The sequence below is a fragment of the Grus americana genome, chromosome 6, assembly GCF_028858705.1.
Source record: "Grus americana isolate bGruAme1 chromosome 6, bGruAme1.mat, whole genome shotgun sequence".
Taxonomy (NCBI): Eukaryota; Metazoa; Chordata; class Aves; order Gruiformes; family Gruidae; genus Grus; species Grus americana.
Window position 1 is genome coordinate 35,253,230 of NC_072857.1, and position 288,358 is coordinate 35,541,587.

At 36.9% G+C, this 288,358-nt stretch overlaps 1 protein-coding gene across 9 annotated transcripts; it reads right to left on the minus strand.

The window, feature by feature from the left end:
- Positions 1–39,035: 39,035 nt before the first annotated feature.
- Positions 39,036–198,286, minus strand: GULP1 (GULP PTB domain containing engulfment adaptor 1). 9 transcript variants are annotated; one of them, XM_054830297.1, is made up of 14 exons: positions 198,143–198,286; positions 143,901–144,021; positions 120,701–120,790; positions 106,801–106,862; positions 83,227–83,298; positions 74,333–74,431; positions 71,496–71,633; positions 69,092–69,208; positions 68,607–68,699; positions 57,894–58,118; positions 55,135–55,273; positions 48,134–48,228; positions 47,989–48,042; positions 39,036–40,279 (listed from the first exon to the last, which is right to left on the minus strand). In XM_054830297.1, the coding sequence occupies exons 3-13, from the start codon at positions 120,726–120,728 to the stop codon at positions 48,022–48,024; spliced, it is 1,089 nt and encodes a 362-aa protein (XP_054686272.1). In that variant the 5' UTR covers positions 120,729–120,790; positions 143,901–144,021; positions 198,143–198,286; the 3' UTR covers positions 39,036–40,279; positions 47,989–48,021. The 9 variants fall into 9 exon arrangements, with proteins under 9 accessions (XP_054686272.1, XP_054686269.1, XP_054686268.1 ...); XM_054830294.1 differs by lacking the exon at positions 47,989–48,042 and adding an exon at positions 132,243–132,496; XM_054830293.1 differs by lacking the exon at positions 47,989–48,042 and adding an exon at positions 132,230–132,496.
- Between the last annotated feature and the right edge of the window lie 90,072 nt (positions 198,287–288,358).

The following is a 288,358-nucleotide window of genomic DNA, read 5'->3' on the forward strand; positions in this document are numbered from 1 at the left end:
ACTTCTACAAATCTGGGGACTTTTGATTGCTCTCCGTGTGCAAAAATCATAACTCTTGTCTTGAAAAACAAACAGGAACATTAAAGAACTGCCTGCTGATTTGGTAAAACTTTTATTTGCTCTACAGCTCCTCCAAATGCAGCAAGTGTAACTGTGTGATTAGATTTCCTCTTCTGGCAGTATCACAAATTGTGACCGAAAAGGAGCAGAAAGATCTTTGCTACTTGTACTCTGCAACACATCATATGCACTACATAGATTTGATTTGCTCGGACTCCTCTTGATCACACCCGTCCATCTTCTCTGCGGTGAAAAACATGATCTTGGAGAAAAATCGGAAAACTGGAGTGGAATATCACATATGATATATAATTGTTTCTGAGTTTAATCATGGTGGGATGAGAGTTGAAACTTCTGGATACTAAGAAAGGACATTATTTCCTTGATCAGAAAGAGGAAAACTAAAGAAATAAGACTAGATAAGTTTTTATAAAAGCATATTCTTTAATTTACCTTAACTGTAGAGAGATGCAAATATTCTGTTTCTTTCTATGATGAAAGAGAATAGTGAGCTTCTTTTTTGAAGCTTCTTTATTTACTGGCATCTCCTGTTTTCCATGACAGATGTTTCCCTGTCTGTTTCTCATGGAAACACTTATTTTCTGCACCTCACTCTGATTTGAGTGGAAGACTGAAATAGAATTGTCAGTAATCAGCAGACAACAGCAGGAGGAAGACCTCTACTTGCTCATTATCCATCTGTAAATCAGAGCTATTCATTACGGTTGCAGCCTGGGAGAAGGAAGAATGGGGCTGAAGAAAATATGGATTCAGAGTTAAAACAAAATATTGTGCAATCTGGCCTCAGTTCTTAAAGAAGCAAAGTCCTTAAGAACTGACAATTGTGATGATATAATTCCTGCAGAGATTATTTCTTAGGATTTATACTACCAAATCAGTCATTAAAATGCATTGTTATCTTGGTGAACCTTTGATTCCTGAAAAAAACACAACTTGTTAAATAAGGCATACAGAGTAATGACTAGCTGGGTAAACAAAAAAGGTTTTGCAGAAATGTTCTAACCATACTGGCAAAGAGTGTATAAATCACTAGCAAGAGGTTATAGGGCTAGCAATTAGTTTATATACGACAGCACTTAAAGGTGTCCTTAAATAAAAGCACGGAATGACTACAGGGACACAAACCACACAGCCAATGCTTTCCACCTAATACAGCTTGGGAAAGTGACCTCAGCTTTCTTACAGTAAATGTTTTAATGAAGCAAAGCAATGGGCTCTCCCTGTGCTAAGAGCAGACGTAGTGAATAGGAGAAACCAAATGCAACAAATCAGCAAGATGTCAAAATAACCTTTCCAATGAGTAAAGAATGTGACACAGAACAAGTTAATCTGAGTGAAGATATCTGTTGCATTTTCATTCTTGGCAGTGGGCAGTTCAAGCTAAAAGCCTAAAAACATCCTTGACTCAACAGTAACTCTGATCGGCAGCAGGCATCTGGTGCATAGAAGTTGCACAGCCCAGACAAAGCCAAGTCACGTGTCCCACCTGAAGCCCAGCAGAAGGCAGGAGGCTCACAGCTTCTTTGGATTTAAGTTATCACATCCAACACTACTGCACGATAACCATCCCCACTCAGATCAGAAGCAGTATCGCTTATTTCATGTAATGCTGTGCCCAAACTCTGCCCTTTGGCTGCCTGAAGACAAAGCTGCACTTTGTCCTGCATTTCATTTGCTTCTCTGTAACCACCACATGGGTCACTGTGTTCTCACTGAAACTGCATCCTTAGTCTCTGAAGACCTCTGAAAAACCCTCTCAATGCAAACACAGAGGGATTTAGGAACCCAGATAGGTCTGTGTTGCATGACAATCATTAAGCTCAGAGTACTTGGAAGTGTTCTTCAGCATTCATTCGGGTTGAGGTGGAAGCTTTTAAGCCCTATTACCCCAGGAAGTCTTGGATGACAGGGCAACATTTTTTTTTACTGCAGAACTGGGCTCCTCTGCACTCCATTGCCTCACTTTCCTATTTCCTACAGAAGAGGTAGGAGTGAGTGTATCCATTACACTGTTGTCTGGCACTGTCTGGGTAGCACAGACCCAGACTGAAAGCCGGACATTTACATTAACTGTGTGTTCCACTTTTTTCAGGAAACAGGGGCTATTGGAGTTCACATCCTCCGTAGGCTTTTGCAGAGAGACATACCACTGAGTCCAAAACAAGGTCCTATCTGCAGCACAAAGAGTTATTTTACTTGTGTTCAGTGCTTTTAGTGTTGATATGGATGGTATTAGTTATTTAATAAGATAAAGATGAGTTGGAATGTAAAGTGTCTGGAGGGATTTCTGGTTTCCAGGAGGCGTCAACCCTATTCACTCTTCAAAAACTGAAAAAAGAAGAATGGCATTCATGATCCTATGAGGATCTGCCGTATTCAACACAAACCAGTATTTTTCTAATAACACTCCACCTCTTTAGCGTTAATTCATTTATTCTTTACAGTGGTGCTTCATGCTCACTTGTCACTTTAAAGAGTCTAAGTGATGTTTTAAGGTTGGAGAGAAGACAGATGTATTGCTTAGGTTTGGGAGATACTCCAGACCGCAGAAGGTAACCAGAGCAGTTGCTTGATGTGTTGAACATCATAATGTGATCCCTCTTCACTGGAAATGTAGAAGCACATTATGGCTGTCCATGCACAAGGGTGTAATCCATCCAGTCACTTCTGATGTGTGGGTGGGTGGATGCAAGACACCTTTCCTGGGACTTGGGCATCTTAACAGCTGCCCACCTCTGCAGCAACACCATGGAGATGCTGCTGTCTATACCCTGTGACCATGCTCCACTGATTTGCTATTGTTAACAAAGGACGAGCTGTATATAGTACAGAAAAAACACCAACCTCACCTTCATGAACTTACAAGTTAAATGTATAATCAGAACAGAGGAAACACGAAGGCACAATAAAGACCCAAATGACTGGAAACTTAATGTAGCAAACTAACAATGACTATCAGCCCTATGACTATAATTGATAGTTTACAACAAATGCATGCCTTTTTTCTTACTCAGTGAGGTACCGCAATTAATTATAAAAGACTAATAAAACTGGTACCGTGATTGAACATCTTTCGAAATAGCATGTTATTTTTCAGTCACACATTGTTTCAATAAATGCAAAAAATTAGTTAATAAAGTTTATAGCATTTGTTCTGAAAATTACATTAGATTATTTTAATGCTATGTTAAAGACCTATGACATTTACATAAATTAATCTACAAATCATGGTATATATGTGTAGGTTGCACTGTTTTTTCATTCATAGCCCACGTGAAATAGTATCAGAGAAAATAGGATAACAATTTTTAAAAATATATGCCTGCAACATGATCCTGTTCCTTTTTTTCCTAATTCCACCCCAACCAGTTGTCTCTACTCAATCTATCCTTTTCATGAAAATCTTGGTAATATGTAGGAAGGACTTATGTTTTCCAAAACTTGGACATATGCTACAGCATATTCTAGAGAGGAGATGCTCTGTAATTTTCTGTTACTCCCTGGCAAATACACACAAGCTTTATGTATATGTCCAGGTTTCTGACATTACCATGCACTACATTTTTTCTTCTCCTTTAAAGGATGTTTCAGCTAACAAATTGATGTGTTAGATAAGCAATTACTGCCATTTTGTAAATATGAGAATACCAAGTAAGTGATAAAAATATTAAACACCAAACAATACTTTATCTAAAGATCACGTACATTTTTCTGAAATAAAGCAAATTTCATGTAACTAGATTTTCTGAGAAATTTGCAGCACAAGGATGTTGATGATTTCTAAATGCTGAAAATAGACACAGACATGGACATGCGTGGTTCCCACTTTCACACCCTTGTTATTCTTCTGTTTTACACATCTAATGGCTATACCTAATTTTGTCTGACAGTCGTCTGTCTTCTGCTCTCAAAAACAGAGATGGTGCTGCTGATTGATAAAGGAGCTGGAAGGAACTAGCTATCATTCTTTTTATCAGTCAGTTTTGTAATTTTCAAGATACATTATACAGTCCTTTTGGTGTAGCTGCCTACAAATGGCAAAATATGTTCAATGTGTGATTTTATGGAAACAAGTGAAAAAAAGAAAAATACTTCTTCCTTGTTTGCATGATTTTTGGGGTCAAATATGCAGTGGCATTCCTAATATGCACTCACAACTTTTACAAACAGATATAATAGCATGATAATATTATCGACTAGGTATGGAATGTCTTCATTATCATGAGCAGTTATTTGATTCTGTGAATGTGTTTTGGAAAGGTGCTGGAGGCTTCGTGACCTATCATTCAACCAGGAAACTAATCTCTAGTTCTACAGTACAAATAGGTAATTAATGTTACTCTTTTGTGCACAGGTATTCAGTATCTACTCTTGCTTCCATTTGGCCATCTATTGTATATAATATACTCATGCCATCCACATTAATGTATTAACTTTTCACGCTAACAGCTCATTCTGTATATCTGTAATAATGGAAAAATCATTTGGTTTTAGTTTTTAAGTTTCTCTGTGTGCACAAGGACTAACATTAATAGGTGGATAGTTTTATTCTAATCTCAGACATGCTCGTACTCAACACATGGTGTAAGACAAGTCAGAATTAATGAGGCGCACTTTCATGCTAGACTGCAGAGAGCATTTTCTCTTTTGAAAGACATAAGAATGCTAAGCAATTAAAGATACTACTGCAATGTTTTAAATATTGTAACACAGACCTGAAATAGTTGAACAGTGCTGAGACTAGTTGCACATTCTCCACATTTCTTTTGTATTTTTATTTTGTTAGCCAGATGCTTTGTCCCTTAGGAAAGCCACTTTTATTATATTAATCAGGGAATGGTTGCCTTAGTCAAATAGAGATGCATGGAACGAGTCTCTCATATTTCTCTTTTTGCAGAGAGGAAAGAAACCAAGCAAACACAATTATGAAGTATGTTTTCATTTCTTCTGACCCTCTTTCTGCTAGTTAACAGGTTTTGTTTGTATGGATGCATAAGGCAAGACATAAGATAATTAAAGTCCTGGACATTGCAGCTCTTGACTACAGAGAGCTGGTGGAAAATATATTAAAGGAAAAAAAAAGCTTTGAGTTGCAGGATAACTCAAATCCTTTATAAGAAATTTTGGAAAGGGGAAATAAACGAAGGACTAGGGGAAAAAATAAGACATACTTAATAATAAAACATGAATATTTGAAATTTTGATCTTTCAATGCATCATTCAAAAATCTCTATATCAGGAAAGACAAAATCTGTGCCACATCATTCACGGAATGCCCAGATTTAGTAATTAATTCATCTAAAAAAAGACGTGCTCTTTGACTACTTTTAAAGAGTGCTGGGAAATGCACTTCAGCCATAGACCACTTTACTGGATTAAATTTATTTATAATGTATGTCTTAAAGGATTTTTTTTTTCTTAATTCAGAAGGGGAAGTGATTTATGAAGTATTTATATGTTTTTATGTAATTAACTGAGGTAGATCTCACTGAAAGGTTCATGTAAAGATTCATTGCAGATATGGAATTTTACCTGATTGTGCTTTAATGGAGGCAGCCTGGTTAATATGCAGAAGGAGACATTTTCAGTAAAGCTGGGACACAAGGGGAGCAGCAGATTTTCAGACCTGAAATATATTTTATATACCATATATATTGCACATAAAATTGTAATTTCTTAATTTGGCAATTACTTTTCTGTTTTTTAAACATGTACTTCTCTTTTAAATTGGTGTGAAAATCCTACTTTACCTTTATGGCTTGCTTTTTACTCTTTAATCTTTTACTTTTTTATTCCATTATGTCTTACATCACAGAGCTAAGGATACTCTTTCAAACTTCTTCTTCATCACTTACTTACTTATATTAGGATTCACCCTGCTCAAAAGCATATACTCTGAGATCTCACTTATCAGCACCTCACAATATAGCTCCAATGCCCCTACAGCAACCCCTATATGTCACTTCTCATACAGGTTATCTGTGCTGGGCCCATATGAATGTAGGTTGACACCTCTACCAGTCAAAGCTGACGGCTCTCAGGTTGATGGGGCTTAAGTAGTTGTTTCTCTTAGGAGTAATTTGCTTGCTAAAAGTAATCCAGAGTGAAAAATATTTTTTTCCTAGTTTGCATGACTAAAACTTCCTCGTGAGTGGGAAGCTCCTCCACTATATATAGCCTGTGAAGGTACTTAAACCATGTGCATGGTATTGCATAAAAAAATAAATAAAACCAAACCCGAAACAAACCAGCCCAAAAACCCCAGATGATATCTATCTTGCCTATTTATATCATCTTGGATGGCTTTTATAAATTGTGTCTTGGCTGCCTGGCTACAAAGAGCTGTGTCATAAGTGTTTATGGGAAGTCATGTAGGTACGTAGGGAAAGGAACCACGTCTTTTAGCATTTATATTCAGATCACATTTTTCTAATTCAAAATATAGATCGATCTCAACATATGAGGTAGACTTAAGTGTTTCTTTGCCAAATCTCTGCTTCTATGAAGCTTGCCAGACAATCAAGTAAATGACAACAGTCACACTGAAACAAATTAAATTTTTCTTTTCCTGTGTGGTGGGCGATCATACCATCAGAAGCTCAGCTCAACACAAGGCCAGAGGTGCTTGTCCTAGCCAGAAAGATCCCCAGGGCTTGGAAGCACATGAAGGGATGTTCAGGCTGAAGGGAAGCTTATCTAATGAACTGTTCTGATTGTCCAAGAATTATTATTCATCTCACAAAGTTGTGAGATAAATAAAATTGTCCATAAAAGGTAAAAATGAAGACTAGCTTTAACTTAGATAACAGAACAGAAGGAGAAGAAACAATGTAAGCCAAGTGCCATTAATTCTGGTTTGTTACCCTAATTGCTTCAAACAGTTGAACAACATGATTAAAAGACATTCATAGGATATTTTTTTTTTTTTAACAGATATAATTGATCTCTAAGATTAATCTCTGATCTTTAAGATATCTGATCATTTTGAGAGGAAATTATAGACTGGACAATCCAATTATCTACTGCTAAAGAGCTTTGTGAAACAATTTTCTACTGTGGTGGCAGAACGAAGGACAGAGCAAGTGTTCCCCTAAGTGTGAAAAGTTCACAGGGGACAAATAGATCTCGTAATCCACTGGTCACAGACTGAAACTGTTTATTCTTTAATGAGTACACAGTTTGCAGGATTAACACAAGCACAGAACTGTCAACAAATAGCATCCCTGGTACTATTAGATAATGGATTTGACTGTCTCACTCTTATCAGGAAAGAATTGTATTTTAGTTAAATTAGAGCTCACTAGCAACTGGAGGATGTCTGGAGAAACTAAAATTGCAACAAAACGTATTTAGAGAGGAAACTGCGAGAATGATCTAACCAACTGCACATAAAAATGTAACATTTTGGCTCTTCAAATACTCTGGAAATAGGCAGATATGTTCTGTGCTGATTACAGCGTTACAGATTACAGCATGATACTGATAAAACTATCACAGATTTACACCAGGGAGCAGAATGAAGCAATTTTGCTCATCTAATTAGGCAAGCAAATAGCAAAATGTACTCTGTAAAATGACTGTCAGCAGTTGTGATGGGTGCTCCCACAGCGTGTTATCATATTCCTGGGAACAAGGACTTAGAGTTCACTAGCAGAAGCCGCCTTGCATTTTACCTCTAGCACTGCCGAGAGGATGCTGTGTTAGAGGTACGGGGCAGTAGGCAGCACATTTCTGTTCCAGATTGAAAATCAAGGAACAATCAGCAACCAGTACAATCTATCATGTCTAATTAGCACCCCATAGATGAACAGAGAAGATTCCCATCCTAAGCACTTCTCTGTCCATCTGTCCATAGCTCTTGCCCTTTGTCCAGCAACCTGGCATAGAACTGTTTGCTAGATGTTTTCACACCTACCTGTGTGAGACTTTGTTGGCTGATTTAAATCAAGAAATTCAGGACAACGTAACTGCCTTCCAGGTGATCATCTTGTTTTAGGGAAAGCAAGAAACTCCCAGATTCAGGACATAGTCAGTTGTATAATGAGGCAACAGCATGTGCTGATCCACGGTCGTCTTCTCAGCCACCAGACACCTGATAGAAACACAGCTGCTGTAAAAAATTCAAGGATTGTGCAGAATTTAGCTATCCTATGCATGTCTGAGCAGAATATCACCTAAATGAATAACGGATTACCTTTTCAACTAGCAGCCTTATCGTGCAAGATGTTGAAGACTTCAGATGAAACATCGCTTTACTAGCAAGGCTCTGGAATGGGATTTGTAACAGTTTAATGTTAAATGTTGCTGGCAGCAATTCAGTATGCAGTGGCCATAATGGACCAGTAGTATGCAAAACAAATTCAGGATCAATGCTGTGATCGATCCATCCCATGGGACCTCAGAGGTGGCAGAGATGATACGTGAGGCTGAATGGGCCTTTTAAAGCATCAGTTCAAACAGAAAAACATGCACAAGTTTTGCGGGTGAAAGCATGACATTTAACTGCTGAACAGGGGCCCTACAAACACAAAGAACTTAAACATGTCCTCAGACTAGCGCTCACTCTGCCGCAGTCCAGAAAATTCAAGTACCCCATTGAGTGATGAGGTCAATAAACCCAAACCACCTCTGTGGGGACCAGGAGTAGACATCTAGCACTGGGGCACTGACAGCTCTGTTAGTCCGCCAACATCTGCGTGGGGCTTTCACTGAGCACCTTTAAGAGAACGGCACTTTCAAGCCTTATTTTTGTAGCCCCAAAATGCAAAATCTCTGTCACACAAGACAGAGAGTTAGAAGTAGCAATAAGCCAAATTGCCTATAAATATGCCAACTATTATTCTTTTCTCACACTATTATTCATTTGGATTGGTACAGATTATCTGGGGAAGTGAATGACTTTATCACACATTATTTATTACATATTCAGCACTCAGCAGTCTGCTCACTGATGCAGTCAGTTAATCCCATCTTCACCAGTTCCAGGAAAGAAAACTCCCTTGGATCTGCTTGTAATTCTGGCTATAAAAACTTTGCCTTTCCAGATCCCTTCCTCTCCTAAAAGCTTTGGACTAGATATAAGCTATGGAAGATTTCCTGAAAGGTGGGCCATCACAGGCTACAGATGGGTCCACAGGTCCACCTTTCATAATGTCTCTTTCTCTCTTAAAGCTTTTTGGATTTTGCTGCTGCATGTCAACAATCTGTGGTAGGATTCGGTCTGAAACGGGGGAGGAAAAAATGACCTCTTCTCTCACTGTAGTGCTTCAGCAGGTCTCACAAGTGCCCTCAAAGAACCAGTTAGCATTTGCTGTGTGTAATGCTTCTTAACCTCTACTCTGAGTGGAAAAGTGAGTGTGTGTGGGGAGGCCGGTAAGTGTATTTGTATGCATCAGTGTTTTGCAGTGTGATTTAATCACAAGTAATGCACAGGATTAATGAAATGTTATTTTTCATGACCAAAAGCAAACAAATCCTGATGTCCTGCTCTACCACACGACAGAAGCAATGGCTGGATTATCCATTTTATGTCTTTATAGTTTGTCATTCACATTTGTTTGAGCTTTTAACAAAACAACGAACAGGAGATGAACATGTGGATTTTGTCATGAACAGAATATGAACATGTAGATTTTTTCATCACTAGTTCACTTACGTATAGGGGATTTCAGTAAAGGAGATTCTGATTTAGAGGTTTTAGTGTGTAGCCAAGACTTTTCTCAGCTCTAGGACAGGATTTAAACAAAAGAAGAATCTAATTGGCTCTTACTGCACTAAACAACTTAGATTTTATAAACAATAATAATCATGTCCCAGATGGCAGGTTTGGTTTTCGTTTTTTAAGTTAAAGAATAAAGCTGAAGTATTCAGTTTATTAGTAAAATAGAGTGGGTTTTTATCTATCAAATTCAATGCATTCACTTAAAATGTGAATTAAGTAAAGCATAAACATGAGCATAGATGGAAAAGGAAAATATGGGATTCACTCCTTCAGGATGTTTCATTAAAAGAGATCCACATATATTCTGAGCTTTCTATAGGACTGTTTTCTAGAAGGCTGTCTTCAGTGAATTGTGACCCTTAAAGTCATTTTAATAGTAGCTACAATACATGCAGGTTTCTGGTGACAAGAAGGATTTTCTGCTTATCAGGAGATGTTGCATTTGGTGCCAGCAACCCCAGTTGTCACCAAGTAGCTTGTCTTTCCCATCACCAGGTCTGACCTCCTGCACATTAAGGAGAATTATGGGGTTTATTCTTTCAAATTCCTGCCCATTTTCCATAGGACCTGAGCCTCTTCCTCGAGGCTGGAATTTTTATGGAGGAACTCCATCAAGAGAAACTTCTTGGATGTTTATACATATCTACTCATAGCAAGGTTTAGTTGCCAGAAAAGTCTTTTATATTTACTCCATTTGCCAGTTTTCTATAAAAAACAAAAGGATCTGGAATTAAATGATCTGCATTCAGTATGAGCCATTAATGTATCCAAGCACTGCTGGATGTTGAAGCAGAAAATAATAACTTTGATAATGATGTATTTCATAAAATAGACACCATATTTTACTTAGCTGTGATTGACAGAAATAATTGATATTGTGAATATATTCAACCTCTCAAAAACATTTCCTTTTATCAACCTTTTTGCTTTTATCACACTTTGAGGAAAAGATTGTCCTGAAGAACAATGTTTTCTACCTCTAAGTCCTTATGTAGCTTAATAAAATTAATTAAAGGTTTTAGTAAAGTTTAATTAAAGCTACAGACTTAAGACCATGGAATCACTATGTTCAGCACAAGGATAAAATCCACGGTTCCTTTTTGGTCACATAATTCTGATTCACAAAAGAGAAATAGACCTTTTAAAATCCTTTACTCACATAAGTAGCGTGCATGCAAATGAACAGTCCTTTTGCTTATTCTAGTCTTCAATGGAAAACCTTCAAAACTTCAAGAATGTGTTTCCAAACTGACACCTAAGCCAAAAATAATTGCCTCAGTCCTCCAAATGGTGTTGATGTGAGTTTTGCCAGTAATAAAGGTTTGGACTACACAGGAGACAAAGCTCTGAGTGGCTACGGTTCACAATGTGGAATACTATAACTGAAGACAATAAACACTAGCCTATTTTACAAATAGGAACATATAATTTTAATAACTTTTCTGTTCCATTAACAAAGAAAGGAAAAAATTGGGCTGAAGAACTACTTTGGCTTATGGAATGAGAAAAACAAAACATAAGGAAAGGAAATCAGTCTTCAAACAAAACACAATTAAAGAATAAGACACCAGGCCAGGCTGTCAGTAAAGTACTGCAGAGTTCAAAAAGCTTTTTGAATTACAGTCCAGAAGTGATACATGTGTCTTTCAAAGCATGTACACTGGGTCTATAAACTTGTAAGTCTGCATGTGTTCTCGAGATAGCCGTGTCAACTAAGGTTAAAGAAGAGCATTCAAAACATATGTCTCATGAGTATTTTCCAGAAAGAAGTATAGTTGAGGGGGAAATAAAATAAAATAAATAAATCAATAACCCAAACAAAACCTGACTGAGAAACAAAATGGAAGAGGCTCATTACAGATTCTTCTTGATTTTTTCCCTCAAAAAAATCTAGATATAGGGTGACAAATTATAAGCACATAATTTCTAATACTCTTATCTGTCCATTTTTAGTAAACAATAGACTAAATACCAATGAAATAACTGAATACATTTGTGGTTAGCATTCTTGGAACACATTAGAAATTGTCTACAGACAATTTCTACATCTGCACTTGTGTCCAGAGTAGAGCCAAGACTGTATTTATGCTTTCCATCAGCAAACACAGAGATACTGCAACAAGCAACCTGCAGTACAAACACTGAGATTATTTGAATATTATGAATTTGAAAAGGTTTGGGGTTTTTTTTCCCTTCATTTTTGCCAAACTAGAGCTAGTGACCCTCCTCTCTAAGCTTCCTGATCTGCATTTGAAACATAACCAGAAACAGAACCAGGTGGCATTTAACTTTGTGAGTTGAAGATAAGAGTGTTCTATATCTGGTATTGAAGTGTAAAAGTAAGATAACGACTGACTTACCAATAAATGTGGCCAGTTTCTAAGTGCTTTACTCCTTGTGCCTCCTCGCTGAACCCAGGACAAATGCAAACTTCACCCTAACTGCTTGGATATTTACCCCCTTGGGTATCATGTGTAGGAAGGCTCATTCCCCATTTACACACCGGGGAGTATGTCACAGGCTAAGTGTTTAGTGAATGCTCTGTTTCTCTGGGCTCTATTTTATCTACATTGGTTGGTACCTTTTGTTGCTTTCCAAATGGTGCACATCAGAACCAGAGTAATTCAGGCTGGGAGGTCCCCTGGAGGCCACCCGGTCCTGTCAGGTGCTCAGGGCACAGCTAACTTCAAAGTTAGGTCAGGCTTTTCAGGACATTCTCTAATGCAGCGCCAAGGATTGAGAGCCCATAAATCCTCTGGGCTACCTGCTGCAGTGCTTAATCCCTTCAGTTGCAGATTCATATACCGCAGGGTTTCCCTAGCTGCAGTTTGTGATTTTTATATCTTATTCTTTTGCTTTGCACCTCTGAGAAGAGTCTGGCTCTGTCCTCCCTGTAACATTCACCCCCAAGGGAGCTGAAGGCAGCAATGAGATGCTCACTGCCTTCTGCCCTCTGTTCTGAACAAACCCAACTCCCTCAGCCCCTCCCTATGTGACACAGTCCAATCCTAACCATCTTGGTGGACCTCTGATGGACTCACCACCATTTGTTATCTCTCTTGTCCTTGGATGCCCAGAATGGGACACAGTACTCCAGATGTGACTCCACAAGTGCCACACAGAAAGAAATAATCACTTTCCTCAACCTGCTGGCTATGTCTATGCTCCAACCGTTGCCTGTTTATTTTAGGGCCCCTTGAGGACCAGGGAGTCAGCCTGGGCCACTGTCCAGCTTCTGTGCTCTCAGCCTTTCTTTCACACTGTCTTCCAGCATTTTGAATAAAAGCTTATCCCTATCTGCCTCCTGCCTTGGGGTTCCTACAGACTTTTGTCTTCCTCCAGCCTGACCTCTAGCCTGTCCTTTCTGGAGTCACTCCTCAACTACACTCATTTTTAGCTTTCATCTGTCTTGACAGGGTCCCAACCCCATCACGCACTTTGTAGTCATGCTGTGTAGCCCAGAAACGATAATTTACTGATGTGCTCACTTTATGGCTACACAGCACATCTTTGTGCTAAAGCATGGAAGAACTTAGTTCAAAATCCAGACATAATACAAGGTTTTCTAGTACAAAAAGACTGTTCGTCAACAGCTAGCACAGTCCCCCTGTGTTAGGAACTGGAAATGCTGTGGTATCTCAAATATTGCCATATGAAAGACTTTTCTAAGTTCTTCATTTTTAATACTCTTGGACAGTCACCAAGTTGCCGTATTCATCCTGGCAACAAACCACAGAAATTCCCTTAGTCTGGTACATCTGTTTTCTTGTCAATATGGAGGACCTTAGGAAAGAAGAAAATATGTACTGTGCTCATATGTGGCGATGTTGCTTCAGAAAAGTCTTGCAACAGAAACAGATTAAAAGTACAACATCTTGGTTGTGTAGGAACTGCAGAGAAATACAATCTTTTTGTAATGCATCCATGCTACTGATACTGAGATCTGAACAAAAACCTTCCCTGCTCCACCAGAAAGGCATGTTTCTTTATTAGCTAAAACACGCTGCTTCTAAATGCAGAAGCACAGCTAGGCAAGAGAATTGTGGTTTTCTTGTTAACATTAATCTAAAAAAAGCAATACCTATATACTCACCCCTGGGCTATGGACAGAAAGTCTAGCCCAGTATCTGGTGAAGCTTCATTTTGTCCTGCATGGGATGGACATGTTAATCATGGTTATATCTTTCCTTTACCAGGTTTTGCAGTTATTTTGATACAACCCTGGCTCTGTAAAGTGCTGCTGATGGTATCTTAAGCTACCAGAGTTTTGGTTTGTTTAGAAAACAGGCATACTTATTCATAACTATGCTGCTGGGGTAAACTCTTGCACAGACAATTGTGCTGGCTTCCTCCAGAAGATTTGATATATTAAAGCTACTTTTATCTATCAACTATATCCGATACCTATGCTCTAGTTTGCAAACTGAATATTCTTCTTTGTACTACCTTCTTTCATGCTGTGTAGAAAGATAGATGTTCACTTTTTTTTTTAAAATACTCTTTGTTCACAGACATAAGTGAGCCATCACATGGGTCCATATAAATTGGAGACGCACACACTTGAAGCAGAAGCATTCATATTTGGGTATTTGAGAACTGCCTCCTTTGTTCACGTTTCGCCTGTTGTTTTCTGAAAGCAGCCGGTGAGCGAGAGGGACCCAGGCAATTTACTTCTCAGTAATTAAGCCTGAAGAGGTCACACAACTCACGCCCTCTGCTTTCCTGCAGATGATTTCCATCAGCGGTCGGCAGGGATCTGCCTTTAGGAAGGCTCCCAAACAGATGCTCCGCACAGAGTGTTTCTGCTTCTCCGTCACGTCTTTGCCTGGAAGGGTGCTTTGGGCTACACAAGCCTAAAAGGAAAAAAGGGGGCAGGGAAGGGAGCGTGAGGAGAATATATCAAAGCCCCAGTAAACTACTACTTTAAATTAATGACTAGCAGATCTTACGTGGAAGGGAGAGGAAATCACAGGTTGGTTTGGAGGGACTATTGGGCTGCTGGTTATAATCAAAACTCCAGGGACATGAAGGCTGTCATGAGAAAACTGGAGAATAATGAAAGATTTCTTCATTGCATTAGTCAGAGTCGGAATGCCTGTGCTGCAAATTTTACTGTCGTTAATGCCAGGTTTGGGTTTGGCTCAGTTAGAAACAATCTCTGCTCATTACATATTTGAGGCATGATTATATATATATATCAAAATGTTTTAAAAATTTTTTTTTGTTTGACCTTTACTATAAAATGAAGGGATAAGATGTCAGAACTGTACCTCAAGCTGCATGCTTTGCAACAAGCTGAACAATACAAAAGCACGGATTAGTGCAAGCTGCAGTTGCTCCTAGAAAAGCTTCTATTTCTACTTTTTTAAAGTTAGACTTCTTGCTTTGTTTGAACTTGCAACATTTACAAAGGAAGCATTTTCTAATGGTTTATCATGAGAATAGGATGCTTTGGTAATGAAATAAAACTAATGCTGAAAATACATATAATGTGAATTACTTTGCAATTCTGTATTTTATTTAACATTACACTATAGGCTAAGATTGCTAATTAAGTTCCAATAGTACTAGCACTTTAAAAAAATATGCTACATAATATAAACACCTATTGAAACTAAATAATAATGTCAATATGACACTAGCTTTTATGTTTTCATCTCCTAACATTATTTTCCCCCCATTTCAAGTAAGATTAGCAACTTAAATGGTGCAATAGTGAATATTTGCCAACACAAGTTTTTATATTAAGCAAGACTGCTCTTTCCCCCCTGCCAATGAGTTTTGCTAGATTATGTTTTTATGTTATAATTAATTGCTTTAGCTTTAACCATCAGAAAACCATCAGGAAGCAAAACCTGTTGCATCTAAATATAAGGCCAGAAAGTCAACATAAAAGGTGTCATTGGTATTGAGTGATTTAGGATCAGCTCCGTTCATACCTCCTTGCAGACATTTGATAGTCTTAGATTTCATCGATCTTGAGTAAGACTACTTACAAGATTTGTTATCTATATGGTTGGGTTTTTTTCAGAGAGTCAAGAACTGATTTAAGCCTGAATTATTTGAAGGCACTTACTTGCTGTATTTGATTTTGACTGCAGTTCCCCTATCTGCCTCACAAAGTAAATTAGAAACTTTCTCATGTCTAATGACCTTACGTAAGGCCAGTTTACAGTGAGTTGCTATCCGCATGACACCACTGTCATAATTCAGTTTATTTGGCAATGCTGGCTTGAACAAATCCCAGATGAACTAGTCCTTTTATGTAAAGCAACTACTTTCTTGTAAGAGTTAAAGTTGAAATACAGGCCAGTATGGTCCAGACAATCTCTGTGCTATCACGCACGTCATTAATTATGCTTCATCCTTTATCTCATATGTGATATGTTCATTAGGATAAAGCATGTATTGCTTAATGAGACATTTGACTTTATTATTGTTTCCCAACTGTTCAGGGAAATTTATATTTGTAAGTTTAAAGCACAGCCAAATTGACAGTGATAGACAGTTTGGCATTAGCCACTTTTTTCCAAGATTTAGTCCAACAGTGTCTTATTGAATACAGCTGCAAAATTCAGATCTTACAGATGGTCACCACAATTCTCGGAGACTAAAAAGCCAAAACATTGGTGCCAGCTTATGTAATGACCCTTAAAGTACTGACATGTACAAGAAAATCCACGTGCCTTTACCGTGACTTTTTACATAAGTAGGCATGGTTGGAAAGGGAGCCTTAACTGTATGATGGTCACTAAGAAGTTGGTGTTACTAGAGCTGAACGTGAGGGTATACACTTTGGGTGCCTGATTGGAAAGTAACATAACCAGATTGTTAACGATGGCTTTCCCATGCTAGTGGGAAAGAAGGACAGCAGGCAATCTTTGCTAGCTTAGTTTCTCTCCGGGGCATGTTGACCTTCTCACAGCAACTAATGATAATTTTTTTGCATCTGAACAGATAAACACTGCTTTTATTTTGTGTGGGCTGTTCTGCAGGGAAACAAAAAAAACAAGCTGCAGTCAGTAAACCAGGATTTTTTTTCCCCTCCTTTCTGCATATGCCTAGCTCCTATGGCTATGAAATGTGCTCATATTTCATGGAAGACATAACTTATACTGTAATGGTTTGTAACAACAAGTAAGAGGGAAGGTTGTTCCAAGGCTTCTTGTTTTCATTCACTACAGTTTAGAATCCATCTTCTTGGTTTTAAAGAATTGCCTAGAGCTAATAATGAGCTAATCCATTACATAAAGACAGCTCTGTCCCTGTTATTTAAATACTTGCCTTCCAGTCCTAGTGGTCCCACTTCTTAATCAGCAACTGACATCTTAACATGCAGTTCATTGCTGATTTTGAAGTCGCAAAGGGACAGTTATGGACCGAAATAGAAAAGAAGAGTTAAAAATGCATAAACTTTGGTTACAAAAAGCAGATCCTGTTTTTATACAAAAATAAGGGTTGCTGAGCATCTGAAAGGAACAGAACTGCCTCCTGACAAAACGTAACGATATAATTTTGTCTGATACTTCTTTGAGGCATCAGCACCTCCCTGAGAAGGAGGAGGAAACTGCATGATATTTTGAAGTTTAGATGATCCAGCAGGCAGTTACACTAATTGCACAACTCTGTCCTATAACCCTGTATAACACTTTGTCCAGATTTTTGTAAGCAAATTGTATGAGTGTAGAATTTATTTCAACATAATAAAATTATATTCCTCTTTTAGCCTAGGTGCAGAGATCACTTTTTACAAAATTCTGAGAACTGAATTTCTTGAAATGCTTTGCATTAATTATGTGCTTTAAATATGATTATTAAATAAGATTTGAATGATTCTTAAAGTATTATATTCTATTTTAATAAATAACTAAAATAAACAATGAAAATTATAGAATTAAAAATTATGTGGTCTCTTTCATCTTAATCTTATTTGGTCTATTAATTAGAAAATATGCAATTATATAATCTATACTTTTACAGATTAATGCTTTGATAGCAAGATGTAGAGCTACTAAGTTCTGGACACAGATAGATCCTGTTCATAACTCAGTTGAATAAAATAAAACCATGCCAATTTAAATCAGCTGCAAATCTGGCCTGTGACTATGTTGTTTTCCATTTGGACAGAGGGATGTGCAATGCATCAACTGATCATACCCAAAAGAAAAAAAAAAAAAAAAGATCCAAGAGTTATTCAGCCAGACAAATCATTAAGCTGTTTGACTTTGCACTGTGTCTATGAACTTTACACACCATTGTGGGTGAACATACATTTTTTTTCTTCCCAGAAAGAAAAGAAGAAAATTGGCCTAAATGCTATATCCTTCTTCTCTGCCCTATTTAAAAGAGGTTAGTAGCATTAAAAATTCACCATTGAACTAAAAGTCACTACCATGGTGCAAAGCTGAAGGGTTTGAGGAAATGGCCAGCACCTGGAGAAATGGAGATAGTCTGGGAGAGGAGAGGGAAGGGAGGTGGGAGTAAGACCATTTGGGACAAGGGTAACCCAGGCAAGGGGAGAGGGACCTGAAAGCATGAAAAGACATGAAGGAAGAAGGGAAAGAAGTTAGATGCAGAAGTAACATGCTTTGTGGATAAGAAAAATCAGGCCTTAGAGGAAAGTGCATTCAAGAAATGTTATATACATTCATATACTATGTTTCTTTTTTTTTTTTTTTTTCTAGAGGAAGTTTTCCTGAAGTTTGCCAGAACCTTGAACGCTTTCTGTTGTCATTGCTCTTCCCCTCTCCTCTCCTTTCATCACATCTGTCTAAGCACTCTGGTTCCACCAGCAGCCACCTGCATGGAAGCCTGCAGCACTTTTGCCGCACGTCCCATCTCCCTGTACCACTTCACTGAAGCTGCTGAAAATAGGACGTGCTTCCACCTGGCTCTTTCCAGTGCCATTCAAAAGGCCCAGATCCTATGTGTCCTGGTCCTTGTCAAACATCACCATAAATATTTGGGTTACCAGTGTACCATAGTTACCACAGTAAACAACCTAAATATTAATACACAGACTATTAATTATGAATATTCTACAGCATGAAGTGCTTTGTGATGCATTTCCCACAAGACCTCCAAACATCATTGTTGACAGACAGCAAGGAGCCCCTTAGCTCTGTGAGAGCCGCATGCTGTGGTCCCACCACCCCACAGCTCCCCGTGCTTCTGGCTTGGCTCCAGGCAGCCTCTGCAGGGCACCTTTGCCTCCCAGCCCAGGAGCCCTTCAGAAACATCAGTCGTTGCTTCGTGGGTCCACCCCTAATGGCATCCTCACAGCTGGCAGGCCAGCCCTTGGGACAAAGCACAACCGCTTCCCACTGGGGTAATGCATACTACAACTTTCATAAAAGAGAAGGAGCTCCCGGACCTCAGTCTCTTGTGTTTTCTTCTGCCTGATCTGCTTCTCACTGCTGCACTCCCTGGGGACTGTACAGAGTTTTTTAATAGTGCTGGCACCGTGACTCAGTACTAAGCAAAGTATCCACGTTACTCTGCCACCTTTTTTTGCAGGTAAGCACTTAATTATTTCAAAACCTTTTTCTTACCAACCTGCTACACTGAAGAAAAAAATACTTAGAACTTACCCCATACTGCACAGAAAATTTTTGAGGTGTTCACTGAATTATTGCTGTATGCCAGACACTCATTTAAAATACATCACATCTAGAAAAAATGGATTTGATTAAATGAGAGCTCACAAATGTATTCTTATTTTCTTACTGTCTGAGATTAAGCCAAATATCTCTCTCTCTTCCCCCCCCCTCCCCCGCCCCCCCAGCCTAAGCTTATCCGTACTTATTCCAAGGAGCTGATTTTTCTATTTTACTGACATGGTCTCCTCTGAGATTTTTTTATAATCTTTGGCACAAGCAAAAGCCTTAACAATTTCCTTGATATTTGCTGTTTATTTAGGGCCAATGTAAACAATCTATTATATATCCCAGTCCTTAAATGACCCTTAAATGCCAATTAAAACACATTTTTTTCTCAGAATGAATACCATTGATGGCAAAAAAATCCATCTACAGTTGTTAAGGACTAATCTTGTGCTGTAATGACCATTCTACTCTAATAAATTCAATCCATTTTATGGGGTCTTATCCTTCACGGGAGTTCCAGAAATTGCAGATCATACTCTTTTGGCATCTAGACTGGTTTATATTTTTTTGTATAAAGTTGAAATATGAAGTTTCTCACTCTTCCCATAATTGCATTTTTGCCATACACCTGGAACAGTGTTTCTCCAGGCATCAGCTATCTCCTGTGTCCATATTCAACTTGATATTTTCACAATTGTCACTAATTAAAAAGTTGTTTGCCGGATGCCCATTGCTCACCAAGTCCTGCCCACAGTCCTTCATCCTTCTGTTCCACTGCTGCAACTTCCCCCGCCCCGTATCTGATTATTTTCTGATTGTTGTTGTCCTCTTGCTTTTCATTGTTCCCTGCATCGCGGACACCACTTTGGGTTGCAAGTCCCTGTTCAGTTTATAATTAAGACACTTTCCATTTTCTTCTAGAATGACAATGCCACCACAGTCTGGTGCTCTTGTGTCCATTGATCCCTGCAGATACTTCTGTTCCAGTGATCCTGCCCCCCACCCCCAGATATGTGGAGGTGGGTGCAGCCTGCTCGCCGCTTGCCACTGGCCATGGGAAGCCCCTGGAGCCATGGGGAAGCATCTGAGCACAGGTTGGACAGAGAGGTGGCTGACAGACGGGGCAAGTCAGGAGACAGATGGCAAAGGCAGGACACTGATGCATGGTGAGGCCCCAGTGGGGATAAAAAGAAGCTTTTTCCCGTAGGGGAGTATGTAAGATTTGCTGCAAAATAGAAAGCAACAGGAAATTTCTTGACTGAGAGTGAGAAAAGAGAACACGTCCTCTCTTTCAAAGACAAAGAGGGCTGGCAAAGGTTATGTTCAGACCCTTTTAGTTTCATCTGCTTTCTTTTGAGTTTTCTGTTTAATCCGTCACCTTGTTCCAGACATTATGCAAACAAATCTGATTTTTTAAACCTTTTTTTTTTTTGTGTTTGCTTTGAACAAGGGTGCAGACAGATCTCAAAAACTTGGCTGACTTGTGATCCTGTCATCCTTCCTAAACTAACAGTGCTCTTGTCACCCTATCTGCCAATGCACTGATTACTCTTCTGGCACTTTCAAACCAGTTGCGTGCTTCCTGCAGAGGCTGACCACTGTTCTGGTTTGTATATGCTGTGACAAACGTGACAACATGAAATGCTTTTTGTTGTGTAATCAACTTTCTTCCACAGAACTATTTTGGGTTCTCTATCATCTCCTGGATATGAGGAGATAATCTGCTTTCTACACCTTCCATCTGAATTGCACCAACTGGCCAACCTCTAATCATTTTATCAGGGTTTTCTTCTGGTCCTGCAGTAGTCTCCAATAAAATTTTGTCCTGAATCCCAGTTCCTGTCTTTTATTAGATTTTCAGCACCCTCTTTTCACATGACATTCAGAAATGTCTGACTGTATTTCATAACTTCCCTCTTCTTCTTTCCCTCCCCTGATCAACATCACTTCATTCTTGCACAACACACAAAACCCCAATATCAACATACTTAGGAGACAGTCTCTAAAAGTACAGTTATTTAAAAAGAAAAATGGGCCGGATTCATTTGTTAAGTAAGGAAGTTCCACTTCTGGAAGAAGATCATTGCTTCCATAAGGAATTAACTTGATGATTTTCATGAACATAATTTTTAAAGTGCAAGAGAAAACTGGAAAATAAATTATTTAAGTTGAACCATGAGATCCAGAAAAGAGAAATCACGACCCAGAAACTGCTGATTTTCTTCATAGCTGTATAAAACTTTTCCAAGTATCCAATGTCTAAATGGCGATTGGATGATGACAAAAGTTTATATAGGATGGCTATTATTATCTATGGATATCTACAGTAATCTATACAATACTATGAAGATTTTCTAGAATTGATCCTCTATGGGAACTTTCTGCAGTTTAATTAAAAAAAAAAAATTCAACAGAACTGTTATAACAGACTACAGAATTTAATTTAGATAGTCCCAGAGGATTTCATTCTTGCATATTTTTACTGACATATTTGAATACACAATTATGCAGAGTTCCTCTTTTAGTTAAAGGATATTACCTCATAAAATAGATATAGCATAACAAGTACAGAAGAGTTTTCTAGAAACACAGAAATTTAAAGGTCCTTGGAATAACTATATTTATTATCTCTTATTTGTGATTTTATTTACTTACAGCACTTAGACTTGCAGCTGCTTTCAACTTAAGATCACGATCATTATATTTACTTACTTACTTTTACATCATCTCTTTCTTGGTACTTTCTAGATATTGCACGTTTTCTGTTCACATTTCTCCCAGTATGTATACTCTGGCCATCACAGAGTCACTCATGATATTGCAGTTGCAGGAACTTTAAAGTGAATGAATGCATCAGGTCACATTACTTACGGTTTTCAGTGGTTTTCAGACTGTAAAACAAAGCATGGTCATGTAGCAGAGAGCTTTTAAACATAGAGGTTCATGAGAATGGCCTGGATTAGCAAAGCGACTGCTAGATGGAAACGTAAGAGTCAAAGTCCGCACAGAACCTGATTCTTATTATCCTTTAAAAAGAAACATCAGGTGCACAGCCTCTGCCTCATCTGTACCTTCATTCTTGCGATGGCTTTTAATGTAGGTACGTCCTCACAAATAGTAAAGAAAGCTTTACAATTGAACTAACTCAGGCTTACAGTTCAGAGTAAGCCTAGAGAGGAGAGCAAGCCCAGTGTTACCTATAATCAGTAATGCTTGGCACGAAGTCTAAGAGGCTAAGAAGGAAAAAGGATATTCATAATAGATTCAAGTGAGGTTCAGGGAAAAATTAAGATGAAGAGCTGAACACTTCAGGTGATGTATACTGATTCAAGCTATATGGGAAATAACAAAAGAACCTTTGAATCTTAGTACCTGAGCAAAATTATTATTTAATGGCTATGTCACGTACTAGTAGAATCATGCATGAGATTGATATATTGATATAAAATGATATTACAAGTTCATTAAGACAATACTTTACACTGTTTGATTCACAATATATAGAGAATACAGAATGATTAATTGAGAAAATAAATTGGGAATTATCATGGTGGATTTTTCTTCTACAGACCTCCACACCAAGAAATCCCTGGTTAAGTCTCTCTCAGCGTAAGTATTTTATTATTACACTTTTTTTTTTTTTTTTAACTCCATGAGCTGTTGTCTTTAAAAAAGATTTTAAAATCTCTTGTTTAATAGCAAGCTGCTTTAAATTATCTTGTTTACAGTTCTAGTGAGAGGTACAGATGAGTGGCAATGCTAGTTTTTCTGTTACACTTCAGTAATTTGATTTGTGACATAATATTCTATGTCTGCCTCATGACAGAGGGAAAATCAAGTACTTTCCACAATAGATGGAAGAAGACCCTTTCCTCAGCATGGATTGAAAGCAAATAAATAAGTAATCCCTCTTTTGGTATGATTTGGTATGCCACACTTGGCACCATGACACTCAGTAAGGCTGGCCTGCAAACGTGTCTCAGAAGACTCCTTATTGCAGATGCTTATATTTTCTGAAGTTTTCACTCAAATTCAAAAATTGAAGTGTCCATTTTTATCTACTCAGTTGTATTCTTTACATGGGAGCTATTTTTTTTTTCCCACTGAGAAAGCATGCATTGGGTACAGGAGAGTTTACATCATCTCTAGCAGTCTTACAGCAGCCTACAGATCCTAAATCTTATGAAGTGACCCTCAAAGCTTTCGTACAAATCAAAGGACGGTTCCCTCCATTCAGGCATGAAGGGAGATGGCCAAATAGCTTCACTGCAAGGATTTTATTGGAAGGCCTGGCACAGGGTATGTGCTTGCAGTCAGCACTGGGAATGAGGGTGGTGGTGAAATGCACAGCGCAGAGCACCGAGGGAAAAGACCGAGCACAACGGGAGGCTGCACGAGGGGGTCTGAGTCAGTCAAATTAAATCCAGGGATCAGCCAAGGACTATTAGGATTCAAGTGGCTCAAACTACCCAGAAGTCCTTAGGTCCTTCTTGGCAGACCTCTGAATTGCACCTCCGTCTCTCCACTGCTGCTAAAATCTAAACTTACAGTGAGTTGCATCAGCTGGTATTTTCCACTGAATTTCTGTGAAATTTGGATACTGAATTCCCCCTAGGTCCTGAGAAAACCATTTTTAAAATGTTGGGAAATCAATCTGCATGTAAGTGAGGATATCTAAGAGAGCTTGTACCTACGTGGTGTCTTTTAATGCAGTTTTGATGATGTTCAATTTTCATATGTCTCAGATTGGTAACACAAAGACTTTTACAAATAGAAAATTGTCAAAGTAAATCACATAATGCCAATCATCAAGAAGAAAAGCATGTAGTTGCACTTTCTATTAACAGATGGAAACAGCAGACAAGCCCAGATAATTTAATAATCTCTGGCAATATTAATTTTAGATCCAAAACATTTTGAGAAAAAACAGGTTGGATTTTTCCCCAAGGACATCAATAAAACCAAAATCAACTAACTCCCAAATAAAACAGTCTGATAAGCACATCACTAATTTTTTTGCTAATTCTTGCTGTAATTTGGTACAGTGTCACCTTGACACAGAATGCTGTTGCAGCAAAGTAAACCACACAAAGATAGCCATCTGCATGTAATAGAAATTAAATCGACTACACTGCGGTCAGCATTTCACCAGGCAATCATTTAGAAAGGCTGTTATGAAACATTGCAGGCTCCTGCTGGGATTGGGTTTCTATAAATATGTAGCCCATGTAATTGTTTAAAATCATAACTGTGTGATACGCTTTATTGAAGAGAAGTACAGCAATGGAATTAAACGGGCAATACATCCAAAGTAATAAACAGAAACAAGCGAAATGAAGCGTTTCGTTCTGTGTAGGCTTTAGAAAGCAATACTGCCAGCAGTCTGACAACTACTCCTTCCGCTTCTTTCCCTGTTATCTTTCACAACTGTATAGCCTGTTACTGAGCCTTCAATAGAATTTCAGTGTGAGAACAAGCTGCACTCAGCTCACATATTGCATGGATTTTATATCGGCAGTTTAAAGCGGCAGGACAAAGTGGCCTATATATTTTTCAGTGTCTTGAAAGACCCACAAAAATATACCGGACTCTTCTTATAGGAGATATTTCTTACTAATTCCTGTTCAATCCACAGTAAGATAATGACAGGAAGCGCAAGTATTTTAAAACTGCATAAATAACAAAATATTCTATTATTACACTTTTTCTATTTTTTCCTTTTTAATTTTTTTTTTAATTCCATGAGCTGTTGTCTTGTTGTCTTTAAAAGGATTTGAAGTCTCTTCTTTAAAGCAAGGAGGTTTAAATTATCTCGTTTACATTTCTAGTGAGAGGTATAGATGAGTGGCAATGCTGGTTTTTCCAGAGCTCTCTCCTAGCTATCTTCTCCAACTCTCATCTTTCAACGTCTGTCCTCCCTCCCTCTAAAGAAAACATTCCTGCCTGACCAGCCTCCCTTCAGACTGCTTCACTCCTAATCCTATGACATGTACTTCTTCCTCATCTATTAAAACAAACAAACCCAAAACAACAAAGCAAAGAAAAACCCCCTCAGCATTAGCAAACCTGAATGACACACAGCATCGCTACTTCCCAAGATACCCTGTGGCACTCACAGCAGTCATACCGAACCACGGGACGTTGAAGCCATGTCCTGGGGTGACGCACTCGGTACTAGCATGCAAAGGTTGGGAACCACTAAAGCTAACATCTTTACTCATCCCCCTTCGCTTCCCCTAAATTTCCCTGTGGTTTTGACCACGGTTGCTGTGCTCTGGACTAACACAAAGCTGCCCAGGTTTTAGGTACTTGCCATGGTCAGGTCCTGGGAGGTCTTCTACGCTGTCTCAGCCTCGGAATGCCACATGGAGGTGAGATGAAACCCTTCTTGCTCAGCTCAGGCAAGATTATTTCTATCTTGCAGACATTCGAAGGCACAGATGCTGTCCCAAGCAATAACTAATCACTGCTGTTATGGTATGGCCATGAGTAAATGATTACTAATTCAATACAAGCTTGTCTCTCTGCCAAGCTATTAAAAGAGGACAAAAATGGGACAGGCCTGATTTGACTCCCCTGTTGTGCCAACAGCAGCAAAGCTAGGCCAGTGGCTAAAATTAATGTAAGATTTTGGTAAGCAAAATGAAGCAGATGGTTGTCAAGGTTTTCCTAGCAGAGCAGCCTGAGATTTGTAAACTGCGTGTTCAGACTTAGATCAAAACCACAGAGCATGTTGGAGTTTAGCTTGGATTTGAGTTTTTCCAGAAACAACAGAAACTTGATATCATTTCAGATCAGGGACAAAACAAGAGAAGTAAAATCTTCATTGCAGAGTTCAGCTTGTGGTCATGTCATGTGAAAGGAGGACGGGTTACTAGTGACCGTGCTAAAAGCTTTTCTCATAAATTAGTTAAGATATCATGAGAAGTAAAAAAAAAGTCACTAGTATTTGACATAAAAACATTGCAGCCTAGAAGTATTAATGAAATTCAATTTAGTTAAAATTTGCTAAATAGATAGCTAAAGATTGCTAAAAAATCAAGTCATAGAACAAAGTAATTCAGCTCAACAGGAACGTACTCCTCTCTTGCACCCCATTGCTTTACCTCACTATAGGGTAGTTGGAACATCCAACCCACAGAATGATTTGGGTGAGAAGGAAAATTAACTAAGTAACTCTTTACAATGCTAACAATTTGTTTAATAAACCCCAAGTACTAGGATGTACGTATCTGAAAACGCAGACATAAAGAAGAGAGAACACATCCTGGAAATAATTATAGTTATCTTGGCTTAAGTTGTGAAATGCCCTGATTTTTCTTCTAACAAAACCTTTTCAAAATGTGGTGTTTACTTTGACAAAACTGCCCTTACACTTCAACTTTCTGACATGTTATAACATGCTTTGTTTCTACATAAGACTTCCCTACCCATTTTAGAATAACAGCATATGTCACACATATCCAATATCATAAGAATCATCAAATTGTAGCAAAGAAATATCTTTATGGTTTAGCAGGAACTTTCCATTCTTGATCAGTTTCTTTGAAATTCCCCTTTATTCTTCACTGAAAATGCTAGAGTAAATAAGAATATTCCTATTTCCCCCCCCCCTTTTTTTTTTAAGATCCCCAAAATAAAGTCGGCATAAACTATATATGATATAAATTGAGATTCATTGGAATATGTAAGCTTGTAGATTGCAGTAAAAGTCTGGGGAGACAATAGTATTTCACAAGATTCATAGCAGCATTAATCTGGCAGTGATGAAGACCACAGCTCTTACACTTAATTCATCTGGTTACTTACTGTGCTATTGTGGGCTCTTCCAGATCTTTGGAGGTTTTTTGTTTGAATTTACATACACATATATATATATATATGTATATAAGTCTTTGCATTTAGACACACACATATATGTAAGTATTTGCATGATTAAAGCCATGAGCTGGAATATAATGTGTTTGTTGACAACCCACTCCTGTCATATTCTTAAGCAGCAAAAGGTTCATACTGTTTCTTCCAAACTGCAGGTTGACTTCACATAAATGTAGGGAATCATATTATTATGAACTTTACTCAAACACTTTTCCTTATTCCAGAGGGGGACAAACAAGAATTAACTAGACTCCCTAGAGATAGGAGTAGAAATATGTTATGCTAATCCTTATAGGGGAGGAAAAATGTCTGCAGCCCTGGGGGAGATAGGTGCCTATGTTGCCGAGCAAGTATGTCAAAGTGTACTTATAGAACAATCACAGGGAGAAACACTGTCAGCTTAAAATAATTTATTATACTCTGTCAATAATGGCTATTATGACACAATACCAATTAAATCACACAAAAATGTACTCCAATGCACCAGCATAAATATATATCCCTCTGACCAAAGAATTCCTTGCTGTTAGCAGTTAGTAAGTTCCATGACTTTGAAACACACGACTGGAGAAGGGCTTTCTCCATGCATTATGATGGGCTCCACACACATCGATCATTGGATATGAAGTCAGGCAGCAAATATTTGGGAAGCCATAAAGGATACCCTAAGGGTAACAGAAGGTCTAACGTAAGTGTGCTGTGCACATATATACTGACATAAAAGGTGGTTCATTGCTTCTTGGGCAGCTGCTAAAAATGCTGACACAAGATAGAGTGATTGAAGAACAGAATTACGCAGCTTTCTCTCTTGCCTTTCTCTTCAGTGTCCCCAGTTGCAAGCCTTTCCATGCCTCTCCCTTTTAATTACACCAACAGGCTGCTAATTTGAAAGCTCATAATTTCTGTCCCCAACCCAAACCTTCTCACCCACCAACCCTTGCACTTATACTTGTTTGCCCAGCCAGACCATCCAGAGACCAGCTCCAGCTGCAGCTTGCAAAGGAAACTGCTAAAGCTGTCATAACCTGGCCTGGCTCAGCCAAAGGCTTGGCAGTCCGTGCATGGACAGACTGCACCCTACGGTTCCCACAGGCTGGGCTGCAGCACACACTGCCCTTTTCTCCACCAGAACCATCTCTGACTAGAGTGTTTTACTCGCAGCAGAAGTCAGGAAAGCCCCTGGCCACAGTGGCAAAGACTCAGAAGAAAAGCTACTTATATCCAATGCAGTTGAAGAGGAAAGAAGTTTGTGGGAAGACTTTGACCACATGAACCTTCTAAGAGTCTGCCTTTTCGTTGCTGCTTGACATGTTTCCTCCAACCATCAAGGAAATCCCTTGCACGGGATCCTGACTGTGCCCTGGACTTCCCAGGACTTGAGCTGGCTAACTATGACAGCCAGAAGCAGTGGTGCATTTGGGAATTAATCCATCAATCAATGGCGGAGATGAAGCTGGAAGCTTTACAGTTCACTTCAATGTGTGGTCTTATCCTGAGTTAATGCACAAATTTGGAGGACACGCTGCCTTTGGTCCCTTTTTTGGAATTCCTAACAAATAGGACATGGGCCTGCAGTAATAGACAGGAGGATGAAAATATTAACAGGAATATTGGTCATGGAGAATTGTGTGGGTGGCAGAGTTTGGATAGTCAAGGCAGCCAAGCTTGTGGGGCAGCAGTTCACTTTTCCATGTGCATTTAATCTGTCATAGCCACAGACCAGTCCTGAGAGAGCACTGTGGAAATGAAGAGTACATTTGGCTTGGCCTCTACCAGCACCTCCTCACCAAATGAACTGCTGAGGACCATGATGGCAGCCACACAAAGAAAGTATTCCAGACAGTGTTTAAAGGGAAGCTGGGACTGATTCATAAGAAATATCTAGTCTGCCTTTCATGAGGTTTAAATACTTACGCTTCAAACAGGTCCTATAGCAGTGGTGCTTGGAAGCCTGGTTTCTCTCTCGGCAGAGACAGACGCTCCACAGGAAGCAATTAAAGATTGTGGAGAAAAAACAATTAAGGCCTATCAAGTGAGCTTCAATACAGGATTTCTTTTCATGAGCAGAAAGGAAAGTCCTGTATAAACTAGTCAAGAGACCAGACTAATGGATGTGTCTGTAACTAAGCACGATTCTGGTGCCTGCGCAGGGACTGCTGAGGTGAGGAAGAGGGGAGTGGAAGAGTAAGGTGGAATCCAGAGCTGAAACATCAGATGCTCATTCAAGTCCAGAGTGGGGTACAGACACCCCATCAGCATGTGCAAGCCATCCCAGCACATATAAAGTATTTCACAGCCAATGAGGCCAGCCAGGGCTGGGATTCCTGGGCTGCCTTGTCCTCCTGTTCCTATTCTGACTGGAATGGCTCCTCACTGTCTCCAACACCTTCAACTGCATCAGTCACCATCTCCATGGAGCTAGTGCAAGATGGACCTGCTGGGCCACACAACCCCTCCTGCATATTTGGGTCTGATGAACCTCTATAGCAGCTGTGATTTCTACCTCACACCACCTTGCAGGAGGTGACCTTCTCCACTGCAGAGGGACTTTAATGCCCTTACCCTGAACTTCTGAGCTTCTTTTAGTTTAAAGGAATAAAGATCACAGCAGTGGAGCAATAGAAAAAGATAGAGTTTATGTGTATAACCTTATTTATGTCTACATCTCGATATACAGATACACATGAAGATAAAGGAATGGCCTGTGTGATGGTTTAGCCCAGCAGACAACTAAACACCACACAGCCATTTGCTCACACCCCTGCAGTGGGATGGGGATGAGAATCAGGGAAAATGTAAAATTCATGGGTTGAGATAAAGACAGTTTATTATGACAGAAAAGAAAGAGATAATAATAATATACAAAACAGTCTGCCATCCAATGACACTAAGGGATATAAAAAGAGGCAGGAGTATTTTTCTGAATTTATCCTACCATACCAACAACAGTAAAGAAACACCCAATACAGGAGTGCAAGTAGAAGGTAGATGCGCACTTGCACTAACAAATCAGCTTTGAAAAGCCAATATGTAGAAGACAATCCCAGAGCAGCACATGAGAATTTTGGTCAGAAATTATTTTTATAGAACGAACGTATGGTACTGTTCTCTTTTCCTGGTTTATAAATTTGGCAATGTTTTTCTAGCATATATTCATTATGTATTGTTAGGACATAAACTATAACACCAGAATAAAACTAACAGCCAACATCTGGCTGGATAAAAAGAGAGAGGCTACAAGGTGGTAGCAGCATCAGCCTGAGAAGCTGCCCTAAAAAAGAGTTGAGAAGACTACTCGGACTACAGAAAAGAGAGGAGAAAAATAATTAAAAAAGAGGTCTTACAATATTATGTAGAATTCAAAACATACTATACAAATAATTTCAGAGGTGGCTGCATCAAGTTGTGGGTTTGCAGTGACACCAGTTTTTACTGTCCTGTCCCAGTCTCCCAACTGGAAACCCAGCTGGTACTCAACCTGCACAGGTGGTCTCAGCACTGGGAGTTACTGTTTCTGGTATCTGGGGTCAGAAAAAGAGGAGCAGGGCTCTTCGAGCAGTTTGCAAAACTTCAAAAACCTTGAATTGTCCCTGCCTTTTTGCAGGTCTCGCTATGCACAGAACTTGCTTCTCTGTATGCTCGCACTTAAATGGGTGCCAACACCCCATCAGCTCATGCTTAAAACAGTGTTCTCCTGGAAATCAGCCACAAGTGCTACTTTCCAAGCGTGTAATGCTGGATCATTTTCAATCAATGCTCAAGCTGTGTGATGCTGTTGCATGAGGTGTGGAAAAAGAAAAGCACAAGCATAAGGAGACACAAAGCTGTAGATTACAAACTAATTCAGCATTCCTGGAAGACAGCATGCTTCTCGGGGCCAACCACAGTATTTTTTCCAACTTTCCTTGGTAGGCTTGCTTACCCTTAGAAACAACATGCAATTTGTGATTCCTGGGAAGACGACTGGATTTTAGGTTTTAAGAAAGAAAGGTGTCTCGCCATTATTTCTAGGTAGAAACATCTGAATATTGAAATATACATAGCCCGCATACTTCACACTTTTCCAGGAGGTTCTCTAGGAAAATTAAAATAATGAAAAAATAAAAATGAATTCATAAAATCTAAGCAATTGTAAGAAAAATAAGTAGTATTCAAACAAACAGAAGCTAGAATGCTCTATGGACAAATAATGACTCCTAGTTTCAAAAGCTTGCATTTATAAAACATAGGGGTAATGCATTTTCTCTATATACCATTAAACTCTCTCTTGCTTACTGTCTTTTTGCTTTTTAATTAAATATGGGGCATCAGATTTTAATCTAAATCCTGCCGGAATGTATCTGAAGGTAACTTTTCCCATGGCTTTACTCTCAGGCTGAGAAAAAGGAAGTTTTAAATGTTCTCTGCTTTACAATAGCTGAGAGAGGGGTCAGTGGCTGGAATGCCTTCGACATCTGTCTGCACTTACTTACATTGTGCTTGAAATCCTGATGGAGATCAACTTGACATTTCCACAAACTCTATCAGTCTGGCAATCTGTATTCTTGTCCAGAAATTGCAGTGTATGAAGCATCTCCCCATTTAACCACCTCAAGCTCCCCTCTTGGCTCCAGAGCTACATTTTTAAGCACCAGTCTCTGTAGGAAAAGCATTCAGCATACTTGTTTGCACGTTACTGTCTGCATACTACACAATGCTGTGTGTGCAGCAATAGATACCAGTTTTTCCATTCTAATGCTAATTGATCAATAAGCAAAAGTCACTTTAGATATTGTAAACAGTTTGTCCACATTTTTTTCTGAAAAATGAAACCTATCAGTAAACCAGTGATACAGTAGTATTTAGACACTTGATAGAGATTGCTCAGTAGTATTTTCTGAATCAGATAAAAGTTCACACTCAAAAATTTATATTTTCAGAGCAGTTACACATCATGTGAGTGATGCTGCCCGCAGCAGGGGGGTTGGAACTAGATGATCTTTAAGGTCCCTTCCAACCCAAACCATTCTGTGATTCTATGATTTCTGTGGTCTGTGTTGTCATGCAAATTCAGGTTTTCCTGTTGATAATCTCACATTAGCTTTCCTTTTACACTGCCTTTCTCATTGCTTCCCAGTATCCTTTGCAACCATAAAGTTTGCTTATGAACACACCAAGAATCAGGATGACCCCTCCATGAATGCTTTAAAATAAGACCACTAAAGCTGTAATACAGTTAATCTTCTCATGCTTTTTCAGCAGAGAATGCCTTTACGAATAATGATATTATTTCCGAATAGTTGTGCTTTCTCAATATGCAGTGATGTCATGATCATGGTTCTAGTTCAACCTTGAGGTAAACTTATCTACAGCAATACATTGGATCAGAGTCAAATATTGTTTAGAGTATCGTGTAGGATTTTCTTCCCTTTGGGATTGAACTTTTTAACTGGGGAGGTCTGTGAGAGACTGAATCTGTGGTGTTGAGAAAACAAATCCCTGTTTTCCTAAGTTTCAAGTAAATTCATTATGGCTATATGACTCATGTGACTTTGGTGGCCTTACTGGTTTATTTATTACAGTGCCAAGTAGCAATTTATCTTGTTTACTTAGGTCTCTAGTCACATATTTCTGACTTTTAAACAGCACTTGGTTCTTTTAAAATATCTACATTTTTAAAGGACTATTTAATAACGGAACCTTCTACATTATTACTTCCATTTCATACATCAATGTTGCAACAGCATCCAATTGTGATGACACAGATCACAACCTGTAAACCAACTTTTTACAATGTACATTAAATGTTATGGCAATCTACAGGTACTATCAAAATACATACAGTGAATGCTAACAGTCCTTAAACACTGAAGGAGAGATTTTAGTACAGACTCACAACTTTAAGGATGAGAAAACAGGCACACAACTTTAAAACTTTTGATCATTACACACTTCTGTTGATAATCTGGAAATTCACACGCTACTATTGATAATCTGTATTGAAAGCTGGAGAGGGGCTGTTTACAAGGGCCTGTAGTGATAGGACAAGGGGGAATGGCTTTAAACTGAAGGAGGGGAGATTTAGATTAGATATTAGGAAGAAACTCTTCTCTATGAGGGTGGTGAGGCCCTGGCACAGGTTGCCCAGAGAAGCTGTGGATGCCCCATCCCTGGAAGTGTTCAAGACCAGGCTGGATGGGGCTTTGGGCAACCTGGTCTAGTGGAGGGTGTCCCTGCCCATGGCAGGGGGGTTGGAGCTAGGTGGGCTTTGAGGTCCCTTCTGACCCAAAGCATTCTATGATTTTATGAGACAGCATAAGGCATTTTAATTATTTGGTTTTTTGCTTCTCAGCAGTATGTCAGATCTGCAGCTAAAACTACACAAATATCGCCTCACTTGGGAATAGAGTATGGCTAAGCCCAGTCAGACAAGCAATCCCACAGAGCATTTTCATTACATTGTAAAATTTCTCATTAACACTCACTTCTCTCAAACTCTCTTACCTTTCTTTCCAAATGTAGTTGCTCATTTTGCACCCTAGGTTTATTTTGTCACAAATTACACGTGATCATGGCATTATTTTACAGGGTCAAAGTGTTTCAGAAATTCAGATCTATTCTGGCTTCTTCATAGCTTTCTAATACATATAAGGTTGTAAAAACATGGAGAATCCATTCCTGCATTGTTTAAACTGTAGGTGACTTTAATCTGCCATTATAGTAGTTCTCTTCCACTACAAAAAAAAAAATCAGCAAAGTATGTATGTGAATGATAATATTGTTCTAACATACCCTAAAACTTAATGATGAGCATGAAAAAACCCCCATATTTTTACAGTCTATCAAGGCCTTTCAAATAGGTTTTGTTGTTGCTTCTCTCCCCACCTCCCCAGACCCGTATTTTATCCCAACGCAGCACACAGGCTTTTGAGTTTTCCCAGTGTCAAGGAACGCTTTATTTGAAAACAATGAAGTTCCCTTAAAAAACCACAAGAACACCAAAATATTTGAAACACACAATAGTTTTCAAAAGCAAACCACTACAGATTCCTAGAGAACTCATTTAGTTATTCTCAGTGAAACATGCTCAAAATATTCCAATTCTAATTTTTGTGCAGAAGCTTCAAAAAGCATCTGATTTTTTACTGAATAAAATGCTGACAGAATACCATCGCATAAGAAATAAAACTTGCAACAATTTAAAGACCACACATGGTAGAGCCCCAAGTAGCTTTTACAAATGATCAGTGGAATCGATTTTGAGTTGCTTTTTTGTCAGAAAAGCTTGTGTGTAGGATGAAGCTGCAAAGGAAATGGAATTAATGAAAATTCTTAAGGGTCTATTCCAAGACTCCTCTTTTGGGAAAGCTCTTATTGTAAGGAGATTAATTTATATAAACAATTTATTAATAGGCATTTAGAAAATATGGATGATCATTATTCTTTTTGTCACACTTTCCAATCAATACAGGAATAAGGATAATTAGCTAAAGCACTTTTGTAATGGTTCAGTACAGAAGACTCTCCTGGAAGCCTTCATCAGATAAACAATTTAGCTAGGTCTTTAATGTGGTACAAGCTACTAGAAATTGGGATAAATGGATGGAAACTGGAGCTTGTGGCAAACAGGCATCTTGAAAGAGGCTCACTGTGAGCTACCTACTGGGTAATGAGGCCACAGGGGGTAGGAAAAACATTCCTTGTTTCTGGCTAGCTGAAATAGCTCCAATAGCTGTTCTTGTGGACTGCAAATATGGCAAAATCTGCTTCCTGGCAGCCCTTGTGCAGTCCTGTGATAGGCATAAAAAGTGAGGGGGCAGATTAAGAGAAGTTATCAAATCAGTTAAGTTGCACAAAAAATTGCCTTCTTACTAAACTGCGTGTTGGTGGCACAAGATGACATTTTCATCCCTTTAATTTTCTTCTATACTTCCTTCCTCATCTATTTCTGCTCCTTTTTATTCTTTATTTTAAGGCATAAGTTTTTCTGAAATAAATAGTGGAAAAGGGGTGGGGTGGGGGGGTGTGGTGGCAGGGAAGAGGAAAGAAAAGAGTCCAAAGGCACAAATATACTGATTTTGGCTGCTGTCATTCATGTGAGCCATAAAATAGGTTCAATCTATTCCAGAATTCACCACAGGAGCCTAAATTTGCAGGGTTTATTATCCCAAACTATATATAAATTAAGACTTTCAAGAAATTTCTTAAACACAAAAGATAAATTGCATATGCATATGTTCAGAAACCTTTACCCCATCACACACAAATATTATGTATGCAGTCCATGAAATCCACTGAAAGAGTCTTGCAGTTCCAGGAAGTGTTTTGGTCTGATGAATAAATAAATGTGCAATTTTTCTTTAATCTATGCGCCAACACTCACTGAATGTTGAAGCATCTCCAGAAGGCTGCATATATTACAAATGTCAGACTTTCATGTCGACAAAACATTGCCTACCATTGTGAAATAACTGAACAAAAGGATATATTTGAAATCCTGTTCTCTATTTCATTGATGAGAACTGCTATGTATTTTTCACCAGCTGACAATGCAACATACATCTCAGTCTCTTAATGACAGCATGTCTTAAAAGGGGTGGTGGCGGGGGGAAAAACACAGGCTAATTACATACTAAAGCTTACTTTCCATCTTTTAGCTGAAGCTTACAGAGCACCTACTAGCAGGCCTTTTTGGTTGTGTTTTAAAACATATGGCCAGTTATTCAGATTTTTTTTTTTTAAAAGCATGACTTCTGAATCTTCTGATTTTAAAAGCAGCAAGAAAACCTCAGTGTCCAATTAAGAAAGCTGAGAGCTTGCCTGCAATTACTAACACATTTCTTGTCTTAAGAGGGTGTCCAAAGGGTGACGATCTCTAGCAATGAAAGGGATACAAGGAAAACAGGAGCTCTGGGTGTTTGACTAGAGGTTTCTCAGGCAGTGGCACTCTCTTCCTTTGCAGAAGAGACTCTTCTTGTGAAGCAGAATTGCTCACTGAGAATGAGACCATCCTTAGTTCCACAAATTGAAAAATAATCATCATAATGAAGTCTCAGAGCCAGCTCCATTCCTTGGCACGTTCAATCACCTCTGGGATTACACAACCACGCTTACTTCTGCAAGTGTGAGAATTTTCTTTTTCCTTTCTTCCTTTCCATAAGTGAAGCCAAGATGAAACAGAATTCATTTTGCCACATGAAGGATTTAATCTTTGCCAATTTGAGTGATTTGATCAATTATACGTTTAGCACAAATCACATCTGTCACATGGAAGGACAAAAGACAGCCACTTAGAAACCCATCTGACGTAAAGACAATGGTCTAAGCCAAGAACATCCTGCAGTGATGCTCAGTAATTTGTCAAAGGTTAAAAAGAGAAAACACACAAACTCACTTTCTATCAGCTTATTTGACCTAAGAAGAATTCTAACCTAAGCACCTCAGTTACTCAGGTATGGTGTAATAAGCAGGTAGGAAGAGAAAAATAGTCCATATCATACCAAAAAAAAGGAATAGGAAGTGAGGAATCATGCTTCTAGGTGTCAGTATAGCTTGGTATGACACACCAGTGCAGTAGTTGGGCAGGTGACAAGTGGAACCGACATCTAGAATTACATGTCCACAAAGTGATACAGTCACAGTTAGCATGATCACCAGTGTGATCACAGTTTAAAGAAGTTTAAGGAAAAAAAAAAAAGGGAAAGAAAAGATATCCAAAAGGAAGAAAAAAGTGTGGACAAATCTGGTAGCACCCAATTGCATTGGTATTTTAGTTTTGTTGGAGGACAAATTTATGGGTCAAAAAAACCCTTCTTCACAACTCATTTAGCACTGTATCTCTAATCTAGTAGATGGCGTCGCTGACTTCTTACACGCTTCTGTCAAGTGAAATGCCTATGGCCACACAATTAGCAGAATCACTTCACATGCTCAGTCCAAACCAGCTATCAAGCTTCCCCCCCTGCCCCCGAAAGCTTAGAGACTCTGCTTTTAACTGATAATGGAAACAGTAAGTATTTGTAACAAGACAGCTTCAACAGAAAAAAAAATTAATCATCTGAGCAACAGGAGCACTCCCTTTTAGTCTAAACAGAGTAAGAACAATCACCTAGACTCCTTGTACTGCTCTCAAATAATACATTTTTTAAGTAATAGTCTGAAGATTTAGCAGACGATGTTACTGCACTATGTGTAAAAGAACTCTGAAACTAGTGGGAACAGGGAGACGTGTCCTGAGAAAGAATTGCTCATGTTGATAACTGACAGGAGATTACACATACCCCCCACTTGCTAGCCCTGCCAGCATCCCTTCCCATTAACTGTCCAAGCCCCATTTGCGCAAATGGCAGAAGTTAAATGGGGTTTGGGTATTAGCTTGAAGACAAATTTTGCACTGGAAGTAATTACCAGATGGTTTAAGACTTGTTTTCTTTTCTCAAAGGCATCAACACCATATCCTGCAGCACACACCTGGTTTACAGAGGTTGCTTTCTAGGATTCAAAAGGACTTCAAGTACATCCTTTACTCCTTAAATAACCATTAGGGTCATTTAGCAGCTAAGCATATTTAGCAACTAAGTATATTAAAAAAAAGCAATAAAGAGTCCATTAAATCCATGAAGGACTGTGGAGAGAGTTACTCCCCAATTACTAGTATTAGGTAGTTGCATACAGAACAAGATTTTTCTCTGTTGAGTACAGATCAGACCAAGCTCAACAATAAAGGTCAAACACTGGAGTTACTCTTACACTGGTTGAGATCAGATTCTTTCCAGCTCACAAGGTGACTGTGACACTTTGACACATTTCAGCACTAAACCATTCTTTGTGGCAGGTCCTGCCCAACACTTAAGCACCTCCCCACCATCCCTTCCACGGGGCATTTTACTGAATAAGCATTGTGTTCTAGGATGCAATTTATTTAAAAACATTTATTTTAGGCAAAATTAAACAGACACTTGAGATTACATAGAAATACAGTTTCCAATTGGATCATATAACTGTTTCATTAAAAATGCACTGTTGTGTTGATTTAAGTATTTTTGTATGGATTGACCAGGTATTTAATATTTAACCATGCCATTTGCAATCAACTATCATAAAAATCAGTAACGAAAAAGGTTTCTTAAAATGTGCAAATATTATCTTAGTGTTACCGTTGATAATAAATGACCACTAAATAGATGCTTATTATGTAAAGCTTTTTAAAGTACAATAAAAATACAAATTCTATTTGTTAAAAAAGGCCATTGCTATGGCTACTAAACATTCTCATTATACAAATTCCAAAATACTATATGACAAACAAAATTATAAAGACTTTTCTTTATGAAACATATACTATTCTATTTGTTAGTGATTTTATATATTTTAATATATATATTTATATATAATACTCTATATGAACGTTGAACACAGAATAACAGAGAGGAAGACTAATGTAATGTAGAACATTAAGGCCCCCATTCAGCAAGGTACCTGAGTGTATGTCAAACTTAGCAAAGGAAGAATCCCATTCATTTCAGTGGACTTCAACGGTACATGCAGAAGTACTTTGTTGAACAAGGCTTAGAGATATACGTGGGATGACAAATTTGCAAAATGTATTTTTGGTGTAAACTGTAACTGTTAAGGACAAAACCATAAGTATCACAAAAAACTTCTCATTAAAGAGGAAAGAAAATATAAAAAAATAAACCCACCTGATTTTTTTTTTCCCACATCTGTTTTCCCCTCTGTTTTGAGGGGAAAATATATTAGAATTTTTCAAGTTTTTGAATTGAACTAAGGTGGAATTTGGGCATCAGAACACTAATGATAATAATTTTCTGAGATAGCTTTAAGATGGTATTTTATTGCTTATGCTAAAAATTAATGAAGAGTATGCATAGACAGGTCAGTGTTCAACTCACTAGCAGCTGAAAATTTTGGTGTGCAGTTATTTCTGTAACATGAACAACCAATGGGTATGAAGGACTTATATTGGATTCTTGCAGCAAGCTTCAAAACTATAGTAAGACACATAACATTAAAGCAGACAGTGAAAAAAATACTCAACAGAGCCTGACTGTAAACACTCAGGTGTTGAAAGTAAGTTACAGAATTGAGTCCAGTAAACAGAGTGCCTGTTTATATACAAAATTACATAAATTCTTAAGTAAATGCAAGACCATAATCTTGTTTTTAAGTTATGGTTATCACATAATGAATTCCAAATTTCATACTTTACAGTTCAGCTATAAAATATCAAAACAAAGGGCAGTTACTTTGTCCATTCTGCAATTCAGCAGTTGTTCTATGCTCATTAAACACTAATTAGCACACTAGCAATTTGTTAGTTTCTAAAACATGAATTAGGGACCTAAAATTCTTCTGGATTTTATAAACTAATAACAACATATATACAGCATTGTAATCATACACAGTAATGAAATCAATTACATGGCATCCAGATTTACCTTTTAAGCATATATTAAAGGTTAGTATTTTCTGCTTTTTCACTGCAATTTGAACTTTTTGTACTAGATATTAATCATTTTACTGCTTGAATATTAAATAATGCCTTAAAAACATAATTTCAAAATGCTGCCAGGTAAAGTATTACATAAAAAAATCATGCTTGCATGTCTGCAAACAGAGAGAGGTATGTGTGAGCTTTCTGAATAACTTCTCCAGGCTAATAGTCATAAAGCGTAGTAAACTTGGGCCAAAATGTGAAAGAAACACAACAGCGTAATTTAATTCATATTTCATAAACAAATACAACTTTTTACATTTGTACAGGGAAAGACTGGAACTAAGTTGGATTTTTACAGAAGCAAACCTCACAAGAGTTTACATGTTGAAAAAAAACAATTTTTGGCACACGGAAAATATCTGTGAATACGTGATCAGAATTAAAAAAAACCCACTGCGTAGGAATTTCACATTTAGTTTCTTGGCATCAGCACCTGCTGTCTAGTGGGTCAAGACAAAATACTGTGCCTTCAAGGGTTAATCCCATTTTGAACCCCTCCTGCAATGAAACAAGACATAGTTAATAAAAAGGAAAGTGATTTCTGGAGGATTAAGCTCTCTTTCTAAAAACATCTAAGTTTGGGCTTATCTTTAGGCAGATAACCATAAGGATACTTCAGAGTGAATTCACATACATTTACATTATTTGGTCAGCTGATTTTTAATACATCTTAATGGTGAACTTATAAAAGGATGTCTCTCATACAACAAAAGAAATACAGTATGCATATAAAATGAAGAAAAGACTATAGAATAAAAATATTGGCTATTCATCTGCATAGGTTGATAGAAAAATAAACAAGCTTGACTTGTACCATGTTGTTCTTGAGTAAAATTCAAGATCATTGATAAGCAGGAAAGATTAGGGCTATATGAGCAAAGAGTTTATTATATTTATGCTCGAAAGATTCAAGTAAGTCACGTTGTTAGAAACACCAGGTGACTCCTACATTCAGTAACCCCTTATCTTAGAAGCAGTCCAACAAAAAGTATATTACTCAACCACATCCCAAAGGGTTGTTCAGAATCGCTCCCTGAGCAGTTCAATTGACAGGTGTATGCTTTACAGCCTACTGCCATTTGAGCTTCGCTAAAAAGGCAAATAAAATTATCCTTGCTCTACTGCAAATGAACAAACCATGCATTTCAAAGGCATGTAACTCAGTGAAATACAATACGATGGTCTTTAGAAAATGCAAAGAATTTCTTTAAAATTCGGACAAAAATTCCTCTTTTTACTCACATTAGTTTGATTAGTAAAAACACAAAAATGGTTATAAGCTAGATCCTACCACACCCTCTGTTGAAAAGAAATTCATTCAACAAGTACCTGTGTACAAAATGTACTTAGCTTGCACCAGTTCTAAAATAACAGCAGCACTTTTAACACCGGAAAAGTGCTCTTGCTTTAATTTCTTTCTGCTTTAAAAGAAGCTGAATAATTGTGGCTTGACCTTCAAGAGAAAAGTCACCTTTGAGTCAAGAAAATGTCAGTCTGTTAGGTGAAAGTACTGTAAAGCTATAAGCAGTTGGAAACAAGGGCTCTGAATAGAAATGTCATGCGAACATCAGCTCCAGTGGCAGCTGTCACAATGTTCAGTTCAGTGTTGTCTTAACGTACAGTTCACTTAGACAATGCTGATTGTATGCTATGAAATCAATAATGTGCTTTCATGAAGCAAACATCTTGTAAACAAAATAAATCTTTTTGTAAAGCAATCTGTACTGGGATTAGGCATACACTAAAGCCCTTTCTCATAATGCGCAGCAGTACCTCAGGAGCATACCTTTCATTCTAAAAGATAAATCCCAAGTCAAACCAGCTTAATTTCAAATAAATTTAAGCCACAGGCTGCAATGTTAGAAGCATATGAATATTTAATAACTCCACCATCCACTGCCAACTGAAAAGTAATGGTGAGAAATAGAATAAACTTCCTGGCAATAGTTACTAAATGATCTGAGATTTTCCAAGTAAGGCAGATCTGTACTATGACATGAGGAGCCAGCAGCAGTACTCTGGCGTAAACCTTCTCCAACTGTGCTACTCACTTTGCCCTACCTGGGTGACATGGTGCTGCCAAAGCTCACTGGTGTGTTTGACTGGGTTTTTTCTCTGTATTTTTCAAAGGGCTAACAGGAAGAGCATTCAATGCAAAAGATATTTCAAGCAAACAGTGTCTGAAGTTCCAAGTCAAACACATCCTGATATAAACAGGCATTGTTCATTTACCCAAAGGATACTATTAATTGATGTAACTGCAGTCAAAGGACGACTGCTTACACAGAATTCAGAGAATTAGCCCTACAGTCTAGCCTGTTAAAATTGCAAATCCCGCAGTTACAGTGTGTGTGAAATGCTAATCGTTTAAAGGATTTAAAGGCTGCTTCCAGTTTGGAGGTTGTAAAAGGGATAGTTTGTGCTTCAACCTGAGGATCCTTGATACAGCAGCTGCAATAGAAGAACAGCTATGGCAACTGGTTTAACAAGGACAACCAGCTTCATTCTTAGCAATCCACTGAATGCACATCCTATTCATGTCTGGCATGCTGTTATCTTTCTTCCATACATTTGAGTACTGTTTGTTGGTGTCTTACGTAGCTGCACTGCCAATGCCCCTTTTCTGGCTAGCTAAAAGCAATCAGATTATGCATTTTGGAAGTGCACACATCTCACTGCTCTCATGTTGATCATGTGGGGGTTTTTAATTTTTGTTTTATTCCATACAAATTGATATTTTGTCACTGATCACTTGGCTTGTGTTTGCTGTGACTTCGCTTTGAACTATTTCTGCTTTCTTGAAGAACAGTTGTCTCCTTGACCTTTCCTTCTCTACTTCACTCCAGACCACTTCCCCTCCATTTAGTCCTCCTCCTCTTTTAAGCAGTAATATTTTGCATTTAAAACAATCGCATTTTCACATATTTGCAATGTGATCGATGTTAATCCGTTAAGAGATTGCTGCACTATATGTATCATAATTATTCAAAGAGCCTTTTAACATTATTACCATAATGAACGATTGTCTGTTCCAAAAGAAAATAGTGATGTGGTTGCCAGGTGCTGTTAGCAGTTGCATAGCTGAGAACCCAGCTTCTATTAAAGGCAGAACTGATAAGAAAGTAAAACGTACTGCTACAGAGCCAGGAACTGCAGTGTTAACACATGCGTACTTAAAAATGGCTCACGCGCATAGCTGTCTATAACAGGAACATAACATTCAATGTTTGCCTGTTAAATCACAAAAACCGCACTATCATCAACAGTCAGATACCACAGTTACTAGTAGGCTCAAACCTCCATTCCAACCACACAGTCAAAAAAAGCCCAACAACATAAAAAGGACATCAAGGCAATCTAGATAGCCATCTGGGCATTTTTCAGATTTTAAAAGAATGTAAAATTCAGATTTTTTTCTCCATGAATATTTAAGCGCAGGACAAGAAATGCATAGGAATATAAACCTAAGCAAGCTGTATTGTCTTGCCTTATAGTGCCACTAAATTAAATGCAGAACATCCTTGTCCAGCAGACTCTTTGGCAAAGTGATTGCAATCAAATTTCCAAAGATCAGGAAAGCATGGTCTTCAGGTCTCCCACAGCCATTTCCATTCCTAATCCCTCAGGTTTTGCAAAATAACTCCATATTCTTAAATAGTTTTTGGAATCTCCAAAACTATACTTTGGCAAATATACAATTAAAAAAAATTCCAATCAGCTGTAGTCAAGCAAGCCATGGGAAGATGAGGTTTTAAGATTCTCCTTTAAGTCCAGAAACAGTTGAACTGTGATTACTACAGATAACAGAATAAGCATCCTATGCTGTAGTTCTCACAGCAATGCAGAACACTGAGCTTTATGCCCACTTTCAGGAATACAGTATATATATACACCTGAACTGCAAAAGTTTCTCAAGTCTTATGGCTCCTACTTGAAGCTGCTGTATGATTATAGTATCATCATACAGCATATGCCTACTTTCAACTCTCCACTCCAAAACCCAGCATTTGCAGCTGTAATAATAATGAAGTCAGTTGGAATGACTGAGCACATTATAAATTGATTTGTTTTTATCTTTTTTCTAATAAACTCAATGTGTTAGAATATTTTTTCTTTAAAAATGACACACATAGTCAGCACTTGGTACACATTACATACCATATATATAAAAAATGCATCATTAATACATAGCATTTTAAATATTTTGCCTTGTGAAATTCAGACATTTCAGCTTCTAACAACATGTGTTCTTAGCATAACACACTGCCTGTTCATTAAAAGAACATCTGTGCCATGGCCTCCTGTACTTTAAAGGTTCAGGAAACAGTAACTCCTCGTGTGGTCAGAAAAATCTTTCCAATTTGCTGATTTTCAGGGAACACAGAAAAAGGCCATCCCTGGTACTGGACAGGAGTGGGAACAGGAAGGGCTATGAAGTGTGCATCTCTATTGTGCCTTGTTTCTGCGTTCATATCCCCATGATGACAGTGTCAAGTAACTTTTTTACTTCCAAGATTATTTAAAACAAGGACTGAACATCTCAGTTACTCAGAAAAATGATGGTATTGTACTGAAGGATATGATAGGTCTCAAAGAGAGGAGTAAAGCTTGTTTTCACTAGAAAAAGTAAGGCAAAACTAACCTCTCTTCCAAAACTCCCACTTTTTTGTGTCTATGATAATATGATGTTAGAAACAGTAAACAGTAAAAGATAAAGAACTTCCACTGTATCGGAAGATAAATTTGCTGAAGTCAACCCTCATGGCTCTGAGTTTAACTCACTTATCACTTCACAGTGGCATCACTCAATGAGCTTAAGTCAGCACAAATCCAATGAACCAATGATAAATTTCCACCTCTCTGAGAAGGTAATTCAGGGGGCTGGGCATAACTTATTTCAGATGGAAAGACGACAAGCCTACTGTCTGCCTCTGGCCATGCAGGGAGAATGGCTTGCAGCTCCTGGAAGCTTTATGATATTAACTACCTTGAGATTTTAATAAATTATAGCAGCTGTTGCTGATTTGATTCATGATCCAAGGAAACTTCCCCTTGCTGCAAGATTTCTGGGAAAATAGATTAATTTTATTAATGTCTGGATAAAGCCAAAATAGAGAGGATGAAAATATGTTTCAGCAGAAGGGCGGGGGGAAACAGGAGGTTGGACAGTCATCAGAGAGAGGCCTGAACTGTAAAAGTCACATCTCAGCACAAGTTTGAGTTTTGAGCTCTCCAAAAAGATCAACAGAGATTGGACTGAGCAATGGAATAGAAAGAACTTAAGTGTGAAATTTGGATCTTCACTAAAGTTTAAACATAAAAATGTTCCCCTAGAGATCAGGGAACTTTATCTGATCTCATTAATTTCAGAATATCAGATGCAAAGGAAAAGCACCCACTACTTAAGAGTTTATTCTCCAATGCCTCTTCTGCTGTGCCTTCCTCTCCCACTTTGCTTGCACGTCACCTTCCAATGCACACATATGCTGAGACAGCTTTTCTGCAGACTGGGGCACGTCTGCTGAGGCATCTGACATAGCTCTACACGACAAACAGGGTAAGAGACAAATAGGACTGAGCTGCTCCAACCAGGCTGGGACTGCCTGGTGCCGAGGCAGCTTGCTTGCCACTCTGAGTGTAGGATAAACTGCATTTAATACCCTCTCAGAATAAGTTTGTACTTTGAACTATTAGATGTGCTTGTAAACAACTTACTTTTGTATATTTAATGGAATACATATTTACTGGCACTCAGGCTGTACTTTCATAATGCAAAGACAACAGATCCGTTCACTTTACATTCCAGAGAAAGAAAGGAGTCTATGTTTTTCTCTCCTGTTTCTTAATGTAAGATTTCCCAGAGCACATTACATGTTCTGTGGTTTTACCTTTTGTAGGTCTGTTTCACCTTCCTTCTTGTAGACTGTGCATCTAACAACCGTTGACTTCTAGCACAGCTATCTTCTGCTCATTGCAAGGTTTTAAATAACTATTTCCAATTAAAAACACATTCACAAATGTGATTGTACTAACGCAAAAATCTATGTATCAAAGGTTTTGCTTAAACCATTTCACTAATGACAATCTGATGAAGAAAACTGGAGATTTGACTAGTACACATGGAAACAAACAGCAATGAAAATGAAGGCTTAGCATTAGAGCTGGTAAGACTAAAGAAAACTAAAATCAGCTGTCCCACCTTAAAATTGTAGGCCCTTAAAAATTAAAATGGCCCTGACTTAAACAGTTGTATATCTAAAATACAAATCTTAAAAGTTTTTATATATTTATATATATGTACACACATATGCATAAAAACACCAAACATGAACACATGCACACTTCAATTGTAAATGCTTTAAATACCATTATTAAAATATGATATACCAACCATCGCTGACGCTAGGCACCCAGGAAAGCACAAGAAGATAAAAGAGATATTAGGAAAAACATGTTTTAATCTGTATTTTGCACCAATCACCTAGTAAAATAAATGCACACAGCTTTTGTTTTGGCCAAAGTAAAAATATTTTTTTCACAACCTGTCAGCTTTACACTTGTTTTCAACTGGATTACACATGAATAAGTTTTGTGCCTAAATAAAGACTCACAAATTAATTTTCAGTGAAAGTGTCAGGGTATGCTAAGACTGGAATGCTAGACTCTCTAATTGTGAGACTAGTTTATAAAGCAGATTAAAAAGTTGGAAAAAATAAAATATGTATGTGCAGGGGGGAATACCTGACCAATGCAATATTCTTTGCAACGGCACACAGAAACGATCTAAGGTCTGGGGGATATGTTATTGGTTGGTTGTCTGCTTTTTTAGGTCAAGAGAGTATAAACAATGATAAGAGGTGTTCATTTTATGACTTCAAAAGTCTTTGAGAAAGATTTCTAGTGTTCCATTCACTGATGTTTTGTGAGTTGGTAACACTTTGCAGTCTTATATGCTAACAATATAAAATTTTGCCAAAATATTGCCTGTAATAAGAACTCTTCGTGTGTGACATTTACTACAGTCACAGGATTCCTCCAAGTATCCACAGATACTACAGTATAGTTTTTCCTAAAATGAACTATAGACAATGGAAACACTGATATGTATCAATGTGAGGTGCTAAAAGATTTGGGGGTTTTCTGCTAAAGGGCTTGGTAATAACACAGCATTCACAAAACACAAGCATTTTTACTAGAATTGCAAAGAAGCCAGTTTTGGCTTTTAGCTGCTCTCTCTAATTTTATGGGCCAGAGAACAGGTGACCAAGAACCTAAATTTCTTACTTCACAGTGAGTGGAGTTTGCTAGTGGCACCATCCTAAACTGACATGGAAAATGAAACTTCACCGTGAACAGGAATTCAACAATTTTACTTAGGTAAATTAAACAGTATTTAAATCTTATTTCAGCCATTTTGAAATGTTCCTGCTGCTCTCCAGGCAGAAGTGAGGAACTGAAGGAGCCCGAGAGCTAGCTCTCTTGGACTTTGTGGGCTCCTGAGATATAAGAAGGCTGGAAGCCCTGGGAATAATTTCTGCTGAGGAGCCAGAATCCTAGAAATTCAAGTTCCCAGTATTTTCAGCCTTCCGCTTTGCTGGCAGGCTGCTGAAAAAAAACAGATAAACAAGCTGGCAAGGAACTAGCAGTTTGGAAACTCTGACTGAAGAGAGTGATTTATTCCAAAACTTGAAGGTTTTCTCCTAAAATTGCTTCAAAATTGGGTCAATAAACAAATAGATACTGTTGAGTGTTTCAGAATCAACAAATATTTACTGATAAAAACACATCAGTTCAGAATTCTTGAATCAGTTCTCAATAGTTTTATTGTCCCAGAGTGCAAATACAGCTATTTTTAAAGGCAGCAGAAAAATGCCGTGACCCCTTAAGCACGTACTTTGCCTGTGCCAATGCTATGGAAAACGACATTAATGCCACTGAGGGAAAGATCAGGGTATAGCAGGGTGGTGGTGACTGCTGGAACTGAAGAGTAACAGCATCAGTGTATATGTAGTGCTCTCACCTCAGCTCTATTTTTGAGCTTACTCAGTCCTTTCCCAGGCAAAAGTAGCAGTATCACATTTTGAATACATTGCTGATAAACCCTAAATCGGTACAGATGTCTGTATTGATACCATGTGCTAACATTTGTAAGGATCTTTGGGTTAACAAATTCAAACTCCCCCTCAAAACCCATGAGATATACTTACAAAAGGAATAGTCAGAAATAGGTGGGGTTTGTCCTATGCATTTGTGTGTGCAGTCTGGAATACATTTTCAGAATATTGTCGGTATGTATGTCAAGAACATTCATGCAGCCATAGACAACTGCATATTTGATAACCCAATAGTTACCTGCATCTCATCTAGTTTGGACTGAATGTCTGGAGGGAAATCTCCTGCTCCACAGCTAAAAGGGTCAAAAGGTTCTGCTCCAAAAAGGTCTCTCTCTGGAACAAAAGAAAAGTGAGTCACTGAGAGAAAATGTACGGGCTATGACAACAGCTCTGAAAAACTCAGCTTACATCTCCTTACAAGCTGAATAATAGCACCTCCAGATATGCAACTGATTAACCACAACTTTTAACATCCAAATTTGAAAGCCAGGTCTTGATTAGTTTTCTGAAGTTTAAAATTCAAATATTTTTCCAAGAACACCATCGACTTCTGTTTAAGCTTCTATTTAGCTTTCAATGCTTGTGCCTTCTACAGGAATTTTAGAGATCTGATGAGAAGAAGTTCCAATTTGAACAGGGCATCTCCCACTGAAGCGCACTCTAGAATCAGCATGTATAGGAATTCCATAAATAAGGAGGGAACAACTAGAAATCAGTTGTCAAATTTTGTCTTAATGTTATGTCAGAAACATATTCTTGCAAAGCAACCTAGCCTTCATGTCCCCGTCTGCCTCTTCTTAACATCAGGTTAAGGACATTTTTAAACAACTACCCTTACTCATGGAAGGTAAAGCCTACATTTAACAGAGTTCCTCCATGCACAGCTGAGAGTAACCAAAACTAATTGTCAGGGGTTTAAAATTTTGGGTAAGATCAAGTCCAGAAAGAAAGAATGAAAAAAGCATAGGATCATGAAAGGTCACTTACCCTAAAATTCCACTAAATCTGGATTCATAAATAGAATGATTGCAAATTTCCTTCTGTCAATACCATATAGTTTCTCACTTTTTCTTAACTGCAGTAAGCTTTCTAGTGCTCAGGGTTGGTTTTCTTTCTTTCTTTCTTTTCTTTCTTTCTTTCTTTCTTTCTTTCTTTCTTTCTTGTCTGGACAAGAAGAAACACCTCCAATACATTTTTTTTCTTATTAGAACAGTATAATGCTAGTTCCTCACATCTTACAGCCAAAATATTTTGGGTTGGGGGGTTTTGTTTTCTGTTTTTCTTCTTCTCAGTAATGGGATTTTTTTCTCTTTACATGTGGTGCCATGTACACAGACTTTTTCTATAGCACATTGGGTTGAACTAAACCAGTAAGATAATTTTGCTAACCTAACCAAACCACACTGATGGCAAAATTTACAGAATCAAGTTAATACAGTCTTGTCATTGACAGAGAAAATTAAAACCATATCCTATCTCCTAACTTTCATGATTGTCCAGCAAGAAACCTGGTAATCATGCTATCTACCTTAAAACAATGTTAGCTTCAGAGTATGAGAGTAAAAGGGGCCATTAGTATCTTCAAAATGACTAGAGAGTTTTCTGGTTAAGTACAAAATTTTACCCTTAACATCCAAGATATGGCAGCTGTCAAATGACTACTTGACACAAAATCCATGTTGCAGCGTTACCAGTCATCTTATCAATGCTGAAGATCGTGCATATTGCTAAATAAATGCCTTTCTTTTGGCCTCCTTGGAGTCAAGAGTTTTATACCTGTCCTTGTCTAAGCTCTTCAACATTTTATTGTGCCTGTTAGTCTCTGTGGGTTTTGACCTAATCATTTAGGTGTTATCAGGCTGCAAAATAGGCTTTTTAAATAATTAGCAGCTACCAGCATTCATTCCCATACAGAAACAAGCAGGAACTTGATTAATTACGTATTTAAAAAACTGTGACTAAACAGCTACAAACTGTCACATGGGACTAGGGGATGGCCCGGATCAGACAGCCTTACTCCAAAAGCCCCCTTGAGCCCAAAAAACATTTAGTCTTTCCTGGCAGAGGCAGACCACCTGCACGCAAAAGAGACTTTAACTAGGATAATCTAATGTAAAAATTAGGATCTGCCTCGTTCCTGCCTCGTTCACAGCCAAAATGGGTCTGCTCCAGTATAACCAGTGTCCTTACATGCTCCGATGCTCCTACCAAGTAACCTTCAGATGTGTAGCAGCTTTGACTTTCAATCTAACCTCTACTGAGCAAAAAGTGATTATGCTTTATACTTTATGCTCCTTGTAAATCTATTTGTTCATTATGTAGGTTCTGTAGTTTGGTTTTTTTTTTTCTTCTTCTCCATAGGTTCTTTTTACCCTTAAAAGGAGCTGACAGTTTTCTGTGTGGTCAGACAGCTAAAAGCAGCCAGTTTCAACACCAAGCCTTAGCAAACATTCAAGGAATGTATTTAGGAAAAAACAGTGGAGAACACAACTTTTGCATTTCTAAGTACTGAAATATGACTTATCGCTATTTTTGAAAGCAAGTATTTTGTATGCTATTACAGATATTTTCTCATTCATGCCTTATTATTCGGCTTTTATAAATGACAGCACTTCTGAGCTCATTAGCAGGAGAATGCAAAAGCTTTAGCTCCTTTAATGTCACCTGCCTTCAGGTGAAGGATTACTTCATTTCTATTGTTACTCAAGGCAGACTTTAAAATTAACCAGAGTGTAACTTATTCTCAGTGACAGAACCTAATAAACCCCGTACAGAATCAAATTCAAAATACAGAAGTATTTCCTAGCTGCGTTTCTCTGAAAAATTATTATTTTGGAAACTATCTCTATTACAACTTGCTAGTCATTCAGTAAATCAGCTGAAAAAGTCTACAGTACAACTGCTCTTTTGCATTTAAAAATTGTGCGTTATATGAGAAATTGCACTGCTAAGAGGCAGGGAGGGATGAAGTTCCATGAAATATTTTCAACAGCATCATCAGTATTTATCTTTTGAACAGAAGCTGAGGAAAATGTGGAACCTGGACGAATACTGAAATTTAGTCACTGCAGAGCTGCACCATTGCACAGGAACTCCACGAGTATATCTGCTAGAGTTCACTCCACTGTTCATGGGGGGGAGTCCTTTTTAGCAGAGATGGGATAAATCAGTAATTTTTTATTTCAGTCTAGAGTATTTGCATGAAGATTAATTATAAACAAGAATATCTTGCCAGGCACACTCCTCAGAATAGTTGTAGCATAGACAGGCATTTCTTTCTCCAATACACAGCAACCAGTAAGCCTTTGAAAACATCCTTTCAAAGAGCACATTTCCTTTCCATTTCCCGTTCCTTTCTGGATGGAAATAAATTCACAGTTTGGGAAAATCGACCAACAAATTCAAAACCATGACATGCTGGTGTTTTACATCCACAACTCAAACCACAGAAAGACATGAACACGTAATAAATTCTTGTTTCTGTGACCTGATGTTAAGGACAAGAAATACGTAATACTGGAGAGTAGCAACCTGCACTCTGTAATAAGCTCAAAATGAGTAATTACCAAACAAAACTACAAATATTTGGCTTTTCTGCTGCATTTTGCATCCCAATCTTTTTTACCTTAACTATTATCCAGGCACAGAGTTATACTGATATAAGCTTTCCCCAGATGTCCTGGAGCAGCTGTGATGACACATAAAAATTAATCACACTGAAGACAAGCACCCAAGAAAATATTTGGAATAAGCTGAGGTAGCGAAGTCCAGGAAGCCTTTCCCTTAGCTGCAGGCTACTCCATATTTTTTTCCTTCTGGAATTATTACGGCATAAAAAATGGTTCCACCATTATTCTCACAACAGACTCTTAAATATCTCTGGAAAGACAGCATCTTGGAGCAGACTTCTACATCTGCCAGTTGTGACCTCGAATTGTTCAAGATGCATTTGAGTGAAAGAAATGTTCAACAATTTGATAGAGAATGTTGCTCTCCAGTTCTTTTCTGAGATATGACAACAATGCTGTACCAACAAGAAACACATAAATTAACTCCTCCTGTAATTAACTAAAATTAATAAATTAATTCCATCCTTTTGAGATTACTCACAGGAAAGTTTGCATTCCCTTACTTTAAGGAAGCAGTAGCAGCATGGTGTTTAACATTGCATTTTTGGTTACAGTAACTCTGCACTGGTCAATTGTTCAATTAAGCAATTACGATACGGGGCTGCAATGTTTATGTTTAGCCTGCAAGCTGGTTACTGCAAACTTAACATTAAAAGAGGTATTTCTCAGCAACATTTTGAGTAGAAACACAATTCTGGAAAGGGCTTTTGTTTCTGAAAGAATCACTTTTTTTTGCAATTATTACCTAAAAAGACATCACATATTTGTTCAATCTGCAACTTCCTGTTGAAAAATCATGCCATTTTTTCCTTTAAAATAGGTAAACCCAATCTATTTGCTATCACCAATATATGTAGTAGTAAGTTGACATTTACTGAGAAGTCATATTGGTATAATGCTGAATAACTCAAAATTTCAAGAATCTTCTCCCTTTTTTAAAGCTTAAATTCTATGGAGATAACCACCGTTCCAAGAAAAGGTCAGTGTCATACTCTTCCAGTATTAGAATGCTCAGTTTCTTCAACTGCGAGTCAAAGCAAAATATATCATTTTGCTAGTCAAAGCAAAATATATCATTTATAACCCCTCAATTTTTGCTACCCAAGGGAGAGCTGGCAAGCAAAATTCTAACTCTAGGCATTTTTCTTTATGAAAAGCTGAACTGTCATCCTGGTATGAATTATCACCTCTGAAGCTCTTGGTCTTGGAGGAATCCAAAGTGCTTGGTATTATAACTGGTTTCCTGCAAATGACACCTGTCTTTCCTGCGCAGCGTTAATCTTGAGTGACTTGTCAAACTGGCCAGTTGATTAGTAAGATGAAGTTTGACTTTGAAAAGCACATTTGGCTTGAGCAGCACAATTGCCATCCCTGGGTAACAGGCAGATGAACCTCACTTAGACAAATGGAGTAATCAAATGTGATAAAGGTGAAAGTTATAAAAATGATAAAATCCAAGAAAATCACCTGTAATTTGATCAAAAGTGATGGAAAAAACCCGCTCAAGTGCAGTGACAAAATAGAGATAAGAACATGAAAAGATGTTCAGAAGACCTCAGAAAATAGGAGACTCCAAACTTTGGCTCCTCTTGGTTGCCACCCATCTGACTTGTATTGGAGAAAGAAATGCCAGCTTGCCTGTACTGGCAGCAATAACACCATATAAAACAATGTACTATTGTATATTTTATAGTAATGTAACATTATACAGCTTGAATGAGAGTCTTATGGGATCTGAACTTTCTCATCTAAGACAGTAAGTCCTTGTTTGATTATAAAATATTCCTCTTCTGTTTCAAACTGCATTTTTTAAATATGCTAAAGGGTGCTAATAGCTGATGAATGCAACAGTTTTCAACTTATAAAGTACTATGACGTAGACTGAAAGAGCAGGGAACAAAAGTATAAAGACTATGATGTACTTCTGTAATCTCCCTCGGAAGCATGGCACACTGAGGAGCACAGAGAATTAACAGACACTGACTGCCATGTCTCTGAACCACATCTTAATTTAATGCAAATGAATGAATAAGAAACAACTATATTAAACAGTACATATCACTGAATAAGCAACTTATAGTATTTTCAGTATTACAAAATCCACTGATTAAACAATTACAAAACCTACATAGCTGGAATTCTCAAGACCACTCAGCATTGAGCACTGATTCCTACAAGATTTCTAGCCACAATTTCAATGGAACCAAGGTAGGACGACAGCTAAAAAAAAAAAAAAAATCTCATCCTGTAATTCTATTCAAGTTATTATTTTTGAAGCTGGATATACACATTGGGATCAATTTTATGGCATTGTCTGTAGTTTCAGAAGAACAAATTTGAAAACAGAAAAGTAGTTCTTGGAGGGGGTGTCTTTGAATTTTTTTTGGTTGTTCTTTACAAAGCTATAAAAATGCTCTTAATAGAACATTCTAATATTCTATTAGAATATTCTAATATTCTTTTAAGTTATTTAAGAATAGTTAATATTATCTATTAACAGAATAGTTTTAAATTCTGTTAATGTACCCTTTGATAAACCCACAAAATTTCATCTAAATTAAAGTATTCTCTTAAAAAAGTACAGATTTTTTTTATTTAATCAATGGCCTTGACATCTAACTTTCTGTTTAGAGGGTGACAGTCATTCTGAGCAATGGAACCAAAAGGTGCATAAGACATGGTGTTGGGGAAGACACTCACTGACTTAAGTTTTACCACGCACTTTTGTAATTGTGCATAGCTCTCATTCATACCTGAAAATTCTGCATACTAGCAGCATTCCCTGAAAAGAGGCAGAAAATCTTCAAATGTGGTTTTCTATGGTGGCAGGCATTAATGTTCCTTATCCATACTAACATAGGCATCAGAAATAGAAGATACTATGCACAGACTGATATTTCCACAATTTCTGACGTTGCTTGTGTATGCTCCTCTCTCCTCTCCCCCAAGGGATTCCAAAGCTTTTAAAAATACTTTGTGGACTCCTAAAAGATTTTCAGTGAAGCCAAGAACCTTACCCTAACTGCTTTCAAGCCTTTGGAAAATAAAATTGCTATTGTTAATCATATTTTAGGAGTGGTTCACAGATCTGGAGAGGTTCATCAACTGTAACTGAAAAACAAAGCTGCAGATGATATGAAAATTAGTATCAAAAACAGCATTCCAAGACAGTCTACATCTTGAGGGATTTCTTCAGCTCTCCCTTCTGCATCATCATCACCATACTTACTCCACCTACTGTCTTCCCCAGATATGGAGGCTTTAGATGCTACAACTGTGGCTTGACAAGGAAAGAACTAACAGGAAGTAAAAATATTTCTTGAAGTAAATGCAAAAGAGATACTGTAAAAGAAAAGCCAAGTTAAAATCCCCGAAGTCCTTCAAACTGTTTATATAATAGCTTCAGCAAGTAGATAAATTTGTCTATAATGTAACTCGGCAGCAACATCAATAACTTTGGGAAGATGGTATAAAAATTAAATGGCATTATTGAATGTGATTTACAAAAACTGTATTTGGCTTTTCATACAAAATGTATGTAAACCTTTAAAGATGCTCTATTAAAAAATATAATGTAAGCAAAAATTAGGTCAGTTGTTACAAAACTTACTGATCTCTGTAGATCTACTGGGTACTGGAGGAGGCTGTGTACCATTGCGGGTAGGTGTTGATGACTGAGGGGATATGGGAGAAAAGGGAACCATATCAAAGATGTCAGTGGAGGGTGATTTAGGTGTCACACTGCCTGCCTACAATAAGGACAATAAATATTAGGGCAATATTTCACATGAAAAAGATCACAATACTGAATTCTTCAGCATGCAGATAAGAGCCACATTTTCAAAAAAGTTAAAAATAACCATCAGCATGCAAAAACCAGCTCCTGACACCAAGCAAATGGCATTTGCAGTTCAGAGTCTGAGACATGCTAAAATTCTCCAATACATAAGCATTATAATTTTTCCATTTTCAGTCCATCTGGTACAGCCAGAAATGTATCACAGTTAAACCTGAAAAAGCTCGTGACAAGCAGACAGACGAATACAGATATGTTCACGAGACCCATTTAAGGTAATACTGCAACAGCAATATGCTATGCTCCAGAGCGCACAGAACAAGTAGCTAAAATTAAAAGATACAAGCCTAATATTTCTTGTTTACTAATTCTTCCTTACATGATAACTTACTTGACAATCTAAAAAACCTGGTGTGATCAAAGCTTCAAAATGTATTTTTTGGTAAGTAACAACATAGACATGTAACACACTGAATATTAACATCCAAAATAAAAATCTCATCCTTGAATGTGGAACAGAAGAGATTTCATTAGTAAGGCTCAGGAATTTGGAAGGGTTCAAAAAAATACTGGATAAGCAAAGAAACCTCAAACCTGACAATTACTATCGTTCTATAGCCACATTTATTTTTTAATTATTAATTCCTCCTGCCATCAGTCCATTAGTGCAGGACACAAACGAGGCACAGTTAAGTCAGAATAAATGAAAACTAAAGGCAGAAATAGATTAAAATTGAGATTGACAAACTGAAGCTAAAATATATATATATGCAAAACTAATTTGCATGTTAATATTATTACTTAGACAATACAAAACCCCCCTACATCCTATCTATTAGAAAGACTATAGAGCCAGGCACAGGGAAAGCCTGCTACCTGTAAATAAGATTCAATTTGACCAAAATATTAACATGAAAACTTTTAAGCACAAGTTAAATTAGTCACATGGATCCTTTTATTCAGAATACATGAATGCGACAACCTGGCAAGCGGATAGCCTTTAGCACTGCTGGTCCATTAGAGTTTCATGGACCTAACCTTATTTTGGAATGCTACTTTTAGTGACTCTGCTGCAGCAACTGAAGCTGCTCTCTGACAGCACACACCACAGATTTCTAAGCCAAGTCTACAGGTAGTCCTGAACTACCTCTATTTATCTCTGGAGGCTGCAGTGGCTGCTGAGAAGGAAAGCACCTTGATCCATGGTCTTCCACTGATATCACTACTTAAAGAGAAAACTAGACTCCAAAGTCCTACATTTCCTATTTCTTAGGAGTTTTGAATTCATATTTTAAATCTGGATTAGGAGAGATCTCCAAAACCCTGGGATATTTCTACCCAAGTATACTGAAGTGCCAAGCAAAAAAAAAAAAAAAAAAAAAATTTCCACATTTAACATGCTGCTATTACTATTGCTCATGGACCTTGGATTAACCTCCTGAAGCCTTAGTGCACAGAGAGCCAGTGTTAGTCAGGGAGATCACCGGATGTCATCTGCTCCCACTCAAAGTAGGGCAACAGATGTGCTTGACCCAAAGTGAACAGATAATGAATCTCCTATTCCATTCTTCATACAAACAAAACATTCTTGTAAATAGGTTTTGTCTGCATCAGAAAGGTGGGATCAGGTTTAATGCACAGGTACATGCCATATATTAACCTACATTTCCCATCAAGGTTGATGGATAATCCTAGAATGTCGTGGAGATAGTAAATGCTAATGTAGATTCTCCTTATTTGTTAAGTGTTTACGGCTATCTAGAAGCTAGATAAATAAACAAACAGTATTTATGTTTAGTCTGAAATGAGACTTTTAGGCAAAAAAAGCAAATCCAAACATTACACCGCCATTTCCTGCCTATATGCCATTTTCTTGAAGTTACTGGCCATTTTGATACCACTGATACAGCTAGTTTAAGTAAAACTATAATTTAGTTATTTTAAGAAATTTATATTTTGAATACACATGAGCACAAGAAGCATTTTTATTTAGTGAACACATGCAGAAAGCCATGATGATTGCCAAATACAGCCAAATGATACTTGCAAATGGAAGAAAAGTTGAGAGTATAAGCATATTGCTATGAAAAAGCAGGCAATATGCCCATTTTGTATTTTAGAATATTTTTCAACCTTCATTTTGCACAGAGTTTTTTTATAAAGTATGCTAAAAGATATTTAATGGCCGATTGCTTTTCTATTAATTCATGGGGGGTGAGGAAATCACTTGAAGTTGGACCTTTAGAATTGTTTGTTTTGAATAACTATTCCTAAAATAAAGAATTTTAACAAAAGATTGACAGATAACACAGAGGTAATTAATTATTGGACTAATTTAAACATGTTGGGAAAACAAGAATTTATCTTTTGGAGGTGGGAGAAAAAAGCTACATAGAAATAAGAGTAAATCTTCACAAATTTCATATTTTAAGAGAATCCCTAGAGAACCTAAGATACATCTGCTCTGTCCTTTAACCACTGTACAAAATGCACATTTTTAATACAAGTTAATACACAACAGAGAACAAAGGAAAGCCAAAAAAACTGAAAAAGCTTTTGCACAGCAGGATTACACGAGGTCTTGGGCAGCTGTATTCACTGATTGGCTTTGGAAGACCACTTTTTGAAGGTGGTGGTATTAACAATCCAGATGGTATTCTAGAGTCAGGAGAACTCCTAGGAGTAAGCGTAATGGAGGAGATATCTAAACAAGGAGGTGAATCCTCATTGTTACACCAGAAAAAAGCAGAGGGTCTCTGAAACATATGTTCATCATTATCACACTTTATGTGCAGCAGCTGAAAAGGAATCACAGAAAGAGAAAACATTCTGAGGAACAGAACGTGGTAATGTCAGGGAAAGAAGAAAAGAAAACCAACACATTTCATACTTCAAAAAAGTTTGTCAGCAACTTGCTGTTCAGTGCTATAGTTACATGATAAAGAACTTGAAAATATTTTAAAATCTAAAAATACACCACAGTAAGAGGTAACCCAGTATTAACTGAAATGAAAGCGACTTGCTCCTTGATAATTACACCAAACAAAATGAAGATGGGCATCTTCCCAAAAACAGGTCTTTCAGATGCACTGATAAACATCTAAATCCACCAACTTATCAGCAATATCTCATCTCTGCACATGTAAATTAGCAGGTAAGCACATATCTAGGGAGCAGAGTTACTCTGGTGGTTAAAGCACAGGTCAGAATTTTCTTTCTCCAAATCAGGAAACACCTACCATTTGTATCCCATTGATATTTAAATAAAAATTAATTATTTAACTAAAATCTTCTTACAGTAGAAGCTCACAGTGCACAAATTTTGACATTTACACTAATACTCAACTTTGTTTCATTTCCTCATCTATAGAATTTGAGAACCTACACATTTCTGGACATATAATACCCTTCTGACATTTTTTCTGTGTGGATGAATAATTAATTGAACTTGGTATTTTCAGTAGGTATCTCAAAAGCTGAGACTCGTTGCAAAGCAACGGAATCTTTGTGTCCCCACAACAGCAGCATAGGATGCAGGACGGAATAAAACTTTGCTGCTGGGGAAACAAAAATGTTGAGGATTATATTATTCTCTGGATCTCTTAACAAATCCACAGAACAGAGGCTTCGAACAGAGGCAAATGAGTAATATCCACACCAGAATACGACGGCAAGAGCATTCATCTAAGATGACAAAGTGGTAACTACAAGGTTCTGGTCTGAATTAGGCAGACAAAAACCTGACGCTAGCTGCCTCATACGACTGGGGAGTATTTAACTGTATATTCCAGCAAGATTCATTGTGTATCAAGAGCAAATCTGAGGGTTTTGTTTGCTTTGATAAAAACCAAAAACCCTTAATTTTTTGCCTGAATGGGAAGTATCTGCAATCCTGAAAGTTTTCAAAAGAAATGGATCTTGTCTAAGTGAAATTAGAAACAAAGAACCTTTATGACTGATCCTGGAAAGAAAAGCAAAAAGGAAATGTCTTTAAATATTGAAGAAACATGCCCAACGAATCTTTATGTTGGGGCCAAGTTGTAATTCCTGCCTCAAAATCTGAGGAAAACATCTTTGGACAGTTAAAACAAGGCTTTAGAGGACAGATTCATCTTTGAACCTTAACAGAAGGGACTGAACACTTGTGTAGGCAGTTGTTCTTGGCTAGAGCCAAGAGTTTATAGACTGAGAAGGCAGGAACTGGATCTGTGCTGGAGGTTTTTGCCTAAAAACCTTCTGACTTGCACAGGCTGAAGCAGTGGTAGATACATGCAGCAAAAATTTTGAAGTCTGCTTTTACTCTCTTCATACATTGTTACGCAATCAATATGACATGATTATTTCATTAGAAGTTTGCATAACTCCAGTAGAGCAGGATTTAATCAATGATTTTAAACCATTTTTTCAGAGTTATGTAGAAAATAAAACATTTCAAATCCTTTTAAACTGAGTTTTAGTTCCTTTCCTTGCTCTCTGTACAGATAAGTCAGGTTAAGGGTACAGGTATCCAAATTTACTAACAATGCCATACTTATGAGAACAATGACAAATACCACAAAACTCTCTATTAAAAACTTTCAATTCATAAGGAAAAAAAAAAAGTTTTTATCGCAATTGCAAAGAATTCATCTGTTGCCAAGCTGGAATTGTGAAACAAAGGATTTGGAATGGTAATCAATAAAAATGAAAGCAAAAAAATGACAAGACACAGAATTTTGCTTATTATTTCAAGAGTATCCCTAGACTTCAGGTAGAAAAGTTGCAACGCTACCATGTAATTACTACCATGTAATACTTGCTGCTACACATATATACGGAAAAAATAGATCTCATAATAGTAAACACTGGAAGGTACTAAATACAAACAGTAAATTAAGGAAGCAAAATATTTCCCTGAAATGCAAAACAGCAGAGGATGAGTAGTTACCATAAGAAAGCATATGTATCACATGAAAAATCATACAGAAACCAGCAAAATGCATGTAGGATGCAAAGCAGCAAAACTATAAGGATGATGAACATATATCAAATCCAGGCAATGAAAGGTTTCAACACAAAACCAGAATACACACTATTGGTATCATTCGAGCCCTGAACATTAAGCAGTCACGTTTCCTCCTCTTTATCTGGCAAGGGATCATCTTAGGACACTTCACACCATATAGGGTATGAAACTTCATATGACAGTTTTGGGAATGTGTCCTGACAACAATGAATTTTCACTGGTAATTCTTCCCTTGCAGGGCAGCAGAGAAGGCCACCACCGGGTGCTGGGATCTGTGTTGTGAGCGCTGGTCTGCGTGTTGCATCCCACGAGGCAGAAGGACCCGTGAGGCTGACTGTGGCTTTCTGCTTGCAGCCCTACGTATTCAAGCAGCCCACAGAAGGACAGGTACAGCAGGGAAGTGTATTCAGCAATGGAAAATAATAACTGGAAGGTCACAAAGAGAAGGATTGCACAGAAGGCTTTTCAAATGAAGGAAATATCACCAGATGTAGAAAATGCAAAAGGAGAAGGGAACAGACCTTTAGTCTAAAAAATGCAGCCTAAAAAGAGTATAACTTCTGAAACTTAATACTTATGCCAAATTATAAAGGAAGAAAATACACTAAAAATACATTAAATTGCCATTTTATATGGCAATTGTATTTCATCTGAGCATTCCCACTGCATAACACTGAATATGTAGCATTGATCCAGTTGATATATTACTTTCCTATTTGGACCCCATTTCATCAACACAAGAATATGGTTATGAAATTAAAATACCAGTTCAGTGGACTTGGTCTCTGTTATGATTAGATGTGCCTGTCAAAGGATTTATTTTTGATTCATTCTTCTTAGCATGATGCTGAAGATGCACTGTTTGGCTGCATCATACTAGAAAACTATGCGCGATCGAGTTTTTGTTAATACAGAAAACATTTCAAAATTGTTTGTTTTTACTAGGTGTCTCAAGACATTGATTGCAATCTCTGTGTCATACCCCCATAGGAATCATGGAAATGTATTAATGAATTAGAAAATGTTTTTCTTCTTTAGAACATTCAAGTTGGTAATATACAGAACAGTCACAGTGGGTAACTGCAGTGAATGTTGTAGGGAACTGTGAGTGACCTTGAATTGGAAATTATGTGGTTAGTTACAAACCTACTGACTATAAGCTACCTGAGAGCTGGGACTACTAAGGATATATTAATTTACTAATTCATAAAATACTGTATAAGCATTAGCAGTTTCATTGACTGCTACATCTTCGGTTCATTTAGTACTTTTTCAGTAACATGAAGTCTGACATAGATAATTTCAAATTTATTTTGTTTAACATCACAAACATAATAGAATTTTAAACCGTCATGAAGAAGTGCTCACTGAATACAGAATATTATAAAATTGAAAGAGCAGAAGATAGGCAAATAAAAAACACGTGCATTTTCCCACTTGGCAGTCTTAATGGAAAGCTGAATTAAATGATATGCCTAAACACATTCCAAAACTGTTCTCTGAAATGTGCTTACAGTTCCAACGTCTATCTTGGGGTATTCTCATGAGTGTGTTTAAGATTTTTAATGAGGTTAATAGGTGCAGGTGGCCTATGCTTCTAAGTCATAATTAAAGAACTTTAAAAAAAAGCTCTAATCAGTATCTTTAATGCTTCATTTAAAAATGGACATTTTTTGCAACACTGCCATGATAGGAATATGTATTACATACTACTACTTTGACAATACTTATGGTGAATGGAAGAACACTGTTCCTTTTGGGACTGTTTCTCCGATAAGGTTTCCTGCTGCTTTTCAATTCTGCTTCTCTCAGATTTCATCATTCTCTCTTTTAAGTTATTTTCCTAAGCATTCCTGTTTTCTTCCATCTAACTTCAGAGTCATGCAGTTGTCACAACTTACTTCTCTGCCTTAAGCATATGGCTCAAAGAGAAAACCTTAAAGGCATGCCTGGTAAACTTCAGCCAAGCCCAGAACAGATTAAAAATCTCATCAGAGATTCCTTAGCGTCCAACAACAGTTTACTGTTCAGTCGATGATAAAAACTGAGGGTGCTAACTGTATCTTAACTGCTAATCCAGGCTGCTTTAGGGTTATAACACTAGTAATATAAATAGCAAAAAAAGACGTCATGTGAAACCGCTCCCAGGGATACACTGATCTTTGGAGGTTGGATTTATACATCGCAGCAGCATCCAAAATCTTATTGTGATACAAACTTGAGCAGTGTCATCATAAGCAAACAAATGAAAATCAGATTGTCCTCATATAATCAAGACCAAATGCAAAAGAGACCAGTGACTAATGTATTGCCAAGCCACTAAAACAGATGAAAAATAAACAGTACAGATATAAGAGTAGTGGAAACTTTAGCTGTATATGCAAGGCAGTGAGAGACAAAAGAAACGTCCCATGCCAACACTTCCCATGGCACATGTAAGCACAGCTATAAAGGCAAACTACTTTAAGGAAACTCCTAGTTTGGTATAGTATGTCCCTTACAGATCCATTCAGGAAATGAAAAAAGTGACAGCTTCTATTGCAGAACATTTCTGCATTGGCAAATATAGACATTTTAGGGACTAACTTTTAAAAGTTTTAGTAAGACTAGTGTACTTAAAAACATCAACTCCAAAGTAGAAAAAATTATCACTAAGCAGTTTATTATTTACTGAATGTGCTGAACAAACCTAAATAGTTATGATACCCTGAGAAGATTGATAATTTGATGTTCAACTTTCACAATACATTTTATGAAAAGTAGTTGATTATACAACCTAGTTTTCTCTTTTCTTTCATTTCCAACTATGATCTCATTGCTTTTAATGTCTGCTTTTATAATTTCAGAAAGAAATTTTATTTTTCCCATACAGTTTATAAACTGATAGAAAAAGCACCTAAATTAGATTGATGTTGATTTGGCCATATGGCTAGATTTAGAACAGCCGCAGAAACATTTTCACAGTGATACTAATAACCATGCAACAACATAATTTTGACAATAAATGTGTCCCTCAAAAGCAGAAGTCTACTGCTGTCAATGCTTTACACCCACTTACACACTGCAAAAATGTAAAGAGTACGTAATTGCATTATATATGCATACAGTTTGCACTCATTTCAGTCTGCCAGTATTTTACAATAAGTTTTCAAATAAACCATTACATGGCCTACAAAAATAAAATCTGCAATACAAGCAAGAAGTATCAGGAAAGCAGTTTTAGATTAGATTTCCCTTTGTATTTCCCAAACAAGCCTATAACTTGCACTACTTATGAACTGGAGAAATAAGAGTAATCTCTTTTTTATTATTTTTAATTTTCATATGTGAGTGGATTTTCTTTTAAATAGAGCAATTGAGGGTTCACAATAAACACCCTAATACTCCAATTCATTATCATAGCCTAAAAAAGAATTTAATTAAAATAATTAGGAACAGATGTTTCAGCTGGAAAAAATTCTATCATATGTGAAATTATCAATCATCCAAGAAATTTTTAATTCTGTGCTTAAAATGAAGTTTCATCTTACAATTCACTTCTTGCATTTGCTTCTCTTAGTTAGACCACTGATGGGTTTTGGATAAGTCACCATGTGCAATATTCTTTGTACACATTTTGATGTCAGAGATCAGCAAATTAAGATATTTTAGCACCATGTTTTGCAAATAAAGTGTTCTACACTACTACCCACAAGTTCAATATGTAAACACATGACAGACTTCTTTTAGCGAATTAAATCTGTCAGTAAAGTCACATATTGCAGTACAGCCTGGTACGTCTAATTTGTTCTTGAGTATCACATAAATAAAGTACCATCTTTGATAAACTGTAGACAAAATATTTTTAAACATTTTGGAAGTGAAAGAGGATCTGAATTTTAAGTCTTGATAGTATTACATTTCATCCTGAGTATGAATTCTAGCAAATGGCTTTACGTATGTCTTTGTATTTATTTATCAAGCCTATTTTAAATGACAACAGGAAGTTAGAAATGTTTATTTTAAACAACAGTCTGGATGTATCTACTTAGAAGTGAAACATGCTTAGACTAGATTTTAATTTTCTTTAAACATGCAATGAGCTAAATGTTTAAAACCATATACATATTAAGTTATCTATTCAGAGTTTAAAGATGCTCTCAGATTCTATTGTTTTTTTGATACTGAAGTGAGAACAGCAATCTGGTTCTGTTCATGGGAAAATGGTCAGGGACTCAGAAGACCTCAGCTTTAGCTTCACTGCCAGAAAAAGCAGAAATGGCTTATTAAAAAACCAAATAAAAACCAAACAAACAACAAAAACCCAGTGTCAACGGTCAACGAAAAAATTAAAAAAAGAACTGAACTTCAAATTTCTGAAGGTATTGTCTACCTACTTCATTAAAAATTAATGGGAAGACTAATGTGTCTAGAATAATTAAAGACACAAAAATCAATCAACTTCAGAAGGAAGAAGCAGGAGTAAAGAAACGATAGACTGGCAGTGCATACAAATGATACCATGGTTTCTCAGTTACTGACAAGTGGGAAAGACATTCTGACCTAGATCAGTATTTTAACAAATAAAGCATGATAGTGATATCACTTAGGGTGTGTAACAGCACTTTCTCACACTGCAGGTGCAATCAGTACTTAAAAGCCTAAGTCTTCTCTCACAGGGAAGGAAAACACACACCCGTTGTCAGCCTGAAATTACGCCTGCTTGCGGTCCCCCTTCCGTAGGGATGGGATCGAAGGAGAAGAGGACGTAGCACACAACATGATTTCAGTGTTTATATTTGTCATGTTCTGTAAACTGCCATCACAAGCCCTTGCAACATCTTCTGCTTCTTTAAGTATATACTTGATTAAACAAGTTGCTAGTGTTGACTTCTGAAGAGCTAAATCAATTGCTGATTACCACGCGCTTCTGTGACCATGCATTAATCACTAAAGGAAGAGCACAGTCAACAACCTATAAGATAGGAAAGCCATTTCAGCGCATCTGGCAAATGTCGAGAAAGTACAAACAGCATGCAAACAACCAAATACAAAAAAGAAAGCATAAGATACAAAAATCTAAGATACTACTGAAGTATAATCAGAAGCAACTTTATAACCATCTGTAGCTGGCTCCTGAAACAACATTTCTTTACAAATTACTGTGATGCCATTAATCGCACATGTACTTTTATCGTATTAGGTATCAGGGCTTAAACTTTCCATCAATCATTACACGATCCCTTCCTAGACCTCAGCACCCAGAAAAACATCAAACTGGACTGACAGATAAGGAGTTATAGCTGTATCAAATTAGCTAAATATAAATAAATCAAATCACTTATGTCTAAAAAAGCTTCAGAAAGCTCTCGTATGGCACTAGCATCTCTTTATAATTCAATAGCATGGATATGAAAGCTGTGAGAAAACCTAAAATTTATAGTTTAATAAATCTGTTTTAAATCACAAGGATGATTATGTCATGTTCATAGCATGTAACATGAAGAATATCTGCAGGGAAGCAAGCTTTTCCCCATCTACCCAAAAGTGCTTAGGAAGTGACCCAGATGAGGTATTATTCCCCATGTTGGACATTCTGCTCCATTTATGTAAGTTACTTTAGTTTAGTGTTTAACAAAATACTATCAGCAGATTTGAAAATCTGACAAAATGACAACAAGATAGAACTGCTTAGAACTGCTTATTTTTCTTTTCTAATTTAGAAGATATAGAGCAGCAGAAGTACAGATATTTTTAACAAGAGCTCTAAATTTAAATTCAGCCAAAAATACCCCGTCTACTATTTTTTTTTTTTAAAGTGATCTTTTTCATCACAGAAATTATGTGAAAATGAGGAAAATATTCTATGCGCCACTTCTGCTTTTTTCTAACAGGAGTTGAGACTTTGCAAAGTTATGCTTGAAATGATAGTTGATTTGAATTAAAAGTGTATAAAATTAATTGCAAACTATAACGGGCAATCAATTGTCTTATAAATTGTTCGGAATCTCCTTCTTTCATACATATTTGTTGCTCACATAGTGAAGGAAGAGATAGGTATCATCAAATCACATCCACTGCTATTCAAAGCACTTTGACTTATGATCCCTTTATCGGACTTGAACTATCTTAAGAATATTTGTGCTTCCTTTTCCCTGCACTGAAGTCACATCATAACCTCACTATTCCATTCCTTCATGTATTTTCAACCTAATTGTTGCATTTATATGTGCTTACTCTTACGCCAGCACAATTAAGAGCTCTAATTTACAATGTTCACAATTTCACTGTTTATTTTGTAGTTTAAAACAGATCTACTGGAATGATGTCTCTCGGTAAAGTACAAAAGTTGATAGTGTTTGGTGGATACACTTATGTTCCTAGATTTGAGACAGACAATCTCCTAAAAACGTGTGTGTGTGTATGTGCGCGTGATTGTTGCCTGCACAACTGATCGAAGAATCATATAGGGGGAAAGCAGCTTAATCCAAACTCCTGCTTGCAGCAGGATCCAATTTGCTGAAGCTGCTGAAGACTATGTCCAGGCAAATTCTGAATATCCAGCTCCAACCTCTCTGGACAACCTGTTCCAATATTTATTCATTTACATAAATCTATTTTGTGGTAGAATCAATTTAGATATCAAATAGGCTGTTAGATGGCTCTTACTGCAATTTTAATCATGAGGAAACTCAGAAATTCCCGACAGGAAACGTTTGTGGTTTTCTTTTTAAAGATTAAGGAGTAAATACAGCAATAAAAACTAATAGCTGGTTGTGGTTTATTGAAATGAATTAATATTTTAATAAGAATAATTATCAAGATTATGTAATTTTGTTGTAGCATAAGTGCTATTTAGGCAATATGCATATTCGTTGTACCAATAGTAATTAACAATAAAACACTATCTAGGGAGAGAATTTACAAATGGCTGGAAAATTTACAAATTTAGATCTTAACTCTTTAATAACAAATGAGACACCATTGTCTTAAAAGACAAAATAAATCAAAAACTGTAAGATATTTTTGGTCATTATTAATGGGTTTGTTAAGTCCTTTGCTGAATGCAAATACCAAGTTCTTCATTAATGTAAATGAAAGAGAAATGCATCTATCACAAGAGACTTAAGAGCCTGTTTAATTGAATTCAAAGATACATTTAGTATTATATTCATAAATAAAAACAAACTAGCTGCCATCCCAATTGAGGAAAATAAAAGATTGAAGAATTGGCTAAATTGATTTTAAATCTAGCATTAAAGTTGATTGCCTATCACTGAATGCTTTATAAATGAGAAGACATCCATGATTTACAATTTTCACTGTGGCAGTTATGCAGTATTTATAATTTATGGTGCTCTCTCCTCTACAGAGATTCTAATAAAATGAAATGACAGTTCCTCATGGGAACAACCATCTAATCAATATCAAGGGAGTGTATAAACATTACTGAAAAACTGTCATTGCCATTCTAAACATACTTTTACCTTGCCCAAATTTCTAAACATCCATTTAAAGTGAAATGGTGCACATCCAGGGCAGGAACAAGGCGGCCCAAAATGCACAACTTAAAAGCAGTGCATCTTTTTCTAAGATTTTGCTATATGCACATTATTTTCACAGTTACCTAATGCTGTATAGATAGAATACACTTGTAAGAAGAGAGGAGCCATTAGGATGAGTCTGCAATGCAACCCACATTTTTAGAGGTCCTGCCTAGATATAAGCAACTGTCTGTCAATCATTTAAAAATACTTTTGTTGTGAGTATCTATAGGGACTGCAGAAAGGGTTAGAAATTTCCAGTGACGAGGAACCTGCACTTGCTCCTTTTTACCTACCCACCCAATGTTAGCTCCTGAGACATAAACACTCCTTTGAAAGACAGACGAATTTTTTAAGTCATTTAGAAAATGTCTGTTGTAAGTGACAATATGCTAGTGACAGAAAGTTCCTAGAAAAATCCCAAGTAACATTCGTGTACGAGATCCTTTAAGCGCAGAACAGTTCTTCATCCTTAGCTGGCATGCTTTGATGTCTACTAGAATATTTACTGTTTTTAGGCAGCAACAAATAGGTATGACAAGGGGATTAAAGAACCACAATGTGACAGACTGCAATTTGCACTTTTGTTGGCTTGTCACAATCTTACTGTTACTTCAATACTGCATTTCAACAGATATGTTACATGATCACTGTATGTTAATCACAATCACTGGAAACAACATGGATGCAAATAATTATCATAATACAATGATTATAAATTTAAACTTCAGATATAAGAGTTATGTTCATGTACTTACTGGAGATGCATGTACTTGTGTTATTCTTAACTGGTTTTCCAAATCTTGAACTTTATTTTTCAGTTCTGTGTTTTCAGTTTCTAATTCTTGAATCTACAAAGCAAGTGATTATTGCAACAGCTATTGGGATATTCATTCATTTCAACAATAGAGCTTCCACTGAGAATAAGTTTTATCTGAGATCTGGTGATTTAGAAGCAATGTTTAACTAGTTGTCTGATTACAAAAAATAATTAAATTTCTGTATCTTCCATATTTCAACCTTGCTTTTCTCTTTAAGAAGACATCTTGCCTTGCAAGATAGCAAAACATAAAATACAGTTTCACAGTTATGAGGTCTTTTTTCAGTTTTCCTGTTTTAGTACCTGTTGCAATTCTTAGCAACCTGAGAATAATGCTGGAAATTATGCTGTCATAGAAAGCAGATAACACAAATACAGTACCATGTTCTTTTATCTCTTTAAAAACCATAGTTGAGAACTTACTCTTTTTTGTAACCCTGCAATTTGTTTCCTTGTTTCAACGTCTTTTCCTCCAGATTCCAGAAATTTCCTGTAAGCTAAGTCAAATGCTTGACCAATTGTTAAAGTTATCTCTTCCGCCTTTACATAAAACATAAGATTGAAATTAGTATATTAAGAATATTTTATATAATAACTGTCATTTGAGATGATCACAAAATACTTTACACCACATATCATGTTGAAAGGGTTTGCTTCATCCATTGTGAAGTCAACACTACAAAGGAGAATGGCAAACACTCTTCAGCAAAATATCTTGACAGAAAATGCTGCAAAAGCAACTTAAAAATATTTTGGAAAAGAAGGGAGACTGAACAGGCAGAACACAATTAGCTAATTTTTCATAGAAATTATGCCTCTAATTTCTGAAAATACAGATAGCATGCTGCAGTATGTCTTTTTCTGATGATCTCTGAAGCAAATACAGGCTTTTCAATCATTAAATAAATTGTTTTAGTTTTAATGGATTAATGTTTTCATGTAAATGAATGTTTTGACCCTTATTGCTTTTTAATTTGGATTTCAACACTTATTTTTACAAGTCCTATAAAATCTCAACCAGCATAGTGTAGATAAATGTATTTATCTGTCCAAGTATTTCCGATTACAAAATTGCACCAAACATAATTTGCATTTGTATGTGCAAAATACAATAATTTAGTAGTTCTATGCTGATTCACATCATATATTATGATGTGTATACACAGTTGGTGCAGAAAATGTACTTGAAAAATAACAAGGGTAAAAATACACATACAAGATGACTGAGCAGACCAAGGTTTCAGAAAAAAATGCTGACTTACAAAAGGCACCAATAAAAGGTGAATATATGGATTCACCATTTGCCTTAGAACTTTAGTAAGGAAAGTAAACACAGTAAGTAATAACTTCTTTATTTTTTTAAACAGGGGAACTTTTTTTATGTTTTAAACAGGGGAACAACAAAAAAAATTGGAAAAAACATTAAGCTCTCTATCTTTTTACTATGAAAAAAACCATACCGCCACCTTTATTTAAAAAAAAAAAACCAAAACCAAACAATACAAGGAATTATTTTAACCAAATTAGACTGAATTAGATCAAAAAAGCTGAACTAGGACTGCTTTAGAAAATAACTGTTTATGTTAATAAAAGTGTAATGGACACTGGGAGTATGCAGTCCTGTCTTCTTGGAAGGATGAAGGTTGACTGAAATGAAAAGTACCAACTGATGTGGGATCCTTTGAAATCTGAGAGTACTAATGAACAAAGAGTGAAACAGAGGAAATAAGTATAGTAAGTGAAATGTCAGGTTAGAGAGAAGGAGGAACGGTGCATTGGAGTTAAAATGGTACTAGTGTGCAGAGGCTGCAAGGGCAATTTAAAATTATGGGAATGTGTGAAAAAGAGGCACAGGATAGAAATTTGAAGAGAAATGAACAGATGTGTATAGCAATTCTGAACAGTATCTACAGAAGGCATTGGAGCAATGCAGGTGAACAACAAAATAATTAGAAACATTGTGAAGTAACACATAATACTACATAATTGCATATAAATAGAAGTGAATATGCATCTTTTTCTAAAATACATAAATAAATAATTGTTTCCTTAGTATTTCCTATCTCAGCTATTTAGATTAAAACAAAAAGAGAGACTCCAGATTATATAAAAAACCCCTAAACATCCATTTTCAGTGTTGATTCTCATGTTTTTATTTGTTAATTGCTTTCTGCCAGGGTAAACACGTGACCCTGTTTCAGCTAGACACCATTTTCTTCATTTCTCATCCTAAAGTTTGTTTTTTTTTTCTGCTATTGCACATTTTTGAACAGTTGCCCTGTTCTATCTCAGACACGAGAGAATGTCAGTGGTTGGTGCAATGAATTCTCTGGTAGTGCATCATGGCATTAACAAGCTTGAGACACATGGCGGGGGGGCGGGCAGAGAAGGGGGAACCTTGCTGTAAAAAAAATTAAAAATAAAAATAAAAAATCTGAGGCAGACACATCAGCAGAAGAGCCTGTGAGGGTATCTCAGCCATGGGGTTGCAGCAATCTCTGCAAAACAGCTGTGCAAACATTTCAAGCTTGCTGGGCTGCAATCTGTTCTCTGAGAGTATTGCAGTTGCCTGGCCTAGGATATTGAGCTGGGTAGTAAGAAGAATTGTCCCAGAAAACCACCTTAGATCAATGAAGAAAAAGGTTCTCCTTTGAATTAATGCATCTAAGTTACAAGACACTATACTGGCATGGAAGATTATATCAAAGTGACCCCTTCAATTAAAAGGCAGGCTATCTGCCTTTATTAACCATTGCTGTTTTACTTCAAAGCAGACCAAAGTCTGTAACAGTCGCCCAAATTCTTTTAAAGCGTCTTGCATACTTACACACTTTTCACTGTCAAATACATAGCACAGATGCTTATTTGATTCTGAGTCTTTGCATATGAAAGTAAATATTCTCTTGTCAGTTTTATCATCGGCACAGAATGATATCCTATGGAGCTGACAGTTGTGCTGGACTTCCTGCAAATGAAAAAGATTATTTCCAAGAATTACTATACTTGCGTTGGATAAAGATGAACAAAGTAAATCTTTGGATTTCTTCACATACGTAAGAGCAGGAAAGTTGCAGTAACATGTTTGAATGTCTCTCATTGTACATGAGAGTGCCAAAAAATGTACTTAAAGTATAACAAAAGTTAGCAAACTCATCTCCTAAGAAATGTTCCCATTTTTACTGAAAGTAAGGAGGAAGTTTTTATTTGGACAGCATTTATCTGGAAGTGTTTATTTGGACAGTAATTTCTGTTCTAGAAGATTGGTTTTACTGTTGCTTTGCTTCCCTGTGCAACTTATTTAGGGACTGATTATGTAAAATACTCTGTTCTTTTTCCAGGTGCACACCATCTTCAGATTTCATCATCTCCCAGGGTTTGTTAAAATGGTTTTACAGAAATAAGTCCTTACTTTTCTATCTTACATACAGAAAACAGAAATAAAATGACATTGTTATCTCAATACAGGTGAACAGAGAAATAAATATCTAAATAATTGCTTACTTAAGGTGCAACTTAAACAGTTTTTAAACATTATTATTTGTGTATTTTCAATACTGTATTTCACTTTCCATTAAAAAGCATGTTCCAGCTATTTAAAAGTTGCAGTGGCCATGCTCTTCAGCTGACAGAGCTTGACAAGACTGAAATAAACTCAACTATTTTTTTTGTTGTTTTTCCTCAACGAGTCTCTTCTTGGTATTTTATTTTATTTGGCTTATTACATGGGAAACAGTATTTGTTTTAAAGGAAAATATGCAGTTTAGATGTGAACTATTATCTATCAAAAAAGCAAGTTTCTGTGCAGCACCGGGGTTCCCAGATTGCTATAAGCTCATGAACAAGGGCATGCTCTCTCTGCACACATCGTTTATCAAAAAAACCCGTAGCATACGGGCAATCTTTGCCCCTTGCCCCACCTGGGTTCCTTTTCTCAGTATTTACAGCCATTCCTCTGTGTATCCTGTTTCTCCTATGCCCCCATATCTCTCTCACACTTAACCTCTTTCTGTTGTAACTCTTTAACAGTTACATATAACAACATATGCTTGTTTTGGATCTTTTAGGTTTATAGATCCATGTAACTACTTTATATCATTTAACAACAAAGTCACTTTTCTATAATCCTTTTTTGAGTGCCAAGTATAGAATCAAGTCCTGATACATAAGCAGGCCTCCTGTTCCTACCACAATTAACAGTCATCCCATGAATATAAACCAATATTCCTCTGTAACAATATTGAAGAGATGTGTTTCAAAAACACACAGAAAAGATGATTGTAATCAGCGATGATAATACAGAATTTAAGTCATTTCCTAAAGCATCTATAAATTGTGCAAAAAGAAGGAAAACTTGATTCAGAATTACATTTACATGTAGCTTTAAGGAACAAAATGGGGGAGATGAAAAGACTACTCATAGTTGATCATCATTTGAGTTGTAACAACAACATTGCTAAGAGATTAGAATGTTCCTATTCCCCCAGGAACTTCCGTCCCACAGCTTTCTGTTAATCTCCGCAAGAAGAGTTAGGAAGACAAACATATTTCGGCATTTAAAACTGTTATTTTAGAACAGATTTTGCCAGCGTATGGGGTTTAGTACCCCTTTCTGCTCTATGATGTAAAGATGATGCAAAAACTGCAATTGAAGTTGATAAGGATATTTCTTGGCCCCTCTGCTTATGAACTGTTGAATTGTGGTTGTATCAAGCGTCTGAAGCAAAAATGGGTTGCAAGTAGATACAGCCTTGAACAAAAGCTACCTTTTCTCAAAAGGCAGGATTCACTGCCTGAATGGTAGCAATTACTCCAGAATGAAGCAGCAGTAACAATCAGTTCATTCAAATCCAACATTCAACATATGTATAAAAGATTTAAGAGCACTCAGATGTTAAGAATTGCTGACTATCGGATAAATACTTTTTAGCTTGATTACATCTATCTCATTATTCCTCTCTGAAGTCTGAGAGGAGGATGTTTTGCTTACTATGTAACCCCTTCCAATATAATAGAGCAAACAAAGAAACAGAAAATCCATCCACTGGATGAGTCAATGGACTTAACTGCTGAAAAGGCAGGCATTGTCATGCTGGGCCAGATGAAAAGCCTACACTAGTGCTTATGGCCTGCTACATGAGAAATGGATACACACCTGAGAAACACAAGCATTCTAGGGAGGAGGCATACAATAAAAAAAATTTAAAAACACTAGAAAAGGAGGAAAAAACAGATTAAGGAAAAAGAAAGGTGCAATTCCAAGGCAGCAGCATGAAGAATGAGTCACTGCAAACAAATTGTCTCCTCATTCACCTGCAGACACCTACACAACAGCGACCATTTGGAAAATTGTTTATTATATGGGATGTTAACATTTATTTACCACAGTATTTTCCTCTTCCTCAGAGTTTAAAAGTTCTGGTGTGAAAGGATTAAAAAAAATTAAATCTCACATTAGCTACACTCTGTATTTTGGACTATCGTGCACCTTCCTGGGAAGATGTCACCCATGTGTTGTAACAAGAAATGGTATTTTAGAAAAAATTTCCATCAACAGGATGGCTTTCATTATAATACTTTTTTAAAATATAAACCAATAAAACCATTAAAAACAGTTAAACAATATTTAATTACTAGTTTAGCACCATAAACATATCAGTCTCTTACCTTTGTTTTTGGATCTAGAATTTTTACACCATAGATTGAGATTTGTAATTCAACTTTGGGTGTCTTCTGGCCTTCAGATTTCTTGATATGTCTTGCAAACTACAAGATGAAAAATACAACAGCAATCACATTAACCATAAGTTGTTTTTTTTTTTTATTACTTCTCATTTCCTCTCAACTCCTTCCACCTGAAGCTGTTTCCTTCCTTCTTCAAAAAGCTCTTATAAACATCAACCATTCCAAAGTCAAAGTTCAGACAGAACAGCATTTCTGATTGCATACTACAGAATATTTCTATAATTCAAGAAAAAATATTTTCAAATTACTTAACTGGTTCTCTTGAAACTTATCTGCTGCTTATCCACTTAATTTAAGCTTTTGCATGAAGTTTCTAGAAGAACAGTAGAAACGTAAACACTTTCAGTTTGTCACCTGCTTGGTTGTTGAGCAGTGAACATCATTATGTTTTCCACATCTTGCTATTTCTACACTCACTTCTGTACACAAGCACAGAGGGTAGTTCCCATCCGTTCTTGTAAGGAAATCAGTTCTTGTAAACAGGTTCAGTGTACGAGCACTACAGCTTTCAACACCTAAGAAATACTTGATCTTTTCTACCATATTCTCAGGATTTATTTCCTAACAGTTCACTAGATGATGGCTAGACAACACTTCATATAACTGGGTCAGGTAATGTGTCCTATTCGAAACATTTTCTGTCCTTTTATATCTCCTTTTCTAGCTGCTAGATCTGACTTGTCTTTCTCTCCTGAACACTTCATATAAAATAAGCAGAGTATGTAAAATTTGCTGCTGCATGGCAGTTAAGAAGTGTCATGAATTTGGGTAACTTTCTTAGCAAAGATATGGAATTGCTCTATCTTTTGCTCTGCTACCAGCCCTTTTCCTCTCAAGTCTGTGACAGCCTGGAAGCCTTGGCTTCCCCCCAAATACCTAAACCCCTGATTTTAATTAATTATTTAAATGATAGTTGAGGGTTTGGGTTTTTGCTCTGTCCTTATTCCTGCGCCAACCAGTACTGGGGAAGTCTTTCCATGAACTCATTTACTTTACACAGTATGACTGTCTCCATCTATTTTATTTCATTTTGCTTGTGGGCAGCTCCATTTATGGCAAATTATTAACCAGTTTTAAGAACCACCCTAAAAGCACATAATTAACCTATTTTTCCCTTCCTCCCAATTTTATTCATCATTTCGAAAGCACTTAGTGAAATTTTTGTAACTAAGCCTAACCGTTTTGACTTCATTGTTACTACATGACAGTTTATTACTGATTAATGTATCGTATTAGCTGATAAGTAGCACGCAGTTCGCTAGGTTAAAAAAAAAAACAAACCCCAAAAACCCACCACACCAAAAAAACCTAACAACCCCCCCCCACCTAAGCCTCTCTGTGCCATTCTCAAAACCAACTGTTAAACCCAAATACACATTTTACATTTCAACGCTAGGATTGCTAGTCATTGGCCAAATATTTTATGAAGGTTTGTACGTGATGACTTACTAGTGAAGTGTCAAGCAAATTTAACATAACTTGTAGTTCTGCCTCTTTTCAGTATCATATATGTAGCTCTTGCAATATACACATCCTTTTCCTGTCCTATTTATCTTCAAGTCCATTTCTCACATATTTAGAGTACACTTGTAATACAGTTTAATGACTATCCCCATCCCTTTATTTTAATTAAGGTGGGTCATCTCATATGCATTAAAAAAACAAAACAAAAAACCCCAAAACATTTTATAGAAAATAAAATCAAAAAAACTAATCACTGGTTTACAGGCATTTTGGCCAACAACATTTCTTGACTTTCTAGGGCAACTCAAAATGGCTACAGGAAAAAAATATTTTTTCATTAATGAAAATCACTAATTAAACCCCATAGTGTATGTTGAGAATGATGATGAAATGCTTGTTTTCCAACTGTATTAATCTCAGAGTCCTGAACAACAGCCACAACATAAAGACTTTTTAAAATAAGTAGATCTGAATAACTTGCACGAGTTTTAGAACAGCTGGCCAAAGCTTGCTCCAAGTAGTCAAGAAGTCTTACAACACTGAGGAAGTTCCAGAATTCTGTGCCAATACTAAAAAATGGTAAACAAAATGACCCTACCACGTCTCCAATCTCAAAAGGCATAAATCAAGTTCAAGCACTACAGAATTCAAGTGAGATGAAATTAATGATGATCAGTATGGATTTTACAAATAATACAGCTCATTAAAATAGACAAAACATTTGACTGAGTTTTGCGTGCCATTATATTTAGGAAATGAAGCAATACAAAGAAAGTATTAGTTAAGTTAGTTACATTAGTCTCCAGATGCAGTTATAAACAGGAAATTGTCATTGGGAAGATATGTTTCTAATGTATTCCAGCAGGGTTTATTTCTTAAGCATGACATTATTGAACAATGACCAGGAGGAAAATAATTACTGATAAAATCTGCAGGCAGAAAAAATAAGAGGAAAAACCGGGGAGAAAAGTAACTAATGACCTGAGATCTAAAATCATTACAGGGGAAGCTTGGAGATCATGAACTGATAGAGGGGCAAATAACACAGAGAATACCTCACCGACCAGAACACCACAGATTGCCCATGTGCAAACAATCTCTTTTGCTCTACCAACTTCACAAATCATACATATGGGAACTTATTTTCTTAGGCGACTACGCTGTGAAGATGGAGTCAAGAAAGTCTTCATATCATGGTAGGCTTGCCACTAACTGCGGACCTCATGAAATTACAGTTGGGAAGATTAATGCAATCCTTGGATATTTCAAGAAGATCCTTAAGAAGACAACAATGGGTGCATTGCATCAGTTACTTGTGAGAAACTACTCAAATTTTATATTCTGAGGTTTTCAAATGCAGAAGGATGTTAACAAAATGGAGAAAGATCACATGATATTTGCAGAAGTTAGCAGAGAACTGGAAAGCCACTTAATAAGAAACTCCATCAAATCACAAACAAGCTAATGGTGAAAGAAAAACACAGAAGAATCTTTTCAACACAGCCACCCAGAGAGACAAACAAGCTTTTTAATCAAAGGATTACTGACAAACTGTGACTGAAAAAGTACACGTAGATAGATTGAGAAAATCTGGTACAGTTACTTTCTTAATGCTTTTCCTGCCCAATGCCTGTTCTCTGTAATAACAGGTAACATACAAAGAAATACTGATCAGTAATTTCTTTTGTATCTGACCTTCTCTAGAAAGCCAAGTTCAGCCACATCCCAAACTTGCACAGGGTTTGAACAGCAGATCCTAACACTTAGTCAGGTATCAGACAGTCTGCTTTTTTTAATTCTATTTTTTCTACTCATTCCTTCCACCTACAGAGGACCCTGAGAGACCTCTGGACAGAGGAGATTTACAAACATTATTTTCTTCTTTCAGAACTAATCTGAAACAAAGTAATATTTGTAGCTCACACAGTAATAAGATTATTTAAGTAAAAATCTGTAGCCTCCCATTGACATCAAAATGGACAATGATATAAAATTAAAATGATTCACAGCATGGCTTGGGAAGAGATATGATGGGCCAAATTCTTAAGCTGTTAGTTTATGCATATATTGTTCTAGGCAAGACACCCAGATTTGGCCCAATAATAATATGAGCAGCTCAGTGGGATGGGCTAGCTTTTATTTAACTGCTTTGGAATTAACATCATATTTTCCTTGAATCTTTTAGGGAAATCAACAGATACAAATAAATATATTTTCTATGGTTTAACTTTAAAAATAAAGATAAAAAACTTCTATATATCTTGTATTTTATTACAGTAGCAGGGAAAATTGCAAACTTTGAGATTCTTATTAAAATTACATTTGAAATGCTTATGCATCAAGACTTACCAAACCACAATCACAGAATCAATCAGCAAAAATACCATGAAGGAAAAAAATCATGTTTTAAAAATACTTGGTATCTTTAGTTAAGGAAATAATGGTTAAAACAAATTCTATCCAAATCAATTTAAGCTACGCAAATCAAAACTATGTGGTTTTATTTAATATTTACAGCTCATTGCAAAATTAAAGAGTTTATTAAAAAAAATTCGAAATGAAGGCAGATGTTTCTGTGACGTGGGTGCTAATCTTCAGCCCAGGGAACAAAGGTTCAACTCTTCCATTTTACTCAGGCTTCCAGTAAGACATCAGACATTGCAATTCATGTGGACACCTTAAAAGACATCTGTTTGAGGGCAATGCAGTTGTCTAAGCTGAGAGACAGCTTTATACATAGCTTTGAGAAGACGCTTCTCCTCTATTTTTTTCATAAAAAACATTAATTACAAGGAAAGATGCCTGGAAACAAAACAAAAAAGCCCTATTTCTTTTGCAGTGACTACATATCATCTTTTTGGTCATATTGTGGTCCAAACTCTCATGCTCTTTTTAGGTGGGTATAATGAAATCATAACCTCTGAAAAATAGCTGTCAAGAAGAGGAAAAGGATGAAAAGGCCACAGGTATGTGAACTTGAATCTCTCCATAATCAACTGGGTAGGTAAAAAGCTGCTTAGAAATCCATTTCTATGGAATATGTTGCATTTTATTTTCCAAACACACACTGGACTGAGAGGAAGGCCATTGATCTATTCATCACAGTGTAGAAGACAATGCAGTACAGTCTTTTTACTATTTTTTCACCCCCTGAAGGTTTTTGTTTCTTTGTTTTGTTGTTTCTGGAGGGTGTTGGGGCTTTTTTGTTGCTGTTGTTTTCAGTTGGGGTTTTTTTTTGTTGTTTTGTTTGGTGGTATGAGGGTTTGGGGGGTTCTTGGGGTTTTTTTGGTGGTGTGTTGTTAGTTTTGTTTGTTTGTGGTGGGTTTTGTTTGAGAGGATAAACAGGTATTCTCGTCTTCAACTCTTCTCTGATCTGCTTTGGTCTTCAGGCTGTCCCTGGCTGGTCCCGAACCACACATTCTGCTTTCTCCAGTACTTCAAAGAGAACAGTCACGGCTCTAAGGCTTGACTGGAAACCTCTTTACCCCAGTATTAAAGATTTGCTGTTCTCCACCCTCCTCTGACCTTCCAACAACAAATAAAAACCAGCTTTACCGTGAAAGGGAGCTCAGAACAACATCCACTGATGGTCCATTAAGGGCAGCAGCAGGACAGCACCACAGCATGTGTGGGAAGTGTGTGAAAAGCACACTTCACTTTGTGTATCCTTATGGGTCAAGATGTTGATGAAGAATATTTCAAGGGGCTTCAGAGTGATTACTTCTATTCACATTATTTCTGTTCATCTCCACTTACAGAAGGAAAGAGGAGGAGAAAAGGAGAGTGAGCTGGAAGTTGGGTAAGGGAACAGCCTTAAGTTTGGTCCTCACAAAAACTTCTCTTGGAAGACTGTAAAAGGAACAGCCCACAACCCAGGTGCTTACATCTGGTTTTTCCCTAACACCCCTCCCTGCCATTTTCTTACTAGTGGTCTGGTTATGCTGCCCTTTCCATCTGTTATGTTCGTCCTTCTGCCTGTTCTCACCTCTGGCAGCCCCCTCAAGTACTTTTTTAGAAGGACCAAAGTAATTTCTACCGTCTGATTTAGAAATTATATCCTGCATTAATCAAGGAAAGTAATCTATGCACTTTATAAAATAAAGTGTGATTTGACAGCATTTACACATTTGAATAATGTAAGTATGTTCTGATACAACATCTTGGTAACATTTTCCTTAGTTTTTATTTCATTCTAGAAATAAGTTTGACTAGAAAACTGGAAGGAAAAAATGGTTTGTAATAAATTATGATAACAGCTCACCTTATCTTAGAAACAAAAATACACATTTTAAAACATTAGCATCCAACTTTCTTTCTCCTGTAGTACAGCTCCAAGAAATTTGAAAACACAAGGGGAAATCCCCACTAGATAAAACCACTGGACAGCTCTCTAGAAATATTAACTATAGATGCTTGAATAAACCTGTATATTCAAATTGCAACTGACCCAGCAAAATTGTCAAGTGTTTAGAAAATGTAGTAGTATTTGGGATAAAACCAGTACAATGAAGCATCAAAATTTTCCTCCACATTATTGTATTTTACTGTAGAACATCAGCTCCACCTGCTGGTAAAAGTTCGTTCATGGAGTGGCATGCTATAGTCTTGCACAAATCCACGTTTGGCAAGCGAAAAGTCTTTGTGTCATATGAGTTAAGAGCTTTTGATTTAAAGACAGGAAGAGTTGTATATCAAATGTCTATTCTGAAACAATTTGACGAAATGATGGCTTAAGAAAAATAGTTTACAGTGACAGCATTTCATGGTCTAGGTATCACTGTAAGCACATGACTTCAAAAGGTTATTAGTGCGATCCATGCCAGTTGCAAAAATAGCTCCAAATATTAAGAAAGAGTCAGCTGTTTTTCTGGTAGCTATTAATTTTCATTAAAAAAATTATGATTAACAACATTGTGATTAAAACCAAATCCATATAATAAAAATATAAATATAGCATCACAAGCTACACATCTTTTAACTCTCCTACTCTAAAAAACACTATATATTTTTTCTTTCAATGTAGGACATTAATTTCCAAGCTGTTTTCACTGGTTTAAAATTTTTAATTAACATTTTCTAAAAACAAGCTAGAGATGTGTGGTTAATAATAAAATCCAGTACCTCTATGGATTCTCTTCAAAGAATTCAGATGCACAACATAAATCAATGTTGAAATGAGTATTCAATTAATTGAGGATTGTTTAAAACATAAAATCTCTTTATTGCTGTTTGAATTCTGTTCCAAAATTTTTCAAGTCATTCCAAAAGTTGTCTTTAATTACTTTGTGAGTTTTCTAATAAACTTGTGATTATGTAAGATCCCACGTAAAACTTGACATCAAAGCTCCAAACTTCCAAGCTTGAACAAAATAGTGTAATTCTGGCAGTAATAATTTGGATACATATCTCCAAGGTGGTTTATTTAGGGAACATATGTAAAAAAGTTAGAACAGATATCTACATACTCCAATGACACCACAAGTGTGTGTGTGTGTATATATATATATGAAAAAAAAATTTCTACTTTTAAATTTTAGTGCTAGGCTGACAAATGGTTTTTTTTTTTGCAAAAAAGGAAAATAGTTCTGGCTCTTCCTACACTTCAGAGAACAGTTATTTGAAACCCTTTACGGACCTTCTTTCAGAGCAAACTATTTCAAGGTACCAAATGATACAATCCAACCCACCAAAAGCCTCCAGGGATCAATGATAGCCCAGGTTAGCCTGGATTTCCAGTGAGACAGAGATATTTAGCAGCGATTCTATGTTTCTATGAAAACTTCTCCATAGCAGGATATTATCTTGACAGATTTCTGCACAGAATTAACTTTGTTCAGGGTAATGGAATTTTATAAATACAAAACAAAAATACAATACAAAACAGGCTTCATTCCAGTATTAGCCGTAAACTGTACAAGGTGCACACAAAACCATACATTTTGTTTCCACTGGCAGCATGCTGCAGTGGTAAAAAACAGTCACACTTACATTAGCCTAAACCACTTGAAAACAACTAGGCAATAATGTCTCTGATGAACCACAGCAGAGTAAATCTTTTTAGCATAAAACATTCTAGGAATTGACTAAGTGAATCTTTAAAGGCAGTTGTACTATTTTGGTAGAGCAAAAATAATGGCAGAGAACTTCTGTTTCATTACCTTAACACAATTGCTAATCAAACTTGTAAAGATGGCTTTTTCAAGAGAAACCTCAGTCTTAAAAGCTGAGCTACATAGTTTCATGCCTTTCTTCCTTTTGTATTATAGCTATAACACAGAATCAAATTTTTAAAGATTGATTACCAAAATTTTCTGTCCTTCTGTCCATTCTGTTTAAATGAATAATGAAAACTCTATGAAAAACTACAATAGTATGCAGAACAATTTTTACATCTAAATAAATGATCCAATAGCTCTAGTATGTGAAGGGCTGGGTGGTTGTTTTACCTGCCAGCCAGGTTAAAACACAACAAGGTCTGATTTTTTCAGCCACCTATGTGGCTGGCTGCACCAGCACATAGATGGGGTTTGTGTGCACAGTCCTTTTCCAAAGAAACATGAAGACCTGGAGGACAAGACAGTAACATCCCTTGTCATAAGCAGGCTTAGTTTGTAAACTCTGTTCTCTCGCTACAGCTCTATTTCCAGATATATCAGCTGAAGGGGGAACGACATTCATGCCAGTGTCACAAACCTCCACCTCCAGTCTAACTGTCAGTTTATGTGGATCAGATACATTAGCTTTCGATGAGCGGTCAGGGAGAGCCAGTATCCACAGAGCTATCACAGCCCGATTACGGTGTGGTTTGACACTTACTCCTCCAGCACCAACAGCTTACCTTATGAGGGTGGGTACTCTATGCTTTGCAATAAGAGGCAACTTGCAGGAAGCAACGCACAGCCCAGAGAAATGCAGGACAGGCAGGACTGAAGTTACTAGTTTTTCAGTCAAGGAAGAGTTCATTTTCTTAAATTCTCTGGCAACATGTTTGAAGTGCCATAATTAGAGGTATTCAATAGCCATAAAGTGAGGATGGCAGCTAAAACAAATTGTTGCTACCTAAGTTTGTATTAATGAAGCCCTAAAGTTTCCAAAGAACAAGCATTACACATTAAGGTACATAAACTTTATACTATAAATAATGGTATAATCTAGGAGACAACTAAATATTTGTACAGCAGAACATCTGATACTACGGACATAATAGGGAAGGCCCTACACAACAGTGAAGAAATTAGTAAAAGCAACTGCTTCTAGAACCAATGAATTTACATGGAAACACAAAGCATCTTATCTGTGAGAAAAGGTTAATAACACATTCCATTTATATTTCATTAAAAATTCTTTCTTACCTTTAATTTTCTAACAGCATCTCTTACAACTTCTGTGCCTTTGGGCTGCTCCACTTCCGTACTGCCAAGAAACTAGAAAGATTGTAATTTGTGAGAAATGAGTTATGCATTGAAAGGCCTAATTAACTCAAGTAATCTTATTTTCCAATTATTTCCAAATAATATTTTGGAAAAACAACCCTTTCAATAGTTGATAAATAACAAATCTTCATACAGCTATTTCTAATCAAGAGAACAACAAAAATTAAATTCTAATTACAGAAATATAAGTTATCACAAGCAGCTTTTAAAAAAAAAAAAAAACAACATTTTATTTATCTTGATCCTATACAAGTCTGTAAATTAAAAGTACCTTTTTCCACTGGGGAATTGTCATGTTGGTAATATCATCTCTTTTGGAAAATAATGAAAACAATGCAAAAAAACCCCAGCCTGATATAAGATACTTCCCATGAATCAACATGAGTCAATGGTTTGGACTATGCTATTAAAACTTTGATGCAGTGATGCAAGATAAATTACAAAGACCTGATTATGCACTCAGAGCTGCTTGGTACAGTAATTTCAGAGATTTAAAGGAACTAGTCTCCAACTTACAGAAAAACAAGGCTCATATTCAAAGGATTTCTACTAGTGATCATATTTTTACCAAGTAAGGTTTTAATGAAAACCTTTACGTTCTTCTGTACAGTTTTGCTTGCCTTCTACTATACTGTTATGAAAGGTATAATAATCTTGCCCAAACCACATCTATATAGTAATTTAATCAATTTTTAATTGCTTGATTTTCACATTGAGGTACAGCTGGTTTAAGTCACACCATGTACCTGTATATACCAAAAATAATGCTAGTAAGAAAGAACAAACTCCCTTTTTTCTCTAAAGTACACAATTTTCTGTGTAACATGATGCACAGAGATATGTATAATTTTCAAGTCTTAACAATTTCAAAAGGAACTTATATTTGCCAAACCACAGATGCTTTCCCCATAGTAACTCTGAAGTTTTTAATTTTACAAAAACTAGAGTAAACACGTTTTCATGTGCTCAAGCTGTACTCCTGCAAGAAACTTTGCAGCTCTACCAATAATTAAGTCTCATTAGAAATTTACTACTGACTCTGAAATATGATGTGCCATCTTGAATACAACAGTAGGTAAATCAAAACACCAGGCACATCTGCTGTCAATATTCTCTACTATTACAATTCTCCAGCTAGGAGACCAAGGTTTTGTAATAACAAAGCAGAAACTTCTATTGCTAGAATTGATGTCTTTCATGCAACATCTTTGATGACTTTAAATAGAGGGTGTGTTCTTCCCTGGAAATGTGACAATTGCAGAAAATGCATACAGAGAAAGAAGAATGATTTTTGGACGTTATGGATACTATATGTGCCAGACAGAAAGGTAAGTGAATATATGTGAGCAAAAAGGAAAAAAAACCCAAAACGGCAACCATGCGCTTAAATGAACAAGAAAAAAGTAGGTAAGGTCAGATGAGAATTTAAGAGGAATGTCAGTAATACCAGATATCTGATATTTATACACCACACACTTCCCACAATGTAAGAGGTAGAAGTATAACTGCTGCAAAGTTTGTGAGCAGGCCAGGATGCATTATATATAGTTCAGGAATCCTGCATAAACACAGGAAATAACAGCTGCAAGTGTGGACACAGCTCAACAAACACAGAGCACACGGTGAAGTGGAAGGCAGCTGAGCTTATTTCGTCCACGCAGGCTTCTTAATATTTGCGTACATTTGAAACAGGCAGCTCCAGAGGCATTATCAATGTAAGCAGCCTGGTACTTCTTGATACAGATTTGGGGCCAGGCCTTGGGTGGAACTGTGTTGAGTACACTTCTAGACGCGCCGAGGTACGTTGCCTTGCCTGTGGGTACTTCTCCAAAAGGGCACAGGGCTGCCCTATGTTTCTTATTTACTTACTTCCACCAGATAGCAAAAGATATCTCAATAGCAATAGAGTCATTTCCCCTCCCCTCTCCTCTCAGCTATGTCGCTCTGATTCAAAGTCCAAGAAAGATGAAGGTATCTTTGCTGTATTCAGTAAATCCCAGCGGCAGACCAATCTCTCCATGAACAATAACTTCCATAAATCCTGTTTTCCCAGGGACTTGTACCTCATGCTAATTCACATTACTGCCTTCGAAAGTGTAAGAATCAAGTTAAGCTTCTGCCACAGCTGGGGAATCTGGTAAATGTCACTGAATTTTTAAGCCCATAGTAACATTCCCAAATTCAGAAATGACCATTTCTGATCATGGAGAAGAGGGAGACATAGACATCTAAATAGAAAGATAAGCTGCTGAAAGCACAGGTTTAAATGACTGACAAAACCTAAAGAAACACATAATAATTGGGTTTGCCTAACAAGTTACAAAAGAAACAAACAACCAAGACCTCAAGTATAAAGAAACGTCATGAGCATTATATCAATATTTATGGAAGATAACTTAACCAACCAGAATTCCACGAATCATTCACAATGTGCTGTCTTCCAGATGAGTATCAGTTTTGACATTAAGCATCACTACTGAAATTTTTATTGCTCTCAGCAGTTTTGAACTGAATGTGGAATTAGAGCTTATGCCAAGTAAACTGTTCAGTTTAGGGAAATACAGTAAGATGTATTTAATCCAGAAACACAAAGAAGATTTGTAGCTTAAGCGTTAATATCAGAGATTATGAGATGATGCCATGAGTTGCATTGTTCGTATCTGATATCTGTTTGTATCTCTGTTAACTGCAGTTCTATTTTTTTTGGGTAAGCTCAAATTTTAGTTATAACTGCTTACACATTTTGTGCCTGACCTTCGTGAACTGTCTCATTGATTTATTTATTTATTTTTGGTAAGAAATTAATAAAGAGAAAAACAGCAATTAAAGGCAAATATTCTGAATATTTGAATTAGACTGATCTATTTTGGGACAACATATTAATTGAATTTCAAATCAAGACACAAGAATGACTATGCAATCTAGGTTTGACATACAGCTAACATTAACTGGAGGCTTTTTATTGCTTGTTTGTCCATCTGCTCTGAACATTTTCTGTGTGATCTGCCCTACCATTGTATTTTGTTTAAAATTAGGTATCAATTACTGCGGCATTACTTGTAATAGTTGAGCTAAGCAAACACATATACATTTGGAAAGCTGAGACTTCAGATGACAAGTGCGATGTGACGAAGGCCTCTGTATTCATATAATACCTAACATGATGGATGTGCTGCCACCTCTGGGATTTCTAAAGTAAATAACTAATTCACCATCCTCATGAAACGGGGAGATGGCCATTTCATTATGGTCTTTTCAGCAGATTTTTCTCACCAAATCTCACACAGAGAACAAATATTTGTTATATCAGGAATTCAGTACAGCTGCGGCATGAACAGTATAATATTTTATTAGTGAGAGTTTCTGCAACAAAAATTTCAAAGCAAAATTGCTAAATATGAAACTTCCCTTTTCAAGATCAGGGTTCTTTAGAAAGCAATACTGATGCAGAATTCTAGATGGGAACTTTAAAAGTCAGCAATTGGTTTGCTCACTTCAGTCTCCCTCCCACGGCTATTGCCCTTTTGCAGACCTGGCTGATGAGGAAGGACAACAACATGAAACGTAACTGTTCCTGAGAGTCATGCTAATACAACTCCTACACTAAGTTGCAGAAGAGAGAAACAGAAAATAATGTAGCAGTTCCCCTTCAGATGATTCAGCACTATTCCCATAAGCAAAGTAATAAATGCATTAAATTCTTAAGTGTGCATTAACATCAAATACATAATATAGAGGAAAAATGTTTGCATATGATTGTTACATGTATTTAGTGGTTGCAACTAGTAAAAGGGTTATTCTTGAAGTTGGTGTACTTCATGCATAATAAGCCAATTTAAAAAAAATGGTAAGTTAGGCATAGAACTAGACTCATCTTTTTAAATATTTATGTATTGCTAAGTTTAGTGCTAATGAGAAGTTCACCATAATCATACTGAGTTTCAGTTGGATACTTTAAGAAGTTCGAGAGGATAACATTCAATATTTTATATAAAATAAAGCAAGCTAAGGCAATGTTTTTCCCATATAAATTACTACATGTTTTTCATTGCGGTCTGCCATTCTTCCAAACACATTCCCTACAAAACTGATTAAAGGTTATTTTTCTAATATATTACTTATTCTGATCTCACTTGCAGCAGTCTACAATCAGAAATAGCTTTTATGAGATCAACAGATCTTATCAGTCAAAACAGTTTAACTATTCCTTTAAAGTACATGAAAGCTTGTTCCCTCATTCATGGTTGCCATTAAAAAGTGAGCTGTTGACCAGCCATATACAAGACAAACACCTCAGATCAAACTGTTTACAACTAATATTAGCAGACAACCAGATGTGCTCACTCCACATGCAAAGATTTGCAAGATACTGCAGCTGCGGAGAATTAACTTTTTCATCATACTAAAATCAACAGTTTTATCATTGACAGCAACTGGGAGAATAATTCAGCCCTGTAATGGCCAGGAGGGCTCTCTTACACAACAAACTAGTAAACAGACCCTTTGTGGGGAATATCTCTTCCTTCAGAATGTAGTTGAAATGAATTTTTTTCCTATGCATTTAACTTGAGCAAGACCTGTTTTAGTCCAATTCCACAGTGAAACTATTTAAAATGTTTTTATCGTTGGCTATGTTTTATAGTTTGGCTGGAGAAACTATTAAAATAAAAGGTGAGTCTTTTTTATTTTGATGGCTCAATTAAAAGTTATTTCAAATATAGGGCAACTTCAGGCATTCAGAATCCTGTACAGTTCTGACAAGTCTATTGCTGTTACCACATGCCCACTAGCTATTAGTAAGGTCAGGTGAATTGTTAAGGTTAACAGTTCACTTTTTTTCCTTGCCATTAACAAGACACTCCAGTAATTCTTCCCCCGACAGCTTACATTCTGACTCTCAACATTCTATTTCTTTTACATGAAAGTATATCCAGGTGTTTTTCTTCAAAACTTAGGGGGAATACAAAAAACCCCTATCCATTCTTCAGAAAAGTTAGTTTTACCAGGGTCAAAAAAAATCATTAAACCTAAAAAACATGAATAAGAAATAGTTTGAGGTGCACTTTTGAATATTTAATGTAGACTTCCACTCTTCCAGTAGAGAGCAGTGTAGGACATTTTAATAATAAAACAACATCTGTTTTCTTTTGTCATCTTTAAATTTCAATCTTTAAAAAACCTCAGTCTTTTGCACACATTTCTTTATTACTCTGAAATCCCTGAACATTACAAGTTCTCTTTTATGCAGATGTAAATGCAACTATATGAAAAAAGTACTTACCAAACTCATACAATAAAGAAAAGTAAAAAAGCAATGCAAAATTACTGGATACCTGCTGCCAAACTTTGACAAATTAGCTCCTTCTACAGCAGAAGTTGAAGGGATGTTGATTTACTGATGAAAGGAAGACAGATGTATCCACATTCTGATAACACAGAATGACAGTATACAACATAAAATGAGAATGAAAGAGAAGTGGGACCAGTTTTGAAGCTATGCAGAAAACAGATGAACAAATGTCTAAGCTTCTAATCACTTCCTGAGACATGAACAGTTTTTGCTCAGCCTTGCATACGTGAGTCTTCCTTGTCAATTAAACAGAAGTACAACATGGACTATAAAATACGCACCTCTTTCTATTTTGGGTTCCTTCTCTTTCCCCACCCTACGGTCCAGTTCCCCACCTCTAACAGCTTCCTTAGTTCTCTATCCATATATGTTTTTGCCAGAGTACATCAGTGTGTGGATTTTTCTCTTTTGGGGAGCACTTCTGTATCAACACCTTAAAAACAACTGTGTCTCCCAGGCATGATTGCTGCTCAAATGAAAGCACAAATCAAACTCACCACATGAGAGTATGAAAGAGAAAAGTGCTACAGACATCAGCACATTCCCTAAATATTCCCCGCTTGTCTGACATGTCCTGTTCCGCACAAATGGTGACTTTACACAGGAAAAAAATTCTACGCATTTTTCTGAGGAAGTGTTTGAGTACTATTTGCAAAAAAGGAAGGAATGTATGATTAAAAATAAAGAAAAAAAGAAGGATCTTCTAATGGAAATCAAATATTACTGGGTATTTCATCCATCAGTAGAACTAAGCCAAAAGGATATGAGAAAACACAGAGGTGAAAATATTTACAGTAATTAAGATATAAAGAAAGAAAAATCTATTTGATAAGCTATTGAAATGTTGGGGGGAGAGGGGGGAAAGCATTAGAGGAAAGGGCCATAAATAATTCTGTAATGGTTAACAATCTTCCAGATGCAGTGATACAAAAAACATATTGTGCTTAATTTTAAGCAACTTCTCAACAAGCCACACTGGTTTAATTTGTACTTTCTTCTGTTCTCTAGAAGTGCAGTAACTAAGAACTCTTCACTATCAAATGTGTAAGCAATCACCTCAGTCTTTAAATTTGGTGTTATGACTAAATAATAAAGAACATAATTTAATAACTAAAGCTTAACATATCTTTGAACAGTTGATGGATGTCAACAATACAGACATTTCTTTGCAGCTATACACCTCACCAGGCTCTGGATGTGGTTCTTGTCAGAAAGCTGAATGTCTGGAAGCAGGAGTATCTAGAAATATTCTGGTAAAGATGCCTGAGAAACTGAGGACATGTGGCAGTCCTAATCTTACCTACACCTGTCTTTTAACCCATGTTTAGTTTGCTGAGAAAAATTATATAGCTGCTCACTGGGAAGAAACCTGAAGTGTGGTCCAAGTAAGCTGAATCTAGCTTGGTGTAATTTTAAAGGCAAAAGAATGAGAATAATTACACCAGGGCGTATTTTACAAGGGCATGTAGTGATAGGACAGGGGGTAATGGCCTTAAGCTGAAGGAGGGGAGATTTAGATTAGATATTAGGAAGAAATTCTTCCCGATGAGGGTGGTGAGGCACTGGCACAGGTTGCCCAGAGAAGCTGTGGAGGCCCCATCCCTGGAAGTGTTCAAGGCCAGGTTGGATGGGGCTTTGGGCAACCTGGTCTAGTGGAGGGTGTCCCTGCGCATGGCAGGGGGGTTGGAACTAGACGATCTTTAAGGTCTCTTCCGACCCAAACCATTCTATGATTCCTCAGGTACCACTGCATTTTAATTCACAGCCAGATCAGAAAAACTAAAGGGTGCAGGAAAATACGATAGGAGTATACATTTATATCAACATAACCAGTTTGTTTGTAAGCAGAACTTCAGGAGAATTTAGGACACACCCTGTAAATGATCAAAATTTAGACATTCTCCAGAGAGATCAGTGTGGTCATATGCTAAGGGGGCTGTCAACAAGGATATATTTGAAACCAAATCAGATTGCAACACAGCTATCAAAGCTGTTCTCTGCATTAAAGCATCTAATCCTAAAGGTAAAATAACATTAAGAAATACAGCTAGCACGTCCAGAAGCAAGAGCAGGCTGAAATACAGAAAGAAAGCAGAAAGGCTAAAAAGCTTATCTTGTCAAGACTGTCACCATGGAAAATACCAGTTGTACGAGAAAAAACATTCAGTATTTCTTCAGTCCATCCATCTACGCAGCACTTCAGAAGTGCATTTCAAACTGTATCATGCCCTGAAGAGCTGTCAGCCTGAATCTGAAGATTATAATGGAGCTGGTGTGGTGGGGGTGTACACTGTTCTCCCACTGCATACACCATTATCTGCCACCTTGCAGCTACACAGATTTTAGCCGCAGGCTGAGAATACACACAGCTACATGCAGACTTACTTCTACCTCAAACAACTGGATGAGGCAGAAGTGGTTCTTTGGCTCTGTGCTGCAGACTTGTTAGCTAGAGCTAACAGTTCACTGCTGGTCTAAGTGAACTCTACATTCCCACCCAGTGGAGGCACAGAGGCAGCAGCGGCAGGGTCATAGGAACATCCCTTAGGGATAACTCCAGCTTGGAGCAAAATAAACAACCAAGCTCAAGTAATTTTTAGAAAATTCTTTAAAAATTTTTGATGTATGGCAAAAGGGCTTAAAAAAGAAGATTTTGACAGTGCACGAATGACAGTGATGCTAACAATAGTAGTATGTAATTCTGAAGGCCCGTTTTTCTTTTAAGCCCAGGTGCACTTGCCATAGCTGGTAAATAAACAAATCAGAGAATATTTGGCATGAAAGAAACAAGGGCAAGGGAAGATGGTAGTAACAGCAAATTTACCACTGGAGAAAAATAATTTCTTATCATACACTCCCCGGCTGTGACTGGGACGCATGCATTCTTTTGAGAGCATGCTTCCTTCACATGTGCTGCAATGTTCATTAGCCTTCACTTGCCAGAATCCTTTGCTCCGAGATTGGACAAAATGAAAGTAAATTAAAGAACAACATGCTTCCATACTTTATCCTCTGGGTTTCAATGTGGACATACTCAGTGTTTCCAGTTCTGGCTTTTACAGGTGGGAATAGGTTTTTTTTTATTTTTTTTTTTTATTTTTGGAAGCATCCGTCAGCTTCTTTTACTGCAACAGGAGATCTCTGTAGGTAAACCAAAGGCACCACCTTCAAGTTATTATAGCTCCTTTGCTTCAATACAGAAACTATTAATGCTTAACACAGAAATTCACCTCACATCAAACAATGGCATCAAATTACTACCTTCTGTTTCTCCACTGCTACTCATCAACTCTGCAGAGCTTCCTGCATTGTATCATTGTTACTGCCTGGAAGTTTTAGGATAACTAACAAGAGATAAGTCATCTAATGAGCATACTGCTGACTAAGGTGATCTAGCCTGACCATATTCATGGCCTTTCTGAGTTGTTTCTGACTTGCCTAGAAAATGACCGAGCCATGCAACTCTGCTGGATGCTGAATAACATCCTTGCCAGCTCCTAAAATCCTCTATTGTTACTCCCATATTAGTTTAGATTTTTAGTCTTTCACCTCCAAGACCTAAGAACTGGCAAGTCTAAATTCACTGTTGAATCTTAAAATGTAGTACATCTTTATTTCTGTAAGAGTTATCATTATGGAACCAACATTCAGAGAAGGTGATTATTCAAATAATTATACTTTTTTATAAATTATAATGTGGGTGCACAGGGAAGGGTACCTGTACATTCAGAAGAACCATTTTGTATCCAGACAGGGAAAACAGAACTAATTATCAAACTTGGCACTTCCTTGAGAAAGGTATATACCAAACATGAAGCACCTCTGACACTCACTTACTGACAACACATCATACTGCCTGAATGCCTCAATCCAGAAAATTTGTATTCCTGACTGGATCGTTCCCAGTAAAAAATATTTACTTTACCTTAAGAGAATCTACCTAAAAATAATTCATATTCACTATTTTAAACATCAAATTTTCAGCTTTAGAAGTGCATAACAACAGAGTAGGCAGATTTTTCAGCTTTACAAGTCCATAATTAGACAGTAGACTTAGTTCTGCACCACAGGAACTGGATTCAACTCAAGCATCATTTCTTTATGGAAATAGTAAAGTCAGACTAAGCCTGCAAATGTACTGAAATACTATTTTTCACCAAGTCCTAGATATTTTCAAATATCTTAATGCAAGAAAGTTGACATTTTGTTTCATTTTTTTCATAAACCAGATGCCAATAGGGTGGTTTAATTTATATTAACCATAAGACACAACTGCAACAATTCCTACATTCCACTCAAATGTACTGAAGTAGTACAAACAGCTCGACATCTACAGACTCTTTTGCAAAGATGTCAAATGTACTGTTAGAAACTTTAGAACACAGAGACCGCCTTTGCTTTAATTCCCACTTAATCTCTGCAGATGCTAGCTAGCAACACTGGCACACTGCAGCATGAAAAAGTGTTTTCATTGTTACTACTTGTATAAACACAGGAGTCTACCCAAAATGAGGTTACAGTGCATTTTCTTCAGCGTTCACATAAAGCTCAAGGACAGACCACCACCCACCCCGCCCCACCCCCCTCCCAAAAAAAAACCAACCCAAAAAACCAGTCTAGTATAATGCTACGATTAAAGGAGCAGCAAGATCAAGATCCCAAGTGCTGGTATTCTCACAACAACTTCTGTTAAGAGTTACCACTGTAACACCCTGCACAAGACACTCAACCCTGTTGTCCTAGTTTCTGGCTCTTATGCCCCCCTGTATCAACCCACTGGTTTTCATAATGCCACGGTGACTTTAACTGTAGCATGTACTGGTCTGCTCTTTATTAGCATTCTGCAGGCTATCTAGCTTTTTTCACAAAATATAGCAAGTTCAAGCTTGAACTCAGTGTTCTCAAGCTCCATCTGTCCTGCTGACTTTTTTTTCCTGTTGCAAACATTCAATCTATCAAACAAAACCTCCCCAAGAACAATAAAAATTGAACTGAGATGACAAAAAACCCTTATTAAGAAACAAGCTATGTTATCAAGTATTTGATAACAAAACTAATCTTAGTTTATAAAACCAGCAAAAACATTCTGCTTTACCAATAAGATGAAGCTATCTAAAATTTGGAGCATTTTGATTAACTCAGAACTTCCTTAATGGCGTGAGGCAGCTGAATTAGGGTGCACCTCTCAGCCACATGAGTAAATAGGCCATGACGTCATTCAGAAAGCGGCTGTTCCTTCAAAGAGATATTTCCCAGATGACTTCATTGTTAGGCATGAATCTGAACGCATGCTTCAGATTCTTCCTTTCATAACAACATGTACAAGAACAGCCAGGAGTTTCCATGTGCCGTTTCAAGGTGGGATTGTGCAATTCTGAGCATTCAGCTTGCAATAACTTCTTCAGACTGAAGCCAGACACAGAATCATTAGAGCCTTCCTCTGTGCAATGTAAATAAACTCTACAAGTTGTAGAAGATATTATGATGTATTTTTATATATATAGTGTATATATATTAATAAAGACAAATGGAAAAGTACTGAAGTTACTCTTTTGTACTGGAACATATTAACAATATTTTATAAAAGCAGAGATACAATTCCACAGACACTTTCAATTTTGTGCATAAAGTTTATTTTTCTCTAAACTAATTTCTATCTCCTTTGTCCTTGACTAACAGTACAAGTTCAGCCATTATCATATCACACTCTTTTGCCATGGCAACATGCAATGACATTATAAACACAGAAACAGGAATTCCCTGTGGGACAAAACAGCAGCAGCCACAGTTAAGAACAAAATTCTCATTCAAACACAAATAGCCTTAGTAATAGGAACAAATAACTATTGTCCATTACTCTCAGTTTATTAAAGCCCTTTTCCAGTTTAATGTGAAATATGAAATTGCCTATTTTAAGGTCATTGCATCTCTTCAGAATCAGGACTTTTAATACTGTGAGACTTACTGTGCCATAAATTAGAATAAATCACTCCTGTTTTAATTCTTGAATCACAGGAACACTTGGCTGTCAGAGGCCAGGCAGTGCACCAGAAAATAGTTATTCTGGAGAAAGAATCATGAATGTGTGGATCTAGTGCTTTAGCTTTAATAGCCTGGAAATTTAATACCACTTTTGATAATTTTTTTCATGCAACACAAATTTTTAACATAATTTGAACATCATCTTTTAAACTATCATTACCACAGAAGATCATCTGCTCTTTAAATTCTAGTATTATAACTTCTTTAGTGTGTAGCAAATAATTTATACGTACATTCTATGGGGGAGAGAATAGACACCACAGAACAAATATATGCACTGAGGTATATTAAAGGACAGAAACATGAAGTGCAAACTACCTTTGTTGTTTTGTTTCCTAAACTGTAGAGTTCCTATACTGAGAACCACTACATTTGTAAAAAGAGAATGAGCCTAACATTTTCTTAATAAAGCAACTTCAGTGGGGAAATATGCTGAGTCAGTATGCAAAGTGTAATCCATAATCACATGGATAATCTACAAGAATGTGCTAAAATAAATGCCATATTCACATAAATTAATAGCAGTATTTTGATAGACGTGGCCAAGAAGATGTCTGTGTTTTGTAGCTAAAAATGTCATTTTTTCTTTACTCCTAAAAACTATTTCTTAGGCTCCATCTACTACGTAAAATGTACTGTTAATTTTACACAAATGATACCTGTAGATGGCTGAATTACTGTGTTCATGGGACGCCCTCACAAATTTTCAGAGAATATTTCACTGGGGTAGCAAAGTTAAAATCACATTAGCTGTCTATCTGTGGAAGTTAGAGAGAAGCTCCATGTAGCAGAGAAGAGAAACACTGGGGACAAAGCAGAGTAGTAACTGTGACCCCAAAATTGCATCAAGTTTAAAGTTCTGAGAAAATATCTTTAAATAAAGTGGGTATCTTGTGGGAAAAGAAAAAAGCCAGGGAAACCAGCACTGGTTCTTGGTGTTTTGGTTATTTGAACAGAAAAGGGGTCATAGCATAAAGAAAGCACACCTAAGAGGCAAGCTGAAAAAGAAAATGAAGAACAGAGGCTGGAGTGTACTGGAACATATGGAAGCTTAAATGGGTGGCACTTAAACACTGCAGTTAGATAGCATTTTCATCTACTACAGGTTCATGACCACAGTACAAGATAACCTGTTAAAGCATCTTCAGGAATCACATTTAAGATTTTATGGAACAACATAAATGTATTGGAAATCTTTCTTTTGAAGACTGGGAACGTACCCTTAACACACCTCTGCCGCCTTATCTGTGAATGTCCTGCCTGCATAGAAGTCAAATCCTACTCTGAATCCCTTTTCTTCAATTCCATCACAGACTCCGGAAGCAAGTACCACACAGGCAATAAGCCTTACCAAGAAAAGCACTGCTTATATTGGTTTACTTGTACTAGATCTTTCACGTTTCCTACATGTAGCTGGAAGAGTCTTCTCTGTGATGATTGTTTTATGAACCTGTTTATATTGTCTCTTGTTAATCTGTTTTTTAGAAGAAACTCTCTTTTCTTTACATAATCTCACATGAAAGCCAGCTATAAAACATATGTGATCACCATAATTCAGGCACTTCAAGAATATCAGTAACAAGAGTTTTTCCAAAAGCTAGCTGGATAACAGTCATTTATTTTAAAATAATACTTGAAACAGAAACAACTGCCTCTTTAAGCTACCATTCCGTAGATATTTAAAACAAATTTGCACAGCACTACCTAAACATACGAAATATTTTTCCCTCTGAACAATTAGTGAACTGAATTTTTTATTAGAAATATTATTTTAGCAAACTGCAAAAATGCTTCATAGTGACTACTTCAACCTGACAACATCAGATACAAAACGAAAGCACTATTTTTGTGACCTTAAGATCCATCAGCAGATAAGATGGACATCTCAGATGAACTGTTCTAAGAGAACATAATTGGAGTTGGAAAGTAATTTATAAATTATTTTACAATGGCAATCCAACACTAATGTTGGCTGTCACTTCTTATTTCATAAAAATTATTAAGCTTCTCAATAAAAAGACCTATATTCTGGTGCTAAAGTAATAAAATTAGTCTAGTCTAGATCATTATAGTGATACTCGCATTGTTAGGTGAACATAAAGTAAGAAAACTGTATTTTAAAATCCTTCATATAAGGATTTAGAGTGTTCTCAAAATAGCAACATAATCCTTTTTACTAAGACAGCAGGTATTGAGAACACATTTAGTCTTGAGCTCAAGGCACTGAGGTAGAATTCAAAATTTGGGATCTTATCTGAGAACAGAGATTTGGGACAGATTTGCGGAAAACCTCCAATATTACCATATTACCTCAGTTTCCTATCTTTAAACTGAAAATAATAATTCACCCACTTCTTGTCTGTATTATCATTTAATTATTCCAACTGAGAATAAAGCTCAAGAGAGCCAAGTCCAAGATCTTCTGTTGCTTACTTATTCTGAACTTCGATCTACGACTATTTGCATCAGGGTAGCACCTGGAGCTTCCGTTTCATTATTCTAGAGACTGTACAAACATCAAAAAGATAGCCTTTAGCTTCAAAGAATTTATGATCTAATGAACTGTGATAAATTACACTAACCTCCTGGAAATGCACAGCACAATTTCAGTTAGTACCTCTGAGTGTTACTAAGAAAAATCAGTATAAAACACTGAACCCCATTCTTCCCTGTACACATCATTCTAACAGCAAATACTAATACAATTAAATAGCTACAACTAGTACAAAATGAACAGAGTTCTCTAATTTTGAAAATAAAACACACGTGAAGAGGTTCAACTTTTCCACCTCCCTCTCTTCTGGTTACCCAAAGGCAAGAGGAGGAAGATGGCAAGCCCCTGAAATACAGCACTAAAGGAGTAAGGAGGATTCACTTGACCACATACCAAAGCAAGACCATTCGTACTGTCATTTAGACATCTCTTAAGAAAAAAACCCAAACAATAAAACAAAACTCAAACCCAAACCCTGTACCTAGTTTTAAAGCTTTTAAAATTGATTTGAACATTAAGTATGCACATGCAGTTTTGGTCAATGCTTTTTCATTTTGAGAATGGGTTTGCTTTTAATAGTTGCAGTTCCTCAAAGCCTCATAAACTGCAAGTTGGGATATGGCCTCTAAATTCTGACTTAGGTAGACGTACACTTTCCTGACTTCAATGGATTTTCAGCAAGAATCCTAGATTCATGAGTAGACAACGCTTCCCTCCCACCTAATCTTATTAGCAGAATGCTCTAATTAATGTGATTTGCTGAGTTATTTATCTCTGTCTCCTTAGTATCTCCCATTTCAGAAGCTCATAAATGCTACAACAATAGTAAGAGATATGGCTTAAGGACATTTTTAGTCCATGCTTCAAATTATCTGTTCCTTCCAATGCAACCCTTGATTCCACACATATCATTAAGATTTCATATATATCCTTGTTTTCACATTTTTCCTCTTTTTAGCAATACTACAGCAACAAATTGAAAAACAACTTGTAAAACTACAGGAATTGAAGAGATTTGATTTCCCTTAAGGATTCAGAATGAAGAAAATATCACTTATGCAAAAGTATACAGTAGGAAAAAAAATTTAAAGTTTAGACCAACCCATCACTCTCTCCTTTTTTAGAGGTCAATAATAATTCCTAGTGAAAATGCAAAACAAAGCTTTAAAAATCAGTTTATGCAAATATTTTCCCCTTGCTATGTCATAAACCAGAAATGATTAGGTCCTCTAGTAAGTTACACCTACAATTCTCAGGTTCAAAGTTCAAAATGCTTTTTAAAATAGGCCAAGGTTGGCTTTACACTTTCCGAATCAAAGTAATCTGAAGGAGGCATTTCTGAGAGAAATATTCATTACAGTTCAGGATCCATAACTGAGTAGTGTACGTTATTATTTTATTAAGTTAATAAAGTCAGAGACAGCAGCTGGTGACTTGTCCAATGGTTTCTTGAATACGAATCCTCATGGAGATCAATATGTGTGAAACTTTTCTGAATGGTGAACAGCCTGGCTGTTGGACAGATTCCTCTAATCTTGTTTTTGCTGGTAAACTTGTATGGCCTTGTAGAAGTTTCTGCTCTGTTGTGCCATTCTCTTATTTTCTACAATTCAGTCCTATTTTATTTTTTCTGGTTTATTTTGGTAGAGTTTCCTAATTCTTTTTGGTGAATGGTAGATGTAATAAGGTGGTAGTATCTCCATAAACATAGCAAAGGCTGAGCAAACAGAAATACCCAGCTTTGTTATAAGTAAAAATGGGAGATGAGGATGAGTTAATTCATTTGCAGGCCTGATTCTAATTTAAAGCAAGAACAATCTATAAACTGCTGTGGGCCATCTAGCCCACGAGTACAATAATCCAGATGTTTGAACTTTACAGCCTATTAGTTCCAGTGTCAGACGTGCGACTCACTGGACACTTGACAGTCCAGAGGCTAAAAAGCCTGCGTAAAGAAACCTCACATTTTCACAGCTGACAGCTCACATGGAAATATAACTCTGCAGAAAGAATCCCCAGAAGGCATGCTAATGAGGCTAAGTGGTAGTTTCAAGCAGACTTAAGGAGAAGCAAGGGAATAAATACCAACAACAGAGAATGAACAGAAAGAGACGCAGAGAGTTGAGTAAATCTTTGCTGACCCTAAGGTCTTTGGAAATTCCATCCTTTTTCTTTGCACACCTTTTTTTTGTTTTGGTAATTCTGTTTGGACAAACCCGAGTTTTGTTCAGTTGTCTTGAATGGACATTCATATTGCTCACTGCCGGTTAGTCAATTGGTGTCTGCTCTTGCCTGGTGCTGAGGAGCTCATGACTCTGAGTATCTTTCACAGTAAAGTGAAGATTTATACTCAAATAATAATTTATTCTTTTCCTGAAGAATAAGAAAATGACCTTATAAAAGTTGTTATAAAGCTTCTAATGATTTTGAGACTTTTGTCTCAATAGTCTCATTGCTCAGCTCTTTTGAGACACATATAGGGGAAGGACAGTGACGCATCTGTTAAAAACTTACTTTAAAACTTTTAGTTAACACATTCCTGCATGCCTTAACAGGTTACAGATCAGCTTCAATGCAGACTAGGGGCTCTGTCCCAATCCTGCTTCACTACACAGTTTTAATATATTACTTAATGCATTACTGAGAAAGGGACTTAAAATACTTCTCAGACCCTATGCTGCATACACTACCATTAATTGGTGCAACCTGTTTTTTCTCCTTGCCATGGAGTTAACTTCCATCCTTTATTTGCATTGCAAATCTGCTTCATACTTGTAACTGAAGTATGTCGCAAAGTACTTAGACATTTCAAGAAAAAAGGCGGTTTATGAAGAGACCAAGGGATCATAAGCAGAACCTGAGAGAAGATGAGAGCTCTGGAGAATAGTTCAAAAGCTATTGTTTTGTCTTTCAGTTGCAGTTTATAATGTATTGAAAAACATGACCAATATTTTTATCTCACTCCCCCAATGAAATTCACTGATTTTTGTTTTTTTTTTAATTAGAGTCTACCAAAAGTATTTCATTAAAACACGTGCTCTATTGATTGCTTTTCCTGAAAGAGGAAAAGAAATGAAACATTATACATTATATTAAACTGTCTTGCATTATTTCAGAAGTTTTGAAATCCCTTTTGGTTTTTAATAGCCCTGAGTGGTGAAATGATGATGCCTTACCAGGTAGGAATGTAGAGTGGGTGCAGGAAATAGTCTCCCCATCCTCCCAGGGAGGACTTTGCAATAGCACCCTGCAATTGTGCTGGGTGAAAAAACAAAAATGGTATCGGCCCCTAACACTGACTGTAGTTCATGTTTGCCTAAAATCGGCTGTAATATTTGTAAATTAAAAGTTAGGCATCAGGTGAAGTACCCTTCTGAATCCTGTCTCTGCTTTCAGTACATATATGTATTCATCTTCCTACTCATCTATTACATCGCAGAATTAGCAGTATGTGTACCTGTACCATCCAGGTATAAAACACTTCCAACCCCTACCCCTCCACTCTGCAAGTGTTTATCACCTTGCCAAATTTTAATTACTTGGATCTAAGCATTCTGTCTCATGCACATGCCTCAAAATGATGTATTTTTTTGCATTTATGTATGATATTGGGAACTTCAGTCAAACCTAAAGCTACACACAAATGGACCTTAAGAAAAACTGGAATTGCTCATAAGCTTCATTCCTTTCTTGAAGCAGATCACCTTCTGGAGAGTAAGAATGATCTGTAGAGCCTGAAGCTGTGCAACTGGGTATTTTACACATAGGGCTATAGACAGAGGCTATACACAGAGGACTGTAGACACCTGGAAAGAGAGCATACACATGGCAAAACTGTGCTGTTGCTATTCTGCAGATTTTTCTAAATTTCTCAGCCAGTGTTCAGTCATGAAAGATACCAGCACTCCAGTTATGAACAAATCACATTTTTCAAAGCTTTCAGATAAGCAATAGTAAATTCATTGACATGAAAGACAAAACTCTAGGTACAGGTGCACACAGATACCGTAAGACACATGCCTACTAATTCTTGCAAAATGACCTTGACGTGCTGACGTGTAGGGGACATTGTGGGCTACTGAAGCATAAGCAGCATGCATTCATAGTCTTTGAACTTGTGCATATTCAGATGCAGATGAGATACATAATTGTCTGCAAATACTACTCAGTTTCTATTACTGTACAGTGATACACTATTGACAGAAAGCGAGGGGTGAGTTTGTGCTCAAAAGACTGGACCAAGACTCAGGAGGTGGAGACTTAATTCTTGCCCCTCTACAAACCGGCTATGTAACCTCAGGCAAGAAAGACTGACAGCTTTTCAAAAGCACTCGGTACCCCACAGAGCTTTCTGAGGAACTAACAAATGTTCAGATTTTAAGGAAGCTAAAATATTCCCTAGTTTTCAGAGACAGACGACAAAAACTGAAACTACTTGATGCTGAACAGTTCAAATGTAGCACCCCTCCTTCAGTGACTTACATGAGATGATGTTTGTTGCTATTGAAAGTTTAGATACAATCCTTCTGCACCACAGTCATTTATTTTGTAGGATATTCGTGGATATAATGCTATCCTCTCCTACCCTTATCCCATTTTAAGCATGTAATCTTGTAAGCAAGATGGAATAGGTAGGTCCATTTCCCTGAAGCAGAGAAGCCTGTTGACAGTACCCTTTGCAGACTGTAAATATTTTATGTTTTATTTACGTGATTATTCATCTTTGGTATAATAATCCCCCAGTTTAATGATAGTAATGTATCAGAAATAACTAAGAAGTTCAGATTTGCATTTCCTTGTAAAATGTTAATTTTCTGCTTTCATATTTCATTTGGATATTTTCACAATATTCATTTTTCTTGTGCTTAAACACTAAATTAATTATGATTACATCCAAGACATTTTGATACTCTAATTAGTTAACTGGAATTAAGTTATTAATTCTAATTATAATAAATTAAGTGTAGGAAAATTAATTATTTCTTGTAATGCCCTCTTCTATTACATTAGTTTCTTTTTTCCCCACATTTTGTGCTCTGTTTGTAGTATCTTGCTATATCTAACTTCACCACATAAATTTAAGTATATTTTTTAATATACTTGTATCTCTGTTTACCTGGAAAATTCATATGCAATTTTCCCTTTGATATTCTTTTATAAATTATTTTTACTGACACAAACCCATGATCATTCTGCAGTATGCTTGAGAAAATGCTAGTATAGCTATAGCAACAAAAAATTGTAGAAGTGCAGTTTATGCCATGAAAGCATGACTTTGATAATACCGTACACTAACGATAGCGATATGAAGATATTCAAAAGACATAATCGCACCTAGACCCCCGCTATGGTAGTTACACCACTTAGAAGCAGCATGATATTTTTGACCTAAAATTCTTGTCCAAAATGCCTGCTCCAGAAAAGTATTACCTGCCATTCCTCAATGATAAAAAGTTGAAGGATAAGAAATAACACAAAGTTGAAAACTTAACTAAACTCTGTTTATTGTACTACAGTGAAGATTAATACTACTAGCTACAGCCAAGCAAGGTCTTTTTGCAGGGTAGTTATTACTAACTTCCCCCCCCCCCCCGCCTTTCCTACAGTTGCAATACAGGTGCAAGATATATATTGAATAATTGAGAGGAAAGATCATCCATGAAACTGCACAACAATTTAAAATTAATTGTCATCAAAACCCCACAATAATACAAAGGAAGAGATATTTAACAGTCTTTTGGGAAAGCTTTGCTCATTTATCTTTAAAGTTTCAAATGTAAACTTCATCAAGAATCACAGATATGTACATGACAATATAAAAAGTTTTAAAATAAGTTTGAAGAAAACATTAGGACCGTAGCGCTCTCACCACTAGGAAGTCACCACATCTCTTGGTAAACTAAACTCCCAAGGGTTTAACATGCCATCATGACATTATGTCAAATAGCAGTTCTTCAGCCTAGTGTAAGAGGAAAGCTACTGACTCCATAGTATATTGGCAGCCAACATAAACACCAGGCTTGCAAAGCAGAACCTCTAATCTGCAACATGGAAAAGGTATGCGTGTGGAAATTTGATAAGCCAAAAAATATTCAAGTGACTATAAAGGGGAAAATATATATTTTTATGTATATACACACACATAAAATTATATATACAAAGAGACAATAGGAAACTGCTGCTCTGAGCAGTGGCAACTTTTTATTAGCTTTTTATTATTGTATCAGTTACATGATGACAAAAATCAGTCCATTTTTAAGGTTGCAGTCAGATTCCATTCTGAAGTCACATTTTGACCACTTTTGTTTTGGAGAAAGGGAACTGACCTAAAATCAAGCAAATTAACTTAAAGGCAAAAGAACTTTTTTTCCCCCTACAGTATGGAAAACAACATAAACATCTGTTCTTAGTTATGGAACATTACAAAAGAAAGATCACACGAAAGAGAAATTTTGGGTTGCCTTAGCATTTTATATCCTGCTAACATGAAAACTGCCATGCTAATGCATCTAAATGAGTTCTATATACCTGTATTTGATAATATATTATCAAAATTCTAAATTGTCTTTTTGGAAAAAATATTACATGACAAATATGCTTTCACTTGGAATGATATATTCAAGAAAAATATAGGATCACAAACTGATGGCAAAATTCTGACTTAAGTAGGCTCAGATTTCACCCCCAGAGCATACTGAAACGTGTGGAGTCTTATTACCAGTGCCTTCAGCAAGACCAAGACTAGGGGCATCAGCAAGATTAAAAAAAAAAAAACAAACCCAGAGAGACAAACAAACCACAAAACAAAACAACAGCAACAAAAAACCCCAAACCCCAGACCCCCATCAACTTACACCATACACCAAACCATACCAAAACTCAGCATATTTCAAAATAGCAAGTACCATGAAGACTGGGTATGCTGGAAAGCAGAGAGAAAATCAAGATGCTTTTATATTTAAGGGCATCCTTATGAGACTCATGGCTCCTGGGTTTTACTTCCAGAAGAAACAACTCTGCTCATGTTTTCTTGCAAAGAGGATTATTGCCATAGATCATCCTGAGGGTGTATGTCCTAATAGATACAAGACATTACTCTATTAAACAGTCCTCTCCAATTTGTAGAAAAAAGGCCAGTTGTCTACGTTGCAGGGTTCTTTTAATTTCCAGTTAACTTTGCTAGGATTTTTTTTTTAATAAGATAACAGTCAACTCATGAACAGCATTTTATCAACAAGCTTTCTTGAATTCTTAAAGGTGTCTTACGAATCAAGTGAACAAACTACATCTCGTCTTTTCCAATTGTCCTTAGTAAGCTCTCCCTTTTCTGACCATCTCAGAAGATTAGTGTCAGAAAAATGATTTTTGTGTCTTATAAAGAAAAGAAAACACTATTTTTCATCCACGGCAATTTGCATTCAAAAAACTATGTAGCAGAACACAGCTCACTTGCCTATGGAAAAAGAACATCTCTGGTATTGCTTTCCATCAAATTGATTTGATTTTCTGAATACATCATTCTTCACACACATAATTACCTTTTGAAATAAATCAGATAAAATGTTGTCTTTTCCTCCCAACAAATATAAAAGTTATATGAACAGAATGCTATAGAATTGGAAGTGGAACAATATGAACATCTGAAAAAAAAAAATCAATGAATCTTTTTCAATACTTGCTTTATGAATGCCTTCTGAGTTTTTAATCATTATTTCACAATGTAGTTACAAGATATGAAATCAATGGGATATTTTAGTTAAAAATCAAAGCATTACAAGACCCAAATGAAGTACTAATAAATGCGTGCTTTCCTCTTAAAAAGAAAAATATTGCAAAAATTAATGAAAATGGTACTTGAGAATTGAGGTGGAAACATCATCTAGAATTAATAATGTTATGTCTGCATATGCCAGCTAACCTCATAAAAGCTGTGCAAATTTATGCCAGATCTCAACCAAAAAAAAAAAAAAAAAAAAGAGCAATGTGGAAATTGCATAGCCTTTACACTCCAGTTATGGAGCAGAGCAATTTCTTGCTTTGGAATAATGTATCAAATAATTTTCTACTGTGTTCCAAATGAAAAAAATGGGTAAACTTAAAAAACAACCCCAAACAAAAACAAAACAAAAAAGCATATGCTGTAGCACATCGCAGCTTCCTGCAAGTATTCTGACAGACCCTAGAGGCCAACAGCACGGAAGTCAAGGAGGCCCTGTAACAGAACTGGAGGGGACACTTGGAGATATATCAGCCTAAATAAAAGGGAATAGTCTTTCGGACCTAGAGTCTTTCTAACAAGGCTGAAAACCAACTTCCTTTGGATAGAAATTCCCCATTCCTTTTTTCTACTCCCGAAGTAGTTGATGCTGAAGTTTCTATGGTTTTCTTTATTATAAAATTTTTTTCTGCATAGCTGTACTGACACCTATTCACAAGATATGCTCATAAGACAGACAATGAGACATGAAAGATGAGGGAGGTTTCATTTTTCTCTTAAAGACCACAAAAGAACAGACATTGTTCAGTACATGAATAAAATTCATAGCTTCAGCTTGCTCTTAAAACAGATGTCATAGTCACCCCAGCAAGTACTCCTCCCTCTCAAAAACTGTAATATAAAAGCCAAGGTGTCTGGCAAGGCTACAGAGTTAAATGGCAACACATCCTTTGGTCAAAAATTCAGTTTGAGAGCACAGAGAATAAAATATGTTCACCTGGCAACTAGCAGAATGAGACTCAAATTTCCACTACAAACACTCGTTCACTGTGTAGCAATACTAAGCAAAAGAAAACTGCAAACTCAACAGCAGGGAACACCAGTATAGAAAACTGAGTCCCAGCCTGTGAAATATTTTTTATTTTTATATTAAAAAATATCAGTCATGCGAGAACTTTAATCAGAACAGACTATGGTGGAAATCTTATTGAATTATCCTCCCAGTTTAGGCAAGTAACAGCTGATTACTCAGTTTACTCTGTGTTATGCTGATTACTGCATATTACCTCCTCCTCATAGCAAACCTTTTTCTAAGTTGTTATTTTAGGAAGATGCATTTCCTGTGAACAGGTATCATTAGACTAAAAATACTATTGTAGAACTACATTGTAACTGGGATAAGAAAGAATGAGTAAGACTTCTGTTTTTACCATGCAAAAATTCCATTATTATTCTACCATATATCCAGAGTATTTGACATTTCAATATATCCAGCAGAAAGGATAATTATTCATTGCCTTTGCTATTGTTCAAAAGACGTTTGTGCTATTAATTTTAATTTTTCCTAGTACTGTAAGCATGCAGCCTGATGTTAAATTCCTTTTGCACTCAAAATTTCCATCCATTTAGCAGCCATTAAAAGGAAACCAAGCACCAAACAGAAGACGAACACTGGTTTAATTTCTAGAAAACCATCAAATGATTCAGAACAAGAATCAAATGGCCATTATTTAAGAAACAGAAAGTTTTCATCTGCAAAACAGACATTTGCTAGGTTTTTCTTTGCTGTTTCATTTGGCTAATTCACATCTGCAGTTTTCAAATTAAGAACAATATAGAACGCACTGTGTTCTAAAGGTAAGAGGACAAAATAACTTCATATTTTCTTACCTTTGCATTATAGGGAATATAATGCTTTGATAAGGCTTCAGGAGTGTGCATCCATGTTTTGTCTACAGAAAAGCAAAATAAAAGAAGCACTGAATAGGTTATTCAATAGTTAATTTAACTGTTATAGTATCTACTGGAAAACATCAATAACTCTCCTTTTACTCAGATAAGTATTTTGTCTGAAGTAGTTATCAGGGCTGGAGGGAAACACAGCATATCTCACAATTTCCCAAACATTTACATGAAAGAACCTGGTTACTTTTCTTGGGTACACTTCACTTTTTAACCGACTTGATTTACCATAAGAATTCCAACTCCTTCCCCCAAAACAGATTTATTTGTCTAAGGCTGTTTGCTGTTTCTGCCTTAGATCGGTATTTTCTGCATCCTGCTGTTGTTGTTTAAAGCACTGACTGCATGTTGTGCATCTAATGATGTTTTTTTGATTAACTATGTGTGGGTTTTTTTGATGAATTATCAAGACATTAAAGGGACAAAGGAAATTACTTTGGAAAAATTATCAGAGCAACAACTGATAGAAAAAAGCCCTAACCCTTCTACAAGAAAATAGAAGCAAGTCAGATTGTGGTAACTGATTCAGAATTTTAGATATTCTTTAATCTTTCCTTACATATCCTAACTGAATTTGCATATTTTCCTTTAAAGATTTTCACATCACAAGACTGTGCTATTGTCTTTCTTTTCCCGCCTCATGTTTCATATGGTGCCATGAGTTCATTATTTGTGAAATGTATCTTCCCTCCTTTTTAATGGCATTTAGAATGTTCTACATAATTTAAGGTAGAATTCCAAACATTAGAAAAAAAATTCTTTTTATTAGAAGTATAGAAACCATTTTTAAAAGGTTTCTCATTTGAAAGCATTTAAGAAAAAAAAAAAAAAGTTCCAAAATACTAAATAGTATTACCAACCGCATGACAGATTGTATAACGCTGAATAGTATTTTATACTCCACACATTCAATATTTAGTAGTATTTTCTAACATGAGATCACTCCTGTTTTCATCAGCACGAATTAGAGTCACAAATCTGCAACTCTACTGAATTCAGACACAGAATAATAGCTTAAAGCAAAATTCCACCCTTGGATATTGACAGACAATTCCCTTTGCCTTTAATGGGAGTTGCAGTTACAGCAATTACTAACTTTTTTGTTAATTACACAGAAGAACAATAAAATCCTGTTCACTTCAAACTGTTCAAGAGCAAAAGGTGTGACATTTATTGACATTACACCAATAACTAAGTTTTTGAATATACAGAAGCAAGAAAACTGTTAAGACAGTCACCATAGTCAGCACAGTAACAGGATCAAAACTACAAAGCTGGTGGAAAATTTTTTTTATTTAAGCAAATTTAATTCTAGATGACAGTAATGTTCAGCTCCATTACCAAAGACTGATATTATCACTTCTTAATTAAGGAAGCATGATTTGTCCATTCAGTGACACCCAGGAGTATGATTATGCACTGAAGTGGCTCTTCCTTTCAATTGTGGCTTGTGATTGGAATACCGGAACTGAGAACAACATTCATTTCCCAGAACATTTTAAGACCTGAAACCTGATCTCTATTTAGAGTACAATATCAAAGGCTGATCTTCTCCACAAGTAAAAAAATAACAATCAGTGTGAATTAGGAATATTAGAATAAAGCCTGACAACCCAAAAGACAACCATAAGCATTCTATTTCAAATCAGAGCACTGCTGAAGGTGAGACAGACTGGTGCCTGGGCTTGATGGCCAGTCCCAGACACAGAGGAAGCTGACACGAAGGCAGGACTGCTCTCTGTCCCACCATGCCTACTGCAACAGAGTGAAGACCTGCACAGTGCAAATTGCGACTCCAGAACATGCATTCACATTGCTAGTGCCCATGTTTTATTTACCTATTTCTTACACTTCAACTGTTTACTAGCTGCAGCAAGGATACTGTCATATTTATAAATTCATAAAGGAAAATCTAGTAAAAATAAAACATTGAACCTCTTAAAAAAAAAAACCAAACAAAACCAGTTCTCCATTTATTTCATGCCCAATACTAGCACAAATGAGCAACAGGGCTGTAGCTTCTAAAGCAATTTTACAGGCAGATGATTGACTACACAGGTACCAGCAAAACTAACTATTCCTTGCAAATGTCTCCTCCTCCCTTCTTCCCATCCTCAAGCAAGACAAGTTCAAATCTGAAAAAAAAAGTGATTTAATGTGGGAGCCAAGTTTGAAATGCTGGTCTTAATTAAGCAGCTGGTAATCTTTCCAATATTATTATTAGGTACAAAGCTTTACTTACAATGTTTTTATGAAATCATCCACTTGCCTACCAAGCTCAAACAGTAATGCTACAGGGATTCCAGCAAGGAATAACATTGCTAGGAAAGCATCTTCATAACTGTTTGTACCCCTACTTAAGGGGAAGATTAGGAAATATGTACAGGTACTCTCAGCTCAAAAGGAAATCAGTAACTAACCAAGGTACCAAAAAGATGCCTGGATTCTATGAGTCTTCTGCCATTGATTAAAACAGTGAGTCAGCAAGCAGCATTTCCAACATTCAGGTTTGCAGACGTTGTAACATAGGTATCAAAGTTTTCCATTGACATTGGAAGCCAACTTCCTGGAGGCAGATAATAATTACAGAGTGGTGGCACTTTTGAAAGAACTCTTAACACTAAACAAAATCAATATGAGGCAAAATTCACACTGATAGCAGAGACATGCAAAAAATCATGCCAGCTATTATGGGGAAGTTCGTCACCAGTATTTCCTTCTGAATTGCTCGGATTTTGGACTTATGCCACTCTCAGCAGCTGTTTGAAATACTGCTTAGACTTAGTTTTATCTCACAGTAGTCAAAAAATACCAAATTTCAGGGATTTTGCATGCTATAAACCAGAAAAATATGAAACCCCCCCCCCATAAAACAGGTATTTGTTTAAATACCTGATGTAGATGTGGCTTGTGGTTTGCATGATCCCTTGCTTTTTAAATTAATTTTAAATGGGTTTTCACAGTTTAGTACTAAATTATTCATTCTGAAGCAACAAAATATGAAACCCTACAATGAAAATCACAGTTCATATTATTATTTTATTAGTTATATAGCAACAAGAGTTCTAGACACTTTATAGATAAATAAAACAGTAAGTCCTAAAGCAAGGACCAAAAGCCTAGATAAAACCAGAAGTGACAACTGCATGCATTTAACATAACAGTAGTAGAAAGTGAAGAGAGACACATGCTATCACACCAGGTGAAACCTATAGTTATTTTAGATCTTGTCTGAAACTCTTAATCTAGGGTACCTTAGCTTTTATATTAAAATTTAAATAAGTGCCCAGTTATTTTTTGAGAATTATGAGTTTGAGCCATCCAGAGTCCATTAAATCCTAAGCAGAGTTTAGCTTGAATGAGGTAGAAGAGATTCTAAGATGTAAAAGCCTAAGGATGTGGTGGTTTTGCCAAACAAACTGGCACTGCATGGGAGAAAAGATGGGAAAAAGGATCACCATTCAGAATTCAAGGGCATAGGGTAAGCCACAGCCCTGCTTAAAGAGACTTAGTAATCCTGTAGCCTCTACGCAACACCTCCTCATGCATGGCATGCTAACTGTGCGGCACAGGCTTTTAGAAAGTCTCTGCAGCAGCAGGACAGCATCCCATCCAATTTTTAAGAGAATTTGACATGGGTGAGAGCGTCTCAGGTTTTGCTCCCTGCCAACATACACTAGTCTGCTAAGGGCAGTGGGAAAACTGCATACAATTAACATTTGGAAGACCCGGGGTTTGACAGACAGAATTGCAAGGGTGGAGGCAGGGGGCCGGGCACTTTCATTGTCAGAGGATGAACTGTGCTCAGAATTGAGACCTCACTCCTTTCTAGTCCCCTGTGAATCACACCAGCCCCTTCCCATTATAGAGGAAAGATTCCTTTACAATCTGCATTTCACATCAAATGCTTGGTCATCACACAACCTGGGAGTACCAGTGTGAGCCATTTCAGAGGCCTCAGCGCTGTTGGGAGAGCTGGGGAAGAGGAACATGCTGACAAATCACATGCTGAAGTCAATAGACTTGGGGACTTCATAAAGCAGCCAGAACAACTGTGCTGCACTTAGAGGATGACATTAGGGTAGATAACAGCACAGCTGACCATTTATCTACCAAAAAGGAAAGCAGTAACAGTGCCAAGAAATTGTTCTCCCTTTGAGATTAATTTCTCCACACATTACTGCCCACAGATATTATAGAATGGATTTAGCAGAGAGGCACTGATGAACTATTTTCTAAATGGCAAAACAATGCTCAACAGTGTTAACTGCTTCCCTTAACCCCATTCTCATTAGTAATTCATGGATGCTAAAAGTGGCACTACTTAATATGTTTCCAAAGCATTTATCAAAGCATAAGACCTAGTGGCCGTTCCCTTTAATACGACGAACAGAGAAAGAATCTGATTTTAACACTTTTTTTTATTCTACAGTGAAAATACAATAATTTCTAGAAGGTAGAAACTAAAAGCCTGTGATTTTTTACTGAATCAAAATCTCTGACATCAATGGATGTTTTCCTCACTAACAGAAGAGAAGTAGTCTTGGAACTGTCTCTCCTTCCTGCATTACAAAACTTGCTACGGAAAGAAAGATCTTATATGACAATCAGCCTAATAACAGTCTCCTGAAGAAAAGTGCATCCCAAGAGATCTGTGCTTCATCTACGTATTAATGCCTCAGGGAGCAAAAAATTTCATAGAATCATAGAATGGTTAGGGTTGGAAGGGACCTCAAAGCCCATCTAGTTCCCACCCCCCTGCTGCGGGCAGGGACACCCTCCACTAGACCACATTGCCCAAAGCCCCATCCAACCTGGTCTGAAACACTTCCAGGGACGGGGCCTCCACAGCTTCTCTGGGCAACCTGTGCCAGTGCCTCACCACTCTAACAGTAAAGAATTTCTTTCTAACATCTAATCTAAATCGTCCCTCTTTTAGATTAAACCCATTACCCCTTGTCCTGTCACTACACTCCCTGATAAACAGTCCCTCCCCAGTGGGGAGTTGCTTCAGTGTGTGTATATATGTATCTGTATCTTTCATTTTTCCTAGATAATCTATATTTGTATAAATAAAGAAAAACTTCACAATGGGGCATGCAAGAATTGTCACCCTGTTAAATTATTTCCTTTATCCTGCATTGCAACAGAAAAGGCAGGTTCTCACAAATCTCACTCCTGCTAGTCAGACAAGGTAGAATCTGTCATCTTTACTACTGCAGGCAACAGATGAATTGATATGCTGAGCCATGAGACTTAATGCCTGGTACCAGAGTTTTCATCTGAATGCAATACCTAAACGTTATTAACAAACATAAATCTACCCGTGTTCTTTTATAATTCAGCTACAGTATTTGTTGCAACTACCTTCTGGAGGAATGATGGAGTACAATCTGCGTGTCTATAGCAGTAATTTATTAAAGTTATTACCAGCTTACTATGATTAAACAATCGAAATGAATCAGATTCTGCCCTAAGCACGTATAGGCAAATACTCATCAACATACATAATACAAAAATAATTACTTTTGTGGGGTTGGGTTTTTTTTGTAAACATAAAATGTTCTTTGGAGGTGTATTTATTCCTTGCCAAGACAACAGAGCTGTATCTCCCTAGAAGAGAGCGAGCTTTGCAGAGTATTTTGCCTTTCTGGTCCTTCTCTCATAATATTTAGGATCTTATGAGTAGTTTTAAACAGCTGATTACTAAAATAGCAAAATGATATCATAGAAGGCTGGGTTGGCATAGAGAGAAAAAAAAAGTAGTCTGGTATTTCCATTTCCTCCAATAGTAACACTCACTGTGCATTTTATGCTATATATTTTTAAGATACAGATGCTAGTATGTAGGTTTTAAAAAGGAAGGAAAATAGGATCAAAATAATATATTAGTGCAAATAATCAGTAATTAGTAAGTGTTCGCTATTGCACTTCTAACTTGCTGATGTTATGAACTTGTAACAAGTTTGGCTTCCTAAATCAAAGGGAAAAACAAGAAAAACATTCTGAACTATTTAGCCTGTACCTCTTACATCCTCTTGCCACAAGAAGAGCTACACTGTGTCCTTCATAAAAGCTTCTAGTTGAAGTTGAAAAACAGATTACTGTTATAGCATATTTTAAGTGATCACATTTTCACAAGTTTTCACTAAGAAGTGTGTACAGATGAAACCTCCAACTACACCTTTCATGTTTGCACTCAGAGTTCAGTCCGCTCTTTCAGTATAACTATAAATAAATTTGGAAAAGTATCAATTAAGTTTGTCAAAAATTGTTAAAAAGGCAAGTTTTTGAAGAATTTCAAACTGTTAAAGTAAGAATATTAAGTGTGTCACTTTGGTAGGGCAAAACAAAGGAAAAGGAACAGAAATAGGAATCTTGATACAGTTAAAATAGAATTTTAATTTTCTAATTCAGGAAGATTAAAATCATGTAATATAAAAGTTTAATTGGAACTTTTTTCAAAATGCCAATAAACTACAAAGAGAGGAAAGGAGTGGCAGCAACCATTCAGAACAACCACAATATGCATATCTGTAGCTTCCTCTTGCTTATGTACCTAAGGTACATTCTTTTGTGTACCTAAAGTATTTGATTTCACAAAATAGTATTTTTCTGAGTGACATATTTTGGATGTTCTTTGCAATTTTCCAACAGCTTTGTAAGACAAAGTCCTACAAAATGAAGTAGTCATTGTGATTTCTATCAAGGTAAGGTTGGTACACATCCAAATTTATTTCACACAGAATAGTACATCTTGTCTTTAATTAGACATTCATCCAGTTAACCAGCAGTTTACCTATATAACTCAAGCATTTAGGTTGTAGCTTGGGGAAGCTACTTGTACTAGCACACTTGTCCAAGAACTCTACATTGTATGCTTACATCAAGAATTTATTATCTTGTAGATCTCAAAAGATATGCTTGCCATACCGCTGTGTGAATCATTTCACATTCCGTAAATGAGGCTGTATAAATTTTAATAGTGATGAAACCAAAAAGCTTAAGACTCCTTCAATCCTGTTCCTATTCTAAAGTCAGTATTTAGTGCTTTATAGTTAAGCACTGTGCATATGTTCCTGAAAGGAGCTACTTAGGTTTTGCAAAAGCAACAAAGAGTTATTGTGGTAAATATCATTGTTAACTTGCCTACAATATGCTTTAAAGCAGGTGATAGAAAAGATTATTTCTGCAATACCTTTCCAAAGATGATGTAGATAAAATTGCCAACAGGAAATTATCCTCCTTTTCTCAGAAAAGAAAAATTAGGCTCATCTGTGCAGACCTAGCATGGATCCTATGAAGAAAGTTTCCAAAGCGTACTCCTCATTGGTAGCCATGCATCCTCTAAAGATATACTGTAATCATTTCTTCCCTAAAAAATTAGATCTGCGCCTTCTGCTTTCAGAATAGAAATACATACACAGTTGCATACAAATGCATGCAAACACACACATTGCAGGACTGGCCACTTCCTTGTCCCACCAACAGAAGATGATTTGGTCCTTGCCAAATTACGGTAGTAACCCTCCAACTCTACTTGTTGACATACTTGAAAGGGTACCTCCATAGCCTAATGAGAACAATATAACAGCACAAATGCTATTTTAAAACCCCCATATTCAGTTACCAATCCAAAAAAGGGACTCAGTCACTGAGTATTGGTTTTCCACATGACCCCATATTTCAAACCCAAGGAGCAGTACTTGGAACACACAAAATCTCTCTGTTGAGGTATAACAAAAGTGTTAAGATAACTGATTTTTGCGTCAAGTGAGACTAACTGAATACAGAAATATTTAGTACAAAAAAGCATCCTTTTTTCCTCCCAAACTTTGCTCTTGAAAAAATTCTTATTTAAAAAAATCCTATGAACATCAAGCAGCAGCTTTTGAGGTAAGGACAGAGGAGGAGATTTAGACCCAGTTTTGGTTTTTTCCTGGAAGGTGATAAGTGCTTTTATGAAAGGACAACGTGCAGTCACAAGAATATCGGAAGACCACAATGAGGAGGATTGTGACTACTTATATGCTTTTAAAGTATATGAGTATCCACTCTTTATATTTTTTATCATTAGTGTTAATGTGGAAGTCCAGCACATGATAGCCTGTTTGTTTAAATCACTGATTGAAATATACTCTGACAGAATGAAAGTATTTGCTTTAGGACTATACTTATCCCCTTCATCCTTTTGGAGCTTCACCTGTTGTCTACTCATTCCAAAAAAAGAAATATAAAACATTTGTCAACTCTGGAATGCAGCATAAGTTTATGCTAAAAATAAGGACCATATTATAGCCAGTCCATTCACATAAAAGAGCATCTGATAACCTTTGATAGCATTTTTGTTTATATGTCAGATCCTGTCCATTAAATGCATCTGTCTACACTCTCATAAATGAGACTCATAAAAAGCCAGAGCATAGAAATGTTATTGCTGAAACTTATGATTTATGACAGGCTATTACTTCAATATATTCCATTTAGCATTATGAATACCATCTACATCTCATGAGCTGATAATGTGGCACCAATTACCAACCTCATGAACTGCTATCATAGGGAAAAAAAACATTAGAAAATTCACATTCCCACATACAACAGCAGCTTTGGCATTGAACTTTGTGCCATATGTAAACTAAGGCTGACATTTATTCTAGGATGAAGGAGGACCACTGGGGTGTAATAAAGAATGAACTAAATTCAACTGTGATTTACACCCTCCACAACCTCCCTGAAGTCCACTGGATTTCACAGATAGTAATTTAGTACTAAATTTAGCCCAAAGTAGATGTACGTTCCTACATTTTTAGCACTATTTTGAGACACTCAAAAAGTTTCACCCCTTCACTCCCAGAAGGTTTGGATTATAGTCATTCTATATTTAGAAATGCCTCTGTCTAGGAGGAACAGTAGGTTTCTTTCACATTTCTGATGAGGCAAAAGCCAACAAATACTAGTAAATTTTTGTTTACTTATACGCACCAGTTATTATACTAACAGCTTTGTTTGTAAAATGTGCCAAATTCATTTGGGAGAGGCACCTCCAGTCACTAAAAGAATAACCAAACCAAACACCCCATAGTTAATGCTTTCTGTTTTGCAGACACACATTACCTGTACACACAATCATATATATATATTAAGGACAAATAGGTAATTCAGTTTAGATACCAATACACTAATGTCCTGGTTTCAGCTGAGACTGAGTTAATTTTCTTGCTGAGTTAATTTTCTGGCTACTTGCTGGTACAGTGCTGCGGTTTTGATTTAGGATGACAATAACGTTGATAACACACTGATGTTTTGAGTTGTCGCTGGGTAGTTGTGGTGCCTACACTAAGTCAAGGACTTTTCAGCCTCTCATGCCCAGCCAGGTGCACAAGAAGCTGGAGAGCACAGCCAGGACAGCTGACCCCGACTGGCCAAGGGGATATTCCCTGCCAGAGAACATCATGCTCCATATGTAACTGGGGCAGCCAGCCGGGAGGCAGGATCGTTGCTCAGAAACAGGCTGGGCATCACGTTGGTTTTCTTTTCCTTTTGCATGTGTTGAGCAATTCCATTTTGCATCACTTGTTTTATTATCATTATTATAATTACTATTATTCTCTTCCTTTGTTATCCTATTAAACTGTCTTTATCTCAACCCACAAGTTTTTTTTTTCCATTCTCCTCTGAGTGAGCGTGGTGCTCAGTTACCCACTGGAGTTAAACCACGACAACTAATAATGAGGAAAATTTACATGAAAATATAGCATTTACAAAGACCTCTTACAGGAGAATTACATTAATATCCCTAAGCTACTTGAGAGACATTGACTTTACCAAGATGCAACCATATTTCAAGACGGACAGACTTCGATCTGCACTACAGACTTTTCACACTACCACATTTCAAAGTAAGCATGCTACCACACCTGACTTGAAAGGAAAAATTAAGAGAACTCTTCAGAAACCATGACCCAAACCTGGATCACATAAAAAAGCAAGCTCCTGATACTGTGATAGATACATAAATGTTTTCACAATCTTTGTCATAATAACAAAGCAGCAAGAACATACATAACATTGTTCTTCAGTTTGTTTCTGTGGGAGAAGGAAAGCAATACTTAAAGATAATCTATAAAAACTACTTCAGTAGAGTATACTGCACTCATTGATCAATGGAAAACAGAATATATGTTTTTGTACAGTTTGTACAGTCATAATATTTCTGCAACAAAGAACTTTCTTCATAACACATGTAAGTGGTAGTCCAACCAATCTGTACTGAAGTCAAGAGAAAGGCTATTTTACTTTGAACAGGTACTAAGTTTTTTCATATTAAAAGATGCAACTTCAGCAGGTACTGGTATCAGCTTTAAACCAGAAATTAACTTTTTTTGGACAATATTATTTCATAAAGTTTGTTTCCCTGTTATACAAGCTCATGTCTAACTATTGAGAATAGATATTACCACTGGGACTGCTAAACCATTCCCTTTATTTATAATTACTTGTGTAAGTACTTCCTGAAACTAGCTGATTTTTTTTTTAAACTTCACATTTTCTTACATTTTTCATTGTCGTTATTAGGATGAAAGATGAACAGCTTGATTTTATTCAATTTGAGATTTAAGCATATCAATTAAGCCTTCAACTAAAATGACTATCAGACAAATAAAAATAATTACTATTAAAACACAAACGTAAACTATCCAGGTTAGAAGTTGTTGTTTGCACTAAATCTCAGGGCATCAGATGGGCAATGACCGTACCAGTTGGTTTTAAGGGCAGCGCACTCAGCACACCTTGTCAGTTGAAGTGGCTGTTTCATGCCCAAACCATGGCCCTCAAAAAATAAACTTACACTGAGTACTTGCTCCAGATATCATACATGTAGTACAAAATTCTGCTGCAAAATGAAGTGCTGGTAATATTGAAAATGGGAGCCTGTGCTCTGAAGAGCATTGCTCTGATTTAGGACAAACCTGCTTTTCCCATAACACAGACTGTCTCGATATGCATAAACACATCGCACATCACATCTTTGTGAAGCTCTTTGTCTTTAAAGAATCAGGGCTAATAGAAAAAAGAGCTCCCCTTCTTTTTTTCTCCTAGCAACTCACATTTACTTTGTAACTCTTTTGTGAAAGTCCAGCTTGCTATTCAGCTTCCAATGGGGAGGGGGGGAAAGCAAGAAACTTTGACTTTAGTGCTTGTCTTCTTGCTTTATCTATCAACATGTGTCAACGTTGAAATAATTTTCTGAACACTTAGAAGGAAATTTCTGCTGTTTGAATCAGGTGGTGGAGCACAAACTGAGCTTTTCCATGAGTACAGCACAGTCTGAGTTATTCTAGTCACCAGCTTACTTGGTTCAAGAAGATAAGGAGCTATGGCACCAACTACTACTTTGTCTATGTGCATCATATTAAAAAACTAGTTTAGAGTGACTGTGACAATGAGGATTAGGGAACACTTATTCTACAAATCTGCACAATTCCAATAATCTTTGGCTATTGTGAAAGTACCACTTAGATCTGCTTAAATTCCCCTCAAAGTCCTACATATTTGTTTATGCAGCTCCAAGGTAACAGACTGATGTAAACTTGTTACTAGCACAAACCCTACCAGCACATCCACCAGGAGACTAGTTTGGATTTAGAGAGAACTGCTAGGGAAGTCACAGCACTCATGCGGTTAACTCCTCAAAATATCCACACTCTTGTGAACAGAAGAAATCCACAAACAACCCCACCAAACACAGGCATGGAAATTGTATCTCTGAGGTCGAGGAGTAAAATCAGGAAATACAATAAAGGAGGTTCAGCAGTTGAACCTTTTGAACTTGTTCTTAAATGCTGTTATTAGACATGAATGCTGATACAGCCAAGTGTTTCTGAACTTCAATTGGCACGAAAAATATGTAATTTTCACATATTCTTGACAATTGCTTAACTGAAATTTGTGTTTCTCCTAGGATACAAGAATGGAAATGTATTGTGCATTACTAGGAGTAAAATAAATGGATGACAGTATTTAGTTCTTCTGGTTGCTCAAGTTCTGAATCATTGTTAAGAATCCACAATAATAGCACTTCACTGTGCCTGACAGCTTCTTTTATGATACTTTTTTCTTGTTGGGATAAAAAGAATAGCACACAAAATCAACTGAACAACACAGCAAATGCCCCTGAATACAATGAAATTCCAAGAATTCAAGTGAGGTCAGTAAGAGTTTTCTTAGGAAGAAATAGTGAAAACAGAAAGGAATGAATCCAGACCCCTCCAATGATCCCAGATACCTGAGGATACAGCTTCATAATGTGACTATAAAGGCAAGATGCAGACACTGGTAAGGGCAATGAGAATTAGTGATAGAACATTTTAGAGCACTGGGTACAAATGAAAACACCGAGGAAGATATCCCATAAAACACAACTGGTCTGTTTCTGAAACACAGCTGGTTGAGTTTCAAATAGTATCAGAAGTCATGAGAAAAAAAGGAAAAAAATTATATGGTCACCTAGACAAAACAAAACCTATGAAACCCAAGCTTCTTCCCCAGCTGTAATAAATCAAACCACAATTAAAGAATATTGAAATGGTCTCAAATTATTTGGAAGAAGCTAGGCAAAACTATCAAGCAGAGGGTAAGTACAGATCTCTTGACAGAGGTGTTACAAATATCTGCACAAAAAAATACATCAACACTTAAGATCACTGTGGGCTATGGATTTAAGCTTATTTCTTCAGCATCTATCGTGCTACTGGTTATCAAACGATCTTTCATCGGGTTTTGTAGCCTTTGTGAATAAGCGTACCTTCCTTTTGCGATCAAGCTATGTCTGCTGATGTTCTGGACTACTTACATTATGCCGATTTATCTGGCTTTAACAAATAAATGTACTAGACACGGAGGGATGCAGTGATGCTATCACTTCGTGTTGGTACAAGGTACAGCAGATCTCAATTATCAATTTGATATTATCAATTATCAATTTGATATTGATACCAAAGCAGGAATTCCTGTTACATAAACAAAACATATACGCTTACTCCAATTGAGTTTACACCTAGGTATTAAAGCAGGGGCTTTGGTTCAGTGTTTGTCACACTTGAGAATCTTCAGAAGAAAACATTAAAAAAATAAAGAAATTAGACCTACTGAGTATTTTCTACATTACAAATGGGGAAAATAGCAACAAAGCTGTCAGTAAAAAAGCTGCATCTCTAATGCGCCATCTAAAACTTATGTTTAATCATAAACAGACCGTGAAAAAATAATAAGCAAGCCAGAAGAGCAACGTACATAACTCTGAATATTTAGTGATTTGATATTCTTTTGGAAAGCATACCATTTCAGATTGCTACAAATTCAGAATAGCTTCTTAGATTTAAGAGATATTCTGCTGCATGAGATATTTCAAGTATATTAAATATGGTTTTCTAAAATAGCTTTTCCAAGAATAACAACCCAATGAATATAGATAATAAATACAAGTCACTATCTCTTTAGAAGTTCTAAAACCCTCCAGCACATCCTTTGGTGTACACAGAAAAAAGTGTATTTCATATATATATATATATATATACACACACACACACACACCCCCCCAGTAGAGAAAATATTATGACATTTAACATAAGCCTTAGAGTCCAGAAAGCTCTATAACTATCAATCAAGAATGCTTTGCTCTGTACATCTTATAGAAGGCTGCCCATTTCTACCTAGTTAATGAGATGCAATTATTCATAAGTACTTCCTCATATAATTCCTGATATTCTAAAGAATTTATACAGGTTATTTATGTCTCCCATGGAACATAAGCTAAATCACTTACCTTTCTTTCTGCTAAAAGCACGATTCATGTTGAAAAATCTATCCAGGCAACAGTGTTTCTCGGTTTGGTTTTTTTTTCCCCCACTTTAACCTGCAGAGCAACATACATAAGAAAACAGGAAAGCCCATTATGATATCTGAAGTTAGCTCATTATTTTCATATTAGACTATGTAAAAGATTTTAAGGATTCCGAAATAATTCAGAGAAATAAAAGGGAGATGTGCTTTGTTGAGGAAGAAATTGCAGAATTGACATTTATGTTCAAATGCCCAGTGATGCTTAACACAGAGAGACATTTTAAAGCTTTCTGTAAAAGTCTCCTCACTGAGATTTCGGAGACACAGAGCAGATGGTATTATACGTATACACAAAGACAAATATTACACACAAATAGGTTGGAAATAAAGCTTTAAAATGAATGCTGAGTACAGGACTCCATAAAAACATTCAGTTCACATTTGCACTGCCCTGTTTTGTGTCATTTAGACTGTCAGATTATTTCAAGCTATGCTTTCATCTTCACATGGGCTTGACATTGGGGGGGGGGGGGGGGAATAACATCACAATATAAAGACTCCTCTTCATCCAGGGATTCAATACTGAAAAAATTGCCTTCTATCAACTACCTCATTGCTCTGATTACATCAGACTGTACAGTAAATTCTGTATTTTCTTCACTGAAAACCACTCTTAGACTCTTAATTTTTTATTCATAACATTATTTTAGAATTTTATTCTTTACCACCATTTTGCAGACAAAAAAAACCACCAACCCATTTTGTAATATACAGAATTTTTTTTTTTTCAACCATAAAGATATCCCCACCACTTCTTTCCATTCTGTTCAGATCTTTCACCAGTGCCCTTCCTCTTTCTCTGCTCTCCCAGTAGTCCAGTCAAAGGAGGAAGGGGGGGGGGAGAAAATCAAAGCACTTAGTACTGGATTATCTCTGAAATTAGCTAGAACGTTACCATTGCTCTGAGTAAAAACAAAGTTAAGCCAGGATTTCAAATGCCAGCATCAAGATGAGTATGACAAATTCATTTATGATATTTTATGCAACTCGTGAACACTTGTGTGGTGCTTGCCCCTTTTTCAAATAATTACATTCAATACTAATTAAAGCAATTATATCCCAATTCCATGTAGACAGTTGATATTTTTCAGATTAGAACATGTGGGCAATTACGGCTAAAAACAACCTCAATTTTATTTTCAAATAATCACCGATGTCAGGACTTCTTTTCCGTACAATCTCATACGAATGAAAGAACAATCCCTGTTTACCTAAACTACAGAGTAGTACTTTATATGTGCAACCAACCAATGTTTGCTCTTTAAAGTACATGTACCAGATCATTTTTGTTTTACAGATTTTACTGAGTATTTCAGAAGGGAGGATGCAATGAAATAAATAAAGGTAGTAGGATATACTTGCCATCTAGTTAATTTGATACAAAGACAAGAAACAATGCATTTGGTACACTACAGTAGCTCTTAACAGGAATGCTGTAGAAGCCATATGACGATCCACGGCCATTCCTGCTGGCCACCTTCACTATCATCAGTGCTATACAGAAAGCTGTAGTTACAGAGGTCAGTGAAATCAGAGCACACTTGTAAGGGCTCGAAAGTCCTAGGAATTAATTCAGCAGCATCCCTGGAGCGGGCAACGGTGCTACTGGGGTAATCCAATGAGTAATAGCTCACCCGTGAGGGAGTTTCACCAAAATTTGCCAATCTGCGAGTAGCTCTCCTTGCAGGGAAGGCACAAAGTAGGACTTTCAACAGTGTAAATGATGCCAATAAATTCAGTTTAAATGAAGTATCAAGCAGCGAAGAACATTAGGATATCAGCTTTTCAAGCAACTGACAAGTGTGTTTAGCTTCGAGGTTTACTTTCACAGGGAACACTGGCAGCCTATTCTATACGCTTAGGATGTATAAGCAATGTCAGAACTTTGTTCAGGATTTCACACTCTTCATGAACTATTACAGTCAGTGAAGACAGCAGTTCTGAGTAAGAAGAGTATGCTTTCCCCTCTTAGATACCTCTGGCAGTTGTCTTGCTCAACACTAGACCATCACTTCAGTTCTCCATGATGGGATCACAACATATCCTTTTTCAGAATCCCTCCTTTTTTTTTTTTTTTCCCCCCAATTGTGTATTCCTGTCATCATCCAAGAGACTACTAAGTAACATGTTTGAAATGGCTTACTGAGTAGATGATCTCCTAAACAGAGACTATGCACGCACTTCATGAGGCTGTTGGCTGGCCACATTTCTACTGATCACCATTCAAGTGTTTTGTTTAAAACACAGCATAACTAAGTTTGTGGTTTTTCCTCATGGACAAGGATATATTACCATTAATCTACACTAATAGGAGCTGAAATTTATTGACTACTTACCTAAAAATGGACAGTATTTGCCAAAAGTGTGTTTGTAATTTCAATTCCAACAAAATATCAACAGAACAAAATACAGAAATGGCTTAGGCAACAACTAGTATTAAAAGACTTAATCAGTGTACTTCCACTTATCACAGAAAATGTTATTAAACAGGGAAAGAAACAAAATTAGCTACATGCAACTGCTTTTAAAATTTCCTCAAACTCTATTATAAACAACTTTATCAGCCTCTCAAATGCAGAAAAAAGCAGATGGTTAAATGCCTCATAAAATTTTGCTATTTAAAAAAAAACCAACCCAAACACCACAAGGCTACTTTCAAATTCCTTAGCTGGGTTTGGGGCAAGAAGGTGATATCAGACTGTTCGAAGCAGCACTGGTAAGTTTTTGATGAGAAGAGCAAAGTTATGGTTAGACTTATCTCTGCTATCTTTGTTTATAATATTCCAACAGACAAACAAACAAAACTATTAGGAGCAAGCAAGCTGTTCTCTGATGATGGATGCTAGACAGGTTTTCTGGTAAAATATGATTTTGTTTCTGACAATGCTCGACACACAAAGTCACTGGAACAAACTGAGTAGCAAAACAGCCTGTTAGAAGCTTGCAATAAAGTCAAGAGGAAGTCAGAAAATCTCATTATGGTACAGGGAGCCCTGTGCAGAAGGGGAGAGTCCTTCCTATGAAACCACTTGTTTAGAAAGGCTAAAGCAGTTGTAACAATCAGAGGCATTAGGGAATAGGAAAGTGGACCAAACCGTTTCATTACTCATCACTTAGGAAGACACACCTATGTAAAGAATGTTTCTCCACCTTACTCCTAGGAGTTTTCTTCAGCTTTGTCCAAAAATCAAACCCTGCTAGGAAATACAAACCTGCATATGATTTCCCAAAATGGTTAATTGACAAAATACCAAGAGTTCTAACACATATAAACTAGGGAATTTTTAGGTTATATCAGGTTATTTCTTTTGGGGCAGCGAGGACAAAAAAAAAAGGATTAGAAAATAATTTTATTAAACTAACAATAATAACAATATAAACAACAGCTGAACACCCTGGATGAGGGGAGACCCGACACTGTCAGTTTGAACAGTGACACGGGCACGTGGCATGGGGAGTAGAATATTTAAGACGTCATATCAAACTTTAAACAGTAACAGGGGACAGCAAACACCTTTATCTCCTTTTCCCTCTGTCTTCACTATCATTAACCCCTTACTTTTCCTGGTGAGGTGCTTCCCACAGTGAGGAGGAAACTGCACAATGGCAGGGGGTGCAAGGAAACTAGTGGATTTGGTGTCTGCAGTGTTTGCAGGCATTTGGACTGGTGAGTGCAAGGGTGGTAAGACTTGAAGTTGAAACTGTCACCTCCATAATTACTTTTTAAACACTAACCATAGTGTTGGTTGCCGTCTTCTGTGCTTTATGCAGCAAAGGAAGCTGAACAAAGGAAGCAGAGTGGCAGTCTTCCAGCTTCCAGCACAAGCAACTGCAGTCCTCCCTGGCTGCTGAAACAACACTGAAGCTTCCACACAAACATCTTTAAATGCCTGCGGGCTCCTTCAGAAATGTTGTGTTTTGATATATTTTCTAAATTTAGAGCTGTCTCAGACAAGCCAAGAGAAGGGGTACTTAGGAAGGGGATGAAACAAACCACCAGTGTAACTGGTCTCATTTGTCTCATTTCCTCTTAAAAATTGGCTATTCCTCAGAATTTATGTGGGGTTCCCCACCCCAGCCAGTGCCTTCAAATGGCACGGGCTGTAACAATTACCTGGGCTGAACCTTTTTTTGTGTACCGCTTTTTCATTCCACAAATAATTCTTCCAACAAAACCTCCCTAAAATCCCCAACTAGCACCCATCCATTCCCTTACATAATTAAAAAAAAGTTCAATAAAAAAAGTCCAATCTGTTCTTTCTCTCTCAAGCACACATACAGAGTTTCCATACAAAGCCAAATTTGGCTTCAGAAGACCTGAAGATTCGGACTCCTTCCCCTCTCAGACCTCAGCCTTTCATACTGGATAACATTTCTTAAAGAATGAAGCACAAAATGTCTCAAACCTTGTTTTCAAAAGGACTGCAGCACACAGGAATGTGTGATTCATTGATTTGCAATGAAACTTAGCCTTGTAAAGTTACTTCTGAAGGTAAGGTGAGAAACTTTGGAATATGGTAACAGCTTTAAAATTCTTTTTTCGAGTTAGACCAAACCACCATGAATATATTGTCCTGATATGACATGTGACATAATGAAGGAAAAAATAATAGAGACTATAAGTGATACACAAAACCAAAGAAATATCATCATATCATGATGTACTCCCCTTCCTTTCATATGACAAGTAACTGAAACTGTTCTTCCCAAGCTCCTGAAACCAACTGGAAGGTACAGAAGAATCACACGTGCGCTTATTTTTTCCTCTCTCAACCAGTATAAGCCTAGTACCATTGTGACAAGTGGTTTTCCCCCCAGAGCAAGAAGTCTTTCAGGCCACAGGTAAAGCACTTCTCATGCAGTAGATCTGCCAAAGCTAGAGGAGTATTCACAGCAACTTTGAGGACAAGCTGACAGCAGTGTTTTGCTATAAATATCAACATCAAACAGAGGCCCGGAACCAGAAAATCTATATGAAACTCATGCATTTCATACCAGTTTACAAAAAGTTCAGGTAAGTGGCTTTTTACTCTCCAATTTCCTAAAAGTAACCTGCTCCTTTCAATAGGAAAAAAGAAAATACAGATGAGTAACAGGTGACAAGGGGATATCCCCGACATCCAACAGCTAAAACAACTCGTTAGGCAAGGTTACCACTAACTTTTGTTTCACAGCAAGAAAAAGTATCAACATCAAGAAATATAACAAGAATAAATTTCACTATTAAAGTAGAACTCTGAAGAAAATGTGTTAAAAACTGCTGCAAGCACCAATAAATCCTTAGGCAAGTTGCTAAAAGCACAATCATAAGAAAAAACAGGGAAATACAAAATTCACTTGTTTCACAAAAACAGTTCTCTAGATCTGGCTTTTAAAGCATTAGAAAAGATATTTAATTCAAGAAATACTGCATTTTTCCAGCATATTTATTTGTAATTATTTTGTATTATGCTTATCAATGATTATGCTGATATCTATTAGTGGATTACATTACTCATGGAACAAACTAAAGTTTATATGGTAGAAACAAGAGGAGTAATTTTAAAAACAGGAATATTCTCTTCTTCCAAAACTTGTGATATTTTGCAAGAAAAACTGATACACTTACACTGTTCACTATGACAGAATGATCTTAACAGGATACAAGAGGAGCTTCCTTTTTCCTCAAATCCACAAGTGCCAGTGTCTAGTGAAACGTGGTGAAGGATTTCAGTCGTGTCAGCCTAATTTTTTCTCTGCTGTACAAGAACTTACAGATGTCAGGTGCTTCGAGTCAGCAGAAGGGCTTTATACATGTTCTCTCTCAAAGAACTCAGGCACTTTCATCTGCTTCCAAAAGACAGACAGATGGCAAACATCTTGCTCACTTGCAGACAACGGGGTCTGTATTTGACATCCCATTAGCCATTTGATCATCTATCTTGAATCTGAAACAATTTTTTTGCCTGTCCAACCACTTTCGGATGGATGGATGATTGAGAGCCTGGGGAGCTTTGTTAGTGTTCTAACAGCAATGCAGTGGGATTCAGTGATGGGGTCCACCATGAACATGTAAACATTGTACAGCTCTTAAAAAAAAAAAATAGTTCTCGTAGAAGGGAGACTGGACTCTTAAGCTTTTTGACTAGCAGCATGAGTAATTCTCAAAAATTTTACACACAATCCTTGCTTGGATGGATATATATAGTTAAAAGGAAAGGTGTGTCCTGACACTGGTTACTTCTATGTTGGCATCATCCTTTCTCCTCTGGGAGAGCTGCTTCAGAGACAATCTAGAGAAACTGTTTAATTAATTACTGGCAGATTATTTTCAAACCCTCCATTGCATTTTCTTGAGAGGGGAGCATGTGGACAACACGACACGATCAAAACCAACTGTATTTGAAATCTTCAGGTTTCCAACAATAGCAAATTCTTGTTAACCTTCTGAATTTTTTAAGGTTTTATATATATTGTATTCATTGCATTTTCACAATCACATTGTAAAAAGTGCCACTGACAGAAAAGGCAGAGATGGAAAGACTCATTAAGTATTCTTAAGATAATTTCCAAATAAAGCACAACAATTTTAGAAATAACTTAGTTTAGTTCTGCTTATAATGAAAAGCTCATCATATTTAGCAGATCTGTTGTAGGGGTACAACAGTTTAACAAAAAGTATCATTTTAGTACTCTACCAAAGTATATTTGGCCAAGCTTGAAAAGTGCATTAGAGATACCATTGTGCACGCATGCTCAACAGCTCCCCTAAGACCACTCTACATGCTTTCCTCAATGTGTGTTAAACTTAATTGAAGTTCAACAGCTGATTACTGATGTTCAAAAGATGATTAAGAGGAAGTGAAAAACCCAGATGTCTGTTTAGATGGAAGCAACCAGAAAATTTCTTGGTAGGTGCCAAGGAACAACCAGTAAAAGAAGTGTGAGGAGAAACGTGCCTGCGTGTCCCCACACACACCTCTCCATTATCTTTGCTCCTGTACAGACTTTAAAGTACACACTAGGTGTTTTCTCTGCTGCAGCTCTCTCTCCAGGAGCTCAACAGGCTTGCTCCAATTCATTATAAACGCAAAATGAAAGAAATAATCACCCTTTCCCAAGAGCTCTGAACTATGACATTACAAACGGTTTCGTAACTCTTTGAAGTCAGTCTGGGGTTTTTTTAATTGTAAAAGCTTTTTGGGTTTGGTTTGGGGTTTTTTTTAGTGTACAAGATCATTACAAAATTAACAGAGATTGTTCTCTTATGGAAATTAGAGGTACACGCTAAAAAGTTATAATCATGTCAAAGGGGGAAAAAATAGATTATATTATCATTTAAACCTATTTATCTGCAGGACTTCAAGTCCATACTTTAATACCTTAATTAATTTGGGGACCCTTGTTCCACAACTCTCCCTCAAAGGAGAACCAGAACCCTGTAAAAATTCTAAGCACACAGACTGCTGTGCAGAATGTACATATACTTGCTTTCTTATCTTTTACAGTCCAATTCCTATGACCACTTCCCTTCCAGTGCTAAAGGGCACATGTTGAAAAAAATCACTGCCATACAAGTTTCTAACAACTGATTTTCTCATAACTGATTTAGTAACATATTACCTGTTTCTGAAACAATGGTGTACAAAAGTGTCATTCATTTAACAAAAGTTTAAAAAAGTATCATTCACTTCAAAGACTTTTGAAATCTATGATACTGAACACGATCCCTTACTATTAAAGTCAATAGATTTCTCATAAATGTTAACACATTCAGAATCTTTGCTTAATTGGTTAGCCTCAAGGACAGCATTAAGTTGTATTTATACAGATGAGACGGGCTTTATTAAGTGATTGCAACAGTTTTCAAAATTGAGAAAAGTTGGCAATATCTATTTTGTCACTTCTATGAGATCAATCTCAGAGTGAGTATCTTGAAAACTAGATTATATTGTTTATTAGGCTTTATCATGTTACATTCCTTTAGGTTATCTTCTTTAGCCCTCCTGAATATATTCCGAATAATCCCAACATTTCAGTAAGGACATGACAGGAAGTTAAAAGCACACATATGAAACTGACAAAAGCACGGGAACCAAAATAATATTTATGACAAATTAATCTCCTCATCTCTGTTTTACAGATCATATATGTGTTCATTATAATGTGTATTAAGGAGAAACATTCAGATTTGAATAAGTGATCCATCTTAGAGTCATTTAGTGGAAATTACTGAGACACAGACTATTACATAGTAGAATTTCCAAGCTAGCAAGACTTAAATTTCTTCCATTTTCCTGGACAGGAGTCCTCTATATTTTTTAACACAGTTGGGACTAAGGAGAATGTTTTTAAAAGCGTGATCAATCAGCAAGTTTAGACTCAAACATTCATCGCACACAGACAGGATGATACCGGCTACTTGGGACTGCGAAAACATGATTCCAGTCCCTGCTCCAATTAACTTCCATGTAATTGAAACATGCGGCAAGTCTAATCTCATGTTCACAGTTTGTTCAGCTTTTCACCATTTGTTCAGCTTTGCATAGAAAACCCCTCACTGAGGCATCTCCAATATTTGAGGATGACTGAGTGCCTTCTGTCCTTTACAAGCATACAACGCTTTGATGACAATCCTTAAACCACTACACATAGCAACTGACTCCCCAGATAGACACCAATCTGTGCTGAACCTCCAGGACCAGAGAAGAGAAATAAATAGAGGTCATCCTCCTAAGTATACCTAAGACTCAGCTGGTAAAACAAAATCAGAACCATCAACATAAAACTGCACCCTATATCCAACTCTTACACCAAACTACATGCTACTCTCTCCTCCTCCTTCCCCCAACAACATACATTCACCTTGCCAAATTTAAGAATCATGCCTAATTATTCAGACTACTTAAGTTACTTCCAGGACAATCACATACAAATGATACTAGTAGTCGCTAATGAAAATGAAATTACTTGATGTTTTGGATTCATATACAAACACAAGTTCACGAACACTTCTTGAATACTGCTTTTCCCAAATACTTTAATGTTGCTACACAATCAAAGAATCAACCATACAAGAGAGCAAGCTGAGAATCTCTACTGGTATTTATGTATTTCACAGAAGTTAGCTTCAAAAGAAATAGCTAGGAGTACTGAAAAAGAACAAGCTTGTGTGAAATTACAATCTTAAACAGTCTTGCTTCTTTTGCAGTTTTAAATTTTTGTAAAAAAAAAAGTACAAAGGTAATAGTGGAGAAATGCAGCAACGTATGAAAATTTCTGTAATAGGAAATAGTCATTATGGCCCAGTGATACAAAAATCCTGCTCAAACATACTACATCTTTAGCTACAGTTTTCTGCGCTTTTCCAAAACTCATTCTGTTTTAATGGAAAACTCATGCAAGAAGTCTCAAGCAAACCTTAGACTTTGGAAATTGCTTGTATATATATGCACATGCATAGATGTGAACTCTTCAACTGGCTCACTGCTGGCATGTGGACAAAAAGGACTGTTAATGAATTCTTACAAACATCTTTGCCTTTAAAAAAAATAGTAAGTAAGTAGCAGTTGCAGAACAGCAGCACCTAGGTCACTTGAGAAAGACTGCACTTCTCAAAGAAAGAAATCAGTATCTCAACAATACCGATGAAAACCACAACACAAATTTCTATGTATAAAGAAAAAGATATGAAGAAAAAATAGTTTGTTATGGTTGAGGGGGGAACATAGATGAAAATTAAAATTACTAATTAGCAGTTACTTTGAAAACTGGAAGCATAAAGCATTATTTCAGCTAGGAGAGAAAAATTACATGTGAGATTAGATACATCTTGATAAACTGGCAAGGAACTGAAGAGGAAGAATTGTTGTAAGCTGGCAGTAATGGAGACATTAAGTACTACAGAGTATTTGTGGACAGAAGTTCCTGATCACTCTGCCAAACCACTGCACTCCTTTTTCTTCACTTTGTTTATGACTGTGAGCATGCAAGCTCTAATTTGTTTCTTGAACTACCTATATTTAAATCTTTTGGGAATTCTACTGCACAAATGATTGTGCAAAATCAGTCTCACCTTTCTATTTCATCCAAGAATGTGTGTCTCTGCTAACTGGATTTTCAAAAGTAGATCTTGCTGGTCCCGACTCAGCGATATTTTTCAAAAAAGGTTTAGCTTTGTGTATTTAACCTTCCAGAAATTATCCTTTATTATAAACGGACTCTGACTTGTTAAAGAAAGCACAAGAACTATTAATACCACCAATGTTTTTAAACTCCATTGAAATCAGAAGCAAGAAGATGAGAGAATAATTGCTATCAGAGCCAAATTAAAATATTCTTTTCACTTTGTAGCTCCTTCAAAAAGAGAATATTGCTGAAACTGCCAGTATAAGAATTCTTTTCAAGCAGTAAAACCTCAACATGCTGCCACTGAAACCTGAATGGCTTTAGCATCCAAACAAGAGTCTACACCAGTTAGTAGGTATTAACTTTTCGAATGTCGTTGGAATCAAGCCAGTGGGAAACAAAATGTATTTCACAGTCTTTTAATTTACAATACACATACACAATCAAACAGCAACACTTAATAAGCAGTCAAAAGGAAAAATGTGATTTGAAAGCAACCTTAAACAAATGAAACCACCCCTGAATTTCCTTCAGATCCTCTGGAGAGTTTCCTAAGACACTGCCATCCCCCCTTCAAAAAAAAAAAAAAAAAAAAGAATTCAGAACTAATGAGTCAAATGATTATTTCTTTTTTTTTTATGCCAAAGTAATGCTGGAGCTAAAATTGGAATAACAAAGGAAGGTAGTTGTTTGTTAATTCTGGAGAAGCTGCCTCCTCTCCCATAATGCACTTAGCATTTACAAAATTTTTCAACAAAGGACGTAGAAGCATCCATTGATATTAGGTAAAGTTTATAAGTACTCCTATGAGATTATTATCATTCTGTCTTGTAGATGCATAAATTAAGACAGAGAGACAATACATGATCTCCCAATGTGACTGAAAGAACTGACAGCTGCAGTAAAACCCAGGACTTGTGAATTTCACATTCCTGTTTAAGGATTTCTCTAAACTGAAAATATTTTCTAGCAGTTATTCAGCACATTAAAAAGGAGGTATTTTCTTGACAATTTGTATAGCAAGCTTAAATAGTTCCTCTTTAATTTACAGTTAGTATATCATTACTACAGAACCAGAATAAAACTTTTCAAACAGAAGATCTGCCTACTATTTCATTAACCGATAGCTAAGTGGAGGTTTCAAAGGGAGAAGAGTGGAACTACAAACAGGACATCCTGCCAACTTCCACTAATTTTATGGTGCCCCATTCCTCTTTTTATGACCAATAACATAGCTAGGATCAACAAAAGGGGATGGATGACACCCCTACCTGCCCCCCCCCCCCCCCCAAGTATGGATTACTGTGCCCATGGTAATACAGTGAATCACTGAATTGGTACATACTTGAGGCGCTCACCATGGATGCCAGGGAAGCTCTATTGTAAGCTGACTCTCCTCACTATGCCTTTGGGATCCTTCGCAGAAGTTGGCATTCTGTCTTTGAAATGGTCCTAGCTGGCCACCCAAGCCTAACGAATCCTTTTGATATTGGTGGCATCTCATATTCCTTGCTGTTCCTTGGAGAGTCCACTTGAGCAAGTTCTTTGCCAAATGATACTCTTACTTTTCATTTGAAGAATTTTATATCCAAGGAGTTTCTCCTCCAACTGCCTGGAATAAAAGGAGGAGCGATTCACCACATATCTTGAATTCTGCTCAATTATCTGATTTAGGAGATAAGCATACATTTACGATACAATTTTCTTCAGCTATTTGTTGCTATTTGCATTCAGTATCATGAAACTTCAGGTTAACTGTTTTTTACTGCTATTTCATAACACTAAGGGGCTATCTTGTCTTCAAATACTTTGCTGCTGTATTATTTAAAATGTTATCAGTCTTAAGATCTTGCAGGACTGGTCTAAATGTGTGGTACAAATACAGGTCTGCACTGTTACATAGCTTCCTGTCAAAAGGATGTTATTTACTTTTCAGGGTTCTCTTTTCCCTTTTTTTTGGTTAAAACGAAAGGGAGCAAATGCACACATGAAACCCAGTAAAACTTTCCTACGCATCCTCCTTAGGTTGCTTTGCATAAGAACACATTTTTGCCCTGAATTCTCATCCACGTATCAACTTCAACTCTATCCCACAACTCACATTAAATAGAGTTAGTTTGTTTATTTATTTTTAACACATCTACATTCTGGCACTGTGTTCATGGTCTCCTGCACTGAATAGATTCATTCACATGAAACCAAATCTTTGCTTTGCTCAGGGTGATGAACAACCTCACTTGTGACATTTACATCGATTTGCCTGTTTTGTGAATACTCCATTACAATATGCTGATCAAAATTACATAAATTGATAGTTCACTGCATTAGAAGATTTGCATTTTTCATCCCAAAGTCAAAATGATTTTATATTTTTTACCCATACAAAGAATCACCCTTTAATACTTCCTTTTACTTATCTGTATTTTATCAGTTTCAAATTGGTACTTTTTCCAGACTCGAAGAGTCAGTAACAAGATCGTATAGAACTTCAATGGTGATAAATGGAAAGTTGCTAGCAGACACTGCTATTTCCCTTCATTGAAAAAGTTAATTTTGAGAACTATCTTTATTCAATAGACTGCCAGGCATCAGAGATCTGTGCATCTTACTCTTCAGCAAGAGTTAATAAGCTGCATTTCTGCTATTGAAAAGATACCTACCCAGTAGCACCAAAATTTGAGCACAAAATATCACTGTAAAGGCCAAGAATATAGCTCAAATGCTCTGTGATATCCACCACTAAACTCTATGCTAGATTTTAGTGCAGTCCAAGCTGTATAACAATACAATCTTGTGATATTTCCAAGTACAAAGTCAGTTTTTGTCATGTTATCAATTGGGGATATTTTTAGGAGCAAGGAGATCCACAACTCCCTAAACCAAAGAAATAAAAAGATATAAACTTGCCTTTAAATTTGTAACAAATTACCACTTTTACTCATGTTTAAAATACTGTTTTATCTTGTACTTGTCATGAAGCCATATCTGTGCAATTAATGTGGCTTATGTGATTAACAGAAATTCACTAAACTGCAGTAAATAATTTCTCTAAGCTCAATGGCAACTGAGTTACTAGAAAATCACCTGGCTTAGCTGTCTGTTCTTGAATATCCATATAGCTGCCATTATCATAGTATTTTACACCTTCTTTAATCATATAATTAAGGCTTGCCAACTTCATAGGTCAGGGTTGCATTTTATAGATGGGAGAGCAGAGGAACAGAAAATGATGTTCAGGAGAACGCATTTCTCCCACCATTTACCATCAAAGGATAGAACGCACTGGAGAGACCATATTTAAAAGCATATATAAAAAATGCAGAGAATCAGGTGCTGGGAACCAAACACCTGGAAACATGCTCTGTGTTTTGAGAGAACGCCCACAAATTAAAACAATCAGAAGTGTAGAAGAATATTCAGATGCAAGCGTTAATTTTGAACAACTCAGCAGAGGAATAAACTAATAAGAGTCTTAACACAGGTAGTCTTAGATGAACACTATTGTACAGAAATCTGTTGAAACTTTACGTGAATGACAATTCCCAAAGTATACAGTGCTTTAGTGATAAAAAATTGCAAAGCACTGAGCCATGTCATTTGTTCCAAGGTAACAGACTACTCTTGATAGATCACAGTAACTCAGCATCAACCCCTCAGGGCTGTCACGTCAGCCCTGAGCTGCTGCCACGACTACTGCCAAAGGCAGAGGGGCAGTCAAGCGTACATGATTTTTAAGAGTCTTACATATTAATGTCCCTGTATGGCAGAGTAAACACATGATAATGGCCATGCCTGAGAGTTACTTTTGGGTCAATAAGTCTGCAAAAAGGATTAAAATCATCCAGGAAAAGAAAACATTCTTGAAGAGGAAGGGATGAAGACAGCATGTAGAAGAGGACCTGTGAGAGAATCCCTACTTACCACCACACAACCATAAACCCACATCAGCAGAAGTTAAAAAATGAATTTAAAATATGGTCAGTTAATCTTTAGGTTTCTGACTTTTTTGAAGTTTCTTTAAAAATGCTTTTATTTCAGGTGCTATAAACTTCATAGCAGGACTTCAATAACTTTTCAAAAAAATGCCCTAGTGTTAAAAACAGTAATAGGGTGGGCCTATATTTTCTGTTATTCTGTATCATTGAAACATGACCTATTTGGCTATCCAGGTCTGATTTTCTTTCTTTTTTTTTTTTTAATAGGCCAAAATTTAAGTGTTCCTGTCTGTTAAAGTAGATTTTGGTTTAAATCTAGGAAGATTCTATTACATTTATGCAGAAATCTCCTTTGTTGGATTTTCTGTTTCCATCTTGAATTCCATAGTCACTTAAAAATGCAAAAAAAGAGGTTTTTTTTAAATAGTATACATGTCTAGTGAGCCAATTAGGTCTGTTTTTATTAACAGCTAGATCACATATCAAGTTTAGAGTTGTCAAAGTAGAGACTTACATAAAATCCCTCAAAACATTATGAACGAGGTTGTCATTTACAGCCTAGACAATATTTAGGTGAAGGGACACATCTTTGCTCACATTGTTTTTTGAACATTTGTAAGCCTAGTTGGTCTTTATACTTCCATTCCAGGAACAAGTGAAAGTATCCCAATTACCAAAAAAGTTAATAAAATTAGGAAATAAGGTTACAGAACCGTGGAAACACCACTTATGATGCACCTAGGGCATTGAATACACTTCGGGTAGCTCCAGTCTTCCCACTTCTGTGGTACAATGCAGTTAAAGGCGAGGATGTAAAGGAAGCAGCAACTTATTACAAAAAAGAAATAATCCAAATGGGGGGGGAAAGGTATTTCACTACTTTATTATTTATGTTATTATTAACCTTTTTTAATTTAGTTATGGTACTTCTGTCTGTAAAAGGCCAGAATCAAACAATCTTATAATATAGATCAAAATGATAAAACAAATCTGTATATTTTCCAGTTCTGGAACTGAATTACAGGCAGTGATTTATAAAAATAAAACCAGGTATATAAACAATGAGAAAAGAAATACAACATGAATTACAATACAGTACCTTGTTTCTTAACATTACATGTTTTCATGCTAAATCCATAACCATTGAGATGTGAAATGCAATTCTTTCCCTGTCTCAAGAGCAGTCAAAAAAATATTGCAGTTGATCTTTTCACTTCAAGAGGACATAAAATACACAAAATCCTTCATACTTGTTAGGAATGTTAACTTTAGGTAGGGAGATCTTAAAAATAAATTTATAAACGAAAATAAGAAGTGCCAACAGACTGCATTTGGAAGTTTAGAACGAAGTCTTTTTCAATTTCACATATCATGGAATAGTTGTCAGATATATAAAAAAAAATATTACCTAATAAATATCCGCTGCGCAAAGCCACTGAGCTGCTTACCACAGATGGATTGACTGGTTTTTAATTTAATGCTTTACCATGGCTTCAAGGGTCACCTCCTCCAAGCTCAGGAGCGATGCATCCCAACAAAGAGGAAGTCAAGCCAAAACACCAAGAGGCCCCCATGGATCAACAAGGAGCTCGTGGACAAAGTCAAACAAAAAGAGGAAGCCTACAGAGGGTGGAAGCAAGGGCAGGTAGCCTGGGAAGAAAACAGAGAAACCGTCCGAGCAACCAGGGATCAGGTTAGGAAAGCCAAAGCCCTGTAGAAATTAGTCTGGCCAGGGATGTCAAGGACAACAAGACAAGCTTGTATAGGTATGTTAGTGAGAAAAGGAGGACAAGGGAAAATGTGGGTCCCCTCCGGAATGAAACGGATGAACTGGTTACCCAGGATATGGAGAAGGCTGAGGTACTCAACGACTTCTTTGCCTCAGTCTTCACTGGCAAATCCTTGAGCCACACTGCCCAGGTCGCAGAAGGCAGGGACTGGGAGAATGCAGAACCGCCCACTGTAGGAGAAGATCAGGTTCGAGACCATCTAAGGAACCTGAAGGTGCACAAGTCCATGGGACCTAATGAGTTGCATCCGCGGGTCTCGAGGGAACTGGCGGATGAAGTGGCCAGGCCACTCGCCATCATATTTGAGAAGTCCTGGCAGTCCGACGAAGTTCCCGCCGACTGGAAGACGGGGAACATAACCCCCATTTTTAAGAAGGGTAAAAAGGAAGACCCAGGGAACTACAGGCCGGTCAGTCTCATCTCCGTGCCTGGCAAGATCATGGAGCAGACCCTCCTGGAGACTATGCTCAGGCACATGGAAAACAAGGAGGTGACTGGTGACAGCCAACACAGCGTCACTAAGGGCATATCGTGCCTGACAAACTTGGTGGCCTTCTATAACGGGGTTACAGCGTCGGTGGATAAGGGAAGGGCAACTGATGTCATCTACCTGGACTTGTGCAAGGCATTTGACACTGTCCCGCACGACATCCTTGTCTCTAAATTGGAGAGACATGGATTCGATGGATGGACCACTCGGTGGATAAGGAATTGGCTGGACGGTCGCACTCAAAGAGTTGTGGTCAACAGCTCAATGTCCAAGTGGAGAACGGCGACGAGTGGTGTTCCTCAGAGGTCGGTACTGGGACTGGCACTGTTCAACATCTTTGTCGGCGACATGGACAGTGGGATCGAGTGTACCCTCAGCAAGTTTGCCGACAACACTGAGCTGTGCGGTGTGGTCGACATGCTGGAGGGAAGGGATGCCATCCAGAGGGACCTTGACAGGCTGGAGAGGTGGGCCCGTGCGAACCGCATGATGTTCAACAAGGCCAAGGGCAAGGTCCTGCACGTGGATCAGTGCAATCCCAAGCACGACTATAGGCTGGGCGAGGAATGGATTGAAAGCAGCCCCGAGGAGAAGGACTTGGGAGTATTGATTGATGGGAAGCTCAACATGAGCCAGCAGTGTGCACTTGCAGCCCAGAAAGCTAACCATGTCCTGGGCTGCCTCAAAAGAGGCGTGACCAGCAGGTCGAGGGAGGGGATCCTGCCCCTCTACTCCGCTCTGGTGAGACCCCACCTGGAGTACTGCGTCCGGCTCTGGGGGCCCCAGTACAGGAGAGACATGGAGCTGTTGGAGCGAGTCCAGAGGAGGGCCACGAAGCTGATCAGAGGGATGGAGCACCTCTGCTGTGAGGGCAGGCTGAGGGGGCTGGGTTGTTCATCCTGGAGAAAAGGCGGCTCCGGGGAGATCTAATTGCGACTTACTGGTATCTGAAGGGGGCCTACAGGAAAGCTGGAGAGGGACTGGTTATCAGGGAGTGTAGTGACAGGACAAGGGGTAATGGGTTTAAGCTGAAGGAGGGTCGGTTTAGATGAGATGTTAGAAAGAAATTCTTTACTGTTAGAGCGGTGAGGTACTGGAACAGGTTGCCCAGAGAAGCTGTGGATGCCCCCTCCCTGGAAGTGTTTAAGACCAGGTTGGATGAGGCTTTGGGCAACCTGGTCTAGTGGAGGGTGTCCCTGCCCGCAGCAGGGGGGTGGGAACTAGATGGGCTTTGAGGTCCCTTCCAACCCAAACCATTCTATGATTCTATGACTCAGAAGTATGGAAAGAATAGACTTCCATTTAAAAACAGGACTGGGAGTTAGAGGAGGGCTGTGTAACTTCTCTGTCTACATCTCTACTACAAAGAATAGAACATAGAGTTCTCTCTCAAAACCATTTGAGTTGACCTCTGATACTTTGATTCATCTGTTTGCTTATAATGAATAGTATACCTCTATAAATGCAGAATGTGATAGCCATTCCTAATAAGGCCAGATGTCATGGGTTTTGTAGGTAAGTAAAGAAAGGAAGCAAGTAGTTTTGAGGAGGAATTTCAATAGCAGAACATCATAAACCCAAGTAAGCATTCAGGTAGCGAACAGGCAAACTACAGAAATGGGGATTTCTTCCAAACACAGTCCAAGCAATATTTGGGGGGCGTGTGTGTGTGCATGTGCAAGAGACTGGGAAGAATCACAAATGCAAAAACAAAATCCATGAAGTTTTTGCTTGTTTGCTTTTTTAAATACAGATTACATGTATTCAGGCTGTTGACAGCCTTTCTGGAAATCATTAAAAACACCTGTCTCCATCTGTCACGCTGGAGAGTGATGGCTGGAACACCATTTTGTTCCTTGTGTCATGCATAAAGTCAACCAGGCTATTCTGTTAGATTACAGCAAATTGTGAAGACTGGAGCACTGATGCAGCAGGGTATCAAAGAACTTCATCAGCTGCATCAAATACATTCCCTGACTGCTGACACTTCTGAATGACACAGCAGATCTTGGTACTGATGAACCTCTTTCTTCTACAGGCAAGTCCTCAGTTCTTATGGCTATTTAAATTAACAGGGATAAAGCAGCTGGAATTACATGTCTCAAACATACCTTTAACTAAAGGGTAATTAGCGTTTGACCTTACACATTATGCCAAAAGGCACGGCAATGCACTCATTTAGCTTAATAATACTGCAAAAAGTTTGAGATAAAAATGTTTTCAAACGATAGGACTGCTTGACTTTCAGAGATACTAAAGCCTAATGCTGAACTAAAAATAAAAATAGTGCAACCTAGAAGAAGGTTAAAAAAAGGATAATTGACTATAAAGAAGAATTTAATTAGAAGTGTGGCAGAACCTTCACCACCCGCAAACTTTCAAAATTTTAATGACCCTCTAAAAAGGAGTGACTCTCTCCCAAATGGCAGGATGCCTGTAATATAGGCGACTGTAAAGAAGCTCAAGATAATACCTTGAAACAGACCTGGAAGAAATTTTACATTTTGAATCATTTGGCTGCAGCCTTGGTTGGCTCCTTGCCAGTACCACAGGCAATAACAGGGAACCAAGAAAAAGCACTGATAAAACCAGTCCACCTGTTTGGAAGGGGAAGCAGAGATCCAGCAGCAGACAGATAGGAGGTATGGTGGCAGCTTGGCAGAAATAGCGAAGGAGAGAAATGGAGCTTTAAATACACAGATCATGGTCAACAATATCAAGCACACAGATTTTTACTGGTACACTGAAACTTGTTATGTCCCCTAAAAACAGGATCCACTTTTGAATCAAGAAAAATCAACACAAAAAACCAAAAAAAATCCCAGTCAGGCAAGTACCTTGCAATTAAGACTAGATTTGACTGCTTTTCTTGTAGGCTTAAAGATCTATAGGAAGAATTTTCAAAATCCAGATTGTGCATATAACAGCTCCACCCTCCTGTTTGAACACCATCTTAGTATATTGTACACTCTGAACACCATACAAATACAAAAATGGTGTTAATTGTTTTTAGGTAAAAAATCTTTTTAATGTATGGATTTATCAGTTATATATGGTTATTATTACTTATTAAAACATACAGATCCAAACCATGACCCATCAATTTAGTTAGCACCCTATGAGATAACGTTTTGTCCAGTTTTGACTTAATCACATGAAAGTACAGCTACTTGAAAAACAATCTAGATAGTAGCTTCTGATTCTTTCAGAAACTTTACTCATGCACTTTACTCACCACCTAGCTGGCTGAAAATCACTTCACAGAAACACAGCCAAACAGATTTAGCTCCGATGTTACTCTATCATTAATCCTGTAAATAGTTTTACATTTGATTTAACACACTCTTGGAGCAGTTGTGCTTCTCACTGCTTCCTGTCCCCAAACACTTACCGTCACTTACGCAGCCCTTCTCCTGCACTGGCACAAGCACTCCTGCACAGCCAACTCTCTCAGGGAACTGGAGCGGGGGGGAACCAAAAAACAACAAACCAACTGTGTTGAAGTTTTCTCCTACCACGTGCCAACAAAAAGTAGGGGCTGACAATAAGCACTAGAAAGTGGAAGAGCAGCAGGACCGTCTCTGCCAACTTGTGCACTGGCTTGTATTGTGGTACTGAACTGGAAACCACAGCATTAATGTACACAGGAAATCTTTCAGTAAATAACAATCCTTTCTTGGGTGAAGTGACAGTCACACTTCAGTTCACAGAGGGGCTGCGCCAAAAATAGTCAGAAAAGACACGAATCCGATTCATCTACCCTCAATCCGCCACCTCTACGCAGCATTCTGAAATATCAGCTCAGTTTGACAAAACAATTTAGATGCTAACATGGACAGACATTCTCTGTATCTTATAAAAACTGTTCTAAGTAACTAAATGTAGCTCAGTACTAAATTTACAAGAAATGCAAAACATCAGTTAATGCAAAAAAGTCAGAGTTCATTAGCTTCCTCTAACTGCATGAAGACATTTTTATTACGCTTATTTGAATAGGCCATTAAAATATAAATCCAAATACAGAGTCTGGACAAACAAATGTTATGGCAGCTTTGAGGAAACAAAGCTTTTCCAATGAAATGTTAAACGGCAATTTTGCACAAAGTGCAACTGCTTTCTTAATCTTCCTTGAGATTTTAACTTCACATGCCTGTTGAAAAAAGAACACACAAAAGGGACATTACATGTCCCACTGGCCCCTCCTGTAGGTCTCTAAAGAGTACTTAACATAAACACTCATTTATGGTATTACACTCTTGGACTTCCAAGTATCTCAAATTCCACTTCAGGGTATTAGGCCAACTGCTGTTTAAATTATGCGTAAATTAGCTGAATCATGACCCTCCACTGGAAAAATCTGCCTTATAGATCATGTCCTTAGGGAGTCGAATTCTGTAATGACAACTTACCACTGAGCTAATCAAGAATCAGAAAATGCAGTTAAAATTAACTAAAGCAGAGGCACTGGAAAAAAAAAAAGGAAATCAATAGTGTTATCCAGCTGAACCAGGTCATGCATGCTAGAACTTCCTACCATTTACTAGTGTAGTAAAAATAAATTTTAACCCTCTGCAAAATAACATCTCAAAGTCTAAACATTTCTTTTAACTTCACTACAGTGAAATTATAACACAGTCACCGTTCTGGAGTTTTTAGATCCCATCGCAGGTCAACATCTGACTTTGAAAATGCCAATGATTAGTCCTGGCCCTAAAGATATCTGTGTGAGAGTCTGCACTTTCCATGTAAATTCTGCTCTAACTTTGCAATGCTACATTCTTCATTTACTCAGTAAGTGATGGATGCTAAAACTACATGTACCTTTAAAAGCCCAAGGATTCAATGTTCTTAAAATAAAGAACTTTGCATACAAAATCAGCTTTGTCTTTAAATTCCAGAATTCCAAATACTACATAAGCCTGCTTGCAAATCAGCAAAAGAATTTGTATCTAAGTATATTAAATAAATCTGTTTCAAGTAAGTCTACATCTACAAAATGATTCCGTGTTTTGGACTGGTAATGAGTCCTACCAACAATGTTTTTCACCAATGGGTCTGGCTTTGCCCCATCCTGTGGAAGGAGAGACCCATTAGGTAGTCTTTTTCAAGTGCAGAGATAAAAGGAGAATCCAGTACATACATGGGAGAGATTTTGACTTGCTGTTGTCAGAAAGAAAGAATCCATCTCCTCTTATTTGTTCCCAGGCTACAAGATCCTTTTGCAACTGAAAAGCTTTGATTTTTTTTTAATTATTATTTCTCTTCACCCCCTTTCCCTCCGCCTCTCCTTTTTTTTTTTTTTTTTTTTTTTGGTCTAAGCTCCCATCTGCCTGGTGAGAAAGATCTTTCAACTAAGAACTCTTGCTTAAGTAGTGAAAGTGCCTGAGGAAGAAAGCTAAGGACTTGTAAACCCATTGTTTTATTTTAGAAAGAAAGTCAAGAATGACAGCCTTTCATCCCAACCATCCAGGAAATGAGACCCATACGACCTGTCTGAGACAGAATTGGGAAGTAACAGCATGAACTCATAAACACACATACTGACTTCCTGAAAACCAGCAGTAACTGAAGTCACCCTTGGTCATCCTACAAGATAATGCCATACTAATAATTCCAAATCCAAGGAACTTTTACTTGAAACAAAGTATTTGCATACCACCTATGTCGAGGACATCAAGTTACAGAAGGGAGGTCAGAAGGGAGCTGCAGACTAGTGATCTGGTTTTGAGAAGTAATGAAATCATGTGAGCACTTTGAAGAGACTATAATATCACAGCAACAGCCACCTTGGTGCCAGATTAAAGATAACCTTTGGGAAAGCCAGCAGCATCAACAGACTGACTCAGCCTGATCTGACTTTAGCTCTACGCTTCCTCAGAGGTATTTCAATGGATTTTTTGATTTACAGTCAAATGAAGCGATATGCACTTGCTCTAAAGCACATTGCTGCAACTGAAATAAGCAAGCCAAGAGAAAGTTTTTGTCAGCCCTCAGATTGCTAAACAAATGCTTTTGCTTATACAAACATCAAAAGGATAAAAATTTGCTACATAGTTTTAGCTTACCTTCCTTTCACTGAGCTAAATAAAATATTCAGTTTTCCAGAGGCTTCTAGCTCCCTACCCAAACTTAGAAAACGTTCAGCTTTATTTAATATTTTTGAGAAGTATATCACAACCACTTACATAAATAAACTCTTAACTGTAGCATTGGAAGTCCCCACATTCTGCCTTTTTTCCAATAAATCAATGGAAACTTCACAGCTGCTGCCTTTACTTTATCCAGACAAGCCTTACTCTCTACACTAAAAAGAAGCAAGGAGACTCCAGCTTCGGTGGACTGTAGCCATATTTTCAATCTAAGCACCGAGTTACCAGTTATGGAGAGGGGAGGGGCATTAAAAAAAAAAAAGGGAGAAGAAAAAAACAAGATGAAAAGCCAATTTGTAATAGTCAAGCCAACATACATTATTCTCTGAATTCACAACAGGAAACAACCAGTTATTGAGACAGAGAGCTTTCGGCCAACAACTTGGTCCTGCCATACACGGCTGACTTCATGTAGAGGGTACTGTTTAATAAGGGAAATGGACATGAGCACCTCTCTAACACCCAAAGGCTATAAACTTAGCCTTCTGGCTTTGTTACAAGCACTTTAAATGGAAAAGAAACAAACAAACAAATCTAACTTGAATCATTCATTCCAGTCTTAAAAACCCCCTCTACTCAATCAAGAAAAATTCAAATATTTGCATAATCCTTTTCTGTAAAACAGTTCATAGTAACAATTAAAACAGCTTACCCTTCTGCATTCAAATTTCTTGCCAAGGTACAGAGCAGACACTAATTCACATGTAGAACAGATCACTCATTTGTCAACATTTTTGAACCTTTGTTACTGCTGCTTTATAGTTTCTCATGTACTGGAATAAAAAGAAACAGTGACAGATATTAGTTATGAACTAGTGTATTATCAAAGCATAGAAATTATTTTCTCATTTTAAGAAATTTAGTGTGAATAGCTTAATGAAAATATATTTCACACAATCTTTGTAATAGAATTCTGCTGGAAAAGTCTAAATCAGACTAAAATGCTGGCAATATTAGAACTGCATTTTTAAATATGAATTCTGATTCAAATATTTTCCCATAATTTCCTTATCCACAACAGTCCTACACCAACGAAGTACCCTTTAAATACACAGAACAGTAGCTTGACCATTTATTAAATTCCACTAAATATGAGACGTCCAAGACATGCAGCATTAGACCAAAATACTATTCCTTTAAGAAAAAATTGATTGTCTTGTAATTAAAAATAATAATAAAAAAATCTGTACTCCCACAGATGCTAGGAAATGTGTCTGTAGAAATGACACCATATCTTGTTCCAACATAACAAAATTCAATCCACTCTCCTGCAGAACCAGGAGCCAAAGAAGTCTGCTCCTGCTCTGTTTCTGGGTTTACCAGACATGGTCCCTCCTAGGAAACCACCCTGGCCTTCACTCCTTGATGTTCTCCATTTTAAGATCTTTACAGAGGATTTAAAAATACTCTTACCCTCTTTACTGAATGCTTGGATAAGCCATATCAATTTAAATCTTGATATTTTCGATGATTCACTCTCAGATGTTTAGTTATACTATTCCCTCTTGGATCTGTTAATTTTCAGGTATTGAGATATCAAGACCTAGAATTTTACCTAATCAGCAAGAGAATATTACTTCCCTTATCCATGAAATAAATTACTACATCTTCTGTGCATTCCTTTCATTGGTCTATCTTCTGCTGCTTTAGTGTAAAAAAATCATCTTTGTGAGGAATATGAATTCATGCTATTTCTTTTCCTTCATTTCTTGTTTCGCTACTTCATTCCTCTTTCCCTGACATGGTTGCTTCCCCCCCTATTCACTTCAAGAAAATCACAAAAAACCCCCCCAAAACCCAAATAACAAACCTTCATCATATTATGCCATCCTTCCCCACCTTGTACCTTTGATGTTTTCCCTTCTTCTTATTAGTCAAGGTGGCAAGTAAAACCAGGTGACATCAATGCCTCAAGCACCTTATCTGACAACTCCCTCCAATTTATTACTTTTTTTTGTTTATAATCCTCCTGTTAACAAGAACCACAAAGCTCTTGTGTTCAAGGATTTTAAAATAATTTTTCAATTGGAGAAGCACAAATGTCAAAGACTTTTCAGCTACAGCCCACCAAAATTACAGCGTGATACTTACTCCATTACAATAAACAAATAGTTGATACAATTAAAAAACCCTAATTCTTTCATAATATAGCTCAACAGGATAGCATCATTCATTATCACTGGTGACCTTTCCTCAACTTACCCTTTCTTGCTGAGCCTTGTTAACACCTATGAAGGCTGGAAAGGGTCTGTTACTATGGTCTGTTACTTGATACTACCAGCCGCGGCTAGATAGATTTATTTTGGCACCGGGTAGGAACTAGAAACCTACTTAAAGGTATTCAGGAGAGGTTTACGTTGGTTATTACCCTGTTATTAGTGCTCTGCAGCCTGTTGGAGGTAACATACCAAACCTCACAATGTATCTCAATTGTTCTAGGCTGCATAAAGTCTGTTTGGATTCTTTGCTTCCAAAGAAATACCACACCTCACACTTGTTGCCATTACCTGAGGTACTGAAGATACTACAGGTATCTTCTAGGGAAATTTAAATAAAAATGTATAGCAAATAAGGGAGGTATTCTTCAAGGTGAAATTGTAAATTAAGGTGTAAAAGCAAAAATAAGTCAAAGGAAGTTCTTGATTATGCTGAACTTCTAGGGTTTTAGTCTTTTCAGTGATTTAACTAATTTACAAGGATGGCAACCTTTACCTTCCCCAAGACTCCAAGAAGCTTTATTTGGATTCATGTACTCTCAATTGTTTCTCAACAGTGAAGTAGCTTTCTTGATAGTTCTCTCCCTTCTACTTTTATTCAAAATAAAGTTATTTGGGTTTTGTTTTGGTTTGCCTTTTCAATCATACTTGTCTATTTGTTTTCATATACTCTGTTTTCTTTAGCCTGTGTCTCCTTATTTCATTCAAGCCAAATTTCAGAATCCATTGCAATGGGAATAGATTTGTCAGGGTTACTCAGCTGAGGGGCTGTAATTTTCAAGATTACTAAAATATTCTGTTATGTTTAAAATGATCATTTGAAAGTACTCCATTCTTTATCAAACACATAGTTCTTACCACAAGATCACCCTTGTATCTTCATAGAAACAGCAATAAAACAGATAAACTTGATACTGAGTGATTGCCTGAGCTATCTTTTTTTTATTTTTGTCATCTCTAAGACTTTATACCATCACGCGTGCACTTGAAAATTTATGAAAGTAAAATTCTTAAGTTTTCACTGTAGTCTCAATTCAGTAAGTTCACATTAAACTTTAAACTCTGAGTGTCTCTACTGTAAGCTAGCCACATGATCAAATATTACTCAAATCCAGATCTAGATTCCTACCTAAAGTTTATTTTAGGTTGACAGTCTGTTATCTATCTACTTTAAAATAATTACCACTAGCTCAGCAAGTTCATTAAATAAATCCTTTCATACTCGGTAGCGTATGTCCGTCAGACATGCTGATTTGTACTGTTTGTGTATACCACACATTCATTACTGGCTTTTTATCAACATATTAGCAGAAAAATTCCATGACTTTCTCCCTCATTTTCCCTATAAACCTCTTGTTAAGAAACAATTAAAAAGTCTTTTAAAAAGCAGCTCTTGACAAAAAAAATTTGAAAAAAAAAATCTGAAAATTATTCCTGTTTGCTATAAGTTGCCTCCTATTCTGCCTTTCGTGCTCTTCCTGAGGCTTGGTAAACTAAGTCCAAAAGAAACCCCAAAAGTATGACTAATGATATAGTATACTAGTAGAATAAGAGCCAAGTGTTAATACATCAGAAACATTTTCTCACAGGCTCTATACTGCACCACAATGTTATAATTTCACTGCCTTGTTTTTCTGCCAAACAAAACGTGTCAATTTTAGTAATTATGCAATACATCATGCTCACCTATTTCACTTGCTTCTATCATGCCTTTATGGTAATACCAAGATAATAAATGCTGAAGATCATTTGTGTAAGAGAATACCTTCTGGAATTACAACACAGAAAGATTTTCTTCCCTTGATATAATGTGAAATGTATCCTGTACCATTTCATCATCAGGCAGTACTGAACTCAACAAGCAAATGCTATACCCTCACACTAATGCTCTGTTTCTTAAATATTTCTTAAAAAAAAATGTATGCAAAAGGTAGACAAGTGGTAATTTCAGCTTTTGTACTACCATATCTTTGTTTCTATTCCAAATGTGTCTGATATTCCAGACAGAAGATAAAACCATTAACCCATCCCACATGTAATGACTCCGTGGCTCTACTTGAGGCTGTACAGCCGAGCACCTCCTATCTCCCTGAGGACAACAGGAGCTCTAAATTCTCAGGTCCCCATCTGCAAACTTGGGTTTTAATGACAGCATCCACACTAACATTTTCCTGTCTGGGATCAAACCCAGAAAACAAGTCTGAAACATGTATTTAAGTGTCGTTCACACCTTTAAAAACTTGAACATGTCTCTCTACTTTTTCTTGTAGCTATACAGTAATAGTATTCCACAGTAAGAACAAAGGAAAAGGCCAGGGGACACTCTGGAAGGCTACGCTTATTAATGCGGCGTTCAAGGCTGGATCAGAAGGAGCAATGGAACTGGGAATCATGACTCAATGGTTCTACTCATTTTTTGCTTATTTCCAGTTCATTTTACAGTGCCTGAAGCCATTGACATAGCTGCTGCCAGCAAACTGTTATTCAGAAATTTGTTCATATTGCATTGTTCACAGTCACTGTAAGCAATATTTTGATAATTACATTTAAAGAGCAGCTCTCAGTAAAAGGACTTGGATGTGCAGCAGAAACTTAAGGCATTTCAGCGGCTATATTCAAGGCACAGACATTTCAGAAATCATGCCGAGAGGTTCTTAAACTGACATTATCAGAGAAAAACATGGAAGTCCCTTTGCTGTACTCTGTTCTTGTAGAGAAGCCAACAATCTGTCTCAGAGTACTTCTGCAGTTCTTCAGCTTTAAATAAATGGTGAAACAGTATTTGCTACATTGAGTAGCACTACCTCTCCTCATTTACATCTTCTGATTATCAGAATAACAATAACAATACTTATAAATACACTATATACAAACTTTGTAAATATTTTTTTCACTTACATATATCAAAAGATTTGGCAATAATGCATAGCTCAGTACTACTCACATCATATAACAATACATGAGAAGGGAAGCATAGAAATGCAGCTATCAGAATACAGTCCAAATTATAGAAGTCCCAGTACATAGTATGAATTATTCTTAAATATTCCTTTTTTATTCTACCTTCAAGAGGGGGAAGATAGCTCTCTATAATCATAGCTTAATGGAAGCTATGCCAGTTTTAGAAGACACCAAACAGCAATTACTTAAGGCTATAAAATCTGTGTAAGGTACAGTACGCTTGACATCATCTCAGAGCAAAATGTTCCAAACCATTTAAACTTCACTCTTTGAAAACTCCTGGATGAAGAACCACACTTGTCCTAGTGGACACGTACAGCACATCAGGTGCAAACACACTTATCTTGATTATACCATTTTTTAAAAAAAATTCCAAACCTTAAATCCACATGAAAGTAAACAGTCTCTGCAATCCCCAATATTCTCAACTAAACTCCCCTTTCCAACTTTGGGTACACCCATTCCTGTCGATCTATCTTCCTCAGTTCCTAGATGCATCCCTTATTGCATGCTTATATAATTTCAATCTGATTAATACTCTTTCTTCTGCAAAATACTTTACATTGCTCTTCTTTTGCAGGGTCATGAAAATAACTTTCATAGATATTCTGGTCCAACTCATGTAAAAAAGAACCTGCTATTCCATAGATAGCGTAAAAGTCTTCTATGTCTCAGCACCTTGGTATCTACGTACTTCACATTACAATTGGCTTTACTTACTCATAAACTCATGGTGACAATATAGGGTATTCTTTAATTTGGGATCTGTGGTGTAATGTGGTATGATCTTGACTAATATGTAAAGGTCTACAGTAAATTCTACAGTGGGTGATAGAAGAAAGAGAAAGCAAAGCTCAAGTACTCAAAAGAATTAAAGCCACCCTGCAATATAAACATTACAGTAGTGCCATAAAATAATGAGCTCCAGCAGGTGAAGGAAGGAAGCAGCTAGAACATGGATTAGGTAACAGCAACTGTATTCAAGTTGAAAAGAAACCTCTTGAAGTCTGATAGTTGTCTAAACAACCTGTTTCCCATACAGTCTTTAAAAAAGGCTGGGGAGGTGGGGGGAAGAAAGCTTTCAAGGAAATAAAAATTATTGGAAAAAATTAATAAAATCAAAAAAATACAAGTCCACTAAGCTGAGTTCTTCTCTTAAGGTTAATTCAGGGAGCAGGGTGTTAGGATGCTTCTCAGGAGAGGAGACCTCTGACTTTTTACAGTTCAAAAATCACACTGTCCTCTATAGAAAGAAAAGACTAGGGAAAAGAAAATACAAAGGATTAAGTAAATTCCCAGATTAGACATAGTTATTTGTCACACTTTAAATAAGAATGTGTTTGCAAAGATGAAACTAAAGATGCAGGCATTCTTAAGCAGGGAAGAAACAAAGTAGAATATCACTTAATCCCTCTCTATATGAGAGAAATTTATCCCAGGGATATTCTTAAGATTTTTAAGACTAGAGAAATGAGCAATACATACAGCCCTACCACAAAATGCAGCTATTTTATTCCTGTGTTTTAATTTATGCACAAATAACAGTTAGAGCATCTCTGACCAGAGCAAGGAAAATCTCCTTACAATTGCAGAGAAATCCCAAAATCTGACCGCACCCTAAAGAATCAGTGGTAAACTGAAGAAATGCAATCTGTTTAAAATCCTACTAATCCTATAGCTTCTTGATAGGCAGCAGGTCCAGTTAAGGGTACGCACGAATTGTTTTAATACATTAAAATGAGGTGCTTAAAACCAATTCAGAGCATGACATCTTTAGGACATACATTTTCCAGCTTTCTCACCAGGTATTCAGGCAGCACATCGCCACTGACAAGTCAGCAGCTGTGGGACACAGTAGAGATCATTCCTACGTACTCCCCAACAGATACTGGGAAGGAGCACAGGGGCAGTTTAGTCACCTAGCAAAACTCACTGGCTAAACTGAATTACTCTGCTCAGCATAGACAAGCCGACTATGACTCACTGACTAGCCTTCACTGCTGTGATGAGGATTGATCTAACTGCCAGAACAAACAAAATAGTCAACGAACCCATTTTATTGTCAGACAGTACATTTCATATTTTGTTTTTCTTGATAATGTCATGAATTTGTTTTCTGCTTGTTCTATTATTCTTCTTACTAAAAATCAATAATGCAGAAAAAAATTACAATTTACACGCCACAGGAGTGCTGGACAACAAATTTTCATAAAAACACAAAAGGACATGAAGCACAAAACTCATACAGGCCAAATGACTTGAGAGTTAAGATACAGGTCTATGCTTATTTCTTATCTGACCATTCAATGTCACCTGTGCCTTGATTACAGACCTGAAGAATGGAGACAGTATTAGTGCACCAAGCTGAATGAGTAAGCAAAACACTCATGGAAAAGTTAGAAAGACTCACAGGAGTTTCCAGCTATTGGTAGCTGGTTTTTATTTTGGAGGGCAAATTAAGTAGGGGAAGCTGACAGAATTAAAATATGTTTTGCAAAAAATATTCAACTGTCAGAATATTTTAATTCACATGGAGATTTTAAAAAAGCTTTGCTGATCTATATCCACATGCTAGCTCCAAAACACCTACGAGATTACATAGCATCAAGCAGATCATGAGAATCTCATGAGCTTGAAAGAACAGTGATAGATTAGCACACTAATTCACTTAAAATGCATAAGGCAATGAATTTTCCTTATATCTCTGAGGAATGAATAGGAGTATGTACACATGCAAGCACATACACTTGTGTGTGTGTATACATGCACACAGCACCAATATACAATTTCTCTGCATTTTATACTTCAGTTACTGATCTTAGTGGTGCTGTTCCCAAGAGAGCCTCAAAAGCAGGCAAGCAATCTTTCCTTCAGCTGTATATTCCTTTCCCCTTTAAGTTTGAGCAGGGATGAAACAGGGAGAACAATGCAAAGCTCAGAAGCTGTCATTTTGCAATCAAGAAGCACAAACTTCTTGATGTAGGAGTTGGGATACAGAACTCTTTCCTCTGTATGCTTTATAACCTAACTATATTATTGCTTCTTGCTCAAAACGACTCATGCAATGCCGCTTTGATTTTCTGTGGACTCAAGCATGTGAGGACGCCAAGAGTCAGAGGTCTTCACTGACAGTAAAAATACCTCTGCCTTCAAGAGTAGCTTTCCCCTCTGAAGCTGTTCAGCACTGTGCTCAATTTATTCCCACAGGATCCTTCTGCATTGTCAAAAAGTGGTGTAGTGTGGGATTTATTGTTTGGTAGGGATAGTTTCCTCACAAGGCTGCTATAGTCTGGCAAGTTCAAAGTATTGCTTGCATTACCCAGAAATACCGCTGCCCATGCACACCCACTGCAGAATTAACAGCGGCAGATGAAATCAGCCCAGAACACATCACACTCACCATGCAGCAAAAAGCAGTCTCTACAGCAAGAAATACCAGTGATGCCTTGAGGACATACTGCAAACGCATCTCTCTGACCAGGAAATTTTGTTGAAAGATAGGAAAGTAAGAGAGCTGTTAAATACTTAATGGGAAGCCTCATGAAACATCGCTAACAAACGGAGATGAAAACAATAAAAAAACCCCACTTTAGCTGTACGAAGCCAGATTTCAGTGTGTACTCCAGACATTATTTGTCACCACAGTAAGAAAACAAGATAGTGATTATAAACATTGTCTAAAGACAGATATAAAGCTGGGAAGGGAGCTAGAGGAGACAGGAAAGGTGGAAAAAATAGACACAACCAAGTTAAATTTCATTGCTGGAAGGGGGGGGGGGAAATATAGTAGATAGATGACGGTACTAAATTGATTCCTCCACCCCAGAAGACCTTGGGAAATATTCCTTTCACATTTCAAAAAGGACAATCTTGTGCTTAGTATGTTAAGTAAACAAAGCCGAGAGTTCAGAGAGGAACGCCAGAAAAGTTTTCCAGTTTGCTGACACGCAAACAGAAACATAAGGCTGTGGTTAGATTCAACTAGCTATCACACTAATTATTCACTCCTGTAAAAGCTGTGTTTTTCAGACTTTACCAGAGCCCAAACTGAAATACATGGGTTAAGATTATTTCCATATAACCACCACATAAGCCTCATCACACATCCTAACTTCTCTTTTAAATGGGATTTCAAAACACCTGCACATCCAAGGCAATCATATGTTCAAACTCCCAGCCCTCCAGACGTAGAAACAAATTTCAGGTTTGAGACACTGAGGTGTGGCATACAGATTAAGCCTGAACTTTTCAGCAAGCACCAAACTTTGCTCTTAGACTGACAACAGTTTCATCATTTAAAGCCTATGAAAATTCAGAGAACTGATTGAGATATGTGACAGATACCTGCTGCTCAACCTCAGAGTTGTGAACGTAAGTCACATCACTATGTTTTAGCACCTGAATACACTGATTTCTCAGCACAGATTCTCTGTATGTAGTCCTAAAAAAAACCCACAAGTAAAATTAGAATTCAAACCTTTCTCTGTAAACGTGCAATCTACCTGTCTCAAGCTGATTTAAGGAAGCACATACTCTGGTTTTTTCCTCCTGTTTGGATAGCAATTTTGATTTAAACACTCTGACAAGTTACTCATTTGGGGCCAGTTTTAAAGAAAAGAATTGGTTTTATCCAGTGATAAAAGTTTTATTAGGCTTATGATTTATAAGAAATTATTTAAATAAGGCCAGGTTATAGATGACAGCTTGCCTAAATCCGTGCAGCCCAGAGTTGCATAAAACAGAATAACTTGAGCATCGCAGCCCTTGAAAACACGATTTATGATGATTAATCTTTCCACAAATGGGTATAGAAAGAAAAAGATCTGTTATGCCCAGAAAATAAAATTGCCAATACAAATATCATATCCTGAGTAGTTTTCTAAACGGCCATATTACTTCCCAATAATAAAATACATTTGCTCTGTATCCAGAAAGTAGCAAGGAAATGCACTGAACATCAAAACATAATTTATAGATTCACAGAATGGTTTGGGTTGGAAGGGACCTCAAAAATCATCTAGTTCCCACCCCCCTGCTGCGGGCAGGGACACCCTCCACTAGACCACGTTGCCCAAAGCCCCATCCAACCTGGCCTTGAACACTTCCAGGGACGGGGCATCCACAGCCTCTCTGGGCAACCTGTTCCAGTGCCTCACCACTCTAACAGTAAAGAATATCTTCCTAACGTCTAATCTAAACCGACCCTCCTTCAGCTTGAACCCATTACCCCTTGTCCTGTCACTACACTCCCTGATAAACAGTCCCTCTCCATCTTTCCTGTAGGCTCCCTTCAGGTACTGGTAAGCCACAATTAGATCTCCCTGGAGCCGCCTTAATTCTTCAGTCCTGGGTATATTTAGGAAGAGAACCCAAACACTTCGAAGTTTTCCAAACTCTAAATAAAAACAGATTAAGACCTCCAAATCACACAATACTCAATCCCGACTGATACCTGTTTTAACATAACAGATAGCAGCCACATACTGATATACAGTCCCATTTGGAGCAACTGACAGTGACATCACTTCATACAAGAAAATGCCCTCAGTACAGAAATTATCCAAAAGAAAAAATTTATATTTTATATTAAATGTAGCTACTTTAATTGCTGCTGTTGTCAAAACTCATGAATAAAAGTGATGTCAACATTTATTGATTCAGTAACATTCAGGATTGTTTATCAAGTATGTCTTCATTATTAAAGCCTGAGAGTTTTGTCCATTGATGCTCCACCAACTGCTAAGGACTGGCAGGATTCAAAGATGAGCCCCTGCCATCTGCACATGAATATGTATCAAGTGTTCATTTGATTAGTAAAAAAGAAGTTACAGTGATTACAACTAAAACATAGAGAGCACCATTTAAAGAAAGACTAAGGAAGTGATTTCAGCCTGCAGGATTCCTCTATCAGATACAATGACATTGTCAGAACATACACTGACCCTCCAGATATTCTGCAGCACATCACTTCTAATCAAGGCTTCAAACAAATATTATCAAATCGGGATGGACAAGATGAGACATTGTCAGTTGCCAACATGAAAGACTAACATTAGTAAATCTGTCTGAAGTCAAAACTCCCATCCAGTCCCAGGAAAAATTGTAATCTGACCCACTATCTTTGCCTAAAAATCTGAACTTAGATGATTCAAACTGGGGAATGATTCTCTCCCTTAGTATTTTGAGATCATACAGTGAATGCTGCTGCCACATACTCCTCACAAAATGTCTTTACCTGAGCTTTCAGATTGTCTCACATGTTAAGTTCCCATGACTAAGTCTCTGCTGGGCTGTAAAACTGCATCCCCTTAGATTTTTCTGAAAATTTTTCTGTTTATTACGATTTCACAGACCTACACTGGGAAGCACTGTTCATTACTTTTTCCACCCTGTAATGGCCTAAGCACACCCTTGCACAGTCCTTGAGCCCCAGCCTAGATTTCCCTGCTACTTCTGAGTATCTTAGTGGAGATTAGAACCACATGGCACACATGGGACCCTCCTCCCATAACTCTGAACTACTTCTGTGGATCAAGATACAGTGGACAGCATCTAAGTTAAAGCTCTTTCCCCTTCATGCTACCTCCAGCGCTCCTTCCATGTGCAGAACTCAACCATTTTAAAAAAAATTAAATCAAATCTCATTCTCTACTATTTTATATTACGAAAATTGATAGGTAAGAGAAAAAAATTAAAAAATAAAGCCAGGTAACTAAGTGGAATCACAAAAAAAAAAAGCTCAAGAAAATGGGAAGAAAAAAAGTGTGTCATGTATCCAGTAAATAAGACATTACTTTGGAAATTGTAATAGTATTTCTCTACAGTGGCTTTTAAAGATCCTGTTACTCTGCTCTTGGCTAAACCTCACACATTGGACACAACATTATAATCTATCTTTGGCTGCATCCACTTTGTCCTTAATTACAGGCATGGAGCATCCAACCAAAGGCATGGCATGAACCGTAACTGCCCTTGTGGATGGAAGCAATGAAAGGAATGAGGATCATGAGCTTCACTGAAAATCCCAGGACTATACAATATTGCAACAGCATCACATAGGGAAATTTACACCCACATTAAAGAAAATTGGCTTGGTCGATGCAAGACGTAGTAAGACTTTAGAAGCATCACTCAGCTTCATTCTGGATATTTCATCCTGTTTCTCAGGAGTAATCCAGGAAAGAAAAGAACCAACAAAAGTGCAAAATTAAAAGTTGCACAGCACAATGCATGGAGCACTGGAGTTGCCACATTTTTAGCATCCATGGCAACTTCCTTGGCATTATCTCATATTACCCAGACCATAGAGCCATTCTCTTTCTTTTAAGAAAAATCCTATTTGCCATTAGACACAGGTGGTGAATAACAGTTGACATAACAAACTATGTAGTGTAGACTATCTACTGTTTCAACTAAGAAACATTTCAGCATTTATTTATGTGATGTAAGATGACAGATGTTATATACAGCACATCAATTGAAACTTCAATTTTCAAATATGTTTTAAATGTAAGTAGACTATATCTACTAGGAAAAGGTGATGGGGCGATATAAAAAACAAGACTGCCAAACTACAAACCTACATTTAATTATCAATCATTGAAATAGGCTATATGGAAATTGTGATTCACTGCATATTTTAATCTAAAATAGAGATATTGTATAGGTACTTACACAATGGAAAAACTACTTTAGCAGGAAATAAAACAATTATATTTTTAAAAGTATTTTAGATGGGTTTGTCAATCATATCATCAGATAAAGGTATCAGGCTTTTTATAAATCTATAAGATGGTTAAGTTCCATTTTCATCTGAATTTTTAAGAGCTCTCACAGGTTTTTATTTGCTAAATGTATTCTGCTACAAAAGCCTGTTTAGCTGTAATCAGCGACCTAAAGCCAGATATACTCCAACTTTATTTTGCAAATCACATTACATAAAGCAAGGATAAGCCTAAGTCATAGTGAAAAAATGTTAGACTGATAAAACACTTTTAGATAAGAAGCTCAAAATTATCCCTGAACCAAAGCTATTAATGAGATGAAATTTAAACATCACTGACAAGTTTCAAGCAAAGTAAATTTTACACCTACAAGAAACACAACACTCCATGTAACATTCTTTCAACATTGTATATGTTTAATTAAGGATCCTACGGTCAACCTGAAAGCAGATTTTCAGCAATGCAAAGACTAAAAGACAGTTTTACTAGGTGCCATACATCACTCTTTCCCAAGGTCTCACCACTAAAGTAAGCAACTCCCATGAGTTCCCATGAAATAAAGAGGCATCCTGCAGTATTTATGTGGATCTGGAAAGCTGTTTTCAGATTCCACTTACACCAGATAAAAATGTTTCCCTCCCCATCTTCAATTCCATTACAGTGGTGACATCTAGGAAATCAGCAAGCGTCACTTCTACCACCATGACAGCTGCATTTCACATAGATATTCTCCACAATTTTAAGCAAACTCACTCACACTGGAATGAAATGCAACATTCCCAGTCAGACGGAGGCAATATGCTTTCTCTTACTCTGGTTCCCAATGGCTATCTAATGTCTCCTACTAAAACACAGTATTTGGCTTTGTCATAATTTGGATGCAGTCACTCCTGCGATGGATGAACAGGCCAACGTCTTGGTGAGGTCATTTGTCATTGTAAATGTATTCAGTCTGGCCTGTCATAGAAGCAGGAAGATATGCAGTAAATTAATTAGGAGATAAGATAAGGTACAGCCCCTTCCTTCCACTAAAGATTGTTTTGATCTTTTAAAATGGGTCAAAATTATCTTTACAGAAACTCTAAACTCATTAGAGTTCTTCCTGTTCATATTCTTTGGTAAATTTATCTTCCTGAAACATCATCCTGATTCTAGTGCTCATTTTTCAGTCAGTTACTGGTCTCCTCCCCTCTCCGTGTTTGAAACCACTTTTCAGTTCATATGTGTGTCCCATCTTTAATTTTTCCCTCCTTTCCTTTCTTGGTTAAAACCTCTCTCTGTTGAGATGACAGAAATCACAACACAATACTGACTGATGATGGGAGATCAATACCCACATTAATCTACAATTTCTGGATGCGACTGCTACAAGGACCTTGCATATTGTGCTCTGCAACATACTGCTATTGCTGGCTTTGGACAGCACACTATTCCAGTTAAATGCAACTATGATGGAGTTCTGATGATGTCATGCTTGGCAAACACTCGATTCAAGACACTGCTTCTAAATGGTCTCCAAACACAATTCTGTTGTAAAAAGGTCCAAATGTAGTAGTGGCGGTACAAAGGGGCAAGCATTATATGCTCAAAACCTGCATTGCTGCTCCATAGCCTTCGATGGAGTTAATTTTTATAATATCATAACTTCAGCCCATCAGCATCTTCTTGCCAGGTTAGGGTTTGAATCAATCCCTCCTTTCCAAATGAGATGAAAAACCTATCAGGTATTTTTTCATTTGGTAACCTTTATGATTATTAAACATTTGTACTTAGCAAAAAGAGATAAAGAAAAGGACATCCCTTCTTATTTGCATATTACAGGTGTGTGCTTCAAACACAGGTTCAAACCTGTAACCATTCACTTTTTCACTCTAGAGGGTAAAAGCCCAATGGACTCAGTTGGACAGTTCAATGTTGCTTAAGACTGTTGCTAGACATTCTATCATATTCTTTAAGATGTGCATTGCCTTTTCATGCCTAGAGGCACATTGTAATACTACCCCAAAAAAAAGGTATAAATAAAATTCAGGTTGTACGACAGAATTTTAGTCTTCCTATCATTTCCTGAATTTCATTAAGACACAATATTGTATTCACTTACACGACAACTAATATCTTATTATAACAAGTTATGTCTGGATAATTTGTGCAGATATAATGATCAAAAGCATAATTGCTAAGTGGGAAAAAAACATCTTGAGTTGTTGGGATTCTAGAAAGCATATATATGCAAAGTAAAATACTATAAACCAGTAGCAGATAGAGCTCCTCTATTCAGACATTAATTTTAATCCCCAAAATCCAGCTCTACTAACCATACCAAGTACAACCACTCCAAGGGGATAACAAGGGAACCAACTCCTGCCCCAATCCAAGCTCCTTCCAATGCCTCTGCAGGAATTCCATCTGATTCGAGTTCTGCCTTCTCTTGCTACACTCACTTCTCCAGAAAATAATGACTGTAAAAAAAACCCCACCTAATCTTTGTATTTTTCTGTTTCAGATTAGAAGCAACCTAGATGTGCAGCGGAGAAAGCAAATATTTACTTTCTAAAACAGCTAGGTATAAAATCATCATTCATTCTTGTCCCATAGAGGAAAAACATGGATAGCATTTTTAAATATATTATGGAGACATTATATGTATGTGCATAGTCCAACAGTAAACAGACATTTCTTCACAGAACCCTGGACTACTAGTATACTAAAAGCAGTACTTAACTGCAAAAATGCAGCTGACCTTCTGTTAAGGCACAGTAATGATCATACAGTCAAAGCCAAGAGAAATGTAGCCCAACTGGAAAAACTTTAAGATACATACACTCAGGAAAATCCAGGATACGAGATACTTAGTAGTGATTAGCAATATATGGAATCAGCATTTTATAACAGTGAAGTCTTTGGTCAAGTAGACTTCACTGTCTCATAGTAGATTTTGCACTTATTCTACCTACTTTACTGCCTATTGAGTCAAGTAAAACTTCCCTCAGTAGGGAAGAGGCTAGTCCAGCAGAGAAAGAACTGCAAAAACTACAAGAGTTGGTATCACAATATTAATGATACCAATACGGGATACTAAATAAATGAAAGATACCTTACCCTCATTTCACCTGATTATTTTCTATAATAAACCACTAACCGCAGGCTCTTTAAAACTCAAGAGCACAAACACATCCATACCCAAGCCCCTTATTACCAAGACAGCAGCAAAGGTTTTTCATCACTTCCTACAGAACTCCTAACAGTGTACTAACCCTAAGCAAAACTATTGGGTGAACAAAGAAAACTCTTTGATTTATCACAGTAAGGTGGAACGAGACATGAAAACTTCTTGCCAGCTCATATCAAAGGCTCTGCAGGTTATCAGTTTCCGTAAGTGAGAAATGCCCTGGATGTCATCTGAAATCCTTAAAAACTCTGGTTAATATTTAAGCTCCCCTGACAAGTAGCTGGGGCATGGGGAGAAGCTGATGAGAACCTTTCCCTCTAAGTAAGCATAATCTGAATCAGACTTCTAATGCACTAAAGCCCAATAAATGATTTTTTTTTTATTAACTAACAAAAGGATTTTTAACAAAACTGAATAACATATACATGTCGATAATCACTACAAAGTTATCTTTACTTGAAAAATACTTTTCATTTCCTATACCTGTAGAATGAAATTATCACAGCTTTACTAGTTACTGGCCATATGTCAAAATGGGTTTTCTATAACCAGACTTGTAATCAGATCAGAACCCCAAGGACATCCTTGTGTATCAAATCTATACCACTACCACAAATAACCACACTAGAGCAGCATATTCTTTGTTGATGAAAATCAACAACAGACTTATTGCAAGAAACATTGACTTTGTGATCATATAAAGACACACAGATGTCAGAACTGCCACTGTGAAAATTCAATTCACATAAGCATTAACAGTTAAAACAGGTAGTGACATATTGTACTGGAAAAGCTGGAATTACAGCATTAAAAAATTCTGCATAGTAAGCTTCTGAAGGCATTCTTCCTGTAATATACATGAAGTTGTCTCTTTCAGTACAACCATTCTAAGTAGGATTTCTAAGAAGGATTTCTAAGATCAAGGGATTTTTAGTTAGCTCCTTTCGCATATTGCCTATGTTATCCAACCCCACTTCTCCCCATGACTACATCACCTGTGAAAGATGTATCAATATACACACTTCCTAAATATTTCTTTTCCCTGCTTTCTGGATGCTTGCCAGCAGCACAAGGTCTAACCTTGGCATTTGCTATAAATTCTATTCAAGCCTTCCTTTTTTTATAAGGTATTTGCTATCTAAGACTTTTAGATATCCCTGCTCACATATCAAACAACTTCCAAAATCATGCTACAAGCACATTTCCCTCCTCCCTCATCTTTGCATAAATCTCCCCACACAAACCAGAAAAATATAAGTGTTGCACTTTTTCTTGGAATGCATCTACTCCATCTTTCTTACAGTGTTAGAATTTTGGGGGCTTCATTTGTAGGATAACTAAACCTACTTAAAAGAGCAAGCGAAATATTACATCTTGGATATAATTCTAATATTCCAAAAGCCAAGTAAGGTGTGACCTTCTCAAGTTTATATAAGCAAATCCTCTGAATTTCAGAGAGGTCTAGATCAAACTGATATTTGAGACTGATAGATATCAAAATGATTTTTAGCAACCATTTACTTCAAAAAACCACAACCACAAAGTTCATTAGCCAGTTCTATAAGATGTTGCATGCCTCCCACAGCATTCTCCTACAAAGACATTGTGTATATTTTACAAAATTAAGTACAACTGTTCATTATTTATGGCGCACAGAACCAGAAAAAATATATCACTCCTTTGATTTTTACTTAAAAGCCAAACAGCTACTACAAACACCTCTGTTCTCTCACAATTCAGTTATTCATTAGATTTCCTATCTAGTGGAATGACATTCAGTTCACATTATTGTGCTCAATTTCCTTTTGATAAGTTCCTTCAAAGGCCTTCCTACATCAGCCTCTCATTTGTCTGGAAGCAACACAGCATTTAACTATGCATGTAACTAGTGAGATTTCTGAGCCCCTTCCCTGCCCCACATCAATGATTTAATAGGAACACAGTTTAGGATTCAAAACAAAACAGCAGTATTTTACAAAGTAAGCTCTAAAGAACACAAAGCCTGGACCATCTATTAACTATTTTAACTGGTATGCTAAAATATTGAACAGATGTCCACTAATCAGGTAGTTAGCTCCTGAGAAATCACCAAAATATACTCAAATCCCCCTAAGCAGCCAATTTAAATCCACATGCTGAAACAAACAGCCCAGTACTGATGTTTGGCAACTGTATCAAAGCCATTATAATAACAAGTTCCCCCTGTGTATTGAATACATATCCACATGGAGTTTCTAACCTGGACACTGATAAAAGCTTATGCTTTTTGCATGCTCCAAACTTTTAAGTATTCCAAAGAGCATCTAGACAAACCTATGGGGGTAAAATATCCATGAAGATCCCCTAAGCACAAAATAAGTCATCTTTGATTCTAGTTGTTCTTGACTTACAGAAAACTAAGGAAGTGTCTCTGTATGCTACTTCATTCTCATATTCTTCCCCAATAAATGGTAAGGAAGAAAATTAGTATACATATAGGATAGCACGAAGACAGGGTATTAATCTGATTCCACACACCCATTCTTAAAATTTCTTCTCGCTCCTGCCACAGGTATATTCCACAGCAACGACAGCCTTTGTTGTCCAAGTCATCCAATGCTAAAGTCCACTGCTCCCACTTAACTGCTGTATAATGCTCTCCTAGGACTCGAAGCTGCCCTGACCTAGAGCTGAATTTGTCCTACAACAAGCTGCCAAAAACAATCCAGGGGTTTTTAAAACTGAAAAGACAAGCCTTATCAAAACATCTGTGATAATACATCAGTTGAGAAAACTCAACATGACTGGTCCAACAAAAGACAGCTTCTCCCCTCCCCACTGGTTCCCCAGCAATGAATCCTCCTCCTGGGCTCAGCTTGAGCCAAGTCAGTAGGTTTGTGAGCCTGTAAACTAGTTTAATCGCTTCTAGTCCTTACGCAGTACTTGCCATAGTCTCTGAGGCCTTGCTAGCTTACCCTGCTCCTCACAGCACTTCATGTGAGCTGTGACTTTCCGCAGCACTTGCCAAGTGCCACGCTCTCAAAATTCCTCTCCAATAGGCAGATTCATTTGCCCCAAGAAGTTGCTTCCCTTCTTCCAGCTTGCACCTCTGATCCACACGTTCTTAAAAAGGAATGCAAGCATACAACAGAAAGTAAAACAGAAAGAAAACTGCAGCAGTCTTTCAAGGACAATTCAGTATTATCACCAGGGTCATTCTACCTTAAGGAAAGGCAACAACTAAAAAGGCACTTGATCACAACTACCATGCCTACCTTGCCAGTTCTGCTGTAAAAGCTAAACCACACTAATTTAAACACCACCACTTCAGAACTTTTTAGATCGATGTTTTACTACAACAAAATACTCACAATGGGGAATGAAATGGATCCACTATGGAGAAGAAAAAAAAAGAAAAAAGAAGAAGATAAAATGTTCCATCCTCTGGATTTCCTAGGGGTCCTGCGTAAAGAACATAGTTGTTTTCAACCCAACGAGAATGAGAAGAGCCCACAGTACTAAGAAAACAATTCTACAGAGTGCTCTACTAGAGGGTCATTCCAATGGATTGGTGAAGGCATCAAAATATTTTTGCATACAGATTGAAGCCATAAATAATAAAAAGTTAAAATATCAGTAAGTTAGGACAAAACCTTTCCTGTAACATTGCTTATTACAATAAGAGAAAGAACAATGTGAATCTGGACCTGTCACAATCCTAAGAAATGGCTCTTTTCTCAAATACCAACACAGGAAGTTACTGAGTTTTGAACAATAAGACAAAACCAAGAAGCACAAATCAAAGAGAAGCTACCTATTAAAGACTTTCTCTAAGATGGCAGAAGCTGCTACAATGCCAATAGGTGAGCTGTTAAAAAAAAAAAAAAAAAAGTGTTTTGGGAGCTTATATCTGGACCCTAAGACCACACCACATTCTAGCAAAAAACCACTAAGCAAAGGAGACTGTTCCATATGCAGCAGCCTACACATCAGAGTACAAAGCTAGGAAGCAAGGGCATTCCTAAATTTAAGGAGCAAAATTACCTGTTGTACCTGTCACAGGTCATTAAATCTCATATCTAGTAAAGATTGCCCCCTCTGAAAAGCTAAAGCAGAAACTTCCAGTTTCAATTTAAACATTTCAAAGGATGGCTACAGTGTTGTTCCCAAATGGTAGTTTGTTCAAAAGATTAATCATCTTCATTGTCAAAAACATATGCCTCACCTCCAAAGTGAGTTATCCGGCATCTAGTTTAGTGATTGATTCCTGTTATGTGTCTCCCTCCAAATGAACACATGCATTACTACCTGCTGTTTTCAAATACAGCAAAGGCATTTCTCATTTCTATTTCTGATAAGCTTTAAATCTCTAATTGCCAATCGTTTACTCATTTTTATGGATCTTTTCTACAGTTACCCAGTTTCCCAACAACTTTGTCTGCAAGCAGACATCATGGTCATTGCTGTATTTTAAAATCAAACTTCATTAAGATACAGACAAAGCAAAAATCACCTATTCTATCATTTATATTTCACCTCATTCTTTCTACCAGTGCTATATTCTTCACCATCTCTCACTAATATGTGAGAACAACAATGCACGCACAATTCAGACTCACAGGTGTCACAGAAGGCAGCATCCTTAGAGATCCATCATTCCAGACATCGGTGATTGGTAAGGCCTCAAAACTAATTCAGATAAATACTAATATAGCCAGACACGTTGTAATATCTCACAGTCACCTATATGGCACTGAAGAAGTTGTAGCATCTGGAGGACACTAAACAACAACCAAAAAAGCTCACATAAATGTAGTTTAAGAAGTAGCTGGCCCAGCTGAGACTTTTGGAGCAGGAACATGCATCTTCTGAATGTCAGCACAGTCAGGGGTACCATCTGTGTAGCTCACCTGTTTCATTTAACACCTCTTACATAAGGTTGACAGAAACAGAAACTGTATTTTAAGAGAAACAAGTAGCGCATTAAGTGTGATTTCAATTCCCTGGTTTCCAATGTTGTCAAGTATGCCATAATAGACTTCTCAGAAACAAAGTGGCTGCAGTACCCTGCGTACCAGAAAATCACCATCACGAAAATCTGCCATTATACCATAAAACCACTACCACTTCTCTGCCTGAAAAACAAGAAAAACACTTTGGAATATATACTTCACATCTTTTTCGCAGAATAAAAAGATCTTGCAACTAAACAGCATGAAACACAGGCCACCTAGGAGACTTCAAATAAAAATTCCCTCAGAAGCAGCTGTCGGGATTCATTTCACCTTGATGATACTGGACCCTAATAAACTTAATTCAAGCAAATAACAGCAGATGCATGTATCTTTTACAAAAATGGAAACAAACATACTGTGACTGCAACCTTCAGGCTGCTGCTTACTTTTAACAACAGAGGGATATTGCTAGTGCTAGAGAGGTATGAAAGCTCACTAAGCCTTCATGGCTGTAGCAGTGCTCTGTTGCTACAGCTCCCCTCCCACTATTCCCTGATTCTTTTCAGAACAGTCTTGTAAGAGATAAAAGCTACTGGGTCTGGAAACAAGATGCTTCTCTCTAAAATATCAGAAGAGTTGTTCCATGGTTGTAATGAAAGTCTTAGTGTATATCAACGGGAAGAATAACCGATGAGTCAAAATAATTGCTGATGGAGCTTCCAAATAACTGATTCACATAGAGCTCTCCACTTTGTATTAACACTCAATCGATTTTCAGCTCTAATTTACACCCAGACAATTCTAATCACACAAGCACAGACTTTTTGCCTAAACCTTTAACATGTAAAGAAATCAGAATCACAGAATGGTTTGGGTTGGAAGGGACCCTAAAGATCATCTAGTTCCAACCCCCCTGCCATGGGCAGGGACAGCCTCCACTAGACCATGTCACCCAAAGCCCCATCCAACCTGGCCTTGAACACTTCCAGGGATGAGGCACCTACAACCTCTCTGGGCAACCTGTTCCAGTGTCTCACCCAGGAGATAGTTGGCTTTCTGGGCTGCAAGCGCACATTGCCAGCTCTTGTTGAACTCCTCATCCCCCAACACCCCCAAGTCCCTCTCCTCAGGGCTACTTCCATTCTCCACTCAGCCTGTACTTGTGCTTGGAATAGCACCCTATTACTTTTTCTTTTTTTAAACAACCCTAGAATTTCATGTTTCATAATGCATGGAGTTCTTTTATTACGCTGAGTACGCAGCCTTGAAAAAGAGATGAACTGTTTTACATGCGTCCTCTTAACTGCAGCCAATAGCTGTATTTCCCGATACAGCAGCACGGGGTTTCCAAGAACACTGCACATTAGGCAAGCCCTGTTTGGACGCTTAAGTCCATGACAATTCCTGCCTACAAAATTTGGGTAATAAAGTACTCTTGAAATTACAATTCTCAGTCCTCTCTTTACAAAAATAAAAAGCAAATCCCACCCTATATTTCCAGGAAGGCTCAGCATCTCCAGCAGTGAAAAAAACCAATTTTAATTGTGAAAGGAAAGACAAGAAGTTTGGGACACTCAAGTGCCAAATTTAAGCAACCTTACCTAGTGAATTTAGAGCACCAGTTATTTAGTAATTACTCTGATAAAAGTAGTAAAATAAACAGCCTTTTTTTTTCAGGTTCCTGCTATTATTCCTACTACTACACGAGGAAAGATCTATGATAAGCAGCAGAAATACAGCACCAAGTGGTGTCTCTTCTAGTTGTGGCCAAAAACCAGACAATACGTCAGTATACAAAAAAATACTACTAATAATAAAAAATGTAGATACCAAGTTAGCATGGTTATTTGGAAGACAAATATAATTTTGTAGCTTCTTCTGATACTTCTTTATACACTTGGAAAGAAAACAAAATGAGCTGCTTTTTTTTCCCCCTCTTTCCTTACCAAAATGGTTTCAGGCCTCATTGTGATTTGGTGATCAGGGTCAATGTTGTAGTAAACTTCTGTGATCTTGTCTTGAAAAAGTCTGCACCTTTGCTACCTGGGGTACATTTGTCCCATATAATATCTCAAGCCATCCACTACTCCTTTGCCGTAGGCCAGTCCAGTAAAGCTGGCCTAGGGGGTCTGTCTACATCCTTACCAAGCTCTCCTTGACTTTGAGTCCATCCTACCCAGTCATTTTCTGACCAAGCTCTCTGTCAGGTGGAACACTGCGTGCAGATACTCTATGGCAACCATCTTTAATTTCAGGCTCCTTTTGCCAAAATCATGCTGTACTGGGTCTGGCTGAGATGGAGTTAACTTTCCCCACAGCAGCCCTCATTGTGCTGTGTATTGGTAGCAGCAAGTTATTGGTAACACACCAGTGTTTTGGCTACTGCTGAGCAGTGCTAGCACAGCACCAAGGCTGTCTCTCCAACATTCCCCCTTCACCAGTAGGCTGGAGGTGGGCAAGATCATATCTAATATGTGAAACAACATTAAACATGTGCAGAAAGCATCAGGTACAAACGAATGCAAAAACCCCAGTTATTTTCATAATCCTCAGCTAGAATTTGGCTAAGTCACTACTTGACAGAAGTTGGTAGCCAGCATCCTTTTAGTTTATAAAAATAGGGCAGCATTGGTAAACCAAATCACACTAAGTAATGGTATGGTAATGCCAAGTGTGCTATCAGTAGGAAACTGCATGCCTTATGGCACTTTATTGCTTCATCAGGTATTAAAGTTTTGCATTAACTGCCTGATAAAAAAATGTATCACAACATTAGCACAAAATCAGTCAAAGTCTGGAGCATAAATTTACCAAAAGGTGTAATTATGAAAATGCAGTAGAAACATTCCATATTCCTTTGTCCTTGGATTGGGTTTATCATCTAAGAATCAGAAAGAAATTCTAATGAATATTGTAAACCTGAATCAAGCAGAAATTACATATAGCATGATCTATCTGTTATTCTAGCTCTTGCTTAAAACTAGATAGTATCATCATGTCTTTCTTTCACACGCAGAAAGAAAAAAGATTTTGCCAAGGTCACCCTGAACTGGGTTAATACTTTTTAGATTTCTGTTTTTGAAGATTTTAACAGAGAAGGCAGTATTTTGCATATAAAATGGGAATATATTCATTATTTCTACATTCTGAGACGTCTGACATCCATGTTGTAAGCAACCTACTGTCTGTTCAACAATTTATTTCCCATAAATCAATTAAAAGTTTCCAGAGTTGATAACCTTCCATCGCCAGCATACCAGATCTACGGTATTCATACTTACACTTTTCTTCCTGACCTCTCATATAAAGATCAGTTTTTAATTATTTTTTGAATGTCTAATGTGTCTATACGATCAACATATTTCTAATAAGAATGACCAAGGCCTCAGTAAATAAGGCTGCCAGTCCCCTGATTTGGGGGACACAGTTTTAGCATTAATTCAATTAAATCACACCCGTGTATTCAATCACTAACTGGATGTTCTGAATAACTGAGCAGTCAGCACCTTACACCATATGTGGCATTAAGTTAAATTGACCCTTTGAGGCTAAGTGATGTAAGCCACTGCTCTCCAACTTCCGCTGAATATAAACATTTGAGGTGGAAAAAAAATTCCTCCTTCTGTATGCAGACACCCTACTCATCACATGGTTTTATAAGATCACAATTACAACAAGATACAAATACCTTGCAACATTTTCTTGGTTGTCCTCATAACATATGGTAAGAGGAGAAACAGGAATGCATTTTGCAAATTCAGAATTAAGATCCAGAAAAAAACTACCTCCCAGGACCACAGAGGTACTTAACTTCTGTTAGGAGAGACTTCAGGAACTGCCCAATATCACATAAAAAGTAGAATGAGGAATTTGAAGCAGGTTCTTGCCCTGTACTGAACTAATATGCTAACTAATAAGCATCATATTCTGTTTTCATTGAATTGAACCTGTAAGGAGAGTTCATCCTACAAGAATACAATGGATCTTTATGGCTGGCATGGAAGTCTAAAGAGTTTGTTAAGGCCCACTACTAATCTGAAACTTTCTTAAGAAAACTGCATAGAGTGCATGTGTATATCGAGATATGAATATGTCTGCATCCTGAAAAATATTTTTTTTAAATATTGGATATTAAAACTTTATTAAAAAGTTGCATTCATAGTTACCGTGTCAATACATTCTTGTAAAACCGAACTCCAACTTTGTGATTAACAAATCAAATCAAGTAGCACAGATGATAATTGGTAAACACAGGGAACTTCAGACACACTGAAATAAACGTACTTATTGTCAAGATGCTGCTGCTTAAGGAATACAATCTCACAAAATCTATTTGGGCAGTCGATATGTTTTGAATAACACATTACATTGTCATAGGGGAAACAGTTATCAAAACCTAATCCTTTAAACAGAACCAAGTACAGTGCTTAACATTATACCAAGCAGTTTAAAGATTAGAATTTCTTGTATTCACAGAGCAGTAGGTAACATGTGTGCTAGTGACTGAGTCTCATAGTTTTATCTCCTAGTAGAAAAATCCAAATTTTATAACAGGTTTGAACTTCCTTGTTTATACAGATACTTTATCATTTATTGGATATTCAATATAAAAATCTCATCATTCATCTTATTTCTCAAATTCTAAGTCCAAATAAAAGCCGCTGTTCAAAGTTTAGATCTCTTCAAGAGACAGCTCTGAAACACGGGTGAAACTTGGTATTTACAGATTTAGAAGCCTTTCCTTACACAGTATTACAGACAGTATTCTTCTTTTACCAAATCAGAAGACAATATACACTCTCCAAGAGCTAAGAGCGCTGCCTAAATGACACTAGAAGTGTCTCTTACAACTGTTATCCTATATGAATGTAGGTTCACTCCGCTACACGTTTTCCTGTGAAATCTCACCACCACTACTCCATGACCACTTCTTTGAAAGCAACAGACAAAGATGCTCTGTCCCAGGTACCTGTCAATTTGCTCCACAGAAAAATGAGGGGCCAATGTTTTAACACCTGCTCAGCTGTGGTAATAAGCTGAAATATGTTTTTTTATCCTATATTCTTAACAGCATGTGCAGCAGTTAAACAAAGTCGCTCTTTAGATATTAGAGCAATTTATTATATTTAGGAACAAAAATGTATTTCCTTATTAACTGAGTCTTTAAGGTATTTCTGAACTTCGAAACAAATCATCATGCAATTAGGAAAATATTGCAATTACTAGATTTTACAAACCACAAAAAAAAAAAAATCAACCCACCAAACACCACACAACCCACACACATTCCCAGGAACTAAAATCAAATCACTTGCTGCTTGTCAGGCATAACCTGCCAAGCTATTAGCTTGCACTTTGACGGCTCGCATTTGCTCAATGGCTGACCTGCACATCACCGTCTTAGCATGAGAAATGGCTTTCAAGTTCAGCTGCCTTCTAACTGCCATCCATCATCAGAAGAAACAGATTATTCCCTTTACAGTCAGCTACTTTGCCAAATTCTTCTGGCTCTGTTCCATCAGTCACACCCACGCCACCCTGGGGAAGAGCAAACCCTAGCTCTGTATCTCACTCTTTCTGAAGTGCGGAATGAAAAGCAATTACCTTTTGATGCCATTTATAAGGAAACTGAGTTGGAAAGACAGCTTTATCATTTACTAGCCTCCTGCGCACTGCACCAGCCAGTAGTTCACAGGGGGCAGATAAAGGCAGACTGTGAACTTAAAACAGGAGGGGAGTTGAGCTAGGAATATACCATGTTTTGCATAACACAGAACCATAAACAAACCGCCACGCAGCAGGCTGCCCTTTAGAAGTCCTTCTAAAAATACATGTACGTACACACACTTGTCACTGATACAAAACACCAGAGGGGTTATTACTTGCTATCCCAGAACTCAGTCTTACAAGATGGTCTAATAAGGCTGTTTTGCTTTCCAATAAGGCTTCCTCCCTGCAGTTTGTTTATACTCAAGAATTATAAATAAGATTCCCCTTTCAAATGAAAACATCCGCTCTTCCATTCACAGTACAATGAATAAATTGTGGAAAAGATTTATTTGCAACTAGAAAACAAAACCAAAATGCCTCCAAACGTGGCCTTTGGGTACCCATTACTGCCCTGCAGACCCTGCGAAAGGGTCTCTGTCCTGCAAGCAGAGTTCATACTGCTGTAGGACACAGCTACAAACCAACCACAAACACAACAGGATTTTGCACCACAATCAACAGGCTTTAAAACCTAGATGCATCCCAAGGATGCTAGTTCCTTCCCCTCCTCCTTCCTCTCCAAGGAAAAGGGAGAATAAGAGAGAAAGGTCATAGAATTATCAGCTCATTGTTCAAATCCAGCCCAGAAAATGAGACCTTTGAAGAGCCTTTATTGCCTTTTCTAACTAGATGCATAAGAGGGTAAGGAGGAAAATTATGGTCACAGCTTCCCTGTATGTTTGTGGTCTGTGTTCAAAACAGTGCAGTCTGTCTCTGAGGAGAAATACAACTAGCTGGGCTTGGTTCTTCTCACACCAGCATGCAAAGGGTTTCATAATAAGTTACGGATGACTAGATCTCTTTGGGTGCATTTGCTGTTTTACTACAATCTAGCTGTCTGAGTGACACACACCATTAACCTGCTTAGTGAAAAGCCAGCAAGATAAATTTGAAAAGATTATCCATAAACTGAAGAATTTTTATAAATGGTCTATCACTGGAAACGGATACACCGAACTTGCGTTACTCCTTTTAAAATATATGCCCAAACTACATGCCACAGACATATCAGACATCTTAAAATGTTATTGCTCTTTACTGCCAAATGCTAACCTACTGTGCCAGCAGAAAACAGAGAAGTCCCACACGTCCAAAAGATTCTTGAGACCTCAAAACAACGTGCTTTGAAACCTAAAGCAACCACTAGAGATACAACGCATTATACTTCAGTCAAATACGCAAAAGCAACTACAGCAGCACTGTGGGGGGGTTTTGAGGGAAGAAGGGACTACACTTAATCCTCCCTCCTCCTCAAAACAAGGTGTTTTCAGCATCCAATTTCTTATCTGGAAGTCAGGCAATGGACAAGAAACCAGCTGGTATACATCCTAACAGAGTCCTTCAGCCTCCACTCAGAGAGGGAGCACCCCACTCTGTCTACCAGCCCTGTATCTACAGCAGCTGCAGACACTGACATTTTATTTGTACATGTAGGAGAAGCTCAAGGCACTGAAGAACTCATACGCAGCTGCTCTGGAGAACCTTTCCCCAAATGGTGGGTGCAGGCATCACCAAAAAGCTGCAGCCAGGGCAAATGGGCAGCATTGGACTAGCCCTTTCTCACTGAAATCTTCTGCTGAAGATTTTATCCCAACCTTCACCTTGTCTACAAGTACCGCTTTTTGATCGATACTGCCCTCTCTTCCACTGCAAAAAGGATGGTAGTACCAGATCACTAACTCTTTGGTTCCTCCATTCCTGTCCCTGGACCTGCTGGTCCAGCAGCTCAAACACAAAGTGGACCTCTTCTTTCCCTGACACTTCTGTGGCTCCACCAGTAGCGGTCTTGTGTCTTTCCTCCTTAAACCATGGTGGCAGATCGATTGGTATGCCACAAAGTGCCTCCACCCTGCATGACAGCTGGATATCATGTGCATCCTGTGAATCTTGACTCAGAGTGGGAAAATGGCTTAATCCCTCCCTTAATCCAAGACAAACTTCTTCCCTGGAAACTGCACAGCAGCATTGGCAAATCCTAGGGAGTAAAGGGAAAGAAAAGAGTGGGCTGTGGGGGTGGTGTGTGAAGCAGAGGGGTGGAAATCTCAGGTGTAACACAGGAGGGGATATTGTCCTATCTGCCTGCTCATTACTGACTAGGAACCAAAGTTCAATCTGATCACAGGTTTTCTTCTACCAAGAAGGGCTCTTTCATTTACAGAAAACTGGCAGGTCTGCTGAATGAGTCCTTCTATCACAGTAATATGGTCACAGCAGAAAATTCAAGGCTAAGTCACTCTTGCTTTTTCTGCCTTTGTTCTGCATTTTGTATGTTATGCTAATTGAGGTTGTTAGCTAATGACATCAATACACTGGTTAGTAGAGTTATTTGTGTTTTTCCTTTGTGAAAACTAAAATAAATCTTCTCTAAATTTAAAGGAAGAACATACAGTAACATGTATAAGGATATTTAGGTTCTCAACACAGGTGTACCAACACTCATATCCTCACTGTGTTAAGGAATATTGCCCACTCCAGAGTTTTGTACAATAAAAAAAGTCATCTGGTGATTGCATTTATTAAGCTAGCCAGATGTTTATCACCTAGTCCTTAAGCATGCTATAGTACACCAAGACATCCCAAAGGATGAACATAACTCATGTAAAACTAAATCTGGTACAGTGAAGGCTTCTCTTGTGGTAAGAGCATCTGGATCTGTAGCAGGGACAGGAAAATTGTTTCCTTTTTCATTCCATACAGGCTCCACTATTTTTGTTTTTACTTCAGATAAATGCTACCACCAATTTGTAAAAATAAAAAATAAAAATAAAAAAGCTTGGCTTTATTATATTGTTAAGTAACAGTGGTTCTCCTTTCCAATTTGAACATAATAAGCATCAAGTATTCCTATGTAAATTAATACTAAAGGCAGAAGGGAAGAGGGGAAGCAAACAAAATCTTGCATTAATCCCACAGGTGGGGTTAAAGATGCCAAGACAGAGCTTCAGATTAATGTCACATAGTATATTAGTCTAGCACTATGGAACCATAAGATCACATTGGCAGACCAGGCTTTGTTCAACAAATAAATAAATAAACAATTCACAAGGCAGTTTTTCATTAGCTATTTGGCATGCTAGTGAGAGTAATAAGGGAATATAGATAAAAACAAAAGTTTTCTATTCATCCTCTCTCTTCTTTCACAATAAAGATGACACTGGAAGAGTGCTCACTGTAACTAAACCAGTCTAATAATTTTCACAATGCAACTACTAAAATTTGGGAGTTTATTCTTAGGCTGAAAGGCAAAGGAAGAAAATTGACAAATAAGTGAAGCTCATACAGACTCTTTTACACAAAGGCTGACTGTCCCATGTGACAAGCACAAGCAGAAAGGGCCCATTTATATTTCTCTGTCACTAACAATCACAGCTGAAATGTATCTTTAGGAGCCTGATCTGAAGTTCAGAAGACTTTCAATACACTGCTCATTCTGCAGAACTCATATTTCTGGTTTCTTTTCTATGTCTCCCACTTTATACAATGCTAGAGGGCTGAAGACACACTGAATGCTGCCTTGAAACACCATCCCTTTACAGACAAGAATTAGCTTTATTAAAAAAAACCCCAAACCTAAAACAACTTGCACAAGCCCAGCAACTCCTGTTTATACAAGACTTCCATCAAGCTACGAGGCCAAAGCTCACAATTTGTGGCATATCATCAGAGCATCTAGCTATTTTTGCTTTATTTCTCAGAAATACTTTAATCAGGAAACTTCAGCATCGGCTATGATACTTTACACGTGCCAGAGCATCATTTGTTACACAGTGTAACTCCCCACTCAGACTCTACTAGCATGGCCCACGCTGTTTAATACTGCTCACAACATAGTACATGAGCACATGTGCCCTCCCACCCCACACTCCATTGAATCACAAGCCTCCTATTGAAATGCAACTATATTCTTACAACATATACCATACAGATTAAAATCCATTTCATCTTGAGAGGGAACGATGAAAGGGGTTTGTAAGCAAGTCAGCTAATCAAACAAAATTATGGTCCTTTATTTTGTGGCTAACTCTTGCTATGTCTTCATCAGGACCAAATCCATACTTACCTACTTGCCTATCTTTAGCACATACAGTGCTTGTCAAGTTCTAAAAGGGATTTCCCCTCCCCAAATCACCATCTCACAGCCTGATATTTAAACCAGTAACCCACATCATACAGTAGATCTTAACCATACAGCCCTACTAATTTCAAGATCCACCTGACCAGGCCACTGATACTGGCTCCTTATACCTGTATGCAACAACTTGAATGGAAATGAAACAAGGTGAACAAGTACAACAGAAGTTCAGTAAGTTTTTAAACACTACACTTTCCTAAGAAACTGCCACAGTAAAATAGCTAGATTTCTGTTCTCTCTCAAAGCACTAATGACAATGTCACTCTCAATAGACATATCATCTAAAGCACTGACAACTACTACATCTGCACATTCTGTGATCTAACCCAGTTGAACATTGAAGTAAAGCAACACATAAAATAAGCAGTGTGTGAAAGTGAGATAAAGAATATCCAAGAAGAAAAGTCACATTGAGGAATCATGAATTAGTAACAAAAGTTGACATAAGTCTGGAGATATGTACTGGTTAGAAACATCTTAAGCACATTGGTCTAGGATAAAGATTAGATTCCTCTATTCCACAATGACTATGGTTTCATCTGCTCTGAAGTGACAACAGAAAGCATTCAGATGGCAAAAGGACTGTGAGTGTCTATAGACTTTCTCCTGTGTAAATACCACGCTAAAACCTCATGTCATTTTTCTGATCCAGCAACAAATACAAATTAACTCTATCTACATTGGTTATCTGATTACCTGATAGTGTTAATGAGCACATTTATATGATCAGGTACAGATATTCAGTAAAGCAAATATAGATGACACCAAAAAGGAGTTATTACTGAACCTGGTCTAACAGTTCCCTCCTCTCTACCTGTCTCACATCTCACCTCAAAGGTATCTCTCAAAAAGCTCAGAAACCACAATCATTGGATCAAACTCTTCATAACTCATAAAATTACTTCAAAAGCTTCAATCCAGGCTTGCATGTATTACTAACACTTTGGACATCAGATTTATCTAGCCTAATACTTGGTCAGACATGAACCAAGAGATGATTTGTAGTACAGCTGATCCTTTGCATTTAAACCTCCAGAGGAAAAACTGGCCCATGCCAAGGACTAATTAACTCCCAAGAGTTGAATGCATGTAAGAATTTTGGTGAGGTACGCTCTCTCCAGGACACAAATCTGCTACAACTCTCCCAAGAATTTAATAGGATTTTACAAGCTCTTACTACAAATCACTGAAATGCCTTCTTTGGGCAATTTAAACATGTCTAGTATAGGGGCTTTGCATATGCCTGCCATCTGAAAAATGTGTTGAATAATCTCATCAAATGCATTAACAATTTATTTTCCCAAATATTACAGATTAAAAAATAGGTTTTAATAAGCAGGGGCATTTCCTCTGAAGATACCAAATGTAAAGAAATAAAACAGAAAGGACAATTTTCAGTGGCCTGAAGAGGTCCATATTGAAAAAATACATCAGCATCCACAGACACGTGTGAAACTAAATGCTTTCCAATGCAAAAAGTGGCTTGTTCACCGCAGAATTCTGTGGGCGCAGAACAGCTCAGCAGTCCTTGCCCTACAGGCTTACACACCTGGGATAAGGTCCACAGGTCATTTTTCAGACTTGTCACAGGAATTTGTAGACTCTGTCACCTGAACTCGACATCAGAGAGAAGCCCTTCATCTTTTTCACCACTATGAAAAATCAGTATTTCTGGGATCCAGCCAGTGAAGTCATGCAAAGACATAATACTAACAATTAATTATTTGCTAATCATGCCTTGGTTTCAGGATAAGTACTACTAGAAATACTTCATTTATTCTTTTAATTCACATTAGACATTCGTTGTTACAATTACAAAAAACTTAATGCAGGCAATTCCAGAAGACTGTCTCTAACTGGAAAAGACTTTAAAATAAGCTCCATTTTGTATCTGCGACTTAAAACAGATCATTCCACAATCACCATGCTATTGAGAGCTGATCTGCAAATGGGAAAGAAGATCTGAATTTGACGGAAGCCATATGGCAAAAGCTCAATATTTTGGTGTCTAAGTACCCATCATAGCTTAATTCAAGCTTATCACATTCTTCTCATTTTAGAGAAGTTAGATCCAGAGACCATTCATAACTAGAATTTTTCCACTGATTTTTATGGACAATGATCAGCAAATTAATTTTCTTGACAACAGTGTGACATTTCAAAGCTGCCTTTCACCACAGAGCTGCCTGTATTTTCAGAACAAAGAGACTGTATATTTCGTTTATACAGGTACTCAGGCAATCAGAAAACATTCCAAAATATTTTAGAATGAAGACGACAAGTTTTATGTAAGCATCAGTATCATTTTATTTCCAGGCTTGTTTATGTTTAGAGTTTTAAAACTTGAATATGCTGACTATAAAAAGTGAAACATTTACATCCCAGTTGACAATGACCTCGTGTTACATTATTAAGGCACAATGGAATAGCTGATGTTTCTATCAGCATGGGTTAGGACTGGATCTGCTACCAAATACATGTAGCTGGTTTTCTACCGGGTCATAACTAATGATCACTGCCATACACTGTACTCCATAACACTGGCTGTCATCAACATCTATTAGTAGAAAGCTGCAATATAAACATTTATAAAGCAGACATAATACACTAGCTTAACCACTAATGCATGTAATTGCTAATACAGAGCCATATGCTGAAATTTCATCTCTCTTTACATTTAACTTTTACAACCTAGGCAAATCAGACAATTGTATAGCCCACAGTCTTCCAAAATTGCTTACTGAACAGAAAACTAATCAGCTGCCAGTTCAATTGTTTTTACAGCATTCTAAATAAAACAAAGGAGGTCTATTTCCTTGACTTGTGAAAGAGCTCTAACGAATGCCAATTGTAAGAGCAATTAGGGGACCAAATCTAACATCTGAGGTTTCTCTGTAAGATATTAGCTCAATGAATATTTTTTTTTTTTACAAGCTAATTAGTCATGGACATTGAACAAGAAACAGATGATCCAGAAACAATGATTCTGCAAAAATGTTTGCTGTCAAATCCCATTAATAACTTAACCCCATAAACTATTTTTAAAAAAATCACAAATAATGGCAATAACCCTAGCTTTCCAATAAGAATTCTGTCTGACTGTCAAATCCTTCAACTGTTTTAACATTAACAACTTATGAACAAGAACACATGAACTATTTCAAGCAAGATAGGCTTCTGCATAGTTCTTACATGTCCAGTATTTACCAATATTCCCTCTGGCAGAAGCTATGTTGTTAATCAAATATAACATAAATCTGCAGGGATTGAACAACAGGAAGACAGAAGGAATTCCTCTGCAAGACAGTGAAGTTGTCTCTTCCTAGAAGAGCAGAAAACAGCATTCAGAAGTGGATGCTTCAGTTGACAATTCCCTATCCAAATGAGACAAGCCTGGCCACCAGCACAGCCCAGGAGAAAAAAAGGACTTTCAGTATGTCTGACATAGACTCAGAAGTCATCTATCACACCAGTTTAAGGTCCTATCCTCTTAAAAATGTGAATGACTGGTTATGCTAGTCTCTCCCATTGAGGATTAATTACTAAAAGCAAGGTTTGAGCAATGTAAATAATCACTTAAAAGTTGTAAAATGGCAGAATGTTGTCTATATAATCCTCATTGGGATCCCTTACATGTAGGCATAACGACAGTATGTGATTGTGTAATGAAAGACTTTTTTGATAGGCTATTGCCTTGTTCAGTACACAAGATGGATGCTGTTCACCAAATGGGCAACTCATTCGACAGTCCATTGTAAAGCCTGGTGCATTATTTACTGCAAACTCCTCAAAGCAGAGTCTGAAAACAGAGGATGCTCACAAGAGAAAGCTCTATAGCAGCTCTCACCAGAGCACTTTTGGCCCACAAATTTCAATGTATTTCAAAAGTCAATTTGAAAAATAGTGTTGTCCTCATTTTACGTTTAGTCACTGTGGCTATTCAACATTGTCAAAGAACTGGAGGTCCCAGTCTGAAATTATTACCATCATCAAACATTTAGCTGCCTACTCTAGTGAGAGGTAGTTCAAACTCAGCTACACTCAAACACTCCAATTGATTTGCTGGGGGTGCAGTAAACCCTGGCAGAAACTATCTGCCAAGGAAATGTGTGTCTAAGCCCTCAGGTGTCATTTCTTAAAAAGCTATAAAACGTGGAGTACTTTATGTTTAACGCAAGCTGCCCTTGATTTCAGGTATGAGAGTCAGCACTTCCTCAAATCAGAGCCAAGAGCTAAAGTCAAGTATTCCTAACATCAGTGAAAAGCTTACTACAGCATCTTGACCAGCGTCAAGTAGGAAAAATGGGAAGAAAAACCACATTCTCCAGAATAACATTTGATTGGTGAAGTTCCGTTTCAGGCTCTGTAGAGGGAAATAAGTTCTCAAGGACAAAGTTCTGTCCTCCCATCATGTGCAAGACTAACCCTTTCTGTCCAAATACCTTCCAGCATCTTTTGTGCTTGTTCTCCAGTCTGGCTGCATAAATTCCTTTCCTCTTATAGCCTGTGATTGTCCTGATTCCCAGTCCCTCGTCACTTACAGAAAACCCACACAAAGGCTCCTTGGCCATTTTAAATATCATCTCAGTACACGGTCTCTGCTTTTTTATCCAAGAAGTCTAAATTTTTCCTTAACTACCAGCTCCTCACATGCCATGACATCTACCTCCTCTGAACAGCTACTCTGTCTTCCCAATGGACTCTGCTTTTCTGTTCCCCTCAAAATTACTGTCTGATCTAGTACTGGTTCCTAGTTTAAGCTCTCTTTTCCTCCCAGCTCAAGGCTCTCTGCCTTAAGATCTTAATCCAAGTTACCCTCAATCTCTTTGTGACTACAGATCCAGTTTTTCCATTTTGGTATGGAAGAGAGGCAAACAGGTGACCTCTAGCAGCCCCTTCCAAATTATATTGTATGATTAGTCCAGATAGAAACCTGAAGAAAATGTTGGTATATACAAATCAGTTCTGCAAATTTCCTAAAGTCTAAAGTAATAGAAAGCATATCCCCCATAAAGAATTGCTAAGAGAAATGTCACTAATTCATTACAAGTTTTCCGATAAGACATTTTAAAATTTTACAACTAGGACCAAGCCATTTTAAATTAAAGTTTTACAGAGTTCTACTTTTTTTTTTTACTTTTCTGAATATATTTTTTTTCCTTTAGTAATATAACTCAAGTAACAGACCAGAAAAGTTAAGAGTTTAGTAAGACGTTATGTTAAAAGTAGCATTCTATACTGGAAAGTAAGTAAAATTCTATCATCTGCGTTGATGATGTGCAGATACATACCACTGCTAGCAGGGAGAATTCATCACTAAATTATCTAGTCTCAATCTATTTTGTAGACCAGCTATGATTCACTGTAAGATGCTTCTAGAATAACAAGTATATATTCAATCATGAAAACCAGTCATACAGTTCAATGAAAAAGCAGTTTCTGAAGGCTGCAAACGAAGTGATAGAGAATGAAAATTCATTTTTGAGAAGCCATAGCATGAGACAACTAATGCTGTGATCATACATTACTGTTCCAGGAGCAACGGATCTGATTTAAGAGCTTGCCACTCCTACTAAGGCACCCCTCCAGTCACTACCTTCCCTCACTGTAGGTTATTAGTTGACCCTTTAGGTATGCCAATTCCAATGTTTTTATAGCCATATTCTTATGCAGCTTTTTAAAAATACTTAAAATACAAAAGTGTAGTGTGATAATTGACCAATTTCTCAAGGTAAGGAAGATCCCAACCTGCACAGTTTACAAGAGTTTTTCCAGAATTTATTTTGAGGTAATTAGAAGAAAAAAAACAATCAACATTGCTTTCTGTTACAAAGTAAATAATTTAAGTAAATATTTTCTCTTCAGCATTTTCACACATTTGAAGGAAAGTATATTTGTGCTTTGTAGAAGTATCTATTCTTAAAAATAGTACTGCTGTGCTTGTCTGAAAATCACCGCCCAACTACCCAAAATACAGCAATACTCAGGGCTAGACTTCCCTCACACCTCTCCTCTCCCATCTCCCAAATAGGTATTTTCCTTCCATTTGGCACACACAGCAAGTTCAAACTATTCATATCAATTCAACTATTTAATTCAAACAGTCCGGGAGTATGCTTGTTTACACACATACACAGACCTTCAAAAAAAAATACTACCCCATAGACAAGCCGCATGAAATCCTTAGGCTCCTACTTTTACAGAGGGAGTCCAAAGCAAGCATCAGGCAATACAGATAGAAGTTTTTACATAAACCCACAGTTTTCCTCAGCCTAACATATGAACTCTTCATCCTCATTAAAATTACAGCCTACTAGCTATGAAAGTTAATCTAAAGGCCTCTCTCAACATGTTAAACAGCTTACTAAGTTATTCCAAATATCTTACAAGTGCTAGAAAATCCAACAGAACTTTAACAGTAATACCTGTCAAGAAGTTACAAAAATATTCTGATCACATTCATGTACTAAGACAAGTGATGTAGAGACAACCAGACATTACACCAAGAAATATAGAAATATAAATGGAATAAACAGAGGGGCAGTAATGAACAGGCACAACATGGAAATTAGATTTCCAGTTGCCTTTCAACATCCCATTTGGGGCTGATGCCATGAATCCTTACCAACCTTACCAACCCAGGTGACCTCTGAAACTTCACACTGACCACCTTACATCAAACACTCTCCCGCTCCCAAATTGTCTTAGAGTGCATTAAAGCATGGTAAGATGACTGTGGAGGTATACACACAGGATTTCTGTAATGGAGCTATCTCCCATATGGTTTGCTTAAACCAGAAGCTGATGTGCTCAGATTTGTCTGCACTCATCAGGGTGTATGATCCACAAGCAAGCTCATAACCTCAAGCACAGGACTGTACAATTTTTCTTAATTTAGAAGACTCTTAATAGAATCACAAAAATTGTCATCATATGTATTTCTACTATTTTACTACTACTTCACTCCTATTAAGCCCCTGTTATCCATGTGATACTACTGCAATGAGTGTCAGGGTTCAACAAATAGAGCTAAAAATAGACACATGAAACAAAGCAGCACATGCACTATCAAAAAATCTTGCAGCAATTTAAGGATATTAGTTTCAGGAAAAATCTTTTGTATAGTGTAACTATACATTCTCCAACAAACCTTAGGTGTATGGCCATGAACAAACAATTCAATAAGGAGTAAAAAAAAGACAACAAAACAAATTTGTATTGGTTTTGCTGCTTTGTAAATCAAAATCTTCATAAGATAGACCCCATACATAGTCATCCACCTTTATGAAACTGCAAACTACACAGTTTTATCTTAATATAATCAACTCCTTAAATGAATCACAACCACTTAGGAATTATGTTAGCCTGTTTGGTATATGGACTGTACACAATAATGTACTTGTTAGTTAGCATGCAAAGATACTTCTGTTACTCCTGGATTATACAGAATAGGACTGCAAATTCTGGATTTATAAAAACCAAGTCTTCTCCTCTTTCAGGACTGAATGTTTTTTCACTGAAGCTTACAAACATGACAAGCTACTTTGGGTCTGTACCAAAATTAATGTGTCTAATATCCAGTGAGAGGGGTTCTCAGTGTTCTTTGGAGTCAAGCTCCTTTGGGCTGGATCGAATTAAGTGACTGAAATAGACTACTTGTCATAACAAACAAGTAATTTTTAAAAGTAGCCAGGATCAAGGTTAGCAAGTATTAAGTCAATATCAAGTTAAATATTGAAATGTAAGAATAGACACTTTGCATAACATTAAAGATATCTAAATTTTAGTTTAAATGTTTTTGACCGTAATACACAGTTCAGCTAGTCATACTGATAAAAGGTATCTAGAACCCTCATTTAAGCTAGTTAAAGAGTTAGAGTTGAAACACCAATAGAGCACAAACAGAAAACATTACACTGAGGAGGTGTATTCTATGAGGTGGGGAGATGATGTGCTACACAGAGCAAACTATGGTAGTCCTGTTTCATGGCAAGTGTCCTTACTACATAGATTTGGATCCTATGTGGAGAAAGAGGCAAGCCTGTCTTCTGAAAGTGAAGATGATCCTGAAATGTTAAAAAAAGGAAAAAAAAAAAAGCCCTGGCTATATATTAATGGCAATCACTAACTTGTGTCATCTGCTCTTATAGGATATAATTTGCAGACAGGCTTAAAAATATTTTCTGTTTCCAAGCAATAAAAATAAACTGAAGCTTTGTCAACAGCTTAACCCATGGACTAAACAGATACAGGTGCAGGAATCTTAAAGGAAAAAAAATGTATTTGCCACCAATTTCTCAGTTTGCCACATCAAAACATCTAATTTGTTAACTAGTGCAGTTTAAGCTAGGAGTTGTTGTTTTTAAATCCTCCTTGCACCACAAGTAGATCTTTCATCATGTTCTTTACATTTTCAATCCAGAGATCTGTACAATTCCATGTATTCTCCTTTCACAGATACCACCATGCTCAATGTATATTTTAGGTCTGGAAAAGCAATGTGACACTGCACTGCCAATTGTGACACTAGTAGTATGATACTATTATTTCAAAGTCCAGGACATCAGGATTAATGTATTGCATTCACTCTACCAAAAAAAAAAAAAAAAAAAAAAACCCAAACAAAAAACCCCACAAACCAACCAAACTAGGATTACTGCTATGACAGAAGCATACGCCACAAATTATTTTTGTACTTGAATGGTTGTTTTCTCTCTGAACTTGAAAAATGGAAAACCCCCACACTTTAAGCATATTGGCCCTAATAGTTACCATAAATCGCTAGAAAGGCTTGCTGAAACTTGTGATATTATCACACTTGCATCTTAGAGTCTACTCATTATTTAGACCAGCAGTATTCTAGCTAAAATTATACATAGTGTTTTCTTCAGGACATTTGTATTTCTCATCACAAAAGACAAGAGAACAATAATAGGAAAAAGCCTCCTTGGTAAAACATATTAAGTATTAAAAAAATCACAGGAGGTTAAAAATGTCCTGTTACATGACATCATTACAATGCAGCAGATGAAGGGAAAACAATTTTGAACAGGATTCATTTTTTGATCCAGAGGAGAACACTGGATCATATTTAACCCAAAAGGTTTTGGTACATTTTTATTTCTATCATCTACAATCTCCATCAGATCTTAAAAACCAGTTTAGAAAACTAGGGATGTGGAGAGTCACAGAGTGGTCATGGGAAAAGTGTAGTAATAAAACAAGGTATAGATTGAAATTGCATCCTTGCTTAAAACTACAGAGTCAGATCTGCCATGGCAACAATGTAGCACTTCTGGCAAAAAAAAAAAAAAGCTATAGAAGAGAGGGACATGAAAGTAATCCAACCTTTACGTGTCACACATTCCTTGTTTTCTCCTGAGGAATCACAATGACCAAATGTGACCGATATTCCTTCACATTTTGAATTCTTGCTTTCATCAATTAAGTTATCACTAACTTCTGTAAATGAACTGGGAGGTGTGAAAGACATATCCGTACAGTTTTGATGCAAGAAGAAAAACACTGAAGTGATATTCAGCTGTATAAATTAGCAAATGGGATTGTAAAAATCAGTGACTGAGTCCTGCATTTGCAAGGTTAACAAAAATGTGGTGGAGAAATAGTTATAAAGGGAATAATGGAGAATATAAAAAAAAATCAGCATCTGAAACAGGCAACTGAAGAAAACACATGAAAACAAAATTTCATGTTTTGAAATTTTATCCAACTAAAAAGAATCACAGGAAGGAAAAAAATCCCTCCAAGCATCGACAAAAAATTAACAAGCAACAAACCATAAGCAACAGAAGTAATATATAGAAAAAGCACCAATCAAACAAGCACAGTTGATGAAGCAACCCTGGGAAGCTTCCTAGTAAAAGACAGAAGAGTCTAAAATTCTTTCATGTCATAATAACTTTCAAAGCCTCTAGACAGACATTATTACATAGCTGCTTGCAAGGGGAGAACAGACAGCAGAGACAACAGAGAAGATATCCAACTCAATTAGTTTTTGTTTTAATTTATAGAGAGCACTAGAGCATACCAAGCTATATAAAAACCACAAAAGTAAATACAAGAAAAAACTGGCTAGTCTGAATCTTGTGCACGTAGAGAAAAGGGTCATTTAGGACACTGCTGAACAAAGAACATTGAAATGACATCTGAAAAATAACAAGCTCAACTGGGATCATAAGCTTTTCCTTAAAAGAAAAGAATACACAGAACACAACCAAACATACTATCCAGTATTAAACCATCCAGGCTTCTGAAGGAATTTGCAAGAAAAAAATTAACTGCAAATTCTGGGAGCATATGGAATGCACAGAAGTTCTTCAAACCAGTAGAAGATGGGCAAGCTATTTGATTTACACCCCATCCCCAAAAATCTGGAACACTGGAGAGACTTTGGCAAAAAAAGGAAATTCACATATATTGTATATATACTGGATGTGTCATGCCAGTTCTGCTAAAGCACAATTAACAATGAGTGAAAGATTGTGTCTACTGAAAAAGCAGACTGAAGAGGGCTAAAATGAAAGTTTCAAGAAAATAGAATGTGATAAAAATAGAAAAGAAATAAAATAATAGAGATGACTGAACTGCAGGAGCATGATAAAGAACGACATTAAATTTCACGATGTTGTGCACCTGTAAGGCCACTCCAAAATAAAGTGTTAGAAGAGTTTCATCCATTATGACAGGGCTTAATGGATAAATTTTTAAAAGCAAGAAAAAAAATCTTTTTGTTGGGGGTTTTATTACAGGTAACTGTCACTAAACATCAGCAGACTTCAGGTGATGAGCAAAAATCCATTGTTTCTGCCACATCATTCTCCAGTCAGCTAAATGTCTTCTACAGGGACACTAATGTCAATCTCTCTTTTCTAACCATTCATAAGATTTTGTGAAATGTGTAAAAATTTTACTGGAGCAGGCCAACAAGTTCCAAAATCATTGCCAGGGAGAGAGGCAAAAGGAAAAATGGGATTACTCTGCTGTAGCCCAGTTCCACTAGAGGCTAGTTTGAAAATCATCAGTTTAAATGGGCTGCCTTCATTTTCAAGATCAACCAGTCCCTTAAGCACCATAATCCTCTATTCAAGCAGCAGCAACACCATCAACTGTAAAAAGATCCTCCGAAAGGCAATTAAGTACTGGCATGTTCTTTTCTATGTTATGATAAAGCTTACAATTGTAGGGACTTGAAGTCAAAATTATATCTTTAGCTATAACATATTTTAATCGCGGGTGAGTGGGGGAGCCGTCACAACAGTCACTGGACAAGCCAAAACCACCACATTGTTTGCTCTAGCCTGAAAAGTTATCAGTCTATGAGTCTAGTCTACATAATGATATTCACACTCAACTGATCTATTAAACAGGGACAATAAGAATATTAGCTCCCATTCTACAGAGATCAGTATTCATTTAATTCCAGTTTAACAGCATGAAACAGTAGTCTTAAACAAAAAACATTCTTCATCTCTTATAAACACATCAAATCTGGGACCAAAATTCTGCAAATTAACTTCAGATACTTCCGAGTCGTTCTGATGATGAAGGACAGGCATAAGCACACAGAAAATGAAAATAACACTATAGCTGTAAGTGCAGTGCCACAGAAACACGCATTTTTTGCCATGAAATTCAATCTAAACAATGGACAGTCAGTCTGATGGTTAACATAATGCAATGTACACCACCATAAAGGTTGGATTAAGATATTCTTGGTTATTTGCCATGGAAAGAACACACAATACTCATTTTCTGTAAGTGATAAAATAATATTATGTTAGCAACAAAAATATGGAAAGAAAACCATCAACCTCACTTCTTTAAGTGCTTACCAGGGCCAAGCAATGAAATCTGCATTTAAAAAAGAACAAGAAATCAAAACACAAACAAAACCAGTTTAAAAGATTCTCAGTTTCTGTTTCTTCTCCATTATTATTTAATGGCTAAAATAGTGTTCTGTTGTATTCAGAATCAATGCATTCTCCATTTTTAAAGAAAGGTAAGAGACAAGAAAAAAGCTTTTGTGTTTTTTCTGATAGAGCTCAAACTTCCCCAATATACACATGCCTATGAACCTGAATTTATGACAAAGCTAAATAAACTGGATACAGTAACAACAAGCTTTATGGTTTTCCACTATACAGCACTGTTTATCCTCACTTGTTAAAGTGGTTGTACCTTGAGTTAAAACTACATCAATGAAGGCCAGACAGAGACTATGTTTATATGGATGAATCTGTTCTGATCAGGTCAGTGATGAACTACACTGCAAGCAGTGAAAATAACATAAAAAACCTACATATGTTGAACCAACACTTACAGCTTAGCTTCTATCTACTTTGAAAAGTAACTTTATTGTACCTTACACTGTTGCTCCACAGGTTGAACATGTATAAATGAACCCATTCCTCCCACTTCCCAGTTCTTGGTCCTACTTGATTCGGTTCCCAACGTCACATCGTAAATACCTAAGCCAGTACCCAAAGAAAGGCTGGAAAGGGCAGGAAAAGGGTGACAAAGGATAGAGAAAGGCTCCAACCACTACTTCAGCAGCATCACTGCTGTCTCAATTACTTGCAAAACTACAGTGTGAATGTCCAAACCAAGCATACTCTGAGAAATCAAAACACACACGAGCAGAATTCACACATTCATAACAAAACAGAACTAGTAACCATGTAATTGCGGTCATTCATAACGCTGTTTTTCACGTATCAGCTGTTGCGCTAGCCAATACTTTGCCATATATACCTATCGGTTTTCCTAATATCCACATGCCAGGGCAGACTCAAATGAATAGCTGACACATTTCTAGATAAGTGATAAGGTAGGACAGAGCAGAGAACTCACTCTCCACCGTTCACCCCTCCAGGCTGAGACTACAGTTAATAAGTCGCTTTCTCCAGACGTATTACAAATATGTCTTTGAGCTGCAAAGGATCTCTTGAAGGATCTTACCTTGTAAAACGTTCCTAGGTACATAGTGAAATGCAAGTTTCAGAAATCTGTCAAGATATGTCAAGATTCAAGTAAGTTTGCTAGCTAAGAAGAAATACACTTCATTCTACCTTACACAAACGCTGCCTGGGACTTGCATTTGTATCACATCTTCTAAAAAGCAGCTGAACATAACACACAATTGAATACTGCTGTCTGGGGGGTGGCGGGGGGGGGAAGTATTTAGACCATAAACAAACAGGATCAAATTACCCAGAAGTACACATGCCTTGCAGCAAGCACAAGAAACCCCACAGTAAATAACATACACAAATATTCTTCAAGACCATCTGGCTAAATTTACCATAATGAATTCAAAATATTCAAAGCAATTATTTCCAGCCCAACCACTTCTGTCAGAACTGAGATCTTTAGCATTTTATTATGTTCTTTACTGTTGAGGCATATTTCTTCAGTAGTTTGTTTTTCTTTTTCCCCCTGCCATTTGGCTAAGCGACTAAGAACTTTATTCAGCAAAAGTAACTTCCAGATGACCTAGCAAATGGAATTGATTTGGATTAAATAACAGCAGATTATTTCAGTGTTTAAGCAGTTATGGGTATGCCAGCAACATAACACATCCCAACTATATTCCACTAATCTTATTAAGTATGCTTTTATTTATCTTTCACTAAACATCTATTTGATCATCCATTTCTTCATACCTTTTAATCACTGCTCAGTTACAATGTCAAAAAACTTGAAATCTCAAATTGAAAAGCACAGAAAGTCACAACATAGATAATTCTCTGAGTAAGAAGTACACAATGGACTGCTGTGGAATCATTAGGGTTTGTGACTATATGCGTATTTACTGTTTTGCATGTTTTACACAACGGATTTGTTACACTTGAAAGCTTTCCCTTCAGGCTCTTTTAAAGAAGCACATCTAGGCATATCCCACAAAGTTGTCTGAAGAAGGCATAACAGAACTGTCCTCCATGACTTTTTTGAGGGTGCGAGAGCAAGAGAAGGAAAGGGACAAGGAAAAAGGAAGGAAAAGGTGTGCATGCAGGGAAGGGAAACTATACCTCTAGTTTAAAGGATTTAAACTACACTTCAACAAAAAAAAAAAAAAAATCTCTCCCATTCCTCAGCTTTTGCTTGCTCAGCTCTTGTTTGCTTTTGTGACTCACTACTAAAAAAGTTCCTAGATCCTAATCAAGCCTAACAATGCAACAGAGGAAACGCAACTCCAGAATGGGAAGGGGAAAAAAAAATATCTTATTTAGGAATTCTTCATAAGCCATAAACTCATAAAAACACAATATCCTCCAAGAATGGAAGAGTGGTAAGAAAAGTGCTACATAATTAAGTACAATATCCTTAAGTCATTGGAATATGACCTGGTTCTGTATTCTGGATGTCAAGAGCTTAGATGATGACTGTTTGTTCTGATATTGAACTCGTTTGAGGTATCCTGGATTCCTGCAGGAGTGGGATTTGGAAAGAAGTTAAGGTTCAGGCAACAAGTATCACAGATGAGGAAATTCTTAAAAATATCAGAGAATCAGTGACCACCAAAGATATCTGGATACATGGAGCATATGAAACACAGAGTCTTCCCAAAAAGCCTCAGTTATCTGAGAGCCTCCACAGAAAGAAGCTTTCTACTCCATTTTAAATGATCACCTTGGCCAGCAAAAGGAGCTACACATGTTCTACCTCATCAAAAGTCTTATCTACTAGCACTTCAGAATTATTCTCTTTGCCCACACAATACCACCTCTCACCTGTATTAGCTCTCTGTCATTTTCTCCATCTGGCTTTGAATAAAATATGTAAACAAATGATGTTGCATCTATTTTTATCAGGGTTTAGTGCCTACATTTCTTTCTTTAGATATCTGAAAGTAAAGACTACATTGCTGCTTTATTTATGAAAGTCAGGAATTTAAAAGAACACAAAACAGACAAATGTATTCTAGTTCAACAAAGTAACATTTTCTCTTAGGATATCCTTTATCCTATTAGGTTCCAGCTTGGGACAAACAGAAACTTGAACCTTGAAGTAAGCCTCAGCAAGTTGTTCACTAAAGCGTGTCAATCTTTTCTAAATCTGAGGCTGGCTTTAGAATTCAAGGCACAAATTATTCTACATTTTGAAGACAGATAAGATTGAAGGGCATCGGTTATATTGGGAGCAAGTTGAAGTATGTGCATTAGCATGCACATGTTATGCTTGACATAAAATACAAAATCTATTTTAAACACATAGCTACATGAAGTATGGTACCATGGCATCATATTGCCAAGTAGTCATCCCCTCCTTCCTCCCCTCAGAAAACCCAACAAAAAAAAAAAAAAAATCCAAACAGCATTACAATTTTACATCGACTGCTGTGGATAATGACCAGCCATTCCCTGCTGCATTTGTGGAAGACTGCAAAGTACACATACATAATACAGAACATTGTGCATTAAAGTTGTTACCTAAAAGTATAGCACGCTATTCTTGCCTACTGTTATATAGATATCCTCCTTCCTTGCAGCAGCAATGTCACTTGTGCAGTAAAATCATTTTTGGTTTGCCAATCAGCACAAAAGCAAAGCAAATACCAGCACTTTTCTAAGGGAAACAATCAACAGTGCTGTCAACCACACTTCAGTTTCCTGACAGATTACTACGATACCTACATAGACTGTACTTGCTCTGTGAATTTTCCATGCTGGCAGATTTGCCATGTTTCTAGCCATCAGCTGTCTCATGCCATACCAGTCAAAACCAGTAAAACAAAAGAGCCACCGGCCATGGCCAACATAACTGTACTGACAACTGTGGATATTATCAATGCTGCACAATATTCAGTACTACATGGCTGAAATGCCAGCTAATGATTTGGATTCAAGAGTTACTCTTCATATTGGAGAAAATTACTAATACAGAATCAGTCTGGCAGTTTAATAGCTACTTCAATATCCTCAGACATAAGGCATAGGGAATGAAACTGAGACCTCTAAGAGAAGTATTTAATTTTGAAATAGATAACAATAAATAGCTCATATGCTCTTCCAGTTTACATTTGCTGTTAGTGACAGACTACTTGTCACCAACGTACAACATTGCAACTCAGTATGGCCAGGTTAAAACGCAGCTTGCAGTTTCTGCTATCTTTCAGTGTAGAAGCAATAATCTTTGAAAGAACTGAAGCTGGGAACTATAAAGTTCCCAAGTGCCCTCTCCCAGACTGTCTAGTTTCTTAAGAAGTACAATTTCAAACCTGTGGGGACTAAGCCAGAAACAGAGCTCCCATCTCAGCATGGGATGGGAACAGGGGTTGTAGAATCATTTTTACAAGTTGGAATGCTTCTAGGTGAGGTCTTTTGGTCTCAAAAAAAAAGCAATTACTAAAAAAAAAAAGTAGACTCAACTTTGGAGATCTGCACTAAATTATAAGGACAGCAAGCAATTTAATGATAATCCCAATGTTTTTAAGTGGCTATGTAAGAAAATGTTACTTTCTTTACATTCTGCTTTACCAGCCACGGACTTTGGCCCAGCCCCATTTGTATGTTGCCTTTTAGCTTACCAGTACAACATGCTACACTAAAATATGTGTGAAGACAACCCCAAACTGTTATTGAGAAGAAACAGCTACAAACATTCATTACAAGAAGATGTATAAAGCATTGCACTGGTAGTTACACATGAGCTGTTTCATCCAGTGAGGTGAAATCTGGGAATTATCTCTTTCAAGAACATTAGTATTATACACACTAATGTTGCAGCTTAGCAGTGTTGACATACTGCATTTCACACCACAAAACATAGCAGAAGCAAACAATTAAGTGCAATTACTGTATGGCACAGAAAGATAAGAGAATTAGTAACAGCTCCAGCTGCAAAATTTGTTAGAAAAGTGTTTCTTCCATCCTAAGCCTATTTACACAACACGATAAATTGAATATTAATGCGACATATAGCTTACTAAATTAGCAATGCAATTTTTAGGCTGCTTGAATCAAGAAAAAGATTGTACTAATCTCAGATGTTAAAGACCTTTGTGTTTACAAATCCACAGTGCGCTCTGCTTTAAAGCTTACACATGTGAAACAGATTAAGGGGCACGATGGTGGGGGGGTTAGTCTCTCAAACTAATTTCTGCTTGCTAGCTACATAGTCCCCTGCTACTATTTTCTGTCCCAAGTAAAGATTCAGCACCGTGTTATACCATATACACTTCACCTCTCATTGTTACTTATTACTTTGTTTTAACAAGTTTTTTAACATTATTTTAACTACAGTTGCTCTAAAATAGGTATGACTTGTACATACCGTACCCCACAATATGAAACCACCATTTAGCTGTAATCCTAACTGTCCATTGCTTTGAAAGTGATGGTTTTGTCCATGCTGTAACCCTATGAATTGGGAAGCAGAAGAAAAAGATACACTATCGGGTAATATTTTCAGCTCTAGCATTGAATCTACTTCGACTTCAGCACATGAACAAGCAGTCAGAACCATCAGCAGAGGACTGTTACCTCTGAATATAAACATGGATGAGAATGAAACCTTTTCACTACTGTTTTTCTCATTTAAGACTGAAGCATGTATCAGCAGAAGCTCAGACACAGTGGTGCCATCACTCATCATTTTAGGGCAAGTCTCACAAGATGTTATTCTTGAAGACCAAAGTTCTGAAATGTTGAGCTTGCGTTAAAAAAATAAATGTTTTCAATATAAAATAACTTTCAGACCTACATAGCTGAAAAAAAAAAAAAACTTTAAAGAAAACAATACTATATGTTCAAAAAACACAAAGCCTACATTATTTTTAATCTAATTATATTATGATCTTTTTGCTAGGGAACGGGAACCTGACTCATGATCTTTGAATGCATACGGCTGCCAACACAGCATGTAGGAAGAAAGCTTTAGAGACAGCACATATCTGCACAGCAAGGCATTTGGAAAGATGGTCTGGACAAACGTTGAGAAAATAGGTTTGAGGACACACTAAACTTTTTTAAACAACTCCTAATGTAATTGGCATGCAAAGATGACAGCTGTTCCAAACAACGTTTTGAGATGTGATTTAAGGAAAAATCATGTTTTATTGGGAACACAGTCCCTTATCTAGGCTTATTACCTCACTTCTGTTATACTTTCCAGAAGATTTCACAACAGATTAAGAAAAAAAATGCTGTTGTTTCAGAGGTATCTTCTTTAAAAGACATACACACACAAAACAAGTAGCTTTTAATCTGACAAAAGAGAAAAATATATTGATGAATATTAAGAGCACCTCTATGCATAGGAAAAACAATAGTTACACAGGGCAGCACATAGAAATTGCCAGCACTAGCAAAATAGCTACCTGCCAAAGCCGAGATGGCACAGACTCCAGTTGTGAAGAAACCAGCTTTCCCCCAAGGGTCTCCTTGCCCCACTGCAGCAGCAGCCTTATCCCAGCCTTTCATCTGGTGGAAACAAAGTTTGATTTTGCATAGGCTGCTGAGACCTCTGAAAAAACTTTAAGGGCTACATGGATTTAATGTGTCCTAGATCACTTGGACAGTTTAAGCACAATGTTTAAGTTCTTAATGGCCCATCTTGCCTACAAGGAACTGAAGATCTAACATCTGCATTTAAAAGGACAAAAATGAAAGTAGAATAGACTATTAAATGTCACAGCATGTAGCAGTCAGAATTGTTTTGCGTTTTGCACACCGTGTTACTACTGCATTTTGCCTTTGTCCAAGATTGCCCCCATTAAAACCAGGAGGATGGAGAGAGCAGAGAAAGAATAAAAAAAAAAAAAATCACATTAAAGATCTTGAATAGTTTCAGAGAATCCAGCAGTCCTCAAAAAGCGATTTCATTTTATCTAAAAATAAGTAGGAATGTGAATCCAGTTTTAAAGTTGTCACGTTATTTTAGGGATTATGAGAAGATCGAAGCACCTTGGAGATTAGGCTCCTCTATACCTATCTATTCCCAAGCACTGGAGTACCCATGTACTCTGCTCCATTAAAGCAATACAGCATGCTAGAAACAGCCATCAGACACTTTTGAACGCCAAAAAATGTGCCTTAGAAGTCACATATTTTTCAAAATAAAAGTGTTATTTACTTGCACTGGTCAGGATTTCTCTACAGCACAGAACTAACCAGAACATCTAAAGAACTTTTACAGCTTCTACTTTCTGGTGACAAAAACCCCAATCTTAGCAACTACTTCTTAGTTCCATAGAGCTCAAAAAAAGTTTGATTGAGCCAGCTGCAGTCTCTGCTCCAACCAGTGCATTATTAAGAGAATTGTTTACCAAGTTACACTTGTACAAACTCATGGAAGGCAATGGTGTTGATCAGGTACTGCTGACAGAATGAACTGAAAACCATTTGGCTGCACAGATGTTTCTGAATCTTTATAACTGCAAATGAGATAGAAAATGGCTCAATTTTCAGAATAAAACCTGAATATGCAAGCTCAGAGTTAGACATAAAATATGTGCTGTACTAACAAAGTCAGTAGAATACACCGTATATACTAATAAACTGAGTAGGTCAGACTTGGGAATTAAAAGAATAAACAGAATTTCTCAATGCCAGCCCTTCAAAAGAGAAAATAATGTTGCAGAAGTTAAAGCAATCCAGTATCTTAATCTAAGGGGCTTTCTGGTACTACTTAGCCACATTATCAAGTAGCCTGGGTGAAGCCATAGGCATTACGAAGGCCGAGTTCTGCTCCCTGCTCCAGTGAAAGCTTACTACTTAGATGGCTGTTGTAAACTCAGGTCTTGCCTCTTCTACAGAAATGTTTGTTTCATTCTCTCTTTTTTTGGGTGTAATTACGTATTAGGCAAAGAAAGTTATTTCAACCTGAGGAAATGATAATATTTTAATCCAGAGCACCCTCTTAGCTTGGTGATTAGAACATCTGCTTAAGCTGGCATAGGAAGGAGGAAGAATGAAAGTGTAAATTCTTTCCCAGGAATTCATGATGTGTTTCCAGCTGGATAAATTCTCTATTGAAATCCCAGATAAAATCTATGTGGTAACATCACTTCCTTCTCTTGACATTCAGTTTAGCCTAACAAACATGTTTAGAAACCATGCAGCAAGATGAGGCATTTCAGATGACCCTTCTGCTTATTAGATGGGGTGGAGCTGCAGCCTAGGTAGAACGCATTTTTAAGACTTAAGATCTACTGCTGACCATCTGCAGAGTTCCTTCAGTGCCCCTGGGCAAACAAAATGGCACAGACAAGGTCTACACTTGCATATATAAAACTAAAAGGGTGGGCAATATCTCACTGTAATGCCTCTACTGCATTCTGCCATTCCTGTGAGGCCACAGGTATATGCCTTGAGGACAGACCATAAAATGACAAGAGTAAATGCAGTATCTCCTTCCTCCCGCCCCTACCCACCACCACCACAGGCCGTGAGTGTAAACCCAGACTAAGGCTACATATTAAATGGTAATAGTGGCTATTCCACAACAGCAAATCCACAAAACAGTTGATGTAGCCTTTAAGTCATGGGGCATCTTCAGCAAAGCACTGACAGTGGGGTAGTGAGACTAACTGCATGAAAAAAGCCAGGGTTCTGATCTCAGGGATTTAGGAGATACTAGGAAGGAACTGACTTCCATTGGGAACAAGGATATCAACAAATGTTTCTAGATGAAGTGTTATACATTGAGGGTAAGAGAATCGAAGAGAATGTTGTTAGGTAGCTGTGCAGAGGCACTATGTGCTCTAACAATGACAGTACTGTTTCTTCTTTTCTGGGATACAACCTGATTCTCTAAAGGTGCTTATCCCTTCAAAAATCAGATTATAGTAAAGCAAAAAAGGGAATGGTGAAAATGTTTATTTGTGCCAAATTAGCGTATTCTTGCGTAACAACTTGTTAATTCAGGATTTTTTGTCTCAAGAGCCAATTTACTTGAAACACAGCCTCAACCTCTGCCATGCTTTTCACCATCAACAATAACCGAACGTTCTAAGAGAGCAGTGATTTTTGTGAAGTGAACCTGGTGGACTTTTCAGCTCTCAGTGCTCTACTCCCTCTCTTTAAAAAACTGACAAAATCCTGCCACAAGTCATATTAGATGTGTCAAGGATAAGGTAGTTCATTTTTTGATCTCTTTTAAGCTACGTTAGAGTCCCCCAGTTCAAGCTGAAGTTGGCCTTTATTTCATGTGGTAATTCTAATTATTTTCTTATGACATGTTCAAGAAACAGACTATTGAGGGATTATCTCAAGAGAAAAAATAATTCTATAATCATAATACAAATGCCAGTTAATCGTATTTAACCCCTTCAGTCTTCTATGATTTTTAGAGCATCCAGTAGTATGTACAAATGTTGTATCAACACAAGCATGCAGACATACTGCTATTGAACCATGAGATGTAACCTTGTCTACAGGCAACGGACCAACAAATTATTTTAATGAGCCTGTAAAGGAAATTCTGAAACACCACAAGGTGAATATTTTGCAAAGCATTAGACGCACAATCTTTGAACTCTAAGACGACCTTGAAAATATTACAAAGTTGTTGTCAAAGACTAAGAAGGCAATACCAAACGTTAGTTTGTGTAATAACTGCTCTCATTGTCCACTCTTAATAATTACATCTTCCTCCTATTTAGTCCTCTAGTATCAGTTTTGTATTTTTCCATGTGACTTAAAATCCTTTACACAGAACATCATAGTAATAGTAGTCCACCATTGCAATCTAGCATTGTCGTCCTTTTTTCTGGCACCAAAGTCATTTTCATTTCTGTACCTGTCACTCACAATACATGCCCAATGCTAGCCAGATCACGTTGAAGACTGCCATTCTTACTTGTAAGGCAACCTGATTTGTACTTGCTTCTGTTTATTTCCAGTCTCTTTTCACTGATATCCCTGCCACTGTACCTCTGTTAAAAGCACAAACCAAACAGCTCCCTAGCGTCCCTCAACACTGTGCCATACATAATTCCTAGGCTCTTAATCCATAAATGACTCTACTCAACCTCTTCACGTAAATATATGCTTTAAGGAGGCCTATAATCACTAACACATCCATACACTTAAAAATAAAAAGTATACCAAAAAGCATAAGGGTAATAATCATGAAATTATTGCCCTTTCCCTCCACTATTTTGTTGTTTCTTTCCTTGAGTGCACATGTATAATCTCCAAATACCAGAGATTGTCCCTGACATACTACTATGCCGCAAATCTATTATTATGAAACAAACTTTTCAGTTCATTTTGAAATTGCCATAAGAATAGAAGCTTGACCTTCAAAAAGGTATTTTTTTTCTCCCTTGGGTGAATTATTTTGTCTTATTTTGATAATCATTGTAACTGCCAGAGGTTTGAAGCTCTGAATTATTGCTTATCGCTATAACAATCGAAAGGTATGACTAAAGTTGTAAGTTGGTCTAACATTCAGAGGAAGAAAATCACAGAAAAGATCAAAGTATTTCTAAAAGGACAGGTTCATAGTTATTCATATAAAATATAAAAATCAATGCATATTTATACTCAGTAGACTGAATATATCGTTAAAACATTTTATATGTATCTATTCAAAGCACCTTCATAATCACCTTCACGTATGGCTTGCTTTCCAGTTTATTAGGGATTTTTTAACATCTTTTTAGTTATGTTTACATAAAGATAACTTATTAAAAACTTGCAACTGCAATGCAACTGTAGGAACTGAAAAATTTAGAAAGTGAGAGTTGCACAGTATTTAAATTTGAAATGTAATGACTGTCTTAAGTTCAAAAAAGACCCCAGAAATCTAGTTCTTTGGAAGGGGGGCAAATTCCTCTGTATGAAGAATACAAGTAACCTTTACTGGCCTTTGATTAACTCTCAGTGCCTTTCAATAAATGACAAGGATAGTAAATGGAAATAGGCAACATCCTTTTCCGTATTTCTCCAGAGAAGTATCATACAACTTTCAGACCTCTTAAACTGAGAATTTCTCCTTGAACCTCCCTCGCCCGACTTCAAGCCAGCGGCTGCAGTGCTTGCTCAGATTTCAGTTTTCTATTCACATGATGATCAGACAAACTGCTCCAGTACTCCACCCTCCCAACACCCGGGTGCCCCACGGAGTTAAAATTAACTTGGTGGTTTGGGTTTGTCTAAGAGTAGAAGATCCTCCCTCGTAAAACAATTGTGCGTTCACCAGCCGCAGCGGCGAGCTAGGCTCGCCTCCCAACACCGCCGAGCTGCCACGGCTAAGCCCTCAGAGTAAAAACAAAACCTCGTCTCAGATAATGGCTTTACTGTACTTACTAAAAAAAAATAATGAAAGGCATTTGATTACTTTCAGCTATTTGAAATTCAAAAACCCCTAAACCATGGCATATCGCATGCCTAAAATCCCTAAGTCCTTGCGGGTTTGAAGTTAGAGGAGAAAACCGCTGCGAGCTGCGCCCATCCCAAGTTTCGCACCGCGCCGTGAGTCTAATGAGCGCCGACACTCGCGACGGACAGGTACGCCCCACCGGCAACCCACAGGCGCTGCCGCTTCCCGCAGCTGAGACCTGCCAAGCAGACAAGCCTCGACAGGCGGCCGAGGCTGCTCCGCCGCCAGCCCCGCTCCGCTCGCCTCCGGGAACAAGCTCCGTTACTCACACCGACCCCCCCGCGCTCCCGCCGGTCGGCCGCCCGCCCCACCCGGCGGTGCTGGCCCCGGCCCGCCCGCCTCCCCGGCTCACCCGGCGGCTGCGAAGTTTCCAGCCAAGGGCAGCGGCTGGGCAACAAACACGGGGCAGCGCTGCCGCCGCGGCGATCAACAGGCGCCCAGACCTCCCTCCCCGCTACCGCTCGCCAACCGCACCTCGGGACCCGCGGGGAACGGGCGGCTGCACCCCGTCCTCGGCTGCCCTCGTCCCCGGAAAAAGCCGGTGAGGAGCCCGCGCCACCACCGCGGGACGCTCCGCGCACGGAAGCTGCTCCCCCCGGGGGCCGCGGCCCCGTGCCAGCTCTCAGAGAGGAACGCCGCGTACCTGAGGAGGTGATGGAGGCCGTCCCGCTGCCTTGCCTCGCCTCGCCGCGGCACTCGTTCCAGCCCGCTCCCGCCTCAGCCGTGGAGAAAGTTTCCTGACGTCAGCGCGGGCGGGCGGGGAACGTCGCCTGCCTGCCTGCCGGGCTCGCTGCCCGCCGGGCCGGGCCGCAGCTGCTCCCGGGCTCCCCCTGCCTCCCGCCGCTGGCCGGCACGGAGGGAAGAGGGAAGTGGCGGCACCGGCACCCCGCGGCGGAGGGAGGGGCGCGCCCCGCAGCGCTCGGCAGGGGGCGCCGTCGTGGCCGCACGCGAGGGGCGACCGTTGGGGCGGTTGGCGAGCAGCTGCCGTGCGCGAGGGGCGGCCGTTGGGGCGGTTGGCGGGCAGCTGCCGTGCGCGAGGGGCGGCCGTTGGGGCGGTTGGCGGGCAGCTGCCGTGCGCGCGGGGCGGCCGTTGGGGCGGTTGGCGGGCAGCTCCCGTGCGCGAGGGGCGGCCGGCGGGCAGTGGCCGCGCGCACCTCAGCCCCGCGAGGCTCTGGAGTGAGGCGGCCGGTGCCACAGACATTGTGGAAGGCGCAGCCGTGAAGTCACAGAGCGGTCCTTGGTGACACCATCGCTGGCTGTAGCGTCACGCCCAAGAGGGGCTGCCCCGACCTGGCTCCTGACCGCAGCCCCCCTCCCGCGGCGCCGGGAACTGAGTCAGGCCCAGGCCTTCGAGGGGCGGGAGGCATCGGGACCCCAGCGCAGGCTCTGGGGTGCGCTGCTACCCCGTGACCGGGAAGTGCGAGCGCTGGTTCATCTCCCCCTCGAAGGTGAATCAGGGAGAGACGGGGGGCATAGGTGCCTCTCGGCCAGAGGCCCACGGCAAGGGATTTTGTCAGCCCAGAGGCACTTCACATTTGGTAAGAGCCACCTCCAAGCAGAGGGGAACAGGCCCCTCAGGGCAGTGCAAAAATGCACACACCTCACCTGGCATCATGGCTTAATTAAGCTCTAGCTTGAGGAAAGTTTGATGAAGCAAAGAAAGTGGAGGAAAAAAATTCATGAAGAGTAGGCAGTAGTTAAAAAAGTAGGGAATGCAAGTTAGTAGCTCAGCATTCCTCAAGGAAACATTGGGGAAAAAAAGTTAACAGAGACACTTCCACAGGTCTGGGGTAAATCTACAATGAAGAATGGAAGTATTTTGGTAGGATACAGGTACAGATACATAACATCATTCTGACAAGATATTGTCTGTGGCATACAATCCCAATGGAAAGGGGTTTTAGAAACACCAGAACTGTAGATCAATATATTTTTTATGACAGTCAGTGGAAGTGCAAGTTAGAGACAACTTATTTCCTGTAGAAAGGCAAGGAATTCATGTCTGCCATATTTTTTTTTATTCATGGTGGCCTTCTGCCATGATACTGCCAGTAAGGGGACATGTAATGTCTTTGGAACGGCAGGAAGCTCATCTGTCATTACCCTGCCTGATTTTTTTCACAGCACAGTGAAAGATGCCTTTCATTTTACATTAATCAGTAGACAAATCTCAAGAATGTCCATTTAGAGAGCAGAACAAAACATGTCACTGAAATCAAAGCAAAGGTACTTTGTCTGCAATGGATGTTTTCTTTTTTAAAGGCAAGATGGAAAACAGGATGGCAATTTACAGTTAGGAGTGGAAAGATCATGACAGAAAAAAAACCCATGAAGGGTAGAAGTCAAGAGCAAGCAGCTTTTTAAATCGGTAAGCCCTAGATAATTACATGCATAGATGTGAATTGTATAAAAAGTTAATTAGGGTGGCTGCCTTTTCAATTCACTATTAAACTAAAAATACCCTCTCCAAAATACATACACAAAACCAAAGCAAATTAGTAGTAAGTTTGTCTGCTCTAGAGATTATTATAAAGCTTCTGAATTTTTCCATCAGTTCATTCTTTCCCACAAAAGAAACAAATGCTAACTTTTTACATTGTTTCAGAGTTATTTGTGAACTTTACTAGCAAACTGACAGGCTATGAAGCAGTTGCAAGGGATCATTGTGTGGAAAGTTGTGACTCTGGTAGAATCATACCAGCTGAAGTCCAAAAGATAAACAAACAGAAGTGAAATTCTGAGAAGGAAGGAAAATGGAAAACACTTTGGGGGAAGTTGTATGGGAATTATACTCTAAATAGCAACACTGCCAGGAATTGTTTTCAGCATCTAGATATTAAATCTTAAATATTTTTCTAGAAAAAAAACCCAAAAACCCCACCCAAATAAAGCTGTCAACTACAACGTTAAGACAGTTTAAGGACTATCTAATGAATTTGAGCAAAACACTTGTTTCATTCACAGCTGATTCATGACTGGTCAATAGACAAATAAACTTTTTTTTTTTACTGTTGTTGTTACTGACAGCTATTCCTGTACACACTTCTGCAGCATGTTGTTGGAGCTGACAATTGCATTTCATGCATCTCCTTAGCTATTTGTGCCTGTCAAAAACAGTGACAGGAAGGATAAGAGGAGAGATAATATGTGAATTCTATGCAATCATGGAAGAAAAGTAAAAGTAAATTGCTACCAAGAACCTTGGGTTTTAGCAGTTTCTCAGAAATAAAAACATAGACTACTCTGGTCTACCACAAGTTTTAATTATTGTGTTAAACATTTAGACTTTGGTTGCTTATTTTTTCATGTTAGTGTGATTAGTTTTTCAAGCAGTTTGTGTACTGCATTCTTAGTCAAAGCAAGAGTTCATTTCAGTGTCAGGAAGCATCTTTATGTATTTGACATTTCATAACATACCTCCAAAGCTGGTCTTTGTGGTATGTTGAACAAGTACTCAAACTTGTTCAGTAAGTGTACTGTGTTCATTTTGATGAGACAAGCTCAGCTGCAGTCTGGTTACTAGATGGAGTCTCAAAGTTTTGATCTACCTATTAAAAAAATATATATGTATTTGTAAAGTTATGACTCCCTTAAATGTCTTATCTTTTCCAAAACTAAACCTCAGTAGAATTTTACTAAAACTCTAATAAAGGTCAGTAGCTCAGTCACAACAGCAAAGCAGAGCACATGCTAGACAAACAGAAAACATTCTGGCTGTTGAAATACATGTTATCTTCAGTTTTTTAAAGGCAATTCAGAGCCAGTAACATTAAGGGCACTTAAAAATTCTTTTACAGTACCGTAGCAGATTCTTCAAAGTTAAACATGAAATATGATACAGGCTGTTTTTTAGCTACCAGGTTTTTCTGAAGTCGAGTATGTTTGATGAAGTCAGGGTAGATTTTGTCTAAAATCAAGTTATACCATTTTAAATGCAATAAAACTGTATAAAATATTACTCAGGAAAGGACATTTTCAAAATCCCTTCTGCATGCAAATTATTTCTTTAAAAAGTGAGACATTTTATAATACCAGAAAAAATACTCAGTACATAGGAAGCTTCATATTTCTGAGATATTTTTGCCATAATCTGTATTGCAATGCTTAAAAAGAAATGTAAAGCAAACCTATTTTCAACTTAAATTTGATGCATATTATTTGAAGGGAAGAGAAGAAAATGTCATCTTTCTTCTACTATCTTTTTTTTTTCCATCAGTGGCAACCTAGGGATGGAATGAGAACATTATTTGAGAGGAAAAGTAGAGCAAAAAATATATGAACTCTAGCAGTAGTACCTCTTCATCTTAATTGTTAATTGGTGTGATCCAGGAGCAAAAGGCTAGGAGCAAAAAGAACATAACAGTGACTTCCTCTGTATTCTGAAGAGGAAATCCACCTGAACTGGACAAAGTCAGGTCATTACTGGGGCTGCTATCATTCTTCAGTGTTGCAGAGAAGTTGAGCAAAAAACCAGGCACACAAGAAATGAAGACAGTATACTCAAGAGAACACACATTCATAAACGCATGCTTGCACATTAGGTCCTTACATGAATGGATTGGTTTCATTTTTCTCATGAGGTTATAAGTGTCAGTCACGTAAACAGATGGTGAAGACTGAGTGGAGATAATACCAGCTGAGCAAAAACAATGGAATGAGTATTCATTTAGATCTGGAGCTATGCTAAGATCAAAGAGTAAATATTAATCACTTGAACTGATTTACCAGAAAATAGTTACTAGAAGGAATAAAGATTAAAGGATTGCACCAATTACAAAACCTGAGAAGTCTCACCTCTCACATAGACCAAAAGCTACCTAGTATTACTCTGCAAGGATGTTAAATCAGAAACCAAAGCAACTCCTATTCAGTGTTAAAAAGAAACACTGCCAGGGAAAATTTCACTCCCGATTTCATATTTAACTTCTAGGCCTTTTAATATTATCATGGTGGTATAATGTACATCCCCATTTTAAATTTTCCTTACTCTGCCAAAGAACTGTGAATTGCCACATTGTAAACAAAAATCACATCCCCACATTGATCTTAATGATCTTAGGAAGATGTAAAACCCCTCTATTTCAATCAAGGGAAGGACATCATTAGCGGTGTGATCAGTTTCTGAAGGCCAAGAGGGCCTGGGTACCCAGACAACTAGTTGCCTTATCTTCTATAAGCTTAACCAACCAGGTAACAGGGTAACTGTTGGTCAGATCATCAGAGCAGGTGTTGGTCTCTTGAAGGCAACTCTATCACATGTTACCTGAATTTGCACTTTTGTTTGACAGTTGATGAAAAACTCTTGAGAAGGATTTACTGAGAACACATGACAGGCTTATTATATATATTACAAGATCTGATATGGAGCAGGTTAGGAGAGAGGGAAGAACATGAGAAAAAGGTATCTTTTCTAGCTTAACTGGAAATGCAGTTGTGTTTCAAAAGTGTGAAGGGTTATTGACTCAAAATCACAGTCTTTCTTGTGTTCCTCTTATGTTCCAATTTATGAAAGGATTATTGCTGGATATTTGATACTGGTTTTCCTCATTATTATGTTGTTCTTGAGTTTTTTTCATCATTGTAAAAATTTAATGTAATGGTTTGTTCTGCACTTTGATTCAGGAAGTGTCAGACTACTCAATTTTATCCAAGTGTCTTAATTATTTACTTGTTAAACTCCATTCAGAGCCTGAGGAAAATAGTGTCAGGCAGATGAGAAAAACAGTGTCAGCAATGCTCAAGTGTGGGTGGTGGCGGAGGTGACTGGTTTAATGTTGATCATTGTAAACCTGAGTATGAGATCAGTATCAACTAGCAATATATCTAAAGAGGAAGGTCCTCTATGCCATACCTCATAGAATTTCCCTCCCGAAGGGGGCCAATCTCTGTATACCTGAAGCTTTTTTGTGGAAGTATGTAACATTACAAGTATAGTAGCCACCATTACAAAATATTTCCAAAATAGAAAAGCAATTTTGCATGCAGAACTTCAGACTAATATTGATTATATACCTCACATCTACAAAGCCAAGAGAAAGAAACAGACTTTGGGCATTTCATTCTAAAGTTGTGAGAAAAGGAAGAAGCAATAGAGAAATTTCATTAGAAACAAAAGGCTAATATGTAGCATTCTTTGCAGAGAATACAGGTGCAAAATGCTTCATATCATTGCTTTTTCTGAGCTAGTTATCCTTTGAAGTGTAGCAGAATGTCTACTTAGAAAATTATTTGAAATGATCTAAGTTGCTTACTCCATGACAAAAACCTAGAACAATAAGACAGCCTAAAACCTAATCATGCCATTAGCTTAAGACAGAGAATAAAATAAATCATTACTCATCATCTACACTACACATAGACATTTTTTGTACTCTCTAGTATTTGAAAATGATGCAACAAAAATGTACTCAAGGGTGCCTAAACCAAAGTAAAATTTCAAGTCAGCTCTCATTGAACTCACCAGGATTTTTCCTGTGGATTTCAGAGAGAGTAATATTATATTAATAAAATAGTTATAAAAGAATAAAGCCTCTAAATAGAAAAAAGATCTGTTTAATGCCTTTGCTTTTAGAGCGTCTCTTAGATTAAATGTTAGGAAGGAGATTGATCTCTGGAAGAATCTCTAGTCCCTTGACTTAAACACTACAGCATCAACAGGTAAATTGGAAACTAAAATCTTAGGGTTAATATTGAAACAAAGAACCTAATACTGGAAAAGTAATAAAGCCATGCTGTACAATATATATTTGCAATCTGTAGGAGAGGGAATAAACATCCTATTACAACTACACTGTAGTTGAAAATCTGGAGTGTAATTAATTATCTACATTATTTGTGTTCCGCAGAAATGAATTCTCTTCTCTTGTAGTCAGCTGTACCATCACTTTTAAAACCACTTGGCTTCATCATGGGTCATTAATACTACCAAAATCATAACACATTTCTTGCTTACTCATTTTTCACAGAAAAAATATGGGGTTTTTTTAGAGTTCAACACTGAATATCTTTATGTATGCCCCCTGACCTGGAATATACATGTCTGGAAAGCAAAGTGCCATTAATCTCTTCCAGTGGCTGTTCCATCTAAGACTAAGAATCCTCAGTAAATTCCAGACAAGGAATTTATCTTTCGGTAAAACAATAGGAGTAGGCATCACTGTGGAGTTTGGGATCGATGGTTGCCAGATTCCAGCACGGACTTCTTCAGAGCTGGCATAAACAGGTACCTTCAAGCAAGGAGAACAGACCACCACCTTTTAATTAAAAACAAACCCCTGAGTTAGCATCTGCAGATAGATACTTCAAACATACTTGTTTAGATACTTGAATTTACTTCCATGTTTTCCTCTAAGCTTCTTGGGTGCTCTTCTTGAATTACAGGAGTGAGAAATGAACTATAGAATTATTTTAGTTGACAATTGTTATACACAATTTATGAACACATTCCTAAGTCTTGAGTGCTTTCACTGGACACAAGTTCACACATTTCCATAGCTACCAGACCACACATTTCAAACTAAGACTTTTTCCATTTCATTGGTAGATATCTCACATCATTATTATTGGGTTTGTCCTTTCACAGTAATCCTTTTATGCTTTAGGATGAAAACCAGCTCAGCTTGTAGATGGCTTGTAAATAGGCTTTGATGTTACAGTTAAAATTCAACTCTTGTCTAAAATGTAATAGTGCATTATATAAAATAGAGTAACAGGCACAAGGAACTTCTACAATCTGGCAAACACTAAAACAAGGCAATCCCTTGGTCAGTGCTGTCCATCTGCCACAGGCTGAGGTTAAAAAACTGGCTTTGCCTTACCAGATGCAGTTAGCATTGCTGTTAAAGTTGTGTTTGTGATAATGATCTTCAGATACTTTTCATGAAAACAAAGAACAATAAGTTAAAGGAGTAAACATTTCTCAGCATTTGGACCATGCGGGACTATCTCTGAAATAACAATTGCTTAAAACTAATCTGAAACTGGTCACACAAAAAACTCAGCTGAGCTTGCAAAAGAAATGCCATAAAGCGTGCATTTTAAGTTTATATGTAGTTACATGGAGTACAACACTTTACCTGAAAGTTCAAAAATTGCTATTGATTAAGCAGCATTTTAATACTGTGGTAAAAACTCAAGATGAACCCTAACTCTATCTAGTACTGCATCCCCCTAGTGACTATTTAACATTCAGCACATCTCAAAATGTGCCTAAGCATCCCTTTGAAAGTAATAACTGTTCTAATTTGAGATGGCTGATGATGTTTTATATTACTCTCAAAAAAGTCATGGGTGCTTATCTATTGAATAAAGAGCAAACAGTTCGCAGAACTACATTAATGCAACACATTGTTGGGTAAAACACGTCAGTATATTAGAGCCATACCAATGACAACAGGTATTTGCTTTTCAGGGTGCTGAACCTTGTAGCCTCCCTTCATAGAAGGGCACAAGGGGAGAAAATTTGACTTTGTTTAACTCTGATTTTGATAATGGCATTAGTAATGACTAATCAGTCATTAGCCTTCTGTAAAGATAAGGTATTTCTCCAACCAGCTGGTTTTTGCTAGTTAATACCTAGCAAGTAAATTTATTTTTGCATGTTAATACTTCCTGATATCAGCTCTCAAATTGATCCTTACCACTAACACACACACATGCACTTTCATACTCCCACACACATGGGTAGAGTGAATTTCTGGTATTCATTGCTTATTTGCATACCTTCCTCTGGGTCAGATAGCCCATCCTATCCATGTCAATAAACAAGAAAACATACTTGTTCTACCAAAAAAATAATCTTAGTTAGAAAACCAGAAATAAAGTTACTAAAGAAAACATCAAAAAATAAAATTCACATCTAGTACAAATCTCCTGCCTGTCACTTAACTTTTAAGTCATGTCTTAGCTGTGGAAGCAACATGAACAATTCAGCACTGTTTCCCTTCCTTTATTCCCCATCTAATAATCAGGATCACCTTCAAAATTAGCGTGAGAAAAAGGAAAACTACAACTAACACTGAGTTAAGTGATGACAATACTCTCTAGAAATATTTTTATAAGAATTGTGCATATTCCTTGTCAATTGTGCATACTTCTTAGCAATCTCAAAGTCAGTGTGAAGTTTTCAGAGAGACCATACACAAAGATGACTGAAATTTGGCATTTAAAATGTTTTTTCTAAATTGCTCTGTTTCTACTTTACTATTGTCTTCCCATTTCCCAAAAGAAATGCCAAACTGTTTTCCTTACTTAATGTATTCATCCTTTCCTTGGACAGATTTTATTCTATTGACTTTTCATTCTCTTTCTTGAGTAGAGCTGTTACACTTTCTACTTTGCACTCACTGCTGTGTGTTTCCTCCCCTAATTTTTGGATGGGATGTAGCAGTTGTGTGGCTTCAGGTGAGTCTCTGCTTTCCTCCTCACTCCGATGGTTCAGGTTTTAGTAACAGGAAGGAACATCCCAGGGATGTCCCCACACCAATTGAGACAGATGCAATATGAGACCACTGTCCTAAAGACAATGTTTTTAATTTACTGCTGAATCTTTCCTAATTTTTATCTCTACTCTTTAAAAATGTCAGCACTGAAGGTAGTCCTACTGCTAAGTAAGGGAATTGTGAGCAAATATGTTCTCATATTTCCAGTCTACAAATAAACTTATGTGTTGCTATTGCCACATCTTGCATAAACCAGCAACTCCTTATGTCATAACCCAGCCATACTTGATTCATAATGATCCTCTTGAAGCCAAACATGTTACATGAGCTTTTTGCTCTAATTACCCGTTTTACCCTAAAATTTCTTAGATACTCCCAACAGGTGAAGAACACTCTGCTCTTCTTCCCATCTTCTTACTCCTTCCATGAATCATCTGGAACCTCCTACTCCATTTACCATAAGCTCTCCAGTCTCAGTAAACATTTCCATTTGCTAGTAATTGGAAACTCATCCTTCTACCTAAAAAAATATTCTTCCAAAAGCAATTTTTCATGTTGTGCCTAAGAGAACAAGAGCCACCTTAGCTAATCTTTCTAAACTGAAATTTTGTTCCTGTTTTAAGCTCCTTAGTTCACCTTGAAGGAAGACATCCTTTCAGCTTTTGACATTTAGAAAGGCAAAGCTTTTGATATTCAGGAAGAACTAATGTACCAACATGGCAAGCAATTTTACATTAGTATATTGCCAATATTAACAATACAAAGCAATAATGCCCCTGGAAAAACCTCCTACCATCCCACTGAAATCTGTATTCTCTAGCTTAATAAAGCTAAAGGATGTCTGCTAGGGCAATACAATCATATTCACCAGTGTCAGCAGATAAAATTAACTTCCCTGAAAGTCTATTTTTTTAATATTTACCCCTACAGTATTTTTCCTAACCATTTCTCTGCTTCTGTCTCTAACTCAAAATAATTATGAATCATTCCTTTTGTGTCAATGACTTCTATAAAAAATGGTTTTCTTTTGTTCATTTAATATCTTAGTTTTGTTAATTGTTCATCTGAGAACAGTTCTGTATCTTTTCCCTTCAGTTTGTTGATGCTCACTTTTTTAATGATCACAAATTGTTTTATTCTTACTTTACTCCCTATTCTTCTATGAGATATCATTAAATATTGACCCCTCTTGTTAGTCCTTTCTGATACCTTTTTTGTTTGGGGTTCCCACCCCTCCCAACTTGTGCTTGCACAACACAACACGACCCAACTTCTAAGCATCCAACATTGCATAGAGCTAATCTCTGGGTGAAGATCATAGCACCAAACCATTTCATCCGTGGTCAGATGACAAGAAGTAGTAGAGACAAAGAGATAACTGTCACTCAGTACCATACCTATTTAATTCCAAGTAGAGATGCATATACCCACTTCTCAGTTTGCTGGAGAAGACGCACATGCTCAACATCATGCCTGAGTTAAAACAGTAGAGAGATGGGTGGGAGCTTCTGCTGTGCAAGTGTTGTAATGGAAGAGCTCAACTGCTCCTGAGGTTAACCTTGTCAGCTCACTTCCCCAGTTTTACAAGTATCATGGCTTTGTCCAAAATTAAATTCCAGTTGATTTGCAGCCTCAAATAGCTTCTGGACAATCAGACCTCCTTGTGTTCTCTGCTCATGCATGAAAGTGATCAAAACTACCAGTTTCCATTTTCTATATGTCTGAATGACACAAGATGGAGGCCTCTATTTAAACTACAACTACTTGGCAACCAACATACCAAGAAGTAAACATACAGCACAGATTAAACATGTTGCTATGAGATGAGTGCCAACTTCACAGTTACAACAAACATCTGCCTTTAATCTGTATTGCTCATTAGCTGGAAGTATTGCACACTTGGGATTAGTTATAGTAAATAATGCTGAAATGGATACCACATGGATACATTTTTCCTGCATTAATGTGAGAACTGAAAGGAAACAATGAAACTCCCCCAGTAAAGGCTGCTTGGATGTAATTTAAGTGACACACAGAAGGTCAAAGAAAATGACATGGTTCCTATGTTCATTTCTGATTCCAAAACCATTTTAAACTATTACTGCCCTTCACCCTTAAACACTCGCTCCCTCACCTTTAATTATGCTGAACTGTTTCTGTGGCCTATAAGTTATATACAGATTTTCTGTGTTGAAAAGAAAAACATAGAAATATAGGGTTCATTTTTGCTTTTTCACTACCTATTTGAGAGCAGGGTCTTAAAAATGACTGATTAGTACAACTAAAGAGCAAACTGCAACTGGGAGAGACTGAAGGAGAAGCAAGAAACAGACTAAGATTGTAGGAGCTGCTTCAATCATCTGTAGGCTGACAGAAATCATAGGGTAGAATCACATTGTACAGTGGGATATTTACCTCTTTAACAAAAAGGAAATTATTCCAGTTTTGGCATTATCCTTGGTCTGATACCACCCTTTGGTCAACAGATGCCTAAGGAATGCAGGATTGGCTTCTCTACATGAAATGCAAATGCACAATTTTCTTAGTATTAGCTTCAATGGCAATGATGTAAGCTGTTCTATTCAAACAAGTGAGATTATTTTTAGCTTTAGAACCATAAATTAAGGTACGAAGAGCTCACTTACTAACAACTTCTGCCTTTTCAGCCAAAAATCTTTTCTAATCATATGACATTTTGGAGGATTTAATTAGTTCCTATCTCCTTAGAATTAGAGTTTCTCAGTGTAGACCTCCAATTAGTTATACTTATTTGAGAGTTCATCACAAATTTTACTTTTAAAGCAAATTTTAACATTCCTTATACACTTCTAAAAAACACAGCAAGCATATACTGTTACTTCAAAAGAAGTATTCAGCATCTCCAAAGAGACACATTTCCAAAGACAAGTTTGGGACTTCAGTCTTGAACTCGTTTCTCAGATCAAATGCATACCAACAGAAGAATTGCAAGTATTTTAGGTACATAATTTTACAGTTCTGTAGAACTACAGCAAGGGTAAACTAACCAGATTAACTCAAGAATTAACTCATGTAGGTATTTGAAAATTAATTACTTTTTAAAAACTCCGAAGACAAGGAACAAAACTCTGCAAAATAGATCAAGATCTGAGGAACCAATAAGCAAAAAGTAACAAAAATAAACCACCTTGCTCTTGGTGAAATAGGAGCAGAAAGGAAATCAACATCCTTCTCTTTCACCCACTTTGTTGCTCTGGTTACGCTCTGTAGTCTGAAATCTGTTTATGCTGTATACCAGCAAATAGAATAAAGAAAGCCTCTTGCCTTTGTTCACAGCTGATGAGGATAAAAATGAAGGCAAGAGACTAAAACAATGCAGCCAGCAATGAGTGTAGTCTAGCAACTCCACGTATCCACAAGCTTAGGGTGGTTGGAAAGCAAGTCTTATGACAGTATGTATATAAAAAACAGTAGATAGGACTCTGAAAAAAAGGAAACTTGTAGGAAAAGGAAGAGAAAATCATGACAACTGAGGTAACAGGTGACCCAAAGAAGGGAGAAGACAATAAAACCAACTACATTTACAAGCTGTGGGACATACTTAACTTACAGTTTATGCATTGACTGTTTACTGTCAGGGGTTACTAGAGGAAAGATCTCAACTTCAGCAGCAAAACGAGTTGATGTTTCCCTCCCTGGCAATCATTAATCCATCCCATTAAAAAAATATTTGAGATTAGAACATTAACCTACCACAGTGAAGTGACATACCTGTTCTTGATAGTTTTCCTTGTACTAATCTTGCTTTTTATGCTATACCCAAACACAGGTGTGTATATATATAACACTATTGTAAGCTAGGTTCTGAGCTCAGATACTAAGAAACCCAAAAGATCACTTAGCATGTACCACATGCTTTAAGAAGCTTCAAATTTATTTTTAAACTAGTACCCTGGTATTTCATTATTGTTTCCCCACAGTTGTTTCTCATACTTTATCTAGTCTGAGTTTTTGAAATTGTTACCAGACAAAATAATAAAAAAGGAGAACAAAGAAAAATTTTAGGTTAGTATGATTTTCACAAGAAAAAAATATACTATGTATGTGAAGCTAAATCTTTTATGTACTTTTATGAGAGCTTTTTGTCAGCATGCATCACACCACCACATCTGTCTCTTCATTGTGAATCTTGCTATGCTACACAATGCCAAAGAACATTGAATTGTTAAAAGTTTATGCATTTAAAAAATGCATTCATAAAGGCACAGCTATTTTTGCCATCTTACTACAGTTTCATTGTTTTGGAGACATCCTCAGTGTCAATACAATTGGGAGCATTCTTTTGCCATTTTTTTAAAGAGGAAGGATGGTTGATTACTATCTCCTTATTGAAATCAACACCAGCTGGATTTTATGTCCCAGTCATAATGCATAAAGACTGTGTGTTCAGCACATGAGCAGCAGAACAGAGAGGTTCTGTTGCCTGTTTATTTTTCTTATATGGCAAAGAGAAAAAAGCATTATAAAAATAATAATAGGGAAAGGTAACATGAGAAACAGAGTGGCTTTAAAGATTCAAGTTTGAAGGAAGTTAATATCAATAGCAGTCAAAAATACTGCTTACGTCTGTGCATTCATTTCCAAAAGAAACTTTTAACATTTAACCGAAGTATAGCAAAACAGACACAAAGTGCACAGAATCACAAGTTTAAACAGCTGTTTTCAGAAAGAAGAGATTTACTTTGCTGCAAAAATATTTTTGTTAGAAAAAAGTAAAAATTCCAGAATAAAGACAACCACAATTGCAAGTCAGCAGTTTAAGTTAGAGGTACTTTGATGTCCTTGGTTAGAAAATTATTAATAAAACCATCTAGAAAGAAATAAGCAGCCTGTATTGATCCCCATGGATGGATGAGACCTTTTCAGACTAGTTTGTTGTATCAATTATAGTCTTCCAGCCAGTTCTGTTCAGGAACATCTGATACAAAAAGAAGTGGGAGCATTTTGCTAAAAAATCAAAAAACTTAGACTGTTAGATACATAAGTCTCAAAAAATATATATTCCCTCCTTGAAGTGTAGAATGTACATTTCAAAACAAATTATTTCATCAAAATAGATTATCATATTTCTTCCCCTATATAACTTGGCTTGCATTACAATAACAGAAACAGCAAAGATACTCCAGAGGAAAAAAGGCAAGATAGCATCATTTTCTTTTTAATTCATAGCAAAAAATTCATAGGAAAGAAAGTAGTAACAGCCATTTGGTAGAAAAAAAATCCAGCTTTTGTATATTTAAAATTATTAGAAGTGTTTGAAAGTCAATACATTCAGTTGCAGTGGGATTTTAATTGAACTTGCTGTGTAATACTAATTACTTCTAAGAGCTAGGAAAGTTAACTGCTATAGGAAGCTGACCTTTAAGACCAAATCTGATTCAAGACTACAGCTAACAGTGAATTCACTAGTAGTACTGTATCACATTATCATAGCATGTTACTAACTAGGACAAGATGTATTGCTGGACATGTATTCCTATTTTAGCTCCAAGTTTGATTTTGTCCTGCAACAAACTTTAGATAAGGCTGTCATTCAGATTGGTGTTGAATTGTGGGGTAACCGAACAAGCAAGAGAAGAATCCTTAGGACGATAAAATGTGAGCATGTCGAGGTGTAAAGATCTTTGGATCTTCAGCTGAATGTATTGAAAGCGCTACAGGTTAGATAAAAGTATGCTAGAAACAGCTGACAATTGTGAGCATGTGTATGACTGCCCAAATGCAAGTTGCATTTTTACATTTGTTGCTCTGTACCTTTTTGCATTTGATTTAGGATTAGAACTAAAAAAGTCCAGTGACATTCATAACTTAAAACCAAGGTATTGTTGCATAAAAATACAAATTTTACCTTTTTATAAAACCTGGTGATCAATATATGTTAATAAAAAAGTTTTCCTCTGCATTTAAAAATTAGTCAAGTGGACAGCAATCAAAAAATTGCATGCATTATTCACAGTTCAACTGCTGCTAGATTAGCTTAATGCAAAAGAACTTTGACCCTTAATTTTGTTGGCAGCAGCATTGGATCCTAAAAGTAATATTTTTTTGAAGGACACTGATAGGACTTTATTCTTCATTCCAGATGTGTTTGTAGACTGAAAACAAAACAACCCTCCCCTTCCCAGCCCTGTTTGAGGTATGAACCACACTATTTAAAAAACCTTTAAGAGCTGATTAAAAATAGACTTGAACAGACAAGAAAATGAGCAAGTTGTGTGTAAACTGCTTTCAGGGGGATTCAGCCATTTTCTATTAAAGCAAATTCTTTGTGAAAAAGAAATTAATCTAATTATAAAGAAATATTAATACAGTATTTTTAGAAGTCATCTGATCATTTGGTTATATTCTATAACTAAAGGTTCTATAACTTTAAAATGCACCCTCCTTTTTACACTATTATATTTGAGTGTCCTATCAAAACAGATACAAGATGTTGTTTCTCCTGTTACAAAATGGAAACCAGGTAAAAACTTCCCTTAAAGGAGGCCCTAGGGTAAAAATGCCTGCACAAAAAGGTGTCTCTTCTCTCCAACTTGGCAACAGGAGAAAGTCTGTTCATTTAATGGTATTAGAATCTACTACTTCACCTCAGAGTACAAACCACCTTAAAATATATCAGAAGGTCCAAAGCACAGATGAGGTCATGGCCCTTTTCATTACATGATTGCAGAATAGACTGGATATTCCCTGAAAGCCAACCACACCATGTATAACTAATTTGAATGGTACTTCTACCACTGTGAAACTGATTAAAGCCACACTTCAGAGACATGTGCTGTAAATTTGCATACAAAATGCATTCACTATTACACATTTCTTAGAGTATGTCTTCCTATTTTCCCTAAATGTCATGCAATTAGAAGGCTATGCGTCAATTTTCAGTCATTGTTGTGCAGGCTACAAAGTATATGTCTTCATGTTTTACCATTTGAATGATTCATTTCCTAGTGTCCTACTCTTAAAATAGATTATTTTTCTTCTACTGCTCAAACTATGTTCTGCAGCTGTAGTATCAGTACAGCTTCCAGAGATCAAGAAATAGGGAATGAGGGAGAAAGTTTACAAATGCCAATAGATACTTAAAAGATTGAATATATTTCTGAAATAGTTTTGCATTGTAAAAATAGTCTGCAATTCTGTATGTCCCACATTAATCTTACTGTAATGATGCCCAGCTGTTGTGATCACTTCAAATAATTTCTTAGACCAATAACTCTCTATCAAACAAGTGGACTCCAAAAAGTCAAAGTCCTATTGTAATTTGCTTCCAAAATGTACACAGCAAATTTGCTGGAGTTAAAATACCAACTCCTCTTATCAGAACTCCTTTTCAAGCCCATGTAGCTCATTTTTAAGTCACTGGCAGTTGTTACAGCACTTCTGTTTCTACTATAGGAAGTTCTCAGAGAACCTTAAGTACAGTGAAGTACAGATGAATTCTCAGAAAGAAGTTCAGCAGGATGATGGGTTGGTACAGAGAGAAGATAAGCAAATTGGACTATCTGCTCAGTGAACCTGCCTGGTAGGTATACTTCACAGCCTTTTCTGACTTGTTTGATGAGCCTTTATGAGGGAAGGCTCATATTCCATATCATGTTGGTAATCTACTGAAATGATGGTTACTCTGGATAATGGCCTGCTTTCTGTCTAGGCAAGAGAACTGAAGCAGTCTACACTGTGTCAAGGTGAAATTCCTGCATACAAAATGGCTGTCATTAACTTGATTAATACATGGAAACAAAACTCATTCATCTGTTTATTCTGGGAGGTACTATCTCTCAACTGCTAATCAATTGGTATACAAGTAGTTTACCTGTCTCTGGGAGTTGGCAGAATACTTTCATTACAAATTCAAAGAGGAGGCAAGCCTTTTTTAAGGTAATTACTAAGCTACTGTTGCACCTTGCAGTGATTTAACCTCATTAGCCTCTCAAGGGTAGTCTTAGTAGGCACAAGACACCAAAACAAGAGAGTTGCCATGCCTCTCCTAAATTTCTCTCACCTCATATCTAATTTGATGATGGTAAAATAAAACCCATCAATCATGCATGACAAGAATAAGTAACTGGTGTCTGAATAATGTGATTTTTCTACATCACTAAGTTCTTAATGGGAAGAAAAGTCTTCTGCCTACTTACACACTGGAGAAAAGACTAGATATGGTAGCTCAACATGTGGACTGTTTCTACTCCGCAAATAAACAGACAACTTATCTATTGGTGCATATTGTGCTGTCATGCAGTAATCTAAATTAGGTTTGTTATTCATGGTTGGAACTGTTGCTTGTAATACTACACCCTGGTGTTGCAAACAAGAATGAGCCAGTAAAATGCTTCTTTCCTCTGATATTACGGACCTTCCCCTTTTGGGACAAGCATTAGACTTGTTGAAATCTCTCTGTGCCAGAAGAAAGAGAAAGCCTGTGTCCAATACCAGAGAAGAAAGCAAACAAGAAAAAACCTCTGCTTTGAAGGGCATCGCTGGAAAACACAACACAATGTATTGACTTTTCTTAAATTCCAAGGGAAACATTCATGCCTCTGTACCCTATCTAATATTCCCTGATATATCAAGTTGTGGTTTGGATTCCCCCCTCACACACTTCCCCCCCTCCTTGCTTGGCATATGTTATTATACAGGACTCTGAAAAGTAAAGGTTACTGTAGAGCAGAGATGGAATAGCTCTGCTTCAGTGCTAAACTGAACTAAATACAGACAATTCTTTCTGGGTATGGGCATGATCCCTGATCAGATTTCTGAAATTGGTTCTGTGTAACTTGAAGCAAATAGAAATGGGATTAACTTTTTTAGGCTTTTAAATGAGTGATGTGAACTAGCTGGGAGAGATGCCAAGATATTTTTTTCTTTAAACCTGAAACAAAGCCCATACTCTTCCCTGCTCTCCAAGTTATTTTCTTGACAGGTATAATCCCAAGCAAGAGCCCAGGGGAAAAATACAAGGGGAATTTGAGAAGATTGATCAAACTGCCATTGTGTTGTAGTTCCAAAAGGAGTCCTGAGATTTTTTACAGAGTTTCAAAGTACATCAAGACACTATGTAAATGACACCCAGATGATGAGTGTCTAGTGGACTGGAGGGAAAGAAGAAATATGACTAAAGAGAAATAAGTATCTTTCCTAGGGCAGATTTTTCTTACAGTAATAGTCACTTTTCCTTTTGTCTCTAGAAAATATTCATGCATATGATATGAAGAAATAAGGGCAGCTGTCTTTGAAATTCTATCATTTCCTTCCACAGAAGAATTATCAGTAACAGATCTGCTAGCTACATCATAATTGATTCAGAAATGTCTAAATTCACTTTACTCAAAATGTTTCAGCCAATGAAATGTGCTAGCCAATCCAGTCAAAATACAGTTATGTTTAGTTGTATGTAGTCCTCCTAGGGCACATTATTGCATGCTCTTTTTTTAAGAGAGGGGGATATTTGTTTTTTTGCAATTGGTATTGTCCTTCCTGAAGGAAAACTTCTCCTTGAAAAGCTTATGAAAACCACATGGCCAAGGAAGGTAGGTAGGGGGAATGCATTTCTCATTTAACAGCTTTTGTACACTCTGTCGAGGAGACCTTGATACTACTATAGTCAGTCTTGAAAAGGAGGAAAACAGACGGAAGAGCAGAGTTGCTTGTAGGAATGTGGCAGGACACACATATTGGGACACAGTTATTGTCCTCTAAGAGAGCTCTTTTTCAAAATATTGTATTTTGCTGAAGGAAAAGTATTCATCACTGCCCACATGCCTCATTTTGTGTTTATGCTAGAGGAGCCTGATCTGTGCTCTCCTTTTGTACATTATCAGCCACTCATTTCTGCTTTGGTTTAAATTAAGAGTAGTTTAGATAAAATACTATGTGAGCAGTGTAAGTCTTGAAACCTGACATACCATATGGATATCATATGCCATCTCCTCAATGCATTTTCTTGCACTGTGGTTAAACTCACAGCTTCTTGTACCTGAGGTCTCTCCCATCTGTCATCTGAAACATTTTTTTTTAGTGACGCTTTAACAGCTAAAAAGTATTTTCAATTCTTGTCAAATTTGGTTAGAACTGGCCCGAGGTTCAAGTAAGAAGGAAAGAAGGTGGGAGAACTGGAAAATATCAAAAGATTAAGATTCCCTAGATAACTAGCCTAAAATATTTAATCCAACTGAAACTACTAACATCTTAATTTACCTGCTTGTGAGAAATAATTTTTTTCCAAAACAGTATGAAAAATAAGTTAGTAGTGGCATACCTTTTTCCTGGAATGATTAAAACTTTCCTTGCATCAAATCCTGACCCCAGCAGGATTAAGTGAACCAAGTTCTGAGAATTTAGATAGGGAGTAAGTATTGAAGACCCTCCTTTGCTCCATGACAACCACCATTAATTGTACCAATTCATACAAAGATAAATTGTGACTCTACCAATCCCTGTGACACTTCTGGGGTTGCCTTAAAATTTTAAATGGCACAGACTCTGCTTAAGAACTCTTCCCCAAATCCTTCCTAACCCAATCAGCCTGCCCCAGCTATTATACCTTCCATCATGAGCTGGGTAGTAAACAGTATTTATCCACTCACCAGTACTACTCTTCCTCTGGGAGACTTTCCTCTTATTTTTTCCTTTGTGATTGCTGGGAGGCAGGATTTTTCTCTCCCTAATTCATAAGAAGTATTCTTATAGGGTGTCATGCTCTCAGCTTAATAACTTGGCTTTATGGCTGGCTACCTTCTGTCATGTTGAAAACAGCCTCTAGCTACAGGTAATTCCTTGTCCTTTATGACTAGAGATGATAAACATCATTTATGTTTGCTATTCTGAACTTTTCCCTATCATAAGCTTTTTGTTATTGCTGGCAAACTTCTCAAACACTTTAACAAAGTTTTCATTAAATTTGTACATGCAGACACTTTAAAAACATCTCTAGAAACTTGAAGTGCAGAATGTACTTCTATAGTAATTTATTTCTAGTCCAGTAATTTAAACATTGTACAGTAGAACGCAGTGATATTTTACAATCATAAGTATCAATTCAAGATACAAGGTAAGGCCTAATTGGGACTGACATTTCTATATACACAGGGAGAAAAGTCCTATCTATCCTTTCTTGCAAAATAAATGCTTTCCAAATATTTTATGTTAATTTGAGTATATTAGGCCCAGAATGAATTCAAGAAAGAAAACTTTTTACCTTCATTTGTCAAGCTGTGATTGCAATTTGTGAGAGTGTCATGGGACAGGGTTTTTATTGCTTTAGAAAAATTGAAAAACTACAAAGTTTTATTTTGTTACATATACTCTGTATTCAGAAAGAGTACTTGAAGTAACCAAATAGAAAATTTGAATAATTTTGGGGGTTGTTGTATGATGGTACTCTTATTCTGAATATAAAAGTATTACAGGAATTTTAGTTTTAGAATACTGTACCCTTTTAAAATGTTGCAGAGATGAAAAGAATCTGCTAGAGAAGCCTAAGACAGAGTAACAATAAGTACCTGCTCACCTGGCCAGTGTGGATGGCAATCCTTTGTCCTCATACACCGACACTACAGAGATTCTGACTGATGCCAGAAAAAAAGTGACCCATCTTTCTCTTTCACAATATAACCTTACTATAATAGGCAGTAGGTGTTAGAGGATATTCACATTAAACTCATTTCTTGCTAGCTCAAAACACATTAAAAGAATTATTCATCAGTAACAAATCAGAATGAGACAAATACTACAAAAACAAGGAAGTTGAAGTGGAAAGCTTTGGTCCTAAAGGTCCATAGACCTTGCATTGAGACAGCAGGGTGATGTATGAAAAAATGTGAACACCCAGGAGCTAGAACTAGTTAAACTTTCTGACTCTTTCATCTCTCTATAGAAATGTTCTTTAGACCTACAACAGAATCTGCAAAAATGTTTTCTTCAACTGAAGTTCAATTAATGGCCATACTAGCTTGAATAGGAATGAGCACTGTTGGAAAGACGACAAAACATGAGAATTATAGAGTACAGTGTTTTTCCACAATGCAATGTGAAATAAAATCTTTTCATACACCATAAGTACATACAACTTACAAAGCACTAACTACTATACCTTCTGCTCCATTATCTTTCACCTGTGTATAGACCTGTTACATGGAAGTAAAAATACAAAACTCTCCTACATTTGTTTTGTTCCTATGAAAGTGAAAATCCCTCTTTTTCCTTCCTAAATGTTACCATATCATGTTTCAGGGTAAAAGTACAGATTTTCAACTTTATCTCATTAACAGACCACAGAATTTCCCCCAAACTGAGGAAAAAAATAGAGTATTTTTTAAAACTTTTATACAATGTTTAAATCTATACAATTTTAAATGCAAAATATTAACTGCATAACAGATTCTATAGATTTGGGTTGTAAATTCTTTTTTAATAGCTTACTGCAAGGTTGCATTACAAGTATATTACAAAAGTACAATCCTTTTCTACTTCCATTTGCTTTGTCAACTGCTGCAGGTCATTGCAAGGAAGCCAAGTAATGCAAAGGAATTAAAGTGTTTAAAATAGCATAAGAAAACAGTTTTGAATGTAATTATCTTGTTCTTTTGCCTTCACTTTGTAAGATGTGCGAAGGAACATACACTAGTCTTTGAAAGAAGGACAATACTGCAGACAAAAGTGTTTAAATAACATTCTGAATGACACATATATCAAAGTCAAGGAAAATCAAATGGAAAGCTTCAGATTCTTAAACCATGGCCTATGAACATCCAATACAAATATTTCAGTAGGCTTTAAACAAGGACAATGATCATCTCCAGAGATCCCCAACCTGCAAGTTAGCATTGCTAAGTGTAAAATGTTCCACTACAGAGATAATTAGGAAGACACATCTGTCCTGTGTAAATGATTTCTTGCTTTTCTGAGTTCAGTATAACATCCATGGCATTTTGTTTCATTACTTTTATTCATGTCAGATGAAACATCATCAGAACAACAGATATTCATAACATACAACTCCAGTAAACTGAGGTAACATTTCTTACACATCACAGCCTCGGACATCATAAAGGTTAGGCTTCAGATACCTATTCTCCTCCTCTTCTAAATTGAAAGCTTTATTGGTTTTAAAATATTTGGGAAGTTACATATGCTTCTTTCTTAGTGAGAGTGTGTTATTGCTTTGCTTTTATTCCTTGTATTTGGTCAATTTTGTATAGCAGAGTTTGTGAAGTGTCAGCAAATAAATCTGATTAGCTTAAAAGAATAATTGGACAAAGATAAACAGGTAATTCAGTATTTAGAACCTCTGTTGACAGGGAATCAAAATGCAGTCCCTTCATACCTTTCTTATGCAGAGTTGCTCCTCCTGTACCTGTCCTTGTGGTTGCTAATATCTTATTGATATTATATTATTGAGTTGACTTTACCTTATTTAAAGGTATCAGGTTTTGGTCAGTTTAGCTACACAGGCAACATGCTATGCTAGTGCAGACCGTACACTCCAGTGACCTCCTGGCTGTGAGAAAGGTATGCTTAGCACTCTACCTCACAATCCAAGGCCTTGGATCATCCAGACCACAATCCTCTCCCTGCCTGCACATGAGGCATCCATTGGAAAGAAGCCTGACTCTTGCATTGGGGCACAGGTGGGTCAGGATTTAACCTTTGTGATAGCAGCAGCTATAATTGGACCAAATTTGGCCAACCCTGTGAAATGGATCTGCCAAAATTGTCTGCTATAACAACCTAACAAGAATCAAAAGGCTTTAAATATCTAAAAGGCTGGACTATATGTATAGTCTAGGGTAATTAACTTATTAAATAGAAAAGCATTTAATGAATTATCGAAGATAGCATAGAAATAAAAGTTCTAACAAGGAACTCTTTTCCAGCCATTGTCTTTACAGTGCAGCTCCTTGCTTCCAGCCTTTGTTTCAATTAACTAAGGGAGCTGCAGCAAACACCAGCTAGGTGCACTTGGGTCTCCAGGTGGTTCCTTCTGTTCTCTAGAGTCCTGCCCAGCTGCTTATCCTCTGCATGAGCTGCACCTCACCAGGCTAACCCCCCTTTCAGCCTCTTCACCCTTGTTCCTCAAGCCTCAGGGCCTCCCCTACCACACTTTATCTCTCCTGCCCCAGGATATATACCTGGCATATAAATGGGACCACACAAAACTACTTCCATCTATCACAACAGTGTAAAATCAACTGTTACAGATGTCAAGTTCTAGGAGGAGAGAAGGGTGCTAGGAGGAAAAGTATTGTTGCTACTGTCAGCACTGCAAAAGTTATCAAGCATAACAACTTCTTGATGATATAAGCTTTGAAAAGCAAATATGTGAGGTGTCATTTGGCAAAGAAATAGCAATGAAATCTTAATCTACATTCATACTGTGATGCCCAACTGAACTGAAAATGGGGTAGTAGAATCCAGACAGGGATATGCTTGATGCAGACCATGCAATTCCTGCACTCCCTGGTGCAGGCAGTCTGTAGGGGAACCAGAGAGGTGCTGCAAGCTCAAGGTAGAAAGATACAGGGCTTTCAGAATGAGCCATCCCACAAAATGCCACATCAACAAAGCAGACTTTGTCATTACTTACTGTATCAAGATACTTGTCACTTTGTCATAGTACCTTTACACTGTCTTTAACCAGGCCTTTCAATAGCCTTTCGATTTTTGCATTTCTGAAAACTGAAAACAGAAGGGTGCTCTTAAGCCTTAAAGTCAGAAGCAAAAAAGCTTACTAGACCAAATTTGCCAAATCAAAGCCAGAATTAAACCAAAAGAAAACTCGCTTAACAATGGATATTGTTTTACTTTAACAAACACTTTGGAAAAACACTATTTCCTGTAACATACCAACTTTCATATGAAATCAGTACTTGAAGGCAGAGATGTGAACATTAAAGCATCAGTTATTGTCTAATGCACTATTTGACCAAAGTGATCCATTTTGCATATTTCCAATCTAAAAAGTTTCCTTCATGTACAATTAAAGACATCTTTAATCTGAGGCTTAGATTTCACAGGCAATAACCAACAGCTTGCTGCAGTTGGTCCAAGTCTGTTTACACACAAAAAAGCAGGTTCCCTGCTCCACCTATGAGGGAATGGGCCTGACATCCTTAAGCTTTAATAAACAGAGGAGTCAAAGAAATAGTCTGATTTCTAATATGAGATGCACACAGATGGATCTCAGAATACAAAGTTTCTGGGCAAAATAACCCATAGCCATCCTCATGTTATCATTTAACACTCAAGAATACCTGAAGTTTCTAGAATAGCATACCTTTTTCAGAGAAATTGGCTTGATCAAGGGGCTGTGGAAATCAAGACAGTAATCACATATTTGATATCTGAGCTGGTGCACAGAAATGTTTTCAGCTTTTCCTTCTTTTCCCTGAGAGACTATTAGATAAGAATTACATCTATCAAAGTTATCTTTCTTTATTGTAACCTACCCTTCAATGAATATACATTTTATTATGTATAAGACTATTTTAACTTCAACACTATAAATAGCATTAGAAAACCTTTTAATATCTTGTAAGGGAAATATAAGTAGTATTGAGTCACTAACTCCCCCATCTTCCCCCAAAAAGTTATTTTAGTCCTTAGAAGCAGAGCAAAACCTGCTTTTTTAATCTGCTCATTTGCACACTCTCTCATGCCTAATAGCCCACAACAGGCAACTGTAAAACTTCTCCTGCATAAATTACATTATGCTTTATAGCAACTATTGCTATCTTTTCTGATCCATCTAAATTACTTTTCCATTCCTTCCAGAAGATATGTAAAGCCTCCCCTTTTATAGGCTTGACTTCCTGACAGACAGCTGCTATTGCCACTGTTGTTACCTCTGCATTTCACATAGGGAAAGTAAACTGCTAAAAATAGGCAACCATTACTTCTATTGTACACCTTTGGGGCCTTTGGACATCAGGTCAATTCACACACACCCAAATACTGCACAGCATATACATTTAAAAAAAATACCACAGCTAAAGCACTGTTGGTACACAGGGGAGCAGCAAGAGCAGGGCTGTTCCCTCAGGGAAAGCAAGCTAGGAACTGAGGGGAGCTGCAACGCAGGCCCCCAGCCTCACCAACACAGCCCCCTCCCACAGCACCAAGCAAACAGAGCAGGCACATAAGGACAGCAGGTCTTACCAACAGTCTGGTACCTACCAGACACACCAGGACCACAAGCCAGACCCACAGACTAACTAAAGATGCCATACAGCCCCCCAGAAAAAGGCTAGAGTAAACCCCAGCCTGAGTTTATATGGAGTCCCCATTCAGAGGAGGCCCCAGGTGAGGCTGGTCAGGGCAGTTATGGCCAATTAGTGCACTCAGGGCTTTGCCATTATTTACCAAAAAACTTTTTTCTTTAAGATGGTCTGGTTTTGTTATATTGCAACACACCACTCTGCCCATGAGTATTTTGCTATAAATTATGCAGGTGGCTTTTGTACCCATTTAGTATGTAACACCCCAGCTCTTCACGGAGTCACTCATGGCTTTTCAGATGTGGTTTGCTTTAGAGTGGTATATTTTTTTACTACAAGTTTCTTTATTTTACTATCATCCTTTAAGTATATTTTTCTGAGATGTTTTATCATTATGAGCATCACAGTATTTTCAGCATAGTAGTGCATATGTCTGTGGGTATGTGAGTCAGGAAAGTACTTGTAAATGTATCATTCTAAATTTACTTCTGCAGTGGCTTAAACTCCAATGGCTTCCTCCACACAAGGCACTAAATTAATTCTCACAGGAAAGGTCATGTCACTGACATTGTGCAAACATTGTGGCAGTTGAGATACACAGGCTGTGTAGTTTTCCTGCATTTTGAAGAACTGAAGGTTGATGGTTTGGGTTTGAGTTTATTTTAAACAAAAATTTAGCAAAAATCAGAGGGATTTTTTGAAAACTGTTCCTTTCCCCACACTTTCTCCAGAGGAATTTGGTCTATTGGAACATATTGTTTCAGTTCTGATGAGGTCACTGCTATTACTGGAAAGCTGGCAGTTGATTATAAATCAAACAAAAAAATCCCCTCTTTCCCATTCATACAATACTCTCAAAAAGTCACCAGCAGTTTATCTATAATACCATATATATGATCTTCCAAATATGATACCTTTTTTTTTTTTTTTGTAGCTAGAAAATCCCATTAGGCTATGGTTTTGCTTAATAAATATATTCAATAGCTCTAGTAGACAAACAGTACATGCTTTCCTCCAAATAGCTTTGAACGCCCAACTTAACACTGAATTAACAAAAATGTTGAAACAGCAATGACAGAAACTTTTATGCTTTTGTGCCTCCAGAAGGAAAGTCACATGGAGATCCCAGCAGCTCTAAGGGACCCCAGGTTTAATTCCTAATTAAGGTTCAGAAACAGATTGGAGACATGCTAAAAAGCCGTGAAGACATTAATCAGAGACAAGCACATGCAGAAAGTGTTTAGGCTCTATCTAAGTAGCAACATGACATGACGGTATGGTTTAGCTCAGGCATGCTTGTGCTGCCAGCTGTGAGCTGGCCAACATCTATCACCACAGCTGGGACTACAGAGTTTGAGCTGGCCTAGCAGCTAAAATACTTGTCAGGTGATTTACTGGATCCTCAGCAGAGCTATCCTAGAGGTGATGCTCCGTGCAGAGGGCCCTCCTGCAATATCTGGGTTTTTACTGCTAGATTAGTATTAGCGCAAATGTGCTCTCATGTGCTACAGTCACACTTCATTTGGCTGTGCAGGCATGCTTTTAGAGGGACGTGCTACTCTCAGAAGGGGAAGGAAAGACAAAGATGTTCCTGTACTGTTGATCAGAGGTGGAGCATTGTTAAAAACACTGAACCTGCCTAAAATGGCTGCTTCTTTTGATTTTGTCAGATCAACTTTACATCAAATTAGGGCTTCACTAATACAGTCCTATTTGGAAAGAATGATGTGCCTGTATAAATGTAGTCACACCTCTCTGTCACAAGCCCTACAAACTCGTACCCAAGATCATTTACACAGGACTAAATCTAATCTTGTTCTGAGCAGACACAAAGACATCCTGTCTGCTCTCAAACTCTCAGCTTAAGCTACGTAGTGCTTGCTTTGAGCAGCTCTCTGATTTCTGGATTTGTCAAATCCTGTGGGAAATATCAGAGCAGAAGGCAGAAAATATGTCACCAGCCTTCACAAATCACTCCCAGTTTATCCACAGAAGAGTTTGTTGAAATCCCTTGGAGGAAACCTTGCAAAATGTACCTATGTTTCTACTAGCTGGAGAAAACCTAGTAATAGCTGTGATAACCCAAGTATAGTAAGAGAAATCAGTGCCTTCCTCAGGGAAGACATTATCCAGCTGTGCTAAAATATGCAGGTTAGCTAATTATTCTCAGCTTCAAGGAATCATGTCAACTTCAACTAAGTAGTTTTCAGGGCCCTGAGTGCACCAACAGGCTTTAATTGCCCAAATCAGCTTCTCCTGGGATCTCTACCCACACACCCTCTGCATAAAGCTATTTAAGATCCACCTCTGAAGCTAGTGCTCTGCTGAATGCTGTCTTTTACACATTGATGGTGGTTTTGTACTGTGATCTCAGACCTGATATAGCACTTGTCTCATAATTGCTGGCATAGTGATGTTACAAGGAGTGTTCCTGCTTTAGTCTATGGGACTGTATCCTTACTGGTAAGGACACTATTGCTATCTCTATCTGTGTGATGGTTAGTCTTGTCTCCTTATTTGTTTTTCCTGTGGATCAGCTCTGTTCTTATTTCTTTCTGATACTAGCCTTTCTCTGAACTCAGCACATACAAGTAAGTTATTCCAGATTTAATGTTCTGTATTGGTCTCTGTTTTTCTACTGATTCTAAAAGAAGGCTTCTGAGAAGTTCTTATGTTCAGATAAGAGGAGTGGTTCCTGTTCTTGGTGTTCTAGTTCTTTATCCCTTGGTTATTCTTAAACAAGTTTTGGTTAGGAAAGATATTTTTACTAGCTTGCCTCATTTTAGAAGCCTCACCAGACTACATAGTCTTCCTTCTTTTACTCAGCTTCATTGGGAAGCTTGCAGAAATGAATGTGCTTAGTGGAGTAATACTAACACTTGCTTCATTTGGCTTAACAGAAAGAGTTTGATAAGCACACTAGAAGATGAATGAAGGTGTTCCATAATAATCCAGAAATGTCTGAGATGATGCTGGTAAAAGCATAGAAAAGACAAGTAAAGAAGTAAAGTTCATGCTCTTCAGAAATGGTACTTTGTTCTGCTTGTCCTGTTGTTAACATGAAAGTTGGACATGCTGATTATAAATATTGACAGAATTTCTTCTATCTTTGACAAGGAAGAAAACTAAATGTTTCTTATAATTCAAGATTTAGTTAGGGTGGAAAAAAAACCTCAATGTTACATGATCTAATAAACTCCCTAAGGGTGAAGCTGTAATTGTGAGCAGCTCCCTTTCAAGGACATAAGGGGGGAATACATGGGACTGCAACAGCATTCATTTTGCTACTGGATTTATGGCAAGTCTTTAGATGTTCCAAGCCTTAAATTTGTGTTACCTAAATTATTGTCCACACTATCTAAATACCATAAAGGTATATAGTGCAGGAAAGGTTCTAGCTAGGATTGTAGCTCTTCGACTTATTTCATCTTACTCAAGTACAAGTAGAATATTCATTAGTCATTCTAGATCTCTATGTATAAACTGAAAAGGTTTGTTCAAAAATGTATGACCCTGTCCCCAAAAAACTATATAAAGCTTTAGAAAACTTTATAAACTTTTAGAAAACTATATTACTATGTTCAAAAATAGGTAAACTAGATCCACAGGATGTACAATATTTTAATTGATTATTACAATAGCATTAAAGATTTGGCCAGAAACACCATCCTTATGACTGAGAAAGTCTGCCTGCATTTAAATATTTATCTAGCACCTCAGAAACAATGTGTATAAACTGCTGGAATTGCTTGGTCTTCTAAAATGAATGCAGATAAGGGCCCAGTGAGCAGGCTAGCATATTTTGTTGGTTTGCCTCATTAAGGAGACTTTAAACTAATTAGGGATTCTCCAGCCTTACCATGTTAAAAACTAATTGGCATGATCTTAATCTTTGAATGAAGACTACTTAAACTTTGTTGTGCTAATACTACAAACCAGAAGACTTGAAATCTGAAGAGCTCATATAGAGTTGCATCAAATAATCTAATTTTATTTCAGCTTGTGCTTATACCTAAAAAGAAGTCAAATAATAATATTAAAAAGATTAGAATTTGGTTTCCATGTTGACAAAGCATTCATGTTACCCTGGGGGAGTAAAACTTTCTTGTCATTAGTCTTCAAAGTAACCAGAACAGAATAGTGTGCTTTGCCAATCTTAGTCTTTTCTCATTCAGTGGAAGGTCTTGTCTTATGCATTTGTTATTAGAAAATTGGTCTCTTTCCATTATTAATGTAGCCTGAGTTGCTGCTAATGCTGCTGACCCAACACATTTTATGAACTCCTAATTTATCTATAATGCTCCTTCCTTTCCAAAAACTTAAGAGTAATACATTGTGCTTTGACTCAGTTTTACCTGTTTGTAGCTTTAAACTTCCTGATCCCATGGAATTCTGCTTATTCATTACTTATCTGTTCATATAACTTTCATAGACCATCTGTGGAATATTCAAATATTGGCCTTGATGGGAATAGAATGGCTTCCTAGAGGGCATATATAGGGAAGAAGAGTTTGAGTGATTATCTGTCCTGTATGAAACAGTTGTGAATTGCTAAATTTCAGTGGACCATGCCATAGGAGATACTGATTTGTGCATTAAGGACAAATATTCTCATTGTATTTGCCTCAGCTGTTTATTCTGCAGGCTTTATTTTGCAAAGGTGGTTGAATTTCCTGATTAAATTATTAAAGCAAGTGTATTTTCTATAAGTTCATTGCAGCTAGGAAAACACTTTGATTTGCTTTCCCACTGCTTTGCAAACACAGAACAGAGAATGTTCTAATAGTATTTGTAAACTAGTATTTCACTCTGCTGGATGTAAATGGCTCTAGTGACTTTCACTGGATTCTCCCATAAATAGGGTTGTGCACAGCCACAAGTTAATGAAGGACTAGAGTATAAATATTCATTACATCTTCCTTTAAAATCAAGGAGTGGGTTTACTTATGTGGTTGTGGGTTCATAGTGATGGATCTATTTATTTGACTTTCTAGAACTGTAAAGTGAGATTTCAGATATCTGGTGGCATCTGAAATCAGTATTTGGGAAGAAAGCTCCTGAACAATTTCTTTGCACTAAACAGCACAGTCAAAAAACTTTAGTTGTTGATAAATGAATTACAAGCAACAGGGACTGGAAGGAAAGCCCACTTCTGACTCTATGTTCTTGTATACAATCAAAAATTTACATTCTGAAAGATCTTTTCCTTACTAAACCTCAGCATTAAGAGAAATCAGTTAAACTTAAAATTTAAAAACAACAATCCCTTAAAAAGATTAAAAACTGCATTGTAGCCTTATGGCATTAACAGATAAGTATCTAAAAAAAATTACAAAGGAACTTGAAGCATGCTTTAAAGTGGACTCTTCAATATTAAACAGTTGAAATCAAAACTTCTCAGAAGAATGTGTCAGGTTTTATGGGATGTTTCTACCTTCCCACCCCTACTTCCCCCAGGAAATGCTGGGAAGAATCCAGGGCTAATCAAATCTTTCCTGAAGGAACTTCACACATTCTCTTTTCTGCTGCAGACTGAGGCTGGCAAGCCTCATAGAAATATCCCCGCATTGTGAAGAAGAACACTCTATTCTCATAAAAATAGTGGATTTTTAGTGATATTTCTCATTGAATTGGAAGGCTGTTTTCTCTTGAGACATACTGGGGTGAAAAACAATGAAGTGAGAACAACAGAACAAACTAATGACTTGTGTATGGATTGGCTACAAAAATGATTTTATTAATCTCTCAGGTTTGAGGAGGTCTAGCTCATGATGTACTAGGAATCTAGTCATAAAGTTTAGTTTGTAGCAAAGAAGGGAGAGTTAAGCTTAGAGGATTTTGGTGACTTATAAGCATCTTATATTTTTTCACTTGTATACTTTCAGACTTAGTTTTAAGTCATAGTTTCCTTACAACTTTATTTTAAAATATTGTATTAAAAAAATGGAGAAATGAGTCTTGTGAGTACTATACTTCTAGATTTTGTTTGTAAGTATCCTGGAGCAAACTGTGTTCCAAAAGAAATAAATTGTAGAAGAAAATTATAATGTGATTGGTCTTGGACCATTTGGGTAATGTGCAGAATGTTTCCATTCCTCTGTTATATTTGGACCATGGAGTAATTTGTGAAGGCAGAACTAGCTGAAACAAGCAGTTAAAGGACATGAGGGATAAGACAATAGGCTAAAAGCACTTTTTCATGCAGACATTGGCTATATGGAGGAATACAAAGAAAATATTTGCCTTAGTCTCACTCTCTGATACTATTTTGTATTATATTCTCCTGTTTTTGTAAATGTCTCTTGTATACATCTGGTACCAGTTATGAATCTTACTTGGAGGATTGAGGGTGTCAAGGGCAAGGGAGGCAAACTGTTGTATAAGCCTAGGAAGAGGGCCTGGCTTTTGATGTGAAATCATTCAAATTAATAAAGGATATGAAATGTGAAAAATGAAGGACTGCAGAAAATTTTAAAATAAAGTATATAAATGTATTAATTGAAAATGTCTATGATGGAGAATCCTGATCTTAAATGAACCATTCACCCTAATCTTTATGAATTATCTAAATTATATTACTGAATCTGTTCTATCTCAACTGGTAAAACTAATTGAGCAGAATCAGAGCTCCTGTACACTATGGTTTTGTAGTGAGGAGTCAGGGTAAAAGGAAAATGTCATGAATCTGAAACAAAGGGGACTGATGGAAGACTCACTGGATATAATAGCACTTAACTACAGGGAAGTTTTATACAGTATATTACAAAAGACTAATCTACAAGGTCAATCAGTATTGTACAGTGTGATGAATAAAGCATTAGCTTGAACACCAAAGACAAATGATACTTATGTGAAATAGAAACAATTTAAGAAAAGAATGCTAAAGGCAGGAATTTGGCCTCTACTTTGAGGGGAAACTTTTTCAGGCTGTATACAGGTTTTAATTGGCATCGTATGTTTTGCAGGAAAATGTAATGTGTGTAAATTTGTTGTTGTGGTTGACAGTCCATGTATGCTGCTAGTCCATAGGCAGCATCACTGAGCAAGTAAGACTGTAGATTGTTTAATGTTTCATTCTTGTAAATGGAAGTCAAAATGGATTATGGACAGCCTGTGGTTCTAGTATCAACACTTCACGGGTAATGTTTTCTGCTGAGGAACACAATGAGAAGTATGGCTGGAGTAATTGGTGAACTTTGAAAGATTCAAAGCTGCGTGTCTAGCTCTAATTAGAAAAAAGTGGTAACTATTGTGGAAGAAAAATAATGAGTTACCAGGAAAAGAAGGTAACAGCAACAAAAAGATCCCAATAAGGGTAGAGCTGTTACCAAGCTGTTGTCATGAGATGCAAATATCAAAGCATACAAAAAGTTGAACTAAAGTAATTCCAGGCCTGGGAACCTAGAATAATTTGTATAAAATTGAGGAAAGAACTTAATGGTCTATCAGCTTACAACAGTCTTGTCAAGTATGAAAACTAGCTTATCTTGAGTATTACAGAAAAATGGATGTTGGCATACTTGAGTAGAAAGCTTTGCCTTTGGTCTGTGCATAGAATGTTCCTCATCTCTATGTAGGAGGGTGCCTGTAAAGTACTCAGTGCAATTGCTGATGTTTCAGACTGAGAAAACAGTCTTTTTTAAAGTCTGCAAGGGGAAGAGGTGGAAGAAAAAAGCCTTAGGAATTGACAGACTATAAATGTGGGAGAGCTAGATGCTGCAGCTATGTTATTGAACATTTGATAACAATTTCTGGAAGCAAAATAGAACTAAATAATGTTCAAATGAAATTTACATATGCAAAAGTTGTCTTGGACAGTCTGCTCTGTGGTGACTAGAAAGAAATCTATTAAGGCTCTTTCTAGAGTGGTATTGATAGCAAGTTTGAATATACCAGAAGGATTAGCTCTTTTGTTAAATAATCTAATCTGGTTCAGAAGTGTGTGTGATCAGTAGCAGAGGCAGTTAGAAATTCTGACACACTTGCTGGACACAGGTAAGGGAATGGTGGTGGCAGTATGACAAAATTAGAACCATGGACTGCTATTTACATGGCTTACATGAACAAAAAGAATTACTAACAACCCAGTTACACAGCAATCCCAAAACTCTTTTCTTTGGTTCTTGTGGTTTTTCTATTTTTCCTGAAATTGCTTTACTAGAAGGTGTTATAATTAAAGCAGGTGCAATTCCTTTTATACTAAATCTTATATTGCCTGACAGGAAGAAGGTTTAGTGGCATGAACTTGTGGAGTGGGAATGTATATTGCTGCTGTATACTCAATGTTGTCATAACCTAATTCAAGGTGGGGGTAGTGGGGAGAAGTCCAAATAGTAAGTTCCTAATAAAAAGGCAGGCTAGTTGGTTCATGACTAAAAGGTGGCATGGTTGAGCTACAGCATAGCATTGGGAAAACAAATCAGCTGCTGGGGTAGACAAACAGAAAACTGAAGACATGAATGGTAGCATGCTTTGAAAGTGGAGTTGTGTCCTGGTCAATGGAGGTTGTGTCTGTGTATATTTCAAACCAAAACTGTAGGACTTGATATTAAGCATTTGAAGTGCTGTCACCTGGCAATAGATCTATCATGGGGGGGAAGCAGTTGAAGCAGGAGAGTTTGGTCCCTGCTTAAGTGGAATTACCAACTCAGCTGGCCTGGGAAAGTGCTGTCTTGTCAGTAATGGTTAGTCCTTTTGCTGGAAAGGAAGCAGAATGTACAGCTGAGCCCTAGAGCTTTGTTGGATGGTCTCAAATTTTGTGCTTGTTGAGACTTTTTTGTTTGGCTGAAGCAAGATGTACCTTTTAGTAGTATTCACTGAGACAACTGGAGTTTATTGTCATGTGAAGGCTGAGGACCCATCTGCACTGTAGGAATCACTACTCAGTCCTTTTTAGCTTTATGTGCAATAAAGTCTGAAAGGGCTGATATGAAGTCTGTACAGCTGGCTCAGGTGTGCAGGGCAGTGAGGTGATGCCCAGGAGCTGAGCCTGCAGTAGGTGACTAGAGTTAGCTTGTTGGGGCTGGAGGGTGCAGTGGAGAAGTGCCTACAGCTGAGAAAATGACTCTGTGCAGACAGATGGGGGGCAGTGGCTTGCCTTTGTTACAGAGAATGAAGGGAACTGCTGATAACTGAAGGTAAGATGATATGAAGGTTGTTAAGTAAAAGCCCAAACTCTGAATGGTCTTGAACAAAAGACTTTTGTTTCATGGATGTGGGGCCAAAAAATTAAGGCAAGAAAAAATACAGCTTGGAAGGTGGTAACAGAACAGTCTTTGCACATTAAGCTATAGGAACAGCAAGGAAAGTGTATACAATCTGTTAGAGAGATTAGCTCTATGTTGACTTGATGTTGAGCTTTTAAAACAAAGCTACTTAATGCTTATTTTGCTTCAGCTGGAATCAGAGGAAAGACCTGTAGAGTGGGTCTGGGTATCTCACAGGCATTCACAGATCTTTCAGCCTGAAGCTTAATAATAAGAAAATGTATGTGTAGTGTAAACTACTGTAACCTGGGCTAGCTGGCAACAAAGGTCAAATGCTTTCAAAACAGTTCTTTAAAGTGAAAACTGAGACTTTCAAAGAAAGCTAGCAATAAGGTGTGTCTGAAAGCTTAATCACTGGATTTAATATATATCCACATGCTTCAAAATTATTTCAGTGAAGTGCCTGATCAGTTTTGAAGAAATATATTCTTGTAGAACTGCTAATTAAGGGATGTCTTTATCTTCCAGTAAGGTTATGAATAAAGCAGATGAACAGAAGTGTTCTTTTGAACTTTTCTATTAATTGTTATGTTGAATGATAGATAAGATATTCACTAGATGTAGACTCCTGCCAGTTCTAGGTTTGTGTAAATGGAAACTCAATGACAAAAAATTGAGTTTTAAGTGATAGTGTTCATTAACTTTTCCCTGTGCAGACAAAAAATGGAATCGGACATATCCTTTTCTCCAAATTCAAGACTGCAGGCCTAGAAAGTATTTGTGCATGTACTCTACCCCAAAAGTAGCAATAATGTTAAGTTTGTGGGCTGTTAATGCAGAAATGTGATGTAGCATCTAACTGGATGAATGGCCTTATTTCCCTTGTTAAGACCTATATGGGATCATGCCACTGAAATGTTGAATATGTGGGACTGGTATCCAAACCCTAGACTCACTCTTTACTCCTATGGGCTAGGTTAACTGCATAAAGGATTTGGTTGAATTTAAACTTTGAGGTGACTCCAAGTGCTTCATGAATGGCATAATTCTACTGAAGAGTACAGAGAACAATTAATTGCCATCTGTCTTTTTGAAGTAAGTTTGTACTTATTAGACTATTCCAGACAAGGACATAATAGGCATAAAACCAAGAACAGGTAAAATGTGAAATGTGGCTCTTAAAACAGATAAACTAGCTCCAAAGTTAAGTCTGCTAACAGGCTGTGTTATTTTGAGAGACTAATCAAATGATGTAGAAGCTAACAGCAAGGTGTGATTCTACTGTATATGTAAACTTTAAGCTCAAGGATAAGACCATTTTTGCACATGTATCTTTAGAAGCCAGTTTCAAATGAAATTGATTCTATCTCTGCCAGAGTTTCTGAATTTTTCCATGCATTTTATGCAACAGAGGAATGCAATATAAACTAGACATTCTGGTTATTTCTGTAGACTTGGCTTTTTTCCTTCTTGCTTTGTCCTTGGAAGTTAGGAATGGGTTCTGCAAAGTAAAATTAATTCTGAAGATAATATCTATCTTTATATGGACTGCTACAGTGTTTATAAGTTCAGATAGGTATTCAAGACTTTCAGTCATCTTTAATTTACATGCTTGATTATTCTAATCTTAGTGTTGGGTTAAATGCCTTTTCTAAAACATGGTTTCTTTGTTTTCAAAGCTAAAACCTTTATTTCATGTTAGACTCAATTAGGAAACAAAGTAAACTCACTTTGCCTGTTCCTTAACTCTAGGCTTGCTGGATAGGACAGTCCAAATCCGATGTTTGATATCAGCAACATTGCATTTAGCCTGGTGTGGTAGTAGAGCTTTCTAAAATTATTAAAATATCATGTAAGTGTTAAGTCAGTTCTCCATAGCTGATCAGTTTTCTTGCTGCCTTACAGATGATTTAGATTTCTAGAGCTTGTACATCAAGAGTTAAGTACTCTATGGGAACTTCAGTATAGGACCAGGCATAAACAATCTGTCTCTTTCCACCCTCCAAGAAAGGGGGAGGGAGACTTGCTGGCATTCAGGTTTTCTCTCTGTAGCAGACTTGGCACATCATTTATTTGCACTCAGTTGATGTTAGAAAGGTTTCCTTTGCAGAATGTGTCTGGCAGCTTTTCTTCCCTTCAAAGCTTAGACTTTGTAAATGCTAATGATTCTCATGTGAGAGAAGGGATTGCTATATGTCTTGACCCTTCTTTCCAACCTGCCAGTGAGCAAGTAGGCTACTTAATGTTCCTTGAGTTTTCTTCCTGAAGATTTGCTTGATAAGGATTTTACCACTTAATTTGTTTGATTAGTTGCAATCAGCTAGCTATTAGTTGTTTTCCTTTCCTGGAGCAGCCACAAAAGAAAACAAGCTGTGTATTGTGGAAAAAGTACATTTTTTTTTGGAAAAACCTAACAAAGCTACCTTATGTGATTAGAGAAATTCTGTTCTTAGCTCACTTATGGCACTGACATGAATGCTTCACAAAAGACTTATGCATGGTCAAGAATAATACTATGAATTTAGCATTCTGAAGTGTGCAAAAGAAAACTAAGGAAAACAAGAGTTCAAACAATTCCTGCTTATTGAATTAAATGCATTTGGATAATACTTTATTAAACTTTTGGGAAGGTTTATAATATAATGTAGTTGATGGTTCACAGTTTGAGTTAAGACTGCACTTTTGCAATACTAAAAATTTCATTTTATTCTTTTTATTTTTCACCTAACTTGTAAAATTAGAGATCACTTCATGTATTGCATAGTGGTTAAAAGCTCTACAGAGACAATGTGAATATTAGGAGGAGCATTATAAATTAAAATGCTCAATTCCTCAAAAGAAACAAGCTGAAACTAAATGTTTAAAAATGCTTTCAAGTTGCTCCTCAATGTTTTTTTTCTGATATTAGAAACAATGCCATATGAGATGGATGAATATTAAATGTAATGGGTGCAAAGTAACAAAAATTACCCAGTAAGGAATTTGGTTCTACAAATATTTGTGTTTGTAAGTCTGATCAGTTCCACATCACAAGGATGCCAGGTGAGCATCTGATGTGAATTGTTGAGCACTTCGAAAGAATTGCTGTAGCTGTGGGTTTGAGATGACTGTTAGGGAGTTTGGAGAAGATGATTTGAAACCTTCTAGCGTACTTCATCTTGCATTGTTTTAACATTAGACAAATTGGTTAAAAGCAGTGTGTAGGTCAATATAAAATCCTTCGGAATCAGTATTTTAGTTCCTCAGGTTGTATGCAATGAGTGCCAACACTTAATACGTTGGTGAGACAACAGTTTAAGCTATGTGTTCTTCCCTTTTTGAAGGTGTTGAGAAAATAAAACAAGGTTTCCTATTAGTGTATTCCTCAGAAATGAAGAAGTCATAGTAAGTGTGAAGCTAGAGATTTAGTTAATGATATGTACTCAGCTCAATTTGTTTGATTTTGGATTTCTTCAAACTGATTTATGAAGTAATGACATAGGGTGTACTAGGATTTTGTTTTACTGGATTGGTATGTTCACTGTACAATGCAAATGTATCATGCAGACCCTTCTATTTCCCATGCAATGTTTTAAGGCAACACTTGAAATGTAAGTAATTCATTGTAAAATGAGAGGGTGTTTTTATGATCCAGTGCAAACTTCTAGTATAATAATTTCAATTCTACCTTCAAGTTCATGTGTTTCTATAAAAGATGTTTTAGTTGTTTTGAACAAGTCCTGCCAGCAGACTTGTTTGCTACTGTATTCCTGAAAATCAAATGAAGAGCTGTGAGAAAAATCATACCACAGTTACAGAAGAATACTTAAAACATCAATGAGGTAGAACCTGCTAGTACTAAGTAGTTTAAACCAATTATTTACAGTGTATTTGCAAACTAGTCTCATACTATTTACTCTTCCAGGAAACAGACTATTAAGTCATAGCCCTATTTGAAATGGATGAAATCAACTCAAAACAGAAAATGTTCACTTATATTTGTTGAAGCTTACTTTCATATCTGAAATGAAGCTCTAGAGAACAATTCTTGAGGTGTAAAGAATATGTTGCTATGCTAGATAAAGGACTTCAGATGTTACTTGTCTTCAAACAAATGCCTGTTGAACTGATACCAGCTTAAAAATGATTGGTATGCCATGCATTGTATATCACTGCCTCACTAACATGCAAAATGTCAGTGCTTACTGCACACTGCTTAAGCTGAGGAACTGAAATACTGATTCCAAAGGGCTCCACTAGGATTTTACACTGAGCTACACGCTGCTTTTCAACATCAGTATCTGTTGTGCTGAAGTTCATGTAACTGCACATAGCCTCTGGAGCAGTGATGCCATGTCTGAAATGAAGAGGAAATTCCTTCCCTTCTCTTGTTGCTGAAGATCTTAAGTGGAATATACTTGTGCTGTAACTTGTCACATGACAAGTAAAATGTATATTCAAAATAAACTTTCTGTAACAGTAGAGTAAGTCAGTGGGTACTTGCCAGTTGCTTCTTGACTAAAAATTTTAAAGCAAAATCTCAAACAGTAGGGAGCAGTTTTGAAATAAATACTAGAATGTTATAGAAACTTTGGGAATAAGTTTTGTAAAAGTAGAAGCAACAATGGATGAGCACTCAAAACAAGTATAAGCATTACACCTGGAATATGGGACTGTTGCAGAGTCCTGAAAATATTTTGTTCCATTCTAATTCTTTATGTAAGTGCATATCCCAAGAATAGATATCTATTAGAAAATGTAGCTTGTTTGTATGGAGGCATTGATGGGGGCAGGGGAAGTGAGTTGCTTTGTTTTCCATTCCCTGGTGGTATATGGAATAATAGTGGTGTTTATTCTGCTGTTTTTCTGACCTGGAAAAACATCAGTCTGAACACCTGATGTCACTTGCTCAATCTCCTACTTGTGTTGCACAGTCTCTCCTCTGGACAGCTGTGACATTTCTTTTGGATTATAGAAATTGCATACCTGTGTATAGCACATGTTGAAGAATACTAACTTTGGAAGTAGTAATTGTCTTAGTATGAAAGACCTCTTTGCTTATGGTAGGTTTTGCTACAGAGCTTATCTTCAGAGGTTAGCTACAATACACCTGTGGATTAGTTTTCCATATTAACATTTGAAAGGAATTTTACTAATAAATTGGTTCTCTTCCAAGTCTTCCTCTGAATTTGGTATGTCCCATTAAGCCTTACAAAAATATGACACTTTTCCCTTGAGGAATTATTTGATGGGCATAAGTAACTCTCTTCTGCTTATGGCAATGTTTTGTGACAAGGTAACTTTTCCTCTTTTGTGGGAAAATCCTTAGGATCAGAGAAAAATACTAGTAAGTGAAGAAAAACTAATGTATTTGCCGAACTTAAGGGCTGATTAGTGTTTGTCTCTTGTAGTAGAAGATCACAAAATGGAGAAATTTAAGAGAATATTTGAAAAGTATGTATTGATCAGATGTGTTAGAGCTTCTGTATTTGCCAGCAAGATGTGTCTGTCTTGATGTCAAAACCCAATTTTTCTTTAGTGATGAATGTAAATACTTTGAGCAATTACAATGAGCTGTTAGAGTTCAATAAGGCTTATCAAACAGATCTAGGGTAATAATGGTGTTGCTTATCCTTTCAACATTGCCCTTCTCAAGGGTTGGTTTGAATAAATTCCTTTTATGTGCTTAAGTCATGCAGTTTAGGACCTTTCTTAGATTTACTACTAAACTTGATGTACAGGATTATAAACAAGATAAGACTATGAAAACCAAATTGCTTAGCAGGCTGTTCCGCAGATTGAACAACAGTCTTACTATTGAGTGAAATTACCTTTTAATTGCTTAACCTGTGTTTTAGTTCTTTATAATCCAACAAGTGATGGAACATTCTTGTGATATCAATGAAAATGGGAATTCTTTGGTATTGTAGTACTTGTGATATCTTGAGTTTTTCAAAGGCACTACTTGTAGAAGACTTCTAATTAAGCTTTTGCCAAAATTAAGAGAACAGTTTTGAAACTTAAAAAGGCACTGCTCAAGGGCTTTTAGTTTTAATCTGACATATCCATCAATGTTTGTGAAGAAGTCTCACTATTGGGTGACTTCCTGACTGAGTTTGGTTTTGAATTCAGTCTAGATCTATTAAACTCTTTAGCTACTGCAGAAAGACTCCTCACAGTCTGAGTCAAGATTTGGACTGCCTTAGTAATTCAAGGTATGTTTTAGAAATCTCCTAGACTAATTTTTCTAGATTGATTCTGATTAAAAGTTAAGCACTGTTTATTTTGAGCTCGTTCCTTCCTAAGTTATCATAACTGACTTTGAAGACTTCATAGTGTTTATAGAGTAGTCTCTGCAAAGTAACTTGTTTAATTGTAGGTTCTCTGCAATCAGGATTGTTGTTGCTTGTTTAAATTTCCCGAAGGAATGAGAAAGGCAGAGAATTGGATCCCTCTTTCCTGTTTTGTTTGGCATTATGCCATTGTCCAAGAAGAATATGCTTATCACTTAATCATGTTTGTTTCATAAACTTGTCAATTTAGTGATACTGCAAAAAATCTTAAATAGTACATGTAAATGCCCCTTAGGAAAGGTTCTTTCTATATTTAATAACTTAAAATGTAGTTTCTGTACCTGTATTGGACAGAAAACATGTTAACTTTTCTAGTAACAATTTTTGTGTATTATGGAATCACACATTTAACTAAACACTATATCATCTCAACCTGGCTGAAGATTAGAGGTAACTTTCTAATCAAGAATTCTTGGAAGAGAAACAGTTATTAAATCTGTGCTCTATGGCAGGTCTCCAGACTGGGTAGTTCCCCCTAGTTGCATGAAATATTTAATCAGTAGCTCAGTTTTTGACCCATCCTTGCAATTCATTAGACTAAAAGGTTCAACAACTTGGTCTGACATTCCTATTGAAATCACAATAAGCTTTGGGTGAAAAGATGTTTTCTTTATAAACCACATAGGCTCTCCACTACAAGAAAGTTTGTAAGTTCAACTTCTGCTTCTTGAGAAATACAGACTTGTGATACAGGCCAGACTTACCGAATCACAATGGAATGACCAGCACTCTAAAAGCCTCTTAATGTCTTATCCATCAAACTCTGAAAATGCCAGTTATCCTGACCGACAGCCCACTTTAGAACAAAATTGTGTTTGGACTTGCCAATAAGAACTGTGTGAAAGAAGAAATTTCCAGATCTCCAGATAGTTTTACCATAGGCTTATGAAAATCAAGAGTTATAATTGTATTGCTGCACTAAGAAAGATATTGTAGGACACAGCTTGGTAGACAGCCTCAGTTTATAACCTTAAAGATAATCTTTACAGATGAGTTATTTTGCTTAAAAATGGCTTTCTTGCCTCAATGTCTTCATTTAATTCACAACTGAGTAAAATAAAAATTGCTTAGTGTAATGTACCAGCTGGAAGATTGCCTGGAAACCACCTTTTTAGTCTATAAATTGCTTGGGAGAAATTAAAAAATATATTTTCTCTAAATATTCATTGAGTTTCTTTTAACATCAGGATCAGAAACAAAACAGTGTGACAATAATATTAGCTATATTAACATCAAAGTGAACTTGAGCCTCATGACCTGTTGTACTGTAAATGGTAAGCAGCTGATTAATGACACTTAAGGCTAATCAGCCTGGAGCTAGACTGCACATTTATTTTTTCCTGGTATTTGAGGAAATAGTGATGTAACTAATAGCCAATACATCTGTTGCTTTATGTTGTAAAAGAAATTAATATGAAGTGAAACACTTTACTTTGCCAGACTACTATTTGAAGTGTGCTGTGTACGTAGGTAGTATATACTCAAAACACTGTTACAGCACTCTTTCTGCAACTTTGCTGTTTAGACACTTCAAAATTGGTTTAAGGCATGCTATTACTCTTACTGTATTCCATCTATGTTTGTGTACTATGTATCATGCTGTGGTGCTGATAGTTACTAATAAGCATCATGACTTTAAATATCCTGGATCATCAAAAGGTAACTTTTCCTAATTTGAGTTATAATTTCAATTGTGATCTATTATGATGGTGTAGCCCACTTCTCAGGCAAGCATTGGTTGTTTATGATATCTGTTGAGAGGAATAGAAACAGTATAGTAAAGGCTGCCTTGTTTGTAGCAAGTAATGTACTTAAAGCAGAGCTGTTGTATGATACACCTGAACACCTGTCTTCCTAGAGTACTTGCTAAAATAATTATAAATTGAGGACAAAAAAGGTCAAAACCAATTTTTGGCTGGCTTTACTGATTAAGGTTAATGTGACATTTCTGCATTTCAGTTGATCTTGGTGCATATAGACATTTGTTACTAGAAGCAAACTTAAGAAAAGCACTCCAATTAAACCATTTTTGATATATGATTTTCAATATTTATAAGATAGAACAAGCAATCTAGGCTTATCATTTGTTTTCAGTTGAGGCATGCTTTGAAGATGCTAGTTTGTATTCACAAAGGAAGTTTTTTAATGTGTGTATCAAAGAGCAAGTTTATTTTAATCTGCCCTTGACAAATTAATGTTTGTTTTAAAGGAAAGACACTTGCAGGAAGTGAGTGGCTCTACAAATAATGATTCTGGAAGCAAATGAAACCTCTCTAGATTTGAGGCATTATTGGATTTTTACAGACTAAAAGAGGGGAAAAAGGGTCTAGTAAACATAACCTTTCCTTGGCTTTGAAAGAGGCTAAATAATCATCTAGCATTATCTGTGTAAGTCCAAAAAATGTTCAGTAATTTCTAGATTACATTTAAAACATAGCCTAATGCTAGGAGTTTCAAAAACTAGAATAAACATCATTGCTTCAATCTTTCAAAAAAATTAAGCCTGAAACCTTAGTTTGTCATGTCAGACAAACTTAAGCATTTAATAAAACTTTTAACTTGATGCCTTGGCCCTCTAGTGATCAGAAAAGGATCTTCAGTTATGCATAATTTGGACTTCACTTGATGCATGCTAAAACTCAAAATGAAAAAAAATCCAAGAAAACTTTTCCTTTAAAGTAAAATTATGGTATCTTTAGCTGATTTTGGCAACATATGTTTCTTCCTTCACCTTTGAGATAAACATATAGGTGTAATTTCTTGTGTATGTTGTATATACTTATCTATATAAGTCAGTACTTTGACTCATTAAAATAATGTAATGGAAATGAAAACTGTATACCTAATACTGTTTCCAGTACTTTAAGCTAGATTAAAATTTCTTCAGTTTCCTGACAGGTTACTGTCTACATTTTGTCTGTGCATAGTGAGGATAAAACATGATGAAGTAATAAACTTGTAATCCTGAGATGTAGGGTATTTTAAACGAACAGATGAATGTGTTCAATAGAAACACTTTTGAAAGAAATGCAAGAAATATTATTGATCTTTGTGGTTTTTTAATAGCATCTTTTTTGGCCAGCAGTGAGTCTTTCAAGTTATATGTTCAAATTCTTTTATGTAAGTATGCCTTTGGGGTAATGAGCAAGGCATGACTAATTTCTAGCCATTTGGTCTCTGGACCATATCCTGGAGGCCTCAAATAATCAAATGAAAATGTTGATTTTAATTAGCCTGTCCACTGCTTGATGTTACAATTACAGCAAAAGTCTTGGGCTTAGCACTCTTACTCTGTCAGACTTCATCTGTATTATTTTTGTAAGCTAGCCAACCATTCCCAATTCTGCTCACTATTATAAAACAAACAAAACAAACCCAAACCAACTTATGCAAATCTTGCTATGAAGACTGAAGAACTAATTATAGTTGACTCTTTGTTCATTGGTGTTAAATGTGGTTGTGGCAGAATAAATAGCCTCTGTGTGCATCACTAAAGCCTGTACATGTGGGCATGCTGAAACTGGCTGACTTCTGTCAATTCCACGTGTTGTGTATTGTATCACTTCAACTCAAATGAATTGTGCAAGTGGATAATTTCAGCCTGTGGAGCTGAAATTTAAAACTAGTTTAATTTTTTAGTATTAAAGTCTGTATAAACTATTATAAAGTTTTAAATCATACTTAGCTATAGAGAATTGTTAATACCATTGTGGACAGTTTCCTTGAACTTCCTGGGTTGAAAGCCCTTGGATGTTGTCAGACACTTTGTCAAGGGGAAGGATTACCCTGTGGTTCTAACTGAGAAGTGCATTTCTTAGATGGGAATTGTGGCAGCTTAACTGGACTCTTTTTCTTTAATTCTAGAAGAGGTGGATAAAACCCTGTAGAGTAATTGAGTTGCTCAATCTATTTCATATGTAATAGTAAGCTACAGACAATTTCCTGGCACTTTTTTGCTTTAGCTTAAAGTATTCTGAATCATTTTGCATTCTTCATTCCCCATACTCCCAGTGTAATGACCTTAATTTTCTTCCTAAGCTTTTTTGTATTATATGTATTTATATATATGAACACAGATAACTTGTATTCTATTGTTTTATCTTGTCTACATATTGACAAGATAATCTTCAGTTTTCCTTATTAATCACTTAGTCTGATTTTGCTCATCTCCCTTTCCTTCTCTGCTGAAGCCAGAGAAGTGGGAGGTGTTATTAGTGTCTTTTCAATACTTTGTGTCTGAGTGTACTTCAGAAAGGTGTCAGATGTTGCATTCAAATGTGTGGTTAACTAAGGAGTGATTTCAATGCAGGTGCCTTGTATGTTATGGTTGGTATACACTGTTCTGGGTAGTCAGGATCAAGGACAACTATAAGGAAGTGAAATGGGCAGGATCAGAGTAGTGTGGCAATGGAGTGATGTCATGTGATATCTCTTGGTACTGATAGCTGAAAGAAAATGCTAATTGTTTGCCACATCTCCAGACTGGCTATCTTATGATTCCTGTAGTGACTACTTTAATTTGCATAACTTTTGGGGTTCTCTGTCCTGAGCATTATCTGCTTAAACTGACTTTTTCCAGCTCTGGCTTGTACTTAAACAGGCTGGATTTCAGGTTTTAGGTACTTTGAGTTTCTGCAACCACTTGCTTTCTGATGTCAGGCATGTAAATAGTTTCTATGACTATTTGTGTTACTGATAACTATTCCTTGCATTCCAAACATACAAACATAAACTGACACTTTTATATCTCTACATTTAATCAAAATGGGCCCTTCTCATAGTGGAACTCTAGACTGATGGAAAAAACAAAGTGGGAGTAGAAGATACTGTTTTGCACTGTCAGAGTCTGTCTGCAACCTAGAGGTGGTACTTAAACCAGCATGCAGAGGCGTACTGAAGTGGTTCTGAGATTTCTCCTTGGTTACAGATGGCTAAAGGACTCCCACCCACCTGTTCATGATACTTAACATCTCCAGATAAATACTTTATTACTGTTGTGATGGAGGGAACAGGCTTTTGGAAGGGAATAAATATCAAAATCAAGGGGTGGGGAGGATGCAGTGCATGTCCCTCTGCAAAACAGTGTTTTTTAAGGTTATTTGCTATCCCTTTTGGCTTTTGGCATTTTTCTCTTTCAGTAAATGCTTTAATCCCCTCTTTGAAGACAGGAATGGAAACTTTATTATTCTCAGAGGAGAAAGTGAGCTAATGAGTCATTAAAAGAAAAATATACTTTTTGCCAGACTTCAGGTGCAGTTATCTCCCACAGATGGCTCTCGAGGTAAAGTGTTCTTAATGCTGGCAGATGGTTTTCTGAATCATCCAAAAGAAATCTGATATCTGAAATTATTTTCTCATCTTCCTAGGTCTTTAGTTTCTCTCATTCTTTGCCAGTGAAAACATTTGTCATAATGAACATTGTGGTAATGTTGTGCAGACTCAGGTCCACCTAGCCACACTTCAGCTTTTAGCATGGAAGAGCCTGAGAAATGAGCTTTCCCCTTGATGAGCTTCCCTTTGTGTTACTGTTTTTATCAGCTATACTTGATACTTTATTCTAGAATCAAATCATATCTTATGTCAATGTGTTGTCTTAAAACCAGCCAGTTCAGGTAAGTGATCTAGTTCAGTCAAGGAGCATCCACTGAAAATAGTGTCTAAATGCTACATTGTCTAAAGCCAACAGACATTTCTTCTGCAGTCAATGTAGTAAATAATCTTCAAGTTTGAAGTCACTGTGTAGATTGGTATTTTTATGGAGTATTTAGAAAACTAGCTTTCTGCTTTAAGCCATGTTGCTGTACTTGGTACATTTCTTTTTGGTAATGGGAGGATTTTCTTTTTAGTTTTCTAAAACTTATGAAAGGTTGCATAAAGTGGTTTTGAAGACATTCATCCCTTGATAGATGTCAAGTTTGACTCAGTTTCACCTGAAATTGAAACCTCCCAAATGTGAGTGAGGGGAGAATGGGGTTGGACTACAAATGTTCTGGCAAAGGAGCTGTTGGAGATAGTAGGATGCTAGTGATTATTTCTTGAGTTCTATTTTGATGCTCTTATTGCTATGGTAGAACTAATGAACATTTTTCTATCTAATAGTTTTATGAATTTGCATAGAATCAGTGGATGCAGGCTTAAGTTTTTATTAATCAAATTTAGTATTGCTGAAATAAATGGGATAAAATATGGGCCATGTTATGAGTTAAACCTATGTTACACCTAAAGAAAAAACCTCTGTAGCCTTTTTGTCTCTAAAGGTCTCACCTGCAACAGATTATGTCCAATCTTGCTTCAAGCACTTTGCTATTGCTTTATTTGTTAGCAACTGGCAATGTGCTAAAGCACTCCTTTGTGTAGTGTGCCATTAATTACTAGCTTACATTAAAGTAAATGCAATGATGAGGGCATGCTGGCAGTGTTAAAGTTAATGACCCAAGACATTATTACTTAGTACAACTCTGAAGTTCATTCAAGAGATTTCAAACTGTAGGAATTAGATTGAGGTATGTGGTCATAAAATTCTAGAAGCTATGATTTTGGGCACTGTGGGACAGCCCTGATGGATTTCATGGCAGCTTGAATAAATTAACTGTATAGGTAACTGCCCAATACTGATGTTTTTGCCAAAACTTCAATTTGCAAAAATGTACATGCTCAGATTTTACATACCTGCAATTTTTATATATGTTGAAGTCAAAACCCGATTTGTATTGAAGTACCCATTGTGCTAAGTGATTCATCAACTTTAGGAAGACAGTGTCCTTACCTAAAATGTCACCAGCAAATTTAAGGTGAGATAAGGATATGAACTAACAGCAGATAGGAGGGAGGTAATAAGGTTGCAGTTGTAGATCATGATAGGCCTGAATTAAAGCTTATTGAAGTAATACATATTCTAAGTCTTCATTTACCTAAGGCTTTGGAACTACATTCAGTCTTACCAGTCTGACTTCCACTTCCACATCTGAATTTATGGTTTCCAGGTTCTTGGACTATTTCTTGCAGATATCTTTAGATTATTAGAACACGATTTGGAAGAGTGGGTTCATGTGATGGAAACATAAGAGTGTTTCCAAGACAAGAGTCTTGCTCTTGTTCACTTCTGATAATGTTTTGTAGTTCAGTCAAGGCTATTCAGTGATATTCTGCCCAGGTGTCTTTTGGGGCTTCTTCTAAGGATCAAAGTCTTAAACAGTTTTTGATGCATTGCATTAATGATAAAGCTGAAATTATAAGGAGAACTATATTGTTGTCATTTGTCATATTTTTAGTACCTTTATGCATCTGTCAATCTTGGAGGACTCTAGCTGTGCAACTTAAACCCTATCTAACTGTAACTTGAGTTCTGTGTGATCAGTTTCATAAATACTGAAATCAATGCTATTTACTCCATTCAAAAAACCCACTTTGAATCAGTCCTGAAGTACTAGTTACCACAGGATGGTTCCAAAGCAAACTGCAAGTTTTGTTTTATAGAATGAGCACTCCAAAGGTAAAGTGGGCATGGACCACTCCCAAAGACAAAACATGTTTTGCCAACAGCAGCATGTCTATCTCATGTTAGTGCTTATCCAGCAAAGCCATCCTTGTCCCATAAACTTAGGCCTGCAAGAGGTAGGATTAAACAAGTTGCTTAACAGGCAAAAAATAATTCAAGGGATGGTTTTACTTCCATATGTCCATTTTATCAATTGGTATGATATGATAAAGCATTTGCAAGGGTAAGATACACTAGTGCTTAGTCAGAATATGAGTTAAGGAAATCAGTTACATTCTAGCTTAAATAGCCTGAATAAACTTTCAGCTAAAACTAGGGGTACAAAAATACAGGTTATTTCAATAGCTTCTTCTGGAACTTCTGTTTGTTTTGGGCACTATGGCTCTTAAATTTGAGGTTAATACACTTAAACAAGACAATACTAACTTAAGTTATAACAGTAAGAAATTGTAACTAACAAAGTAAATTACCTACAAAAGAGATGCATGTTATACAAACAAAATACAGTACATGTGGGTGGAACTGACTGGTTAAATGAAGATGTTTTTGTGGTATATTTTGTGTTGAATAGTCAAGTCTTCTGAACTGGTCAATGAGGTACTGCTCACCTCAATGTTTTGGCTACTTTGTTTTCTTTAGTGAACAGCACTGAATCTGATCTTTAGTAAAAATTTTGAAAAAATCTATGCATTGCCTGTTCTGTTTAATGTTTAAATGACATCATTGAGGGAGACAAAAAGGCTATAATGATAAAAGTGTGTAAAGAATTATTTTCATTACTGTTCTATGAATTTTCCTTTTAATGAAGAGAAACTAATTGAGCACTTCTGTGTAAGAAGGGAGGAATGGGGAATTAAACTAATAGATTATAACCATCTCTGCTTATTCCTGCAATATTATAGTACTTTCTGTAGACTGAATATTGGCTCAAAACTCATAGTAGTATGATTTCCTTTTCCCTAATAAAGGATGAAATGTAGACCCTACAACATGACTGTCCTATAGAAAGGAAGTGATCAGAACCCTACATGTGCTGCTTCTGGAAAATCCTGTTGCTGTGCTGACCCTACAAAATGTTGGACACTATGCCCTCCCCTTTTAGAGCAGTACACTTAAAATTGTAATCTCCCCTGTGTTGTAGGGACAGGACAGCACCTGTAGTCAGAACACTGAAGAGTCATAATGGAATCTCTGGTGGTAGTTTGTACTGGAAAGCAACTTTTGAGGCTGATTAAAATTGCCCTTTTTCTCCAAAATTACTGCTAGATATCTCTTTCATGACCATGCTGGATATGCATACAGTGTTTGCCACAAGATTTCCCTGGACTTCTAACATGCCTGCCCTAGGCTATAATTCTTTTCAAGGCTGCTATTCTCTTACATAGCTCCAAGGATCTATTACTTTCAAACTGTCTATCTTGGTTTAACATTTTTCTTCAGGTTCAAGTATTTATCAGAGCACAGAATAACTCAATGTGACATACTTGCCCAAAGCACTCCACAAAAAAATCTGTGAATGATTATACATGTCTTGTAACTTCAGGAAGCAATGAGGGGAATAAGTGAATCCTTGCTGAGGACACTTTTCTCAAACTTCCTGCCAGCAAATGAAAAATCTCAGACATATATACCACATAAAGCAGCAAGGAAATGACAGCAACCTTATTATCTGCACTGTGGTAAATAGCTACCCCATTAGAGATGCTGGAGGGAGGAGGCAAGAAGAATGTCAAAAGACACTCACACAAGACTGGGGAATGGAGGGAGAGAGGTGGTGGAAAGAAATGAGGGAGCGTTGTCATAGCACAAAGGCACTGGATGAAGCTTTGGTCCTCAGGCTCCAGTACTTCTATGCAACTGCAACTCTGCAATAAAATGCTTGTCTGTATGTAGACCCCTGAACTGCATCATGTTCATGGTGGGATTGATTTAATAAGACAGTGCAAATAACTAAAAGCATCTGAGACTGGAGCTCTTCTAAAGGATTTTGTTCTTTCTGCTTATAGCTACACAAAGCAATGAATGATTACCAGTGAAGAACTCTGTACTGATAAAGAAAGGCTTTTCACTGCTGGTGCATTGGATCCAAAGACACTTATTTCAAGTTCAGAAGTTTTCTTCTTGTTTCTGGAAGGGATGAATGTCAGGGAGCTTTCTTACACTTCTAGGTCACCCCTGCTGTTTTTTACCATAAAATAGACTGATGTGACAAAGTTTTGACATCTGAGTTTAAGAAAAACAAAATAAATATTAGAAATAGCTCAAATATAAGAATAAATTAGTGTAATAATATTTGTTTGTGGGATGCTTGGTAGTCTTACAGATACAAGATGTATTTTTTCAGCATAGATAGTAATCACACTTTGATTTTTGAGGGGACTTAAATGTCTCCTCAGAATCAACACTGGTAATCTAATACCAACAGTATTGAAATCTTTGAGCCTGTAGCATGTAGTTCTGTGCTGAAGCCCCACTGAGTAAGACTAAACACTTTCTCAGAAAGTAAATTGATTTTTAGAAATTCTGTGTCTAATCACTGCAATGTCTGGTTATTTCAGAGTTAGGTGGTAACTGCAGTGCAGTTGTATTTCTAATGTTGGCAGAAACTGCTTCAATGAGAAACAAAAGTCTGCTGCATTTATTTCTGCTTCGTATGTTCTAGCCATCTCTTTCAAAGCTACTAACTCTGGCTGAAAGACTTGCTGTGATATTCTAAGTACAACCTGTTACAGCTATGGAGTTTTTTCTTGTTGTCACTGTTACTTTCTAGTGTGTGTCTATAATGTAGAAAGAGGTGTCTGTTATCTGAAAAGATAGGCAACAAAAGCTGGCTTCATACTTAAGCTATTTGAGGCATAGCTCCTTTTATTTGTGTTTATAGCTTTCCACTCAGATTCCAGAGTTACTGGGTGTTATGAAAGCTGTGTGTAGTTCGTTTCAAGTGATGTGATTGATGAAGCTGTCTAGAGGCATTAAACCATTATGTTGAAGAACTGACATAGACTCTTAGAAATATAAGTGAAGAAATCTAGTTCCACGTTCCCAATGATTTTCTAATTCCTTCCTTTCTACACTGAGTATTTTGTCTGTCTCTCATTCCTACTCTGCATATAGAATTCTTAATGGTAAAGGCCAATTTCTTAAATATGCCCCAGAAAATAGTGTTGATGTACCAGTTTAAAAAACCCAACAACCTACCTATGCCAAATCTTAAAGAATAGACTGAATGGGATTTTTAAAGCACCATCATTGAATAAACAACAACAAAAGCCTATCAGTATGTTGGAATACTTAACTTCTGTGTTAAGCATTACACTGTTATTTTGCAGTTTGTAATTAACTTAAAGCTGAATTATGTTGTTGTATTTCAACTTTGAAAAAGGTTCAGAATTCATCTTTCATTGAGGGATAATGACACTAGTGAATTTCCAGTTTTGGAAAATAACCTTCCTGGCCTCTGGAATTTAACCAGATGGTCTAGATACCTGTCACAGGTTAGAATTTAATGGCAGTCTGTACTTAAAAGTCAATGTTGCTGGCTTAAGATATCCAGCTAGTTTGTGTTAACATTCAGGACCCATCTTTTTTTGTCCAAATCTGTGTGTGGTCAGATGAATCATCTACAAACTGAATATTATGGCAGCATGGCAGGAAATTACTTTGTGCATACATACCTTATCTTTAGCGCTGGTGTCTGTTTAATCTTTATTTCTAACTTCTGAAATATATTAACAGAACATTTGGAAGGCTTATACTGCAAGTTAGGATTATTACGTAATGTGGAATTTATGGTGTATGTTTCACTTTTTGGTAATAAAAAAATTCTGCTGCACTCCTCCCTCCTTCCCTGTATGAATTAAAATGTATTTGAATGTAGGATTCTACTGAGGTCCTCTGTGTGCTAAGAAAACACCATAACTACTATGCAAAAAGTCATTTTCATGTATATGTTAAGTTGTAATAGTAGTGCCAAAATCCTAAAGATCATTAACCAAGGCTTTGGGAGTTAAAGACCTTTTAGGTTTTGATATATGAAGGCATATATAATCAAATAATTCATTGTTTCAATTATTAAAGTAGGCAAACATTATTGACTAGTTTGGAATAAATGTCTCCTCTAAATTGCTGAGGTATTCCTTAGCCAAGGAAAAGAATAAATTATGCTAACTGTTCCTCTGCCAATTTGCTGAATGAACAATAGGGAGATTCATTATTGTTCAAATTAATGCAAGCCTTTTTTAACATGGTAACTAGAATATCACATGCCACCACATAGCAGACCTAGAACTAATTGATGATGACACTGTAAGTACTTGTTCCTAGTTTTCAACTGCTTTGCTAAACTTCTAATCCCTTGCTACATTTCCTGATTGTTGACTACTGCATTTCTGCTTTAGGCTGGTTGTATAGGTATGCTTGAGCCATGTTTAATGTAAGTGGAAAATAAAAAAGTGTTAAGCCTCTGTAAGATAAGGTGTGGACTAGGGCATTTGGGCTTCTTTGCTAGTGATTAGATGAAGAGAATGGGACTGGGATTATAAACTAGAAACTTGGAAATAGAGGTCAGTACTTAGAAGAGCACTTTGCTCAGAAGCCTTGACTGGAACCCTAAGACACATCCATTCTGCATCTTAAAAATAATCCAACCAACACAGTATATGATTCTATGCATGTGCTCATTCTGCTATAGGAGATTGTATCATGGGTAACATAAAAGCTAAAGAACTTTTGATTTACAGAAGACTGCATTTTGGCATGGATGATGGTGGGGAGCAGAAAGATGGAAGCATGGGGCTCTTGGAATTAGGATGTAAGAGAAATCTGGTTTTGGAGATAAAGATGAGAATGTAGATGGTAGTACTCCTTTCAAAGCAACTGAGCAAGTTATTCCTCTCTAACAAAGATTCTGACAGCAAGTTATGAAAAAATCCTTGTTATTGGGACATGCTGCTTTGAAGCAGCATTTAAACTAATTCATAAGCTATTTTTCTTAAGATTGGTTTGCACAGCTTTACTTAAATATCTCCTAGTTTCTTATCTATTGTTGTTTCTGTTTATGGAAGGAAAGATATCTAAGACTAGAGTCTCAATGTAAATCAGAATAACTTTATTCAGGGTTTTCAAGACTGCTTATGTTGTGAGTAAACCTGATTCCTGTCCTCTAGAGTTTGTCCACAATCTGGGGAATTAACTGTAAATCTAGCAGTAGGTTACATCCTGTAGTTGTAAAAGACTAGGTGGTTTTAAAGATGGTTCTTGCCTTCACATTTTAGAATATATTTGAATATGAAAGAATTGATTTGAAATCCTTGTTACAAATTTAAAAAGTGTTTTTAGAATTTAATGGCTTATGATTTTGTATTAATATGTATAACCAGTTTTAGAAGTTAAAACTTCAGCTGTGTAGGAGGGTCTTCTACAATGTGGTATATTGTGTTTAAATATACAGGAGTTTCTTGTAGCAAGGAAACCTGTTCTTGGTTTTAAATATTTGTGTAGTTTGAGCTTCTATATCTGACTAACAGAGCAGAATAGGAGTAGTAGCTTTAGGGCCTTAGATACCAACTTAATTACCAGCTTTCACATGAAATCTGGTACTTCTATTAGCTTGGCATATAGAAAAGTCTAATGAGCTCTGGTTTTGCATGATGCTGTTCCAGAAAACAGGTGGTAGTGGTTAGGGTGGGTGATACAGGCTTTCTGCTCCTTGTCAGAAAAGTTGGCTGGAGAAGCTGAGATGGCTCTTTGAGGAAAAATATTTGAATTATTTTACTGTCATAAGACATGCAATATTTTCAGTTTAAGGATAGGTAGATATGCCTGTTGAACTAAGCTATCCTTGTGCTATGTAGTTGTGTATTATTTCTAACATGTTGTTAAGGCAATTTATGAAAACTTAAAGCCACATGGGGAATAACTGAGCTTAAGTAGACTATTGATTGTTTATGCAGATCTACAGAATAATTCCCAGTACTCTTTCAGCTCTTCAGATTTACTCATTTTCTGTTCCTTGGACATTGTATATCACTTAATTGATTCTTTATAAAAAATATCACAACCTTATGTCTCTTATTCTGAAACATTTCCTGTAACCAGCTTGCTTATCTAAGTGTTCATAATTCATGAAAAATTTCATGAAAAGACTAGCTGCTGTGTCCTCCGGCCCAGTATGCACTCCAAACCATATGTAACTTCATTTTTGTTTCATTGCCATAGCTATACATTATAGATGTCCCTCCAGCAGCAGAAAAACATCTTTGGAAGATGTCTATGTAGGTTTAGTCTGACCCATACTGTCTTATTTTGTCTGGAGTACTATTTGAAGGTCATTGTGAAGTGGTCAATAATTAATCATGTAGCTGTCTGCTGAGGAACTAGACCTGATTACCCTTGATGTGCCTTCTAGATCAATGTTCCTAGTCCTGAAGATGTGCCTCCCACGTGGAACGTGGGGAGGGAGCTGTTCTCTGACTGGATCTGTTTACTTGGTTTATTTTTGAGAGAGAATTTCCAAAATCTAAAATTTACTAGCAGCAGTTACCTACTTAAATTCTAAAAGACTTCCAATAACTTGTGCTACTTCACAACTGCATATTCTCATTTTTATCTCACAACCCTTATACTGCATTCCTGCCTTACTTGGAAACTTTTTAAAAAACCTTCCTCAGAGTATTTGAAAGGAAACACTTGCCTTTCTCATGCATTTGAAAGACTTTATCAATATTGCTGCTGCTTTCATTACAGAATTTACAAATTGCCTTGTAGAAGGTAGTAATAGACAGATTAGCAAGGAGTTCATAAACATTCATGCTAGTTCCTAAACTTTTCATACTTGCGTCTATGCATGTTTTTGTACAATGTCCTCATCAAAAATGTGATTTTAAAAAGTTAATATTGAAGACCTTGAAAAAGATCATATAAAATATCTAAATGATGTTGGGCCTTAATATTTTTCTCTGTGTGTGTGAATGATGTAGAGTTTGTTCTTTTAAAATATTGATTTGATCTAGAAACTTACAGTCTTAGAAATGTGGACTACAAATAGGTCTGAACATTCTGCACTTTAATTCCTGGGAAAGTACCACTAACTTCCTTTGATAGAGAATAATTTGCTGTCTGTTCTCAGTTTATTTCTTCCCCCAAAACACATTGTTCTCTGCAGTTGAGAACAATTTGAATTAGTACACAAAAAATCAATGTTCTTTAATGTTTTTCTGACTATGCTGTATGCCTGTACTTCTAATATTACTAATTCAGCTGGGGAGAGAGTATTTCAAAGTGTCTATCTTCATGCTATCTCTAGCTTTTTTCTTTGTTGCTGTTAGAGCCTGAACTAAGAATTTTTACTTACACTATGGTAACAGAAGTTATGAGCTGTATAATAAAATAAATCTATTGCACAGTTTGGAACCTAGATCTGAATACAATACAAGATCAAATTCAGAATTCTGGCTTGGGTGCTTGACCAATTAAAAAATATTAGGTATAATAAGATAAACTGTTCTTGTAACAGTTTATCATTAACATGATTTTTTCATGTTTAGGATTTGAGAGAATTTAAGCTAAAACTTCTGTTCACAACTGATGTATATCCAAAGCAGGAAAACAGAAATCCCTCAAAACCTCCAAGTTATACCAAATATAACCCAATAATAAGATATAAGAGGGTTGCAGGAGAGAAGATTGCCAACAAATCTTGACTTGGAGAGTTTAAACCACTAAGTTTGCATTGCAGAACATCACAAATTTATAGATGTCTTAATATGTGGTATATTGACTGAGTTTTCTTCCTTTCCCATTTTGAAAGGAGAAATTAAGTAAAATATTTTGGCAGCTGTCTTTGTTAAATCTGTTCATCTTCCCTTCATAATATCATAGCATAGACAAAGAGATTTTTCTTTCCTTTAAGGATGCATATGGTTTTTACTCCACTTCTCATACCATAATGGAGACTAGCCACTATTTCCAAAATGCTGAACAGGTGTGCAGAAACTGAGGGACAGTCATTAGAGGGCACATGCAGCATGTAGTTTTGTTAGATTCCTACAAAACTGTGGATAGATGACTGATATTCAATTAGTCTTGAAGACAGTGTTCTCAGGGACTTGAAATGTCCTTACCTGACTTGCATGAGACCCTATGCATTTTTATTACTAATGAATAAAGCTTAAATGTGCTTCAGCCCATGGAAAATGAAATGTTCTTCACTCTTATGTTAAAATCCTTACAGAGTTCTGGTGTTTCAAAGCAAGATTTTAAATGCTAATGTCATCTCTGGGGATCTACAGCTGTGTACATACTGAGAGCACACAATGATGCTTTCTTGTGTCAAACTAGGTTCAAAGGCTCACTTGTTGGCTAGCTCTGGTGAATCATGTATGGCCAGGTCAGGAAGTTGAAAGTGCTAACTGCTGCTATTATCTTTACAGCTATAGCAGTTAAAGGAGAAGAAAAATCAGAGTTCTCATGTAGAAATTATGGCAATATAAAGGCTACTTGGAACATCCCGTTGGCTGCCAAATAGTAGTCACACTTTATTCAACATCCACTTGCATACCTACAAGAATGGACAGCAGTGTAAGCTTTGTTCTCTAACATGAGTTTCTGTTGCTAGATGGTGGCTTTTTGCATTCCAAGGTGTCCTAGACAGATGATTGCAGAGCCTAGTCTAGAGCATCTCAACACTGTTAACTAGAGGCTGAAAACTACTTAAGTGAACACCTAACTCTTGTAACAGGGGAGAGCTCTGCAAGAGGGATTTTGGAATGATTTGCATGAGCAGGGGGAACGTAGATATTTGAGCTTGGGTTATAATGGAATTGAGCAGTTTGGGATTATATAGAGTGATTATCTGTAGTTGATGACAAGATCAGTGATGGAGATAAGTATACTGTCAGAAAAATTTTGACTACTCTAAACAAAGTTACAAGAATGGCACTTTTCAGATCTAGCTATAGTCATTTCTCTGAGTTTATTTTGTGCTTAATCCCTTGAGATTTGCTATAAAACCAAGGAAATACTGAAGATTTTTTCAAGTTTTGGACTATGCTCATGAGTTTCTCATGGAGAGACTTCTGGTGTGACAGGCTTAATCTGAATATTGCATACTGTCTTCATGCTTGCACTACCTGGAAAGTGGCTGAAGGAACTAATAGAGCTGATGGATTATTTTCATTCCTGAAGTGTCACACTTTGACTTACTGTGCAGTAGCATGCTTTACCTTACTGCAGGTTTATACATTAAAAGAGAAACTTGTCAACATGATCTATGTCCCATTAGTATTTAGTAATCTTAGCAAGCAGAGATGGCTGGGGTATGGGAAGCCTTATATGCTATATAATTCAGTAAGCCAAGAATAGCCAAAACATCTTCTGGATTAAATGCTTGTTCTGCAATTTATGATTGTTTTCAGATCTTTAGTGACTGAAATTGAAAAATAGTAATAAGTTAACTTATTTTCCTGAAGTTTAGAATAAAAAGCAGCTGACCTTATTGAGACAAAACCTTATTTTCAGACAATTTGCTTCCTTTGATTTTTCTATAGTTACTTACTATCTGGTTTTAGACCATGAATCTTTTAGAAATGTGAATCATGGGAATCTTTTTAACATGGGACCCTGTTTTTCCCTCTTCCCTCCCATACTAATGGGTTATTAATTCTGCAGATGATAAAGAATAACTTTCTAGAAACTTAAGTTTTGTTTCTAATTTTCATCTCTGTTCAGGAAAGTAAATACTATGCCAGTCCTATTTGGTATATTTCTGAGCTGTAATTTACCTGTGCATACAAAACTATATAACATATACCATACTAATCTATTGTTCACTCATTAAATTTTTAATTTTTTCTCACTTTTCTGAAAAAACTAACTGCACCTCTGAAAAAATATTTGTAGGAGAAGATACTTAAAGGAAAAAAAGGTGGTACTTGATTCATATTCAGTATTATAAATGATGACTTTTTTACTGTCTTCTACAATGTTGTTTTTGGTTTTTTCTGGCCACTTTATTTTATAAACAGTGCCTGAAGTTTATTAACACTCACAACAAGGACTGCCCCCTGCGATTCTTCCTTTTATGCCTCTGTGCCACCCTTTGCTCAATATTACAATATTTCTACAAAATTGCTGAATAAGCTTTGGAGCTGAAATAAATATCTGAAGAATTTGTTTACTGTATTTTCTGAAAGCTAAGTATTATAGTGAAAATCAATGTGATACAGGAATGTGTCTTGTGTTAAAGACAAATGAAGTATTACTTCCAAATCCACTGTTTAATGTTATTTCAAGTACTGTGTTATGCCCTCAAAGCAAGGAACAAGCCACCTATACATCCCTATTTGGAGACTCAAGTTCTTCAGATGACCATGAGTCACTTCAAGTATCAGGTATTCACAAATATAGGTTATAAGTTTGGCAATACATTCAGAGTACTATAGACTGATTATTTTGTCAATGCTATAGTATTTCTTTTGTAGTGAATTAACTAAAAAATGGTAACTTACTGTGTAATTCAACTGAGTAACTTTGGGCATGTGACAAACTGAGTGATCTGGTTCACAACTAGACAGGCTAAAATAGAACAGGCAGCTACAATTTTCAGAATCCTTGTGTGTCACTGGGGCTATGGTACCTCAGGGTGTAGTGTGCTAATTGTAATGGAAAATTGTTCAGAAACTTGTTGCTTTGTCAGTTCTTTGCTTCCCAGTGAAAGTTTATTAAACTGAGTTACCCGACTGCATATACAGTTATATGACTTGAATATGTGACTCTTGTATGCAGTCTCTCTACTTCATTAATAGCTCCTTGCCAATTTTAAAGCCTGTGAACCATGAGCAGCTCTATAGTGCTGATGTTTGACAAGCACAATGTATGAATACTTTAATCTCACACAGTCTTAAACAATTTAAATATGTGCTAACAAATAAACTACCAGAAAGCTTCCATTCAGAGTTTTACAATATGTTTTTGTTGTACAATGTCACTTGTGAAATACTGAAACAATTTGTCTGCAGCAAGAGTTGTTTTTCTTAGGTTAGTATTTGTGATGTGAAACATATTCGACTGACTTGTTCACATCAAATCTTCTGAGGCTAGCTTTCTAAACCAGGGTTTAGTAAATAAAATAAACACTATTTTTTGTGTAGTACAAGTGAACTTAGAATAAAACCTTTGTGGCTTCCTGCTTTAGCTAAGATGTAGTTTCTCTTGTTGACCTTTTCTAAACTCATACTCTGATTCCAGATTGACTTCAGGGCTTGCATACCAGACTAATATGTATTTGGAGAATAGAGACCTAATATTGCTTTCTAAAGCTGCCTATTGCTTGACCTCCTGCACTGTGGATAGTAATTCCTTCAGTAGGACCACTTCCAAAATATATTGTAGTTAATGTCCTTACAGATTTAGCAATTACTTCTGTCCAGGTAGAAGCTTTGCCAGCAGCCAATATCTTAAAGATATGAAAAGGATATAAAATATTACTGAAATTCTCTGAAAGGCTCTTACTCATATATTACACATGTTTAGGCAAAAAATAGATTTCATTTTTCAAATATACAAATTATAGCAAAGGTAATGCTAGTGCTGAGATGCACTGATTGAAGCAACTGGTTCATCTGGGTACCTTCATGACCTTGATGGTACACGGTAATTCAAATGTCTCTAGAGTGGGTTTGAGGAAAGAGCCCATTCCTGCTAGTGGATGGCAGAGGGTATGTGAAAGATGAGCTTTTCTTGGATGGTGATGCTGACATGTTAGAACAACCTCTCATCTATGCTGTTTGTGGCTGATGGTTATTTATATACTTATTTAGTGGTCAACACTGTAGAATTTGTTTTTTAATAGAATACTTGCACATCTCATGATTTTTTCCTCCTTTGAAAATAGATATTTGTTCTACTTGTGCAGCAGGCTTTTTATTTTCCACCTAAACACATACTAGTGTGACAGCAGTGCCTGTCCTTGGGATGCTGTTAAGAGGGGGTACGCAGGGTTTGAGGCTGTGGCTGCCCAAATGCAGACCACTAGGTAAGGAGATGGCTCTGTCACCAGCTCTACTGGCTGAACCAGGGGACTTCGGGATCAATTCCTGGAGCACCAGCTGTGCCTTTTCCATGCTGGTATGTGATGGGGAGGGAAAAGCAGAGTGCTGCCAGAGGGATGCATTAGATACAAGATAGGCTTGCTGTGCTGTTGTCTGTGTTCTGCAGGCTGTGGTAAAACAAAGCTAACCCCTAACTTAGCCAACTACTACACTCTGTCACTTGTTTAAATAATGCATCTTTCTTCTTACTGTGGTTGCCCATGAGGATTTGTGACTGGATTGCAGCTGAAAAAAGGAAAAAGCATGGCATAGCTTTGTGTTCCCTTGGTCCCAAATTCTGACATTGGCAGAAGAGAAAAATAGCTCATGTTATTCTTCTACATTATTTGCTTGGTAATCTACTCTTGATGGAATTGTTTTTCCCCTCTAAGCTCTACTTGCTTTTTATTTCTCTTTTCTTCTCCACAGAAGCAGCAAACAAATATCCCTTTTCCCACAGTGTTTTCTGAGCATGGCAAAAGGAAAAAGTGGCCTCCTGGTTTCAGTAGGGCTGTCTGTATACAAAGGGCCCTCAGAGGACTACAGGGTGAGGTAGTTTGAGGATGACATGTAATAAGATTCTGCCATGAAATAAAGACTGTATGAGATGGCACTTAGTGAAACATAGCCTAGATTTACCAAGGACTAAAGTCAATATGATGTATCATCGCAATTGGATGCCAAAGGAGGCTGCTATTCATGCTCATGGTATTTCATAGATGACTGTGCTATTTTTCTTCTATAAAGACAGACTTATGTAAGTTTACTTGTGCCTTGTCTAGCAAAACAAATCAAAATATTTAGGCTGCTATAAGAATGTTCTGGCAAGGAAAACAGTAGCACAAATAAGGTACACTTATTCAACTCTAAATCCTGGATATTTTGCAAAGGAAAAGTATCAAGTGTAGCTTGCAGAGGCAGCTTGGATATGAACAGTTAAGTTACTTGCCATTTTTAGTCTGTATTTAGATCTACTTTACCACAGTTCAAACCCTTATTACTAATATGCAAGTCCATTCTTTCTTAACTGGAATATAAATAAAATTGCTTTTCTCGAAGTCTCCACATAATATCAACTAAAGCTGCACTTGAGGTTTGGTTTCTCTTCAGGGGCTGATTATTATGACAATTATTTGAAATAATTTATTCTTGATTAAATACATTGTGTCTTGCTCAGAAGGTGCATGATTACAAATTCCTGTGATCAAAGTTAAAATGACACAAGCCTTGATTTATGTCAGGCATTTTCTAAGTGACTTAAATTTTTGTCACTGTGTTAAATCTCGGATTGCAGCCACTCCCTATGCTGGCATTGCAGCAGGGGTTACAGCAGGTTTTCCGTTACTGCTTTACTCGGTTTAACAGTAGAGAGACATCAGTGCAGACAAATGCCAGAATAATTTGATGATTGCAATAAAAATTGTGATATTGGGAGTCTCTTCCTCATAGGAAATTCTGCTATAAGAATGAACTGTTAGAATTTGGTGATAAAGTTCACAATGGTCTTAGAAATAATCAAGATTTTTATAGGATAATATGCAACATTTTTGAGAGCTAAACATATAATAGGTTTGCAGATCAGCTACATCCATAGGGTTATTATGTATTAGCTGGGAGTTTTGGGAGTTTTTAATCGGTATGTTTTTGTAGAAATTACTTTTTTCAGAAAGTCACTTGAAAGTGATTGAAACTTTACAGCTCTGACAAGATCAGGTTTAATGGTTTTAAGAGTATTGTTTAAAATAATTGAGCTATTGTTTTGTCTAGCTGAATTAAGACACTATTTAGCATTGGCTCTTTGTAAACATGCAGACCCACACAGAATTCCCTTTTTGAAGCTGTTTATTTGTGATCATGATGAATTATATGCCCTTAATTACTTGTTACCATTTATTCTGAAATAGAGAAGGGTTTTAAAAGTATGACTCACTGTTAACTTCTGTTCTTGAACTTTCCTCTTAACAGGACATGTATATTACTGCATACTTGAGCTACTACGTTCACTGGCTTAAAATGACAATAAGAGCAATCTAACATCATAGCTCCCTCCTTATGACTAAAAATTATTTTTTCTGTTTCTCACCATAATTGAGCTACTAACGTTCTTCCTGGAAATAAATTCTACTTGGTCACTTCACTGTGCAGTTTTGTACATAACCTCCCAAATGTTATCTCTGGTGTGATTTAACTTAATCCATACAGATTTTAAAAAGATTACTGGTGTCTGAACCTATAAATCCTGACTTAATAATTTAAGTATATATTTAATTATTAATGGCATTCTACATATATATGAAGAACAAATTTATTCTTTGGCTAAGGTTGTGAATAAGTGAAAAATGTATAGAAAATTAGTAAGGAAATGTATGGAAATTACTAAAGATGCAGATTTATATTTATTAAAAGGTTTCGTGATACTTTTCTAATGGAAGTATAGCAGTGCTGTGGAAAAAGGTCTTAACATATGGTAAGCTATCTGTAAATGTGGTCTAAAGCAGAGTAGTGAAGAATAGGGTGCTCTTTGATTTGATTCTCCTCAGTGATTACTCTTCTTAAATCCTGATTCAGTTTCTTACTCTTTGTAGGGCTATGGAAGATCACTTTTAAAGAAATAAGCAAATGGAACTTTCTGTTTGTAAAACTACTTCAGCTAAATTTGTTAGGTGCAAAATCCATGCTCATTTCCTCTGTAGAAATAGTCTTTCCTGAACCTTGCTAAACTAAAGGCTTAGAATTGCAGTAAATATTCAATTAAAAGAGAATTGTAAGTCTGTAGAACTTAAATTTTAGTGACAGAACTATTACAAGGCTGTATGTATCTGGTGCCTGCTTATTCTGATGTATGTGTATGGTTTTGAAAGAAGGAATTTTTTGTTTGGATCATGGAACTAAATGCTTAGTTTAACAATCTGTCAAGGACTAGCATTAAATGACTCAAATCTGAAAGCTAAAGCTCATTTCTTACAGCAATGCGTAGAGCCCATTGAAGCAGGTAATAAGTAGACTCTTTGAAAAGTGAGAAAGCAGTAGAAATGACTAATAAAGACAAAATCAACAGATAAAACCAGAATTTTTTATAAAATTCCCTTGAGTGAAAAGTGTATGTAATAGTGTAACTTTATATTGATGTTATACTTTGAAATTAATTAGCAGTAGGACAATCAAGCATGATTGTGACTTTGTCAGTGCGATATTACATGTTACTTCTGGTAGATGGTTTCCTACACTAGAAAATGTGTTCTTTCCAGCCTCAGTCCTGAATGTTAAGCATTTAAAGCTGATTGTAGTATCATAGTACCCAGAATTAAAACTTGTATTTCAAAAAAGCCTCCTATGTTTTCCCTTCAACATATGGGAACTAAAATTTCATTGGTTAAAGTAGGGAGTCTAATTACTTTGATACTAATTACCAGCTAGGTGTTTGCAGTACTTGAGACAACGACTTTGTGGACAAATATTCAGGTTTGGATTTTAACAAACAAATGTTTCTTGCAGACTTTTTCACAAAGAAAACTGTTAAATTTACCTGTTGTATCTTCTTATGAGGAATAGCTGCAATAAACAGATTTGTCAGCTTTCAAAAATTAACAAGTTTACCAAAATCTTTGTCATGGTCACCTCTAACTTATGTGAAATTTCACTTATCTTACTATTCTAAAAAAGAGCTCTTTAAGAGAATGTTAGTTCTTATTTTTTTGATCCTTAATACTTACATTCAAGCTAATCTTCTTAATTTAGTATAAACATGTCAAACACAAATAGAAATTTTAGATTTTGATTTCTGAAAGATGGTATTCTAAGACTTCTTTCTTTCTGCATTAATTTTTGAAATTAAATGGGTATTCTATCTAACAAATGCTGAAAAAATATTCTTGTAATTGAATGACCATGTTGCATTATTGCTGGAAAAGACAATTTAAGGCATGTGTTCATAAACTTTATTTTTTGTTGTTTTGTGTACTTTAACCTCTGTACCATGATTCTACTTCACTCTGACATCAGCTTGACAACCAGTTTCTCAGCCTCACTACTATTTTTTGTTGTGCTGCTTAGTTTGTCAAAAGTCAGAAATCCTTTTCAATATTTGCCTTCAAAATCTTCCTTAAGACTTGATCCTCTTGTGTTGCCTATAGGCATCATGTGTAATGTTACACATCTTAACATAATTTATCGAATTTTGAATCTTGTAACTTCTAGTGTGCTCATTGAGAATGATTACGTGTCAGTGCACTCTTTCTGTTTTAAATCTGATAGAATTAGTCCTTCAGAATCTGCTAAGGCAAAAGGGCTTGAAAGAAAGTTGTTCTGATTGCTGGAGTCTGAATAGCAAATATACAGCTCAAAGTATGAGATCCAAATTTAATGTGTGAAAAAATAAAAATGAGTTGTCAACATGGCTTTTGACTACTAACAGCTTAACTCAATGGCCTTTTGCCTTTTTCCCTGTTAGTATTGATCATGCAATATTAGCACACAGGAGCACTTTGTGATGTTAGAGATGTGTACAGATTTTACAGCAGTATCATAACATTTGCATAATGCTTAAAAATCTTTGAATAGAAAAGCTGTACATCTGTTGGGGATTCTGGGTGGAGGTTTAAGATAATTCATCTGGACCAGTTCAAAGTGCTATACAGGGCTGAAAGAGTTAAGGCTTAGAGGTTGAGACAATTGCAATTAAAAAGCATTAAGCAGCTGTTTAAAGAAACAACCTTAATTTTCTTTGCATGCCTGTGTAGGTTTGATCCTCTGTTTTTTGTATTTGAATAGTGTCAATATTGGGAGTTAAGTCCAGCTTGTTCCACTTCTAGCTACCAACATGGGTAAAAGCAGAGGAACTGGGCTTTGTTGAAAAGACTTCTATACTTATAACTATACTATGGATATCATCAGAAATTCCTGGTAGGAATAGTTGTGCATGGTAAATAAAAGGAATTACTGATTACTGGGTGAGCAGATAACAATCAACACTGATTCAGACATGTAATGCCCAATCTTCTGTCATGGTGACAATTTTCAGACCAACTACTACTCTGCTTAACAGCACATACATCTACAGGGGTGGAGAGTCCCAAATGAGCAATATGACTGTTACCATGGGGAGGGTGGAAAGATTATTATTTTTAAATTGTTCTTTCTAGCTGATTAAAATAAATCTGATCTCTACTTTGAAGTTTGTTTCTTGAACTCTCAAAGTATCCACCACCTTACCTGTATAAACACAATGTTTCTTTAATACTGCTGACTGTGACAATGATACTTTAGAAGGAGACAAAGATGGATCCTGTTCTCTCCTGCTAACCTAGCTTGTTTGCTTGTCAGTTTAAATATGTAATTTATGTTATAACTTTATTCAGGTAAGAATTACAGGCATATATGCTAGTGTAATGCATTTCAGAATACTGTCTCCCTTAGTCATACCTGTGTCTATAAGGTGCAAATCCAGATATAGAGCACTGATAGCAGAAAGTCTTCTGATGGAGGATGAAGGCAGTTGGTCATGGGCTTTCCAACCTGCTGAGCTGTGATTTGGGTTACAGTCATCAGAGAGCCACTGCAGGGAATTAGTCTGACTAGGAAACATAGTCTTTCGTGTCTAGATAGTATCTGATTCCATAGTCTTCCTGCAGTTTTTCTGACCTGTAGGGAGACAGCAAAAAGCAGACAGCTTTCATCAAAGCCAGCTCTAAATGAGGGAACAGAGTAACAGTGTCTGGGAATGTACAGATGGTAATTAGTTTTATCTACAAGAATCTCTGCTATTGTAGTAAGCAAGGAATTTCTACATCTTCTAAAGGCATTTTTTCTTAAACTAGAAATCTGTTTCATTGAACATAGTATCAGTCTGTTTTCTTCTGCTTTCAATCTACTTGGTAGATAATCATCAAATAGCCTCCTAAAGCATTTGAAAATTTGCCTGCAGCAGGCTCAGATCTTATCATGTGTCTCTAATGATTGCATTTTATCAGAAGCTTTGTGGACAACCAGATAAGGGATGCTTATGAACATGAATTTATTTTCATGGTATCATGCTACAAAACTCATAATATAAAAAACCTGGAGTGAATACTTTAACCCTAGTTGAACAACTCCATAATTTGGTTATTCTGGATAGGCTTTCTTAAGGCTACCAACCTGCTGGGCCTGTGAATTGCAGCATTCCTGAGGTCTAATACTGCTTACTTGCTGCTTGTGGTTTAGCCAAGTTTATATACTTAAACAATCAGCTATAGTAGTAGCATTAAATACTTAACAAAGCTATATTAAATACTATATATGTACTTGTAAAGCATCATAATGAAGAATAAAAGTCCTATATTCAAGATAACAAATTATGGTAACAGCTCAAGCTGCTTCTCACCTGAGCATGTTTTGCAAATAGAAACCTGTTAAAATGTGAAACCCAACAAGATTGCTACTGTTCTGACTATAAATTCTTGGTTCTTCACTGTTTATTTGGAAGGATGTTGGACTTTCAGTTAATCCTTGTTCATTTCAGGATAACTAGATATTCTACTTTCCTGGTCTCTCTAATATTGTTAAAAAAAAGTATTTTTGCAGAATTGAACCCATTTTAAGGAGCTACTTTAAAAGCTGTTAATAGAAAAAACAAAGCAAGCTGCCAGTTGCACTTACTAATATAAAGTTAACTAAATTCTACCCTGTGCACAGAGAATGTGCCTCAAATATGATCAAAGTATGTAAATCATTAAGCCAATATTCTGTCTTCCTGTGACAACATATCCATTATTTGCCTTGGTTTTGCTTTGTATGTTGTGTGTTGCTCAGCAATTAATATATGTAATTGAAAACAGCAGAATATTGCTTACCCAACAATTTTTTCTGTTTTTCCCCAAGAGTGGTTCACAAGTTACACCCTGAAGCTACAGCTATAATTACTTTTGAAAAGGACAATTCAGCCAGCTAAATCTCATTAGAAATTTGAAAATTTCCCAACAGTGGTTAGAATAAAAAAAAAGCATGCTTATTAATGATTTTTGTGGATTCTGTCATGGTTTCATGCAAATGATAAATTGTCATAATCAGTGTTTGGATCTTGTGTTAACTGCGACAAGCTTTTGAAAGCTCTGGATGGGCCAGGTCTTTCAAGTAGACTTGAGCAGTGTGGACTTCCATTTGTCAATGTAATTTCCTGCAAGCTCAGGTGGGCCTTTTTCAAGTTTATTGTTCTCTTTTAGAGATTAAAGACATTGTTTCTGATTCAGGATTAAATATGATAAGGCAATCCTGGAAGCTTAAACTTTCTTAGAATAAACTTAAATTGCTACAGCTAAAAAAGTTTTAGCTATCTGATGTTTGCATTTAATCAGGCTTTAGCAGATAATATTGAAATATATGCTTTGTATGCACTTCAGAAAGAAAATGGAACACAGGATGCTTAAATTGCTTCAGGGCTAAATGTGTAGTTCATGACCTGCCTTGTTTCAGAGTCTGCTTCAGAACTTCACCAAAAGCTAGTTTTAGCCATATATGTATCAAGACCCTTGTCACCTTCATAGACAATGTCCTAATGTAAAAATTAAGGTCTTCGGAAAGAGTAGAGCAGAAATAGGTTAATGGAGGAGTTATCTTTGTAGGTTTGTGGGTTTGTTTTTCATAATCAACTGAGAGGAGATGCAGTTTTAAAGTACAGTCTTAACTTTTTAGAGAGGTTGGCTAAATGAGAACAATAGGTGATGTAGATTAAAAATGGGACTGTACACATACTTAGTGTTTGGCACTTCAGTGGTAGTAATGTTCCATCATTTGAGACTTGCATTCAGTCCTGAGGTAGCTTTGTAGTGCTGGTAAAGACAAGTCCTTTTTTTGTTTATCTTTCCACCAATACTCAAAAAATACTGTGTTAGAGGATGAATATTTTTCAGTAGTCCAACAGATTTTTTAATCTGTTTGAACTGTTTTGGAGGTATTATACAGGTCTGGTGCATGTCAGTTGTCTGAGGGCACATTAGAGAAAATCATGTCTGAAGCTTGAAGACAGAGAAGTTGATTTCCAGATAATATTTCTGCCTTTAACCAATACTATAAGCTGTTGTTTTTCTATGTGTATCTGACAACTATGGCCGTTACTACTTTTAGGAGGGATTTCCTTATTCACTATTGTTGACAGTACCTCAGGTTACTGTTATCCCTTTCTTTTTCTTGATTATCCAATAAGGACACTTAAAACTTGGAATACCCTACTATTTTGGTGTGAATATTGAAATGGAAGTAATTAAACAGCACTTATGAGTGCAGATGACCTCTTCATAAAACACTGTAGATGTTAGCTGGAAAATTGAATATAGTTAATGTGCTAATTTCTGTGCCTTATAGCAATTTAATGGCTTAATAGAAGTTATTCTAATTTCTGCTCCATGGAAGGACTTACTATAACAGACTTCCTGGACAAAATGACCCACTGGAAAAGTTAATATTTGTGAGAAAGTTGGAGCTCTTGGTGAGATGACATCTGTGTCTGGTCTTCTCATGAGCATTTCTAGGAACTGGGTAACACTGGCTGTTTAACACAACCTGGTCTATCCATCTTACCTAAAGAGCCTTCTACTGCTAAATATTTCTGACCTAGTATGCACACAAAGGGTCTGTGCTTTCTTCACTATAAAGAAATTAGCCAATACAAATGGATGTCAAATCTTTCTTTTTCAAGTATGTGGCATTAATAAAAATAGCAAGTTATTTTGGTCTAAAATTCAGTATTATATTTTTAAATGTTACTTTTAACGCTGTGCCATTAACTTACAGAACAGGCAATTGTTTCCACCATTGATGTCTGTTGTGAAATCTGGAAGAATTTAGATGTCCCTTGCTAGCACTTCATCTTTATTGTTTTTCCACCAAGGTGATAATGTCTAAACCACAAACTTTCATTTATAAACTATGGTTACTTTTTCTTTGTCCTAAACCATTTCTGTTCTTTGTCAGAAACAGTCTCTCTCTCAAATATTGTAACAATCTGTAATCAATAAATAAGTGTTCTTTAGGAGTAGATTGATATGGTGTAGTCAAGTCATTGACAGTAATTCAGGTATTTAAAAAAGCTAAATAACAATCTAACCTGAAGTGGTTGAACCAGGAAAGCATATGCTATGGAATGAATGCTATAAATTGGGTGTACTGCGGGATATATGTCTGCTGTTTCTCTGCAGCTTACATCAAAAGAAAAAAAAATGCAGTTCCTGTTTCAGCAGTCTTATGTGAAATTTTGATCTCTGAAATACTTGCAGGGAAGTGCTATCATAACAGGGTACTCTTCATAGCCACCTAATAGTGCAAAATCAGACATTGTGGGGGAACCTCCATAAATGTTTGGGCAATGATTACACTAAAGAATAGGCAATTATCTAGCAAGCCTCATTCTGTTGGAGGTTTTGTAGGTAATTTTTTCCAACTATGATATAAATTCCCCCAAATCAAAGCCCAGACTAATTCCATTTAGCTCCATTGTTATTTTATTTCAAGGAGAATCCCTCAAAGATTTTCTGATGGGTACTTTGAGGCAATATAATACTTCTGCATTTGCTTCTTAATACTGAAACATTAGAACTGCTGAATATGCGGTTTGATGCATTTATTGTATGGGAAAGTGCATCTTTTTCAGATCAAAGACTTGAGGCTACTGTAAATAATCAAAGCTGTCTTAGGGGAATGTTTTCATCATTGATGTTTGATTTTTCTACTGAAATGTTTCACACTGAGTTTTCATCTATGCTTTGGAGTAACAATGTGAATTTCAGTTTCTTATGTTTTAATAATTTATGTGAAGACTTGTGTGTCCATTTAGGGAATATTATAAGGATCCTTAATGAGCTTGTATAAGTAAATCTAGCAACAAAGGAAGGCAGAGAAATCGCAGGCATGTATGTCATGTTGGTTAAATTACAAATACTGACTGTAACAACACATCATGCAGAGTAGTTTGATCTTGTGACAGATTCATTTTGTAAGCAAAACTAGGATAGCTTTATGCAATATCAATACATCTGAATATTAGCTATGACTGAATAGTGAAAGCTTGTTAGAATAATGTGTTTTTAACAAAGGAAAAGTGTTTCTAGAGCTTGGAGGTATTAGGTTTGGATATCATCTATTTGAATAAAACCAAGGCTTTCAGTATAAAAACACTAATCCAGTACAAGAACAATTGGGGATGAAAGACATAATGTCCTTGATTTGTTTTGATGCTAATGATATACTCTGCACTTGGCACACTCAGTCAGCACAGTATGTAATTCTCTCTAATTGAAGAGAAGTTTGTGTATCTCTCTGATGTACAGTGTTCTTACTGTTCAGTTTGTTAATGTAACTGCTAATCCTTCGATGTGATCAACATGAACAGATAGACCCTGTGAGATAAAATGAATGGGATGTTGTGAAGACATGTATGTAACTTGGCTGATGTTTAATAAGCTTCAAGAGCATCTAGAAGTTCTGTGCTAAAGGAACTTACTGGTTTTATGCCATCTGAGGCTCTTGAGGTAGCCTCTGCTCAGTTACAGGAAAGACTGAGAAGAAGACTTCATAGTGTACAGCACTGGATATTATAAAATGAAAAGCAGCATGATAAGTATTGTCTTTATGTATTTTTCTATAACTACCTATGCCTCAGTGGTCAAAACAAGTATTTATATAGAAAAATTGGTATTGACCCTAAAGTCTTGCTTCTTGTCTTTTTCTGTTCTCCCTTATTCCTCTTCTCCCCAGTCTATATGTGATCATTCCTGATTACTACTGAACTACAACATCTCTGGGATAAATTAACGGAAGAAATCTAACTTGATGTACAGGTCACTAGCTAAACTATCAAGAGCTTAATAAAAGCCCCAAAAGTTATATTACACATGTCTAAAGGAACAGTTTGGTATGAAACTTTCAAAAACACTGCCCTAAAGCAATTTAATGCAAGGAAAAGGAAAGTGTATCTCCTGTTCTGGCTTTCTGGTGGATTTTTCCAGACTTGATGCAGCCATGTTGAAGTATGTGGGAGTCTGAGTTGTACAGCTGTTCTGCATGCAGAATGATTATTAGAAGTAGGCTCTAGATTATTTCAGCAATGGTATTTCCAGGTGCTGGCATGAAATAAAGAAGCTGCCTTGCTATTAGAGCCTCAGAGATAGGAATTCCTTGTGATGGTGACCAATGCAATTTTGCAATTCTAAATAATTTTTGGGCAAAGTAGTGAAATAAAGACATCTTTAAAAAAAACCCATCAGGATCCCTGAAATCCTAGATCATGAATTCTGGAGCATAAAAAAATTCTTGTAACTTAAAACACAAACTATTTATTACAAACCTGCTTTCTTGAAAATGTTTGGAAAAATATTTGATATATGGGATGTAGCAGAACCCGTGTAAAACTTGTCATTTCAGCATGAAATGTGAAGTTTTTAATTTGAATCATAAAATCACTGTGGTAATGACACTAAAGTCTATTTGGAGCTAGGACCAGAACTAAGGAGAGGAAGAATGTAGATGTTACTGGAATAAAAAAAATCATTCTTGTGATTCTGTTGCTTTGAGTGGCTTATATCACAAGCAGCACAGTTGAAAGATGATGCTGATGAGATAGGAGTGATTTAACTGCCTCTTTCTAAGCATCATATAAATATATAAAATGAATGAGTTTGTTTCTGTTTGCTTGAGCACATTTCCCTGCAGGGAAACATGTGAGATGCTATGGAAATAAAAAGCAAGTTCTTCTGTGTTGTGTATTGATTGCTCTTTCATGGAGAGTGATCTTCAAATTGATCTGATGTTCTGTCACACTTCATAAGCTTACCTCTCTTTTGCCTTAAGGCCACATTAATAAGTTACGTTAAACAAATATTGATTAAAATATTTTAATCTCTGCAAGTAAGAAAATGCTTCATCAGACCAGAATTTTAAGTGTTGTCTGTCAGGGCTGGTTAGTGCAGTCTAGAGACTTCCTGACCCAAATTCACACATGCAGTCTGAACATAATTTGAGCATTAGATAACATCTATCTGATATCTTATGTGCCTAGACCATGTACTCTTACTTTGAGGTATAAAAAGTTCATTCTGTCTTAGAATGTATGTTTAGCTGAACTTTGTCTATCATGAATTTTTGTTAATGACAAAGTACACTTAGTTTCATTCTTCAACCTCTATCGCACATAAAAAATTAGACCAGAAAACTAAAAGAACCTTGTGACAATATTTTCATCTTGGTCTCTGCAATGATTTCAGGACTTTCATTAAGTAGTTGCTGCTTTTGCCCCTTTCAGCTTAATAATGTGCTAGACCCATTGGTCCATGACCATATTCATAAGTGAGATGTTCTGCAGCTTTGTGGAATGTTTGCCTGCCTTCATATCACTGACTTTACTAAAAATGCCTTTTATGCTGACAGATAAGAGAAGTTTTATTTAAATTATCAAACATGCTGACTTAGGAATTCAGGGAAATCTGTACTTGAAAGACAGAATTAATGTTTGAAAACTTAATTTCCAATTGCTGCTGAAGCATAACACTAATGTATGAGAGATGTAGGTATTGGAACACAGTCTGCACTATGCAAAATATTGGCAGATGCTGTTTTCATAATATTTGGTGCTATTCCTTAAATACAAAATGTAATGCCTGCCAATTTCCTTGGAGCAGACTACACTTTTTCCAGAAGGCCTACATTATTTCATGCAGTAACTTCAATAGTGCTTTCTGAATTAGCAGGGGAATCCAGTTTCAGGAAGTTGTGTTTTGAAGAGGAAATTTCAAATGATTTTGCTGTTATGGCAAGAGTGCAACTCAGTTGAAAATAGTCTAACAACCAGTTTCTTGGACAGTCTCCCATCTGTGGGGAGTAAAGGCATGTTTAATTTCATGGAAGAAAATCCCATTTTCCTTCTCATGTCTATAGAACTTAAGCTTTTTTCTGCAGAGTTGTTTATACCTTGCAAAAGAAGCCAGTCATTGATATAACAAAAAGTTTCTAATGATTACTGTAGTATGTGCCTTAAATGCAAAAATGGATCACCCATTTCCTGTCCTTGGAAGGCTGCTCAGTCTACAATGTGTCATACTTCTGAATTTACTACAGGCTGTTTTGCTTTCAGATGAAATTGTGCCCGAGGCAGTTAAGAACCATAATTTAAATGAGTTGTTAGCTTTTTCCTTTTTGGAAGAGGGTTGGAGTTAGAGGCTCAGCAGCTACAAAAACCCCCGCTCCAGCTCTTATTTCTTAATTTAATGGCAAACTTGTGTGCTTTAGAGAGGAAAACCCTTGTTTTCTGGTCTTCATGATGGCAGTGAGTTGGGACTCTTTTTTCCCCCAGCAACAGAGCCTTCTAATTTGTCAATTGTAATGGCAGCTGCAATCCCTATGTTAGTCATGGATGACTTGCTGTGGCCATCAGCAGTCTGCTGGTCAGCTTGAGAGGGCACTACTTTAGCTGAAGCAATGCTGAGCAGGATGAAGAGATGCAAGGAAGGCTGCCAGAGGTGGTAATTTGAAGTCTTTAACAAAAGAGAAGGGATTTTAAGGACAAAGTGTTGCGGAATACATAGCTTTTTGTTTAATGAAAGCATGATAATTCCATATTTTCTTTCCAAATAATTTTAATTTTTCCAGTTCCAGAACTGTCAACCAGTTCGCTGCCTGATATGGATACTGGGGAGGAACAACACAGCAGGAGTGTTTGATTTCCAGTTTTGTTCTCCCCTTCTATCTGACTGTATTTCCTCTTATTTCTATGCTGCTTTATTCTTTTTGTCTGTAAATGAGCAACTTCAAAAGGGAACAAGAAGTGAGAATGCTGCTATGTTCCTAGTTGGGGTACCTCCTCCTCTTTTCTGAGAGCACCTATAATAAGCCAGAAAATAGTGATCTGGCCATGCAGAGTAAGTTCTAACAGAGGCTAGGAACAATCCAAATGGAAGCCTCCAGAAGGTAAGATTTAATATGTATTGACTTTTACTGAAAAAAGAGCATTTTGGGGCTGGTATCTAAAATTACAAGGTAACCTTAGCAGAAATTTTCCAAGTTATTAGCTCAAAACTAGAAAAATCCTTCTGTTTTAAGATGTCTCCAAGCTGTGACTTCTGATGAGAGCTGTTCTCTAGTCTGTCAGACAAAAACTAGAGGGACTTGGGGGAAGTAGAGAAGGGGAGAGTAAGATGGGAGTAAAATAAGGTTGTCATTAGCTTAGCATCCTATATTTGGTAAGAAAATTTGGAAGAAACATGATTCAAAGAAACCCAGTTACAATCTTTTCAGAGTACTTGCATACTAGTTTTCTCTGCTAGCATCAGGTGAGAGTTACATTGCTGATAACAAATGCTGAGTGATGCAGGGAGTACGCTTCAAGAAATTTCCAACAGTGCTTTTTCAGAACTTCAAAGATCTTAACCAAATTTCCATCTTGCACCCAATTTACTACTCTTTCAGTATTGTCTTATATATTCTCATGTATTTTTATCAAGATGTCAATCTGATTTTAAGGCATTTTTACACTGAATTTAAATATTTGACAGGTTTTGTTTTTTCACCCTTTTCAAAAAAAATTATTGCCAAAATCTAAGTTGATATTTTATCTTTTTTGATCACTTTGTTTAACAAGGCAAAACATATGTTCTAGTATGACACTAGATTTTTTTAGTTTTAATACCACTGTCTCCTTTTTGCAGTTACAATGTAAGTTAGAACAGTAAATGGAAGAGAATGGGAGCCAGGACCTCTAATTCCAACTTTGACAGGTCTGGCTTTAGGCAAGTCACTTCAACTGTCTCAGATTTGCCATAAAATGGGATAACATGTCTCTTGCTTATAAGGCTTTTGTATGAATTGATTTATACTTGTAAGATTTTGCAGAATGCTCTCTGATACTGCATTTTGTTCAACTTCCCTCTCCACTCCTCACTCTTCTGATTTCTGGTTTTCTGTTGGACATAATAGATGTGATGGCAGGAAGGAAACACTTCTTATTGCTATTCAGAAAGATAAAAGTAAAAATGAGTAAGTATAAAATTGCCACTTAGAGCAATATTGTCACATGAAGATAAGTTTGCAAATGGAGAACACATGGACATTAAAAAGTTGTAAAATGATCCTGGACAATTTTCTTATGGTCTCTTGTCAAGAACATGATAGGTAAAGGGATATGTTTGGAATTTATCACACATTGAGGAAGATATGAAAGCAACAGGCTCATTATGCCCTGTGCTATACCAATTGCAGAACACTTGTATCTTCTTTTTAGATAGACTTTGCCTCCTAGAATGCAACTTCATCCCTGTTCTGGAACAAGTCCTGTGCTGTAGGAGTTGGTTTAAGTAACCCTGTCTCTCCTGGAAGTACAGGTGGAGTGGAAGATGTGATGTAGGATGTCTGTTGACAAGCTTCAGTGGCAGGTTTTAAACTACATTATAGAATTTTCACTGGTTTTCCTAAACCTAAATTGGCCCTATGTTTATGAATCTTGAACTTGGCGTAAATTCTAGATGGGTTGGGTAGTGATTTAATTACTTTTAGCAGCCAGAGTGGTGTTGAGCACTGGCTGTGCAGTCTTATGTAGACAACTATAGCTGCAAAATCCGTGACAGCCAAACCATGATATCCCTCTAGTGTAGATGGAGCAAATGCCATCAGAACCTCCCAAATCCCATAAACTAATCAGACAAAATAACACTTCTGTAGGGAAATCTGTCTATATTGCAAATTCTGAAGTCAAAACCTGCTGAGCAGTAAATGTGATCTGAATTGAATGGATGAAACTTGAAAATGCAGACCAAGACAATGCCTTAATCTAACCATTAGTTTTCAGAAAATGTTCCCTGTGTGTATATTTTAAATGCTAATTTTAATCAGTAGAAGAGACATCTAAACTAGTCACGGAGCTCCAGTCCTCTTGAGAGCAATAGGCTTTCCAGTGTAGCCTGTTATCTGATGAGCCTCCTCAGCAGTCATGTGAAGAGATGCTTAAATGAGAAAGCTTTGTATTTTGGCAGCTTGTGACTTTGAAAACATTTCCAGCTGTTTCTTTGAATTTAAAATATGAAAGACTTAAGTTTTTGAAATATTTGGGCACTTGCTACAGTAATCTTTTGTATGTGTTACTGTATGTCAAGGGCACTGTAATATAACTCCTGGTCAGATAAAAGTAAGAAAACCTGGGAGCAGGAATAGGAAAGGAGTGTAAGGAAAATAACAAAGTATATGTGAACCATTACACCATATGGGAGACACCAGTGTTTTACAGGAAAACATGTTTGTGACATGTGAAGAAAGCATTCCCTTCCTGCCTGTAACTGTCAGCAGTCTGTATGGACTGAGGTGTCTCTATTGAGTCACTGTTGAGGTTGTTCGAGGCAATGTGCCAAACACTGTGCTTTAGATACTCAAAAATTCCTACAGGGACATTGACAGTTTTAAATATCAGTGGGACCAAGGCAGATGTAAGGTGTGACAATGTAAGCACTACCAATAGTTACATCTCTTGGGTGTCATTTGAGCCAGCTAATGAGTTAGTCACCACAGTTCTGGGCAGGACTTCCAGGGACATCTAATGGTAAGATATGCATTTTCTATATGTATGTTGAAGAAAATTTTCTTAATTTTCTTTAGACATGTCCTTCTGACAACTTTAACTCTTTCCTTTTCAATCCACTTCTAAGATCTCAGGCAGAAAAAACAAGATTTGTTTACTACCTTAGAAAATATCACTCTAATCTGAATTATTTTGCATTGGTCTTAGCTCTTCTCTCAAGAGGGTAAACTGTAACAGTGCGCAGAAACAAAGTATACAAAGTGGAAATGTTCATTCATTCTTCCAATACATAACAAGTTTCTTTACACTAATACATAATACTAATTCAGTATGTATAGTTGTCAAATTCTGAAAAAACACCTTCAAGCATTGCTATAAGTGCAACTGCACTATTCTTATGCTACAGATGAACTGATATGGTTGAGAGTTAGCTCAAACCTCTCTGATATGGTACTATATTGTCAGCTCTTTGAATAATAGATGGACTTGACTATGTATAACATGGTAAAGCAGCGCAGATTATAGACTAAACTAAACCTGATCTCTGATACTTTAGCCATGAGATGTGAAAGGCTGGAGTGTTATGTTAGTCTTATGCACTATTTATCTGGGACAGAATAGTCTCATTTGCTTATGCATGATTGTGCAGAGACTCTAAGCTACAATAGCATTCATGGAATCAGACTCATGGAATACCTTGGGTTGGAAGGGACCACTAAAGATCAACTAGTCCAACCTCCCTGCATTCATGCTTTAGGAAATGGGAAAATGGAGATGTGTTGTTTCATTTAGACAGAATTTACTGCTCTGAATATAGCCTTTCTGAGGATGCCTAAAATCAAGCAGCAAATCTTTATTTTTTTTTTTAGGTAAGAGCTATTGTAATTTAAATACTGAACAGTACTCTAGAGACTTACTCAGGAAAAACTGATTTGCAAATGTTTGTTAGGAGTAAGCACAGCTGAAAAAAATTTAAGATGTGAGAAAAGATGACTGAATTCAAGAATAGAATGACTCAAAATGAAGATCTGAATAAAAATTTACTGTGATTGAAGAAACCTTGGAGACTATATACTTCAATTGAACTAGAAAACATAATGAGATTGTTCCAGTAATTCTTTGATTAGTGGTGAGATGAGTTTTTCTTCAAAGGAAAATAAGATAAAATTTGCAGTGGTAGTGTTTTTAATGAAACACTTTGACCAGTTTTTGTTTTGAATTTCTATTTGTGTGTATGTGCAAATACACTGTATAAGCAGAAAAAGACATGAAAAGTAAAATGTTTCAGTCAATTTCTAAATGAAATTTGTCTCCTACAATGTTAGTCCTGTGTGGAACCTTAAAATGAGGTCAAAATTAATATTAAGTGAAGAGAAAGGGAGCAGAATGATTAGTAACATGACAAGGGTCATACTGGGTCTGTTTTGCCCAGTATCCAGACTGACATGTGCCAAGAACAGATGTTTGGAGGAGAGGCAGAGTAAAGCATCCAGTTGTTTCCAATCTTTCCAGAGGAAATGCTGGCAGGTTCTAGAGACTTATAGTTTAGGACCTTCCCACTTCATAGCTAGTCACTGCTTTGCAAGGGAGTAATAACAAGATGCTCTGAATCTGAGTTTGTAAATTACTGTAAATTAGTTCAGATGGGTTTTGTTAGAACAACTCCTGCCTAGTGGAGGCTTAGTGCACAAGTTTGTGTGAAAAGTTTTTTATTTGCAAAAAATTACCCTCTTGGAAAAAAACGAGAGAAATAATTTCAATGTCTCTTTGTCCCCCAAACTAGCATTATTTTTGAAATTCTTTGAGAGAAAACTATTCCTTACAGGAGGGAGTAATAACTCATTAGACTAATGTTCTGTATTCACTGTCAGGAAAGTCTGATTTGATTGAAAATAGACCACTTAAACTCACACTTTCCTTTATTCAGTCTGGGTGCAAACTAGCCATCAGCAAATGTTAAATATTTAAATTGGGAATATAAGCTAACTGTGGGAAATTATCCAGAAATAAAACAATACAGGAGAAGCCTGAACACTAATAAAAACTAGTAGAAGCTATGAGTTTCCTCTGTTAACAAACTTTCCTGGATCAACACAATCTGAACTTTGATTATCAGAACAACAGAAATAACTGGTTTGCAGTTTGTATTACACAAGTCCCAATCAGCATATGGTCCCTTTAGTCACATAAAATTTCATCACTTTAACTGTGTTGTTACTGCTTTTAAGTTATATCCCATATATTCAAATAACTGGAAAATTTTGGGAAAGTTAACACATATTTAACTGAAAATTCTACAGGTTTAGTTGTGTGCCAATAGACCACCAAAATCTTCCCTATTGTAGGACATATTTAATTAAGAATTATTTTAATTGGCAGGAATATCTTGAGGTACTTCACCTCATCTGCCTGGAACTGGGGGGACAATGAGAGTTCCCTCTAGTTGTGTTGTAAAACAATAATCTTTATCATCTCATTTAGATAATCACCACCTGGCTTTAGTTTTCATGCTGTTAAAGTCACTGCTTTACAATTAGTGTTCTCTACTCCTACATTATTATATGTTGCTTCTTAGCAATTAACACATTTACAGCCTAGGTTAAGATTAAATTGAAGTGATCATACACTACCAATGTATCTGAAAATCCTATAAGAACTTAATTTCACAGCTAATCAATATGCATTTTCCTCTGACTTTTTTCTGTTTTATATTTAATGTGCATGTTAGATTTTTCTGGTTTATTTTTAAAACCTGCTGCTTCTACATAGTTTTATCTGGGGCAGGAAAAGTTATACTTTGAATTTTAATGAGTCCTCAGACTAGGTTTTTAATGCCCTAACTTTTGTTCTGCCTTTATCAATTACCTTTTTATCATTACTTTTTTCCCCCCAATCCTTTTACCCTCTGCCCCCTCAAAATACCATCAGGATACTCTCAAACACATGGGTTTTCCTACTTAGAGAACTATTCCTTTCCAAACCCATGACCCCTTCTCTGGGATACTGTAATATTAAATTGAATGTCTTCTAAAGCTTTTATAAGGAGCTTCATTTCAAACATGGTTATAAATCATGAAGTGCAGTAGTTTGAAACTACATCCAAAAGTACCCAAATATTGCAGTATTTTTTCTTTAAAAGATGCAATTAGAGTGGAATAAATGATGATGCTGTCCTAGGAGGACTGGGTGAGTGGCTGATGTCAACAAAATCACTCCAGCACAGATAGAGGAATGTGTTTGCTTCATTAGCTGTGGTGAAAGACAAATTCAAGGCATATAAAAGGGTCCCAGGAGAATGGGAGGTTACGTAGGAGATGAATCTAGGTAGTGAGGTTGGCTGGAGTTTGTAGTTGCTGTTAACCCTAATGCTACAATGAAATGATACTGTTTTTTCTGCTGTATGACAGCTTTACTGCACCTGCACTCTAATGTGGATTGAGGTGTTTTAATGCCTCCCCTACTGATCATTGCTAGGCATTGGAGTAAAAAACCTCATGTTACTTGGATGTGATGTGCAGACCAAAACCTACTCCTTGTGATAAGTTTGCAATTTATTTAATGTTGCAGAAAGTTTAACTTGCACAATTTTCCTTCCAAGTAAAACCTCTGAAAATCTAGAGTTTTTTTCAAAATTTGTATGTTTCACTGTTCCTGAACTTTTGTGGTGACAGAAATGCCATGAGTGGCAATATAGAAATGCTAATAATTCCTGACAATGGATGTCAGTGAAATGGTTTAAAACACAGTAATTTTGAGTCCAAACTGAGCTTTACATTTACTTGTGTCCAATAATAATGGTTAAATTCCAGTCCTGTTTGTCTTGGAACGTTTGAAAATGTTATGTAGAACACTTCAAAATCTCACAGTATTTCTGATTTAAAGTTTTAGATTTTGAAAATGTGTTAATGCATTTCACTTGGCAAAATTCTGGAATTTTGCTTTGCTGCTATGAATTTATTTGGGTGTGATATACTAACATGTATTATGTTAGAATAAAAGAATTGAAAGTAGTGCAAGCATTTAATTATTAGACTTTAATACTGACAAACATTTTCTTTTCAGTATCTCATTTTGCTATGCATAGCATGCTGGGGGGATTCAGTGGTGATATGATACTTTATCAGATGGTGCTGACTGTAGCTGTCTTACTAGTTAAGTCATAGAATGAAACTATTTAAGTGATGCTAAGGAATAGTGTAAAATTATAACAATTGATAATTCCAAATGTTCAGTTTGTAGTTCCATGTGAACGTTAACTGAGACTTGCATCATTTACAGAAAGGTTAAAAATGTTTTATTGAGGAGCAGCAATAATTTTACTGGTTTTTTAAGAAATATAGTCTGAGCTGGAAAAATATTCTTAGAAGTTGTGTTTTACTAAAATCAAGGTAATCAATCCTACAGATATAGCTACTAGCACTATTGTTTTGCTATGTTAAGCTTGTGTTGTAATTGCCCTCTTCCTTTATATTCTGTGTGGCAGACTGCTGTTATAGAGTCTGAATGTATGTGGAAGAGGGGAGTACATGCTGAGTACTAGACTTCATAATTTTGAATAATTAGTGCTCATTTATTAAGCAGGCACTGCTGCAATTGAAGCCCAGGGGATGAGGAATGAGCTTCATGGGTGATGGGTGAATGCTTAGTATTGTGAAATGAAAATGTTTAATTCATGTCTATTACTTTTCCATTTACTTTCATAAGAACTAGTATAAAATAGAACTGAAAAGTTATTCAGCTTGGATTGGCAATGATCAGATCTGATTCTAGGATTAATTAACTCAATTGCCTGCAGTTTTTCTTTACCTATTTTATTGACACTGACTGAAGAATACTGACACTCAATTTCAATTATACATACAAGTTAATCAGCATAAGTGCTGTTAAGATCAGGCACTTTGTCTAGATGTAGAATACATAATTACTCACTTTGATGTGATGTTAATCTTCTAATTTTTGCCCCTGCCAAAAATAGCATAAGGGAGGAAGTACTTTAAATTTGAGTGGAAGACACTTCATGTACTTGCTCTCCTTTTCCTGTCCTAGTTTTGTCCTTCCTCCTCAGATTCCAGGCCACTTCCTAGGTACTTTTGTTTCTGCAACAAGTGTCAAACTTAACAAATATGGATAGCTTGTGTTATATAGTAAAAATGTGTTAGTTTATTATCTGTTTGGGTTCTATTCTATTATATAGCCTCCTGTTTGGCTTCAGAGGACAACTTATAAAGCTTCATTTTCATTATCAAATTATTTCTAAAACCACAGGATGATTTGGCTGGTTTATAGTGCTCTGGTGCTTTATCACTCTAATATTGATTATTCATGAGCTTTAATGATATAATTAATTCACTACATGCTCTAAAATATTGAAGAAGTGTCAAGAATATGAAGTGAATCTGATTCTTACCAGTTACTCTGCTTTTCCATCCCAAATAAGTGTGGAGCTAGTAATTTCTTCAAATGTGCAAATAGGATGAGAAGAGTGTAGGGTGTTTGCCGAAGCTATGGGCAAAGGAAGCCACCTACATCGTATGTATTTCTTCTATAGCATTAGGACAGTGTTCTGATAACTTGAAATTTCTGCTTGCTGGCTTCAATAAACATTCTGTTAATTTAAAAACCTGAGTAATGTATTAAAGAACTTAGGTAAAAGTGCATTAGCACTGTTTCAAAGCATCTTACAATGTGTTTTTTGAGTTACTGAAAAGGTTAAGTTAGTACAAGTAATTATTGTGTGTAGGATAGCTAGGTTGTTTGATACTCAGATAATTGGGTTGCTGATTGACCACTGCACTGAGAAGCATTTTATTGACTTTTGTTAATGTTACCTAACATCTTCTCAGTTATTTTCATGAAACAACTCTTCTGATGCAGCTGTTCTGTGCCTCATTGCTAGCATAGCAACTCTCAAATTGGCCTAAATAAGTCAGGAAAAAAATGTCTGGGGTAATATTAATGTTTTATATATATATGTAGTCTGCATAAAACTTTGCCATCATACTGGACTTGTTTCCATTATACTGGAAGGCTTTTTCCAATCAAGTTGTAATCATCCTGACTGACAGTTTGCTCTAGAAACACTATTTTTGCATAATTTTTACACCTTATGGTTTCAGCACTGCAGCAATATTGTGTTGCAGACCTTAACAAAGGCTTGGAGCAAGTACAGACACTCTGGAAAGTACCTGGGTCTGTCATAATTACTTTATGCTGCAGCATCTATTGTCAAAATGTTAAAAATATTACTTCAGGGGTATTCAGATGCATTTAGCTTTTTCCTAAACAATTTTGCACATTTCAGTTTTTTACTAAAAAAAATCACCCCTCTAAATGCACCAGATGTAATCTTGCTTTACAAATGACCTCTTTCAACCATTACTTCATTTTATTCCTAGCTTAGTTTCACTTCATGTGGAAAAATTGGATTTAAACTCTGTAAATGCTGCTGTCATTTTCTCACTTCTCACTTGCATTCAGTTTGATGTTTTCAGGACATGATGTGAATGGAATGTGCCTGTTTAGTGGCTTGTTTCATGTCACAATAAATCCATTTCAGTTTTCATCTGTGTGATTCCCCAATCTTTAAAACTGCTTATGCCATTTTATGATGTTTCCTCCTTTTTTTCTCTTGATGAGGTCCTTGGCACATAAAGAAGGTTGATTACCTGTGTTCATAATGGCTGAAGTGGATAATTTTGTTGTAGGAAACTTTGACTACTCCAAGGTGGAGCTCTTTTAGCACTTGTATAACTTGTTGCTTTGTACTGAAATGGATTAATAGTGGTTATTGCATTTTTAATGAGGGAAGAATAGAGGGACTGTGCATAAACATCTTCAACAGTTTCAGGGCAGGAGCTTAGCTTCTAGACAGACCCTGCAGTTTTCACAGCAACTGCAGGAGCAGGCTGATCACGAACTGCAAACAGGTATGTCCTATGGTTTTGATGAACCTTTATCTGTTGCTGCTTGTACCTGCCCTTTCCTGTCTGTCTCTTCACATCAGCACTCCCTCAGTTCTCAAATCTTTAATTACAGCAAATATTTGGCCTCTCAGAGCTGCCTAGAAAGTGTGAAAGAGGAATTACTTAGTGAATTTTCTTTGGCCAGGAAGTGCAGTACCAATAGAGCTTAAGTTGTTTGGAGCAGCAGGGTGGGTGCAGCTCCCCTTTAGGAAGCTCATCTGTGTTCTACCACTGCAGAGGGACACAGCCCTGGGACCTGAACTTGCAGGGGGCAAATTTCTTGCAGTTGGTGGGAGAACTGTCTGGGATATTCCATTGGTTGGACAAATTGTGTTGAACTGCCTCTAGTTCAACTGCAGCTCTTTACAGATCTAGACATTAAAGTATTTTCTGTAGAAGCTGTAGTAGTCGTTTGTAAGAGTGTAGAAGAATCTATTATGAACAACCTCTAGTCAAATGGAGGTTCAAAGACAAAATAGGAATAGATGACCATGAACCTTAACTCTCATGAGAAATAAAGGTAATGCATCATTAAACTATGAAGGGATGAGCTGTCCAAAGATGAAAGCCATAAAAACATTCTACGGTAAGAAAAACAACAGAAAAGTAATAGGCACATAGTCTGACTCCAAGGTGCTCAGCACTTCCATCAGTCAGAAAATCCTGCAGCTGCTTGGCATATCCAAAACTGAAGCCACCAGAGGCAGCAGAAAATGGGCATGCTTTTGGTAGAAGGGCTTAGGCCTAATTTTCAAAAGATCAAGGAATGTGAAATAGCAGAACACTTGACTGGTTATATCTGTTGCATGTAAAATCCTGGCATATTGCTATAGGAAGACCACAGGCATGCGTGCTTTCAGTACATAGAAATGTAAGAGAAGAATGTTCCTTAAGTTTACTACATAACAATATCCTTTCATGACTTGGAAACAAAGGTGATCTGTCTTTCCTCAAGTGTAGGAAAAGCAAAATTAAAATCTTTGGAAACAGGCTAAAGCAAACTAAATGAAAGCAATAGCTTCACAATTTACATGGTCAAAGAAGAAAAGAGGGGAAACAGCATAGATGTGTTGATAGATTTTCTAACATGTACAAAAGCTGGGTTTTTTTACTGCAAAAATGACATTTTAGGGCATTGATAAGTTGGATGCAATAAAACTGAGAAGTGCAAAATGAAATATATTATTGCAGAATGAAAAGTTATTAGGAAACTTTGTGTGTAAGGACAATATTAATTTCACCACTATTGCCTCAAGACTGATTATCCCATTCTCTCCTGTTTCTGGGAACAGTGCAAAAAGAGAGGACTTCTTTGATGTAAATAAATGAGTTAGGATGATTTAATATAAGTTCTAATTCACTTAAGTGCGGTAGATTATTCTGTAGAAAACACTCTTGTATCGTAAGTGCAAATAGCTGTCCTTTCACATGAGACTGTTAAACTGTAATTTCCTTATACACCTGTATGAGGAAAAGCCAAAAGATTATTTAGACCTTATTTCTATGAGGAACTTAATGTCTTTTCTGCAACATACAGAATGTCTTTGAAGATATATTTTGCAACTTGAACTGAGCTCAGAGTGAATAAGAAGGGATCATTGATACAATCAATCATCTAAGATTTAACTGGAGGAAGAGAAAGGTATTGTATACTGAGTATTGATCAGAAAGACAAAGCAGGACAAAAGTGCACACACAGCGGGCTGTGATGTTGCAGAACTCGGTCCTGTTGCCTGTCAGAGGGGATACTGGGCCTCTTCTGTACATACGTAGGGGTCAAGCCTAAGCAGATCTTTGTACAGCTTCATGCAGAGTGACTGTGGAAGCTGGAGAGGTTAGGCAGCTGTTCTGAAAGGTCTTGACTACATTGTCACATGCAGCTGCTTAAAGCTAACCAACAAGTGAGAGAACGGCAACTAGCTTTGGTTTTGTATGTGTTGGTCTGCTTCCATGTGGGTTGTGTAAAAGACAAACACTGAAATATTTTTGATTACAGAAAAGATGATTATAGGAAGGCAAGAGGAGTGCACTGAGTGTGAAAACAGAGGCATTTTTTTCCAGTCAGCTTGAGCTGATAATGGAAATACTCATGTAATTTTAATCAGGATAGTAGCTTCTGCTAATAGACTAGAAATGTACCTCAGAGGAATGAGTTTTCTTAAATGTAACTGTCACTGATGTAATACTAAAGGTCTTTTTAAAATAGAAGAAACTAAGCATTAAATCAATTCCTTATGAAAACAAATATTTTTCTGTTGCCTTTCTCTGATAGCTTTTGAATTTTTGGTAACTTCATGGAAAACTTGGCTTTTATAAATATGACAAATTAGAATGACATTTGGTGCTGTTACATTTCACCAATTACTCATTTTAATCAGCAGGGACATATATGGGGGAAAAAACCCTAGAGAAAGTGAAGTGATGCATAGCACATTGCCTGTGTTTTAATTCTCATGTATGCAGGCACAGATTTGCACTTAAAATATTATCTGAAGTTCTAAGGGCAATTCAAAGCAATTCCATAATGTATTAAGCTATTTTTCTGTGGTCCTGAGTTTACTGATGTCATGTTTGGTGATGATATATTGTACTTTTCTAGTAAAATTAGGATTAAAATTACTGAATAGTTTGATTCTATTAAAGTCAGTTTGGTCTGCAGATCCATAATTACTATCTGTTTGCAAACAATTGTAACTTTACCTTAATGAAATTAAACTACTTAATCGTTGACTGGAACAGGTAATGCATATTAAATCTTTGGAAGGCAATATTAGTCAAAATGCATTTGGCTGAATATATTTTGAAGTCTCTTTTTCAGCTTAAATGTTCTAATTATCTAATGCTATAATACTATTTCAGGGGGAAAAAGCTAGCATGTCAAAATCTATTATGGGACTGCTTATGCCTAACTTAACCTTTGCAAAGTATATATTATATATGAATATACATTCCATATTTTATGTAGTATTTTACATGACTGTTTTCAGCAAAAATACCTTCATGTGTGCACTTTGATCAATTGGCAGAAAGGGTGAGTGCCTATGAAAAAGAAATGCAGTCAATATTTGTAAAATGCGTTTGAATTGAAATAGATCTAGACTTAACCATCTGCAATTTTACAGCCAGACTTCCTTCCTCAAAAAAGTGAAATGTTCAATACTTTTAATCATAGAATAGTTTGGGTTGGAAGGGACCTCAAAGATCATCCAGTTCCAACCTCCCTGCTGTGGTTTTGCCATCTTGAGAATACACTGACTGCCCTCTGGAGCTGCATACTGCTACATATATTTGACAGCATTTTACTTGTCTGCATACTTATTTTGTAGGGTAAATCTACTTGCCCTGTGAGCACATGTATTCTACCAACGGTGTTAGTGGAAGAATGGGACTTGTTCCTGTTTTAATACCTGGTCCTCTGTAAAAGATTGCTAACTCAGATCTGCTGGATTGAACTATTTATTTAACTATTTACTTCAGGCAAAAGAAGCTAGTTTAAAGTCTATAAACAGCAGGTCTTTGCTCCTGATTGGCTTTGACTGAAATAAAAGAAAGAACACTTTTAGGACACTGTTACTGGTATCTTGCCCAGAGAGGGTGATGCTTGCACAGGTAGCACTGATGGAGACATTTTGTTTTCAGTCTTAAAAAGTATTCTCTTCAGAGCAAGTGTGAGCAAGTAGCAACTATTTCAAGTCTTTCAGTGAATGCCTTTGCAGGAAACTTAGGTAAAGCTGACTGACACAATGTTATGTCAGTCATGTTTAAGCATTCCCCACTGACATCAATGTCGAGTTCTTCACAAATATTAATGCCATCATCTCAATTTAAAACAAACATGTAAGTCATGAGTCTAAACACACATTAAATGTTAATGTTCTGATAAAAAGGAGCCTGTGGTTATCTTGCTAAAAATTATTCATAGGCAAATAAGATGTGTTGAAAGCATAACACTTTTAATGCACTCACATGACTGGAACAGTTTATAATACTGTTCCTGCAGAGATAAAATACAAAATAGAATGACTATAGCTAATGCGCCCATAAATTTGTAGGACAAAGATTGTCCCTAACAGTAGGTATAATGAAAATACATCTGAAAGAATGCAAAGACTTACTGTTATTTCAGTGGACTAAGTATAGATTTTGATGTAGCTCTTTATTTTCATTTGTTTTACATTGGTGAGGACAGTGTAAGGGGACCTGGGAAAATACAATACATAATGTGTGATGCCTTTTTTTGGCCTGGGAAGATTAAGTGTAGAAGAAATACTATGTAGCATAGCTTTGTCTAAAGGATAGTTTGGTCAAATACTGTTGATTGCAAAATTATATTAAATGGCTTTTGAAACTGGATAAGATTGGACAAGTTGGAAGAATGCTTGAGTTGCTGGTGATTTTGTATCTTTAACATATGATTCTTGTCATAAGTGTATATCTTTCATTTGTTGAGCTCTGTTATTCTCTAAAGTTCTTGGTTCCACAAAATAGGATCCCATTTGATAGGAGTATAGTATTTTATTATTCAAAACCAGATTTATAACCAGGAACAAAAAATTAATTATAGACTTCATAACTTTCATGCATCATTATTGACTGAGTTGGTCTTCCTATAATCTGGTAAAATAGGATGATGAAGTAGATGGGTTTTCGTTCTGTGGAGCACTATGATTCAGCTAATGAACATAGTATTGTTCTAGTTAACAATAAATGTGCACCTCTCTTCCTGAAACATTGTACCAGAGAGTATTTAGTTGACTTTATTGGTAGGGTCAGGCTGTGGAATGGGAGAGCTGATTCATGGCAATATACTGGCTTCTGCATTTAATTGCACTCTCAAACACACTCAGTGTTACGACTTTGACAGAAAACGTATCAGTCAGGAAACAACTTACAGAAATCTCTCCATAGAACTGTGCTGCATAAAGTATGCAAATGCTGTGCCTACATGCAAAATAACTCATATTTAAAACAAAGCTATACAAAGAGCTGCATGAGACTGTTCACCTTCTAACATTGGATGTTAGAAGAAAATTGCCAGAAAACATAATTAGCATTTAAACTTTAGATAGTCATGACTGAAAATAGGGAAATGGCATATACTGCCTTTCAGAATGCTTATTTTCCATTGTCAAAGAACTAAAGCAAGCATTTGGGAGGAAAAAAAGATTGTTCTTTTTCCTTAGATTTGAAATACGATGTGAAGGGAGGATTTGATAGATTAAAATATGCCAGATGAAATATACTTTTGTGGATTTCTTCCCAAGTTGTTAAAATGTTCAGGTCTAGCTGGGCTGCTCCAAAAACTGGCAACATGGGTAGTCCAGTACCTGAAAGCTTATTGTATTTAAGCTTTCAGTTTTCATTCCTAGTGTTTGAGTACACTGGTAATATCTAGAGATGTGAAGATTATTATTATTCTAAAACTTTTAAATAAAAAAATTTCTTGATTAATATTAGTCATGACAGATAAATTTTTTCCATTAGAACTGAATGGTGACTTCAAGAACAGCTATTAGCAAAAGGAGATGCATATGTTTTGGCACCTTTTTTGGTAAACACTGAGCCTTGGTTTTCTTTGCTTTCTCCTCATTATGTGGAAGGAGGAATAACAGTGAGCTGCTTTCAATCTGTATTGGCATTGTAGTAACATGCTGTGCTCCATCACAGCTGTCTTTTCCATAAGATAAATGCAATTTCCAGGTTTCTTTCTTTTGCCAGCCAATCTGTCTACCACCTGCTGAAGTGAATTAAAGCAACTGTAGTGTGAACTGAGTTAGCTTTGCATCCACCTTCTGTTCTGCTAGTGACTGGGTGTGATCATCAAGGTCATGTAGGCCCTACTGGAATTTCAGAATCAGTTAGCTAATAGGAAAGTTAGACACAAGTGTTCGATGGCTTGTTGTACCTCTGGGGAAAAAGAATTTCAGTGATGTTTTAGGCTTATTTTCTCATGGTTTCATTTGAAATGTAGATAACTCCCAGTTCATCAATGCTGATTGATTTATCTTTCATTCCATGTATTAAAAGATATTAATACATGAAGAACTGATCTAAATCCATTCACTAATTAATGGTTTCCCTCTGTAAGATTTTTGTATTTGTTAAAGAATATGGTTTTGATTCTGGTGACTAGAAATGAATGTATTTATGAAAATCAATTAAGTAAAATCCTAGGTCTGTTAACAAAACTCACATTTAATTTTGAGGCCAGCATTTTCTCTCTTTAGCACTGAATCTTGCCTTCTGAAAGTTCTTGTAAGCTTTCATTGAACTTTATTTCAATAGACAGAAAAGTACCATGGAAGTTAAATATTGGAGTTGTCTTTACATTTTGGAGGAGATAGGTCTGTGCTTTTTCATTTATTGAGTGGAAATCACATTCCATCTTTCAAGTCTTTTGTGAACTGTGCAATAACTTGTTTCAGAGGAGATTTAAACATACCCCTGTATTTTCCCTCACTTATGAGTTTCTAATGTTTATCAATGGCTGACGAAAGGTTCTACCTAGCAGCATTTCAGAATACAGCTTTTAATTGCAAGGTACAGAATAGATTATT

Excerpts from the sequence above, each read along its gene's own strand:
- GULP1 (XM_054830290.1), bottom strand. The coding sequence starts at position 120,728 with ATGAATCGTGCTTTTAGCAGAAAGAAAG. Across the intron at positions 74,432-83,226 it reads ATGCTGTTAGAAAATTAAAG|TTTGCAAGACATATCAAGAA; the intron begins GTAAGAAAGAAT and ends TTCATCTTGTAG. Across the intron at positions 69,209-71,495 it reads TATTTGACAGTGAAAAGTGT|GCGGAAGAGATAACTTTAAC; the intron begins GTAAGTATGCAA and ends TTTTATGTAAAG.